The 288358-nt window shown below is 40.7% G+C and overlaps 2 protein-coding genes and 3 long non-coding RNA genes across 7 annotated transcripts; 2 read left to right on the top strand and 3 right to left on the bottom strand.

Annotated features, from left to right (window-relative positions):
• The first annotated feature begins 44171 nt into the window (after positions 1–44171).
• On the top strand, positions 44172–46633 carry LOC123601613. The gene is made up of 2 exons (XR_006714195.1): positions 44172–44271; positions 45701–46633. It is a non-coding gene; the product is annotated as an uncharacterized LOC123601613 (long non-coding RNA).
• A 6988-nt stretch (positions 46634–53621) lies between these two features.
• Positions 53622–54734, bottom strand: LOC123601612. The gene is made up of 2 exons (XR_006714194.1): positions 54496–54734; positions 53622–54291 (listed from the first exon to the last, which is right to left on the bottom strand). It is a non-coding gene; the product is annotated as an uncharacterized LOC123601612 (long non-coding RNA).
• A 29186-nt stretch (positions 54735–83920) lies between these two features.
• LOC123602604 lies at positions 83921–90446 on the top strand. The gene is made up of 3 exons (XR_006714524.1): positions 83921–84106; positions 87303–87372; positions 90283–90446. It is a non-coding gene; the product is annotated as an uncharacterized LOC123602604 (long non-coding RNA).
• Positions 90447–103843: 13397 nt separating this feature from the next.
• Positions 103844–231189, bottom strand: TTC17 (tetratricopeptide repeat domain 17). Of its 2 annotated transcripts, XM_045485025.1 has the most exons (25): positions 230999–231189; positions 207848–207937; positions 201448–201617; positions 200686–200797; positions 200306–200437; positions 198126–198235; positions 197350–197494; positions 196753–196892; positions 195179–195339; positions 193388–193500; positions 191444–191590; positions 189255–189370; positions 188933–189098; positions 187654–187731; positions 187293–187517; positions 176556–176742; positions 156535–156705; positions 144781–145040; positions 144186–144339; positions 137353–137473; positions 135027–135186; positions 133798–133881; positions 108932–109051; positions 107090–107233; positions 103844–105004 (listed from the first exon to the last, which is right to left on the bottom strand). In XM_045485025.1, exons 1-25 carry the CDS (start codon positions 231155–231157, stop codon positions 104873–104875), a joined length of 3597 nt encoding a protein of 1198 aa, XP_045340981.1. In that variant the 5' UTR covers positions 231158–231189; the 3' UTR covers positions 103844–104872. The 2 variants fall into 2 exon arrangements, with proteins under 2 accessions (XP_045340981.1, XP_045340982.1); XM_045485026.1 differs by lacking the exon at positions 156535–156705.
• An 8892-nt stretch (positions 231190–240081) lies between these two features.
• On the bottom strand, positions 240082–267348 carry API5 (apoptosis inhibitor 5). 2 transcript variants are annotated; one of them, XM_045485022.1, is made up of 14 exons: positions 267118–267348; positions 259743–259904; positions 258278–258371; positions 257735–257800; positions 256645–256796; positions 254786–254992; positions 253978–254082; positions 252974–253063; positions 251480–251661; positions 250204–250297; positions 249181–249237; positions 247170–247246; positions 246527–246663; positions 240082–242213 (listed from the first exon to the last, which is right to left on the bottom strand). In XM_045485022.1, the coding sequence occupies exons 1-14, from the start codon at positions 267184–267186 to the stop codon at positions 242131–242133; spliced, it is 1575 nt and encodes a 524-aa protein (XP_045340978.1). In that variant the 5' UTR covers positions 267187–267348; the 3' UTR covers positions 240082–242130. The 2 variants fall into 2 exon arrangements, with proteins under 2 accessions (XP_045340978.1, XP_045340979.1); XM_045485023.1 differs by having other exon boundaries at positions 240082–242208; positions 267118–267344.
• Between the last annotated feature and the right edge of the window lie 21010 nt (positions 267349–288358).

Genomic DNA, 288358 nt, shown 5'->3' with positions numbered 1-288358 from the left:
CCTAGTAAATGCAATATTATATTTCCAAATACAAACTCCACCTACTTTGTTTTAAAAACTGTCATGTCGAATGCAGTTCCCTTAGATATTACAAATAAAATAGGATCTCTGTAGTACATGGCTCAATCCATATAAAAAGATACTTAGGGAGATGATTCACTAATCAGGAACCTTGCAGACAGCAGAGAGAATAGACAATGGTACCTCCTATCTATGAGGACATGAGATTTTATGACCTGGAAAGATGTCAGTGGAATGGGCACTTGAAGGTCCACACTAGCTGCTTGGCATGGATCCTGGCACTATTTCCAGCCCTATTCATTGCTGTCTTCCTGCTGGGCTCTGGGTGACTCAGGGGCTTGGTTTTGGCACACACAGACTTTCTCCTCTGAATTCAAAGGCAGTTTAGTTCAACAGCCACTGAACAGAGTGGTTCATGACTCAGGAAACAACTGTTTGGTGGCCAAAGAGAGATGATCTTGCCATAATAATAGCCTGCAATCTGCTATCTCCTTCCTTCCTAAAAATCTCAAAGAGCCCAGGAAGAACTCAGCCCAGGGAAATATCAACTCTCAGGTAGAGAAGGGGATACAAAATTCTAGAGAGACCTGGTGCCTCTAGCCTGGATAAGGGTCCCTACCCACCCTCCCAATATCACTATCCCCTCGCCAGAAGCAGAACTACTCTGAAAGGGTCCTGACTTAATTACTAATGATCTAGGGAAGTGATTTTTTTTCCAACGACTTTCTATAGCTAAGGAAAGATGGGTCATCGCAGTTGTCACCTGGTTTCTCAGCAATCCAGATTAAGAAGATAGGCACTAAAGGGGCGCCTGGGTGGCTCAGTCGGTTAAGTGTCCGACTTCGGCCCAAGTCATGATCTCGTCATTCCCAAGTTCGAGCTCCGCATCAGGCCCTGTGCTGACAGCTCGGAGCCTGGAGCCTGTTTCGGATTCTGTGTGTCCCTCTCTCTCTGCCTCTCCCCTGTTCATGCTCTGTCTCTCTCTCTGTCAAAAATAAATAAACATTAAAAAAAAAAAGATAGGTACTAAAAATCTACATGAATCACTCAACTTTTGCCATCCTTGAAGGTCAAGTGAATATCAAAAGAGATACTGGTAACTGAAATTAATGAAATGGACGGTGCTAAGAACCTAGTGTGGAAAAATGCTTATCTCTTCAATGGTCAAGCATCTCTCACCAGCTTCATATGCCTTTTCAGAGATTTCTCATTTCTCAAAGGTAAAGCTATAGCCATCAACGATGGAGGGGAATGAACAATTGGATATGAATCACTCAGTTGTGCTACAGACTTCCACTTTCACCATGATGGAGTAATTAGTACTAGTCTAGTCTTCCTGCTGTGAACAAATAAAAAACTGAAACAGAAGTTTTCACACTTTGGACAACAATCAGAGAAGGAATGTGATTCCTGAAAAAAGGAAAACACTTGATGTCAGCTACCTAATCACCTGCAGCTTTCTATCTAGAAATACCTTCTGGACTGTGGTGTGAGAAGGGGTAGCTCGGGCAAGGCACAATGATCTCACTGAGCTGATGGGTAAATACTGGAGTTCAGGGTTGCTCAGGTGGCTGAAATGTGCATATCAGGTACCAGAGAGAAAGAGGCTGTAGAGAAAGAAAAACCTCCAGAAATATACATAAATATACATATGCATAGAAAAAAACCTCTGTGAGCTATGGCAGAGAATTACCATGAAAGTTTAAGCTGAACAAAGATTCCAGAGATTGCATAGGGCTTGGAGACACATGAGATCTGACAAGGCAGAACAGAGAGAACCTCACTGCATATCCTGGGCATTCAGTTGAGATCTCAGAGGGCAAAATCTTAGGAACAGGGCTATTCTACCTCTAGAAAAAGATTTAGTCTATACTCACCCTAAAAACCTTAAAAACAAATCTCAAAGGATAAAACAAATCTGTGAGTAAATTAACCACTGAACAGAATGAAAGTCAACACTTTTCAAAGGAAGAAAAATAATCCACTTACAACAATGTAAAATCCACAATGTCCAGTATACACACACACACACACACACACACAAAATCATTAGCTATTCAAAGAAACAGAAAAATACAACCAAGGGCAAAAAAGCAGTCAAAATGAACAGACCCGCAGATAACACTGATATTAAATTGGTAGACAAGAACTTCAAAATATATTAAGAACTTTAAGCAGAAACCAGACATCATAGGTAAACAGATGAAGAATCACAGTACAGAAACAGAAACTATAAAAAGTACCAAATGAAAATTCTAAAATTATGGTATCTGAAATAAAAAAATTACTGAATTGGCTAAATCATGGATTGGACACTGCAGAAGAAGCGATCAGAAAATGAAGCACTGAAAGTAAAAAAAAAAAAAAAAAAAAACCTGAAAAAATGACTAGATCCCGGGGACCTGAGGGATGGGTCTAATATAGGTGTAATTGCAGTCCTAGAAGGAGAGAAAAGAGATACAGATTGAGTCAGAAGAGTGACCAACTTTCTCCCTGGCATTTGATGAAAAATATCAACCCACAGATGCCAGAAACTCAACAAATCTCAAGATGCAAATATACTAGCAAAACCATACCTAGATACAGTGTAGTCGCATTTCTGAAGCCAAAGATAAATAGAAAAATCTTTTAAAGTCATTCATTTTAGTAATCTCTACACTCAATGCAGGGCTCAAACTCACAACCTTGAGATCGAGAGTTGTATGTTCTTCCAACTGAGCCAGCCAGGTACCCTGAAAAATCTTCAAAATAGCCAGGCAATCACGTACTGAGAAACTAAAATTTAAATATTGCTGACTTCTCATCAGAAACAATGAAAGCCAGAAGACAATGGAATGACCTCTTTAAAATGCTGAGAGGGGGAAAAAAAAAACCTGTCAAATGAGAATTCTATCTCCTTCAAAAAGTGATGGCAAAATAAAGGCTTTGTTTAAAAGATAAACAAAAGCTAAGGTAATTCATCACTAGCCTACTTGCACTATAAGAAATGTGAAAGGAAGTCCTTTGGGCTGAAGGAAAATTGCATACACAAAGGAGCAAAGAACATCATATGTATATAACTTATATATACATAACTTTTTATTCCCTAATTTTATAATCTCCTTAAAAGGAGTGGTATAAAAATGTGGTTTATAATATATGCAGAAGTAAAATATATGAAAATATCACATTATAAGATTCTTACAATATACATGAAATGGCATCATATTAATTCATAGAAAATCATGAATCATTCATAGAAAAACATTTTAAATTAAGAATGAAAATAATTCCTAGACCAAACAGAAAAAAATAAAAATCAAGGAGTTATAGTTAAAAGCTAATAGAAGAGTTAAGACAGTGCTACAAAATATTAAATTATTACAGAGGAAGAAGGAGAAATAGAACAAAGACTGATAGAACAAATCAAAACCAAATAACATGAATGGTAGACTTAAACCCAACTGTATTAGAAATTACATTAAGTGGAAACTGATCAAACCAATTAAAGGCTGTTATTATCAGACTGTATAAGAAAGCAAGATCTAACTATGTATGTCTTAAACATTAACATACAGATGAGTTAAAAGAAAAAAGAATGAATATATATATGTATTTACACACATACACTAATGATAAGAAGGCTGGAGTGTGATATAATATCAGATGATATTATATTAACAAAGATAAAAAAGAATATTTCATAATGATAAGAGTCACTTTATTAACAAGAAATAACAGGGGCGCCTGGGTGGCTCAGTCGGCTAAGCGTCCGACTTCAGCTCAGGTCACGATCTCGCAGTTCGTGGGTTCGAGCCCCACCTCGGGCTCTGTGCTGACAGCTCGGAGCCTGGAGCCTGTTTCAGATTCTGCATCTCCCTCTCTCTCTGACCCACCCCGTTCATGCTCTCTCTCTGTCTCAAAAATAAATAAACGTTAAAATTAAAAAAAAAAAAAAAGAAAAGAAATAACAATCCCCAACGAGTATGTACCTATTAACAATGCTTCAAAATACATGAAGCCAAAACAAACAGAATTAAAGGAAAAAATAGACAAATCTATAATTACTGTCAGATGTTATTTCTCGTGTGTCAGAAATTGGTAGAACAAGTAAACGAAATATTAGTGAGAATATAATATTTGAACAATACTATCAACCAACTTAAGCACATTAATACTCATTGAACGCTATACTTAACAACTGCAGAATATACTTTTTTTCAAGTGCACAGGGAATGCTCACCAAATTAGAGCATATATGGATCCATAAAATAAGTTTAAATAACTTTCAAAGGATTATAATCATATATGGTATGTTATCTGACTATAAAAGAATTAAATTATAAATCATCAGCAAAGGCTCTAAAATAGCCCCCAATTGAACTTTAAATGAATAATAATTTTAAAATATCATATCTAGGGGCGCCTGGGTGGCGCAGTCGGTTAAGCGTCCGACTTCAGCCAGGTCACGATCTCGCGGTCCGTGAGTTCGAGCCCCGCGTCGGGCTCTGGGCTGATGGCTCAGAGCCTGGAGCCTGTTTCCGATTCTGTGTCTCCCTCTCTCTCTGCCCCTCCCCCGTTCATGCTCTGTCTCTCTCTGTCCCAAAAAAATAAATAAACGTTGAAAAAAAATTAAAAAAAAAATATCTGAAAAGTTGTGGGATGCAGCTAAAGCATGAAGCTAAGGGAAAGATTTAAAATAAACAATGTAAGAAGCTAGAAAAAGAAGAGGAAATAAAGCCAATAGGTAAGGATAAATGATAATTACAATAAAGATAAGAACAGAAATCAATAAAATAGAAAAAAATAAAATCAAGAAAATCAAATACGGGTTCTTTGAGAAGATCAATAAATTTAATATATTCCTCTTTGATCAAGATAAAAATAAATGGAGAAAATACAAATTAACAATACAAATAATAAAAGAGGGACATCACTACATATCTTTCCAACGTTAAAATGACAATACAAGATTATTATGAATAACTTTATTCACAATAAATTTGACAATTTACTTGAAATAGAATTAGTGTCCTAGTCACTGATACAAGAAAAAATAGAAAATCCAAATAATCCTATATCCTTTACCTATGGGAGAAGAATTAAAAACTTTCCCCAAAGAAAACTCCAAAGATGGTTTCACTGGTGAATTCTATGCAACATTTAAAAAAGAAATAATAACCACGTGCATAAATTCTTTCAGAAAATAGAGGAAGAGGGAATATTTCCTTTTTTACTTTATGAGGCTAGCATAACCCTGATAATAGCTAAGAACACTAAAGGAAAAGAAAATTATAACTAATATCTCTCATGAATATAGACAAAGATATTTAACAAAAGATTAGCAAATCAAATCCAACAACATATAAAAATGGCACTATATTGTGACCAAGGAGACCTTGTTCCAGGAGTGCAAAGTGGGTTTAATATTTAAAAATCAATGTAATTGGTGTGCCTGGGTGGCTCAGTCGGTTGAGCATCCAACTTTGGCTCAGGTCATGATCTTGCGGTTCATGAGTTCGAGGCCCACATTGGGCTCACTGCTGTCAGCCTGTCAGCGCAGAGCCCACTTTGGATCCTCAGTCCTCCTCTGTCTGCACCTTCTCTGCTTGTGCTCCCCCCAAAATAAATACGTATTTAAAATAAATAAATATCAATATAATTCACCACATTTGCAAAATAAAGGAGAACAGCGACATGATCATTTCAATATATGTCAAAAAGAACTTAAAATTCTACAACCATTCATGGAAAAGATAAAAACAACCAACAGCTGTAATGAGGTGGTAATTATGAAAACTTTCTTAACTGATAAAGGGGGTGTACAAACAGCCTACAACTAAGCTTCCTCACCCCACTAAGTTCAGGAACGAGGCAAAAATGTCTTTTTCACCATTTCATAACATTGTACTGAATATTTTAGTCAGGTCAACAAAGGGAAAAAAACAACAAGGAAACAAAAGCCATAAAGTTTGCAGGTCATGGAGGGAAGAAGCAAAACTTTTTAAATTCATGGATGACATCTGTACTAGAAACAAGGATCAGGCCCCGTCGTGTTACCGACCATGCCACCAATCACCAAACCACACTACCACGGAGACAACTGTCAGGAAATCCCCCTATTATTCTGGGCCCGACCTTTCAGACTTCAGACCAAAACAAGAGAAAAAGAACATTGGTAGGGAGGAATTGTTTTCTGTAATGGAAAGAACCCTGGGCTACGAGTGCTCTATTGCTGGATTTGCCAGTAAGAAATTGTGTGACTTTGATCAGTTACTTTACCTCATCTTTGCCTCTATAGCTTCATCTGTAAAATGGGAAAGGTGATCGTTTCCAACCCTAAGATTCCAAGTTTGGTCCTGAATAGGCAAATATTTGTTCATTAAACATCCAGCCCTAGACAAAAGTAGGAAGCGAGAGCGATGCTCCGTCATTTCAGGTTCCTGAGAGCACGGACGATCTAGACTCCAGGAGCTGTGTCACAAAAACAGACCAAAGATATGTCTGCTTCTCACCGTCTTTCCCCATCATCTCTCACCTGCCATAGGTTTTTAATTGGTCTCCCTGTTGACATCTTGCCTGTCTTCAATCCACCCTCCACCAGTAGCCAAAGAGGTATGTTTAAGAAGAAGTCGGCATATCATTCTTCTGCTTAAAAACCCTCCAATGGCTTTCTCGTTGATCTTGGACTTAAACCCAAATTCCTGATGGGCTAATAAGGCCTCAGTGGTGTGGCTCCTGACTACTTCTCTGACCTCACCTCTCAGCCTTATCTCATCTTGCTCATTGCACTCCAGCTGCACCGATCTCCTGGCCCTCCTGCGTGCCAATCCTGTTTCGGCTCCATGGCCTTGATGTTTACAGGGAGGCTCTCCTTCCAAATCCGGACATGGCCGACTTCTCTTTTCTCCCAGACCGAAGAGGCCTCTCGCCCACCCTGTACGAAGTGGCTGCATCTCTGCCCTACTTCTTACATCTCTCTTACTTCAGCCCTATTTTCTTTACTCCTCAGTGCAGTCGGTAATTTTCCTACTTAGGCATTATCTGCTTCCTCCACTCTTGCTCCCAGCTGTTTCCCCTTATCTGGAGCAGTGTCTCGCATATATTAGATGCTCAATATACCTTTCTGACTGAGTAAATGAACTCCACCCTATAAGACTATGTGTCTTTCTTGAGCCGCCACTGAACCAGCCTGCCTCTGGGTCAGCCCAGACCAAATCCAGACCCTTCTCAGTCTATCTTTTAAAGCAAGTCAATGCAGGGGCACCTGGGCGGCTCAATCATTTAAGTGCCCGACTTCAGCTCAGGTCATGATCTCACGGCTCATGGGTCTGAGCCCCGCGTTGGGCTCTGTGCTGACAGTTCAGAGCCTGGAGCCTGCTTCAGGTTCTTTGTCTCCCTCTCTCTCTGCCCCTCCCCCGCTCACACTCTGTCTGTCTCTCTCTCTCAAAAATAAATAAACATTAAAAAATTTTGTTAAAAAAATAAAGCAAGTCAATGCAATCTGTGTTGTGCACAATAGGTTTATTAAGCATCATCTAAGTACTTGCTCTGTGGATGCCAAGAATATGACAGGATTCCTATCCAACAAGGCTCACAAACTAATGATGAAGAGAGGCCAATAATAACAATAATCAGATTTGGATGTTATAATATTCTAATTATTTGAATAATAATTATAATGACTAAAATTTTGTGAATATTTTCCAGTGTTCAAAGTACTTTCCTATGAATTATATTATTTGACACCAAGAGACTGGCCCCCTTTTTCTGTCATTGTTTTCCAGAAAGGAGTCAAACAAAAGAAAGATGATAGAAGTACCCTGACACAGCAGAAAGAGTATGGGGCTTGGAATCCCCTAGAAGACCTATGTTCATCACTCTAAAATATAATAATGACAATAATAAAAAACAGTATTTACTAAGAACCTACTATGAGCCCAAGCAGCACTAAGTTATGTCATACAATTAATTCAGAGTCAGTATATAACAGGTGACCTCGGGAAAGTAACCTATCCACTTTAAATTTCAGTTTCTTGTCCCTAAAATGGTGAAAAGTCACATGGTTATTGCCAGAGTTTGAAATAATATACAATGAGTAGTTGGTATATTGGAGAAACTGAAAATATTAGTGTTATTTTTAACAATCACTCCAAATCATATTTATTCTTGAGTTGCAAGGGTGGTTCAATACTTGTGAATCAATCAGTGTGATACATCACATCAATAAAAGAAAGGATAAGAACCAAATGATCATTTCAATAGATGCAGAAAAAGCATCTGACAAACTACAACATTCATTCATGACAAAAGGTCTCAACAAAGTAGGTTTAGAGGGAACATATCTCAACATAATAAAGGCCATATGAAAAACCCCCAGCTAATATCATCCTCAATGGGGAAAAACTGAGAGCTTTTCCCCTAAGGTCAGGAATAAAACAAGGATGTCCACTCTCACCACTTTTATTCAACATGGTACTGGAAGTGCTAGCCACAGCAAACAGATGACAAAAAGAAATAAAGTCATCCAAATCAGCACGGAAGAAGTTAGACTGCTATTTGCAGATCACATGATACCATATAGAGAAAAGCTTAAAGACACCACCATAAAACTGCTAGATAGTTCTGAATAAACTGAATAGATACTGAATAAATTCAGTAAAGTTGCAGGATACAGAGTCAGTCTATAGAAATCTCTTGAATTTCTATACACCACTAATGAAGCAGCAGAAAGAGAAACGGGAAAACAATTCCATTTATAATTGCACCAAAAATAATAAGATACCTAGGAATAAGCCTAACCAAAGAGGTGAAAGACCCGTACTCTGAAAACTATAAAACACTGATGAAATAAACTGAAGATGACACAAATAAATGGAATGACATTCCATGCTCGTGGATTAGATGAATAAATATTATTAAAATGTCTATACTACCCAAAGCAATCTACACATTTAATGCAATCCTTACCAAATACCAACAGAATATTTCACAGAACTAAACAAACAGTCCTAAAATTTGTAGGAAACCACAAAAGACCTCAAAGTGACAAAGCAAGCTTGAAAAAGAAAAGCAAAGCTGGAGGCATCACAATTCTGGACTTCAAGTTATATTACAAAGCTGTAGAAACCAAAACAGAATGGTACTGGCCCAAAAATAGACACATAGATCAATGGAACTGGATAGAAAATCCAGAAATAAACCCACAATTATATAGTCAATTCATATTTAACAAAGGAAGAGAGAATACACAATGGGGGAAAAAGTCTATTCAACAAATGGTGTTGGGAAAACGGGACAGCAACATGCAGAACAATGAAACTGGACCACTTTCACACACCATACACAAAAATAAATTCAAAATGGATTAGTGACCTAAATATATGACCTGAAACCATAAAAATCCTAGAAGAGAGCACAGGCAGTAATTTCTCTGACACTGGCCATATCATGTTTTTCTAGATATTTCCCTCAGGTCAAGGCAAACAAAAGCAGACATAAACTATTGGGACTACATCAAAATAAAAAGCTTCTGCACAGCGAAGGAAACAATTAATAAAACTAAAAGGCAGCCTTATGAATGGGAGAAGATATTTGCAAGTGACATATCCAATAAAGGGTTAGTATCCAAGATATATAAAGAACTGATACAATTCAACACCCCCCAAAAAAAAAACAAATAATCCAGTTAAAAAGTGGGCAGAAGACAGGAACACACATTTCTCCAAAGGAGACATCCAGCTGGCCAACAGACACATGAAAAGATGCTCAATGTCACTTATCATCAGGGAAATGCAAATCAAGACTGCAATGAGACATCACCTCACATCTGTCAGAATGGCTAAAATCGACAACACAAGGAGCAACAGCCGTTGTTGGGGGGGTGCTGAGGAAAAAGACCACTTGTACATGATTGGTGGGAATGCAAACCAGTGCAGCCCCTGTGGAAAACAGTATGGAGGTTCCTCAAAAAGTTAAAAATAGAACTACCCTAGGATCCAGCAATTGCACTACTGGGTATTTACCCAAAGAATACAAAAACATTAATGCAAAGGGATACATGAACCCCTATGTTTATAGCAGCATTATTTATAATAGCCAAGATATGTAAGCAGCCCAAGTGTCCATAAATAGGTGAATGGATAAAGAAGTGGTTTATTATATATATACTTATACATGTATACATATATATATGTATACACACACACACACAATGGAATATTATTCAGCCATACAAAAGAATGAAATCTTGCCACTTGAAATGACATGGATGGAGCTAGAGAGTATAATGCTAAGCAAAATAAGTCAGTCAGAGAAAGACAAATACCATATGATTTCACTCATATTTGGAATTTATGAAACAAAAAAAAAAAATGAGCAGAGGGGAAAAAAAGAGAGAGAGAGACAAACCAGGAAACACACTCTTAACTACAGAGAACACACTGATGGTAACCGGAGGGAAGGTGGGTGGGTGGGGGGATGGGTGAAACAGGTGATGGGATTAAGGAGTGCACTTGTCTTGATGATCACTGGGTGATGAAAATAAAAACTTAAAAAAAAGATAACTACCCCAAATCAGATATTTTAGAGAAGTCTGTTGGCAACCAATGCAGCTAGCGGCCACAGCCCAACCGTTACTTGCTCCTGACCAGAGCTGTTTGATCACTGGAAAATCTGTATCCTTGCTAGATCAGAATCAGTGAGGCTCCATACCCAATCTGGGGGTCTGCAGTTCTGAAGGATTAAAAAATAATAGCCATAAAGCCACTAACAACTCTTAAACATAAATTTTATACAGTACATTCTTAATTGTGATATTTTATCCACTTATTAAACAAATTAATGTCAGTGAGCTGCCACAAAACTGGCCCTAAGCAAGAATTCATCGACCAATCTGGAATTGGGGAAGGGAGGGCTTCATTTAAAAAGTGTCATTTGAGCTGGACCTAAAAGGGTGGGTAAAATTTGCCTATGGGGTAATGAGATTACTCCTATGGGCTGAGTAATTTGAAAGCAGAGGATAACACAAAATATTTGGGATCCCATTTTTAAAGTCGGTTTCTTTCTGGCACTGTTTTCTTTGCTGCTGTTCTTTTTTTTTTTTTTTTTTAATGATATTAAAGTAACTTGCGAACCTGAGCAATTCAATTAGAAATATCAAAGGTTTTTTTGGAGTTATTTTAGGTGTCAGGAAGAAGACAGACTGAATTCATGGTCAGACATGCCACAGATCAAATAGCCAGTCGGCATGCAGATAACAGAAAATCAAATACACTGGGTTTTAGGAAGGACCAAATTTTAAACCCTTGGAACACTGGACTTTCCTAATGAATTTCCAAGAAAATGTGCTCATTGTCTGCCAAGTGGCAATCCCGGAAGTGTTAAAAGTGTGCCCACAGGAGGAAAAACACCATGTTCCTATAGAAGACCTTGTATATTCCCAGGTATCATTTTATCCATGGGCAATTGAGGTGTGGGGGCACATATCAGCATATTCATGCAGGTCCATGTACACGTTCCATTGCGTGGCAAAGAGGAAAAAATACAACCTTTTGGTGGCATTAGTTTAAAGATGTCCAAGAACAAAATTTTCCAGATCTCCCCTGCTGCTCACAGCCCCCTCAAAGCCTCTTGTAATGTCTTCTTTCTTACAGAGGAACTCCACCGTAATGAGCACCTACCCTATACTAGTACCATATGTAACCATGACAATGAGGTATGTGTTATCATTTCCATTTTCCACATGAGGAAGCTGAGGTTCCAAGCCACTCAGCAAGTGAGCTTCAGAGCCAGAATTTCAACCAACATTTTCTGCCTCCACTAGGCTTCCTCCTAAGTTCCGTATACCTTCTAAGGACTTCTTAAGACTCTGACTTGAGCCAATGGTCTGAAACCAAGAATTGACTAGAAGTCAGATACCTTATACTCTGCACCCCAGTTTGCTCACCACTCTGCCTTTAAAATCAGTAGTCACTAACAGTCAATTATGTGCTAAATTTTATGTCAGATTGTGGGGATATGAAAATGCATAAGATAGATATCTCTGGTCTCAAAGATTCCATCATGTAGTAAGGAATTAGGTTTTATGCTGGGTACCTATAACATCATGTGTGTGTGTGTGTGTGTGTGTGTGTGTGTGTGTGTGTGTGTGTGTATTTTACTGTTTATTTATTTTTGAGAGAGAGAGAAAGAGACAGAGCACGAGCAAGGGAGGGGCAGAAAGACAGCAAGACACAGAATCTGAAGCAGGCTCCAGGCTCTGAACTGTCAGCACAGAGCCTGACACGTCACTCGAACTCACGAGTCATGAGATCATGACCTGAGCCAAAGTCGGACACTCAACCAACTGAGCCACCCAGGTGCCTCTATATATATGTTTTAAAAATCCCCTTATATCTGAATCAACCTAGCCAATAATAATTGAGCAATCCAAGTGGCTAAAAGAGAAAAATATGTTGAAAAAGTAATCTTTGATGGGAAAGAAGTAGGAAACCATATTTCAAATGGTTCCTTCTAGTAACAATTAGGAATCATTAACCCTCATTTTATCCCTTGCTATCAGCATTGCAGAAAGGAGGAGATGAAAACATTACGCAACCATAGATAATGGATTTAACTTTTCTGGATCTTGTTTTCTTTACAGGACTAATAAGTCCAGTTCTGAGCCTATCTCAGCGTTGCTAATAAGGATCATATCAAAATCTTGCTGATGGAAGCCATATGGTACAACCCCTCATTTTACAAATGGGGAAATAGTTCCAGAGAGAACTGCACTAGAACCCTCGGCACTAGGTACTTGAAGTTCTGGGATTTGAACCCTGCCTCCTTGCCAGGTTGGGGGTCTTCTTCCTTGACCAGGGGTGCAGGTCTGCAGGAGATTAAATACCGAATGATATTCATCATAGCTTAAGTGGGAAAAGGTGTTCATTGTTCTATAAACGGAACGCACGTATGTTAGCTCTATTTTGAGATGCTAATGCTCTGAGGGCCCCTACGAGGCAGACACTATTATTCCCATTTTACTGATGAGGAAAGCGTGACTCAGAAGAGTCAAATATTTTCTCAATATCACACAGCATGCAGCAGAGAGACAGAATATCAAACTGGGTTTTTAACGCCAATCTACTACTCTTATAATTCCTACACATTGAGTTTGCGGCAAGCACAGAAAGGGAACTATACACTCTTTGAGGCCTATATAAGGCTCTTTGAGGCTTTAGAAAACAGCAGGACCTTCCATATCTGGCTTCATTGGGAAATGGGATTTTCCTCCATGGAAGGAATTTCCCAGTTAACTGAAGCAGACCCCATTTCTGCAGCAACCCTGACTCCCCCTTGCCTTAGCTCTCATTTCAACTGCTGTAATGTAAATCCTTCCAAAGTGCTTCATTATTGGGAACAACTCTTCTGAAAAGCAATTCGGTGATAAGTTAGCCAAAGAAATAATTAAGGATGTTCACGAAGATTTAGCTACAACTATTTTCATTGCTGCATTACCTATAATGGTCCCCCAATTTTGTTAAGTTGAAAATTTTCCAACAATAAGGGATTGGTTATTGAGCCTGTTTTTATAAAACAAACAAAACTGAGATGCTATCTTTGAGCGGCAGATTACGGGTATTTTGTCTTCTTTTTGATTATGTGTTACTTTCCAAGTTTTTTCCCAAGGAAAGTGCTTTGTTCTTTAAATGAAGGAAATTTTAGGGGTGCCTGGGTGGCTCAGTTGGTTAACCGTCAGACTTCAGCTCAGGTCATGATCTCATGGTTCATGAGTTCGAGCCCCGCTTTAGGTTCTACATGATGGAGCCTGCTTCAGATCCCCTGTCTCCCTCTCTCACTGCCCCTACCCCCCCTCAAAAATAAATAAACATTTAAATTAAGAAAATTTTATTTTCATTTTTTCAAAATGCATATGACATACAGTTCAATAGCAAAATAACAAACAACCCAATTAAAAAATGGGCAGAAGATCTCAATAGACATTTTCCAAAGACATATAGATGGGCAACGGGTATGTAAAAAAGTGCTCAACATCACTAACCATCAGAGAAATGCAAATCAAAACTACAATCAGGTATCACTTCACACCTGTCAGAATGAAGATGATCAAAAAGACAAGAAATAACAAGTGTTGGAGAGGATGTGGAGTAAAGGGAACCCTTGTGCACTCTTGGTGGGCATGTACATGGCGGCAGTCACTGTGGAAAACAGTATGGAGGGTCCTCAGAAAATTAAAAATGGAACTACCAGGGGCGCCTGGGTGGCGCAGTCGGTTAAGCGTCCGACTTCAGCCAGGTCACGATCTCGCGGTCCGTGAGTTCGAGCCCCGCGTCGGGCTCTGGGCTGATGGCTCAGAGCCTGGAGCTTGTTTCTGATTCTGTGTCTCCCTCTCTCTCTGCCCCTCCCCCGTTCATGCTCTGTCTCTCTCTGTCCCAAAAATAAATAAACGTTGAAAAAAAAAAATGGAACTACCATATGGTCCAGCAATTCCAGTTCTGGGTATTTATCTGAAGGAAACAAAGACACTAAGCCGAAAAGATATCTGTACCCCCATGTTCATTGCAACATTATTTACAATAGCCCAGACGTGGAAACAACCACCTAAGTGTCCACTGATGGATGAATGCATAAAAAATGTGATATATACATATATACACATTTATGTATACACACAATGGGATATTTATTATCCAGCCATAAAAAAGGAAGTCTTGCCATTTGCAACAATATGGATAGACCTAGATGGCACTACGCTAAGTGAAGTAAGTCAGACAAAGACAAATATAGTATGGCCTCACGTGCGGAATCTAAAAAAAACAAAAACAATGAAAACCAACTCATAGACACAGAAATAAGGGATGCGGGGGGCGCCTGGGTGGCTCAGTCGGTTAAGCGGCCGACTTCGGCTCAGGTCACGATCTCGCGGTCCGTGAGTTCGAGCCCCGCGTCGGGCTCTGGGCTGACAGCTCAGAGCCTGGAGCCTGTTTCGGATTCTGTGTCTCCCTCTCTCTGATCCTCCCCCATTCATGCTCTGTCTCTGTCTCAAAAATAAATAAATGTAAAAAAAAAAAAAAAGAAAAGAAATAAGGGATGCGGGGGTAGGGAAAATGGGTGAAGGTGGTTAAAAGGTACAAACTTCTAATAATAAGTTAAGTCTTGGGGATGTCATGTACAACATGGTGATTATAGCTATTTGTGTATTTGGAAGTTGCTAAGAGGGTAGATCTTAAAACTTCTCATCATAAGAAGAAAAGTTTGCAACTATGTGTGGTGATGAATGTTCACTAGATTTCTCATGTGATCATTTCACAATATATACGTATATTGAATCGTCTTGTACATCTGAAACAAATATGATGGCATATGTCAATTACATCCAAATTTTTAACAAACACGTATTGACAAGGTGAAAAAAAAGAAGCATGCGTTCCTGTCATCTTCGAAGGAAGATCATTTCACTTTCCTGATGGTCCAGTCATCGGCATGAACCTTAACTGCCCAAACCAGAGCTATGCACTTAGGATGAACTGAGACACGTGGAACTTGTTTCCACTACACTGGACGGTCTCGGACCAGTGTGTTCTTTGAGTTCTTATGACTGCATTTTATGGTCACTCTATCTATTATCTCAAAACGAGCTCTTCCAGCTTGTCGCCATCAAGGGCACACCCCCCACTCCCCAACTTCTGGCCCGTAGCTTCTAATCTGAAGCAGGTTGGGAAATTAGATTGTCAAAATTTAGAATCATTTATTTTAAAAATGTATGTAAAAATCACTGAGAAAGCATATAGCACTAGGCAAGTGTATGGGCTCTAATTACTTTACACTTTTTATGTTATTTTACACATGAATTTATATTTATACTATTGCACCCCAGTTTCCTTATCTGTGAAGTGGGTGTGTTCCTGTACCTATCTCATAAAGTTGTTGTGACAATCAAATGAGTTACTATTTGTAGGGCACTCAGACCTGTGTCTGGTACTTATTAAGTAATGAGTAAACGTTTGTTAAAGAAAAAAATAAGTGGGGGTGCCTGGGAGGGCCAGTCAGTTGAGCACCCCACTCTTAGCTTCAGCTCAGGTCATAATCTCACCGCTTGTGGGTTCAAGCCCCGGCATTGGGCTCTGTGCTAACCAGCACAGAGCCCGCTTGGGATTCTCTTTCTCCTTCTCTCTCTCTCTGCCCCTCTCCTGCTCTCTCTCTCTCTTTCAAAGTAAATAAACATTAAAAAAAGAAAGAAAAAATAAGTAATTAGAGTAAAAGTACATGGGCTCTGAATCAGAGCTTGAAGGGCTCTGACATGAGTAAAGTGAGCTTTATGGAATAACTTCTGACATCTACTCTTGTCTACTTGGAAATTTTTCTGGTTTACTTCATAGTTCTCAGGCCTGTTATACAGGTGGGGCCCCCCACACACACTTGCACATGAACACACACATGTGCACACACATGAACTACACACGCACGTGCTCATGAACACGTATGCAAGCACACACGTGCGTTCACACGAACACACACACGCACACACATATGGGCATATGTGCCAGCACACTGATCACCCTTTCTCCTGTCTTCTAGGATTCCTTGCGCTCTCATAGTCAAAAATTCACAGAAGGAAGCAATCTGACTTAGGATATCACTTTTCCATAATGAAGCAAAATTTCTCGACACAGTACTAAGATAATAAATACTATGCATTGAACATATTCTCTCCTTTCTGAGGTAAGCACTTGACATAAAACAATTCATTTAATTTCCAGAACGATCATCTGATGTCGGGACTGTCGCCATCTCCTTCCTACAGGTACTGAAAACAAGGCCCGGAGAAGCTAAATAATTTGCCCAAGGTCACACAGACTAGTCACATTGACTCCCAATACAGTGCTTGGAAGGCACGTATTCTCAAGTCATTCTATTGTTACATGGGTGCGTGTAATTCCCAGAAAAGGGAGTAGTCTATAGAAGAATGAGGATTAATTGCTTGGCCTCAAATTAGAAGTTTCTGGGAGTCCCAGTTCTACTTCCTCTCCCTTTTGCATAAAGCACTGGCTATCCCAATTTGGCTGAAGGATCACTGGGGACACGAGAAACTTCTCCAGGGAACCCTACTTAGTGCTCTGCACTTGGAGGCAAGCGTCCCGTGTTTCAGTCCTGCCTTCTGATCCTTAGTTGCTGGGTGAACACAGTGATTTGATTTAAACTCTTCAAACATCAGTTTCCTTACACTCAAAGTGGAGACAGTAATAGCTGAGTTTGTCGTGAGAGCCAAAAGCACTAATGTTTGAGTAACTGTCTTATACACCCTAATGAACCATAGACACTAGGTTGGATTATTGTTTACTGAAAAAAAAAAAAGTCTTGATCCTCAGCTCGAATTGCACAGTGATGGCGGACTCCACTCGCGCAAGCAGCCTTAGCCATCCACCAGAGAACATCTGAATTGGGCCACTGAGTGACGTGCCCACAGAGAGATTCCATCAGGACAGATAAACTGTCCTTCGTATCTTTAAAGCACCCAGGCTGCATAAATGTGCTTGAATTGTAGCAATAATGGGTGCAGACATCATCAGGAAGAACTTTACTAAGGAAATAAAGACTCTTGAGAACTCCCTTCATGGGATATTTAAAAACAGAATCAGTCCTTCTACCTTGAATGTTTCAGGAATTGGTCTGAGACCAGGCAGAGACTTCGATGAAATGACCTCCTCCTCTTTCCCAATTCTGTCCTGCCACGAAGTTCTTGCGTTCGGTTCCTTGCTCAGTGTTGCCAATCATCCCATTTAGACTTACTGGTCTCCATGTGAACTAGATCAGCCACATTCACAATACCAAAGACAACTCAGTGAGGCTGTCTAATTTCTTTGGTGCATTTTCAGGCACACACAGTCTCCAAACAACACACATGCACTTTTATATACCTCAAAATGCAAGGGACTGTGGCACTCTATTTCTCCAGAAAAGTCTGTAATTATTACTGGTGATAACGAATACCTCATATTTACATAATGTTTTAAATGCTCTGATATACTCTATTTTGTCCAAATTCAAAGCCACTATTATAATACAGACAGGCAATTACTATGGCCCATATTTTACAAAAGACAAAATGGAGACAAAGAGGCTTAACAAGCTGCCTGAGACCACATAGCCAGTTAGTAACTGAACTGACCCTTGGATCCAGAGGGTTTTCCACCACTCACAGAAAAAAAAAATCCATTTTCATGCCATGGATCACCTAAGACAGAAACCAGGTAAGAAGGGGCAAGGGATTCCAGGCCAGTATTCACATGGCTAATTATCGTTCCTGTCCCCAGAAATCCCAGGTGACTCTAAGTTCTTTCCTATAACAAGACATTCTGCCCATTCAGACCACAGAAAACCTGGCCAAGTATTCCAGTTGCCCTATCTGGGAATCTTCCATACATGGCAGCTCCCAACAGCAAACCCTGAAACTTCCTGCAAAGATCACCCCTGGACAGAGCACCTGACTAGAGGAAGACCAAGCTTCCACCCTGACTCACACTCAGAATTAGCCTGCTAAGCCTGCAGAAGGGTAGTTGTGACTTGACTCGTAACAGAAAATATGAAATCGCATCATTGTAGGATGCACTGTAACTTCTAAGGTGGTGCTGAAAAGTGTCCAGATTCAAGAGATTTTCAAATCACATTTAAGAGGTAGAAGGCGGATCACAGAACTAAATTCAACATGATAAGTTAAAATTCTTCTTGCAGTGTGAATGGGTGCACATCCCAGATCCAGAGGGCCTTGTGGAATCATGACAAGAAGGGTCTTGTATTTAGTGAGGGTAATGGATGGTGATGGAAACCTTAGCTTTAACTATTTTTCCCATTTTGTGTTTCAATTTTTTGACTCCGTCATTTTATTAACAACGGTAGCCACCTTCAAATGACTTTTGTGGCCCTTAAAAAAATAAAAGTGTGCTAAAAACCACAAAAACAAGCTAAAGTACACAATTTTCAGGTAGGTCTACATTGACAAAATAGCAAAATTCCAACAAAAGTAACACTAAATAAAACAGACCTTTACCCATATAAATCCATTAATGCTATTTTAACATTACTCTCCTTTGCAGAATAAAGGCTATCTAGTTTAACTGTGGATTACTTGTCCAGAAAATTTTGAGCACAAAATTCAACCATTCTAGGCCAAAATAAATATCTATCTATATATAATAAATTCTCAATAGTTTGAAAGAAGAGAAATAAGAATTTATTCAACATTCAGAATTATGGTTTATTTAACAGTAACATTAATTTTTTCATGTACAGTGCCTACTATAAGGTAAGATGTCTGAGAATTAATAGGCAGAATGAGACACGTGGTTGCAAGATTGCCATTCAAAATATGCCTATGTTACATAACAATGAGTTTTAAACACAAAAGCTTCATGTTATTTCATTTATTTCAAATATTTCTCAAACAGCATTACCATTTTTTCATTGTTGGCCATGAAATTATCAGGTTAGGACATCAGTTATATGTCTTACCCTGTATTAACAGATTATGTCTACATTTTCAGAGGCAAATTTGGATTAAATTCTTATATAACTTTAACACTGAGCTAAAAATAAATATGGAAAACTATTGATCTGATTCTTTGAAGGATTTTTTAAATTAGAAATAACATATTAAAATAAAGTTTTATGTAAACTTAAATATGGCATAATTGGGGCATAGATTTTATGAGATCCAAAACCCAAAAACTCAATCACCAAAACCCCAAAACAAAATAAAACAAAATAATAACAAAACAAGCTTTTAGTTTTAAAGAGTAAGCCATGAAATTTCGAAATATCAATAACAATGATCCCAAATTAGTTTCCATAACCCATCACTTACACTATCTTTCTTCAAGCTGGCCAACAAATGTTTACTTTAGGAATACCAGCAAATTATCATGCATCTCCTTTTGTATGCATTCTTCTACTTGGAATGAATTTTACCCCAAATTAACATAATTGTTTTATGTTTTTTAAAAAGAATGAAAGACGGAGCCCCTGGGTGGCTAAGTGGGTTAGGCGTCCGACTTCGGCTCAGGTCATGATCTCACAGTGCGTGAGTTCGAGCCCCGCATCCGGCTCTGTGCTGACAGCTCAGAGCCTGGAGCCTGCTTCAAATTCTATGTCTCCCTTTATCTCTGCTCCTCCCCCGCTCATGCTGTCTCTCTCTCCTTCAAAAATAAATAAAAACATTAAACAAAATTTAAAAAGAGAACAAAAGACATAGTGCCCTAACAGGACAAGACAGTGCCCTAACAGGACAAGATGCCTGGACGTTGCATACAAAACAATAAAATTACAATCTAACTTTTTTTTTTTTTAGTAGCAAGGGTAATAAAAATAAAATCACATGTTATAGCATTTTTCACTCAAGATTTCAAAGTTCACCAAACTAAGATTTGCTTCATTCATGACTGATGTGTATTTATCCCTTACAGAGGAAATATGGAATCTGATCAATAGTAAAAGTGTACTTCTATATTACTATCCTTTTGGACCAAGAAATTAAACGAAAAAAAAATCCTCAGAAGAAAGTATTAAGTGGAGCCAACTGTAACTGCATCTCCTTAAATTGACCAAACTAGGATTCTGCTAGTGTTGATGCACGGAACTTTTCTGCATCAGTTTTCCAGAAGTGGAGCTGAGTGGGCACAGAGCCTTCCACAATCTCACATCCAGCTTCACTGTGTCTGCAAAACAGCTTCCTAAAGGCTTTGATGATGCAATCTTATCTTTGAAATGAAACAATCTATCTAGGGTCGCACCTGTAATCTTGACCTTTCACAAGAATATTGGAACACAATGAACCTAAAGGTTAGGCCAGAGGGGAAAAACCCAGACCCAGACTCAAATCTCTGTCTAGATCCATGTTTCTGTGGTTCTTCCCATCCACCTCTTGGTGCACAAGCCTACAATGACAATAATCAAGATGATACAGCTGGATGACCTACATTAACTCAAATAGCCTAGAGCTATTCACATATCCCAGTCCTTACCTACGTATCGCCCTCAAATGGTTGTGGGCTGAATATTTGTGTTCTCCTAAAATTCATACGTTGGAGCTCTCCGCCCCAATGTGATGGTATGCGGAGGTGGGGCTTTTGGGAGGTGATTAGGTTTAGATAAGGTAATGAAGGCGTGACCCCATCATGGGATTAATGTCCTTATAATAAGAAGAGACCAGAGCTTGCTCCCTCAGTGCGCATGCATTGAGGAAAGGCCATGTGACCACACAGTGAGAAGGTGGCTGTCAACAAACGAGGAACAGAATTAGCCCAGACCTGGATCTTGAACTTCCAGCGTCCAGAACTGTGAGAAATAAATGTCTGCTACTGAAGTCACCCAGTCTATGGTATTTTCTTATAGTAGCCCAAGCTGTAGTAGCCCTAGCTAAGACAAATGGTATAAATGCCTTTCAAAACAAAAACACCTGAGTCCTGTTATTCATTAACTTGCTTATTTTTTTTTTTTTAACAAAATGTACCGAGTGCTGCTGTGTCCTAGGAGCCCCCGTAGGCACTGATGATGCAGCAGTGTGTGCTGGGGGTTAAGGGGAAAAGGAATCCAAATTCTTGTTCTCATGGGGCTTACAATCTTCCTCAAGTTATTGTCCCCTAAGACCACCCTGGGAACACTGCACCAAATTAATTAGTTATACCAAAAAAACCCCAAATGTGTGTGTGTACATTATTGGTATAATAGATTCACACTGTACCTTGATTCTAAAGGGTGCTTGTGTTTTTAAAGACATAACCTCCCACACTCAAGCTGTTATCTCACAGAAATGGAAATGGGTTGCTTGCTGGGAGGAAAATACGAACTTTGTAATCACGCATCCCTGTTATTCTTTAACTGGTTGAAATGAGCATGTATTCATTTTGTAACTAAATATAAGTCCATATATTTTTTTAAATTTTACTATCAGCCCCTCAATATTCCCACAAGACTGAAACAAGACAGATGGAAGTGAATGAGGTCCAGAGAACAATCTCCAATGACCTCCTTCTCCAATACCTAGTGAAATAACAGCAAAGTTCTCTAGTAGCAACTAACCAGGAAAGGGGCACGCACGGCCAATACCTTAAGGCTCAAAAAGTGGCAGCTAAGGAAAAAAATCAATTCTGGGGGTGGAGTTGGGCAGCAAAATGGCAAGGCTCCTAACTGCATCCTAACTTCTCAAAAGCTCTGGTGATTAGTCAAGGCAATCACAAGAATTCTCACTTCAAATTCCAAACCTAGCGAGGAGCAAACTGAGGATTTGCTAGTATTTTTCTTCTTCACAGGGAAGTAGTGGAAACAGACGCAAACATCTGCTTGAGAGAAACAGAGGACAAGGAGGCTGCTTCTGCAAGGCTCTGTCCTGAGTGGGGTATCGATCTGAAGCCAGAGATTATCTATCCGTCAGAAGGAGATCCACACCACCACACAAATCAGACACTGTGAACTCTGGTACAGGACAACTTATAAAATCTCCAAAGGGAGAACAGAACCCATGCTGCCTAGCAAAGCCTGCCTTAGCCAAGGCCTCTCTGCTCCCTTGCTCTCAGGCTGTAGAAAAAACTAGATAGCTCTTAAAATGTAGACCCTAAGGAAACAACAAATGATACTGTGCCATGACAGTCAAGATATCACTAACACTATAAGACCAAAGAGAGAGAAAATAGAATATGCATAGAACCCCCAAAGCATGATCAAGATAAAAATAAATGGAATGGCAGCAATGCAAGAATATGCAAGGTACACACACACACACACACACACACGCAGCATGCAAAAGACACACAAATAACCAGTCTAAAAAATATAACTCAAGAAAGAAGAAAGATTCTTCACATGTGGTTTTAACTGAATGACCTAATAAGAATGTGAGTTCATAACATAATAAAGTAGAATGAGATGAAAGAAAGAGTCAGATCTAAGGAAACAAATGGATGCCAAAACATACAATTAAAAAATGAATAAATAAAAATACCAAAGGACAGTATAGACACAGCTGGAAATAAACGACAATTATAGAACAAAGAATTGAGATAATGATAGTGCATGCATATGGGAAAGATACATTAAAGCAAGCCAGGGAAAAGCCAATAGGCATGGAGAATAAAGATGATCAATAATAATAATAATTCGTATCTAATTTAAAGCAGCAAACTAACAAATACAGTGGGGAAAAGTATTAAAAGACCTAACACAAGAAAATTTAAAAAAATAGTAACCTTGAAAATAGTGCTTATTATGTGCCAGGCACTGTTCTATGCACTTGGTACACATTAACTCAAATCATCCTGATGCTTCTATGAGGTAGGTATTATAATTATTTCTATTTTGCAGATGAAGAAATGGAGGCATAAAGAGATTAGGCAACTCGCTAAAATTTTACAACTAATAATATAAAGCCAGGCAGAATTGAATCTGTCTATTAAAAAGTATTCTCTGGGTTCTAGAAATACTGAATGCAAAACTCACAACACCAAAATATAACACCAAGGATAAAGAAAACTTCTTAGACATTCAGTCAGAAAATGTAAATTACCTACAAGGAGAAATGATCACGCTGACAGCCGTCTCCACGATAATATTCAATGCCAGAAAGATAATGGAGAAATAACTACGTAGTTCTTTAGAAATAAGGTGTAGCCCAAGAATAGTATGCTTATTCAAATATAAAGGTGATATATATAAAAGAACTCAGTGAAATGGTACCAATTAGTTATTTGGAGAGAAAAAAAATGTTTACAATGAAATCTAGCCAATTAAACAATAATAAATCCAAATAAAGAATTCAAGGATGGAGAAGCTATGGTAACAGATTATAACAAAAGGAACAAACCCTAGACAATAGCTATGAATTATGGCTATAGAAATGATACAAAACTTGAGGATGTACAAGCAATAATAAAATGACTAAATAACAATCACACGATAATGTAAATGACATACCAATAAAAATCAAAATGAGGTAAAAGGCGGAAGGAAGAAATTGTGATTGCCCGGCAGGGAATAAATCAATACTGCCTAAAATGGAATCATTTAGGGTGAAAAATAATGGGGCAATATGTTAAGGTACTTCATAATCTCTTCCTAGCATTAGAAGGGAGATTTTAAGAAATGATATTTCCCATGATAAAGAAATGTGTATTTGAAGTTTAGTAATTCCTTCAATTTCTTTTCTTCTGTTTATCTAAGCAAAATTAAATGTAATAATTCTATTTGAAATAGTCATATGATCTCATTTTGTATGAGAGTAATAGTATCTTGAGTGTCTATCTCCCATGCATCCGTCCATCCATCCATCCATCCATCCAACCATCTATCTATTGTCCTATTTATATGTGCTCAGGAAATCTTTAAAGCCACAAACTATTTTAATGAAGCATAATCTATCTTTAAAAGCAAAAACAATAAAATGATTTTTATATAAAAGAAGAAAGTTATGATAATAGATTTGGGGAGCTGTCTGGGGTTTTTTAAATCTCCTCCTCTTTTACATATGAAAAAGCAAACAGAAAGAGATTACGTAGTAAGGGACACATAGGGGCTGTTGTGATCTTAGCCAACATCCATTCCATTCTGGTATTCTGATTTCCTATTAAGAATTTAAGCAGTGCTGAAAAGCATCAAAAAGGAAGTTTAAAAAATCACACCAAGTCCTACCATCTAGAAATAACCATCATTACCATTAGGTGAGTATTATTCCAGAGAATTTTATCCAGGTATCCAGATGGAAGAATTAGTGCGTAGATAGTTGAGCAGATAGGAATAATATTATTAAAATGAAACAAGATTGTGTGTACTATTTACTAACAAAAAGGTTCTGTTTAATTCCTAAACCAGTGATATTATCCAAAGTGATGCAAAAAATCAGACCCTGATCTTTCAACATCCAGTTTAGGGTCTATGTCCTCAAGTATACTTGCTTCACTAGACACATACACCGTCAGGCAGATAGATGTGTAGATGTGACATCACAGTCCCACCTCCACACACATACATAGGGCCTCCTCCCCTGATGACGACATCATCCTGAGGTCTGACTGAGTCTTGTCTACACCTGCAGAAGGGACTTCCCTTGCCTGACTTGTCACACCCCACGAAGGCACAATACAGAGACATCAGAGCTGAGAGCTGAGATGCAAACATGAGAAGTTTCGAGGGGAAGGGCAGTTGAAGCCAAGAGGACTAAGAAGCAGAGGGCTTGAGGACAATGATGTGGGTACAAAGGAGCAGAGGCAGGCAGGCACAGAGTGCAAAAAGACAGAGCAGGAAGGAAGAGAGCTTAGGGAGCGGGAGGAGACGTGAAGGAAAAGAAGGGCCTGGTTCCCACTTTGAGACCCACAGAAGGACACTGTCCCACCGGCACAGACCAGTATGAACAGAAGTGAGGGTGCAAGACAAGCAAGCCACCTTCACCGAGATTAAGTTCGGAGGGAAAAAAGACCCCGGATTAGGAAACCGATCCACAAGGAAACAGATGGTCAAAACCAAGATTAAAAAGAGCTTTTATCAGAAAGGTTTATATCTAAGACACCTGGAGCAAGATGGTGCATGGACACCAGACAGGTTAAGCGTCCTCATCCCGGGGGAGGAGGCACTACATTATCAAACGATGCAGTTTAAAAGGAGTGTAAGTAACCCAGAAGACCAGACACCTGAGACACATAACGTAACTCTGGCTGAAGACATTGGATATTTGGAAGCCATTCTTTCACCCAAACCACAATAAGCCTCTTCACCCCAGGAGGGACACTTTATAACACCACAACAGCAGCATGCCCAATAATTTGTGTCTTGGCAGGCGCTGACTGGTACTGGGTACCCTGAGTTCTACAGGGAAGCCTAAGGCCCGCACGGCTTCTCAGACCACCAGGCTCTGTGATCGCATGAATGGTGTCACCCTACTTGAGTTTATATCAAGCACTCACAATGTCTTGACTTCCTTCGAAGTAATACAAGAAAGGCAGGTCTTTTCCTAATGACCCAAACTAATCTGAGCCACCTGCTTTCATTATCTTGCTCTTCCAGACCACCCTCTAATGTCATCACCAGACGTCAGGTCAACTCCCAAGCCTTCATGGCTTCTGTGATGCCCTTGGATATTTAGTACAAAGTCTTTTGCTTCAACATTCAATTCCCTCTATAATCTGGGCCTTAACCATCTCTGTAATGTCCTTTTCCTCCTTATTATTCCAGTCACCCAGTGCTCTCATCACAGCGTATTACCCAACATTTCTAGAATACACCACGCACCCACCACTGGAGGCCTTTCCTGTGGAGTTCCCACAGCCCGACATGCCTTTATTCATTATCTGTCAAAATCCTACTCAACTTACAAGGCACAGCTCACATGTGCTGAACCCCTGAACTCCCATCAGAATTATGCATTCCTTTCTTTCAGTGCCACGGCCATTTGTTTTGAGCTCTAGTTAATATATTTTGCCTTGTATTAGTTGCTGTTTAAATCGGTCTTGATTTAAACCTGCCCTTACAGGTCGTGAGTGAATTTATTGAACATCTACTATGGATGCCAGGTGTCTTCATAGACATCATCTAATTTATCCTTCTGTTGCTAATACGTAGCAACATGCTCGCATGCTCACACGTTGGGTGTTCATAAATGTTTGTAGTATTATTCTATGAAGAGGTGGGGAATAGTTTGATTTCTGAGCTCGAGAAGGGAGGTCACTAAATTATCCTCCTTTGGGAGACTTAATGAAAAGAAATGAGAGAAATAGCTATGTTGATCAATTCTACTGGATGGCACAAAGACGGGATGAAAAATGCTTAGTCTTTGATAATCCTGTCTTTACTTTTTTTTTTTTTTATTAAATTTTTTTTTCAACGTTTATTTATTTTTGGGACAGAGAGACAGAGCATGAACGGGGGAGGGGCAGAGAGAGAGGGAGACACAGAATCGGAAACAGGCTCCAGGCTCTGAGCCATCAGCCCAGAGCCTGATGCGGGGCTCGAACTCACGGACCGCGAGATCGTGACCTGGCTGAAGTCGGACGTTTAACCGACTGCGCCACCCAGGCGCCCCGATAATCCTGTCTTTAAAAAAAAAAATGCCCTAACCAGAAACACAACACCATCTATTTTTCTGCTTGTTTTTCTTTTCCCCACCCAGGAGCTCAGCATCATGTCCATATTCCACCCAGAGCCAGACCTCATTAGGCTTGCTGGTTGTAGCCCTAGACTAGTCACTAATTCTTTGTGGACTTTAGGCAAGACAATGTCTCTCTCTGCCTCAGTTTCTCCTTGTGTAGCATGGACAGTTTGGGCTGGATGAGCTGAAGGGTACTTATCAGTTCCATAAAATCCTGAAGTTCTGTGTTGAATGAGCATATACAAAATGACTTGGGAATGGACTCATTCTTCAGACCCACCCACAAACACCAAAATATGGAAGATTATGTAAACAGGGCAATAGGTTTCTGTGTATGCGTATTTTGTGAATGTTTTCTGTGCGCATTGTGGATGCGAGGTGAAAAGCTGTCAGTCCATGAAAGTAGGGTTTCAAGGAATTTTAAAATTTATTCAATGAATGTATGAATAGTAAAAACATTGCTTGGTTACCTCCCACTAGGGTTTAACCATTTTTGTTGTTGTTAGGAGATCACTAGGAAACTAATGAGGATTAATTGTATTTAAAATTTTATATACGTTAATCTGAGGGGTGCCTGGGTGACTCAGGTAGGCGTCTGACTTCGGATCAGGTCATGATCTCGCTGTTCCTGAGTTCGAATCCCGCATAAGGCTGGGCTGACAGCTCAGAGCCTGGAGCCCGCTTCAGAATCTGTGTCTCCCTTTCTGTCTCTCTGCCCCTCCCCTGCCCTGTCTCTCTTTCTCTCAAAAATAGATAAACATTAAGAATTAAAAAAAAAAAAGTTTACATACATTAATCTGACAGTTGTGGATCACTTTAAAAATTTACAGACCTATAGAACACGATGACCAACATTAACAAGTTAAGTTCTCCTCATTTACATGTAACATCTGACTAATCATCCAGAAGGATCTGTTGAATAAATGAATGAATAAATCAACGGTGTTGCATCAACTTCTGCATGGGGAGAGGGAAGATGTGACAATTGATTTTAGTCAAATAATCAATGAAAACATATCACTCACTGCTTAATAAAAGCCAGTTGATCTGGACTTGACTATTCTTTGTAAAATCATAAATTAGACTGGACTAAACCTCCTCTCAGACAGTGTGGGTAAAGAGATGCAGTTCATAAACAAGATGTGTGCATATATACATAGCAACATAAACCTGAGGACCTTCACCTTTTTAAAAAAAATTTTTTAATGTTTATTCATTTTTTGAGAGAGGGAGGGGCAGAGAGAGAGAGGGAGACACAGAATCTGAAGCAGGCTCCAGGCTCTGCGCTGTCAGCACAGAGCTTGATGTGGATCTCAAACCCGAGATCGTGACCTGAGCCGAAGTCAGACACTTAACCGACTGAGCCACCCAGGCGACCCGAGAACCTTCACCTTGATTCTGCAGGAGACCACCACAGATCTCTGCCTTCCCCTCTCCCCCGTCCTAAGGATACACAAAGTCCTTTGCCCCCTCTGTTGTCAGAGACAACCAAGAATAAACAGGGGCTTCAGCACTGCTGGGATCAAGGTCAGACACCTTTTTTTACATCAGTTGTTTACATGGTGCAGTTTGGATATTTCACCAATACTGTTTCACCCAAAGCTGCATAACGATAGGTCTCAAATGTACAAATACCACAGCGGTCCCAATAAAAATGCTCTGACTATAGAAGGTCTATTAATTTGCTGGAACTAAAAGGTCTTTGCCCTGTGAAGGAAAAAAAATCTTTAAAAATAAGAAAAAGAAAGAAAAGGGAGACAAAATATTTTTTTGATTGGACAATTTTTGGTGGGATTGGGCAGCATGATATGAAATTCTGAAGAGAAAGAAAATATCCAGAAAGAAAGGAGCAAAGAAAAGTGACAAATGTACTCTATAGGGTAAAACATATTCTTAATGAAAACATATGAGGAGCAGAAGGCTCTCCTAAAACAGAAAAATTCCACCTAAATGCAGTCAGTTCATTAAACCTTAACAAGGCCCAACCAAGCCAAAGCCAGCCTACAAAAAGGGGCACAGTTTTGAGGTCAGTGTAGTTGTATGAATACAAAATTTTTAAAAAGCAGTATAAAACTCCTTAAAAAAACAAAAACAAAAACAAAAGGAAAACCAAATTGGTTACTAAAATTTTGAGCAAAAAATTCAATACAATATATTTAAGATTCAACTTCCTCATATAATTTAATAGCCTTTCACTATATTGATTGCCTTCCTAAAATCAAGTATGTGTTTTATTTACTGAAAACTTCCCCCCAAAGAACATTTCCTCTAAATCTATGTTTTCAACATATTAATAAAATAGGTTCCACTTTTTAGTTTGTTTTTATAGAAATTTTAGTTTGTTTTTATAGAAAGTTTTATAGAATATAGAAGCTCTATAGAAACTTTTTTTCCTGAAAGATTCTTCCTCAAAATTGTATTTTTTTTTAATTTCAGATATTTTAAAATGATTACTACTTTTTAAGGATTGTGTCATTATGGAGTAGTTAAGATTTTTAAATTTACCCATCTTTATGATTTGGAAGGCCCTTAATCCAATTATCAGGGTGAAGGATGAATTGACCTTTTCCCCTTACAATCTCTGTTTCTAGTTTGGAAAAAAGAAATCTCTTCCTGAGAATACTGATTTCTAAATTTACCAAAATATGAGGGGCAAATTTAACAGCAGTGAAATTTTAAATAAGCTTGAATATCAATTAAAAAATTCTTGTTGTGTATAAATTTTGTTATTTATGTATGTGCTCTCCTGCAAGGAGACAGTGTGGCATGAAGAATTTCATTTGGTATTTATATTATGTGCTTAAACCTACCTCCAATAGTCCTAGTCCTCTAAATGTGATTTCCTATCATCAGAGTTTTCTTTCCTTTTTTTTATATTTTACTTTTTCTTTTTTAAATTATACTGCTATACATATTCTTTTCTTTTTTGCTCACTGGTAATATTTTTAATAACAAAATCAGTAACTAATGATGCTTACAGCACCATTGAAGGTTATAATTATATTACCTATTGCTTTCCTTCTAAGGATCTCAAGGTAGTTTACTGAGAGAAAATAAAATCTGTTCTTTCTCTTTTTACAGGATTTAGAAATTTGACAATTGTATGGTTTTTTTTTTATTTTTATTTTTTACTAATACTGATGCTAAACCATTTTAGGTAGTGCCTTTCCTATATCATTGTTGGGACTTCCCCCATGTTCAAGGTTGGAGATTAAAATTTTATTTACTCAAAGATGTTTTGATTCAGCATTGTCAGACAATGACAACTGCACAGCTCCATAATCAGTCTTTTTTAAGGAGGCAAAAAGGGTTCTAAGGTTTAATTCAGAGTTGAGAGTAACCTACTTTTTAAAAAAGACTATCTTATGTCAAAAATGATGTCAATATTTATCTTATTTATGTGGTAGAGTTCACTTTAATTTTAAATGAAACTTAGAGGAATTCATATCTTCTGGGATACTAGTCAGCCTGTCAGCATGAGACATTGTTTTAACATTAGGATACTTTTAGATACAAATGGCTAAGTTCAACCTTCTAAGTGAGAAAGATGTAATATCTCTGCTTATAATAGCATATTTGTGTGTGTCTGTATGTGTGTGTGTGCACATACACATTTACAAAAAAAAACCCATAATGAAATTAATATGTGGACAGATGTTGAGTATACAATTTGGGTGGGGTTGATGGCATCACTGGGCTAAGATGTTGGAATAAACTTCCTATATCTTTCCTTATCCTGTCCTCTCGATGTCACGAATTAGCTGGTGACACTTCTCCCTCATCCTTTGAGGATCTTTAAGATCATAGTGTCCCTTCCTTACTTTCAGTAAATGTATATTAGCCTCCAAGAGTGCATGGCATCGAAAATATAATTCTGACCCCCTTGAAGAGAAAGAATTAACAGGCATCAATTTCCCTTCCTGGCTGACATAAACCTCCATTAAAAAAAAAAAAAAAAGTGCTGCTAGCCATATTTTTTCCCACAAGGGTGCATATTAACAGGCAACAGGAAGAATAGGAAAAAAACCAAAAAAACAAAACTTGTGTATATGGAAAGATGGCCCCCAGGCTGTGCCTGTCCACCCAAGAAAATGGCAGTGAGAAGGGGGTGAGTAATTACTCAAGAAATTTATTTTAATTACTTCAGGTCTCCTGTCTTTTTTACAGCAGACATAGCATATTTAAGTGCAACAGGTTGGTGGTCACAATGCAATGTATGAGAAACAATGAAAAACTTGTGAAATCTATGAAAAAATTTAATTTGGAGCAATTCTGTGGCCTGGGTTTTTATACTTTCTTTTTGGTATGTATGATTTCTTGAGTTATAATCACTTATGGAAAATTCCATAAATGTCATTTAATTCTCTAACATGACTCCTCAAACAACTGTCAGAATCTGCTACTTTAACTTCTTATAAGGCTCTCCTACATGTAAAAATAAAAACCACAACAAAAAATATTTTTGCCAAAAAGCAAAGCAGTAAATAACAGTCTCTATTTAGTGTCATGTATAATCCTTTTATAAGTATTATAAATAAAACAACCTATTCTGATGTGTTATATTAAGGTCTATAAATTTTATAATCTAGGAGCATATACAGAAAGGAAAAATAGAGATGAAATCATACTAGTGCTAAAACATAAACTCTTACAATTTATGTTAGTAAAAAAAAAATCCTTTCAGTTTAAAATTGCATCTGGAAAAAATATTTTGATAACAATTATGTTTATAACTAAAAATTAACTCAAAAAAAGATCTTATTTTTAAATTAAGGAATGAATTTATGAATAGTAGAAGAATCATCACATATCCCTCTGGAAAGTTATATTTCCTTTGTGCCATATGAAAAATTAATGTTTTATGTTCATAAATAAAATATCTTCTTAGATGTTTGAGCTCTGGTTAAATGATGATCTTCACTGGGGTAAACTGTCTTAAGTGTTGTACAAGTTGACTATACAGAAAACAAACAAACAAAAAGAAACATAAAATTTCACGTTAAATCTTAGCTGAGAGGTAGCTCACTGAAAAGCAAGATTTTCCATTATAAGATGAAAAAAAAATGTACAGTTTATGTTTTTAAAGTCCCCCTTTTTAAAAAAAAGATTTTCCTTTCAGAATTCTAAAGCATCATTTAAAAAATGTTAAGAAGCTAATAGCCAATCCTCAAAAAAACAATAAACTTGTATTTGTATTTTTAAAATATCACTTGTTATTTGGAGAGATAGCAACTGTTTTCATGACCACTTCATATTTAAATGAAAATATTTCTTGTGTAAAGCTACGTGAAACAGCTTTTTTCTAGATAAACTCCCTAAAAGGTAATGTCAAGGGGGAAATGTCTATGAATTGGAGGATTTTCTAAGCCTGCAAATACATTAAAATATTAGATGAATGTTAACAGCTTAAATGTTTTCTTAGCATTCTAATTTTAATTCTTTAACATTTTAATGACCCAATTTTAATCCAGGGAGCTGCCTATCAATAAAATTTTTTTCTTTCCTTTAAAAAATTTTATTATAAATGACTGCTTCTATGTTCCATTACTTACATATGTTTTTGGTTGTTTTTTTTTTTTTTAAAAGAAAGTTAGGCATAAGGAAATTCACTAGAGGGAAACCATTTTCCTCTTTTATTTAAATATTATTTCATTGAATGTGGTGTTAAGGTTCAAAGGTGGTGGGAGTCTAAAGGATAAAGTTTGGAGGGCTATATCTAATTCATTCTTCCTTTAAAAATTAATTTATAGGCTGCCAATTTACTTCCTGCCTCATAATCAGCTGAGAATTATAGACTTTTTTTTTTTTTGAGAATTATAGAATTCTCCAGACAATTTCACTTTGGTTCATCAAACCCCTACCTCTAGCAAGTATGTTTTCTGCTCTCTTTTTCTTTTCCCTGACCCAGTGTTCTTGCCAGAAATTCAAAGAGTAAAGAAGACCCCTTAATTTAAGAAAAAAAAAATCACTCACTCCACCTTGAAACAAATAGTGAAACTATTTTTTTACTTGATTTTTTTAAGATCTGGGCCTGAAAGATGAGTTGACCTGGACATCATAACTCCTCTACATGGTTCATCTAAGTTATTTGCCTGTCACGGTGTTAAAGGATCACTGTGATGTAAATCATTGCAGTTTGAATGAGCAGCTCTCCTTAGAGGCTGGGAAGCCCTGACTGAGCAAGTTCCCCTCTTCCTATCACTAATTTTCAACTCCAGATGGGTTCACAACATCTGGAACATCCTGGTATGATCAGGACGCTCTTTGACTCGAGACTCATCTCCTACCTCACGACAGTTGGTGACTTTATGTTTCTACTTCCTTATTCGTATTTCAACTTTTCCAACTGGTGCTGGACTATATCTTGTCCTGGGTCTGCAGGGCTCTCTGTCTTAGCAATAACAGTTAATATTGAGTATTTCCTACGTGCCTGAAGTACTAGACTGTCTGTTTACTGACATCTCATTTCACTGCCCCAACAACCTCATTATGAAATAGGTACTTTAATAGCCCCATTTTCCAGATGAGGAAACTGACTTGGAGATACAAGTTGGTCAAGGGCATGCAGCTGAAAAGAGCCCAGCTAGGGAGTAAACCGAGGTCTCACTAGCACCAAGGCCCATGACTCTCAACCACTAGGTTTTGCCGCTTCTTCAAATCATGCCGCCTTTATCCTCCCCTTAAAAGGCTTCAAAGAAGAGATGCAGAGACTGCTTTTGGTTTATTCCCAAGATGTTTATTATGATTTTTTTTAAAGAAAGAGAAGATATGTCACTGAGTAGAAGCAATGGGTAGACTCTGAGTTGAAATGGGGAATCTATGCAGCAGGCTGCAGTTTTTATGAAAATTAAAATAGATTAAAAAAAAAAAAACCGAAACCATCTTTTCCTTTCTCCTTGGAATGGCCTCCAGTGTGCTCCACAGGTTTGGGGGGCCTTGGCCCTTTTTTCTCTAGTGTTACCCAGAAATGTAGAGACCACATCATATTCTTCCTATCATCATGCCTGCAGTTTGCAGCCAAGACTTAAAAGAAATGCCTGATGGGATGCTAAGGGGATCACAGGAAGGAGAGTAAAGATCTTTTCTTTCAGGGAATAAGTGGAGACAAAAAGAATTATAGGACAGTGAAAAGTGAAGTTCGAAGAAGGAAAGAATGAAGACAAAATATGTGTGAAACGGAAAGAGAAAACATCATGTATGACAGCAAACAGTGTTATCCAGCCCTGCCCTTCTGTTTCACTATTTCCTTGGTGGGAATCACCTAAGCTCTGAAAATTTAGGACTAGATAGAAGCTGAAAGTCAAAGGTGAATGGCAAGCATTTGAAGTGAACTACTTGTCCCCCCATCAGAAAGTTAAAAAAAGAAGTATGAAGAGAATGATTTGCAGAAACAATTGTGGTTAAATTCAATAGATTTTTTTTTTTTTTTTTAAGAACTCGAAAAGCCAGGAATTAAAGGGGAATGAATTTAAGGGGAATGAAACCACAAAGAGATAATCTTTGTGTAGGGATGCATGAAGTAGAGAAAAAGATTTTCCTATCAGCCCTTCTGATTTGTTCCCAGCTGGGTAATCCTGGGCACTGGCAGTCTGTGGGGCAAATGGACAGATGCTTCCAGAAAAGATTATCTTTCATCTGTCACTCAGGGAATAACTGTGTCTCTATGACTGCTGATTCTGTGATCTAAGCCTGATATGCCATTGCTATATGTGTCAAACAGAAAAAAAATTATTGTTATTAATTATAATAATAATAATACTAAAACAACAGCAATAACAGTTAACAGTTATCAAACACAGACTAGGTACGAAGCACTTTCCATGCATAAACTCCTCTAATCCTCACCTGACCCTTATGACTGGTATTATTATCCCCATTTCACAGATGAGGAAATTGAAAAATTGAAAACGACTGGTTTGTAAGGAGACGGATTTTTCTACACATTAGCCACAGCCATAGCGATCTGCTGCTTCCTTGCTCGAGTAGAAATTCACACAATTCTGCCTGTCCTCCCACAGTCTACCTCAAAGTCTTTCCAAGGTCAGATCCTAATCCGGGCAGTGGCTTGCACTGGCTATGCCCCTCGGCGTGTGGAGTAAGAGCCTCCACATCTCCCTGAAAGTGAAGTTCGCCTCAGTTTTGACCAGTACTACTGTCAGTAAACGGCCTTTGCCCTAAATGAAAAAAGCGAGGCCTTCGTCATCAGGAGGAAAAGTCTGGGGGCCCTGAGCACAGGGAAGGAAGAGGCTGCGAAGCACGGCACCAGGATAAAACCTTTGCACATCGACCGCTCCATTTTGAGCCTTAGGGACTCCCAATTTCTCCTTCACCGGAGGCCTCAGTGGAACTGCCTGCGATAAATCCCCTTGCTGTGCTATGGCGGAAGCCTGTCTACCATCCTACAATGGACTGTTCCTTTCCCTCAAAAGGCATCCCTGTCCTGTCCAGCTGGGATTTTCCCTGATGGCCAAAAGTATTCAGACCTTACACTGTCCAGCTCCAGCACAAACCTCGCTTCCCTCCACCAACTCACCAGACTCTACCAAGAACACGTAACCAAGAGGAAGGATTGTCTCTTCGAAATTCTACAGGTCCAGGCTAGGTTGGGTCATGAAACTTCTCATCTGCTTCTGTCCCTGGGCTCCATGCCTGCCTTGACTTTTGGTTACTCATTTTCTGTTCAACATTTATCTAGCCCTCTGTAGTATTGAGTAAGTTCCAAATATTTGTTCTTCAATAAAGGGGGGCCAAAAATCATGACAAAAATGCCACTGAGTGCTACTAGGGGGAAAAAAAAAGAAGCACCTAAAAATCTACCTTTCACAACGTACCCTAAGCTTCAAACCTTCATATTGTAAAATGTAGGCCTCAGAGACTAATTAGATAAACCAATTTTAATTTCATGGAGCCTAGGTAGGTCATGAACCCTCTGGAACTGTATGTAAGATATCTGTGTTGTTTTTGTTTTCCTTTTCTATTCGTTTTTTAATGTTTATTTTATTTATTTTGAGACAGAGAGGGAGCATGAAGGGGAAAGGGCGAGGCAGAGGGAGGCACAGAGAGGGAGAGAGAGAGGGGAGAAAAAGAATCCCAAGCAGGCTCTGTGCTGACGTAGCTGGAACCAACTTGGGGCTCAATCTCAAGAACTGTGAAATTGCGACCTGAGCCAAAATCAAGTGTCAGATGCTTAACCGACTGAGCCATCCAGGTGCCCCATTTCCTTTTCTATTCTTGTTTTGTTTTGTTTTGTTTTTTCTAGGAAGAAGTTTCTAGCTTCATTAGGTTATCCCAGGGAGAATGACTTATTTATAGCTCTGATGCCTAGAATAAGGCCTGATAGGTAGTAGGAACTCAGCAAACATTTGTTGAATAAATGAATGGATAAGGGATCTGAGCTCTGAAGCACCTAATTTTAAACATGGAGAAATTAAGACTTAGAAAGGATATAATTGTTTTTCTGTAAGGTCATGAATGTCAGTAGTCAGGACCAGACAGAATTAGCTGTTTCAACTCTTTCCACAGCTGGTCAGTCCTATTGTTTTGCTTTTTAACCTAATTGTATCTTTCACCCCATTTCATTTTTCTTCCTCCCAAACCATTGCTTTTTAAGCAAAGAAATGCATCTCATTTCCTAGTTAGAACCTGCCAACCAGTAAGAACCAAGAGGGGAGAATGTGGCGGAAGGGACCAAACAGTGGGGAGAGTCTATGAAAAAGGCCACCAGAATGATTTATTTGTGGTGGCGCAAATAACATGGCTATTATTCCCATGTGATAAGGACATGATTACTACTATGGCATCGAAGTCGCTGTCATTGATGGAAATACGTAAAGCCGAAATAGTGGAGTCAGATCTGGAGGATGGCAGTAAATCTTAAGCTTAAAACTGACCAGGCCAAGCAGCTGTCCTACAAGCAGGTGATCTGCAGCGTTCTAAAAGATGTCTGAAGGACGGGGATCAAATGATCCCCTGCTTGGTTTGAAAGCTCCTTTGGGGGTGGGGGGGGGCAGTCTTCCTCACTTGTTAAGTGATTAGGAGATCCTGGGAAAATTCAAGTCAGGCCTTACTATCCTCCTAACAACTCAAAATCAAGCCCAGCAGGCAAGAAGGAAGAGATTCAAACTGCCACCCAGAGAGGAGAAATAAGGGAGAGGGGCCTAAGCCACACGGAGCTGCTTCATGCTGGGAGAATTTGTGAAAGAGACCAATACTTGAATTCTATGACACAGCAAATTTCTAGTGTTGACGACTTCCTCAGCAGACTGAGGCCAACATGGAGGCTCTGAAGTCCAGGCCATAACAGAAGAGAGAGAGGAGAGCCGTGCCTAACCGAGGGATACGTCCAGAATACTAATCACCAGAAGAAGGAACTTTCAGTAAACTTTTCTTTGAACCCTGGCATCCTAAATGCAAGTCATTTTGGAGGGGAATCTGTTACAATGCCTTAGATTGTGTTTATTGATTATCTTATTATTTGGTAATGGTAGGAAATATTTAGTAAAAAGAAAGAACCCAGCTTAGACAATAAATAATCCGAGTTTGAGTTCCAGATGTGTGACCTTGGTAAAATCACTTAACCTCTCTGAACCTCAGTTTCTTGATTTATAAAATGAAGGTATCAGTCTATATATCCTCGGCAGCTCTTTCTAACTTTTACATGCTATTTATTATATCTAAATTTGTGGTTTAACCTGTTGGCAGATTTCTTTCAAACATGATTAGAAGAGGTTAACCTTTCAGGCAAGACAATCCCTCCCCCTGTTATTTTCTTAGATTTCTCTACAATGCAACTGAAATATGAATTAAATGCCAACTAAAGGGGGGAAGAGGGAGATATTAACCTCTTGGAATGAACAACAATCCTATTGCTATAAACTTCAGATTCTTATACTAAAAATGGGAATTTAAGGAAGTTGGGTTCAGTGAATGATTTGAAGACCTTGCCCTCACTGTACAGGGTGGGATTATAGAGGAGTCCAGTCAATCTATTTATTATTTGAGTTCCACTTTCAAAATATAAACATTTCAAAAACTCATGTAGCAGTCACTTAATTAATACAGAAAATAGGTCTGTCCTATATTGATCTGAAGGTCTTCTGTGTCATGTGCTTCTGTTCTGCCATGAGCCCCAAGTGTCCCTCTAAGATTTCTGCCAGTTTCCTACATTTTGCTCACATAACATCCAAGGATTAGCCAGGTAGCTCACTTTCTCCCTTCCTTACAAATCTAACAGCTCTGGGGTTTCAAAATTCTCTGCCGAGCTCCGAATTGAATTTCCCAATAAGAAGGCACAGTAGGACTGTGAAGGTCAGAAAGGCAGCTAAACAAAAGCTCTGTAGCAAAGGATTTTGCTGGTTAATAGAATACGTAAATGTATTTAGAGTTGAATGCCTCACCCCTCAAAAAAATCAATAACCTAAAACTTTTCCTACCTATCCTACGCTGAACTTTAGTTAAGGAGAAATAACTCAACATTTCGGTTGCCTCAGAGAAACTGAGCTCAGCAAATAACCTTTCCACTCGACACCTCCCCTGGGCCCCTGAGAGACCTTAAACAGCCCAGGGAGTGAGGGGTGGAGAGGGAACCACGTGCCCCACTGAGGAAGTCCTGCACTCCTCAGTACTGGGCGCCTCCAAATACCCAGGCCCAAGTCCAGCTAGTGGATAAAACAGGAAGGGGGCCTGTCTCAGAGGACAATGTGTCCTTCCTGACGACCTCCATGATGGGTGCCTCTCTTCGCCAAAGGCTAAGCCATTGAGGACAGTGCCCCAAGCACTGGATCCCTGATTTCCCTGTGTTGCATCACCAAGGGAAGAGCGTGTGGAGTCTCCTTGGTTTTACCCAGGCCAAGCGGCCATGGGCTGAGGTATCTTTGCACTCACCTGGGACTCCAGAGCTCATTGGTTCAGACTCTTCAGTTCCCGTGGCCTCTGAGATACCCTCCTTCAGTGGCCACCCCTTGTGCAGATCTCCAGTAGTCCAGACAGGTTCAACTACCTGAAAGGGCGAAAAAGATGGGTAGGGTTACTATGCTGGCTCAGGAGGAGAATGAGAGAGATTGGGGGTGGGGATATTTCATAGGAAATCAAGGAGTGGATTGGCTGAAGGACAGAAAAAGGGCAGAGGGGCACATCTGGGCTAAGAGCTACAAGGCAGGGATGCTGATGTCACAGGAGAGCTCTTCAGAGATACCCACAAAGCTTCCCTCCTGCTGCGTCCCAGTATGGGAAGTCTCTGGGACAGAGAAGAGGGTCTTGGTCTGAGATTGAAGCAAGTGTGCCCAGTACCTTTGACTCAATCTCAATCCCTTCCTTTGCCTCCAAACTAAGGCAAATAAGGCAGAAGGACTCAAGACCTGAGGTCTTGAAAAGAGATAGCTGGGGCAAAGGATCCAAAGGGAGGAAGCCTGGTTCTCACCATGGGTAAGGGAGTAGGGCAGGTGCACAGTAACCAAAAAGGGGCCTGAGGGTGACAGCTGGCAGAACCCCTTAGCCTGGCCCAGCCACTAGGGGGCAGATGGCTTGGGGGGCGGGGAGGGGACTCTCCGGTGCCTTCACCCCTTCCTTAGCTCCAGAGACAACCTCTGGTCTTGATTTTCTAACACGGAGACTAAGCTACTTGTCTGGGCAGAGGAGCCAAGTTTCCCCAGGGACCTCTTGGGCACTTCCCACTCCCCAGGGAGAAACAGATTGGGGTGAGGAAGGGTCTCCAGCTGCTACCCCTTACCCCCTTCTCTATAGGTACTCCAGAGGTTGGCATCACATGCAAGCGCCTGGAAGTGTCCATCAGGCCCCTGGCTTACTAGGTGACGTGGCATTTTTCAAGAGGGGTGTGCATTGGCAGTTTGAGGGTTGTAAGAGATTACCCCCCGCCCTTTGCCCTCCTTCCTCAGCAAAGGCAAAGTGGGGACAAAGGGGGAGATCAGCTCCAACCCGCCCCAGGCTGACGCAACTGCTTTGAGGAGGAAGGAAAGATGCACAAAGAGCCACAGATTTTCACTTATTGTGAAGGGAAAGGGGAAGGGGTCCTTTCCTTTGCTCCCGCCCGGACTGATAGCCCTCTCCGCAAGGACCGCCTCTCCCCGGCCCCATCCGAAGTGAGAGGCCCCCGGCCCCGGCCCGGGCGTGCAGCCGCCCCAGTAGCTGGGCTGCAGCAGCTTCCTCAAGGCAGCAACAGTTGTCTGGCTGAGGCGAGGCGAGGCGAGGACTCGCTCTGGCGCGCACGACGCCGGCTTCGGCTGGTGCTCCTGGGCTCTGGAGCCCCTGCCCCAAACCCAGCCTCCGGGGGAGAGGTGTGGGGACCAGGGACGCGGTAACCCTGAGCAGCCTGCGCTCTGGTCGCTCAACGTCTTCGGTGCAAGTTCACTTCTCTTAGGTCACTTTTCTCCCAATCTGGTGGAGGAGCAGGCTTTTGGGGGAGAGGAGGGCTTTCGGGCTGGGGAGATGGGGGGGATGTAGGAAGCAAAAGACAAAAGAGAAGCCCAAGGGACACAGGGGGAAGCTATTTTGAGTCTAACGTGGCTCTTACGCCTCTCCTTCCGCCGGAGCTATCGCTCCACAGACGGCCCCAGGTGAGAGGCAGGGAGGAAACCCCCCCAGGGGTTTTGCTTTTGCTCCATCTCCTTTGCAGATCTTAGAAACCCTTTTACTCTCTCAGGAAACGCCACCAGGGAGGGAAAATCTCCTTTATCTGGGGAGAGGGGCTCTCATTTAGCCCCAGAGGTTTGAGTCCTCGCCTTCCGTGCCTTCTCGGTGCCTTCTTGAAGGCTGAGCTATAAAAGACTGACTCTGTCCAGCTCTCTGGGGCTCCGTAGCCCTTTTCTTACTCGGCAGAGGGTAGAGTCTGGGTGCTCGGCTAACGGGGAGGGGAATGATGGTGGGCATTTAGTTTGCTGGAAGAACGGTGGTTGGGGTGCGGGGAGAATTCAGGCCCTCCCCGAAAACAGGAAGCTTCCTGGAGCTCGGGTCCTGGGCTTTCATATTCCCAGACTCATCCTCTATCTGTGTCCATCGCTGTGGACGCCTGTGTGTGTCTGTGTGTCCTTCTAGTCCTGTCCCTGAGGGCGTCTAGCACTGTTTCTAGCTGGCGAAGGGCACGGGGCGCCAAGCATGGTGAAGGCCTGATTTGTGCCACTTGTAACCGAAGCGGTAACGACTGCAAGGGGAGGAGGGGGACCCACAGACGATCCTCAGTCCTGCAGCTTTGCCTCCCTCCCCAGGACGGGGCGCCTGGAGAGGCCAGGACTGGGCTTCTGCTGCTACTGCTGAGCTCCTGAGTCGGGCACAACCACATCTCTCAAAAGCTCCTTCTCCGCGGGGGTTTCCCCAGCTTTCGCCTGTTTTACCCCCTTCCTTGCTACTTAGTTTTGAAAAAGATAAGATGGGGGAGACCTGAGGCTGCAAAACGCCTCAAATTAGGTTGGAAGTAGGTGCGGGGGGGAAGGTACTCCGGGGAGCGGGCGGTGCCTACGTGTTTCCCTCTTTTTCGGAGCTCCCCAATTCACCACGTCTCGCCTCACCTCCAGGTCCCCCACGCTAGGACAGAGAATGCTGAGGGCCTCTCGCCCCTCCCTCCAGGGCTTCCCCACCCCTAGACTGCAGAGTTGGATCATTAGGGTCAAAAATGACCAGAACATGTCCTAAACTGATTCATATTCCAAGTACTGGCTTGGCCTTAAGATCGGATCCCTTTTTTTGCAGTGGGTGAATGGGGTTACTCGGGGTGTGGGGCGGGGGGGGGGGAGACACAACTTCTGTAAACTTTTATTGTATTTTAGCTTCTTTCCACTTCGAAAACACACGCAAACGGCCTGCTTCAATTCCCCCTGTGATACAAAGTCGATTTAAAAGTTGGGGGCGGGGAGCCGCTCGGAGGACAGGCGGGTGACCAAAGCCTCAGGGAGCGCGGGAAGGACGAGAGGGAAAGGATTGCTTCTTCCATGGAAAACGGGGAAAGGGTTGGGAAAGGCTCGGACCGAGCCGCTTCGGGAAGGTGCGGGCTTCGGCTATCGCTGCTGGCTGCGGTCTTCTCGACGAGCGCGCCCTCCGCGAATGCTTTTTGGGGTAAGGGCTTCCGGCTATTGAGTTATGTACAGCAAGCCCAGACCGCAAAAAGATTCGCGAAGGGCAGAGTCTGCCGGCTTCTTCAGTCCGCCGCCGCCGCCGCCGCCGCCTTCAGCCCAGGATGTCTCCGAACCCCGGAGCCGAGCCCGCTGGGTCTCCCCAGCGCGCTCCATCGCGGCTCAGCCTTCCCACCCCGCGCACCGCCCGCCCCTCTGCCGCCCCTCCCCGCACCCCCCGACTCATCCTTGCATTTCTCCACACCGTCCGCGATCCCCCAACTCAGCCCGCACAGACGCGAGCGAGGTGTGTGGAGGACGAGAAGAGGAGCGTGGAGGGGAACCAGAGATCCCGGCGCCCTGCCTCCACCCCTCTTCCGTAGCCCCAGCACCCTGAGCCTCCCCTCCTATCTGGCCTATCACCCCCATTCCCCTCTCAAGGTTCCGCCAGCCCTGGCTGCAAGGTCGCGGATCTCTGAACAGGTACAGTTCGGATTTCCCCTGAACCCGCTCTTGTCCCTTCTAGTCCCCCAGCCGAGGTTCCAGCCGTGACTACAGGCGCTGCGTAAAGAGAAAAACTCCCCCAGAGCACTAAATAAATACAGACGAGGCCGCCAGCTCATTGGTGCGGACTAAAATCGTCACCCACCAATCAGGAAAGAGCTCACATTTTCCCCTTTTTTTTTTTTTTTTTTTCAGAAGGGGGAGGGAGGAAAAAAAATATTTCCATTTCTAATTATTCAACAAAATCCAGACTGGAACACGTTAAAATCTTGTTGTTGCAAAAAAAAGCTGCCAGGACCCCTACCTCCATTCCAGTCCAAGTGAGGGGAAGCGTGCAAGATATTGAGCAAGGGAGGGTTCAAGACAGAGACCTCTCCCAATGGGACCCAAGCCAGAAGATTCAGACAGAAAACGACAGGCAGAGATGAACATAAAATAAACCCAAACTCCACGCTAGTCAGCCTATTTCTAGAAAAATGACAATGTCTCAATCCCCCCCCCCCAAAGTTCTGAATGCTCAAGAGAAATGGTGAAGCTCCTCCCTCTGCACCCTCGCCCAAACCCGTCTAGATATTGGGTGTCTGATGGCCCACTCGTCTCAGGTGCCCTCTCATTGCTGCAGCCCCCCTTCCCATTCTGCAGATTGTTGAGGGTAACAACAAGGGGCGAGCCCCTCATTGATCGCCGGCTCCCACAACGACGGGAGATTCCAGCATCTTCAGGAGAAAAGAGAGGGGTGGGGAGAGGAAGGGAGGGGAGACTAGGGTGAAAGGAGGAGGGTGATCTTTCGTTCTCCCTCCTTCCCTCTCCCCTCTCTTCCTCTAGGCCCCCTAGGCCATCCCATCCATCCAAACTTTGAGGGTTGCCCTAATTCTTCCCAGTGCAGCGCCACCCTTCCCATATCCGCTCTTGCCCCCCCTCCCCAACCACCCCATCAGTATCCAAGAAGGGTGTGGGCAAAAGAATGTTCTGACCACCTCCCTCTCCAACAGTAGTCCCCCAGTGGGGAAAAATTCAGCCAAGGTGGGATGCTGCAAACATTGCAAGAAAGTTGCCATATTTGTTCTCTGCCACCCTGAAATCGACGTGCGGGCGGGCGCGAGCGCACACACACTCCAGCTCAGCAAGCCAGAAGAAAACGTATCTAGACCAAGTAGTCACTGTCTCCGAGTGCCTGTCGGCCCACCCCCTCCGCCCATCCATCACCCTCCGCAGAGCTGCGACCCTCCCACCCTCCCACGGCATCCCCTCGGCTAGGCTACCGACAGACGCACGCACACTCCCCCCGAGCGTCGGCGCGCCTGCCGCGCCAGAGGGGGCTCCACAGTCTGCGCCTGTCGCCGCTGCAGCGCGGGGCAACTGGGAAAAAAAGTTCTGCTCAGCAGACCAGTGAGCCTACAGACCACCGGCCGACCAGTGTACCAACCCCCTCCTCCTTACCTCGGTCCGCAGGCCCCGAGAGCGCGCTGGTCCCGTCCGCACTGCAGCCAGCTTGAAGGAGTCCCTTTCCAACCAGCCCGCTCCCCTCCCGCCCCTCCCTGCCCCCAACGGGTGTTTGCCCAGCGGCAAAGCAGGCTGTTCCAGGTAAGTATATAAGTTACTGTAACTGTGTGGGAGGGTCACGATCTTGGTAATTGCTGCTTTCCGAGCTTAACCCCTGCGTTCCTGCCTTCCTCCAACTTGTTGAGGACTCGTCGGGTAGCGGGAGAGCGAGCGAGCGCGCCGGAGAGCGCGCCGGCCGGGAGGGGGGGAGAGAGGTGCACCGGGCAGAGAGGGGAGAGCGAAACAGCGAGCGGCGGAGTTCAAATGCCCCCCTGGCAGCGGTTTTCATTGGATAGGTCTTCCCCCCACCCCACCCCCGTCTCCCCTGGCTTGGTCCCCCCCGCCTGCACCCCCCCCACCCCCCCGTCTCCCATGTAGGGGACGTCTCCAGGCAAAGTCACGATTCCTTCTCAGTTCGGAATGAACTGTGACTAGAGCCATGACGCAGCCAGCGCGCATTACTCACTTTTTGCAGTCACGACTTGGGAATCCGTGCTGGTTCCAACCAAAATTACACCGCTACCATTGAATTATTTAATAGGATCCAGTTCGGGGGTAAACTTATGCATTGTGCCAAGGGATGGAGGACGAGGGGGGGGGAATGAGGACAGGGGCATCTTCCTTCCCCCTTCTCGACTCTTGGACCACCCTTCCCCACCACCACTCCACGTGCTGCAAGTGTTTTATTGCGCTACTACCCCTCCCAGCCCGTCCGCTCCCCCCCCCCCCACCCCGTCCCAACCATTTCCTTTGCAAATGTGGCAGAATTTGTAAACACAACCACGCAACTTTCGGGGCTGAGAGGGGCGAGGCTTGGGAAGGGAAACGAGTAGGTCCGGGTGAATGACGAGGAGGCCTAGGGGTGGGCCGAGAGGCTGCGAGCAGCTTTGGTTTGAGCTGAATTGTCAAGACAAAGTGTGGGTTGCAGCGTTATTTGTGTTATTCTCCACAACATCAGTAACAGCCCTTGTTACTATTATGAGTTGACGAATACTCAGTCTCAGCCAGGGAATCTTTCCAGAGAGGGACTGCTTCTGAACTAAAAATAACTCGACCCACCCTCTTCCCCCCTCCCCAACCAGGGCTGCGCGTTGGGTGCCCTGCGTGGGGGTCAGGTCACTAAAGCCAGAAGCTCCTGCTGGATTAGAACGGGGTAGAGGGAGCAGAGAATACCTGGGCTCTCTTTATCTCTCTCCTGAAGACTGTCCCCCTCAGATACTTACCTCACCATCCTGAGTTTATTTTTTTAATTATATAGAAAATATCTCTGTATGCACACAAGCTTATTGCAGATCTGCAAGATTCATTTCTCCTGCCGTCCACAGCCCACCTTTGTGGGCCAGTTTGAGGATCCATTTTTATTATTCCTCGCGGAGGAGTTAATCAGTATGAATGTCTTTGTGTGCGCGTGATATTCATCCCCCTTCTGGCCTCTAATAACCTTCCTCCCTCCTCACCTGTCTGGCTACAGGTTTGGCCAAAGTGTCTGGGGCTGATTGCAATGAATCTCACTCCGGTTCGAGTCCATAACCCCAGGAAGTTGACGGTCTCTCCAGTAACATTTGGCAACTTGGAGAAGAATCGCCCCCTCCCAGTTTCCCTCGGAGCCGGTTTTCAGAAACCCTTTGGCTTTTGACTTTAAAGCGCCTCGCGTTGTTCCCAAGCCTGGATTCTCTGCGTATCGCACCAGCAACTCCTGTGCTTTGGTTTCTAATTCATTCATTCCACAACTCATTTGGGGCTCCTATGACTAGGACGCGAAGGAAGGGGGAATAGTAAGAAAAATGCCATAATGCACAGACACATCCTTACACACCTCACGGGAATTGCAGAATGTGGGAGCGTGGGGGCATGAAGTGGGAGGCGATGAGGGTCTGAATAAAGCAACCTATAGCCTCTTATTTTGAGAGTCACCATCACCGGAGAGAAATCTTTCAAATCCACTGGCGGGAAGGTGCCGGAGCCTGGGAATGGAGACCCAGATAGAGACTGGCCTCTGCGGAGAAAGCCGGTGAGGCACCGGCTTTCGGTTCCTGGAGCGCTGGGCCTTGGCTCATCCTGGAATCTAACACTTTGCTCCCCCCTCCTTTAAATTTTTTTTCCCTTTCCTTCCCACTCACCCCTCCTTTTCCCCAAAGCTCTCACCGAAGTCACGACTCTCCCCTTTGAACATCCTTAACCCCCTCCTCTCCGCCTCCCTCTCTGCATCCAGGGCGGGTCTATCTGCAGCTGGCGCCAACCCCGCCCCCTGGCGCTCGGAGCTGAACTCGCGGAGGACCAAGGAATTTTCAGCACCTGCCTTCTATGGACAGCTACCGCGCCCTGAGCCAGCCGGGGCCAGGGTCGCAGTCCTCGGGCTCCAGGAAGGCTCCAGGAACCGAACGAGTAAAGTTTGTCAAAGGAAGACAGATTTTCCCCTTTCTTTACCTCCCGGCCCCATCCATGCAATTTTAATCTATATCGCATTGCCTCCATTAATCTCGCAGAGAGATGGTCCATTAAGTGGTATCTGGGCACCCTTTAAGACAGAGAAAACGGGGAGGGGAGGGGGGCAGTGGAGAGAACGGGGCTCAACAGCGCCGACCCATAAAGAGAAAGAGAGTTGCAGCAGCTATTGATTCAGAGATTCGTCAGGGTGATTCCCGGCTCTGCAAGAATTCCCCCTTTCAGTTCCTTTGCATGCAGCCCCAAATTCATTATGCACACTCACAGCTGTACCCCTCACCCTCCACTCAGTCCCACCCTCTTCTTCAGAAAGGGGTAGAAAGGCAGCCAGAAAAAGAACCCCAGAGCATGCACAAAGTAAGCCTCGGCTCATACTCACAGTCTGCGGCATGCACATGACATAATATTACTTACCCAAACGGGAACTCCTTAAGAGAAAAAGAGAAACATAGGGGGAGGGAAGAGAAAGTGGAGAGAGGGAGACAGGAGAGGAGAGGAAAAATCCAACAATTAATTTCCAGACATAGTTGGGGGGGGCAATGCGGTGATGTCCAGGTTTTCTTCCACCCGCGCTGGCTTTTTATCCAGTACAGCCCTCGGTCTATTTCTGGAACACGATCAAACCCTGATGCTATTTTTAGCAAGTACTGAAAAAACCTCCACACACAAAGGCATTTTGCTGGAACCTTAAGTCCGAAACATTAAATGTGCATTAAGCGCCCCCTCCCCACTTTTTTCTGCACCACCAGACTCATTTGCGTTAGTGCAGGTGACGTTTTTTAAAGCAGAAAAATACCCAAATATTATATTTTCCCTCCTCCCCATTAACTCCCGTCTGCCTCTGCCTGTTGCAAGCTCCTCGCAGTCTCCCCAGCAGAAGGCTTTGGAGTGGTTGTATTTTTTAGAGCTGCATGTCTCCATTGACCAGTTTCCCTGCATGCTGGGGGTTGGGGTGGGGGAGAGGGGGCACTTAGGCCCCCTCCCCAGAAGACCTTCTCAAGAAAGCTCTAGAGTCTAACGCTATTCACGATGGAGATTCCCAAATGAGGGGGGAAAAAATCTTCCGTACCCTTCCCACGTTTCCCACCCATGCTTTGCAAAATCGCGCTGTGTTTGCAATACAACGCCTTTGGAAATGTATGTGTGTGTGTGTGTGTGTGTGTGTGTGTGTGTGTGTGTGTGTGTGTGTTTTGCGTTCTAGTAAATTCACTACGAGAGGGTTGGAGAAAATAGACTCATGAAGGCAGCGCGGAGCAGCCGCCTTGAGTCTCCTTTGCCAGCCTGCGTCAGTCATGAGCTACTGACGTCACGTGCAGATTCTCCTCTTTGGTGGGTCTGGTTCAGCCGAGAAGAGGCTTCTGCTCGGAGACAGCGCTTTGTGTTCGGTACAGCCACTGAGCAGACGAGGCAGCTGAGGCAGGCGCCACCCCAGGCTTGGGCTGGGCAGCTGCAGAGGAGGCTGCGGCCGCCGCGTCTGCTCTAGGCGTGCGGGGCCCCGCGGGCGTGCCGTTCAGGACAGCCCCCTCCCCAAATGCCCTCCGCCGCCCAGTGCAAAGTCGGATCAGCACTGACTCGGGCGAGCGTCCTTTCCCCGCCCTTTCGCAACTGGCCACTGTAGCAAAGACAGCTATGGCTATGACTCGGATTAATTCTGTGTGTTTGTCGGGCAGATAGCCCCGGCTCCTCGAGTGACGCAAGTAACAGATTCAACGGCTCCCGCTGTCTCCCCTGCTCCCCTCTTCTCCCTCCCTCCTTTCCCCTCTTCGGTTTCCTCTGCCCACGCATCCTGCTTGGTCTCCCACGGAATCAGTCAGCTACAGCTTCCCAGAGAGCAATAATCCGAGTTACAGACAGACAGACTCCCAGAGCAGGAACAAATAAGCCTGCAGTTTAACGCGCGCGCGCACACACACACACACACACACACACACACTCCTTTGTAATTGGCCAGCAGCGTTTAGGGGCTCCCCTGAATGGGGGGAGGGAGAAGCTGATTCACAAATCCACAGGCCGAGGAGGAGTCACTGCTGGGGGGAGAGGGGATCCCGAGAGGCAAGGGACAGGGCTCACTGCTTCGGCTTTTCCCTCTCCTCACCACGCAGAAAGGAAACCCACCTCTATAAATATAATGATGGCAGGGTGTTAGCGAATAAACTACTTTTGTTGAATGGTAGAGGAAGGAGAAAATTCAACAGACTGCAAATGCTTAGTATCTAGCGACATTACCAGAACTTTTTAAGACTAGGTGAGGGTTTACCCTTTCTCCCTCTCAAAAACCTAGAGATCTATTTTTTCTTCTTGAAGTAATATCCCTGAAAAATAGGCCCAGTGAATTAGTGCTATTTTTAAACCAATTTGAATGGATCTTGCTTCATGAGGGTGACAGTGTGTGTGTGTGGGGGGGGCACGTACATGCCTCAGTGTGTTGTATCTGAATCTGAGTGTTTCAGCAGAAGACATTCCACACCTCAGGATGACAAAGGGTTTATTGATTTGCTGGACTGATGGATGTGGGAAGAATTGCCACAAATTGGAAGATCTGAACAAGATCGCACACACAGAGACCATCTTTCCCAAATCCACACAGCATCACAGATGCACCTCACATAACCTCTAACCAGAAAGGGTGGGGGACTGGAAACTGAGGCCTGGCTTGACGCATGGTTTATCTCTTTTATTAACCCTCATCCTCAACATTCCCTGACAATGGTTTTCCTTGATGCCAGTAAACAGTTTTCCAGAGGTTACCACTAAGATCTGGGGTGCAAGGCCTGGGAGTGATCTTTAATCAGTGTGATCTTTAATACCCTCTCATCTCCCTCTTCAGGCCCTCCTAGGCTTCATAGCTTGCCTCAGAGATTTTGATTTAAGCTTATGTCCTTCTTGTACCTTCAATTCCTGCCTGTGGCTTAAGTTTTGCCTACTAAACAGAGACAGAGGACGACAGCTCAGCATGGAGGACACCCTCTGGTAGCCCATCGGTAGCTGCTTATTTTTAGCCCCGTGAATGCATGTATGGATGTGTGTGAGAATGGGGCTGCGGTGGGGAGGTGTGCAGTCAGAAGAAATATCAATGGGAGATAGTCGGCCCTGGGTTTTGCACCAAAGATGGCTTATCGCAGGGCATCACCAGATGTGGCCTAATGGACAGGAAGCTTCCCCATCATGTGGCAGCAGCATTTCAATGCAGTATTCTTGGATTAATGAAAATGCCAGGCTAAGGATGTTTCTAAAGGCACAGAGTAAGTATGTTTCTAATGATATGTGACTAGGTGTGTGTAAGCATAAATTCAGGTATAGGGGCACATTCACAGAAACCATATAGTTCCTATATATACTACATAAACTATATAGAGAAGAGACCATTTAGAGTAATGTGGCCTGCCTTCTGTGCTGGTTAGATGCTATTGTGTCTATGCTGAGATCAAGGCAGGTTCATTTGAGGTCACTGTGGGGGTCCCTTAACATATTCCAGCAAACCCTGTATCTAGCTCTAACAAATGAGGTAGAGCTGGAAATAGAATAAATGTGCTCTGCACCTCAAAACTCTGAGGGTCGCAGCCAAAATTACACTCATCTAACTCTAGTGGACTGATAGACTCAATGTCTCTGCTTCTCCCCCTGCCAGAAGAGGACATACTTCTGCCATGTCCCTGTTTTGCTACTGTAATCAAGCTGACTGGTCAGATTGCTGTTGCGGGGCTGGGGCGGGGGGTGGGGGGGCTGCCTAGGAAGCTCAGGAGAAACATTTGCAGAAAGTTAGTCCTTGGTAGCCAGCATCTCCATTTCCCCTACATGTCAGGTCTTTTGGTACATGCTTGGCCTGGAGGTGGTGTCCTTGGCTTTCTGAGCTGTCTCACCATTCTTTGTTAAGTGCCATGGTGGCCAATTCCTGTCTGAGCATTCAAGCTAAGCACCTAGGGAATTAATAGACTGACATGGAACCTGTCCAAGATGAAAACCGCCTTCTGCACTGCCAACCCATCCCTGGGCCATCCCAAGCATGAAGAGGACTCGTTTCCCCTAATGCTCCCCCAGAGGGCCTGTGGGGGTAAGCTACTGTCACCAAGCCCTTGAGAAGAACTGAATCTCCTTTCTTTCAGGGTCAGTGAAACCCAGGATGTCCGCCTGTGTCTCCTGTCTCCTCTCCAAGCACCAAGAAAAATGCCAGTAGGTAAAGTACTAGGTTTGGAGAAGGGAATAAAAAATGCAGCTCCCAGGAAGTCAACCAAAAGGGAGTGTATCAGGGAGTCCAGGAGAAAGATTCCTCTTTGCCTAAAGCCATCTCCTTTAGGGAGCAGAACTATTTTGGCTTAAATAAAGGATGGGAAAGAAACCAATAGTTTTTCAACACCTACCATGTGACAGACACTGTGCTGGGCACTTTTACATAAACAATCTCACATAATACTTAACGCAATTTTATGGGTGTCATAATAACAATGCTCCCTACCCCATTGGATTATTTGTGCAGAAATCACTCCAGGAATATTAGTTATTATGTTTCCTATTTTAAGGCTAAGGAAATGGATACCAGATAGCTTAAGTGACTTGTCCAAAAGTCTTAAAGTTTGAAGTTGGTAAAATTTGGGATCCAATCAAATTCATATCTGTGTAGCTTCAAGCCTCATGCCTATACCACTCCATCATGTTGCCTCTATTCAAATATCTGGTCTTTTATATTCCAGTTTTAGGGACCATCATGTAGAATTGCAGACATCTGGAACTTTCTCAGCAGTGGCCTGAATAATGAAACGGATTTATTCCTTCTAAGGAGCCCCCTTGCCAGTAGAACCACCCTCCTAACAGGCCATCTGCTTGCGAGAAGAACCCCCCTCCATCTTCTACCAAGGAAAGCACCAGGGGCGCCTGGGTGGCTCAGTTGGTTAAGTGTCCGACTTCGGCTCAGGTCATGATCTCACAGTTTGTGAGTTCGAGCCCCACGTCAGGCTCTGTGCTGACAGCTCAGAGCCTGGAGCCTGCTTCAGATTCTGTGTCTCCCTCTCTCTCTGCCCCTCCCCTGCTCATGCTTTCTCTGTGTCTCAAAAATAAATAAAACATTAAAAAAAAAAAAAAAAAAACGAAAAGAAAGCACCAGCTGGCTCAGCCTCATCCCGAACTCAGGAGAACTATCCAAAGCCAGCCAGTGTGGAGTGGAGATACAGCGAACTTTATGTCCATTCAGGCTGCTATGCCTAGCCCTAGCCACGTTTACATTGGGTGGCACTAGGGAGGGGTTGAAAACCTCTTGTAAAAGTCTTCTAAAAATCTGTCTTAAGGTGGGAACAGCAGCAAATCTCCATTTGGGTTGGCTAGTCATCCAAGTCTTCTTTCACCCACTTAGAAACTGGCATCCCTGATCATATTCCAGATTCTGAAAACTTTAGAAACTAAGGCATTAGCACTATGGAGGGGATGAGCCACAACATACACAATACAAGCTATTCCATGATCCCATTCCCCTGTTAAATACATGTTTTCAACACTTACCCTGATCAAGAGGTACATTCGGTCTTGGGAAACACTTCTTAGAAGCCAACATATTTGGAGGTTTGAGGGTATATTTTTAAGGAACACTTGCATGCTGGAAGAAAGTGACTAGAATTCCACCCCCTCTTTTTTTCTTGTTGTTGCCACCAGCATTCAAGTCTCAACTACCTCCAAGTATTTGCAGTGTTCAACTTCAGAACAATTAAGACAGTATCTGCTATTCGCATACCTTCACTATCAAGGAGCAAGCTCTTTTAAATGCCCTTCTCCCTCCCTATGCCACTCTGCTTGACATCTTGGAGAACCAGATGATAGGTTTCCCCATGCCTTGTCAGATGAAAGGCACATTTGGGAGAACAGGGACTTAGAGGGTCACTCAGGAATATCTAGAGTGGGTTTCATGGTGAGGATCTAAGCAAAGACAAGGAAGCCAGAGCAAGCACATGATAGGGGGCTGAAGCTAAAGGGGTAGGGTGGGTTGGGGCCTGGGATGCCAGCATGCTTTAGTTTAGCAGAGGCTATACAGAAAAGGATCAGAGCTTGAAAAACAAGGACCACAGGGAGAAAAGAACTATCTCAGGGGTGCTTCAAGATGCCTGCCCAAGTGTGGTCTTAATCTCATGCTTGGTAGACAGTTGTCTACCCTACCTGAACTCAGTGGGCAAGGAGAGCTCAATCACGAGTTCATGTGGGGGGTCTGAATTGGCTAAACTTTTTATCTTTTCACCATTAAAAATGCCTTGAAACTAGCTGCTTGGATCACTATATCTGATAGGCCAACGGCAAAAAATGGGCCTCACATTCTTTAATTGGTAGCCCAATAAATATAGGCTGTGGAACAGAGGAAGAATGGACTAACATATCTGCTGGATTGGCCAGTTTTTTGTACTTATTGACAAGGCTAGGAGTTAAATAACAAATTGGGTCTGGATCTTGCCATGAGAAGAGAGATTTTCAGCTCACATGTGACAAATTTCCATTAGTTCTAGCTTACCACTCAAAAGTGGAAATAAAATGGCAGGGTAAGGGTGGGTGGGTAGAAAATACAATTTCTAGGGATAGTGGGTTTTCCAAGAACCACACTTTTTGTAGTGATTGTTTTTGAGAAGGAGAGCATTCACTATGACCTCAACAAATTCTGATATGGTCAAACCTGGGATCTGTTTTATTTTGTAGAGGCGGAGATTAACATTGTGAGGCTGGACCAACATCTATGGCTGGACTGGGGTCCCTGAAGGGCATTTGGGTCAATAGGAACTGATAGAAGATGAACCTTAGAGCCTAACAGGGTGACTCTGGCTCACGAATACTGGGCTTCTGAGATCACTACAAATCACCCTAGACAGTGCTGGTAAATGTCACTTACCTCACCATCCAGGAACCTGTGGTTCAGAACCCATGAAGAAAAGCCTTGGGTTTCAAATGAAAATGTCTAGAGTGAAGCCATCACAATGTGGTAGAATGAAATGCAAATTTAATTGGAGGAAAAAAAGTCTGGATGATTCCATCCTGTATTCAGGGGCAGTCCAATTCTGAGGATCCTTCTCTTTCTCTTCTTCCTACCTCCACATTCTTAATCAGTCCAAACAGTCATGAGTAAGCGCTTTCACTATATCTGACTGGGACTAAGGGATTTCTGGTCTTTCCATCTAGTTTTAATCACATCACACTCAGATACCTCGAGTATCTTCATTAGTGTGACTGCTCTGGCAGAGTCTTGCAACTTCATTTTGGAAGAGGTAGGATGTGCTGTGGTTTTCCTCACCTAGGGACTGAATGCTGGGCTGTTGGGCATGAGGCAGGGGCTGTTGGGCATGAGGCAGGGGCTGTTGGGCATGAGGAAAGAGGGAAACCAATGTTAGCCATCTGTACATAACTCAGAGGGGAACTTGCCAAACAGAGAACAAAGCCACTGCCCATAAGACGGGCACCTTGGAGAAAGAGCTGAGTGGGTAGTGAATGGAGGAAGAATGGTGATCAGGAAGGGGTAGTTATGGCAAGCGTTAATAGGAAGATGAATGTGAGCAGCAACATTGCAGAAAGCATGAGGCAAAGGATGAGGTGTGTCCTGGGTGTTTGAGGACTGCTCTGAAAACTCATCTGGTCTCCTCTTGATCGTTGGCGCTCCTACAACAAGCAAGAATGAAAGGGATATGGTGTCAGCAACCTATATTCCATCACTCACAGTTCTCTGTGAGCATGCAGTTCCAGACTCTCCCGTCCCTCCCTCAGTGATATCATTTTGGCTTCCTTGAGGGTGGTAGGGACACAATGTTGGTGGTAGGGCAGATGTTCAAGGCTACAGTTAGATAAAGGGATCCTCAGCCTTACCAGCAGACTGCCAAATATGAGTTCACTTCAAATTGGCAGGTCTGGACCAACTTATTCATCAAGAAGTCACATTTCTGGCAAAGTAGAGTTTGTGGTATTAACAGGTCGAACCAGAGAGACCTGCTTCCACTGGTAGCTGAGGGCCAGGAAGTTATGTCATGGACAAATACTTTTAACCCAACTACTCCGTTTAGGACAGTGACAGCCCAATTGCTCAGAAGGTGCTGCAGAAAGCCTTGTATCTGTTGCGTTATTATCAGCAGATACCATTCTGATCCCATTATGACATCACTCTGCCTATAGGAGAAGGGGCAGCTCACAGGAAATCTTGAGGAGGGGTGGAGGAACTAGGTGACACCTGGTGTGGCTGATGTCCCATTATGGAGATTTAGAGACACAACAGAGAAATTGGAGATTAGCACCCAACCCAAAGAGGAATGGGAATCCTGTGATGTACCCATGTCTCAAATCCCCACAAAGAACCCATATGGAAATGCTTTGAAATTCTTCTGCATTAAGTGAAAAAGTTTACATCTTTGCATGGTATAGGAGAGCTGAAATAATATTTCAGATTCTCTCAGGGACCTAGATAACCTTTGAAATGTGGGTTGGTTAGAGATCAACCTTGAAAAGATAAGTGGCTGTGTAATTCCTAATTCCCAAATGACTCAATATCAAGAGTACTCGATTATGAACCAACCTGAAAAAGGGAAAGGAATGACTCAGGCCAGAGTCTGTATCTAAGGATCAAGGAGGTGGTTTCACAGTCTTTATTTGCTACAGTTAAAAAGCCCAATCGAGACCTCAGTTTCAACCGATGCCAACCAGAAAGTCAGAATTTAAGCTGTGAGTGAAGATTCTGGTCTTTGCTATTTGCTCCTAACCAAAATCTGGAACACATCACTCAATATCTTACATTCCCAACTTATAAAATGAGTGTACTGCTATGTGCCCTATCCACCTCACAAGATTTTATTTTTAAAAACGTAGGTGTGAACATGTTCCACAAATTAAAAAAGGCCTCACCTCTGTAATGGAAATTCTTCTTAGTCACTGTGGTAGTTACTCTGCGTTCTTCAGTCTGAGCATCACAGTGAGAGCACAGATTGGGCAAGCATTGTCATGTAATCAGTTGTCTCATGGGCTGAATTTTTGACAAAGCAAGGTTGAAATGCTCTAGAACCCAGGAGGTTTATGGAGCAATCCCAGAGCCAGGTATAACCTACATATGTTGGGTGGTGAGAACAAGTTCCACATCCAATTTCACATCATCCCTTGGTTGTTTCTTCTCTTGAGTTCTCACTCACGAGAATCCTAAAACAATGAGGGTCACTGAGGAAGTCTGCTAGGCTTTGGTGATGCCAGGAACTTAGTTAATGTTCCAGGTCATGGCTGTCTTGTTTGTAAAATCCTGCCACATGCAGTTGTGTATTAAATGCAATCATACAAGTAGGATGCCTAGCACTGTGTTGGCATCCAATAAATGTTAGATGAAATTATTAAGGAGGCAGAAGAGGCCAACCTCTGGAGTTTCATCTTCCTTGGTGCCTCAGGATACCTTATTTTCTCCCTGGTTCAAGGCACCAAGAAGCTCAGATGCCTCAAATTGATACCCACAGGGCAGGGCAAAATGACTGCTAAGGAATTTCTACCAAAGAGCCAGTAGAGGGAGCTCCCAGGTAAAACTGCTCTTCTCTAGTCCACTTTTGCTTCATTTCTCTGTAAAACAAATCTATGCTCAGAGGCCACAAACTTTTATTCTACCAGAGACCTTTTTACTTAGAGAAAACCAGATCACTCAGAAAAAGACCTAGATCCAATCCTGCTTTCAGAGAACCCAGGTGTTCTTGAACTTTAGAGACAGGTTGAGTCCCATGGCAAGGTTCAACTCTTGGGCTCCATTTGCAACTTGTAATAGAAAGGACAGTTCCTCTATGGGGGATGATCTGAGGAGATATGGGACTAAGGCTTTGAAGCTAACCCTTCTTTGACCCTTGAAATTTTGAATGTGCTCTAGCTTTCCAGTCACCCTCTCCCGACAAATATCTGGATTCATAGTCACTGAAGGACCTTTTTTACAAACTTGTTATAAGGCAGTCATGGAGCCTGGCCACTGTTAAGCAGAACAGTGAAGGAGAGAGTCCTTGCCTGCTGTTAGGAGAAACAAAATGATGGACACGGCATGTGTCTAGGATAAAAGACCTAAAATGGCTGCCAAAGGGTAGCAAGATGGATTTTAGTGAGGATCTGAGTGGAGCTTTTTCCACAGTTCCTTTTCTGTTCAGATTGCTCAGGTCAACCAGGTGGCCTGCCATCAGGGCACAGACCTTTTCCTCACGCTTATTTTCTGGCTCACAGTTAATCAATGCAATAGTAGGAGCCCCAAGAGATAGTGGGAGATATTTCCAGTCTTTCTTACAATTAACATTTGCTCACAGCCTGATTTTGATTAGCAGTGGCCTCATTTCTTTTAGGGTACCCAAGGGGCTCTGTGCTTCACCTACTTACAGGATGATACATAGCTCAGGAGGAACCCAGAATAAGGTGAACACTTGCCATCCACGAAGGTTAAAAATATATGAGAGCTCCTCTCCCTCCTGTTGGCATCACTATCATTAATTTTGATAGTGTATCAAATTTGTTAAAATTCGATAGTGTAATTTATTGAGTATTTAGTAATCTCAAGTACTGTGCTAATAGGTATGTACCATCCCATTCAATCCTTACAGCAACTAAGTGAAAAGGTTCCTATTACAATTTCCATTTTTAAGTTGAAAATCTGGGACTCTGAGAGGCTAAATAACCTGCCCTAAGTCAAACAGCTGTTAAGTGTAGTAGCTGGTATACTGAGATACAGAGCAGCCCCTCTTTGAGCCCTAGCTGGGTTTTCCAGAACAGATTTTAGTAGAGTTCCCTTCAGCATTATAAGTTTCCACAGGAAGGGAAGCCTAGGCACACCTTAAGTCACAGGACTGATGGAAATACCTGGTGTTCCTTCTTATTCCATTATTTCATTACTATAGGGCAAGTGTGACCTATCTCAAGAGGAAAAACTACCACCAGGGTGATGCAGTTCACCTCCTTCTCCCTCTCTAAGATAAACCCTTAGACACTGGATCTAACCATAGAGGGAAAAAAAGGAGCTAATTACTCATATTTAGCAAATGCATTGGACTTTTATAATTTGGGATGAACTAAATGACTGAAAGCTGGGGACCTAGTCCAAGGATAGAATCCTTTAGGGCTCATGTCTATAAAGAAAAGACTCTTTGGGAACTGCCATTAAGAATAATCTACGGGAGAGGGATAGGATATGGATTTTATCAGCAGCTCTCAAACCATGACTCCATCTAGATCTGTAACTTTGCTGGGCTCTGTTTACCCAATTCTGGTTAAGGCTCATTGTTGGTTCCTTTGACATGGGGGCTTGAACTAGGTAGCGAAAGTACATGCTGTAGAGCTAATATCACAGGAAGTACTTTTCCTTAATCATAGATGACAAAGACTCTGCCTTCAGTTACCCCATAAGCTTAGCTGCTACTTCTCATCCTCCTCTTGAAGTCATCAGAGGGATGCTGTCCAGTGAGAAGGTAGGCTTCTGATGACAAGGAGGAGAAAAAATGAAAGAGCTACTGTCTTGAAGAGCCTGAGAACCACTGGCCACAGGAAGAAGAGAGGGCTCAGGCCCAGTCCTGTCTTGTCCTTTCCTTTAATCCCCTCATCTTCAGGGCTGACACCAAATGTTTTGACTCATGGAATAACTTGCTGCTGTGGGCTGCCAGTATTAGTGAATATAGGTTCTAATTAGTTTAAAAGGATATGTTCAGTTGCAAATCAAAACACAACTTTGGTCTGTATGGTAACTCAGGAGAATTATTAATGTTTTGATTGGATCTCAGACGCATGCATATGAAGGTCTCATTATGATTAGGGATTTATGGTCTGGTTAAGTTCCAGGCCCCTAAAGGGATGCAACAAGCCCTCAGCAAGGACCATCTGCAACCTGCTTCATGTGCATCCTGCTTAGAGCCCTCCAGAGCCAAAGCAGTTATAGAGCATTTATGTTTTACTTGAAATCCCCTTCAAATGCATAGCAGTCTTCCAAGAGGGACCTGAAAGGGTGGCATATTAAGGACAGAGATGCCTTAAGAATGGGGGAAACGCTAATAACAACAGCAAGCATATAACTGAGCACTTTTTATATACCATGCAATGTCCTAAGCACTTCTTATGTATTGATTTACTCATCATAACTCTGGGAGGGGGGTACTATTATTATTCCCATCTTATAGATGAGGAAACATAGAGATTACTGAACTTTTCTGAGGCCTTTGAGGTATTTAAGTTGGAAAGATTTTTATCCTGATTTCTGCTCTGAGCCCCATGTTAGATTCTCACCTCTTAATGGAAAGATCTCCAAAGTGTTGGCAGGAGCTGGACATGAATGGGTCCCATGTGAAAAGGAATCCAAAGTCAGTCTTGTGTTGTATTTGTTGTGAATAGTCTATGGAATGCCAGACACCATGGGGACTAATGGGCCCAGAGAAACCTGTTGCCTAAGGCCTGAGCAACCATTGAACCCTCCATACCAGGACCATAGAAGACTGGTAACAGTGACAACTACATTCAACTCATACATGCTCACTCTTCCAAACACCTTAGGGGCTCCTTGAGGACAAGAATTCAATTTGCTCTGAGCAACAGTCAGGATATTGCATAAAGTATGGAGCTGGTTGACTCTGACCTTTGCTTTAGAGATGAGGTCAAGAGGGGCCAAGTGAATCACCTAAGTTCACTATGTTAGGTCAGCAGAGCCTGGGCTAGAACCCAGTTGACACCTGGTTCAACCCATCTATCTAATCACAGGGTCTCTGAATACGGGGGGACAGGTAAGAGAATATAGCGGTTGCTGATGAGGGAGGCTACTAGTACTAGGAAAGAAAAGGAAGGTATTCCTTTAATCTGTGTGAGGGAAATAAAGCCTGGAGGGAGAGTCAGCTTGCCTCAGGTCACAGGCCAAGTTTGGAAATGAGCTCATCAATTTCTGTACCCAAATATTCAGCTCACCAGATTCCTTGAACATAATATAGATGGTAAAGCTTTTCAAATCTGAGAGTTTATAAATAGTAGCTTAATGTAGAGTAGGAGAAATCCTTTTGCCTTGATGGAAGTGACTAACAAAGGAGTGAAAGGGAGGGATAAAGGCTATTTTGCTATTCCTTTTTTTAAACATCACCTCCCCAAATGATTTGTTTTCCAAGTCTGTGTGAATATAGAAAAGTAAGTAGAAGCAAATGACCCTTGTAGTGAATTGGGATCCTAACTCCTGCCACAGACTGAGGCTAGGTTGAGGCCACTCCTTGGAAATCAGATCTTCCCAAGATCAGTGGTTTTTAACACCCAAGATATGGGTATTAAGGGTAAATCCTATAGGTCTGATACCCTTGAACCCTAATGTAATCATCCCACAAGCTTCCAGTAGGATGAACTGCCACAAAAGCCTGGCCTCCTCACTAAATATTACCAAGTCTTTAGAACTAAAAATCTGGACTTTAATTGATGGAACTTCTTTTCCAACTGATATATCCACACCAATTAACATGCTCACATAAACTCATGGGTGAAAGGATTCTTGATAGAATGGGACACAGGACAGATAATTTTGGAACAGGGAAAGGAAACTTGTGGTGGATTATTGGTCAAGCAAGGGCTTTATAAGTTCCTAAGAACTTAGGGTTGGCAAGGGTCTTACCAAAGGAAGAATGTGAATTGCTAAAGGCCTCTTTCACCTTCTGAACTATGAGTGCCATGATGGCTCTCAGGATCCATCTCTTCATTATCTCTGGATCTTCAGAGCCTACTATATGGCCTGCTAATCTAGTGGACTCTCCATAAATTTTTGTTGCGTTCCCAATTTGTCATGAGGCCAGGACTGGGTAAGGGATTACTTTCTTCTGTTCTCCACTAGGGAATGAAGTCATTGAAACTCTAGATCTAGATGAGGAGTAGACAGTCGTACTTGCCTCCAAGGAATCCCTGAGAGACTCTTACAATGTCCAAGGAGGACTTGGAACATTTGCCCCAGTGGAAAGGAGGAGACTCAAGCCTAGCCTCCGGGCTCCAGTGAGTCAAACACAGATGATCTTCTCACATTTATACTCATGAGATCCAGACTTGCGCAAAGTACAGACTGAGTCCATTTCTCCCTACTTGGATGCCTCAGGACTGGGAGCTACTGGGAAAAAAAGAGCTTATGGGCCCTGAGCTGGAGTGAAAGGTCCAGGAAAGTTTCCCAGGCCTGTTCCTGGCTTGGCAGGGTCAATGGAGAACATCCTTTGGCTATCAGAGAGTAAGGTAGGGGGGAGATAGAAGAGGAGTCCCAGTGTATATGGAAAGGTCTAAGAACAGCCCTGCTATCTTCAGAAAATAAAGAATCTACCCAGGAAAGGCAGGCATATGGTAGAAATGCCACCCCACAACATACCATAAGAAGATTCTCCCACCACTTCTCTGATGTTTCCTTGGCTCCATCAGTGGTCAGAAGTATGTTAATAAAAATAATAGTATCAAATACTTGGTATATTCCAAGCACTGTGCCAAGTCCTTTACAAATAACTCAATACATCATCATCATTAGTCTTTGAGGTAGGTACTATTATTACTCTAATTTTAAGTGTCAAGAAACCAAGGCTTAGAGAGTTTAAATAACTTGTCATAACTCACATAACCAACCAAATACAGGAGCCAAGATTTGAACCCAGGTCTGTTTGGCTGCAAACCCTGAATTATCCACCATTATACTGTATTCAGGAAACTGTTTTGAGTCCAGCCAATCAGAGACCTATGTCAACCTCTATTGCTAATGGAGATGGGAAAGAGGAAAGCATGATTTAAAAATTTTTAAACATCTGCCTATGTGCACACACACACAGGTGCAACACATGTGTCACATATGTAGAATATTCTAAAGTGCTTTTGGATAAGCCATCTAATTTCTCATTTCATTCTTAATGGGGTAGGTATTATAATGTGAATACTCCTACTGTTCAGGTGAGGAAAGCAGGTCACAAAGAACCTAAGTAATTTGTCTAAGATCATATATCTCCTTGGCTCCTTGAATCTATGTGGTTTGAGGCCAAATCCATGGCTCTTTTTTTTTTTTTAATTTTAATGTTTATTTTAGAGAGGGAGAGAATACAAAAGGGAGGGGCAGAGAGAGAGGGGGATAGAGGATCTGAAGCAGGCTCTGTGCTGACAGCAGAGAGCCCCATGTGGGGCTTGAACTCATGAACTGTGAGATCATGACCTGAGCAGAAGTCAGATGCTTAACTGACTGAACCACCCAGGCGCCCCCCAAATCCATGGCTCTTTCAACTATAGCATATTGCCACAATAATAAGCCCTACCAGAGTCAGCTAGCATTTATTAAACATCCACCACGGGTCAAGCACTGTGCTAACCTCATTCACAAGCAGTAAGTAATTATTTATCAATTGGTCTTCCAGTCTACTAACTGGGCTGTTGCAGCAGCAGCCTCCAAGTCCAGTAAAGGTTATATAAAAGAATAAGAGTAATTCCTTTCCCTCTTTTCTCTTGGTACTCTTAGTAGCTTAGTCTAAGTTAAATGTTTCACAAAAGGGTGTTCTGTCACCTAAAGAACCAGGCAAGGAAGAAAAACTAGATTAAAACTGAAAACACAATTCTCAAAGTCCCTGAACCAACGATGGAGGATCAATAGTGTCTTAATTCTGTAGGTTGGATGTATTTTTAATGCCATCTGATTTCGACCCTAGTCCACCTCACATTTCTGAGGTCCCCTCTAGCTTTGCTCCTTAGAGGGTAAGGAGTAAGGAGGCAACGGATGAAGGAAAGGAAAATTCCCTTCCCGTTGGGGTCTATCAGAATATAGGACTGTCTTTCTCTTGACTTTTTGAGCCTTAAGTCCTACTTCTTCTATATCAACATCAATTGAACTTACTGCCAAAGTCATTTTTGAGAACCTGTCATTAAATGATTAGCACAATTATTCATGAAGCAAGCTAAGTTTTATTTTATTCATTTGTAGGTGGCGAAACCTAAGTATATATGAGGCAGAAGTTCTGCTTGATGGAGCCAAGCTTGGAAGTGGTGGGTAGGGACTGGATGGATACTTCCTTTCCAGGCCTGGGCTCTAACCCAAGGCTTCAGCAGACCCAGAAGCGACCAGCAGATGACTTTTAACACCGTCATCAGGAAGTGGTGGACTTTTCACAGAGTGGGACTTGGTTAGAAGAAAACCCCAATGGATAAAAAATGGAGGCCGCTGAATTTTTGTGCTGCAGATAGAATTATTGGCTTGATGAGAGAAGATGAGCAACAGTGTTCTCAGTCTGGGATCTGGGTTACTTCTAGCCTCCTCCTGCTGTGCAACTTCATGGGTGTGCAACTTGTGTAGTCACACATAGCCCTGTGCTCAGAAGGGCCTCATGCTTGGTTTAATACTCTGATGTTACTGTCTTGAAATTCATAATAATTTTGCCTTTGGACTTGTGTAAGTAAAGTCTGTTGGACAGTGGAGAATGTGTCAGAAGAGAAGATCTGTGCCACGGATGTGCTCACCATTCCTTGCTGCCCCATGGGGTTGGTACTCCCCCAAGAGTACAAAATTCCAGTGGGAGCTCAATGAGACTCAAAGCAAGTGAAAGGTAAGTCTGTGAGTAAATGGGGGATTGACAGTACCAAGAGGTAGTGCTATTTGAACCAGAACTTGCTTCAAATGCAGAAAGAAGGCAGTAGGGTTCTTTGAAATACTAATGAACAAGGAACCCTATTGTATAGTTTCTTATTCTCATTCCTTCCCTGTATTTGCCAACCATCTATGCTGAAAATGATGATATAGGAGGAAAGGGAAGCATAGGACAGCTAATAGTTCTTTTTCCTTTCAGTCCTTCCTTATCATTAAGCTGAAGTCAGAGAGAGCTGGGAGAATGTTTGCATATAAAAAGTGAAACAAAACTAGTTGAGTACATTTTGTTCCATGTTTCCCTTGCTCAGGTAAGAACAAAATACCTATGCACGTATGACCCATGAAATGTGAATTGTGTAATTTTGGTGACTCTGCAAATGAATGAAATGCTCTTCTATAGCATTGAACAATATAAAGATGGGTGGTAAAATTCATGCTAATAATTTGAAATTTTTATTTTTATTTAGCACATGAAACATCAAATAAAAAACATCATGACAAGATGAGAGAAACACTCAAGGAAAAAAGTTTTACATTTTAGTATCTCTAACAGCACTTTTTTCCTACTTTTTGAACAAGGAGCCCCTCCATTTTTGTTTCATGCTGGGCCCTACAAATTATGTAGTTGGTCCTGTTCCTACCTTTATTTTTCTTTTGAGAAACAAAGGTGAAGCACCCAGGCTCAGATGAAGGGGAAAGGTGGACTTCCTTCTTCTCCTAAGTGGGTAGACATCTGCTTGTGGTAATGCTCTCCAGCGTCGCGTGAAGAGGGAACTGACACTCCTGAATGAGTATGAGGAAACCCAAGACAAATTCAGGTTCACCACATACACTCAGGGATGTCAGATCCACCCCTAAACCAGGTGGGACAGAAGATGAAGAAGGTCCGCTCTTTTGTGGGTTGCCTGTGAGCTCAAATGTGGAGAGAGCTCTGCATAAGTGCACATACTTGTGCATCGTTGTGGTCTTGGCGCGCATATGTGCATGTACTTTGCACATATATACTTGCATGTGATGTGTGCTTGAGCACCTGGGAGAACTTGAGAGAAGTGGTCTTTACATGGATCTTGGGGGAGTGGCTGACAGACATGAAACACCGTTAAGGCTAGGGTGAAAACGGTGTCCTTCTGGAACTTGGTCCTCAGGAGATCACAGCAGAGTAGAGAGTGATACTGATGAGTCTGGCGGGGGGGGGGGGGGGCTATGGAGGACATGTGGCTATATTCCTAGGACCAGACTTTTCTTTTTAAAAAAAATTTTTAATGTTTATTTATTTTTGAGAGAGAGAGAGAGAGAGAGAGAGAGAGAGCAGGGGAGAGGCAGAAAGAGAGGGAGACACAGAATCCAAAGCAGGCTCCAGGCTCTGAGCTGTCAGCACAGAGCCCAACACAGGGCTCGAACCCATGAACTGTGAGATCATGACTTGAGCTGAAGTCAGACGCTTAACTGACTGAGCCACCCAGGCGCCCAGACCAGATTTTTCTTATAACCACTCTCCTCTCCCTCTATATTGAGGGGACAAACACCTGTTGACTTAGGTATAGAACAGAAACAATTTCCTTCTGAGAGGAGTGACAGTTTCCCCTCCAAGGCTAGGAAAGCCTACCCCTCCTCCACCCCTGGACAAAAACTGAGGGGGCAGTTCCCTGACCTGGGACTTCAAGTGATGCGGACGCTGGATGTCGGGCATGCTGGCCTGGTTTTACTCCACACCAGCAAATCCGTAACGATGGACAACGCTCACACTAAGAGCAGGCTTAGTCCGGACTGTGCCCACATCTCACTTCCAGTTCTGTTTCTATGTCTGTACTCATTACCTTCGGGTTATTCTAGCTTGGAGAGCTAGAATATTCTCTGCCTTGCTGTGACAACAGATGTTGCTGGTTCTAACTTCCAAGCACCCCCCTCAAATCTCCCAACCCCCAAACCTGCTGAAAGAGATTCACTTCTCATGTGAATTTGGTAACCCAGCACCCGCCCCCCCCCCGCCACCCCCTCCCAAGTCAAAAAGATACTAACTCACTGCTTCAGAATCACATCCTCATCCTGGTGGTCTTCACTACTACTAGCCCAGCCCCGTCCAGAGAACCATGGCCTGTTACCTTCCCCATATTTCCAAGTGCATTTTAACTTCACGTTCAAATGGTGCCCCCACGTCTATATTTAAAGGCCGTGTGTGGGGGGTATTCCCTCCTCTAGAGACTTGTATTCCACCTCCTGGAGTGGCTGCTCTTCAGAGTGGAGGTGATTCAGCTTTCCTAGAAGATCATTTGCAGGGAAAAAAAAAAAATACAGTACTACTGCTGAGAGTGCTGCCTGCTTCCCTAGATTAAAAAAAAAACAAACCCTGCTCTCAGACACATGGACTTCCCACTGACGAGGTCCGGCCAGCACCAAGCACTGAATTTTCACATTAAACATAAAGCTCAGTATCAACGGTATGGGGGCAGCAAAAGGGGTAACCTTCTTTTCAGCCTTTTCAACTCTCTGGAGGATTTGAACTCTGGCCCCCAAGGTCAAATGGCTGATGTTCAAAAGTCCCCCCTCTCTGGCGCTCCACCTCTCTTCCCCAAGCTCCTTCCTAACAAAGAATGACTCTCTTTGCTACACACAATAAAGCCCTGGTGGATTTACCCAGATTAGAGAACCCCTTGAAGTCTCTGTCAAAACTAATCTTCTCAGGAGAAACACTTGTTGATAACCACCTTGCTTTGCGTGGCAGCAGGGAATCCAGGGCGCCGCTGGAAAAGCTGGCCTCTGCCCTTGCCATCTCCACCAGGCACCAGGCACCACACAGCCCCTGACCTCACGGAACACTGCCTTCCCCCGCCGTCACATATGCCCTGCAAGCCCCTGTCCCCTTGCAGTTTTTCCACTCCAAACTGGACCCCTCTTCGGATCAGGTTCCCAAAGCAAGGAGGCCAACTCTGCAGCTTCCCAGGCTGTGAGAGACCCTGGCCGGGCGCCAGCCTTTCCCTCCTCTGCCGCCCCCGCGATATAACCCTCCACCCTGCTGAGTTCAGCCTCCCTTGTCTTCTCGCTGCAAAGTTTGCCAGGCGCCTTTTCAGGCGGTTTTCCTCTACACAACCAGCCCTAAGAAATCATGCATAAAGATTTCCCTCTACAGGTGGTTGTGAGCTGTAGCAGTTTTTGCTTTTGCAATGGAAGTGTGTGTGTGTGTGTGTGCGCGCGCGTGTGTGTGTGTGTGTGCGTGTGTGTGTGTGTGTGTCTGTGTGTTTAATTTCATTTTACCCACTAATAGGGTTTTTAAAAAATTATTTTGATTGTACCCACAAAGGGTTAGCATTTCCTCCAAATCCCAAGAAGAGAGAAGATTAAATTCTCTGTGCAAGAAATGTTACCACTACCATCACCACCACCATGCTCTGACTCTTTATCTCCCCACACTCCCCACTTTGCTCTGACTTCATGAAGCCTTTTTGCAACTAAATTTTCATGTGCAAAATAATTACAAGAATGAAGACACTTAGTGAATGAGAACCAATCCAAAATATGACAGAGTGGAGGAAGCACTTGCCCACTACAGAATCCCCCCTCCAAAAAAACATCAGGGTGGGGGGAGGCGAGGCAGCATCCTCCCCCCAGCTTAACACCACAGGATCATCTTCCAACTGGCATGACTCCTGCACAAATCACACACACACCACCACGGAAAGCCTGCTTAAGAAGTCTAGGCAATTTGTACAAATATAATTGTTCAGTGAAAAAGACAGTAATCGTGGCCAGTCACACAGATCTACTCCTCCAAACATCCACCAACTGACATCATAAACTTTGCAAAAGCCAAACACAAGACAGTGCACGGTATAACCTACCTTGGCGAGCTCCTTCACTTTTTGTGCAAATGTTTCCCCTCCACACGCTTTACACAGATTTCTAGGGAAATTTGGAAGGACTGGTGAGGGGGTGGGAGAGGTGAGGGAATGAGGGTAATATAAATAAGGAAGCATTTTAAATGCACCACGCAAAAAGCTCGGGATTTCACGTTATGTGTCTGCACTCTTCCCGGAGCAAAGCAAAACAGTTCGCGTTCAGTGCCAGACTTGGAGGGAGAGGGAGAAGAGAGAGGGAGGGGGAGACAGGGAGGGGGAGAGAAGGAGAGAAGAGAGGGAGGTGGAGAGAAAGAAGGAGAGGGGGAAGGCTGAAGGAGAGAGAAGAAGAGAAAGAGGAAATGAGAGAGGGATAGAGGGAAATGCGAGGGGAGGTGAGCGAGGAGGGAGGGGGAGAGAGAAAAAGAGAAGAAAGGAGGGGGAGAGCCAGAGGAAAGGAGAGAGAGGAGGCAGCCCCCCTCCCACGTTCCCACCCCCACACATTCAGGCACCTCCTGAGTAACTGATCAGAGCAAAGAACTCATCACCCACGTTCAAAAAGCCCGTTTGAGGACTAAGTCCCCATGCATACACTCTCGGGATCTATTTATAGACAGACCCTAATAATATGCATTGCATTCTGAACGTAAATGTGTGTGCACGGATTACATACAGTTCCTTTGACAGGTATGATTTTTTTTTTTTTTTTTTTTTTGGCACTGCAGTGCGGTCTGATTGTATCTGTTTGGATTTTCTTCTTTCCTTTTTTGCATCAGGAAAACATCCATCAATTTTGAAGGTGTTGGGGGGGAGTGGTGGGGGTCTCAATGCTAATAAAACCCTGTCTTTTTTCCCCCTGCAAAGCTGGGATATTTGCAGAGTTGGGGCTGTTTGAAAAGGCTCCAGCTCTGGCTCGGTGTAGCACGCCCAGTTCCAGCAGTGTGTGCTATTGACCTGCATTGACGTCAGTGCGTCATTAGGTCTCCCTTAGAAACACTGACTTTCAAAAATAGTATCAAATTAATTCAGTTGGAGCCTGGTGAAGAAAGGCTACTAGCTGGAATCAGCCATAAAACTCCAGAATTTTCAGCCCTAGATCTCTCTCTTCTTCTTTTTCTAGGAGCCAAACAGAAATCAGATTGTATGGAAAATGCCATTGATGGGATTTTTTTTCCCTTAAGAAAAGGGACCAAATTAGATTGCAAAACCCAGAACTGCTTTTTTTTTTTTCCTTTCCCTTCTTTTTTCTGATCTAAAAATAACCCTTTGCTTGAGCTGACTGCGGTATCTTTTGTGTTGCAGCTCTCTGTTTTTAGCAGTGTGGTCCCAGTGAAGGGTAGAACTCAAGTACAGATATTGATCTATTGTTATTTGCAAAGCCAGGAATTAATTTTAATAAAACAGGTGTGCCTTTTGGTGGCAGTGGGTAATAGAGAAGAAGGGGCACCATGGGAGAGATTTATGCCATTCACACTTTCCCGTTTCATTTTTTCAATTCATCTTTTTAAGATATAATTCCCACCCCACGTGTCTCACGTGGCCTCTGACCAGCACATGCAACCCCCATTCATACAAACACAAAGCCCCAGCGCATTCACACTTAGCAGAGACAGTACATTCATAAGCAAAGGCTGTGCGATGTTCCTTCCTCTCATGGCTGCTTGGCAGAAAAAGCATAGTAACCCACCAACATAGGATTAGGTTTAATCTGGGGGATTTACGTATGCAATCTGATAATTATCTTGTATTGTTAAAATCTGCATTTATTAAAAATAGACTTTTTATGGGGAGCCCCTTCACATAGCTAACAGTAGTTTTCATCCATCTACTTTACAAGCATACATTTTTATACATACCTATGAATTATATACATGAATATAAAGGGTGCCCTCCAATGGAAGCAAGATAGATGCTATATAGTGACTCTCAAAGCTTTGGCGGGGCGGGCGGGGGGGGGGGGGTGGATATTAGATTATTCTATTTCCAGAGGAGGCAGTTCTGTAGACTTTTCATTCCCCATACTGCTTGCTCCCTGACCTTCTCTCTCTGACCCAGTCTCCCCAAATGTGCTGCACTTGTGTCTCTCTGTGATAAAAGAATTTGGTTTCTCTGACCCATTCAGTCTTTGGCCTCTGCAGAGACTGTTAATGAGGGGACTAATTAGGACCATTGTGTACAAGGGCCCTCTCAGGACAAGGGATGTGGGGGGCCTTGGGTGGAGGAGGAGTGCCCAAGATATATTTAAATCATCTGACTTAAAATTAAGTGGGCCTTAAAATCTTTTTTGATACATTTACGATGTCGTTTCCATTTCACAATTACCCGATCATCTATGTTTATCACGATTTCCTAATAGAATGAGGACCTTCCTTTCAATCCCTGAAGTCTAGCTGAGAGAGCGAGAAGGGGGTAACATGTTTTCGACCTCAAGGTTTTCAGACAAGGACAGAATATGCATAATTCTACCATGCTGGGCTAGTAGGTCAGGGAAGTGGAGGTCAGAGAAGAATCATACCCCAGCTATTACTCATCTGCCCCTTGCTCAGCCCCAAGGAGGAGCACTGTGGGCAAGTCAGGAGGCTGTGGGGCTAGAGTTGATCTAAGGACAATTTCTGGTGTTTGGAGGAAACTTCAACTGGTAACAGACTGACCACATGGTTTCCCTTGTCTTTCCCTGCCTTTCTTTCCTGAGGATTAAGGGAAGACAAGGCAATTGTCAATGGTTTATGCTGCCACAGCAGCAGCAGCAAAAGGGAGGTACTCTGAGCAAATTGAGTGTTCCCCCTCTCCCCTAACCCAGCACTTACAGACTGAGGTATAGACACTGATTGGTGGATGCTTCCAGACTGCCAAGCACCTGCAAACCACTATCCCAGCTTGCAAGGGCTCCCATACACACTTCATCTCAAATGCATTCATTCACAGAAACATACAGTCATTCATGCACCTGCACACAACCATATTCATTCATATTTTAGCCACAACTGCAACCACGCATTTGCCTGCAAAGGCTGGGCAAGTGTACACAGAAAGAACATCCCTTTATAAGACTGCATTCTACTCCTCCCCTCTTACACACACACACACACCAGTTTACTTGCTGCTTCCTTCTCCCAGAGATGGGATTCAACTCTGAAGTGTGCAAAATCCTGGCAGGAACAAATTTCCACCATTCAGATAGTGGCATCTCTAGCCTGTATAAAGACCTACTGACCTCGTCCATGATTAAGTCATGGATGAGATGCCCAAGGGCTGGCAGAGCTGCAAATGCCTAGGTGGATGAGGGGGGCCAGTCCTTTTCCTGGCCTGGTTTTTCTCCCTTGGCAGCCCAATGAATACAATGAGGGCCAAGGGAGGGGCTTGCAGCATGTCCCAAGACTGCACAGTGCCCCAGTTGGCTGGTTCAGTTCTTGTCCTTTGGGAAGAGGTAAGCATTATGGAGAGCTGTCAAGCACTGCTGGAGCCAAGACTCGGCGTTTCGAGGCACTGGAGATTCTTGTTGGTCTACAACAAGATTCTTGTTGGTCCAAGAACAGGGAGCTGGAGATGCTCATTTGCCTTCCCCCCAGAACCACTCTGCACTCTCTCCACTCTGTTCTGTGCCCTGCTACGAGGTTGACCTCTATGGACTACATTAACAGACTCTTGATCTCTGGCTCAGCCAATGGGGGTCCCTGGCATGGAAACTGAGGACAGGAAGGGAACACAGTAGGGTATTTAGTCCCTTATCTCCCTCTTATGGGTTCTCTGTGGCTATGTCCTACTACTAAAAGCCACAGCTCCTGTCAGCTACAGTTATACAGTTACAGCTCTAAGTTGTGTGTGTGTGTGTGTGTGTGTGTGTGTGTGTGTGTGTGTGTGTATGGATGCATCTAGACCAGAGATTCTTAGACTAAGGGTGTAGAACTCTTCAGCAGCACCAAAGTTCCAAATACATATACCTCATTGGCTCCTACTTGGTCATCTACCAGAATTCTCAGTAAGTAGTATTTGTTTTATACGCATAAAACAAGGTGAGCTTTTTCAGTGAAATATACAAAATTAAAAGACTAGATGCTGCTGGAGATACTGCAGGGGAGTGCTTAAGGAGAGCCCTGAAAGTGGACCACCTGGTTAACTGTGTACCAGCTCTGTGATCATGGCCAAGTTACTTAATTTCTCTAAGCCTCAGTTTACCTTCTGTAAAATGGGAATCATAATAATAGCACCCCACTCTTGGAGTTGTTACAAAGAGTGTATGAAATAATCTATGTGAAAATGTGTAATATAGTGCCTGGTTTAATGCACAGTAAATACAGCTATTTAACTACTAAGAGTATAATCATGCATTCTACAAGTGGCCATCTATGGGGTATCTAGAACTTACAAAGTTTTCGAATCAGGGCCAGCAATAAGATATTCATTTTATACCATGACACAAAGACATACAGACAGACACATACACACACATACACCCACACATGCACATGCACAAACTGAAAGATATTTGGCCTTACAGCTTGCAGTGCACTTTGATATTTCATTTGCTCTATTTCATAAAAAAAAAAGTGCAGGTCACAACCAATTAAGGGGAAACAGTAATCTAGTGGACCTTCCAGGGATCTATGTAATGAGGACATCCTTGAAGGTGACAGAATAAATAAAGACCATTTCCTGCTATCTTCTAAACGGGTGTAGCCACATAAATGGGAAAACATCAGTTGGAGAAACTGTACAGAATGTGAAATTCACTCAAAGAGTATTTGAGTGATCTTATGTGTAAGAAACCAGGAGACAGGGAAGGGGATCCAAATGTACAAAACATGATGCTTGTACTCAAGGAGCTTCTGGTTGAGTAACAATGATTAATTCATTTAACAAACTGAGCACCTACTGTGTGTGAGAAAGCTTTGTTCTGCATCAGTGAACAAGACAGAAATTCCTGACCCCCTGAAGCTTATCTTCTTATGATAGTGACAATAAACAAATAAATAACCAAATAAACATAATAAGGCTCAGATAGTGGTAATGAATCTTAAGTAAAAAGCAAGGATATGCAAGAGTGACTGGTAGGAAAGCCTACTCTAGATAAAATGGTCAGGGAACACTTCCCTAAGGAGAAAGTATTTGACCAGAGACATGAAGCGAGGGACTGAGCCATGTAAATTCTAAGAGAAATACACTCCATCAAAAGGGCCAACAAAAATAAAGGCTCTGAGGCAGAAATTCCAGAAACAGGAAGAAAGCCAGGGTGGCTAGACCTTAGTGAGCATGTGAGATAGATGGCCCCAGATGACACAGGGTCCTAAAATGTCAAGCTAAATCTTGACTTACATCTGAATGTGCTGGTAAACCACTGCAGGGGTTTGAGCAGGAAAGTCACACGATCTGATTTATGTTGTAAAAGGATCGCTCTTGCTGCTGTGTGGAGAACTGACTGGCAAGGCCAAAAGGGAAGCAATGGGACTAGTCAGGAGGCTAACTCAGCTGTCCAGACAAGAGCTGACAGCAGCCAGGACAAGACCAACAGGGATGGAGGTGGTGAGAAGTGGCTGGATTAGCGGTACCCCCTTTGAAAGTTGATGCCTCTACATAACTGTAATACAACGTAGAACGTGAGGTGCCAAGATAGAGTACACGATGTTGTGGGAACTCAGATGAAAATTACATCTGGCTGTGGGATGAGCTGGCACTTGAGCTGTGTCTTCAAGGATGAGTGGGCAGAAATGGTGAGGGAGGAGAGGACATTCCAAAGAAAGGGAAAGCTTACGAGTGAAAGCACCACAGAGGGAAAGCAGAAGGCAGAATCACCGGGAGTAATTCTCTGGATTATGGTGGGCATGAAAGGGTGGATAGGAGGCAGGGCTGAACAGACAGGTTTGGGAGAAATCATAAAGGGCCCAGGTTGCCATGATAGAGTTTGGCAATGGAAAGCCAATGCACATTCCTAAGGAGGGTTTTATATGATCAGGGCTGAGATTTAGAGAATACTGCACAACCAGAGGGCTTCAGGGGAACCTGGAAGCTTCTGCTTTGGGTCTTGGTTGATTCATTTATTCAGGAGATCTCTGACCTTCTCTGATCCTTTTATTCCAGCCAAATGAGCCTTCTCCATAACCAGTGGGCTGGCCACAACCAACCCTTCCCCCTTGTCCTTGTTCGTGTTGTTCTCAGCACCTAGGGTGTCTTCCCTGGCTCCTGTTCATTTATTCAAATCCTCCCCATTCTTCTCTGGCTCCTTGGCCTCTACTGCTCTCTCCCTTCTACCCAAGCACTTGTCTACACCACTCATGTGGGCTCTTAACCTCATATACACACTTGCATTTCCTTAAGTATGTATTTCAAGAATGTAGGACTTCCCTATGAGATAGGAATTCCTTTTGGTCACAGAACTTACCTGGCACTCCCTTCGTTTTCTCCAGTGTCTGGCACTCAATAGCTATTTAAATATACTGACCACCCTCATAGCTAATATAGTGAGTGTTGAGAGCCAAGTAGCCTCCCAAAGAGCCAAGGGTAGAAAGGCAGTTGTCTATATACATGGCTATCGAGACATACAAACCAAGGGGACCCATCCCCCAGCTCACCACACTGGAAATGACCACACTAAGAACTGGACACTTAGGTTTCGCCTTCCACAGAACAACTGTCCCGGGGGAAGTACCCTTGCTCTAGGGAATATGAGACACGTTCTAGAGAATACCCATGCCCATGATTTCCCACAGGAAGACAGGGAAGTGGGCCTGAGTCAGGTTCAGTGTCCTCCCCTCGCCACACCCCTGCCCCTTCCACCAGTACTTAGTATTTGGTGGGCAGGTGGCTTTTCTGGCTCCTGACTCCCAGGCTCCGTGCCACACCATGCATGGCTTTTCATGGAGCCGGTTTACTTACCTTAGGGGCTTCTACTCCGGAGTGTTTTCCCCCTTGGTAGTGGCCTTCCCCACTTCACCAGCCATTGGAAATAGCAACCAGTGAGACACAAGTTTCAAGACAGCAACAGGGCCGTGTGAACTCTCTCAGCACCTGACACCTTGCAGGAACACGGGTCACTTAAGGACACACTGCAAAGGCACAGATGATGGGTTTCCTTCTCTGTTGCTGTGGACACTCAAATTGGTGTTTGGCCTGTCCTTGGCCTCCATTGCTCACTGGCTCTTCCCAGATGCTCCATCTGTCATTTCCCGGAGAGGGGTTGGGGGCCCTGGGGAATCAGCGAGGTCATCAACCAAGTAAGAATGGAGAGGTCAGATTCTTTTTCATGGCTTGAACTTGGTGTTGGCCCAGGCTCCAATAAGTCCGGGAACCTGACCCAACTGGGCACAGTCTGGTGGTCTTGACCCACCCAGGCGGATTTGCCACGGCGTTGGCGCACTACTGGACATTAAAGAGGTTTGTGGGAATCCCCCTCATTTCAAAACCTTTTCTCTCTGCCTCCCCCCGCAAGCCAAACTTAGGCTTAAGTTGAGAACCGGCTTTTCACTTGGGGAAGAGTCCCACCTGAAACTCAGGGGCAGATGACAAGGGTGGGTAGGGAAGGGGGTTTCAGAGAGTTCAAGCTTCCTCCCCACACCCAGGCCACTACTGGGCTTAGCACTCCCAGGCAGTGGGGGGGGGGTGCCAAGGTCGTGGCGGGGGTGGCTATCGGGCGCAGACTTTCCTTGCGGCCTCCCCTGGGCCGCCCGCCTCCGCCGCCGCCACCTCGGCCTCCCTCCCACGCGTGGAAGCCGAGCGGCGGCGGAGGTGGCTGCCGGGCTGGGCCTGCCGGTCACGCGGGCGGCACGCGGCCCTGCGCCGCGGGCACGTGAGGGGGCGGGGCCAGCGCCCAGGATCCCCTCTCGCGGCTGCTTGCGTAGGAGCCGGGCGCCCGCCCGCGCGCGCGCGCGCGCGCGCGCGCCCCCTCCCCGCGCCGCCCCGCCCGGCGTCGCCGTCGCCACCGCCCCCGCGCCGCTGCGCGCGCCGCCTCCGCCCGGAGATCTCCCGCGCGGGGGCGGGCTGCGGAGTCCGGGGAGTGGGAGCCGGCAAGGAGAAGGAAGGGGGGAGGCGCGCGGGCTGGAGGGGCGGGTGCCCGCGGCTGTGCGACGCCCTCCGCCCCAGGAAGCCCCCTCCCCCAACCCTCTGAAGACTTTCACGGACAATCCAGGGATTTTGTAGATTTGGGGCGAGGAGAAGCCGGGCTTCTGGATAGAGTTGTGGGCTGGAGGAGGCGAGGGGTGCAGTGAGATGCGAGAACCCCTCCTTTTCCCCCCTTCCACCCACGCGCCCTCCCGGCGCTGATGATGTCCTGGCCGCTCTGCTGCTCTGGCTTGGCTCGTGACTCTGCTTCGTGCTGGCAGAAGTCCACGGCGTGCACTTGGGGGTGGGGGGTGGGGGCGGGGGCGGGAGGGGGTGTCTCCTAGCGTTCCCTTTTAAGGGCCCACCCTGCGGCCTGCCAAACATCCCACTTATCTGCCCCCGCCCCCAAAGACCGTGGCCTCACACACCAGGTCATTCCCAAGCCCAGCCCCTGTGTCCCCATCCACTCCACAGGACCGTCTTTTGTCTCTGTATTGCACCTCGTTGCCCCTCCTCAAGGGCAGAGAAGGCAGCCATCTCTTCTGGGCCCTCAACCCCCCACTTCCGGTATCCACATGGGTGCAGGCCGCGGAGGGGAGTGGGGCAACACACAAGACTCTCCATGCAGCCCCTTCGAGGTACACCCTTTTGGAACAGAGCAGTGGAAAAACAAACAGGAACTCTGCAGGGGGAGAGGGAACCCAAACCTCCACCTTTCCCACCCTCCACGTCTTGATTCCTGAGCACGTGTGTCCACCCCCAGGGTAAATATTGTGGTTTGGTTCCACTCAGCACCCAGAAGACGCACTCGCTGCCCCTGGTAACTGGGCAGCAAGGCCTTGCTCAGGGCGCTCTTCTGGGATGCGGTGCTTCTGACGCAGGGTCCAAGATAAGGCGGTGTGTGTTGGACACACAGAGAGGGAGAGGGGGAGGAAATAAATACTATGAAAAGCAAGAGGTACTCAGAAATCAGAGTTGGTGCCCTCTGGTTGGCAACGTCCTGCACTGGAGAGTGTGGGCCCCTCTTCCGAGGAAGGGACTGTGTGAAAACTGTGTTGCCCTCTCCTAGCCCGAGGTTGACTCTGGATGCAGCCCTGAGAGACAGGACTTCCAAGTGGCAGTTGCCCGGGCTGAAGTTTCACCGAGAGGCAACAGGGCTGGGCTGATCTGGGCCTTGAGAATTCCAGGTTCCAGGGATAGCCACTATCTTAACAGCTTGACCTGGATAAGCTCTTTAAAAATGCCTTGCAGACAAGCTTTATCAGCCCCTAAAGAAGTCTGAGCAGATGGCTCAGTTTTCCCTGGGCCTCCTGTGCCATAGTCTACTAGATGTTTGAATATGGTTGCCTGTAACACTGGAAACTTGAGGACATCCTTCAGAAAGCCTGCCACACTCCAGGCTGCATTCCTCAGATTTCCTGTTAATTCTGGTTAGTATAGCAACTTATTCTTTGATTTGAATTCATTTTCTCACCTGATATCTATCTGCTGGAAGGTGGGGATTTATGTGCAAAGCGCCTCAGGAGAGGGCCACACTGTTTGGGGAGGAAAGTACAACATAGGTCTTTAGGATCCTTTGGCCATTTATTTATTCATTCATATTTTTTGAGGGCTCACTGTGTTCTATGTGTAGGGGAGGAAAATTTTTTCCTTACTCTTTAAGGTTCTTCTCCCTAGTCTAAGAATCAAATTGACCTGAGACAGATGAACAGGAGAAAATCAAATTTTTTTTTGTACAGACAGGGAATCCACACAGACACGAGATTCAAAGACAGATGAAATGGGGTATATGTGTCATCTTGAGCTAAGAAGGGGGTTGGGGTCTGGAACTTCAAAGGGAAGGAATGCAATTCGCAAGGAGGTAAAAAAGAATAAATGTTTGGTAAGCAAATGATTGCTGGGCCCTTCAGAAACAATGGTACATAGACAGTACTTTGATCAAACAGACATTGCTGGATTCTTCCCTGTCTGATACACCTAGTTCATATTATAATATAGTTATCTACGGCAATACCTGTATTCTTAGAGCAGGGTCTTTGCCTAAATTCTTTTAGGCAGTTTGGGGAAGGTCAAAGTTTCTTCCTGAGTCTTTTGGGCCTTAATTATTTGCAGCTTGAAATAATCTGCATGCCAAAGCGGCACATTTTGGAGCAGCCTACCTTTCACCCCTACACATGCCTTGTGCGCAGCACTGGGGAAACCTAGTTTAAATGACGTGAGCTCTGATGGTGGGGAGTTTTAGGTCCACTGGAAAGACAGTGAATGATTATGCCACAGTGAGGTCATTAATACAACTGGATTGCTCATGAGGTGCAATAAGGGAAGAAATTGCTGAAATCTGCTCTGGGGAATGTATCAGTCAGCTTGAGCTACATTATCCTGTAGTAACCAGTTACTGCAACATTTTAAGTAGCTAAAACAGTCAAGGTCCACCAGAGATCTGTTAGATCTGCTTCATGCTCTCTCCATGTGGAACCAAAGGTAAAGGTGTGGTCCCTATGTGGGACTGGCTGATCTCAATGGCAGAGGGAAAATAAATATGGCAGAGCCAAGTAATGGCTTCTGCTCCAAAGTGTCATATCTTCACTCACGCTTCATTGGCCAGAGCAAGTCATGTGACTAAGTTGGCAATAAATGGAGCAAGAAATACAATCTTTCCACACAGGCCATTGGGGAGGGGCAGTGAATATATTGACCAATTATACAATGTACCATAGCCTCTCAGAGTTGGTGATACTTTGGCTGATTGCAAAAGCAAATTAGAACTGGAGCAGGTGGGCAGACAAGGCAGGGGACAATATTCTGCAACTTCATGGGCCACAGTCATAGAGTTATAAAACTTCCTGGTACATTCAGGACAAGCCAGTCACCTCCTATTCAGCAACTTTTCCTCCCACATCTGCAGAATGTAGGGCAGTATTCTTCATCTATCCTCCCTTCCCATGTGTGAATCTCTTTTTAGGGGCTTGCCCCCAGCTCTGTTTCAAGGATTGTCATCGGAGAAGGATGCTGATTGCTGTACACCTTGCCAGGAGAAAATAAACCCAAATTACCCCAAAAGACTCTTGTTTTCCATAAATACTGGAAAACAGACAAAATGTTCAGCACATTGCCGTGTGGTTCCTGAGACCTTAGAGACTAGACAGTGGTGGGTCTGGACATTTATGTATGGGGGCTGGGGGCTACCAGAATGGCCACTGTAGATGTCAAGTCTTCTAAGATTTCAGTCTTTGTTTATGGAATACAGTTTCAGGAGATGTCTCTAGATGGTTCTGATGGCCACCTGGATCTCAGCAACCTAGCCTTTCTTTCCTGGTGAGCTTGGTCAATAAAGGCCTCATTCCCACCCTCTTCTATTACTTCCTATTCTGTTTTAGGTGTTAAAAGAGGACACCTTTTGGCTAAGATGCCTAGGTGTCAAACATCCCCTCAAATGCTGTTATGCAAGAGTAAATATGTGTTATTGATTCTTGAACTATTAATGAAGCCTTGTGTAGTGGTTAGACCTTGGCTTAGAACTGGCATGCTATTAGCTCCACCTATATTCCTTTGGCCACAATAGGTTTTGAGGCCAAGTCCAACATCAGTGGGGCAAAGAAATACACTGAAAAAAAATCCAGCGTTTCACAGTGTTGCAAAAAGTGAGATCAGCAATAGGATTAGGGCTACTCCAAATTTCCAAAATTCCACCTGTATGGCCCATGTTCATGTGAACACGCATGAAAAGGTTCTGCTGAGAAAATCACATACCAAGTGTTTTCCTCCTTTCTAACTTCCCTTTCCCTTGGCCCCAGCCTTCAGGCTTCCTCCAGATCTTTCTACAACTATCTGTGATTCATTTCATCTCTTTTTGAGACTGTGAGGGCTGACCCAAGAGCTATGGCTGGTGGGTATCCACAACAGGTGAGTGCCCACATGTCTGTAATGTTGCAGAAGGCATTTTTGCTGTGTGCAGAAGATTGGATAAGAGGAGATTACTTCTTGAACCCTTTCCCATTCTAAAATACTCTGATTTTGGGTATCCTATGTTAATTTCTGACCTATGTAGTTGATTTTGGGACACAGGATTTGATCTGTGAATCTTAGGTTTCTTTGTTTCCAGTGTCCAGTAGGCTGATACACTGAGAGAACCACTGTTCTGTCTGCCTTGTGGGAAACCATGAGGAATAGAAATTGGAAGAATGTAAGTTTCTCAGCATCCACAATTTGTTTATAATGTCTCCCTTTGCCTCTGGACAGCTTCAGGTGGAAGAATGATTCCAGAAACATTAGTCTCCCCATCCTTTCTTTAAAAATATAGGGGTGCCTGGGTGTCAGTTGAGTGTCTGACTTCAGCTTAGGTCATGATCTTGAGGCTCATGGATTTGAGCCCTGCGTTGGGCTCCGTTCTGACAGCTCAGAGCCTGGAGCCTGCTTCGGATTCTGTGTCTCCTCTCTCTCTGCCCCTCCCCTGCTCACTCTCTCTCTCTCTCTCTCTCTCTCTCTTTCAAAAAAAAAAAAGAAATAAACATTAAAAAATTTTTGTTTAAATAAATTTAAAATATATATTTATCTAAGAAAGAAAGCACAACTTTATATTCTCTATTCCAGGAGCTCGAAGCCCTCAACACCCAGGAAGTTCTATTTAGTATATAACTTTTTTTCTCCATGGTTAAAGGCCATCCTTTCTCCTTTCTCATCTTTTGCACCTTTGCATATGGTGGAATCCATCTCTAATGTTGGTTTTATGGAGACTTGTTCATTTTATGGTTCTGGTAGAAAGAACTGGCATTGTTTTCTCTTATTTCGTATCAACAAAGTATCACTGAGTGAGTGTGATCATCCCCATAAGCACTTGTAGTATCCTGAACATTTCCTTTGGAACCAGACTGTCTGTTCCAGTTCTGGTTCTGCTACTTACTAGGTATGTGACCTAGGACAACTTATTCAGCTCCTGTTGTCCATAGTCTCCTTGTATGTAAAATGTGATTATAATACTACCTCTCTCACAGAGTACTCCAAAGGGATAAATGAGTTCATACGTGCAAGGAGCTTAAAATAGTATCTGGCACATACATGCTCAATAAGTGTTGTCTATTATTATCCTTACTTAGAGATGTAAGACTTAGCCATTGTCCTCAAAGAACCCAGACTCCATTGAGGAAAATGGCACTGACCACACTGGGGTGTAGCTGTTCTCTAGGCTAAGATGGTGAGGGGATACAAACGGCTTAGGAATACAGGGAGAAAAAGTTACAAGGAGGTAGATTTTTATTTAAGACAAGATATTCCTAACAATTAGAATTTATCAAAAAATTAGTTAAATAATGAGCTCCTCTGTCATAAGAAGCATTCAGGCAAATCCTGAATACCCATCCAGATGGATGGATAGTATATGAGATTCTCGTAGAATTTGAAGAACAGACTTTGCAAATGGTTAGTCCATGGGCTGGATCTCACCTGCAAAGGTGTTCTGTTTGGGCTGCAATGAATTATTTTAAAAGCTAAATGAGTTGCCAACAGATTAGGGGATTTCTGTTAATCTAGATTTTTGACCTTTTTGGGTTTTTGCAGAGTTGGAAGATCTGGCAACACTGAGTCTACAATCCTGCGTGTCAGTAATGGAGCTAAGCTGTGGCTGCTCCCTTAAGATAGAACCCATTTTACAAATAGGTATGTCTTACACATTTTTCTAGGACATCTTCTCTCATTTATGGGACTCACTTGGCTCCTGTGTATTTTTTTTTTTTTTTTTTGAGAGAGAGTACAAGTGGGAGAGGGACAGAGGGAGAGAGAAAAATCTTAAGAGCCCAACTCAGGGCTTGATCTCATGACCATGAGATCATGAGCTGCTCTGAAATCAAGAGTTGGATGAATGCTTAACCACTGAGCCACCCGGGAGCCCCAGCTCCTGTGTATGTTTGAATTTACAACATCTATGGCAGAAGGTTTACATAGTGGGTGGGAGGCTAGATCAAGTGATACCACCTTTAGGATGGCCTGATCCCACATGAACTCCTTCCTAATTCTAAGAGCCTGTACTTGTATTCTAGGACACAGATCTGACCCTTAGCACAGCACCATTCATTAAGCAGGCTCTGCACACCTACTCCTTGCTAAGCCCTGTGATTCATACTAGGAGCTCTAAAATACTAAACTATACTTCAAGGGGTCCTATATTAAATACTGAAAGGAAAACATTTGTTTCCTTTATTCACTATTCACTGAATACTTCCTCCACCAAATGTGTGTGTGTGTGTGTGTGTGTGTGTGTGTGTGTGTGTGTGTGTGTGGCGGGGGTTCCCCAGCAAGCAATTCTTCAACTTTCCAGACACCAGCTGGGTATCCCACAATACAGCTCGGTTCTGACACTGACTCTTGTAGTTAGCACTGATCCCACAGGTGAAGGGCTGAGTCCCATAAGACCACCCCACCCCCCATTTTCAAAGGGCAATTGCACGTCCAGGTTGTCACGTGTGTTATGATCTTCCAGCTATAAACCAGAAGTTCCCACATCCCTTTCCTTATGTTTGATAACTTGCTAGAATGGCTCACAAAGCTCAGGAAAACAGTATACTTACTAGATAATTGGTTTGTTATAGAAGGATAGATGATGTAGGAAGAGCCGGGTGAAGGAGCTGCACAAGGCAAGGTGTGTAGCCGTGCTGCCCTTCAGCACCTCCATGTGGTCAGCAACCCGGAAGCTCCTGGACCCCATACTTTGGGGATTTTTATGGCGGCTTCATTACAGGGGCATGGTGGGTTAAATCGTTGGCCACAGGTGATTAACTCCAACTCCAATCTCTCCAAACTCTCTTGAAGTCAGGTCAGGGGCTGGAAGTCCCAACCTTTGGAATATAAGGTTGGTCCCCCTGGCAACCAGTCCTCCACCAGAGGGACTTTCCCAAAGTCATCTCATTAACAAGCTCAGGTGTGGTTAAAGGGGCCTATTGTGAATAAAGACATTCCTTTTACATTTGTTCTTTTATCACTTAGGAAATTCCAGGGGTTTTCGGAGCTCTGTGCCAAAACTTCAAATCTATATCTCTTAACATAAATCACACTATCACACATATATTTGAATGTTTGTAAAATACACATAGCAAAATTTATCATTTTAACCATTTTTAAGTGTACAATTCAGTGGCATTAAGAACATTTACAATGTTGTGCAACCATCACCACTATCCATTTCCAAAACTTTTTCATCCCAAACTCTTCACCCATTAAATTTTTTTAACGTTTATTTATTTGTGTGTGTGTGTGTGTGTGTGAGAGAGAGAGAGAGAGAGAGAGAGAGATTGCAAGCTGGGGAGGGGCACAGGGAGAGGGAGACACAGAATCTGAAGCAGGCTCCAGGCTCTGAGCTGTCAGCACAGAGCCCGATGTGGGGCTCAAACCCACGAACTGCGAGATCATGACTTGAGCCGAAGTCAGAGTGAGCCACCCAGGCAGCCCAACTCTTTACTCATTAAACAATAACTCTGCATTCCTCCCTCCCCCTCAGCCCCTGATACCCTCCGTGCTACTTTGTTTCTATGAATTTTTTATTCCAGGAACTTCACATAAGACAAACCGTATACGCTATCCTTTTGTGTTGGACTTGCTTCATTTAGCATAATGTCTTCAGGGTTCATCCACGTTGTGGCATTTAGCAGAATTGTATCCCTTTCTATAGCTAAATAATATGTAATTGTAGCGGTATACATTTTGTTTATGCATTCATGTGTTGATGGACACTTGGGTTACTCCCAGCTTTTGGCTACCATGGATGACGCCACTGTGAACATTGGTACAGCAGTGTCTGTTGGAATCCCTGCTTTCAATTCTTTGGGGGTGTCTACGATCCTGTTATATTTTAATTCCAATTAAACAGTAAACGTCCAGCTCTTTCTTCTCATTGTTCCATAAGGCAATGAAGAAATAGGTACTTCCGTTTTACAGATGCAGAAACTGAGCAGGAGCTCAGGACTGGGATCTAGAACAGAAGCTCCCTCCCTGGTGTGTAGCCTTTCACACTAGACTAACATCCCCCAGGACAAGGGCCGTGTCTGTTAACCACTGATGTGTCCCCAGGACAAGTGACTAGGATGCAGCCAATGTGTTTTGAAAGAATAAATGAATCTTTTTTGTGCTTTTCCCACTAACAAAGTCTCTAGAAGTTCCCCGTGTCTAGGACGTGTACTCTTCTCCTTTCCCTGATCTCCCTATGAAGACACTCCCCCATCCCAGGGACTTGGACAAAAAAGCCTGTCCCCATCCATGTCTCAAATGATGACAACTTCAGCTTCAGTGCAGGCGGAGAAAGGTGGCTTTCCAGAGTGCTCTGTCCACAGTTCCAGGAGTGCAACTTTGCCTCCAGCCCGCCTGTGGCTTCATTTGAGCCCCACCCCTGAGTCTGCTGCAATGCTGGGCTCAACTGGGTCCTGGCTGGTGTAGGAAACCCACTGGGGGTGCCTCTGGCATGGGCGGGGTGGGGGTGGGGGTTGGACGCCTCAGAGCCCGGTTTTGTCAGAGATTTTCCAGGCTGCTGCATGATTGCGGGTCCTCCTATTCCACAGTGCGCTCTTGGGATTCGGGACCGTCAGCCTAAATTCCCTTTTGCTTAAAAATGGAGACAAATGCAATCTTAATGGGGTGATAAGCAAGCTGCTCTCGGTAAACGGCTTGGGCGGCTTGGCATTTGCTTAATAAAATGGGGGCTCCAAAAGGATTCCCCGCTCCCTCCACCTTGGAGGAGCCTGGCCTCTGGCTCCCAGGGGGGAGGTAAGGGGTGTGGCTTACATCATCTGGGGTCCTTTGTCCACTGCTTCGTGCCTACAGCACAACAAAAGCTGTCCTTAACCGCACAAAGACGGGAGGCACGGGGCGCCCCTGACTGTCTCTCGTTAAAGGAGGAGGCTGTGTAAGAAAGGAGGCAGGTGTTGGTGAGAAGCACGCGCAAGGCATCCATTTCAGGCCCCCAGAGCAGTCTGGCCTGGGGTTCAGTGTCACCAGGGATATTTCTTTGACTCTTTAGTGTAGGAGGGAGGCGCCGAGACAAAAGGTTTGGAGGGGACCGGGGTGCGGGTGGGGGATGGGGTGGAGATGAGCTTGTGCAGGTTTGGCAAAATGTAGAGAACTGAATGCATCTATGTATAGCCAGACTGGAGCGCCTCCCCCCTCCTCCCCTCCGCCCCTCCGCCCCTCCCCTTCGGCTGGAAGGGGGCGGACCGGCCCCCTACCCACCCCCACCCCCGCCCTGTCCCAGCGCAGCAGAGGGTTAACCCCTCCCGGCTCCCGAGGACCTCGGACCGGCTCGGGTCCGCGGTTGGGATAGAGAGCTGTTATACCCTTGTTATTTTTCCTCACGTTTTTGCTTTTCATTGTGTTTGGATTTCGGGATTTGGCTTTTTCTTTTGAACGTTTAAAATATTTAGAGGGAGAAAAAAATTCATCGCAGTGAAAGGATGGGAAGCGCCGCAGGACGGGGTTGAGGGGGGTTAGGGATTGGGGAGGAGCCATCGGGAGTCCTGGGTCAGAGGAAGGGCACTCCACTGAGCCCCAAAGACCGACACTTGGGCAGAGGAGCTTCCAGCTTTGAAGACCCATCTTCCACTAGTCTGCTATGACAGCTGTGATTAATAGGGTCCATCATCCCGTCCCATGGGCGCTCCTCCCACCTCCCAGACACATCCTCGGTACAGCAGTCCGAGCCTCTGCTGGGCTGGGAGGCAAGGTGATCCCTCGGTTGAGTCCGGCATCCTTATCTTTCCTCGTCTGCTGACCCAGTGGGGAAGGGCATGAGGGAGAAGGACACAATCTCCCTGAAAGGGAAGGAAAAGAAAATGGAGATCAGGTTCCAGAAGTGAGGGAAGAAGTGGCATGGGTTACTCAATGACACTTTAGAGCTTCTTAGATGACATTTATAAGATATTTATAAAAGGAAATGTTAAAACTTGGGTAGGGAGGGCATATTCAGCCTACGGCTCTTTGGACCAGAGCTTTCTGAAGTCAGCAGGCTTCATGTCAGAGCTATTAGTCTGAGGCAAAAGGTGCTGAGCACTAAGGTCAGGTGAAAGGAAGATAAGGTGGCCTGGGTGTGGCACCATGGAGCCGGAAATTGAGACAGAAATGAGGAGGCAGAGCTATTAAGCTCCAGGATCCCAGGGATGAAAAGAATGCATGAAGGTATTATCTGGAGGGACCTTGCTCCCCAGAGCAAGACTTGTGTTGGCCCACATGCTTGAGATGGAGGCATCCGGTCAGTTTGTACACTTCAGGTCCTAGAGAGATGACTAGGGAATGGAAAATAGCTACTTCCCAATGGAACCTTGTACCTTGGAAGCCCTGGAAAGCTGCAGAAATTGAAAGGGGTGAGAAGGGGGCTCAAAAGGCAGGACCAAATAACATTTGCATCTCTCATGCTTTGGCACGTAGTAGCTCTGATAGAGAAAAGAAGCCATGGGAAATGGTGAGCTAGTGTTAAAAATCAGAACTGGATTTCCTGAACTAAGATTTACATGATAAAAATGGACTTTCTACCCAGGACAGAGTACATCTGAATGTGATCATGACAATGGTGCTTGGTGGGAAAATCTGCCACCTGATGAACATAACTTCAAACTGAAATTTGAGGGGCACTTGATGGCTCAGTCGGTTAAGTGTCAGACTCTTGGTTTTGGCTCAGGTCATGATCTCATGGTTTGTGAGTTCAAGCCTCACCTCAGGCTCCGCGCTGACAGTATGCAGTGACAGCCTGCTTGAGGTTCTCTCTCTCCCTCTCTCTCTACTACCCCCCGCCAATAAATAAATAAACTTTAAAAAAAAAACTGAAATTTTAGGGAAAGAGGGAGGTAAAATATCCATCTGTAATGAAAACTGGATATTGTGGAGAATAAGCTTGGCATCAGTGAAAAACAGAAAAGCAAAGAAGTCCTCAGTTAAGTAATGATGTTTACATGGTCTCAGAGGTAGGCTTCTATTAGGTTCAGCCAAACAAGAGTCAACCAAGGGGAGTGTGTCAACTATACTTCAGTGCTTCCATTAAAAAAAAAAAAAAAAAAAAAAAGGGTCAACCAGCAGGAGACTGGAAAGTGGAGGAGAGTGGAGTTGGGATATTTATTTTGTGACTCCATGCACTGGTTACATCCCTCTCTAATGATCACAGCTCTTGTTAGGTGGCAATTTTCAGATTCTGGTATCTACCCCTCCCTTTGCTCTTCTGGAGCTTGGAATGTTAACAGGTACCCACTGTTGCTAACTCCATTCTTTGCTGGTTTCCCTTAACCCTGCCCATACCATTTAACCAGCCTCTTTATCAAACTTTCAATTGCCCCATCTGAGAGCACCAGCCACTTCCTATGGGGACCCTGGCCAGTGTAATAGTCTAATAAGTGACATAAAGTTGAAATTGTGATGCTATTATAAGCTCAAAGCCATCACCAAGACTTGGATGAGGCTTAGGATATGAATTCTATGGTGGTAGGAATGTCCTTCATCTGAATAAATTGGTCTCATTGAAATGGGCCAAGGAGTAGGACTCAGTTCATTCATTTAAAGAAATTTTTGTTGAGTATCTACTCTATGCCATTGACCACATTACGGATTGGGGAGTCAGTGGTGGGCAAAACAGACAAATGTCCAGTTCTTGTGGTGTTTTCAGTGTAGTGGAGAAGGACATTAATCACACAGCCATAAATATAAACATATAGGTAGAAACTATGACAAATCCTTGGCAAGATAATTCAAGTTTCTTTGAGAGCATCTAATAGGAGGCTAATACAGGGTAACCTCCTTTGGGGAATTGACACTAAGCTTAGCCAGGCAAAGGGCAAGAAAGGGGGAGAAAAGCACTGTAAGTAGAGGAAGGAACATGTTTAAAATTCTGAGGCCAGAAAGGTTTTACAGATGTTCAGTAAATCTAGGAGAGACCTCTATAGCAAGTTGAAATTGGCTTTAAATGCAATGGGGAAGCATTAGAGAGTTTTGAGCAAGAGAGTAGCATGATTTGATGTCATAAAAGCTTGGTGGTAGTACCAAGGGGAGCACAGGTGAGATGAAAGGATGATCAGGTGATGTTGCTGTGGGATGTCCTGACTACTGGTTTGGCTGACAGTCTTGTGATACTTTCCTTGCCTAGAGAATTCTGAATCTATCATGGGGGCAAGATGCAAACTGGGCTCATGGGCACAACCATGGATGCCCTGTTCTGTCATAAACATTGCAGTGGATTACATTCTTGACCTGATTTTCTCTTTCAGAAAGATGAGAAAGCAATGAGGGGAGCTTTTACTTGGGACCTAATTCTGACCCACAAGGCAGAACTTGTTGGTAAGGTGGAAGTATCTGGAGGAAAGGGGGAAGTTCTTGAAAGAGACATGTGATTTTAGTGTGTGTGTGTGTGTGTGTGTGTGTGTGTGTGTGTGAAAGAGAGAGAGAGAGAGATAGTAAGAGAGACAGATATGCTAGAAAAGCAAACCTTCAGAAAGAAGACTTCAGAAAGTAAACAACTTGTGGCTAGAGATTCAAAGAAATAAAGGCTTAAAAGGCACAGGAGGGGCGCCTGGGTGGCGCAGTCGGTTAAGCGTCCGACTTCAGCCAGGTCACAATCTCGCGGTCCGTGAGTTCGAGCCCCGCGTCGGGCTCTGGGCTGATGGCTCAGAGCCTGGAGCCTGTTTCCTATTCTGTGTCTCCCTCTCTCTCTGCCCCTCCCCCGTTCATGCTCTGTCTCTCTCTGTCCCAAAAATAAATAAACGTTGAAAAAAAAAAAAGGCACAGGAAATTCTACTGCATGGGTTTTCTGGGGTTTCCATAAGGAAGTACCACACACTGGTGGCTTAAGTGAAAGAAATTAATTATCTCACAGTTCTGAGGCCAGAAGCTCAAAATCAAGGGGTGGGCTGTGAGGGAGAATCTGACCCAGGCCTCCCTGCTTGGCTTGTGGATGGCCATCTTCTGCCTGTGTCTCTTCATGCTGTCTTCCTTCTATTCACATCAGTCTCTGTGTCCAAATTTTCCTTTTTTTTTGTTTTTTTGTTTTAAATAAGGACACTAGTCCTATTAGATTCGGGCCCACCCTGGTGACCTTATTTCAACCTGAATATTTCTGTAAAGACCCTCTCTCCAAATAAGGTCACATTCAGAAGTAGTGAGTGTTAGGATTCCAACATATCTATTTTTAGGGGACACAATCCAATCCACAACAATTACCCGATAAAATTCAAGCAGAAATTAAACTAATTCATCTATCAAACATGACTTGGGAGCTTATTCTGTCCCAGGCACACTGCTAAGTATGGTTTTGCTCCCAAGAGAACACTTGGGCTTGTGGTAGGATACTGGCATGTGAAAACATATCAGACAGGTTAGCAAGTCTTATGGCAAATGTATTTATATCCCTGATGTATGATATATGATATATATGATACAGTTTAATGTAAAATTAGAGGTAAGCACAGCGTATACAAAGCACAGTGGTAGTAAAAAGGATGGTTGGGAAAAGTTTCTTGGAAGAGGTAACATGAGCTGAGTCACCAAGGATGACAAATAAGTGGCCCAGGTGAAGTGCAGGGTGGTTCCACACAGAGAGAAATGCATGGAGTGAGTGAATGTAGCATGTTCATGGGGGTGGGAGCATAGCTTCAGGGTCAGTGGAGGGAGATGAGGTTAGAGAAGTCAGATAATGAAGGGTCTTAGGTCTAGGATAAAGAATGTGAACTTTATCCTGAAAACTGTGCAAGTGTGTGGGGACACCATCTAGGGGATTTAAGGAAGGGAGTGATATGATTAGATTTGGCTTTTGTGTGGAGAATGGATTGAAGCAGCTGTGAAGGAGTTGGAAGACTAGTGAGTGAGCAGAAGCAGAAATGAGACAGCGAGAGCAAGTGAGAGAGAGGGAGGGAGGAAGGGGGGGAGAGAGAGAGAGAGAGAGAGAGAGAGAGAGAGAGAGATTACACAGGGCTGGACCAGGGCAGTAGTGATGGAGAGGAGAGAAACCTCACACAGAGCTCTAGGGGTAGAATTCAAATCTGCTAGTGACAACTTAATTGTGAAGGACAAGGGACAAGGGAATTTAGGATGATTCTTGGATGTCTGATTTGAGGGTCTGAGTGGACTGTGGTGCCCCTCACAGGACAGGGAATTTAGGAGGAAGAATGGATGTTGGGGAAGATTAGTTCTGTTTTGGACATGTTGAGATTGAGATATCTGTGAGACAAGTAGAAATATGGAGTAGAAAGTTACTGTATATACAATGGAAGTCAGGAGAGAGGTCTGGGTTCAAGGTATATTCCTGGGAATTGTCAGTAGTTGAAGTCATGCACTAGGATGACGTTACCTAGCATGAACCTTTAGAATGGAAAGAAATGTAGGGCTCAGGGACAAAAACTTTTGGAAAAGAGCATTCCACATGTCCATAAAATGAGGAGCCCCCAAAGGAGATGGTGAAAGACCAACCAGATGATCCTGGAGAAAAGTGCAATGAACGTGTCCTCACAATATCATAGAGGAGAAAGTTAAGATTGGCAGATGCCCCTGAGAGATCAGGGAGGAAAACAAATGAAAAGGATCCACTGGATTAGGCTATTTGGTGACCATTGGTTACTTCACTGAGGTTAATTTCAGTGGAATGAGGACAATAAAGGCTAAGTGGCTTGGAGAGGAGTGAACAAAAGGGGAGAAAGTGGAGATGAATAGTGTAGATAATTCTCTTAGAAAGCTTGGCAGTGAAGGGAGGGAGACCTTAGCTAGAGGGTCATGGGAGACTGGGAGTTGTTGGGGGTTCTTCTCCATGAGAAAGGCTTGGCAGTGTCTACCATGAATGAACAGAGTAACAAGAGGGACAGGTCAAAGGTACAGGAGGGAAGAAGATTTCTGGAGATGTAAAGGATGGAATTCACAGAAAAAGCAAATGGGTTATCCTTGTAGGAAAGACATCATGAAGGTATGGTGGGTCCAGGAACCATAGAAGGATAGGCAGGAAGTTGAGAAATTCCTCAATAATGTTGTTTATGTTTTTCTCCCCTCAAATGTAAGAGGTGATTCACCTCTGGGGAATGAAATGGGAAGTGGTTGGATAGTAGAGATGAAAACTGATGAGGGGAAGAAAAACTTGAAAAGGGGGCATATAAAAAAAGGTGGAGGGATCATATCAGAGTGCAGCTGCAGCTAACAAAATCCATTGCAGCTCACTTAAGGAGAAAGGGATTTCATAACGTGAATTTGGTGCTTACAAAATGACAGGAAGGACTGGAAGGCCAAACCCTAATTTGAGACTCCAGGAATGAACCCCAGGCTTCTCATCACTGACCTTCCAGAGAACTTGCCACCTCTACAGCAGTCAAGAACTTGAGGAGTCTGGAAGCCACTGCTACAATGTTGAATCAAGAAACACGCTCTTCAGCTGGGATAAAGGAATCAGGAAGTTGAGACTGAAACTTTGGTTACAAACTCCACATTCACTGAATGTTTCTCATTGACAGGACCCGTGTCATGCTCTAAACTAGTGAAAGCGATTCTGGGAAGTTTTTGGGTTTTCATTCTCAGCAGTCTAGGAGTGCACACCTTTATTTCCACTCTTAAATTCTAAAAAAAAAAAAACAAAAAAACAAAAACAAAAACAGCAACAGCATCATGCTCCTACCCAATATAACCATCCCTTCATACAAACAATCCACTCATCCATCCATCTTTTTTTGTTGTTGTTAAAATCAGACTTATGCCGAATATACAATTACAGATTTTGACAAAGCTGATTAGTAGCCACAGACTTTCATCCTTGAATAATAGATAATTGCTAAGAATCTCCCATTCAATCTTGAATATAGAAACAGCCTAGTAGCTATTTACTTCGCCATGTTTTAAGGCAGGGCACTAAAATTTACAATGCTGTTTTACACATACAACTTCATTTGATTATCACATCATTTGGTGAACTGGACATACATAGGGGCTACTGTTTTCATTTTATAGTTGAGATAAAAGTCTCGATTCGTACTGCATTCTATAAATTTTAGCTATATTTATATTAATTGCAAAATCCTTTAGTATCCAAAAGTATTTATAGCCCATCAAAGAGAAAGAGGTTGTGTATTACGCTCAGTAATGCTACTTGCATGATAAACAATACAGGTTATGTGTCAATTTCGTCCCTTTGGACGGTGCGCTCATCTGTTTAGAAGAGACGGTAAGCAATTACCTTAGCCTAGTTAATAATTTTCTTTTTTTCAGCTTTCCTGAGGTATAGGTGAGAAATGAGAATTGTATATGGTTAACGTGTTCGACTTGATGTTTTGACATATGCATGCATTATAAAATGATCACCACAATCAAGTTAATTAACATATCCATCACCTCACATAGCTATAATTTTCTTCTTTCTTTTTTTGTGAGAACACTTCAGATATGCTCTCTTAGCTGATTTCAGATACCCAATACAATATTGTTAAGTACAGTTACCATGCTATACTTTACATCTCCAGAACTTATTTATCCTGTATGATTGAAACTTTGTACCCTTTGACCGACATCTTCCTATTCCCCCCACCCCCGGCTCCTGGCAACCACCACTCTACTCTCTGCTTCTATTATTTTGACTGTGTTTTTTTTTTTAATGTTTATTTATTTATTTTGAGAGAGAGAAGGGGGGAGGGACACACAGAGAGAGAATCCCAAGCAGGCTCCATGCTGTCAGTAAGTACAGAGCTTGACTCAGGGCTTGATCCCACGAACCAGGAGATCGTGACCTGAGCCAAAATCAAGGGTCAGATGCTTAACTGACTGAGCCACCCAGGCACCCCCGATTTGGACTATGTTAGATTCCGCATATAATTGAAATCATACGGTATTTACCTTTCTTGTGTTTGCCTTATTTCACTTAGCACAATGCCCTCCAGGTCTATCCATATTGTCATAGATAGCAGGATTTTCTTCTTTTTATGGCTGATTAATATTCCATTGTGTGTACTGCATTTTCCTTAACCATTCATTTCTTGTCATTTAGGTTGTTTCCATAAATTAGCCATTGTGAAAAATATGCGTTCACCTTGCATCCATCCATCCATCCATCCATCCATCTATCCATCCACCTTTCTGACCATAGTAGACATCAGAAGTTGGGCTGATATGATACAGTAAGTAGACCAGATCCAGAATGGCAGCTGAAATTGAAATGACAGTCTGATTTCTGTAACATAATCTGCCATCATTCTCCAACTTCAAGATACATCTGCTCAAGCCAAACAGGTAAGTTAAATGAAGATATGATAGGGGTCACAGGTAGTTTGCTGATAAACTGGTTTTCAGAAAAGAAAAAAAAAAAAAAAAAAAAGAAAGCCTGATTTGTAATGTTTCCCAATTTCTCTGGTTTAAATAGTCCCAACGTGGCCAATTTTAAGCTACCAAAGTAACGTCACTGAAGATGCAGTTGGGAGGTAATGTTAACAATCAGAACAATTGTTATGAATAAATGAGAATAATGTCAACAGTTCTTGTGGGCTTGCACGAAGTGATTCTAGCACACCACTGGGTCACCAACCTTACATTTTTTTTAAGTGTTCTGTGGTGGCACTATTCTCTGTGATTCTCCTAGAAATGTGGCATTGGTTTTGATTTACTCTGTTGTTAGGGAGAAGGCTGGCAGGAGTTTTCACTTAGTCCTTCCTGTCATGTCAGTCTGTATCTGCCATAGGTCAGGCAGGAGATTTTGTGTATATCTGATTTTATATATATATATATATATATATATATATATATATATATATATATTAATACGTATAAATACATATATATACGTATATATGTATAAATAATATATATACTTATGTATATATACGTATAAACAAATAAATATATGTGTGTGTGTGTATATATATATGTGTGTACATATGTATATGTATATGTATACATATATTCCAACTATACATTCAGGACCTGAAGAAACAACCACAGGGTAGATATGAATCTACTGGGCCCACTATGAACTAGTTTGGGCCCAAACTCCATTTATTTCCTGACTTCCATTAATGCTCACTCAACCCATGACCCGGGATTAAGATTAGCTCAGAGCCAGTAATAAATCCTGAAGAGTCCGGTATTTCTCTTTTCCCAGTGCACACCCACTGGACTTAATGACCACAGAAAAATTGGGAGGGAGATGGACAATATAAATTTGCAACGTCATATGGTACAGAGTACGTTTTTCTATTCTCTTGACTTAGGTTGGGAATTTAGTGAAAATCTAAGACTTGCTGATGTCCTGAGATTTTTGCTTGTCAGAACTCTAGTTTGTTTGTCTTTTAACTCTACAGATCAAGTAGGATGTGAATGCAATGCCTCATGTATTTTACCCCTTGGCACCCATGATTAATTGGCCACCACCAAAGATCCCTATGTGTCAGTCTGTTCTGACTGTCACCCTGGCCCTGCTGCCTTCTGTGTCCACTTTGCTTCTGGTCACTAAGTGTCAGTGAATTGCCAATGCTGGGATCTCACTCTTCCCATTAAAGCTCAGGGACACGTTTCAGTGGCAGTATCTTCCATCAACATCCCCAGCATGTGGTGCCCTGCAACAGTAACACTATCTCCTTAGCAACATGTTTCTCACCGTCTTGGGGAAGGGAGGGTCCTTTGGTCCCCCTCAGGGGATATAAAGCACGGATAAGGCAGTCGCGGATGGCAAACCTGCTTCCACGTGTCTATCTCCCTAAGTCCTTGGATTTCTTCTCCACTGTACCTAGAACAACGTTGGCATGTCGGTTTCATCGCGTACAGGTCTTCAGTTTACCAAGTGAAGTAACACTGGAACTTTTATCACGTTCTTGAGCTGGCACACCAGCCTCAGAATCTCTGGTAACTCAGCTGGATTTACAACTACATTCTTTTCTCCCTACTCTAGCATGGGTGGAACCCATTCTTATGAATATTCCTCAGGTTTTCATTGATATGTAAATTTGCACATTTGGGCATTTAAACGTCTATTAGACTCACCTTTATAATTGGCTCCTTGGGCACACGGAGATTGTCTTTCCCATGGCTCTGGGGGCTGGTGAGGCTATGGGGTAAGGGATAGTCATAGAGTCTTCAAGCAAGGCAGGCCCAGTCTCCTTAGGCAAGGTAGCAGGGGCTGTTTCTACTGGTGAGAGAAGCCTGGTGGAGTCATGGGATTCAGGGTCTTCAGACTGAACTAGGTTCTCCTAAATATCACTATTCTAAATTTTTAGACTCTGGTCTTTCCTAATCATTGTCCTAAGCTCCAGGTGTGGTTTTGCCTCTGTCTGGCTGACGTGCAGTGTGGATAGAGCATCAGTTTGAGCTCAGAGGGTCTGTGATTCAGTGACTTAGAACATGAGAAATGCCATTGAGGTCAGCTGGTCTTTCCCAGTGCCTGGACTCTCCTGATGGAGCTCTCATCCCACAAATTGTGATGGGCTGTTTTACCTGTCTGCCTCTCTCACCAGAGAGAGGTGTTTTTCTTATGTCCCCAGTGCCCAGCAAGGTGCCTGGCATACGGAAGTCCTCAGGACTTATTTACTGAAGGAATGTACAAATGAAACAATAAAGGAGGGAATGAAGAGTTGTCTTCCAGGTTATTGCCCTTAATACTCTGAGTAGTTACCCTGAATATGTCCCTTCATCCGTCCATCCATTCATCGCATACTTATTAAGCAGCTACTTTGTGCAAGACACCTGGCCCTTAACATCCTTGTAATGGCTTGTTTTTAGTCAATAATAAATCAGCTTACTATGCACAGGGTAGTCAAGATACTGTCAGTGGTAGGGAGAATATAATCTGTTTTTGACTTTAAAGCAGTGATATTGGAGCCAGGCAGAACTGAGATTGAATCCTGCCTCTGACAATATTTTAGGAACCTTGGGTAATTTACCTTTTTGAGTAAGAGTTTCTCCTTCTGGAAAGTGGTTTTAATAATATTTAACTTGCAGGATGGTTCTGAGTCAGCTTCAGTGAATGTTGTTGAATGAATGAGATGGAGTGAAGGAAGGAAGGAGGGAGGGAGGGAGGGATGGAAGAAAGGAAGGAAGGAAGGAAGGAAGAAAGGAAAGAAGGAAGGAAGGAAGGAAGGAAGGAAGGAAGGAAGGAGGGATTGTCGTCCCACTTAGGCTGGGTGGGTCACAGCCTGGCTCCTCTCTCAGTCCATGTGCTGCCTGAAAATTCAGATGGGTAAGAGAAAGCCTAAGCCTCAAGTTTTGCTTAACCAAACAAAAATGGAACAAACTGGGTGAAAAAGCAGAGAGCTAGTGAAATCCTCTCCCAAAATGGACCCTGAGCCAGCAGCAGGGGCCCTTGGGCAGGTGCCCCAAGAGTCAGACTAACTGCTCCCTCCACTGCTGAATATCCGACCACCCAACCCATCCCCTCCCTGCAGGGATGTGGGCCATGCGATGTTGGCATGGTGACCAGTCAGCCTGTCTCCCCCTCCTCTGCATCCTGACGACAAAGAGGCCCTGAGGAGTAGAATGGGGGCACTGCAGGCTCCACTGGCTCAAGAATGGTAGGGAGAGCAGGGTCCAGAAACTGAGGGGGCCTGCCTGCTAAACTCCAGCAGCAGGAACAATGGAGCCGTTGCCCTGGCAACCAGGGGAGGCCTCTCCCTGGGGCTCAAAGCTGAGCCTGGGAAGAGGTGTCCTAAGAAAGGGACGTTGGGAACAGAGGAGGGGAGTGCCTGTTCTCAGAGCTGTCTGTACCCCCAGGAAGGGGCAGGGGCCCCTTTCCAGAGAAGATGATCAGAGTCTCTGTGGACCATTCTCCAGAGCCTCAGAGGGAGACCGGGTGAGAGCAGTCTCCAGCGGGCAGAGTGGAGATGATGCTGAGTGGGTGGGGGATGCTTCACTGCAGCATCTGATGAGGACTCTCCCCTGATGCCCACCTCTCCACTTCTCAGGCCTCCTGATGGCTGCTTTCGGGGCAGGGGCCATGGAACCAGGGCCCAGGGCCAGTGGCACCAACTTGGGGCTGTCCTGCAAACTCTGGGGTGTGTGTGCACGCTGTCGGTGCAGGTGAAGAGTGTGCCCTTGCGGTGGGAGGGAAAGGACCACGTTCTCCAAGCCTGAAGGCAGACCCCTGCCCTGAGAGGTCCCAAGGGTGTGTAAAGGCATTAGCTTCCAGAGCAAGACAGTTCTGGCTTCAGATCCAGCTCCATCGCTCACCAGTGGCACACCCCCACCCGAGGAAATGGTTTTGTGGGAGGCCGGGTTTCCCCAACTGTAAAGCAGGAATGATACTGGCCTTGGTATGTTGGTATTGGATGGAGGAGACGGCTCCTGGGATGCATAGTGAGGGCACAGAGTGGCTCAGTGTGGGTGAGCTTCCCGTCCCTTTCTGCCCTCAGCCACTCGTTTCTCCCTCCACGCACCTGTGGCTTGGAACCCTGGAAGGATCGATCACCTCAGCTCTACACAAAGTACTGAGGTACCCCAGCAACACAAACAAATCCCCATTCTCCCTGACTGGCTCCCCTGTTCTTATTAGCCTCCTGAGGAGCACAGTCTGTGAGGGTTCTGGGCAGGACATAACCCTGTCGTGGTGAACGGAGTTGTCTTTGAGAATGGCTAGTTACAAGTGCACCTGGCCTTTCTGAAGTGTCTCCTTTTCCCCTTTGAACGTGGGCTGCTTTTGCCATAAAGAAAACGTTAAAAGGAGATGAAACATACCTTATAAAAGGCCTGAGCACTTAGAGGCACGGGAAGTGGCCTTGCCAGGCCCTGAATGTGTCCTGGGCCTAATGCCCATAGCACTTGCCTGAAGAGAAGCAGGTGGCTGGCTGAGGGGGAACCTGCCTCAGCTGGTGGCCACCTGAACAAGAGACCCCAGAGCGGACGCCTTGTAGCGCCATGCCCTATCCCCCTCCGCAGTCAGCACCCAACACGACCCGGGAGCCTGCGTGGGTGTTGGAGGATGAAGTCAGGAGTCACGATGCCAGCCGGATGCCTTGTCCTTTCAGAACAAATGGCGCCCTCTTGTGGCCACTAGGCCTCATGGCAGCCGCTTCCCACCCCTGTGCCCTCGCTGCGCTCAGACAGGTGCCTGAAGGGAGGGGCACCAAGGATTCTGGACCTGGTCTGGCCTGGCTCTCGGGTCCCAAAGTCAAGTTCATCCTGGCCTGGCTCCCCGAGTCAAACTGGAGCAGCAAGGCTTTTCCTTACTTCTTCCCAAGCGAGAAGCTTGTGGAGGCTGAAACTCACTCCTGAGAGGAGCCAGAGATGGGGGTGGGGGCTGCTGAGCGGACAAGCTGGCTGCAGCTGTCTGTCTCAGATCAAAGCAGATTGGACAAGTAGTTCACATACTGATTCTGGAGAATCTGTTATGTCATAGTCCTGGGCTGCACTTGTGGGGTGTGTGGGCAGAAATGAAGGAACTAAGAAAAACACACTTGTAGCTCTGTAGTGCCCTAACCCTAGTTAGTGTGTTCATTCCAGACAGAAGTTACCTGGGAGACTGGGAGCAGCCTCAGGAAGGTCCACGGGCCCCTCAAATTATATGTAAAATATGGGCTCATGAGCCTTTTCCTGGAGAGGGTCCAGAGCTTTCATCAGCTTCTCAAAGGATGTCCAGGAACAAGAACCGCAGCTAAAGTAAATGAGACCAGAACTTTCTCATCCAAGGCTGTACGGGCCCCTTCAAAATAGTCACCCTGTTGGGAGGTAGACGTGCTCAAATGATACTGTCTGCTTCCTTCTGGGGTTCCTTTAGGCTGTCCTCGGGGACAGCTTTACAACTATGAAAGAGGCTCATTCCTCCCCGACCACATCTGGCTTTTGTCCCCAGAATGACCCAGCTTGATCACCCACTTCAGTCACTGGCTCTGGATCCAAATGACTGTCAGCTCTTTCCAAAAATGCTACCTACCTTAACAAGGCAAAGATCTGTCACCCTCAAGAGTATTCAAGTGAACATGCCAGAAGCACTACTGCATGAGTTCCTGAAACTTCCTTCCAAACGCAGAATGGGAAAAGAGTATGTGAAGCTATATAGTCTATTGAGGTGACTACTTTGGAGGGTCTGCTAGGTCAGTAAAAACTTGGCGATGTGACTCTGTAATGATGGATCGTAAGCATAACAGATTAATTAGCAATACCCAGAAGGTGAGACAAAGGGCCAAAGAATGTGTAGAGGCAGTCAGAGAATGGAAAAGTTGTGGTGGCCATCATTCATACAGCATTCAAGAGAAATTTACTGGGGTGCCTGGGCGGCTCAGTTGGTTAAGCGTCCGACTCTTTGTTTCAGCTCAGGTCATGATCTCACAAAGTCTGTGGGGTCGAGTCCCGAGTCAGACTCTGTGCTGACAGTCAGGAGCCTGATTAGGATTCTCTTTCTCCTTCTCTCTCTGGCCCTCCCCCCCACTAGTGTGCTCTCTCTGTCTCTCTCAAAATAAATAAATAAACATTAAAAAAAGAGATATTTATCAATGTCCACTCTGGACCCTAGGTGAATAAGATAAGCGCTCCCTGTAGATAAAGGAGATAGACCCTGCTCGTGTCACATGTGCTAATATCCACTGTCCAGGGATACAAAAGCTCTTTATTAGAGATTTCAGTACCTTTTCCCTTGTATAGATATCTGGAAGGACCGGCACTGCTCATAAAGGAAATTCACTCACCGTGCAATAAATATTACTGAGCACCTACCATCTATCATGTTCAAAGTGCTACGGCAAGTAAAATCTCTTAAAAAGCTTGATGTCTAGTAGAGGAGATGATAGAAATATAAATACAGAGAAGGGAGAATGTGATTAAAGTGTCACAGCAGAGATCAGACAAGGGGCTAGGAAGGGCGAGACTTAGGAGGCTGTGGTTGATTACGTGAATGGCCTCCATCCCTCTTTCCTCCCTGTGCCCATGCCCATTGCCATGTGACTTTGCAGCACTCTCTCACTGAATGCCGGGTTGTAATTCCTATCCCTGGACAATGGATATTAGCACACGTGACACAGCAGGTACCTGAAAGTGCTCACATGACTGGGCTTGTTCTCTAGTGCTTCTGCCATTGCCACGAGAAGAATATTCTGGGCTAGCTCACTGGTCCCAGGAAGAGCCTCTGCAAGTGGGAAAGGCAAGCAGAACCCATGTTCCAAGGACAGGGGAGTGGGTGAGGAGCCTTAGAGTGCCTGGATCCAGTTCCTGGGTCAATTGGTGGTCACCTCTTTTGGATGACATTCCCTAACACGAGGGAGTGAATTTGTAATTGCATCCCATTCTACCTCATAAACGTGAATGTTGGCAGGCAGATTGGTTGGACACTACTCCCTTCACCTCCCTTCTGCCTTTTCATCCTTTATAGCCAGCCGCTGGGATCTCCCTGGATTGTGAACATCTCTGCACTTGGAATGCCATGTAGTCTGCCCCTTGGTTACCAAGTTTGGTCCTCAGAAGCTCAGCCTGGTGTCCAGATGCCACCTGCAGGATTTGGAGAGTAATGGGCAGAAGTTGGCCTGGTCCTTTTTCCCTGGGGCTCCTAGTCCTCACTAGCCTTACCTGACTATAGAGAAAATGGCTGCTGAGAATGACTCTGGACACATTCTCAAAACTCTTGGAGATGCCTTAATGGAGAAGCCCCAGGCTCCCATCCGCCATTTAAATGAAGCTAACGTGGTAAGGGTCTGGCCAGGCCTTATTTCCAAAATGGCCTGAGCTTGTTTTCACATGGTAAGAAGTACTTCCCCAAAGGAGCTGGACATTTTCAGAGTAGCTGGGCTTTCTGTAATAGGCCCCTGCAGAGATTTTGGGGTTGAAGGCCATGGCGTAACTCTGGAGAAGGTAAATTCTAGACAAAATCAGAGTGTGCTCTGAAGCTAGTGGGTCTGAATGTCTTTTTCCACTTGAGCCCTTATGAAGAATATAATTCATGTTTATCAGTATTCCCAGGGGAAGGTTCCAGATTTCTTGGGGGAAAGGTCATACGTGGTATAGAACTGGCCTTTCCAAACTTCCAGTCATGAAAGCACATGGGGCACACACTCTGGAATCCCCTACCCTCAACTTCAACACACAATTTTAAATACTGAGCTAATGTAAAGTCAAGAAAGAGAAATCACCACGTGCCAGCAATGGTGTGGGAAATCACTGCAACAATCCACAAGGCCTGAGAATCACTATGGGCTGAGGAACTGTGGTCATAGGCTCCACACAGGGACAGGAATCAGGACTCATGGACAACTGAGAGATGTAAATGGGTCTGCATAAGGCCAGGAGCCAGGGATGAGACTTTTTTGTCCAGTAGGTAAAATATTGGGACCCTCAGTCTCCTGCCTTTGGGAAGGTGGGCCCTAATTCACTCTCCATACAGTGCAGAAACCCCACAGAAAGTAACATACAAACATGTTTGACCTTGTAGAGATCCCAGGAGAGACCACCTCAAAAACTTCCTTCACAGGGAGGCATCCAGCTCCACTAATGAATTAATTCACTCAACAGTTTTCTCTGGATACCTACTGTGTACCAGGGGCTAGAGGCACATCAGGGTACAAAACAGATAAAAACTTCGCAGTTAGAGCTTCCTTTTAGGTTGGGAGTGACAATAAATATGCTGGTAGACTCAATGATGATTCGTTATGGAGAGAAGTAAACAGGCAAGGGGGTTAGGACACTGTGATGGCGGGTGCCATAATGTAAAATCTCATGATCAGGGAAGCCCCACAGAGGTGGTGAGGAGGTGAGCCAAGTGGGTTTTGGGGAGGAGCATTTCAGATAAAGCAAACAGCAAATGCAGACATCCTGAGGCAGGAGCAGGCGGGAAGTTTCAAAACACAGTCAGTAGGCTAGTTTGGCTGAAAAGGAGGAAGATACTAGCCCTTTGTCCGATATGTCATTTGCAAATATCTTTTCCCATTCCGTTGGTTGCCTTTTAGTGTTGTTGATTGTTCCCTTTGCAGTGCAGAAGCTTTTTATCTTCATAAGGTCCCAATAGTTCATTTTTGCTTTTAATTCCCTTGCCTTTGGGGATGTGTCAAGTAAGAAATTGCAGTGGCTGAGGTCAGAGAGGTTTTTTCCTGCTTTCTCCTCTAGGGTTTTGATGGTTTCCTGTCTCACACTCAGGTCCTTTATTCATTTTGAGGTTGTTTTTTTTTTTTTTTTTTTTTTTTTTTTTTTTTTTTGTGAATGGTGTGAGAAAGTGGTCTAGTTTCATCCTTCTGCATGTTGCTGTCCAGTTCTCCCAGCACCATTTGTTAAAGAGACTTGTTTCCATTGGATATGCTTTCCTGCTTTGTCAAAGATTAGTTGGCCATACTTTTGTGGGTCTAATTCTGGGATTTCTATTCTATTCCATTGGTCTATGTGTCTGTTTTGAAGGGCTAGTATCCAAAATCTATAAAGAACTCACCAAACTCCACACCCCCCCAAAAAAATAATCCGGTGAAGTAATGGGCAGAAAACACGAATAGACACTTCTCCAAAGAAGACATTCAGATGGCCAACAGGCACATGAAAAGATGCTCAACGTCGCTCCTCATCAGGGAAATACAAATCAAAACCACACTCATATACCACCTCACGCCAGTCAGAGTGGCTAAAATGAACAAATCAGGAGACTATAGATGCTGGTGAGGATGTGGAGAAATGGGAACCCTCTTGCACTGTTGGTGGGAATGCAAACTGGTGCAGCCACTCTGGAAAACAGTGTGGAGGTTCCTCAAAAAATTAAAAATAGATCTACCCTATGACCCAGCAGTAGCACTGCTAGGAATTTACCCAAGGGATACAGGAGTGCTGATGCATAGGGGCACGTGTACCCCAATGTTTATAGGAGCACTTTCAACAATAGCCAAATTATGGAAAGAGCCCAAATGTCCATCAACTGATGAATGGATAAAGAAATGTGGCTTATGTACACAATGGTATACTACATGGCAATGAGAAAGAATGAAATACGGCCTTTTGTAGCAACGTGGATGGAACTGGAGAGTGAAATAAGTGAAATAAGTCATACAGAGAAAGATACCATATGTTTTCACTTTTATGTGGATCCTGAGAAACTTAACAGAAGACCATGGGGAGGGGAAGGAAAAAAAAAAGGTTAGAGAGGGAGGGAGCCAAAACATGAGAGACTCTTAAAAACTGAGAACAAACTGAGGGTTGATGGGGGGTGGGAGGGAGTGGAGTATGGGTGGTGGGTATTGAGGAGGGCACGTGTTGGGATGTTGTATGGAAACCAATTTGATGATAAATTTCATATTAAAAAAAAGGAAGAGGGAGAATAATAGAAAAAGCCCAAGAGGTGAGCCAGTGTATGTGTGTGTGTGTGTGTGTGTGTTTGGTAAGGCTTTATATGTCCTTTCAAGTCACTAGTTTTAAGGAGAGAAATGACACAATCTGACTTCTGTTTTAACAGGTGTCAAGATTACTCTAGGATTTTTGTTTGTTTGTTTGTTTTGACTTGATTAATTGGAAGCAGGAAACTCAGATGGGAAGACCAAAGTTAGACAAGACTCCTTGGGAAGGATAAGGAATTCAGTTTTGGACCACGTGAAGATATGGAGTAGACAGTTGGACAAATGAGTTTAGGGCTAATAGGCATCTATCCATGCCTGAGGTATGAATGTGGAAGTCATAAGCACGGAGACAGAATCCGAAACCATGTAACTGGATGAGATCACTAAGGATGGGAAAGAACACAGAGGGGAGCAGAGATGTAAACACTGAGGACCAGGGAATTCAAGCATTATGGGGTCAACAGTCCACATGCCCAACAAACAGAATTCATTCCTGATGAACAAGAAATCATGGTGTGATTTGAAAAGAATACTGAAAATGTTCAAGTCGTTAAAACAAAGACTAGCATCCACCAAACAAGGAGAGATCATGAAACATGAGCAAGCAGATATGATAAAAAGAGCCACCCAGAAATCCTAAGAGTGAAAAATATCATTATTGCAATAAAAATCTCAATGGGTAAACAGTAGACTAGACACAGCTGACGAGTTAGTGGATTGGAAGACAGAATCGAAGAAACCCATCGGAGTGAAAAACAGAGAGATCAAAATTTCTTCAGGTGGCATTTCTATTAAATACTCTCAAGCTCCTCACCTTCCAGCTAGGAATCACTGCTGGAAGCAGTTTTTTTTTTTTTTTTTTTTTTTTTTTTAAGTTTGTTTATTTCAGAGAGTGAGTGAGTGGGGGAGGGGCAGGCAGAGGAGAGAATCCTAAGCAGGCTCCATGCTGTCAGCACAGAGCCTGACATGGGGCTCGAACTCATGAACCGTGAGATCATGACCTGAGCCAAAACCAAGAGTTGTACACTTAACCGACTGAGGCCCCAGGCTCCCCAAGCAGCCACCAAGCTTTTGGATCAGGGTCCAGAAATGGAACAAAACTCTTAACGTGAAGGAAAAATCATTTATTTCTAGAACTGGGAAGAGATTTGGTGGCAGGCCTGAAGACCTCTGCCAACAAGAAGAGCTAACGTTCACTGGCTGCGTAGTGTGTGCCCGCCCATGACATGACCCTCACTAAGGTTCTCCATGACGCTTACATGGATGAACTTCAGGATCAGTGCTCACCCTGAGGGGATGTGACTTTGTGACTTAGATTATTCTTCCTTTCCCGGGAAGGTCAATTATATACCCAACTCTGAACACTTGCTGATTGTTCATCTTTGCCGGTCAAATGTATCACGCTGGTAAGTTCATCAGCCATACAATCTAGTGATGGATTATTTCTCTCCTCACCTTGCTGTTGTGGAAAGAAAGATAAAGATGACCCAGGACTTGAGAGGATCAGATCCAGAGTTATCATTGGCTTCAGAGCTGTCCACGTTAGTCTGGTTTTGAAGAAAAAACACGCTACAGACCTATTTTGCTCATAAACAACTTTTATTTTTGTTCTCAGTATGTGCCCTTGAAGATTCCAAAATGTCTGGAGTTTCTGACTCTCCTGGGACCAGAGGGAAGAGCACTGTACGGAAATACTCAACCTTGGTGCGTCGCTCTCTCCTGAGGAGCTAAGTCTGAAGGCCTCAGAGAGAGGGAGCACACACTCACACCTTATTCCAAGGCGGGTAACACAGTGAACAAAGAATTAGTGAAACATAGACTCAGTCTGTAGAGGGCTTCAAATATACATATTCTATATATATAAACCTGTTATATAGGATTTCAACTTATTGGTTTCCTTGTGATTTGTAAGTAAAGTACAAATGATATAGATGGTGTACACGGCTGATTTCCCCTTCTCAGCCCCCCTCCCTCCCCAACATAAATAACATCACAAAGGTCAGGTGATCCTAAGAGTTTCTGTTGTAAATATTTTGTTTTAAAAATCATTTCCCCTTCCTCCCCTGCAAACTACCTCTGAGAGTTTGTAACATAGCAGCATGGAACGGACGCGACCGAGGACAGCATGGATCTAATGGGGAGAGCGCACGACGTTGCTTCTCACTGGCACCAGACGGGCTTTTGCATTTCCACTGACAACAGAGGCTACGACAGGAAGCAGAGAATGTGCAACGCGGTTTCATCCTCCGCCCGAGAGGAGGAGGCTGGCTGGACCACTGAAGAAAGCCCTAAAGGCATCGAGGTTTTGGAGACAGAGCGCAGCTCCAGAAACGTCTTGGCTCGGTATTTACACGGTATCTTTCGGCTGCATTTTCCTTTTGAGAAATCTGTGTTGCGGAGGTTGGCTGGGGGAAAGAAGGAACTTAAAAACAAAACAAAACCAATTCCCACATATGTAGAAGTCCTGTTTTAAGTCTTACTCAGTTATTCTCACACACGTCATTAAAGGTAGATACTGACAATGATTGGTTTCTTTTCTTATTATTTTTTTTTTTTTAAGAGCATGAAGGGAGAGAGAGAAAGAGAGAAAGAGAGAGAGGAGGGATGCACTAGGGAGAGCGCCGTCCCTTCTTCAGCATTAAGTGACACTGGATAGTCTGGATTCGGTTCTTGGCCGGAACAAACTCAGGCTGCAGCTTCAGTGTCGATTCATACCACACCAGTGCTTTTTCAAACTCTTCCTGTGAGAGGCAAAGGGACAGACGTGAGAGGGATACCCAGCTAAATATGTGTCATCACTGGTTTCTTCTCGAGAAGCGCCTCTGTGCCAGTCGCAATCCTGCTGTATTTTCTCAATAGGTGTACATCTCTGAGGAAAACTCCGAGGTCTGGAAGGAAACAACTACCTCCACCCCCAAGGCACAATATCACAAAGAAAATGAAGGCAGAGCCCAAGAGCCAAAATGGAAGGGGAGATCACCTTTACAAAAGTCTGGCCCAACACACTGGGAGGCATCCTGGAGGTAACAGTGAGAGCCATCATTCCTGAGTACCTGCTCTGTGCCGGGCCCTGTGCTGGGTGCTTTACAAAATCCCTCCATTGAATCCTCACAGAAACTTCTAGAACTATGCCTGGCAAATGCTCCTTATGCATCTGCCTGAAGTTTTGTTACTACTAGAGAGATGGAAGTAAAGTCAGGTATCTCAAAGTCAGGTATTGTAGATTTTCAAACAGCTTTTTTGTTCTCTCTAGTGTTTAAAAATACAAACATTGTTTGGAAATGATCACGGCCATTTTGAAGGCATTAATCTTTTACGTAGACCAACACTCTCAAAGAAGAGCCCAAACCAACTGGTTGAATGACGCCTCCTAGGCAAGTGAGAGGCAGAATTTCTCATTCACAGTAGCAAATTTCACATTTACTGGGGACAAAAATAGATACTTTGATTTTTAAGAAGCAGAGAGGGAAATCTGCACATTCAGCAATACCTACCTGGCCAAATTATACTTGCCGCCTTTCAAGTCAAGGATGACACATAAAACTTAGAGCTTTAAGCTGCTTATTCTATTAGCCTTTACTGAGAATACCTTGGGTATTGCCGCATGTGAGACACCCAGCTTTAGATGCAAGTGCAAGGCATGATCCTAATGTTAAATTCAGCTATGACAGCTTCTAGAGGACCCCTGGGATTTTAAGTTCTGAAATTGGTCCTTGTTTCTGACCAGAACAAGGGTTCCGGATGATGGCTTTGGTATTTTCTCTGTAAATGGGATCCCATGTAACCAGTGGCACTTCAGCATTCATTAAACATTTGAAGAGACCTGGTATGTGCCAAACACTGTGAAATGCTAGGAACGGAAAGATGAAGAGGAGTCTCTTCTCCAAGGAGCTCCTCATCTAGGGGGAGAGACGGACACTTAAAAAAGATTATAAAACAAGGTGAAAATGTGGCAAGAAAAACATGCACAGGGCATCATGAGTGCAATGACAGGTACCTAGCCCAACCTGAAGGCTAGAGAATACGAGGGTTTATGTCCATGTGAGCATTAGGTAAGTTTTTCTGGCTCCAGAAAACTGTAGGTAACTCTGACACTATTGTTAGTGTTAAATTCATGCGGAGGAGCTACACAGCGCAAATACTTAGGTGAGTTTCATGTACTATATTTTTATCTTATTTTTAAAAATGCTTATCTATTTATTTTTAGAGAGACAGAGAGAGAGAGAGGGAGAGAGAACAGGGTAGGGGCAGACGGAGAGGGAGACCTAGAATCCCAAGCAAGTTCCATGCTGTCAGTTTAGAGCCTGATGAGGGGCTTGAACTCATGAACCATGAGATCCATGACCTGAGCCGAAATCAAAGAGTCAAAGGCTTAGCTGACTGAGCCACCTGGGAGCCCCTTATGTACTGTATTTTTTTTTTTTTAATTTTTCAAATGTTTTTATTTATTTTTGAGACAGAGAGAGACAGAGCATGAGCAGGGGAGGGGGAGAGAGAGAGGAAGACACAGAATCCGAAGCAGGCTCCAGGCTCTGAGCTGTCAGCACAGAGCCCGACGCGGGGCTCGAACCCACGGACCGTGAGATCATGACCTGAGCTGAAGTCGTATGCTCAACCGACTGAGCCACCCAGGTGCCCCTATGTACTGTCTTTTTAATGCACAAACCCTTTAGCCATAAAATATACCTTTGGTGGACCTAGCAATTTCAGACACAAAATGTACAGGAAACTGGAGGACACTGATAGCCAAGGAAGTTTTGCAATCAAAGGTGTGCCCGGGAGAGAGGGGCAGAGTCGGTGTGCTCTACCCCCACTACCAATCTCACCATTGCCACGTAGACGTTGCCCAGCGTGAAGTGGTTCACAGCAAAGTGCGGCGCAATCTCTACTGCCATGGTGGCTACTATGACAGCGTCGTTCCAGAGCTTGGCATTGTGCAAGATATTAGCCAGGCTAATCAGGGGCACATCCTGGGAACAGAAGGAGAATGGCGAGAAGGGAAAGATACTGGTTTTTGAGCTTTCATTCTTAGTTGTTCATAAATAATGCAGTAGGTTTTTCCTGGTCAATGACTGAGTAATGCAACTGAACCTGCTGGTCTTCTATTTGCTACTGGCCTGTGATCTTCTATTTGCTAGATAGATAAGGCGATATCTATGGCCTGTGATAGATAAGGCGACTGCGCGAGAATATAAACCAATGCATTACTTCTTTCATTAGGAAAGTCTAGCCTCAAAACACAAAGCAGAAATGTCAACTGAGTAAATAATCTGCTTAGTGAAGTTGGTGGTTTACGTTCTGGTATAGGCTCCCATCTTGTTGCAGATTGGTAATAAACGGCTCATGGACTGACACCTGTCCATAGACCACACACTCTGAGTCATGCTGTCACAGAGTCAAAGTGCCTTCTACAAGGTCCACAGCATCATCTGCTTGAAGCAGGGGCTGGTGAACTTTGGCCTACAGGCCAAATCTAGCTGGCTGCCTGTTTTTGTAAGGTTCTCCTGGAATGTAACCATTCCCATTCTTTTACGTATTTCTGTGGCTGCTTTATGCTACCATGGCAGAACCGAGTGGCAAGAACAGAGGCTGTCTGACCTACATAGCCTAAATTTCTTAGCGTGTGGCCCTTTACAGAAAACATTCTCTGACCCCTGACCTAGAGTGTTGGCCCTTGCTGCTGTCTAGCAGTACAGAGCACAGGATGATAGGCTGAGCAAGTAGCGACATTTTTATCATCACAAATATTTATGTCCTTTAAATGTGTTACCCAAGCAATTACCACCTGAATCACACAGTCTGGAGTTCTATAGGAGATACAGAAGACACAGGAAAGGAGGACCCCTCTGTCCTTACTGGACACTCGCAGAGTGCAGGGCATTACGTGAGGCCACAGAGGTCTCATAACCTGCCCAAGGTCACAAAGTAGGGCAAGGGCAGGCCCCTCTAGCAAGGGGCCCAGCTGCATTTGGAACTCAACAGTGCCTAAAAGGAAAGGTGAGCTCCTTCCACCACTCATGAAGACATGAGCCATGTCATCAGGAAGTAGGAGATGTGGAGATTAATGCAGAACTCAGCACATGTGGACACAAACGTGCTGTTAAAAAGCTGAACATTCTCAGTCATCATAACTACAACTGGCATTTTTGAAAAGACTGATGTTACACTGAGTTAGCAGGGCTTTTTGAAGTTTTCGTTTTTGTGGAAAAGGTGAAGTCAGATGAAGACCAGGAACTGGCCGATATACAAGAAGAGATGGAAACTGCTTCAGTTTCTGTGTCTGGAAGCAAGCTTAAGTCAGCAGTCTAAGCAAAATAAGTGTAACAGGCTTCCAGGCCTCTGGGGATGAGCTAAACCCAGAACGACTTGCAGGGTGACAGGCTGCCTAGGCCAGTATGTTTTATGCCAGGTGGTTCTGAATAGAAAGAAACACCTTCCAGTGATCCTGAAGACCTTCCCCCAAGTCCCCATTTGCTGAGGCAGGAAGGCATGGTGGTGGGTATGACGTCCAGGCTTGTGGTAGCATAAGTGGGGTCACAGGTTCTTCTAGCCTATGCTATTTTGCCACTTTCTTACTGGCTAAGAATGAGGACGGCTAGTTGAAACCTCAGAATAAACAATGGAAAGGACCAAGAGACAGAAATTCACACCTTCTGAGTCCCACTCACCTTCATCTGGTGTGGAGCATAGTGGAGGGCCTGGCGGAGGCAGTCAATTGCCTTCTTTCCTTGGCCTTTTACTCTCCAGTAGAGGGCTGCCATGCTGGAAAGGACCCAGGATGTCTGGTTCTACAAAGGAATGGTCAGTTGAAGCTGGTGTCTCTTAAACATACGAATTTACCACCAAGACTCAGAACAGTAACATGCATTCATGACCACTGAGTACTTACTAGGTGCTGGAGGCAGCCACACATGTGCATCCTCAGTAACCCTAACAGCAACCCTACGAGCTTGTACTGATCTTACAGCCTTTTATAGATAAGAAAACTATGACTCAAAGAGATTATCTTGTCCCAATCCGCTCAACTATTAAATAGCAGAACTATGTTTCATGCCCATGATCTTTTGGAATTAAATTTACTTAAGTTTTTGAACAGGTAACTCATTTACATGTTTCAAAGACCAGAAGGTATGCAAAGTTATACAGTGAAAAGTCTCCTTCCCATTCTTGTCTCTATTGTATACAAGTAAACAGTATTTTTAGTTTCCTATGTAACTTTCCAGTAAAACTTTATGCTTTATATAAACAAATATGAATACAGGCTGAAACTCCCATCTTTTCGTATGAGGTCACATGTTACTTATATAAAAGGTAACATTCACTTGCACTTTGTTTTCTTCACTAAACAATACACCTTGGAGTTCTCACCACATCAGTGTATGGAAAGCCTCCTCGTTCTTTTATTATCAGCTGCATTATTATTCATTGTATGGATGTTCCATTATTTATTTAACTAGATCCTTATGAATGAATACTCCTCTCTCCCCCAATTTTTTACTATTACAAACATCACTGAACAAATAACCTTAGGTATGGTTTTGCATTTGTGCCCGTGAATTTGTAGGATACATCTCCAGATGTGGACAAGGGAATACACATGTCATTTTGATAGATACCATCACACTGCCCTCCATAGGACTGTAACAATTCCTCACCAGAAATACATGTGTCCCTGTTTTGTTATAGCCTCACCACAGTCTGTTATTAAACTCTTGTACTCTTTGAGAGGTAAAGAATGTGGTTTAAATCTGCATTTCCCTTCTCATGAATGGAACTGACCATCCTTTCATGTTTGACAGCCCTTTGTATTTCCTTTCTGTGAAGTAGCTGCTCTTATATTTTGTTAAGAGGTCTTTATCTTCTCTATTTGAAAAAGCTCTTTATTTATTAGAGAGATTAGTTCCCTGCCTATGATATGAATTACAGATACATTCTCTCAGTTTTCTGAAGTCCACTTTTGGACCTATGGTGCTTTTTGTGATATAGATTTTGATTTCTGCGTAGCTCAGCTTATTAATTTGGATGGTCTCTGGATTTTCAGTTGTTGCTAAGAAGGCCTCAGATTATCAATAAATTTTACCATGTTTTTTTCCCCAGAACTTTTATAGTTTTATGTTTTACATTAAAATTTTTTTTAATGTTTATTTATTTTTGAGACAGAGACAGAGAGAGAGCGAGCGAGCAGGGGAGGGGCAGAGAGAGGGTGACAGAATCTGAAGCAGGCTCCAGGCTCTGAGCCGTCAGCAAAGAGCCTGACCCAGGGCTTATACTCACAAACCCTGAGATCATGGCCTGAGCCAAAGTCGGATGCTTAACCAACTGAGCTACCCAGGTGCCCCTTATTTTTCACATTTAAATCTTTGATCCATTTGAAATTTAACTTGGTGTTAAAGAAAAGATATGGCTCCAATTTTATTTTTTTCCAGATGGCTACTAAGTTGTCCCAATAATATTTAATGAATAATTCATCCCTCCTCCCACACCAAGATGCTACCTCTACCATACACAAAATTTCAGTACTTAATTTAGGTCTCATTTTGGATTTTCCTTTTGATGGATGGACTCTCAGCCAATACAGATGAAGCAATCAGAAAACTTACCCTGCTTTCTACTTTATTTCTTTCTTCCAGTCTAATTTTTTGGTAATTTTATCATTCTTCATTGTCAGGGCATATAGTATTTATATTCTGTTCTATCACTCCATTTCCCACTTTTGTTTTCCAATTGGTTCTGCAGTTAAATATATTCATTGATCATTGACATTACTTTTGTGTGGCTTCCCTAATCATCTTGTGGTTGGCTGAGGTTCAGCCCAATACTGTTGATGGGAACAATATTCTTTGCAATTTTTGTTATGGGCTGAATCGTGCTCCACCAAAATTCATGTTGAAATCTCAACCTTTCGTACCTCAAAATATAACTGTATTTGGACAGAAGGTCTTTAAGGAGGTAATTAAGTTAAAATGAGGCCGTCAGTGTGAGGCCTTAATCCAACACCACTGGGTTTCTATGAAGGATTTATAGAAGAGGAAGAGATACATCAGGGTCGTGTGCACAGGGGGATGACCCTGTGGAGGGGCAGTGAGAGGCTAGCCATCTGAAGTCAAGGGGGGAGGCCTCAGAGGAAACCGACCCTGTCAGCACCTGGACCCTGGACCTGTGGCCTCCAGGAATGTGAGAAAACACATTTCAACTGTTTAAGGCACCCAGTCTGTGGTGCTTTGTTACGGTAGCCCTAGCAAGTTAATATAATCATATGTGTTCAAAACTTTCTGTCTGCAGCCTTCATACCTGAAGGACAGCTGGTTGGATACAAAACCATGGCTCCTTCTTTCCTTGAATAATGTGTTGGCATTCCTCCATTGCTACTTGGCTTGGATGACTGCTGCAGAGAAATGTGAAGCTGCCTGATTTATTCTCCCCTCAGTGATTTGATCCTGTTGACTGGCTCCTCGAAAGGATTCTTTTTTTTAAAACTAAAATGATCTTTCTTTAATGCCAATATTTCACACATACAAAAGAACATATTTATATAATTACATGTATACATAGTAATCATATAAAAATATATACTTATGCTATAAAGCATAAAATAATGAATATCCCAGAAGCTACCACCCTAGTGAAGAATGAACTTGCATCTACCTGTGTGTGCCTTTCCTGTTCCATCCTCTTGCCTTTTCTTCAGAGGCACACACTATCCTAAATGCTGGGTCTGTTATTCCATTGCTGTTTTAAACACTGTCCCATCACTCACACTCACACACACACACACACACACACACACACACACACACACACTTCAACAATATTTAATACTTAGTGTGCTTCTTCCTGTGCATTATAACAGTGGTATATTACTGTAAGGAGTCTTCTGGGACTTGAAGTTTCTACTCAACACTATTTCTAAAATTCATCTATGTTGTGTATAGCTTGTAGCTCATTCAACAGCTTTGCTGCATGGTTAAATGTCCACTAGGTGAATATACTAGAATGTATTTATCCATTTTCTGTAGATGAGGGCTCTGAGTTACTTCCTGTTTTTATGTTTCCTGTTGCAAATAAAAGTGCAGAATTTCTCCAGTGTAGAGTAGATATCCAGGAGTAGGATTGTTGGTTCACGATATGCAAATGTCCAACATAACATGAGAATGTGAAAGTGTTCCCTAAAGGTGTTATGACGATCTATAATCCCATCAGCAATGTTTAAGAGTGCTTCTTGCTTTATATCCTTTCTAATTCTTGGTATCATCAGTGGGGGTAAAATAGCATCTTACTGTGGTCTTAGTTTGCATTTACTGATCATTAGTGAGACTGAAAATTGTTTCTTGGTGTTTATTGGACGTACACATCTTTTTTTCAGTGAAATGTCTGTTAATATCTTTTATATATCTTTCCATTTTATTATTTATCTTTCTCATCAATTTATTTATATGTTCTGCATATCAGTCCTTGTAGGTTGAATATGTTATACATTTTTTCTCTCACTCTGTCTTCTAATTTAAAAAATGTCTTCAATTTACAAAAATGTAAACTTTAAAAATAGTTGAACTTATTCATATTTTCTCTTCTAGTTTGTGCTTTTATATCTTAAGAAATCATCTTATATTCCAAGGCCAGAAAGATCACCTCCTACATTTTACTCTAATAAAAAAATTTTTTTTTAATGTTTATTTATTTATTTATTTATTTATTTAAATTTATTTATTTTTGGGACAGAGAGAGACAGAGCATGAACGGGGGAGGGCCAGAGAGAGAGGGAGACACAGAATCGGAAACAGGCTCCAGGCTCTGAGCCATCAGCCCAGAGCCCGACGCGGGGCTCGAACTCACGGACCGCGAGATCGTGACCTGGCTGAAGTCGGACGCTTAACCGACTGCGCCACCCAGGCGCCCCTAATGTTTATTTATTTTTGACAGAGCACAAGTGGGGGAGGGGCAGAGAGCGAGGGAGACAGAATCTAAAGCAGGCTCCAGGCTCCAAGCTGTCAGCACAGAGCCCAACATGGGGATCGAACCCACAAACCGTGAGATCATGACCTGAGCCAAAGTCGGATGCCCAACTGACTGAGCCACTCAGGCGCCCCTCAGGTGCCCCATTTTACTCTAAATTTTAAAGTTCTGTCCTTGTTACTCATGGGATTCCTTTGCTAAGTGATGAGGTGAGGATGGAATTAGCCCAGCACTGCCCAGCACAGCTTCCTGCAAAACCCCCTCTCTCCCTATTGATCCTCCACGGTCCCATGTATGTCAGAGTCGGCTTCTGGGCTTTCTATTTAGTTCCTCCTGGTCATTATTTCTGTTTATCCTTGAGCATATGGCATTAGGTCTTGCTTTATAATTTTTCATAAAGGTGAGGCAATTCTCACACCCTAATTTTTTTGAGTGTCATGTCTATTCCTTTACCCTTCCATATAAATATAAAGGTCTGCTTTTCAAGTGTCATAAAAAAAAAAAAAAAAACTTGTTGTTATTTTGATTATAACAGCATTGACTCTATAAATCAAACTGGGGAAAAGTGACATGTTTATGATGTGTGTTGTCTTATCCATGAACATTATATATCTCTCTGCTTATTTAGGTCTTTTAAAATGCCTTTCAATAAAGTTTTATCACTTTGTGCAGACAAGGCATACAAATTTTTGTTAGATTTACTACTGGGAGGTTTATATTTTTGTAACAATGGAAATACATTCTGAAAATTTGTTTTCTAATACTTTGTGCTGCTATATAGAAATGCAGTTTTTTTTATCGACTTTATAGGCAGCCATCTTGACAAAAATGCTGCTATTTCTTTAAAAAAATTTTTTTAATGCTTATTTATTATTGAGAGACAGAGAGAGACAGAGCATGAGCATGGGAGGGGCAGGGAGGGGGAAGACACAGGCACAACTGTCAGCACAGAGCCTGATGCGGGGCTTGAACTCACAAACCGTGAGATCATGACCTGAGCCGAAGTTGGAGGCTTAACCAACTGAGCCACCCAGGCACCCCAAAAATGCTGTTAGTTCTAAAAATTTGTCTGTAGCTTCTTCTGGGTTTGCTATGTAGATAGTCACATCATTTCTCAATAAGATTTTGGGTTTTTTCTTCCTAATATTTAGGCCATTAATTTCTTTTTCTTGATTTAATGTACTTGCTAGGACTTTTTAAAATTTTTTAATGTTTATTTATTTTTGAGAGAGAGAGAGAGAGAGAGACAGAGAAAGAGAGAGAGAGAGAGAGAGATAGAATTTGAAGCAGGCTTCAGGATCTGAGCTGTCAGCACAGAGCTGGATGTAGGGCTTGAACTCACGAACCACGGGATCAGGACCTGAGCTGAAGTCAGATGTTTAACTGACTAAGCCATCCAGGTGCCCCACTAGGACTTTTGATACAAGTTTGAAAAAACAGTGGTGATGGTGGGCATTCTCTTTTCTGATTTCAAAGAATTATTTTAAATATTTCCCCCATTAAGATTCATCTTTGCTGTATATATTTTGTTGATTCTTCTCATCAGATTAAGGAAGTCCTGGTCTATTCTTAATTTGCATTAGCTTTACATCATGGATTGTATTGCAGAAATGCAATCTATTGAAATAATTTCATAATTCTTTAATTTGGTTGATGAAATACAAGGTTTGTTGATGAAATACAAGGTTTGCCTAAAGTTAGACCAGTTTTGTATTTCTGGGGTAAACCCAACTTGATCAAGGTGCACCTTGTTAAAGAAAAACATACACAATTGGATTTAGTCTGTTAATATTTGGCTTATGGTTTTGATACCTATGTTTATAAGTGACCTTAGTGTATTACCTTTCTTTTGCATAATGTCTTTGCCTAGTTTTGCTTTCAAGGTTACAGTAGTCTCATCTCAAGGAATTGGGAAATTGTTCCCTTTTCTGCTGTCCAGAAGAGTCTGTTTATATTGAGATAGTGTAATTCTCAAAAGTTTGGTAGAATTCACATATAAAATCAATAGACCTTGCTGTGTTCTTTGTGAGAAGATTTTTTTTTTTTAATTTTTTTTTTCAACGTTTATTTATTTTTGGGACAGAGAGAGACAGAGCATGAACGGGGGAGGGCCAGAGAGAGAGGGAGACACAGAATCGGAAACAGGCTCCAGGCTCTGAGCCATCAGCCCAGAGCCCGACGCGGGGCTCGAACTCACAGACCGCGAGATCGTGACCTGGCTGAAGTCGGACGCTTAACCGACTGCGCCACCCAGGCGCCCCATGAGAAGATTTTTTAAAGACACTGCTTTCATTTGAGTTATAATACCCAAATCAATTTGGGTAATTACATTTTTCTAGAAATTTGTCTTCTTTACAATTGTTTTCAAATTTGTTGGCATAAAATTGGTAATTTTATCACTGTCTTATCTTTTTAGCTGTAGCTATGCTTCCCTTTTACCTCAATCTTGGTTATTTATGCTTTATTTTTTCTTGATTAATTTTGCCCGAACAGTGCTTCAAAGAAACAACTTTTGGACTGTTGATTTCTATTTCATTGATTTCTGCACCTAATAATAGAACTTAAAAATGCTTACATAATCACTAAATTCTACTCCTGAAATCATTATTACCCTACATGTTAACTTGCATTTAAATAAAAATTTAAAAATACATATATATAAATTAAAAAAAAAAAAAGCATACCATGGATACCAAATAGCCATTGATACACACACACACACACACAAAGCTTAAATCAAAAGAAGTCTAAGTTGGATGTTTTAGTAAAAATATAGGACACTTATAGCTTAGTACTGAGGGTAAAACAGTATATTTCTTATATAGTAAGATATGGGTAAGACCTTACTATGGGTAAGATAGCATATTTTGAGAACTTGGTACTTTTTAAAATTTTTAAAATTTATTTTTATTTATTATTATTTTTTAATTTACGTCCTAGTTAGCATATAGCGCAATAATGATTTCAGGAGTAGAATCCAGTGATTCGTCTCCTACATAGAATACCCCATGCTCATCCCAACAAGTGTTCTTCTTAATGCCCCTTGCCTGTTTAGCCCTTCCCCCGACCTGCAACCCTTCCAGCTACCCTCAGTTTGTTCTCTATATTTTAAGTCTCTTATGTTTTGTCCCCCTCCCTGTTTTTATATTATTTTTGCTTCCCTTCCCTTATGTTCATCTGTTTTGCATCTTAAATTCCACATATGAGTGAAGTCATGATATTTGTCTTTCTCTCACTAATTCTGCTTAGCATAATACACTCTAGTTCCATCCACATTGTTGCAAATGACAGGATTTCATGCTTCTTGATTGCCAAGTAATACTCTATTGTATATATATACCACATCTTCTTTATCCATTCATCCATCAATGGACATTTGGGCTCTTTCCATACTTTGGCTACTATTGATAGTGCTGCTGTAAACACTGGGGTGCATGTGCCCCTTCGAAACAGCACACCTGTGTCCCTTGGATAAATACCTAGTAGTGCAATTGCTGGGTCGTAGGGTAGTTCTATTTTTACTTTTTTGAGGAACCTCCATACTGTTTTCCAGAGTGGCTGTACCAGTTTGCATTCCCACCAGCAGCGCAAAAGAGATCCTCTTTCTTCACATCCTCACCAACATCTGTCATTGCTGCCTGAGTTGTTAGTCATTCTGATAGATATGAGGTGGTATCTCAGTGAAGTTTTGATTTGTATTTCCCTGATGATGAGTGAAGTTGAGCACTTTTTCATGTGTCTGTTAGCCATCTGGATGTCTTCTTTGGAAAAGTATCTATTCATGTCTTTTGCCCATTTATTCACTGGATTATTTTTTTGGGTGTTGAGTTTGAGAAGTTCTTTATAGATTTTGGATACTAACCCTTTATCTGATACGTCATTTGCAAATATATTCTCCCATTCCGTAAGTTGCCTTTTAGTTCTGCTGATTGTTTCCTTTGCTGTGCAGAAGCTTTTTTTATTTATCTTGATGAGGTCCCATTAGTTCATTTTTGCTTTTGTTGCCCTTGCCTACAGAGACATGTTGAGTAAGAAGTTGCTGCAGTTGAAGTCAAAGAGGTTTTTGCCTGCTTTCCCCTCTAGGATTTTGATGGCTTCCTGTATTGTGTTTAGGTCTTTCATCCATTTTGAGTTTATTTTTGTGTGTGGTGCAAGACAGTGATCCAGGTTCATTTTTCTGCATGTCACTGTCCAGTTTTCCCAACATCATTTGCTGAAGAGACGGTCTTTTTTCCATTGTATATTCTTTCTTGCTCTGTCAAAAATTAGTTGGCCATATGTTTGTGGGTCCATTACTGGGTTCTGTATTCTGTTCCACTGATCTATGTGCCTGTTTTTGTGCCAGTACCATACTGTATTGATGATTACAGCTTAGTAATACAGCTTAAAGTCTGAAACTGTGATGCCTCCAGCTTTAGTTTGCTTTTTCAGGATTGCTTTGGCCATTCAGGGTCTTATGCTGGTTCCATACAAAGTTTAGGATTGTTTGTTCTAGCTCTGTGAAGAATGCTGGTGTTATTTTAATAGAGATTGCATTGAATGTGTAGATTGCTTTGGGTAGTATCACCATTTTAAAAACATTTGTTCTTCCAATCCATGAGCATGGAATATTTTTCCACTTTTTGTGTCTTATTCAATTTCTAATAAGCTTCCCATACTTTTTCAGTGTATAGATTTTTCACCTCTTTGGTTAGGTTTATTCATAGGTATTTTATGGTTTTTGGTGCACTTGTAAATAGGATCAATTCCTTGATTTCTCTTTCTGATGTTTCATTATTGGTTGATAGAAATGCAACTGACTTCTGTACATTGATTTTTATATCCTGCAACTTTGCTGAATTCACGGATCAGTTCTAGCAGGTTTTTTGGTGGATCTTTTGGGTTTTCCATCGAGAGTATCATGTCATCTGCAAAGAGTGAAAGTTTGACTTCCTCCTTGCTGATTTGGATGCCTTTTATTTCTTTGTGTTGTCTGATTACTGAGGTTAGGACTTCTACTACTATGTTGAATAACAATGAGACCTTGGTTCTACAAGGTCGATAAATCAACAGCTGATTCTGATAGCATATAGTGAGTCATGTAAACACTCTGTGCAGTTCTGCTTTCACAATAAATAAATGTTAGAGTGCAACAAAAAGGATGGAGCTAGAGTATACTGTGCTAAGAAAAATAGGAAAGAGAAAGACAAATACCATATGATTTCAATCGTATGTGGAATTTCAGAAACAAAAGAGTAAAGGGAAAAGAAAAGAGGGAGAGAGGCAAATCAAGAAATAGACTCTGAACTATAGAGACAAAGTGATGGTTACCAGAGGGGAGGTGGGTGGGAAGATGGGGAAAATAGGTGTTGAGTATTAAGGAGGGCACTTGTTGCAATGAGCTCTAGGTGACGCATGCAACTGTTGAATCACTATGTTGTACACCTGAAACTAATACTATATTGTAAGTTAACTAGCTGGAATTTAAATAAAAACTTAAAAAAAAAGAACTTGAAAATGCAAGAATCAAAAACTGAGAGAAGACAAATTCAGAATTATAGTTGTAGATTTCAACATGCTTCTCAATAACTGATAGAAGAATTACACAAAAAGATCAGTAAAGATAAAGAAGACACAAACAATATTATCAAACAACTTGACCTAAATGACATTTCTAGCATACTCTAACAGTAGTATTCTTTTCTGATGCACATGGAACATTTACCAAGAGATCATATTCTGGGTCATACAACAAGTGTGAATAAGTTAAAAAGAATTTAAGTCATACAAACTATGTTCATTTACTGCAATGGGATTAAATTAGAAATCAATTAAAGAAAGAGATCTGGAAAATGCCCAATAGTTGGAAACCCAAAGAACATACTAACTTACAGATCAGAGAAGAAATTAGGAGGAAAATTATAAACTATGTAAAACTGAATGAAAATGAAATATGACAAAATTTGTGATGTGCAGCTAAAGCAGACACCTACATTAGAAAAGCAAGGGCTCAAACCAATAACCTAAGCTTCCACATCAAGAAACTAAAAAAACCCCAGCAAATTAAGCTAAGCAAGCAGAAGACAGGAAATAATACAGAACAGACATCAATGAAAGAGAAAATAAAAAACAACAGAGAAAAATCAATGGCTCCAAAACCTTGAGTTCTTGGTTCTTTGAGAAGATCAATAAAATTGATACATTTCTAGTCAGTCTGATCAGGAAAAAAAAAAAGGGAAAAGACACTAAGTACCAATATCAGAATTAAGAGAAGTATGTTACTACAGATCCCACAGATACTAAGAAAATGAGAAAAAAATATTACGAACATCTTTATGCCCATAAATTCAACTTAGATGAAGTGGAAAAATTTCTTTAAGGACACAACTAATAAAACTCACTCAAGAGATAATTGAATACTTTTACTAAAGAGACTGAATTTGTTAGAAATCTCTCACAAATAATCCTGGCCGAGATGGTTTCACTGCTGAATTCTGTCAAATATTTAAGGAAGAAATAATAGCACTTCTCTATAAACTGTTCTGGAAAAATGAGGTGAAGGGAGCACTTCCCAATTCATTATACAAAGTCATTATTAACCTAAGAACAAAATTAAACAAAGTATTACAAGCAAAGAAAACCACAGATCAACACACTTCATGAATATAGATTCTGACACTGATTGGCTCATCAATAGTGGAGAAAGGTATTTATGCTGGTAGTTGTCAATTTCTTTCAGTAGAGCAATCTTTTTTTGCTTTATGTATTTTGGGGTTATTGGGTATGCTAAGTTTAGAATTGCTATTATCTTTCTGGTGAACTAAATCTTTTATCATTACATAGTCATTTCCTCTGCCCCTAATAATTTTTTGTTTTGAAATATGTTTTTTTCAGGTAATTAATATATCTACTCACTTTCGATTAGTAATGTATCTGGTATATCTTTTCCCATTTTTTCCAACATTTATGTTTTAGGTATGGCTCTTATTAAAACATGTAGCTCCTTTAAAAATTTCCAATTTGACATTATTGTGACTTCCATTACAGATTTTAAGATTGTTTACTTCTTGGATTCTATTGGTTCTTATCAATTTTTTGTTGCTCTTGCTCTGATTCTTTATTGCACCTTTTCTCCTCCATTTTGTCATTTCTTGCATAAGTTTTTTTTTTTTTTTTTTTTTTTTTTGGTCCTCCCCTTTCTACCTTCATAATTTTATCCTCACAGGTTTGGGATTTGTGCATTCTTTTTAATAGTTAACCATAAATCTTCACTCTATTTAACTTAAAAGTCCAAGCAATATATTAACTCACTCCTCAACATTAAGAGAGCCTTTGAACACCTTGACTCTGGTTACTCCACCTTCAAATGTATGTTCTGTTTTGTCCAGTATTTTAGTTTAGTCATTTCTCTTAAAATCCCACAAATTATCCTTTTCTACAGACAGTGTCTGTCTGGGTTTGCATGCCTACATCATTTTATTTGCTTAGCAAATCTTTTGCCTGAGACAATCCTTCTTTGGCTTTCATACAGAGAAGTTCCCTGAGGTAGGACTCTTGGTAGTAAACTATTACCAGTTTTTTATTTTGAAATACCTTTCTTATTCTACCACTGTAAGGCACACAATTCTAGGGGGGCACAGTATCCTTTCAAAACTATCATCTGGGGGCGACTGGGTGGCTCAGTCGGTTCAGTATATGACTCTTGATTTTGGCTCAGGTCATGATCTCACGGCTCGTGAGTTCAAGCCCTGTGTCAGGCTCTATGCTGGTGGTGTAGAGTCTACTTGGGATTCCCTCTTCCTCTCTGTCTGCCCCTCTCCCTCACACTCTTTCTCTCTCAAAATAAATACACAAACTTAAAAAAAAAAACTATCATCTGGCTTAGAATGTTGCTATGACAGGCTGTCATTTGAAACATCATTCCTCTGTATGGCAGATATCTCTGTCTAAATTGTTCTTCACTGATGTATCCCAAGCATTTAAAAAGTATTTGGCACACAGTGGGACTTTACTACATATTTTTTGAATGAATAAATTCATGCACGCATGCTGTGATACATATGAAGTGATCAGATGTAAATGCCAAATTTTATAGCCTGCTTTGTGGTACTGTGACTGGAACTCTGCAAACCATATTTCTCCTTTGCTAGAGGCTTGTTAGGTTCTGCAGATGTGCACACTGGGAAATTGGCAGGCAAGAGGGAGAAAGGACTTTTTTCTTCCTGTTTGCGTGTTGCTCCCGTCAGTGTCATTTTAGCAGCAGCAGCACTTTGCACTTGAAGACCCAGCCTCACTATACCCCTTCACAGTCGGGCTGTGCTCCCTCTTCAGAAGCAGAAGCTCCACCTGCCAGAATTCCTGTGAACTCCTAGATTTTGGAAAACCTCACTGCCTGCCTGGGAGCCAGGCCCAGCAGTTGGTATCTCTGGCTTACCCCAGGAGGTTTTTCCTTTTTTCTTTTTCACCCTTCCACAAAAATGTAATCAATTCTCTAAATTGGCTCTTCTGAAATACCTAATGTCGTTTCCAGTTTCCTGACAGTACCCTGACTGAAATACATTTAAAAAAAAAAATTTTTTTTAATGTTTTTATTTATTTTTGAGACAGAGAGAGACAGAGCATGAAGGGGGGAGGGGCAGAGAGAGAAGGAGACACCGAATCGGAAGCAGGCTCCAGGCTCCGAGCCATCAGCCCAGAGCCCGACGCGGGGCTCGAACCCACGGACCGCGAGATCGTGACCTGAGCTGAAGTTGGACGCTCAACCGACTGCGCCACCCAGGCGCCCCTGAAATACATTTTTGGAAGATGATCTTTGCCTTTGCTATTTTACTATATATAATGTAGCTGTGCATGGATGTCTTTTATTTATCCAGCTTGGAATACAGCATATTTCCTGAATCTGCTGATTCACTCATCTTCCGGTCTCTGTAATATTTTAGGTAATTTTTTACACAAAGCTTGCAATTCACTGGTTATTTAATGGTATCTAATTCACTCACTTGAGTATTTGACCTAAATAAGTATATTTTTAGTTTAGGGTTTTTTTTTTTCAACTTATACAAACTCATTTCTGATACGCTGTTTGCTCCCATTATGAGATAACATTCTTAAAAGTTTTTTTTTTTTTTTAAGGTTTATTCATTTATTTTGAGAGAGAAAGAAGCGCAAGCAGGGGAGGGACAGAGAGAGGAGAGAAGGAATACCAAGGGGACTCTGCACCATAAGTGTGGAGCCTGACATGGGGTTCAAACTCATGAACCCCGAGATCGTGACCTGAGCTGAAGGTGGACGCTTACTGACTAAGCCACCCAGGTGCCCCTAAATGTTTTATAATGAAAAATTTCAAATAAAATACAATGTAGAACTTCCATGCACTCGCCTATCAGCCAGCTTCAATGCTTATCAACTCACGGCCACTCTTTATTTCATCTAAACCCTCATCCATATTAATTCGAAGGAAATCCCTGACTTCATATAACTTCATCAGTAAATTTTCCAGTGTGTACCTCTTAAAAACCACGTTTAAAATATAAGGTTAATAAAGTTCACCTAAAATACTGAAAATTATTTTTTAAGATCATCAGCATGCAGCCTGTACTCCTATTTCCCCTGGTTGTCTTACAAAAGTGTGTTTTGCTTTTATAGTTTGAATCATAATCTAAATAAAGTCCATATGTTGCAACTGGTTAATGTGTTCGTTAAATCTCTTTTGATCTCTAGGGTTCATCTTCATCTAATTTTTAAAATTTTTGAAGAAGAAGTAGGGTTATTTATCCTGTAGTTTCCCACTGACTGGACTCTGCTGATTGTATCCTCAAGGACCCATTTAACATGCTCCTTTGTCTCCTGTATTTCCCAGTAGTTGGCAGTTAGAGGCTTGACTGGATTCAGATTTGAGTTACTGGGGAGGGAATGGGGGCAAAACATTTCAGAACTTCCAATGCTACCCACATACCATCTATTTGTGAATTGAGTAGCCAGTGATGTTCACTGCCATAAATTAATTAGGAGCAGCAAAACTGTAATATTCTAATTTTATCAACTCTAGTTTACTAGTTAGAATATTCCTATAAAAAGACTTTTTCTCATCAATTAATCATTTACCCCAAAGTATAGTTCACTTAGAAGGGAAGGAAATATGCTTATTACTTTCTTTTTACTTTAAAAAAACAAGCTGTTCCCATGCATCGTCTAAGACAAAATCCTCCTGGTGAATTCAGGAGTTTAGATATAGCTTAATAAACGTGATGTGTCTCATCTACTGCAGTTGCTTTGTTGATTTTTGCTGCTCAAAGTGCTGCATTCCATCTTTGGCCAACAGGAGATACACATTCCAGCTGGTTCTGAGTTCTTCGGACACAACCTTTGTTGACTATGGGAGCTTCTTTGCTTTCCCTGACTTGGTAGAAGCCATTTCTCCAAGGAATTCTGGTTCCTTTTAGTAGAAAATGGTATCTAAAGATCAATATGTAGGTACAAAGTGTGCTTACTACTACTGGGTTACTCAATTATATTAGTCTTCTCAGCAAATAAAGTTAGGAAATGTGCAAATATACAAAAAAGTCTTGATAGTATTTCTAATTCACGACTACAGATGTTTACTTAACATGACTACAGATGTTCACACTTTTATGTCCTTCCCCCAAACCCAAGCTCCAGTTCTCAACATCACCAACAAAACTACTCATTTATCTTGCATTGCATACACCTACAATCTCAGGACAATATCAATATTATTAACAAATGTATTACTGAAAACGGAATAAGGTTTTCTTTTGTGTTTAGGGTAAATCCCATTAGGGAGGTAGTCAAATAATGGGTCTTTTAAAGTCACTTGGGATAGTTTCTCTTGATGTGGTTATACTACCAATTGAATACATAGTTGGGCTCACTTAATTTTACTTTTAATTAGGAATTGCCTTATTAAAATCTGTTTTGTAATTATACAAAATATTTGTTTCCAAAGTCATATTGAAAAGACAATGTAGATTCAAGGAAATCTAGCTTCATGCTCAGTCTTTCCTATCCTATTTCCACCTTCCTTCTATGGAAAACCATTGAAAAGTATTTTTAAAAGTTACTCTTCCATTTTGAAATATCTGCATACACCCCCCACCTCACCATTATTTAAAAAGCAAAATAGTGATTGAAGATATGATTTTTTCCACTTTTTTTTTTTTCTTTTTCACTGCCTATATCCTGGAGATTATTTCACAGAGATTTAACAGAAATTGTCTTTGGGGCACCTGGGTGCCTCAGTCGGTTAAGCATCTGACTCTTGATTTTGGCTCAGGTCATAATCTCACAGTTGTGAGATCGAGCCCCATGTTGGACTCCATGCTGATTGTGGAGCCTACTTAAGATTCTCTCTCCCTCTGCCCCTTCCTGCTTTGCATGCATACATGTGCTCTCTCTTCCTCGAAAGAAAGAAAGAAAGAAAGGAAGGAAGAAAGAAATTGTCTTCATTATTTTTGACAGCTGTAGAAGACTCCATTGTGTGGATGTTCACACCCAATAAACATCCACAGAGGACTTTTTATTCATTCAGTCTCCTTCTGCTGGGCATTTGGGTTGTTGCCAGTCTGCTATTACAAATCAGGCTATAATCAAGAGCCTTATCACAGGCATTTTTGTATACATTTTTTTTGCCAGTGTACTTTTGGAAAAGATTCCCAAAAGCTGGCTACATAGGTAAATGAATGTATAATTTTGCTAGATACAATTTGTCTCTCCATAAAGGTTATTCCATTTTGTATTTCCACCAGCAATGTATGCATAGCCATACCAATTTCCCCACAGTCTCATTGAGTCTATCAAACTTCTGGATTCCTGCCAATGTCATGGCAAGAAATATCTCACTGTAGTTTTAACTTGTTCTTTTCTTTTTTCTGTTTTTGAGATAGAAACATAGATCATTGATTTTCAGTCTTTTTTATTTTTTTAACTAATATATCCATTTAAGGACTATAAACTTCCCTCAAGCACTGCTTTAGCTGCATCCCACAAGTTTTGATATGCTTTGTTATCATTCATTTCAAAACATTTTCTAATTTTGCTTGGGCTTTCTTCACTGACCCATGGGTTATGTAAAGGTGTACTGCTTAATGTCACCAAAATAGCTGAGGATTTTCCATCTATTCTTTTGTTTGTTTGTTTGCTTTTTTAGTTTATACTGAGAGAGAGAGAAAGAGAGAGAGAGAGAGGGCAAAGAGAGATAGAATCCCAGGTGGGCTCTACACCATCAGTGCAGTGCCTGATGTGGGGCTTGACCCACAAACTATGAGATTATGACCTGAGCTGAAACCAAAGAGTTAAATGGACACTTGACCAACTGAGCCACCCAGGTGCCCCTGATCTTTATTTTTTTTTTAACTTAATTCAATTATGTTTAGAAAATATGCTCTAAATTATTTCAATATTTTAAATTTTAATTGAGGCTTAATTTATAACTCAGCTTATGACCAACATGGTAAATGATCCATATGCATTTTTTAAAAATTTATTTTAAGTAGGCTCCATCCCAATGTGGGGCTGAAACTCATGAACCTGAGATCAAGAGTCTCATTCTATACCAACTAAGCCAACCAGGTGCCTGGTCCACATGCATTTTTTAAAATGAGAATTCTGGGGCACCTGGGTGGCTCAGTTGGTTAAGTGTCTGCCTCTTGATTTTGGCTTAGGTCATGATCTCACAGTTTGTGAGCTTAAGCCCTGCATTGGGCTCTGCGCTGACAGTGTAGAGCCTGCTTGGGATTCTCTCTCTCTCTCTCTCTCTCTCTCTCTTTATGCCTCTCCCCCGGTCTCCCTCTCTCTCTCAAAATAAGTATTTAAACAAATGAGAATTCTGTCACAATTTAATGTAAATTAAATATAAATATATAAATATATTATATATATTATACTGGCTCAGATTTGTTTATTAAATAAATTATATAAATATATTGGGTCAAATTTGTTTATTAGCAAGATGGTCTATATTTTTAATTTTTTTGTCTGCTCAGTTCTACCACCTACTGAGAGGGAGGTTGAAGTCTGTTATGCTTGTAGACTCATCTGTTTCTCCATTTAGATCTGCCAGTGTTTAATGCTTGTCTTATATAACTTGAAACTATGCTACTGGTTACACATACAGTTTTCTATATTCGTGGTGGACTGACCACTTTATCATTATGAATTGTTTTTATCTGTAGCAATGATTTTTGCCTTAAATTCCACATTGTCTGATGATAGTGTAGTTATACCAGCATTTTTTGTGTAGTGTTTGTATATCTTTTTTCCATCTTTCAATTTCAACCATTTCATATATTAAAGCATATTACTTGTTAAAAAATAAAATAAAAAATATTTAAGAAGTGTGCTACTTGTGAATAGCACATAATTGTGTTCAATATTTTAACCCAGTTTGATGTCAGTACTCTAGTTGGAATACGTAGTCCTTTTGTACTTACCATGATTACTGACACACTGGGCTTATCTTTATCACTTTACTATTTATATTTTATTTTATGCATTTTTACATTTTACATATTATAGATTTCTATTTTATATTCCTTTTGTCTTCCTTTCTTGCTTTTTCATTGATCAAATGTTTTTTATTGTTCCATTTTTCCTTAACTATATATTCTTTAACTGTTCAACAATTAGCCTAAAAATTGCAATATGCATCTTGAATTACTCCAGACTAAAAATATAAATTCTTACTTTAATTTTACTACTTTCCTGATAATGCTAAAACCTAACACCCTGCCCATGTGTATTCATGGGAAACTAATCTCATGTTAACCTTTTAGCTGTGTTCCCCTGGACACCTAATAAAGGTACAATGCCAGCCATGTTACCAGGCAACATGGTTATGGCAAAGATGGCCTGACTAAACTGCAGCAGACTGGGAGGACTATGACCTTTCCTGAATGTGTCGTTTCTTGTCCCTTGTGGGAACTCTTGGACTCTAGGCGCACAAGACTATTGCAAAAGATACTGATTCCTATGTGCAACTTGAGAGTTCTAAGCCAGAGTTGTTCCCATATTCACTCATGTGGTCTTAATCCTTTATCCCTGAGCTATCACCTAGGGGAAGGGGCAGATAACTGTCCCCAAGACTGCTGCCAGAAAGCTATGGGGACTCGGAAAAACACACAAAGAGCTGCACTGCTGGCTTACTGGGTTTACTATTCTGTCCTCCTGAGTGAAGGCAGGACCCTAAGTGCCCTATTGAGTCGTGCGGGCATAAAATATTTATCTAACTGGCTCTAAATCCCCTGGCAGTGGGTACTGCAGAATGGACTTTCATATCCTTGGTTCAATATGGCCAAGGCACTGTGACATAAAAGAATGTCCAGGGAGATGCAGATGAAACTGAGATGAAACTGAAGCCTCAGTGGGGGCCAACTTTCCCAGAGTCTGATGGCAAAAGTCTGATATTGTGAGGGGTGCCTGGGTGGCTCAGTCGGTTAAGCGTCTGACTCCTGATCTCAGCTCAGGTCTTGATCTCAGTAAGTTCAAGCCCTGTGTGGAGCCCACTTAAGAAAAGAAAAAGAAAATTGACATTGTGTGATAGGGGATAAATCTTTCCCTTGTGGGACTAGATAAAAGCTGGAGACAAACTTATGCTGACAGAAACTGCCCACCCCTCCCCTTCCCACTGTCCATGAAATGGAACTGAACAGAAGCACAGCTGCAAGTGGGCTGGCTGGCAAGAATGACATTGTCTTGGGGTAGTTGACGCAGCTAGGTGAAACTAGGCATTGATACCTGGCAGGGGGTGGGAAGGAGATACGAGCTTGACTCCGTGTTTGTGACTGGGGCTGGACTAGACATGACGGTGGAGCAATGGGGTTGGCTCTTCTCCATAGATCTAATCAGCATGACATGGCGCCCACAGGCCCCTAGCTGGGGAAGCAGGGGACATAAGTGGGAGAACTACTCTGCACCAGGGCACAGGTCAGAAAGGGCTATGTGGAAACCTGGCACACGAACTGGCTGCACTGGCAATGGCAGCTGTGTGGTGTACATCTGGGATGGCAGAGGCTTCTGAGTATCACAGTGGGAGCGACCTCGGCTACAACCTGGGGCAGTGTTCCGAGAGTTGTGACAGTGCATACAGATTTAATCCTAAAATGGGGACTGACCTATGTCATCTGCTAACACTCGGTAATAACTAATGGCAATGTAAACTAACTCCCTAAGGGGACAAGTATAGATGGGCTTTTGAAGAAATAACAAAGGATAATGACTATTCTAAAAGTTAAAGCAAAGAGGATATGGAGATGCTTGTTCTTCTGTGAATGATAAATAGAAAACGGGCATTCTGCTTTGTCATCACTGCCATTTTCTAAGGCAGTGGTTTCAAAATGTGATATTCATACCAGGAGTATCACCCAGGAGCTTTCTAGAAATGTACATCCTCAGGCGATCCTAGTCCCACTAAATCAGGAAGCTCAGCAATGAGGTGATTCTAATGTACCCTAAAGTCTGAGAGTTATTTTATTTAAGTTAGTAACTCAAGGTCATGGACGTTGGTCTGTGAGCCCACAATGGAAGTGGTTACTAGATCAACCTTCTAGCTCTATTTCCCTGAAAACCTAATAAAGGGGGAATGTTAGCCATTACCAGGCAAGATAGCTTTTAGTAAAAATGACCTCAGTTGGTAAATTGTATGTGGACTAGGAGGACTGGAAATAAACTATAAACACCTCATGGAAAGCCAGTTTGGAGCTTCCGAGTGCCGTGGTTCTTATAAATAGCTATGCCCTTTCCAGGACCCTGTGTTCAAGGGGCTATCACAAAAGATACTGGTTTTCATATGGAATTTGGGATATCTAAGCCAGGATAATTCCCACAATACATCAATTGACTTGTTCCCTTGCATTTGAACTGTCACCTGGCAGGAAAGGGTGGTGGGCAGAGAATGGTCCCTGGCCTAAGGGAGAGCTCACTCTGGAGGTACACAACTAACACTGTTATAGTTTCCTATTAGAAGATACTACTGTTATTATTTTGTACAGTCATACCCATTTGTATTTAATATTTACACTTTCTCTTGCTCTTTGTTCTTTCCTGTTTGCATCTGGGATAGTTTTCTTTCTGCCTGAAGAAATTCCTTTAGTGAGTTTTAGTGCAAGTCTGTTGGTAACGTACATCTCTCAGTTTCTGGTGGTCTAAAATCTTGATTTAACCTTCATTTTTAAAAATAGATCTTATTTACATAGAGAGAAAAGCTCAGATCTTAAGTAAAACGTTCATTTTTGACTACTAAACACAGAGAAAATTTCCAACACTATAGAAAGTCCTTTCAAGCTGCTTCTCAGTCATCCCCTTCCCCCACAAAGCCACCACTGATCTTATTTTTATCACCATAGGTGACTTTTGCCTGTTCTAGAATTTCATATAGTTGGGATCATACACTATGCACTTTTTTGTGTCCAATTTCTTTTATTAGCATAAAATGAATTTGAGATTCATCTATATGGATGTTGGATCTTTCTTGATGAATCCATTAGTATAATTAATATCCACTGTGTAAATACACCATTGTTCATCCATTCTATTGGTTGGCACATCATTGTTTTTTGGCTGTTATGAATAAATCTGCTGTGAATATTTTTTAACAAGCATTTTGTGGACATATACATTCGTGTTTCTTTAATAAACATCTAGTGGTAAAGTTCCTGGATCATATATGCTTAACTTTTTAATAGACTACCAAATGATCTTGAAAATGACTGTACTATGTTATATTCCAATGAGCAACATAAGAGAGTTCTGGTTGCTCTATACCATCTTCAACATTTGTCATTACTGATCTTTTTCATTTTAGGCCTTTCTTTTCTAAATGTTTATTTACTTTTGAGAGAGAGAGAGAGAGAGAGAGAGAGAGAGAGAAACAGAGTGCAAGTGGGGGAGGGGCAGAGAGAGAAGGAGACACAGAATCCGAAGCAGGCTCCAGGCTGTCAGCACAGAGCCCGATGCAGGGCTCAAACTCACAAACCATGAGATCATGACCTGAGTGGAAGTCAGGTGCCTAACCAACTGAGCCACCCAGGCGTCCCTCATTTTAGGCCTTCTAATGCTAGTAGTGCTTCCTGCTTCAAACTTGATTTTTTTCTTTTCATTTAAAACCCCCCAATTTTTTTTAAAGTTTTAGTTTTTGAGAGAGAGAGAGAGACAGAGAGAGGCAGTGTGCGAGCAGGGCAGGTACAGAGAGAGAGGGAGACACAGAATCCAAAGCTCTAGGCTGTGAGCTGTGAGCACAGAGCCCAATGTGGGGCTCAAACTCACAAATGCAAGATAAATGACCTGAGCTGAAGTTGGATGTTCAACCAACTGAGCCGCCAAGGCTCCCCATACTATTTTTTTCTGATAAGAGGGCAGCTATATCACCTGTCTTTTAGCTTTTTTTTTTGTTTGCATGGTATATTATTTTCCATCTTTACACTTCAACACTTTTGTACCTAATATTTAAAGTGCTTCTCTTATAAGCTGTATATAGCTGGATTAAAAAAAAAACATTCCAGGGGCGCCTGGGTGGCGCAGTCGGTTAAGCGTCCGACTTCAGCCAGGTCACGATCTCGCAGTCCGGGAGTTCGAGCCCCGCATCAGGCTCTGGGCTGATGGCTCAGAGCCTGGAGCCTGTTTCCGATTCTGTGTCTCCCTCTCTCTCTGCCCCTCCCCCGTTCATGCTCTGTCTCTCTCTGTCCCAAAAATAAATAAACGTTGAAAAAAAAAAAAATTAAAAAAAAAAACAAAAAAAACATTCCATACTAAATGCTCAAATTATATAATCTTTTTTGCTTAACTACGGATATACTTGGGTCTATACTTACTATTTTACCATTTGTGTCTACTTTTATGTGCCTCTCCTTTTCTGACTTTCTATAGATTAATCAAATGTTTTCTATTGTTCTATTTCCCATCTATTAAATTACATTTCCAAACCACTGTTAGTAGTTAGCCTAGAGCCTAAAACTGCATTGTTACTTATCACAGACCAATGCAAATTATTACTTTTAGTACTTGGCTGATACCAATTAAACCTTAGAACATTTAAACTCCATTTCCATCGCTCCCATAATTTGTTATTGTTACCATGGATTTTAGTTATATAGAAAAGTAAAGCGCCTCAGGGTTTTGGGGTTATTATTTTGTACAGCTACCGGTTATTATTTTGTGCAGCTACCATCCTGGTGTTCTTCCTTCCTTCTTGCATGTCGATATTTCTAACTGGGATATTTTCCTGAGCACTTTCTTTAATTATTATTTCAGTGCAGGCCCACTGGTGCCAAATTCTCTGAGTTTTTGTCTCTTCCGTTTCTTCCTTAATATCGGAAGGATGTTTTTGCTGGTATAAAATTCAAGGCTTGCAGTTTTTTCCTTCTAGTTTTAAACATGTTGTTACACTGGCTTCTGGATTCTACCATCCCTGGGGAGATGCTGTCAGTCTCGTTGCTCCTCTGGAGGGACCCATGGTGCTTTAAAGGCAGGCTGTGCGCTCTCTGTCACTGCTAGCAGAGGGAGGACGTTCCCTTGCCTTTGATTTTGAGCAGGCCCTACACCTGCTTGGAAAGAAGTGGTGCCACAGCAGTTCTGTTTCCCTGCACAGGCTCTAAGAGGCCTGTGTGTGTCTGCTCTCAGCCTTGTGGAGTGCTGAGCCCCCTTGCAAAAAGGCCCATCTACCCAGCTGGAGAGACTGTGCCCCAGCTATTCCAACCACTCCAGCTGATGGATCAGACACATGAGTAGAACCTTCTGGTGGCCAGCCCCAGATGAGTCTCCACATGTCTTGCAGTTGCGTGAATGACTCCAAGTGAGACCAGAAGAAATGCCCAGCTGAGTCCAGCTCAGACTACACAATCATGAGCAAATAAGTTTTGTTTAAAGCCAGTAGATTTTGGGGTGGTCTCTGAGGTAGAAATGGGTAACTGAAATAGTGTCTGGTATCCAGAATGGAGTGTTGCCATAACAGAAACTTGGAGCCTATGGCGTTAGCTCTGGGAATGGGTTGAGTACGTCTGCTTAGCGCAGCAGTGTGACTGGACAAGCATGGAGGCCATCGCTGTTGGAGGCTGGAGAAGGGGCAGGCTCATCTACTGGCAAAACAAATGGTGAGGCTGTTTCTTGGAATATAAATAAAATACCTCACAGAGTTGTGGATCTGGCTAGGAAGACTTCCAAGAATAATACTGAAAAGGACAAAGAGTTTTTGAAAAATCCTCTATAGTAAGATATTAAAAGAGAGAACTTAAACAAGAAACAGTACAGTTTTCAAGCAGAATTTAGACAAAAATGTTTTCATGCTGGGACTTGCAGGGTTAGAAAATGAAACTTTCTCAATTGCCAGCTTCTCCAATCAGCATGAGGTTTTAAAGAACCTAAAAAAAATAAATAATTAAAAATCCAGAATGTTACCAGTGAAACAAACTATGGCCTCAGGGTCAAGCTCAAATCAAAAGCATGGCAGTAGGACCCTTTGTTACTCCTGCCTCAGAAGGATGTTAAGTCTAGATGTAAGCCTCAGAAGACCCTCTCGGACAAAAGGCGTCTAGAAGTCTAGGCGTCTAGAGTATTTATGTCCTGGGCTCATATTCAAGGTAGACAGGAACTTCTTGAAGAGATTTGAAGTGTGGGTTCTGTGTGATGGAGTGACTTACAATGTGAAGGTCTACAAAGTTGTTTTAAAGGCGTTGCGCCAGTCTGGACTAAAAGGGAGAAAGATGGGGGGAAGCAAGCCGACATTGCTCTTCGGCTGCAAACAGAGGCCTTCCTTATGGAAAAGGACACACTGCTCAGAGAGAAGGGTCAAGGGCTGAGAAAGAGATTAGGGAACCAAACCCAGAAAACCAAAATGGGTCATAATCAAGGAATATTCCTTGTAATGCATGTAATCAGGGGAACTGGTGACATATGGCCAGGTAGGTTTCAGAATCGAGAGGGAACAGCGACTGCAATGCCTTTCCCATTTCCTCTCTTTAAAACTGACACGATTGCCCTATTCCTACCATACTTCAGTGTCATGCTGGAAGCGGGGTTGATTCTCTCAATCACTATACTACCACGTTAACATTATATGGAGAGACACCTAACCACAAAGTAATTAATTTTAATTTAAAAAAACCTCCTCTTCACATAAATACCACACAGAAACAGATGAATGGTCTTAGAAACTCTGTTATATATTCTGCAGGCTCTACGAAAATGTAGTTTTGCAGATATTTTGTTTCATGATTTCAAGAGAAGAAGATATTTAAAGTTGTGTTTCCCATCCACAATCTGGAATGCCAAATATTCTTCACCACCAGAAGAACACCTGACTTGTATCATCTACCGAGATTCCATGGCTCCCAGTACCACCACCTCTATGTGCTGGAGTAAAGGAGACAAAACGGATAAGGTAGGCTTCACCACAGAAGGTAAGCAAAGCAGCAAAAAAGAGTACCAAGTGATGGAAAAAGTAATGGAAACATTCAGTGTGGGATTATTTCACGTTGTTCCTTTAGCTGGTAAGTGCTGGGTAACTAACAGAAGAGGTTAGAGCCACTTGGTGACAAATAATCTAGGAAAGTTAGAAGGTGGGCAGCAGTTTCCAGCTCCCTACAGGGTGACTTACCTTTTCCAAAACTTTGGCAATTCGGGTGCCGATTTGTTCAAGTGATTGCTGTGGATATTGGTCTTTGCCAAGATTTTGCAATACCTGGTGTAGGGGAAAATGGCAGGTTACAGCAACGAAAAGGAGCAGGATCTAGGTGATACTGTTGATGGCTGAGTTGGGCACTACAGCACGAAACCAAACTGTTGCTCTGGGGTACACGCTGCGGCCCTGCTGGTAAGGCATTTTATGGAAGACATATGTAAACCACTGTACTGTTCCTTATTCCCCTCCCACTTAACAGAAACTACAGACATGTATAGCACATTCATTACAGCAACGCTGGAAAACAGTAAATAAAGAAAAAAACTGTCTATAATTCTGTCACCCAGGGGCAACCACTGTTAGTATCTTTTTTTAAAAATTTTTTAAAAATATTTTTTTTTATGTTTGAGACAGCAAGAGATAGAGCATGAGCAGGGGAGGGGCAGAGAGAGAGGGAGACACAGAATCTAAAGCAGGCTCCAGGCTCGGAGCTGTCAGCATGGAGCCTGACGCGGGGCTTGAACTCACAAGCCATGAGATCATGACCTGAGCTGAAGTCGGACGCCCAACCGACTGAGCCACCCAGGTGCCCCTTAATATCTTTATATGTATCTTTCAGATATTTTTCTGAAATAACATGTGTATGCACATATTACATCTCTCGCAGAATATAGGGTCATACTGCACATTGCCATCCACATTGTCGCATAGTCTGGAGATTCCTTCATGCCAGTAAACGTATTTCTACATTCTTCTTGGCAGCTCCACTGTATACTATCTTATAACTATATAACATTTCTTTAACAAATCCTCTATTCTTGGACATTTGTGCTATGTTTCTCCAATTTCTCTTCTTGGTGTACTGTTTGCTAGGTATATGATGGCTGTACTCGCCTTCCTTTCCTTCTTGAGAATGCCAGCAGGAGAATAAGCTGACCTTAACATTTCTTACAAAAGCCTCTCTCTGGTGGCAAGCAGAATGTTTCCTACCTCGAAGAATAAATCAGAATTAACGTCTCCTGGTCATTAAAAAAAAGGTATTAGCTCAATTCCAGGGCCTGAAAGAAATCAGGCGTGGCCTAAAGCCACCCAGATGACAGCCGGCTAAAAAAAGGCAAAAAAATATGGCCTGGCCACTGAGTATTCTGCTATCATAATTGTGGGGCCAAAAACTACAGATGGGCTGAAGAGAGCTGAGCACTCACCTCTGTTAACTGGCTCTCACCCGTGTAGTGCAGGCTGGCCCGGTTGGAGACCCCCTGCAAGTGGTCCAGGGTGTGCATGCTCGTAGGAAGATTGCCATTGCAAAGAGGCTCCATCGCTGGCTGCTGTATTGGAGTGGCAAAGTCTATGTGTTCTGTGATGCTGAAAAAGGGAGATTACCACATTAGCCAGGGAAAATCTGAGTGGGTGGGGAGTAAGAGTATTAATCAGCTGATTGTAACTTCAATGTGTTACCCGGACTTTCTGGAACCACAGAAACTCAGACTGAAGAGACCTCAGAAGTCTGATCTCTCATTTTACAGGTGCAAGGACTCCAGTGCCCGGCAATAGGAGCAGTGTTGGAATCTGAGTCCTAAACTCCGTTGATTTCCCGATCTACTCAAGCTGTGTCCTTTCTATGGACCATAGCGTCTGGTTTGGTCACCGTCATTGGCCACTTTTTCTCCTGGGGAAGTTTTAAACCAGACAGGTTTTATTCTGGGATTTCTTTTTTCAGGATATAGACAGCGACAATTGCCCGCAAGTGGTTCCTTTTATTTTCTCTTTATGCATAGAAGCATATCCCACAGAAAAAGTTACCTAAAGTTCAGATAGTAAATTTTACACAGATATAACTGTTCAATGTATAAATGCACAAGATGTACCTCCCTTTGTAGTCCCAAAGTGGTCATTTTCCTAACAGGCTAAATGTTATACGTTATCATGTATATGCTGATATGGCAAGTTGGCATTCCCAAATTTTATTTCTAGCTATTTAAAAGGTTTAATACATATTAGGCAAACACTCATTCATTATTTATTCAGGGTCTACTACATGTCACACATCAGAGCTATAATAATTGACAAGACATACCCAATCCCTGTTGTTATGGTGTTCGTGGTCTCACGAGTGACTGAATTATTACAGATGTTACAGAAGATGAAAACATGGTACAATGTCAGTATGCAACAGGGGGTTATATATTTCTTCTCTGCTGATGGAGGAAGGAGCTGGTTAGTGCAAGATTCCCTGAGGAAGATTTAAGTCAAGACCAGGAGGATGAGTGTGAACGAATCATGCAGGAAGAAGGTGGTGAGAACATCACGACATGCAAAGGGACACCATGTGTGAAGGGCCTGACAAGAGGGAGGGTGGAGTTGAGGATGGAAAGACATGTAGCAGCAGATCACCAAGGGCTTTGCAAAGAATGGTAAAGAGCAATAAGAAGTTACTAGAGCATTTTAAGAATTATTTGACTTGTCTTTGAGGAAGGATTCTGTACGGATTACCGTAGAGAGAAGGGGCTGAACAGAGTCAAGAGTGAATAAAGCCCAAAGACCAGCTAGTAGGCTACTGAGTGAATCCAAGTGGAGATGACAGTGATCTCGTTTAAAGGGGCAGCAATGGAGATAGACAAAAGCTGATGGCTTTGAAAAATACTCAGAAGGTGAAAGTGGTAAGAATGGGTAATAGACTGGACCCGAGGGTGAAGGGAGAGGAATGGTTAAGGATGACTCCCAGGTTTCTGGCTTAAGCACTGCTGGAGCTATTTACTAAGAATAAGAAACAGAAAACACGCAGAACAATGGTTTTTTGCAAGGAGAGTGGACAAGAAAATTATGAGTTTGGTTTTCTTAAGCTTGTGGTGTCTCAGAGGTATCTAGGCAGAGGGGACAGGTAGACAACTGGGTAAATTCCTATGGATTGAGGAATGTGAAGAAAAATCGGGTCTGGATATTCCAATTCAAGAGCGGTCAATATATTGGTGGTGACAGAAGTTCTGTGAGTACGTCAGTCTGACCAGGAGAGATTCTAAGAAAAGAAGGCTTAGAGGCAAATGTTGGGGAACTCCAACACTTAAATGGTAGGAAAAGGGCCAGCAAAAGAGAATGAGCATTCAAGGAGGCAAAAGCAGTTATCAGAGAGGCAACCTTGTTCAGCTTGTGTCTTGGTAGGTGTTTGTAAATCTGGATGTGCTCTGGCTCCCTCTTTAAGTGCATTATGTCAGTGAGAGAACACAGGGTTTTCTATAAAAGAGGGATCCAGTCTTCAACTCAACCTAAGTAAGTCATAAAAACTTCTGGGGGGCTTACAAAGTACGGATGAAGGCACTAAGAAGAGAGGGCATGTTCACTGTCTCAGCAAAATGGGCTGAGTCCATCTGTGGCCTGTGGTCAGCAACAGTGCTCCTCAGAACCACCAACCCTAAAAAGGACTACTCTTCAAATAGTTGCTGACAAAGAAGGGCACCCCTGTAGTCAACTGAGGCTCAGTGGGTTCACTGGTACACAAACGCCTTGAAGGATGAAGCAGTTTAAGATACTCACTCAATGTTTTTTGAAGAAACCGCGAGCCAGGTGCTCACGATGGCAGTCAGCTCTACCCAGCGGAGTTTGAGGCACTCGTCCGGGCTGGGCCATCCCAGACTCTGGTAGTCACGCTTTTTCCCTAGAAGGAAAGCATGGCATCACTTGACACAACTAGAACCAAACAGAACCCACAGTGTCTTCTGCCCGGTGATTACTTCACCCCGGCTGGTGTCATTGGAGGTGCCAGTCATTCTTTTAGAGAATGAAAATCTTGTCACGCACGGCAAAGGGACTTTAAAGATCAAGTGAGTTAAGTCTTGTTCTCAAAGACAGGTGACGAAGCAAAAATAAAAGAGTCCTTCACTGGATTTAAGACTGATCAACATGAGATAAGAGCTAAGAATACATTTCACCAAATTTCAGTTTTACTCCTCTACATTTTTATTTTATAAAGACAACTACAACTTAGGAGAAGTATTTATCGCTAAAGCCGGGTTTCTCCATCTCGCACTACTGACACTGTAGGCTGGACGGAGCTCTGCTGGGGGCTGTCCTGTGCACTGGAGGATGTTTAGCACCACCCCTGGCTTCTACTCTATAAAGCCCAGTAGCACCCTCCCCAACATGTGACGATGCAAATGTCTCCGGGGACTGGCAAATGACCCTTGGGAAGACAAAATCACTCTTGGTAGAGAACCACAGTTGTAAAGAACAGCAGCAGATGGAGAATAATGCGATGATGAGAAGTTACCATTTATTTCCAGAGCACTTACTATGTGTTCAGGCCCTGTGCTAAGTGCTCTACATCCACAATCTGCTAAGGCAGGTTTCAGTCCTCATTTCCCAGATGAGAAAATGGAGGCACAGAGAGATCAAGTGACTTGCCCAAGGTGACCAGGCTAGTAGATGGCAGAGCTAGGATCCAGATCCAGGTCTGCTTGAGTCTAACATGTATGCTCCCAATCACCATTTATTTATTTATTTATTTATTTATTTATTTATATTATTTATTTCTTTATGAAATATAATTTATTGTCAAATTGGTTTCTATACAACACCCAGTGCTCATCCCAACAGGTGCCCTCCTCAATGTCCATCACCCACTTTCCTCTCTCCCCCACCCCCCATCAACCCGCAGTTTGTTCTCAGTATTTAAGAGTCTCTTATGGTTTGCCTCCCTTCCTCTCTATAATTTGTTTTTCTCCTCATGGTCTTCTGTTAACTTTCTCCAGATGTGAGAAAGTGACTTATTTCACTTAGCATAATACCCTCCAGTCCCATCCACATTTCGCAAATGGCATGATTTCACTCTTTCTCACTGCCAAGTAGTATTCCATTGTATATATAAACCACATCTTCTTTATCCATTCATCAAGTGATGGACATTTAGGCTCTTTCCATAATTTGGCTATTGTTGAAAGTGCTCCTATAAACATTGGGGTTCACGTGCCCCTATGCATCAGCACTCCTGTATCCCTTGGGTAAATTCCTAGCAGTGCTATTGCTGGGTCATAGGGTAGTTCTATTTTTAATTTTTTGAGGAACCTCCACACTGTTTTCCAGAGCGGCTGCACCAGTTTGCGTTTCCACCAACAGTGCAAGAGAGTTCCCGTTTCTCCACATCCTCACCAGCATCTACAGTTTCCTGATTTGTTCGTTTTAGCCACTCTGACCGGTGTGATACCGGCATTCTTCTCAAAGCTAGAACAAACAATCCTAAAATTTGTATGGAACCAAAAAGACCCTGAATAGCCAAAGTAATATTGAAGAAGAAGACCAAAGCAGGAGGCATCACAATCCCAAACTTTAGCCTCTACTACAAAGCTGTAATCATCAAGACAGTATGGTCTTGGCACAAAAACAGACACATAGACCAATGGAATGGAATAGAGACCCCAGAACTGGACCCACAAATGTATGGGTAACTAATCTTTGACAAAGCAGGAAACAGTATCCAATGGAAAAAAGACAGTCTCTTTAACAAATGGTGCTGGGAGAACTGGACAGCAACATGCAGAAGAATGAAACTAGACCACTTTGTTACACCATTCACAAAAATAATCTCAAGATGGATGAAGGGCCTGAATGTGAGACAGGAAACCATCAAAACCCTAGAGGAGAAAGCAGGAAAAAACCACTCTGACCTCAGCCGCAGCAATTTCTTACTTGACACATCTCTAAAGGCAAGGGAATTAAAAGCAAAATGAACTATTGGAACCTCATCAAGATAAAAACCTTCTGCACTACAAAGGAAACAATCAACAAAACTAAAAGGCAACCAATGGAATGGGAAGAGATATTTGCAAATGACATATCGGACAAAGGGCTAGTATCCAAAATCTACAAAGAACTCACCAAACTCCACATCCAAAAAACAAATAATCCAGTGAAGAAATGGGCAGAAGACATGAATAGACACTTTTCTAAAGACATCCAGATGGCCAACAGACACATGAAAAGATGCTCAACATCACTCCTCATCATGGAAATACAAATCAAAACCACACTGAGATATCACCATGCCATTTAAAGCTATACTGAGCTTTTAAGATTTTATTTTTGTTTACTTATTTTTGAGAGAGAGAGAAACAGAGACAGGGAGCTTACGAGCGGGGGAGGAGAGAGGGAGACACAGAATCTGAAGCAGGCTCCAGGCTCTGAGCTGGAGCACAGAGCCTGATGTGGGGCTTGAACCCACAAACCATGAAATCAAGACCTGAGCTAAAGTCGGACGCTTAACTGACTGAGCCACCCAGGCGCCCCTATACTGAGCTTTCAAAGCTCTGTTAATCGATACCCTTCCCAGGTACTTTGTGTGTGCAGAATCTGTACTTAGACTGACCGGCCAAGAAAAGAAGAGAACTAAGTCTTGTTGGGGAAGGGGTCTTCTGGAGGAATTACAATCGAATGAATGGACAGGAAGGAGAACTTTGGTTCTATATAACTTTTTTTATAATGTAGGAATTTACCAACAACGGAATACTGTTTGAGGTGTAGGCAGGGCTTTAGATTTAAATAAAACAGAAAAGAATAGTTTGGAAGAATTTCAAATGAACCCTGTTTAAATGAATAACTGAAATAATTAAACCATAAATTTCACAATAAAGCTTATTTTTCTTTTATGGTTAAGAAATTCACTTGAAAAATATTATTGAGCATCCATCACAAGGGACTGGGAACCATGTTGAGACACCAGGGGTACAGAGGGGAATAGTACAGAAGGTGCCTGTCCTTGAGTTCACAGTCTAGCAAGGAAGGTAAACAGAAACAAATCCTTAGGGTACAACAGGTGAGAGCAACTAATTGTGCACAATTACCAAGGAACGGATGGCATGTGAGTCTGAAGTTTATGGATGAGTGATATTTTAGTACTGCTGAGGTGGCAGAAGGGCATTCCAGGCAGAGGGAACAGCACGTGCAAAGGCAAGTGGTAAAATAAGAGCATGGTTAGTTTAGAAAAGTAACAGCATGAAGGGTAGAGAGAGGCTGGCTTATACAGGGTCCTGTACACCACACTAAGAAGTTTGGACTTTATTCTGTAGGCAATGAGGAGCCTCTGAGCCCACATCTCTCCATCTGGTTCACAGAAATATCCTAAGAGGCTCTGTTAAATGTGCTGCTGAAATCTAGTTACACTGTGTTTATAGCACCTCCCTGGTCTTCCAGTCTAGTGGCCCTCGCCAAAAAAAGGAAATGAAATTAGTTACGCATTATTAGTTTTACTAGTTCTTAGTAAATCTACAGTGGTCCTTATTGATCTCCACTTTTCCCCATGGGCTCACAAACTGTTTTATAATTTGCTTTAGAACTCTGTCAGGATTTATCATGAAGCTTATCTCTTGGTAGTGAGGAGAATCCGTATTTATTTGGAAACTGGGATAATGAACCTCTCTAGATGTCTGGCATCTCTGCCAAGCTTTAGAACTTTTCACGTTAGTGACACTAAGTAGTTCCATGATGTCATTTGCAAGTACATTCAATGTACTACCTGGGCCTACACACTTGAATCCATTTAAAACTGCTTAAGTGTTTTCCCAGCATCTCAACCATATTGAACTTTAAAGTTTCATTTTTACAGGAAATTTTTAGTTTTTTGTTTGTACAAGTAACATAGGCTTATTATAAAATATTTAGAAAATGGAAAAGCATGTAGAAGAAAATAAAAAATCACCCATATCCCTATCAGCACCCAGAGATGATCACTCACAACATTTTGGTGTATTTATTCTCTCTTATACTTATTTCTATGTACTTGTTTATTTTAGCTTCTTTCATCAAACCCATGAGGTCATAAACTGTAATGTGTACATTATTTTATATGGTTTAAGAAACAGAAACACGGGGCGCCTGGGTGGATCAGTCAGTTAAACGTCCGACGTCGGCTCAGGTCATGATCTCGTAGTTTATGAGCCCACCCAAGCCCCACATCGGGTTCTGTGCTGACAGCTTGCAGCCTGGAGCCTGCTTTGGATTCTGTGCCTCCCTCTCTCTCTCTGCTCCTCCCCCACTCGCACACGGTCTCTCTCTCTCTCAAAAATAAACATTAAAAAAAAAAAAAGGGAGAAACACTGCCAATTATTTAAAATATCAATTGTAAGATACATCTCAATTGCAGAGATACAGAAATGTGAACAAGTGTAGTCAAAGTATAGTATATTTACTATTTTACAAAAATTAAAGTATTCTCTATGCTATTTAATAAACTGCTTTTGTTCACTTACTAAATTACAAACATCCTGGCTGCACCGTACATAGCATCGACATGCTGTAATTTATTTAGGCAATTAACATTTAGGTTGTTTACAATTTTTTATTATGATAAGCAACTCAGGTCAATCTTTGTACTTCTGTCTTTGGCACCTGTAAGATGATTTACCTGGGATACATTGCTGGAAGTAAAATTGTTGGTATATTTTTAAATTTTCTGATACCTATGGTCAAATGATCCCCAAATTCATTTCATTAAGTCTGTGTATTACACATTTAAAGACAGTTTGATAAGCAAAGATGGAATGTTACTGTTTGTTTGCACATCTTTGATTGCTAGTGAGGATGAACATTTTCCAACATGTTCACTCGCCAACTTATGTGTGTATATTTGGTGAACAATCTATATATTTGTACATCTTATAGAAATGCTGTATTTTTCATACTGATTTGTAATTGCCCTTTAAATGATATTGATATCCTTTGCTTATCACATATTATGTAAAAGATACACAAATATTCTGCAAAAATAATTTGTTTCAGTCCTTTGCCCTTGTATTTTATGGCGTTTTCTGGTGCCAGAATTATTTTTTCTTTTTCTCTCTGCCTTAGAAAGTCCTATTACACCTGAAAGTACATATTCACCTAAATTTTCTACTATTTTTTGTAAAAAATTTTTTTAAATGTATTTTTGTGAGAGAGAGAGAGAGAGAGCGAGGAAGGGACAGAGAGAGAGTTAGACACATAATCCGACGCAGGCTCCAGGCTCTGAGCTGTCAGCACAGAGTCCAACGTGGGACTTGAACTCATGAAACTATGAGATCATGATCTGAGCTGAAGTCGGATGCTTAACCAAGTGAGCCACCCAGGTGTCCCCTCCTTTTTTATTCCCTAAATTTTCTACTTTTATGATTTCATTACATTTACTATATAACTGATTGGAATTTTCACTTCCATAACGATGTTTTACATTTTGAACACCCTTTTCTTGTTACAGAAGACAGACCTAGTAGAGGAAGTGTTGCTTTCTTTCTGTAACCTGTTCACGCATACTGTCATCCTTAAACAGTAAAGCTACTGCATGTTTTCAACTCCAGTCATGACAAGATGTCCTTTTTGGGCCCTTAGTATTTTTCACAAGTAACAGTTCACTCTGGAATATAGCCAACATGATCTCATTCTTTATATTTTATTATGTGCCCTCTGCTTTCAGTTGGTAAGTACACCAAATTAAATAAGACATGTTTTCATGAAGTTACCTTGGATTTTGATGTTAAGACAGTGACAATGTCCTTAAAAAAATTTTTTTTAAAAGGACATTTGATCACCACTATTTCATTGCTGGAAAAGAAAGTCAAGTGGACCCATGGCAATGGCCCTGAACCTGGGGTTCAGAGATGCACTTCAGGACAATTATGAACCCTAAAAGTATATGACAAATTTTGATGTATATGCATTTTTCCTGGGAGTGGCTCCAAAGCATTTATCCAATACTTAAAAGAGATATCAGACACACAAAAAGATTAAATGTTTAAATAAATATTCATCGAGCCTTATGTGGCCAGTTCATTTATAGCACTTTACACATATAACTCCTATAGTCCTCACAACCACCCTGTAAGATAGATGTGATCATTATCCCCATATTAAACTAGACTATCAAGAATCAATAGGATACTTAAGCTCAAGATGATAAGAATATAAGCCCAACAGGGACGCCTGGGTGGCTCAGTCAGTTAAGCGTCTGACTTTGGGTCAGGTCATGCATGATCTTGCAGTCTGTAAGTTCAAGCCCCGCATGGGGCTCTGTGCTGACAGCTCAGAGCCTGGAGCCTGCTTCAGATTCTGTATCTCCCTCTCTCTCTGCCCTTGCCCCACTTATGCTCTGTCTCTGTCTCTCTCTCAAAAATAATAAACAAACATTAAAAAAATAAAAAACAAAAAGAATATAAGCCCAATAGCCAATGGGTAAAAAAATCAAGTAAATGTCAAAACAAACTTTTTATACCAACGTCTGGTTTCTTGTTCACTTAGCCCCATTACCTTCTCATCTGATCTCCTTCAAGTCACAAACGCATTCTCAGTGAGAACTGACACAGTGAAATCTGAAAAAAGAAACTGGCATACTGTACATTCAAATTTACCTTGTGGCCCAGGAGATGCTACCTTTGGGCCAGTGATCTCCAGGTTTGATTGGTAACAATGCACGTTTTCTGCTTGATTTGGTTCTACCTTTTTGCCAGGGGTTTTCTTCTGCTCTCCTTTGGGTTTCTTTACACGTTTGACCTGGAATGTGATCTGGAAAATGGAAACATGTTGGGGACAAATTAGACCAATTGTCAAATACTGGTGGCTTTAAGAGTAACCAGTCCTGTGCTAGAGAGGATTCTCTCCTTCTGTGTAATTCTTAAAGGTATAAATGAAAAATGTTTAGTAAAATAAACAAAATAACTTAGCCCCGAAGGGCATATAAAGGAAACTGAAAGTTAAGATGCCTGAACTGGACAGTTCCAAGTCTGCAGGCTTTGAGTGCAGCTCAACGCCCTTGCACTCCCTCTGCCTCCTGAAAGAGTTGGCAATACAGAAGTACTGTGACATGCTTCTTGCAGCATGCCAGTGTGAAGGCTGACTGGAGAGTGGAATAAGGCAGTGCCACACCCCAAGAGCTTCATCACACTTTGCAAACCCCTACCAAGACCTGGGGTACAGTTTGGTCTGAAGGGAGTTGGCAAACCTCACCCATTCTGTTGCTTCATCATCTTCACTTCTACAGTCTCCATAGCAAGAGCTTCTGGCCACTCCATCCTGGGGACCCTTCTTCAGTACGCGTATCCCCTGCAAGTCTAGACGCCGCCCTTTCATCTCCAGTGCTCCCCCAAAGCCTTCCAGAGGCCATGCCTGTTGAAATTCGTCCACCAGAGCCAGTATCTCTTCAGACATTTTTGTTTCATCTGAATTCTCCATCTCATCAGAACCATTGCTCTCCTCAACCACTGTACCTGAAATTCAAGTGCCCACATGTTATTAAAAATTAGATAGTACTCACTAAAGTACGTGAATGACTCCAACCTCGCTTTTTGAGAAGTTTTGGTCCTGCCTAGAGGACCTTCTATAGCCCACCCTCATAATAAAAATACCATTCATCATCTTCAAAATTCATAATAAAACACCATCTTTGTTGTGTAGCTTTGTCAAAAGGCTGGATGAAAACAACAGCAGCAGCAAGATGGCAGAGAGGCATAGAATATGTCACTAGTGAGCATGAGGATGGCTATTTTATATACGTATTTAAAAAAAAAAAGACCAACTTGTTTTAGATATAAGACACAGATGGCAAAGATGAAGTTTGTTATGATGTTATTTATTGAATAGGTGGGATTATTGAAGTTTTATTCAAATAGCATATGAAATATCATAGATGTATATCCAGGCCCTACAGTCTAATTGCCTTAACTGAATGATGATTTAATGGGAAATTATCCTAATTCCACATTTCAGAGTCCCATTTTCACTAATGGCTATGTATAAGAAATAATAATAAACTAGTGTAATTTTTTTTTTTTTGTAAAATGGTTATCAAGACATTATTTGTTATGTTGCTCAAGTTTCTTACGTAAAGACTTCCATGGATGCTCCCCAGTGCAATGGCCTAGAAAACTTCTCTCTCCTGAGAAGTCAGTGTGTCCACTGTTCTACATTAAAGGTTACACAACCCTATAGGTTCCCCTCTGTACCTAGATAACTAAAGCTCAGGGCAAAAATTCATCTGAGTTTCTTAACATAATGCTTTCCTTTTGTAATAAAATAAATAAACCTTAGTATTTAACTTCTGTTATTTTGAATTAATGGCTGACTCTTATATTGTGTGCTCCATGAAAGCCATTTCCATTCCTTTCTGGAAATAGATAGGGTACAAAAACAAATAAAACGGAATGCCTCCTTTTGTAAGGTCACCGGACGACCTGAGAGCTTGGGGTTGATTGCTTACAAAATGCCAGTCTATGTTATTCTGGTTAAGTTATCCCAATAACCTTAGGTGGTAATTCTGGCTTGTTCAGTGATTTAGAACATGGTATTAATAAGGCCAAGGTCAGGAATCTCATATCCATATTGACCAGACCTATACCCATAGTGAGTAACCCACATGAGAAATGTATAGTATTAGTCTCTGAGGAGGCGTGGGGTGAGAAAGATGTCTGACCACAAGGCTAAAAGCAATGTAAAGCTTTGAGCCCTACTCACATGAGGTCTGCAGTGTCAACCTTGACTCTGGTGGCATCTCTATCTTCCATCCCACTTTCTATTCTGGAAAGTAGGAAGGTCTGTTGTCAGGCTGGGAATCCCACTAGAAATCTGTTATTCTTTCTTGAAAAAGTTTACCGCTTCTCCATTTAACAAGTGACTTGGAAATATACTGCTCTCCTTTCAGGTAAGTGTCTTTTAGGTTTTTTTAACCAATCTGCTGGTTTTTATTGCTTATTATTATCATTATTATTAATGAAGTTCTGAAAAAAGCATGAAGTAAAATAGGGGTTTGTAAAAGCATTTTCTTTGGGATATTCAGATAAAAATGGTTGGTAACTTGTCTAAATTATGTAGCAAGTAGTATAAATGTAGGGTTGACAAAGAGTTCTACTTTTCAGTTTCTATCTTGTTTGCTACTATATCCTGAATGTCCAACATTGTACCTGACACTTAATAGGTGCGGTTGTAGGATGAACAAATGGAATTCAGGAATAATTTGGTTTGTGAGGTTCTTGAGGATCTGCTGCTCCTACTTTTGTCTTGTCCTGCTGGCAATTAAAGACTTTTTAAAGTCTAAGGTTTACGTTGTCATGGGTTAAAAGCAGGCGCCATGTCTCTAACAGAGTCTGGCATACTATATGATTTACAAATTTCTCAGTAGCTAACTCAGAAAAGCAGTTGGACAGGGTTATTGTAGGGACCCTAAAAAGCAACTTATTTAGAAGAATGGCCTGCCGTCTGACTTGTAGCAACAGAATTCTAAGTATTCCTCATGTTATTTTAGCTTCCTCTCCTTCCTTCTCCTATGGCTATCATGGGATTCCTTGTACCTGGTCCTGAGACAGGAAAGGGTTTTTGATAGATTTGGCTGCAGCCAAGAGTATGGGCTTAAAGAAAAGTGGCTTCTGGCCAAAGGTAGACTGCAGGTAACTAATTCCCCAGTGTATAGTTAGAGCTGCATAGGGATGCTGTGTTTGGAAGCCTTATTTCCATTTCCATTATTTCCACTACTGCTATTTAGAAAGCATTCTAAATAAATGAAGTTGTTCAGTTGCAAAGAGCTCTGCAAGCCCAGGTCCAAAGGCTAATGCTCCCCTACGCCCATACCATATGGTAATATCTATCATTATTAAAAAGTTCTTAGAGAAAGGGCCTTTCATTGATGGAGATCAGTATTCCAGTCAAGAGAGACTATGGAACTTGCTGCAGGCTTTCCCTGCTGGCAGCCATTAATCCTTTTCAAAGGCTGCAGGGGTTGGGGTAGTAGCAATTCCTAAAGAACAGTGCTAAATAAAGGTGAGGAATGGGGAGATCAAAATGTGCTATGAGTTTTAAACAATAAATCAATCTTTATTTATTTAGAGCCTATTATGTGCCTATTTCCATGCTATGAGATAGAGAATCTGACTCTGAGGTATTAAATACAGTTGAACAACATGGGGATTAGGAGTGCTGACCCCTGCACAGTCGAAAATCCACATATAACTTTCGACTCTCCAAAAACTTTACAAATAGTCTACTGCTGACCGGAAGGAAGCCTTACTGATAACATAAACAGTTGATTAACATGTATTTTGTATGTTATGGGTGTCATATACTATATTCTTATAATAAAGTAAGCTAAAAATGTTATTAAGAACATAGTAAGGGAAAAAATACATTTACAGTACTATATTGTATTTATTGAAAAGAAAATCTGTGTGTAAGTGGATGTATGCAGTTCAAAGCTGTGCTGTTCAAGGATCAACTGTATAATCAATTTGGAGACACAAAACTACATACATTAAACAATCAGAGAGCAATTACATTTAAATATTTTTTTTCCAGAGGAAAAGCATAATTGAGTGTGGTCACAACATGCTTCTTAGAGGAAGGCAGGCTAGTGAGGCGGGATTTAGACAGAGAGAGGCCTGGGGAGGGCACTCCCCAGAGGGAGGAGCATATGAATATATATACTCTCACACCCATATGTACAAATACTGCAGGTGTAAGGAAGAACGTATGTGAAGACATTACTACTTTCACAAGAATTAGAACAAAGAATGTATACAGATGATCTCAGCAAACAAGATACTTAGGGAAGGTAGGTGAATACTGAGGATATCTGGGAAAGTCGGGAGCAAGACTAAGCGTAAAGGGAGCCTCTTGTTTGTCTAGCAGAAGAATAACAAGACGAGAGCCAGAGTATTTGTGAAGGTTACAGTGGTAAATCACTTGGCATAACTGGGGGTGGAGAAGGAAGACAGAGGACAAAGAGACCAATTAGAAAGGTATTTCAACAATCTATATATAAAGTTATTTAAAGGGAAACTGGCTTAGGGTGAGGTTTGTAAAAGGGGAATTAAAACAATTTTTTTCAATGTTTATTTTTTGAGAGAGAGAGAGAGAGACAGACAGACAGACAGACAGAACCTGAAGCAGGCTCCAGGCTCTGACCTGTCAGCACAGAGCCCGATGCAGGACTTGAACTCATAAACCGTGAGATCATAACCTGAGCCTAAGTCACTTAACAGACTAAGCCACCGAGGTACCCCTGTAAAAGGGAAAAGTTAAAAAGGGAGGGGAAAGAGGTACTTGATATTTCAGTGGAGAAAAATGGAATTTGGTGGTTAAATGGATATCATAACAAAGAATAGCATAAGTTCAAAGATGATTTCAGGATTTCAAAGCCTAATGTGAAATAATGATATTTTTTTACTATGTGAAGTTTCTAAAAAAAATTATTACTTATTTATTTTGAGAGAGAGAGAGCATAAGCGGGGGGGGGGGGGGCGGTGTGAGAGAAAGGGAGAGAGAGAATCCCAAGCAGGTTCCATGTTGTTGTTGCAAAGCCCGACACAAGGCTCTATCTCACGAATCTGCAAGATCATGACCTGAGCCAAAAACCAATAGTCTGACTCTCAACCGACTGAGCCACCCAGGCGCCCCTACTATATGAAGTTTTAGAATCTGTGAAAATGTAAACAATGCTGTTTACAAAGACTATGGAATTAGGAAAGGGCAACAGGATACAACATGTTGGGATTTCAGACACTTACTAATAAATTCATTTAAGCATTTGTTGCTTGTGTCCAAAAATGTGCTGAGAGCTCGGAATATAACATCTCATGTAGCTTATGGTCTAGGTTAGAATGGATGGAGGAGCATAGCTCCAGGCATTGTCTAATAAGCAGCTGGAAATACAGAATGCAGGTCTGGAGAGAGGTCTGGACTATAGTGGGATCTCAGAACGTTTTAAATTACACTTGAAAGTAAGAATAAAAAGTAAATATTAGGATTTCTGCTTATGGGACAGATGGTATGTTATAAACTGAAAACAGAGAAACTGAGATCAATATCTCTATTATTTTCTTTACCTTCTTTAACATGTACCATTTTCATATTGGAAAAAGGAGAATAAATATTATAAAGTGAAGAGACTGCAAGCACCCACAGTGAGGCTCAGATGAGTTCATGTCTTCTCACTTGAGAAATTCTATCTCAGAATATTAGGAAAATTTAGAGTTGAGTTTGAGCCATGTCAGGTAATCTGTTAAGAATCACAGGGACTAGCAGAAGTGTTGAGAGATGGAGAGAAGCATATGTAGTCCTGAATTTAAAAGGAAAAAAAAATCTGATAAAAAGAAAAAGAACGAGGGGCGCCTGGGTGGCGCAGTCGGTTAAGCGTCCGACTTCAGCCAGGTCACGATCTCGCGGTCCGGGAGTTCGAGCCCCGCGTCGGGCTCTGGGCTGATGGCTCAGAGCCTGGAGCCTGTTTCTGATTCTGTGTCTCCCTCTCTCTCTGCCCCTCCCCCATTATGCTCTGTCTCTCTCTGTCCCCCCCAAAAAATAAATAAACGTTGAAAAAGAAAAAGAACGAGAAGTGGGGGGGGGGGAGGAGGGGAGAGGGAGGGAAAGAGGAGGGGGAGGAAGAAGAGGAAGACGAGAAAGAGGAAAAGGAGGTCGAAGGAGAAGAAAAAGAAGTCCAGCAATGTTGGGAGGGAAATGAGGGAGGGAAAGAGGAGGGGGAGGAAGAAGAGGAAGACGAGAAAGAGGAAAAGGAGGTCGAAGGAGAAGAAAAAGAAGTCTTGCAATGTTCCAGATACACCTGGAGATTCAGGGTTAAGTGTGAGCGCCTCAGTTTAAGAGATTTTCAAAGCAGAGCACATTCACAGAAAAGCGACTTGGTGAGAGTACCCAAAATCATATTAAATGAAAGACTAAAGAAACCAAAGGTGATGGCATCGAAGGAACAATAGCTGATATACTGCACACAAAAAAATCAAGCTTGAAAAATATTTTGCTAGAAAGATTTTTTTTTTTTAATTTTGGAGAGATTACTTTGAGAGTGGTAAGGTACTAAAAGCCCTAACAGGAGCTGTTCAAGGAAATGAGGACATTTAGCTGAAGGAAACAAAAACATGGAGGGGCAGGGTAGGTAGGAAAAGAATCATCTTTAAATGTGATATTGATGAGACACAAGACTGACTTTGTGAGCTTCAGGACCAGAGATGAGAAGCCACATTTTAGCTCAATATTAGGAAAGACTTTTGAACAACCAGAAAATGGAATGGGCTGCCAAGGGGAGACTGAGCTCCCTTTGACTGGAGCAGAAGCTGAAACCCCACAATGAATCATTGAGAGGGAGTGGGACATCAGAAGAGGAGTAAAAGAAAGTGACTGTATTGGGTGAGAAACAGTATTAATAATCTTGGAAGGGAGATTCATTTCAAGAAGAGTTTTAGGGAGCAGAGGATGAAAAGGTGAGTTCTACATTCAAAACAGAACAGATTGACAGTACATAGAGGTAAAGATCACACATTGAAAGAGATGACCAGCAACAAAAAAGTCCCTCCTTCAAAATCTGACTCAAAACATCTCTTCTAGAAAATCTTGCATGATTAATACCAACAGGCTGGAGTACTAGACTGTGGTTTCTGAAGCCACCCAGGGCACATTCTACCTTTGAAAATGATACCAGAGAGAAATACATCCCTCTGTTTCACAAAATAAGAAGAGTATACTGTGGAATTAGACACATTTATTTTTAAATAAGGACTCCACCACCATAAGACCTTGGGCAATTCTGTCTTGAGTTCTAGAATTTTCTTTAAAAGGCAGTGATCTGGGGGCGCCTGGGTGGCTCAGCTGGTTGAGCATCTGACTCTTGATTTCGGCTCAGGTCATGATCTCTGGGTTCGTGAGATTGAGCCCTGCGTCCAGCTCTACGCCGACAGCACAGAGCCGGCTTGGGATTCTCTGTCCCCCTCTCTCACTGCCCCTCCCCTGCTCATACTCTCTCTCTCTCTCAATCTCTCTCAAAATAAATGAGTAAACTTAAAAAAAAAAAAAGCAGTGATCTGCTTCTGAAGTCATAGTGTAAAGCTGCAGACTACCTTAAGATTTAATGCATAAACAATGGCGTAATACTTAAAGCCAGTAATCACAAAGCACAAAAGGTTTAAATGAAATCACTCAGACTCGGTAGGTAAGAAAATGATTCACTTCTGAGAAGACGACACCAAGTCATCAGTTTTGATTTGCACCAATGATGTTCTTCCTTCTTTGAGCGGGGTCAGTATAGCAAGAGAAAACTAGGAATTTCAAGAGGATACCTCAGAAAAGCATATAATCTTTCCTGGAACAACTCTTGTGCAAATGCCAGGGCTCCCTTTAACTGCACAGATGTTTTCTGAGCAGATACTGTGTATATGTACTTGTGAGGACTGTGGCTCACAAGCAGCCTCTAACAGATGCAATAGAGTCATACCTATGTGTACAGAAGTGAACGTTTACTGACTTCCAACTGTGTACCGGGCTCTAAAATAAATGTTTCCCTGTTATTTCATTTAAATACTAATCACTTGAGGGGCGCCTGGGTGGCTCAGTCGGTTAAGCGGCCGACTTCGGCTCAGGTCATGATCTCACGGTTCATGAGTTCGAGCCCCGCGTCAGGCTCTGTGCTGACAGCTCAGAGCCTGGAGCCTGTTTCAGATTCTGTGTCTCCCTCTCTCTCTGCCCCTCCTCTGTTCATGCTCTGTCTCTCTCTGTCTCAAAAATAAATGTTAAAAAAAAAATTTTTTTTTTAAATACTAATCACTTGAGGCATTTTTTTGTTTAGTTTTAAATTAAAGAGGTAAGGGAAGCTCAGAAAGATAAGTAACTTGCCCAACTTGCCCAACTAGTTGGTGGTGGAGCAAGGACATGGTAGCATTATTTCTAACTACAAAACCTATGTTCTTCCTTCTACAGCTAAGGTTTATGGGGAGGAATTTTGTACTAGATGATGAAGTATTAAAGCAGTGGTTTCCAAATGTTAATTAGTGACACAGTTTGTACCAATCCTTAGTAAAATGAGAAACAGAAAAAGGGTACGTACATAGAGTTATAACACACACACACACACACACACACACACACACACACACACACCCATCCAGACACAAGTTTTTGTTGTAAGGTTGCCAACTGTCCATTTTTGAAAAAGACTGACCTTTATTCTGAGATCGTCTTTGTTACTTTTTGACATTAAAATTTTATTCTATAAAATAATGGTAACAGCACATGCTAGTTTTCTTTAAAAATGACCTCACCAACTGAAAAATAAGTTCTAATGCACCAACCCCCGATTTCTGAGACCCACAGGCAAATGTATGGGATCAGAAGACCCGAGGATGATCTTGGGCAAGGGACTCACCTTCTCTGAGTTTCAATTTTCTCATCTATAAGATGGGCTTGATAATAATACCTATTTCACATGGTTAATACATAATTCGTAAGTCTGCCAATTATAGATCTGTGCTGCCAAAGCGAGCACATAAATTTTGTAAATTATAAAGTATCACAGAAAGGTAGTCATTTTCATACGCTTATGGTTACTTATGTTTATAATAAATTTATTTGTACTTCTTTAAATTTTCCTCCAAAACCAGAATTTTCAAAAATTCTTTAATGTCTATGCTTGGCTTTTATTACAACACACTACTTGCATTAAAAAATGGGAGTTTTGGGGCGCCTGGGTGGCGCAGTCGGTTAAGCATCCGACTTCAGCCAGGTCACGATCTCGCAGTCCGGGAGTTCGAGCCCCGCGTCGGGCTCTGGGCTGATGGCTCAGAGCCTGGAGCCTGTTTCCGATTCTGTGTCTCCCTCTCTCTCTGCCCCTCCCCCGTTCATGCTCTGTCTCTCTCTGTCCCAAAAAAAATAAACGTTGAAAAAAAAAATTAAAAAAAAAAAATGGGAGTTTTTCTCACTCTGCTAACCACATTATAAGAAGCCTGCTGGCATGAATATACTAACATACCACGAATGAAGTCCCGGGGGACTTGTTAGTATCTAGGGAAAAGAAGAAGGTACTCCCAGAATTTAGACATATAGCAAAGAAAAGTTAGTACCTGAGAGTGAAACTAGTAAGAGTCATCATCACACTATGGATTGAATTAGCAATCTGAAAAGGAATCCACCCTAAGAGACAGTCTGCCTGATGTTGAAGGGACGTGGAAAAGCTCCCATCTCAGCCAGGGCAACCATACTGCCTTTCCAGGACAGGGATGGGACAACTCCATGGGGAACATGAGACTAAAGAAACTTAGGCACTAGGTTATAATCTGTCTCAAGCAATGATGTACTACCCAGAAAATGGGGAGACAAACAGTAAGGTTCTGGTTGGGTTTTATTCTGAATTATCCTAGGAAAAAAGACTAATTTGGTAGTCATGAGTATTCTGGTCACTAGGGAGCTATATTATATTGGAATAGGAACAGTTTGTATAAATTGAATAAAATACCCCTTAACATCACTCAGTTTCATTTCTGGTGATTCTGAGTTTATCAAGCAACTTCATGATGTCCATTTGGTTATGTGGGTACCTGATGCCAGAAGGAGACATGAGGCCGTCAGGCACCAGAGAGGAGTAGCTCCCTTGTAAATTAACAAAACAACTACCCAGTTTAAGAATCCACCTCTTTTGAATTGGTAAATAGAAATTTGTTTCCTTAAAGCCCAATGATTTCTGACAGAACTGATGCAACTAATTTTCTAAACCTGTAAAGGGGAAGGTCACGACTTCTCTTTTAAGGTCGAGCTTGCTTCTTGTAGACATCCTTTATATACATATATACACATATGTATATATATATACATATATATATGTATATATGTGTGTGTGTGTGTGTGTGTGTGTGTATATATATATATATATATATATAAAATACCACTTTTAAGGAAACACAGATTTTGTAATTGCTAAATATGTTAATCCAACCTACACAGGAAGGCAAATGCCACATCTCATTACTTGAATATATTTATTGTACACAGAAATAACAGTAATATAGGACATGACATATAAGAATTTCATAGTCTGATGGGAGACAAGACACACAAGCATCGTATTGTATGAAATGTACCCTGAAAAAAAGTGGGAACAAGACAGCACATGGAGCAGCTAAGTGCTTGGAGACCCTTGTGAATGCTTCACCGAAGAGGTGACGTTTAAGCTGGATCTTGGAGATGCACAACAGTCATCCATATAAAGCAAAAAATACACAGGGGCCATTCCCAGCCTGTGCAGACATGGAGACTCAAAAGCATGGCATGTGAGGGAAATGGTAAAAGGACTGTACATCCTGCTATGTAGAATACTAGTAGATGGTAATCTTGAAGACAAAACTAAGGACCAAACTGCTTCCTATCCCTGACTATGGTACCTGGACTCTTCCTATAGGTAATAGAGAACCACTGAAAAATTTAAACAAAGGCAACTTACCTGATCAGATCTTTTTTTTTTTTTTTTTAATTTTTAAATGTTTTATTTATTTTTAAGACAGAGAGATAGAGCATGAGTGGGGAGGGGCAGAGAGAGAGGGGGACACAGAATCTAAAGCAGGCTCCAGGCTCCAAGCTGTCAGCACAGAGCCCGAAGCAGGGCTCAAACTCACGAAATGTGAGATCATGACCTGAGCCGAAGTTGGACACTTAACCAACTGAGCCACCCAGGTGTCCCGATCAGCTCTTATTTTAGAAACAACTCTTTGGACACACAATACATTGGTAACAGGGACTGCTTCTGCTTTTTAAATATTGTACCATTTACATGTATTATCTCTCTCCTACACACACACACACACACACACACACATACACACTCCATACACAGACTAAAGTAAAGGACTAGATACTGGGAACTCAATTATGAAGCTATTGCAATAGCCCAAGCAGAAATGAAAAAAGTCTGAATTCAGGCAGTGGCAGGAAGAATAGATGAAGAGACAAACAGATGCAACAGGTCTTGGATACAGTGGTGACTGGTGAGTTGTGATGCCATTAACAGACAGCAGGGATATAGGAATTAGATGCAGTTCAAGAAATAGGGTGAAAATGAGAACAAGCTCAATTTTGGATATACGAAATTTGAAGTGCCTATTGTACACCTAGATAGAGACCACTAAAAAAGTGGAACTAAGATCTAGAGTTGTAGAGAATGTCCTAGCTGAAAATACAGAGTTGGAGTCACTGATATATTCCGAAGTATCTGAGACACCAGATACAAGAGATACAAGAGATAACACAGAGGGATAAGAAGAGGGATAAGAAAAAAAAGGCCAAGGTTGAGATCCTGTGTAACCTAACAAATAAGGGGTAAAGAAATTAAGTGAAATAAGTGAAAGAAATTGCAGATGTCCTGAGGACAGGAAGAGAGCCAAGAGCAACTGATACCCCAGAAGCCAAGAGGAAAAGGAAGAGAGTTTCAAGGAGTGGGGAGCTGTGCATAGATCCAAATGCAGCAAAGTGGTTAAGCAGGATGAGTACTAAAAAGTCATTCAATTTGGCAATTATGCATTGACTGATAATGTTAAGAACTGTTCAGTATAGCATAGCTCAAAATGTGGCTACAGAATTTTAGGAGAGGCCCTGGTATGTCTATTATTCCAAATCTTTAAATGTTATTGGGTTAGTGTAAATACAAGTGATCTTGCTTTTTTTCAATGACTTACTCAGTAGACTACTGATATTAAGAAGAAAGACTGGTATATAAATGAAGCAAGTTTGTTCTAGCAAAAGACAACACTGAGGTGGAAGGAAAAAGAAGTATGAAGAGCTTTTTTACATGATAAAAACCTCTACCTCACCACCTGTGGGTCACCTCATAATTCTACAATATAATGAGTGGCTATTAAAAGAAGGAAACTACTGAGAGTAGAGAAAAGCCTAAACTCGAAGCTTGAGAGTTGATTTTATCCCAGAAGCACAGCTCAGGTCAAATCAACTTACTTTCAAGTCTAAGGGCATCTGAGTCCCTCCCTGAATTCTCAACAGAGAGTACAGGGTCCTCCTCTGTTCCTGTCTCAGAGGGCTCTTCTTCAGCAGCATCCAGTGACTGTGAGTTGTCAAAATATTTCTGTTTGTCATGGCTGTTGTCCAGGGTTTTCTCATGACAATTACCTCAATGACAAGAGACACAAAGACAGCACATTAGAAACATCTCTCTTAGGTAGTCCCATGGCTCAAGGTCTTCAAGTATCAGGAAGAACAAAAAGATGATAGTGTCAGTTCTTCTCCAGCAGAACACACAAAAATCCGTGAGCTGGCACCCTGAGCCAGATCATGATTGCGACTCAAGATCGTTTCACCTGCAAGGCTATTGTAAGAACCAAGTATCTGGGGGATAAAAAGTTATGACAACAAAGATCACATCCCAAAGATCTCATTCCATTTATAATGAATAACTTAGAAACATTTCTTTGAAAGTCAAAAACATCACAAAAAAGTAGTTTTCCTTCTATTTGCTTTTCAAAGGTGAGAAATGACAGATTAGTACCCGGATAAGTTGGAGGTAGATGAACTATAGCACAGAAATAATACCGTTCTTGCATTACAGCTTAAAATGAAAGATATATCAAAAGGCAACAGATTATAAATTAAAAACCAAGGACTTAAAGAGGGATGGTGGTGGCAGAGAATCCATGTTCAAGACTGTAATATCACAAAGATGCTGATTTTTCTTTTGGAAAACAAATTCTGGTCGTGTAAAGATTTACTTTAGTGTAAAATGTCACATCTTGAATGCAATCATAGCACTCTCTGATACTGTCTGAAATGTATAGTGAGTCTGACTTCTTACTACAATTTTGCCAGTAAGTTGAAGAGCTCTGACCCTATTAGGGACTGTGTGTTTACACGGATAAAGAGCAACCATCCTGCTCTGCCTGATGGTCATTCTCTAGGGAATCTATTACGAGGTTGTTGTGTCTGATGTGGCAGTGATCAGGCTATCTGAATAGGACTCCACTTCCTCTCTTATGTTTGATGGGCACTGTCCCTAAAGATATATGTTCAGTGGAAGCCTGCAACTTTCTTCTCACAGGACAAGTCTTTGGGTAAGAGTATCTAAGTAACTTCCCTCCTTTACCAGAACATTCAAACATACTCTAAAGGTTTGCTTTTCTTTTTCTAAAGGTTTATTTTTAATAGAACACTGTCTCAAAGAGATGTATGTATCCAATTAAGCTCTCTCTGCAGCAATGGAAGTACAGTCTCTTTCTGGATTTGAAGACTCCCTTTTAGATTCCATAATTTAGGAAAGCACCTCTCACGCCTTTTCTGTTGTGCCAAAAAAGCATAATGGACTCAAAACCTTTCCCAACCTACTGAGTTTGGAGTAAAGGGTCTGCATGCTTAAGGAGTCTCTTCCATTTTCCAACTCTACACTATCACACATTTGAGGCTACCATATTTAACAAGGTCATGTCAGAAACCAATTTTTTTGTTTCAGAGGAGCTTTAGCTTTCCAGAAACTTGCAAGCAACTTGGGAAGCCAGTAAATAGAAGACAACGAACAATAATGAGGCAGCATGGTGTGCAACATAAGTGCTTCAGAGAATAGACTTGGAGCAGGCAGAACCTGAATTTTGAAGAATAGATAGGACTTAAAGGGGGAAATACAAGGAGAGCCAATATCTGTTGAATGTTTTGTATGTTTTCTCCTACTTACCCTCAAAAATGCCTTGTGAAATATTAACTTTTATTTTAAAGATAAGGAAACTGAGTCTCAGTGAAATCAAACAACTTGCCTATGGTCAAATAGTAAGTGACTGGTAGATCTAAGATTTTAATCAGTTCTTAGTAGAAAGCTTCCTGGCTATGGGGCGCCTGGGTGGCGCAGTCGGTTAAGCGTCCGACTTCAGCCAGGTCACGATCTCGCGGTCCGTGAGTTCGAGCCCCGCGTCAGGCTCTGGGCTGATGGCTCAGAGCCTGGAGCCTGTTTCCGATTCTGTGTGTCTCCCTCTCTCTCTGCCCCTCCCCCGTTCATGCTCTGTCTCTCTCTGTCCCAAAAAAAATAAATAAAAAAAACGTTGAAAAAAAAAAAAAAAAGCTTCCTGGCTCTCTACCAGCCAATGCTACCTCTTTAGCAGAAAAGAGAAGGTGGCATTCTACGCAGTGAATAATGATGCGTTAAGCAAAGCAACAGGAACAGGAATTCTCATTTGTGTTTGGGAGACGATGAGAAGTACAATTTGAGAGGTGGAAGGTGTTGGGTATGTGTGTGTGTGTGCCCATGTAAGGCTGATAGGAAAGATGCTATGATCAATGATAGTCACTTTTTTCCTCCAAATTCTCCTGTGAGAGGACAGAGGTAGTGGATTTGTCTCCACTTCTGTCTTCACCATCTAGTATGTGCAGATTAGATACGGGGAGGTGAAGCATAAGAGCATTAAAATAAAGAAATGACAACAAACAACTGTACACACCCAACTGACTACAATTTACTATGAAGAACATCATGCTTCTTAGAGACAACTCTTAATTGGGATATAAATAAGCATGACTATTAAAAACAGACAGAAAACGATGACAGTGATGCTGATAATTTAAAAACATGTTATTCCTAGTGTACATTCTCTGCTTTCAGCTTCGGTGAATTTGCCTCTAAAGCATTTTTCACCTTGACACAGGTTAAGTAAAACACTGTTACAAAAACAAAGGACAAACCTTTAACACTGGAACCCAGCGAAATTCTGTGTTTTCTGCAGTTGACTTCCTCCTCTTACCTTTGCATCTCTTATTTTTCTCTCCCACTCTCTTCCCATTATAAAAATTTAATTGGTTTCATCTTTTTAAATGTCTGCAATATTTAAAAATGCCTCATAGGTAATTTATAAGATATGATGTGCATGAATCTAAAATTAGTCCTCCTGCATGACCTCAAACCCAGACACCCTCTTGAAGCAAGCCTTGTGCATTCTAAGAATGTCTTGTCCTCCAATTCAAGAAATTGGGGCCAACATCTGAGGGAGAGAGAGAGAGGGCCGAAGAGGGGATCGGGGAGAACTGGGAATAAAAAGGCAGAATAAGAAGTTTATGTTATAATATTTGTTGGAAGTAGGCAGAATCAAAATGATCAAGTGAAAACTAAATGCTTTAAGGTTAGAGCTGTTAATATTAATTTTCTTAGGCTGACAGTTAAAAGCAGGGTGGCTCAGTGTTCTGGTGTGATTTACATAATTATCTAGGCTAATAATACAAAGTCAAATTGCCTGTTTTTTAAATTGTTCCTTCCAGTTGTCTGAAGGAGAACTGAAGCATTTTGGAAAGAAGGAAAGCTTTGATTCGTTGGGCTGGTATAGGTCTGCCCTAGCTCAAAGGGGAACTGAAGAAAAAGTTGCCCACAGGGGAAAATGTCACCTGTCTTCCTAGCAGAGGTGGACATGATGTCCTCATTAAAGAAACACAAGAAAATATTGGAGAAGGAAAAATGGAAAGATACCTAAGAAGGAACACGTCATCTTCCGTGCATAGGACTATTATTTTTTGCTGAGGCAAAAATGAGGAGATTGTGTAGCTTAAACTAACCTTGAGAGGTAGGATTTCTTTTTCTTTCTTTCTTTTTCTTTTTTTTTAAGGAACTGCATGATTTAAAGAAAGTGTTTTAGATAACAAGGTCCCAGGTGAAAATGGAAACCCTTTTCTGCGCTTAATGCTCTATCCTTGCTTACAAAGTGTTTAGCATCTAATTCAAATCTTGGCAGTTTGGTTTTTCTTGGAAGTGGATGAGTACAAGGCAATACTAAGGAAGCACAAAACTCCAAGTAGGGTATTTCCGATTCTAGAACTGCTAGGCGATCTCAGACATGTCAACATCCTTTTCTGCGGTTAGAGTGTCACCTGTATAAACTGGATTATTAATATTAACCTACCCTACAAGGGTGTTCTGGACAACAACTAAATATTTAATAGGTCTTGTCTAAGTAGAAGTCTCCAAAGGCAAAGGCACAACTTATCCAGTGGCTAAAAAGGTTTTCAGAGTAAACTAAGTTCTCAGGAACTCTTATCATTAGTAAAGCTAAGGAAATCTCCTATTTTTGTCATAATTCTATTTACAAAGGTCTCAGAAGAATATTTTCTAGAGTTAGGTAGCCACTGACTTCTTAAAAAGACTCCTTACCTTCTGAATCTCTTAAGTTGTCAGGAGATTCCTGGTTGGGTACCTTAGGATCCTTCAGGATGAGTTATAATAAAGAAACGCCACAAATAATTGAAAGGCAGCAGAACTTTGGAAGAGCCACATAACTAGAGCTAGTCAAATAGAACTAATAAAGGCTCATGTAATTCTCTTAGCCTTAGACCATAGTGGGTAAGAGCACAGACTGCAGCCAGACTGAGTTCCGATCCTATTTCTTCTACTTTCTAGCTGTATAAAGCAGGGCACGTTACTTTTATTCTTTTTGTGTATTAGTTTCTTCATCTGCAAACTGAGTTTCATAATAGTGTCCACTTCACTAAGTTGTTGAGATTGAAATATAAGAAGTGAGACCATGGCCTAGCACATGGTAAGCTATTGTTGGCTCTCCAAAAAGCTGCAAAGGAATAAATTATCCCAATGTCATCTCTTTCACCACGGCCTTTTAGCTACAGCCTAACTCAGAATCTCTGGTATGAATAACTGGCTCGAGAAGTTATCAGGGTATCTGCCTAATTTCAACTGCCAACATACGTGCACGTGTGTGTGTGCGCACACATGTGTGTGTAGGAGATGCTGAAGGTAGGCAGAGTTGATTTCCACTGGGCTTTTAGAAGAAGACAGCAATTAATCCAGATTACACTGCTTGGCATATCTGAATCCCAAAATATTTAGTACATTTAGACATTTGCCTCAGTCTGCTCTGTGCTCTCTGAATTCATGGCCTTACAGCATGAGAACAGACTGTAGATCCTATGTTCTGTTCAATCAAAGCTTACCACCTCTCTGCTGCTCGACGGCTTGTGTTAGGTTGTGACACCTTAAAGGCTTGCTCTACTTGCCCCAAATTGTTCTTGTTCTAATGTACTTTCTTTTCCCCCGTACAAGTAAGCGTAATACTTCTATGCTTCCTATTATATACAATGAGTTTCTAAGACATAAGTAAACTGATTTCTAATGGGAACTAGAATTTGACTTTGAACTTGACGTTGCTGAACACAAAGTAACAGATGTTAGAAAAATGGCCTTTGTGAATAATGGAATATTCTAAAGATATTCCTACCATCCCTCTTCTAATAGGGTTATATTATACTCTAAAGGTACCTTTCTTGTGCCTATAGGAAAAGGTACCTTATAGGAGGCATTCTGGTGTATACCACTAAATGTAAGGTACCTGGGTGGAAAATACAGGTAACACTGTCCTCTTAACAGATACAAGTGACTTTTTATAGTATTTGTCTTTCTCCTTACCTTTCTACTCAACTGCACTCAAATTATGCAGCTTTGTAGCCATTTTTTTCTGTATGTATGTAATTTAGAGACACACTGTGAATGTTTTATTGTAATTTTAGCTGCCTCATAATTTCATGATATTTCCCTACTAATCTTTTAGAAAAGGTAGTAAGATAAATCATGAGGTGACCAGAAGTATATCTTTAAGTTGCTCACCACTGCTAGGCAAAATTACTTTAAAATATTAGCAGGAAACATTAACTGTGGGTGGTAGGTGGGGCTTGGCATCACACAGAGTTAATAGGTATATTTGATGAAGAAAGAAACCTTTCTGGGAACAGGTACCTTTATGATTTCCACCTCCAGAAGTTGTGACAGAGGTCCTGTAGACCTGGTTCCAAAAGGAACATTCCGCAGTATAAATTCAAATCCAGCCTTAGCTGCAGCCTTTCGTACGAACTTGAGGAAATTAACTTACTTCTCTGTGTCTAGATTCTTTATCTGAAATGAGAGGATTCCTGGGAAACTGCCTTAGTGAAACCACTGTGAACAGGAGCACTCAGAGCTCCTGGGTCTGGGTGAGACCTAGCTTGCTGATGACCACACCTAAGAGATGGGTGAGACTGCCTCACCTCCTTTGCCCTCCGCTGCCCTCTCCTTAGAAAAACACAAGAGAAATCATTTCAACAGAAGTATCGGATCCTTAGACTTGTTCTCATTCAGCAATTACTGCCAAATGAATTCTTCGCAGGAGGTTTAAAGTAATGGTTATGTACGGACTGACCTTAAAAGTGCAGTGCCAGATAGAAAACAGACCATATTAAAGACTTGAAATCAGCAATTTCAGAATTACATAGGCATTCCCTCCTGGTGAGGTGAAAGAGTCAGAAGTAAGTTTAAAAAAGAAAAACTAAGAGGGGGCGCCTGGGTGGCTCAGTGGGTTAAGTGTCTGACTTTGGCTCAGGTCATGATCTCACAATTCGCGAGTCTGAGCCCTGCTTTGGGCTCTGGGTTGACAGCTCAGGAGCCTGGATCCTGCCTGAGATTCTATGTCTCTCTCTCTCATTCTGCCTCTCCCCCTTGCCTTCTCTCTCTCTCTCTCTCTCTCTCTCTCAAAAATAAAACATAAAAGAAAAAAAGACTAAGAAAGAAACCTCTGTGATCTCAAATACAGGTGTGTGTGTGTTTTCCTTTTAATATATATTACAGAGTTGAACTCTCACCTGGGGACCACTTGGTCTACATATGGCAGGGCAATCTGCTTTGTCTAGGGATTGAAATGCACTGGTTTCTGTAGACTTATGCTCCCTGCCTCCATTTACAGGAGAAAAAGGGAGAGCTGGGTGTAAATCTGGCCTGTCTTCCCATGTGGCCTTCTCTTAAGTGACTGTGGCATGGAGGGCAAAGTCAGGGCCAGTTGACACACAGACACCATGACCTGCAGTCTGTGGAAGAAATGACGCCAGTGATGGAATCCAAACTCTCAGCAGCTACTGTTTCCTCTAGAAATGTGAAAGATCACATTTGACCTCCAAACAAGGGACTTAAAACATTCACCAGAAGTTTACTACAAAATATTTTCCAATGCAGAAAGTATACTGAAGAAGAAAGAAAATTAACTGCCAAAGCTCTAGCAGTAGTAATAGTAGTAGGAGTAGCAGCAGCAGCACTCCTCTCTGGTTTACCTCAGGAGAGGAAAATCTGTTTCAAGCAAGTATGCTGGGGAAATAAGCCCAACAGATTTTCTCAGACGTAGTGATTTACCCATAAATGATAGTTTTCCAATGAGGGTCAACAAGGACACCTGTTTGCAACTTTCATTAAAAACAGTGCATGCAGGGGCTGAGAGAATGCAGGCTGTAAGATGTATCAGCTTCTCCTGGACAAGACAGACAATATAATTCCTTCCATCTTCTCCCTCCTCTGGTGTGGGGGCTGCAGACCTGAAAAGCAGATCTATATTTATATATTTGTATTGAGTGAAGGTTTGGTGTAAAGCATTCTGGGTAAACAGTGGGTGGACACAAGTTAAATTACTCTTTATTACTAGGTATTTTCAGTAGTTCAAACTTGAAATATCACTAGCTAATTTGTCACTTAAGTACATTCTATGAGCTAAACAGTGGAAGGAGGGTGTAGAATGCATGATGGGCCAGAGTATGAAAATGAAAAAAGGATTGGTCCCTGCTCCCAATGAGCTGAAGAAGTCTTGTAGGTGAGCGCTGTCTTGTACACAACTATGATGGCAAGACACAGGAGCTGAAGGAGAGGAACAGGGAGAATGATCGGTTACAGGTTACTTATAATTAAGGAATCAGGTAAACCATATGGTAGGATTGGGCTCTGAAGGAAGGGTAAGATTAGGATTTTTGTGGAAGGAAAGCTGCAAAAAACATGAGCAAACACATGGATCCAGGAAAGCAGGATGTGTGTAGTAAAGAAAACAGGCTATCCATAGCATCATCACCATATATTACAGTTTGTTACAATTTTCACTGACTTTGCCAAAGGAAGAATATTAGTTTTTATGTGGTCAGAGAGTTTAAATTCAGCACATCTATTTGAGTTAACCACACACAGTTGAGTTGGTCTTACTCAAGTCTTAATACTTAGAATAAGCCTACAAACAGGAGATAGGGGGAAGGACTTAGATTTCCTAGCTACCCACAACTTGGGGGTTTATCATTTGCCTCTCTTTTCTCCTGCTGCAAGTGAATGGTCACCTGGTGATGTTGAGGAAAGGAATCTAGTGGGGAAAATCAATAGACCTTAACTCTACTCCTCTTCCTCGAGCTATTAATGGAGCCACAGACATATGCTTGGTGGGGAAGGGACCTACCATCAGAAGCACTTGTTGGGCATTATCAAGCTTGCCTTTTTCCTACTGCAAGTGTATTATGCTAGGTCAAAGCTAATAAGATCTCAAAGGCTACCTGGTCTTTTTTATTTCTCAGATTAAGTGAATTATCCAGATGTACTTAAATGAGAACCCAAGACCCTAGTATTTCCAGAATCAATAAGGGTTTGAACTAGTAATAGCTCATATGGCTCAGATATGAAAAGAGTGTTAACAATTGTCCTTTTCATTGGTATGGGTACTGAGTATGATATTTAAACCAAGGTTTTGTTTTATTTTTAAAGGATACTTAAGTCCCTCTACCACACAACATTTTGAGTAAGGCCTTATGGATTTCAGAAACAAAGTTCCCTAGATGACTGACTTCACTTCAAGTGATGTGATGACTGACTTCACTTCAAGGTTCACTTCCCTAGATGCAAACCTCACTTCATATGCATGGGATTAAAACAAACAGTCTGATTTGAGCATCTATGTAAGTACATATGGCCAGTGCACTAAATCAAGTAAAAAAGCTAAGAGAAATAAATGGTGGCATTATACTGTTTCCTTTTGTTTTATGTCACCAAATGCAAGTCAGTTACCTGGAGGCATTCACTTCGGTGGCCACTTTGCTCCTGAAAACATCACTTCTAAGACCTTACTCTCTCCCAACTTTTAGCATTTATGCTTTTTAGGCAGTCAGAGAAGTGGTGAATTGTTTGTTGTTGTTGTTGTTGTTGTTGTTGTTGTTGTTGTTCATGTTAGGTTTTTCCCTAGCTATATTTCACACTGTCAAGGGAAACATGGCTATGTTATTATAGGTGCAGCAGGAAGCAGAACGTTTGATCAACAGTGGGTACTCTATCAATTGCTACTGACTTCCAGCCCTTTTTGCTGAAATTTGATATGCTTGTTATTTTTTATAATAATCACTTTGGATATCTGTGATCTGACTGGATTATTAAGCAATGCCTGGTAGCCAAAGAGGTTTAAATTGCTTTGAGGTCAGCAAATTTAGGCTTAGTTGTTATAAAAAGCAACTAAGTGAGAAAAAACAAATCCAAAGCTGTGCTCTTTTCAGCAGCTATGAAATTTGATTTAAATTTCTCCTACATTTTCAAGGAAGGGTAAACCTTGGTGGTTAAGAAAAAGTAACAGATTACTGAAATGTTCTTGGTCAAAGAGCACAGTAATTTTGTAGGAAGAACATTTGACTACTAGTAATAACAACACTGAAAGAAAAAAGGGGGGAAAAAATCCAAGCTAGCATTCCACATTCACAGATATATGCCACGTATTCTCAGTTATGCATGTTAAAACTAATGTTCTTTTCTAGTGATTATCAGGCTCAACTGCTTTATTTCAATCAGGCCATGAAACGGAGTAGAACTCATTCAATGATCATATTTGTAAAAGGGTTTAAAGACTCAGTACTCACTGTGTTAAACAAAAATTTTAAAACTGGGAGTTCATTTCAACTAGTTGGCTCACAGTGCACTAAAGAACTTACCTAGGCACAAATCACTTAAAAAAAAAGAGCTCGTTCTACCAATGTAGAATGGACTTCGTGTGTGTGTGTGTGTGTGTGTGTGTGTGTATGCTTGTGTGTGTGCATGTGTGTATGCGTGTGTATGAGTTCTGCAATTAGAATAATCTTTTTGAACGGGGAAGAGTCATGCAAAGCCTTGTTAAAAGAAATGGCAAAACTTAACATAAGTCAAAATATCTCTGAAAGCATCGGCAACAATGAATAGAAGTTGAAGATTTAAAAAGGAAGAGGGGCGCATGGGTGGTTCAGTCAGTTAAGCATCCAACTCTTGATTTTGGCTCAGGTCATGATCTCCCATCAGTTCATGAGACTGAGCCCTACATTGGGCTTTGCACGGACAGCACAGGGTCTGCTTGGGATTCTCTCTCTCCCTCTCTCTGCTCCACCCCCGTTCATGCTCTCTCTCTCTCAAAATAAATAAACATAAAAATAAATAAATAAATAAATAAAAGGGCAACAGCCAATGAACTTGCCTAACTCACTACATACAAAGTCCATACAACTAGAGTTAGCCGCCTGCTGTTCCTTTCAGGAGGCTGATGTACAACTGCAGTGACAAACCATATTAAAAGTATCTTGTTGAATAGTTAGTAAGAGCTAGATAAAACAGACCCCATCTTTAAAAAAAATTTTTTTTAAATGTTTATTTGTTTTGGGGAGACAGAGAGAGATGGAGCATGAGCAGGGAAGAGACAGAGAGAGAGGGAGACACAGAATTCAAAGTAGGCTCCAGGCTCTGAGCTGCCAGCACAGAGTCCGACACAGGGCTCGACTCCGTGAACCGCGAGATCATGACCTGAGCCAAAGTCAGATGTTTAACTGACCAAGCCACCCAGGTGCCCCATAAACAGACCCCACCTTGTTCACCCTTCACAGTTTCTTGTTGGTGTACAATCACTTTGTCTACAGTGCTATGAGTGTAGGGAATCACAGTAGGCTCCTGATGCAGAATAAAGCCTACATACAAAGAAAGATGTCTAAACATAACTTTCCAACCCTATCTGTAGATAAGTGATCACGAAATATGATTGATGATGCCATCCAGTAGGTATCCTCATACTACCTTCAGAGCAGAAAGGAAGCAGAACTGTGATTTAAACTTAGTTTAGTGCCTAAAAACATAACTGACTTCCTTTTGGAGACTCAAGATAGTAACCCTAATACTGGCGAGGACCATTTGCACACCTTAAGTGTTAAGCTCTGTAATTCCGAGAGACTATAAATTTATTTTTAGATTAATGAAGAAAAGTATTCCATAACTGAGTAACAACAACATCCAGTGCCATCGCATCCTAGAGGACTTCAAGAAGTGCTACTGAAATGTCTATAGTGACAGTCACTTGCTACCCTTGGTCTCAGTCCATCTGGAGCATCACAGCCAAGACTACAGTGATACAGTTGCAACAGCCCATTGACAGAGAATAAAACTACTTGCTCTTGTGTACTAGATCCTGAGGCTTAGAATATCCTCCTGATAAATATCCTCTTTCTTCACTCACCAAATTTTCTATTTTATTTCAAACATAGTGGCATTTTCATATTTCTAAAAGGTGAGTTAAAAAAAATCTTCCTTATTTGTATCCTATCATTAATATGTTTCTTGGTGTCATTATCTATTTGCTTTAAAGATATTTTAGTCACTGAATGACAGCTGAAACATGAGCTTTAGTTTAGAAACTATGCCAATAGCTTCAAAAGTAGTTCAACTATACATACAGAGCTCATTTTAACACTTCTGTTATCCTAAGATTTATTCTTGTTGTTTTAGTGTAGGTACCTCCCCATTTTACAGAAAATACTTTTGATAAAATGAAGTTACCAATGACTTTCTACATTGTTAAAGCCAGAGCGTCCACACTGTTCATTTGCCAACTACAGTCATGATTTTCCTGTAGGTACCACTATGATTATTTATGTGACATTCTCCTTTAAATGGCTTCGCTGGTTAATCTTACATTATGTTAAAAGGGTAAGTTAGTACCGCTTTTCATAAATCACAGGTTTGATGTGCTAGTGATATATTAATGCCCATTAGAATTAACCATAAACATTAAAATTATTAAAAAATGTTAACCTAAGTACCACTTGAAAGCTTACGCACCTCTCGTGATATCTGTACCATACTTTGGGAACCAATACGGAACAGGGTACTATTGATTTCTTCTTCTCAAACCCTCTGTTCTTCTGACCTTCAGGACCTAGCTTCCCCTTGGTTTCCCAATACCATTCTATTCCTTCACTGGCTCTGCTCCTTAAATACTAGTATTTTCTAAGATTCCATTCTGGTCTTTTCTTCTCACCTTGCATATTCTCTCTGAGGGAGCCAGAGGCATCTCCAAATGAACAGGTCTATCACAACTTATTTTCCAGCCTTACATCAATGCATAAATTATGTCTTTCCCATATTTTCTCTCTTAATTAATGATACTGACATTTAGGCAGTTACCAAAGTTAGAAATCTCCCTGTCAACTTACATCCTGAGTCTGCTGTTTTCACCCTTTCCTGTCTCAACATTGTCTCCAACACCCTCTGCCTCTCTTTACTCTGATCTCACAACTAGCCTCTCGTTTCACTGAGAAGTAATCAAAAGTCCCACTTCGATACCTATATATTGTCCCTGCTCCTATCTAAAGACCATTCCTACCCTACATTTGTGCCTTGGATTCCACCCCCCTCCCCGCCATCTATTCAAGAACTTTGCTTCTACAGTCAGTTTCTCTTTTTTGCATCTTTAATTTCTCCTTTTTTACTAGATCAGTCGTATGCAAACATACTGCAAATTTTTCTATTTTTAGAACAAAATCCAAACCAAATTTATCTTTAATCCCACATTCCTCTCTAACTACCATCCCATTTTTCTGCTCCTCACTACAGCGAAACTCTTTGGAAGAGTTGCTAGCCATCTCCACTTCCTCACCTCCTTCACAACCCATTTCACACAAACTTTTAGAAACTGCCAGCGACTTCCAGGTTCCTAAATCCAACGATTTATTCGCTGTCCTCATCCAACTCAGCCTCTTAGGATGCAACCGTGTGGTGCAGCAATAATGATACAATCTATCACTTCTCAAAACACTTTCTTCGTTTCTGGGACAAAATACTTGCCCGATGTTCCTACTGTCTAGCTGGCTGTTTCCTTATTGTTCTTTCTCTTCTCAAACTCTTAATGTGTACTAGAATGCTCTAGTAATTAATTGCTGACCTACTTTCCTTTTTATACTAACCACTGAGGTGACTTTGTCCATGCTCAAGACTTAAAAAACCACTCATAAGCCCATGGCTCACAGATTAGCATCTCTAGCCTGGGCCTCTTCCCTGACCATCATGACACTCATATATCTAAGTGTCATTGCTTGCCTAATACTTGCATTTAAATATTTAATAAGCAATGCAAACTTAACATTCACAAAACCAAACTTATTTTTCTCCCTAAACCTGCTCCTTCTCAGATTTTACTATCTTATTAAACAGCACCAATGGTGATTACAAATCTCATTAAAAATAGCACCAGTTGCTTAGGTCCCAAATTTAGGAGTTATCCATGACCTCTCTGTCCTTCATTTCCTACCCTGCCTCTGGTGGTGTCTTGTTAGTTCTATCTTCAAAAATGTATCCCGAATACAATGATGGCTTCTCACCTTCTCCTCCCACCTCACCTGGCTGGTTCAAGCCAATATTCTCTTTCACCTATATTTTTGCAACAGTATCCTAATGGGTCTCCCGGTTTCTGCCCTTACCTTACTACAATCTATTTCCGATAGAGCAGCCAGAGGAAAACTGTTGATATGTAAATCAGATCGTTCTTCTTTTCTGCTCAAAATCTTCCAAATCATACATCTTTCTCTTAGAGTAAGAGCCCAAATTATTAGAATGGTCTGCAAGGCAGTAAAGATATGGCTCTTTCCTCCTCCCACTCATCTCAGCTTTCATCTCTTACAAGCAAGTGCAACCATGGAGGCCTTCTTGCTGTTCCTTGCAAAAGCTGTTAGAACAACTATTCTCTCTGCCTGACATGCTCTTATGCTGTATGCCTGCATGGCCTAAATCCTTACCTCCTTCAAGTCTTTGCTCAACTGGCACTTCCTCAGTGGGGCCTCTTTAAACACAGTTTGAATCTCACCCAACCTCTTAATCTATTTTCCCCTTAGCACTATCTTCTAACATACTAAATACTTTATTATATTTATCATCTGCTCTGTTTCTCTCCACTAAAACGAAGCTCCATAAAACAGAATTCTTCTTCTGTTTGGTTTCCAGTTCCTAGACTAATGCCTGGCACATGAGAGGTATTAGTTGAATGGATGAATAACTAAGCCACACTCTGTTTCCTTTAGTTAAAAGAAAACATTCTGATGCTTTAGAAGGTTATATCCACCATTAAATTTCATTTTTTCTTAAATATTATTTGGCCAGACTAACAATCTGTAATAACTGGAGGATAGTTGTGGAAGATCGTAAGCAGGGACCAATAGGCTCATTCCTCAAAAGAAAAGTAATGCTTTTTTGCATGTAGAAAAGTTCACATCAAAAAACCAAAAAGTATTAAAATACGTATACACATATTCAATGTCTTTTGGAGGCTGAAGTGTAAAACCACTGGTTATCAGAATTTGACCTACTGTCCTAAGTTCTTATGAAAACCCAAGGTATCCATTTTGTTCATGAAAGCTAAATGCTGGGAATCCCAAAACATAAATATTACCTACTGAGATAATAATGCACGTACAGCCACCACATCTGTGTGCAACCCAAGGCCACGTGGCAATCTAATCATGCAAAATTCGGAAAAGACAAAGGTGCTAAACTGAAAGGGACCGTTTCAGGTGTGCTTTTAGGGTTGGGACTGCCTCATAATCTAGTTCAGATTCAGATTTTATACAGGGATGTAGGTATCTCTTTTGAGTGATGACATAAAAAGTATGGTGAATATACCATTTTCATAAAAATGTCTCAGGAATTTATAAATATGAATTATTTCAATCACAGCAGTGGGATAAATTATACTTGTTGGAGTAAAAGAACTGTGCACAGGAACCACACTGGCCTTGGAAGGCAGAGGACTCAGATTTCAGTCTTAGCTCTACCACTGAGTGACACTTGAACTGAGTAACCCATGATCTTTGCTTCTAGATTCATAAAAAGAGGATTCTTCTTATTCCCCCTCTACCACATAGATATTTGTCAAAGGATTATTTGTTAACCACATAATTAAAGCCCTTTTTAATAAAGAAATACAAAATCTAGACAGATTACATTATCAAGAGTTACATTTGGCTCTGTGGCACAATATACTTGAAATTTTAGGATTTTGAGACCTGTAGTAAATTAACCAAAGTTTTAATTCTTCTTACAGGAATAAATGGAGGGAAGCTAACTAGTAGCATATTCAAAAATGTATAAAAAACTAGATCTTTATGAATGTATCTTTTTTTTTAAGCCAACATCTTCATTAACTTTTAGGAAGAATGTCATAAAACAAAAGTCCCTAACTGCAGGTAGCATATGCTGGATAGTCCACAGGAGGGCAGCAAAGTCCAAGATTGCTTTTTCTTCAAACTCTGAACTCCAGGTAAGATTGTTTTAAGCTACAAGTTATAAATCTACAGAAATTTAGGTTGAAGAACACAGATTAAAACCATAGGTAATGAAACTAATTATAAAAGGAGCTATGATTTAGGTAAATAGATAACTATAAATACAGAAACATTGTGATGATGACACAGGATAATCCTTCTGCACACTGCAATAGATACTAAGGCTCATGTACATGATTTGGAAATTCTTTTATTATTTTTGTCTGTAGGTGAAAGCTTTCAAATACATATTAAAGAAAGACATGCATAAAATTCTAAGCATACCTAGACGTTAAGTCTGAGTTCTACGTATAACGTTTACACATCATTTCTAAAGATCTGGGTCAATATTTTTTTTGGGGGGGGTGGTCAATATTTTTAAATGGACATGTGTCTCAGTGAATTAAGACAAGACCAGAGAAATCCTGGGTTAGGTGCTTAATTTTATTCAGCAAATATCAATGCCACTGTCAGTGGCATACCTGTAGGCATCTGATGTAAATGAAGTCTAATAAATATGACCTACAATTGGTCTTACGTTTTCTGATAAAAGTAAAATAATACTGGATGAAATATACTAAAAATAAAATAAAACCATGCATATCAGAGACATAATAATAAAACAATCTAGACTGCTTAAGTAGAAAATATCTTCACTACATGTAGCTTTTTGATTTGCAAATTAGTGAAGTTGAAAGAAATAGCATTTAGAAAATATTATGGAGTAATGAATGCTTGGAAAATCCACTACATGTATTTCTGGACTTCTCTTCAGATTTAATATTTAATTATTCTGTTTAGATGGTTATTGAAACTTATTTTCCATTTTTGGTCCTTACAGAAGATAATCATTATTACTTCATGAGGTTTCATTCTTTGTGAGACATTTATTTTTTCCAATTAAAAAGAAAAGTCCTTTTATTTAATGTTGAGCACTGAAAAGAACTTACTTATACTCCAAAGCACTCGAAGTTTATTTAACAGATTCCATTTTACTTTAAAAAGGGCCAAGTCTGTTGTTATTTAAGAATGGGCTTGCTGAAGCGGCACACTCAGTTCTACTTACTCAGTTCTACGTTTAAATCAGATTGTAAAATAACAAACCAATAAAATATGGTAAAAGAGTATGTATTTCAAAACTGCCAAGATAAATGCTTAATCAAAACTGAAAGCACTAGCTTCTCTTGTAACAGTCAACTCGAGTGCGGACAATGTATAAAGCAATCTATTAAGTTTTCCTTCCCAGCATTCTTGAAATTGGAGTGGTAATATAAAACTACCTATAAAAGACAAGAATTTATTAAATGCTATTCAAAGGAGGGAGTGAGAGAGAGAGAGAGAGAGAGAGAGAGAGAGATGATGTCAAGCACTTTCTATATAAGAACATACACACCTAACACACGGCAGTCAATAAAATGATTTCCAGATTAATAAAAGTTTGGAAAAATGTCAGATAAGTAATTAAGCACTGATGTATCCTTCACAAGTCGAAAACTTTTGTTAAGCATAGTGATTATGTATTTTTTAAACTGAACTAATTGGTACTGAGAGGTACCAGAATACAATACCTGTGCAGACATTCCAAGAAACATAAACTGAAAATCTGTGTGAAAAATTCCATGATTACATATTGAAAGCAATAAAATACTTACTCATGTTAACACACTGCCTACAATTTTACCATTAAGTTCATACTACCCAAGAGATTATACTATATTATAGCTGCTATAAAAATAGTTACCAATATGTATTTGTAAAGAAAATAATTTGTCAAAGATTAACAGTGGTCAGAAACAGTATTTAAGATAGGTTTTCTAAGAGTTTAACAATTTTTGGTCTTGAAAAGCTTATCTCAGAGTTTTTAAAAATGGTAGCTTTCAAACAGACCTTCCTAAGAGAATGACTTAGGCTGGGGAAGGGGTGGGGAAGGGCAGCTTAAGTTCTTCTCTAATAAAAACCAATATGAATTCCTTGATTATTATATGGAAAAAGAATCATAAGCTTTGTTGGTATCTTGAAAACTTCATATCGTCATAATAAAAATCTCAGACAGATAACATGGCAGACAAGTAAAGAGAACTTACGAAGCTTATTTCAATATTGCAAAAAAGAAAAAGCCAAAGGTAGACAATCATGTGAAGGTACAGAAATGCTAATCATTATTCAGAGGTTTTTCTCTATTTTTCATCAACCATTTAGTAAATCTCAGAGATAGTTACAGGAGGAGAAACTGTTTGGGTTTTCAAATATAAGAAATTCATGGTATCTGTAAGAGATATTTGTTTCTATGAAGTTTCAGCCTTTCAAAGCTGGAACTCAGCAAAGCATTACTTGTTACTGTGGAAACAAGTAATGCAAAAACACTGTAAAGAAAAAAAAATCAATACTGAATAAGTCAGTATTATCCATGAGGTTTTAAACTTAGAAAATGCTATAGCATACATTTAATCAGGGGTACCACTATTTATGGAGGTGTTACTAGATGGCAGATTCTCTTCTAAGATAACTAATCACAATGTAACAGGGGCTAAACTAAAAAAAAAAATTGTTTTTATTAGTGAGCTCTCTCTGAAAGAACTTTTATTGTATTGGATCTAGTAACATTTGCGGGATATCTGGACTACTAAATACTATGATACTACAACTTTGTAGATTTGTTTCAGGTTATTAGTTTCCTGGGCTAGTTGAAGTTATACTCTGGGGAAAAACCTCCAGACAACGGAATTTCCTTTCTTGACATGAGTGACATAAAATAATAATAAATTTCAACAAACTAAAATCCTAAGCAAAAGCATGTAAAACTAATACTAAGGAAAAGGCTTTTTAGAAAAGGGGGCACTATATACCTACAAAATTCTTCTTTCTGATAACAAAGAAGTCAAGAGAGGCAAGGGAGATGATAGCAGGGGAAAAAAGAGAGAGAGAGAGAGAGAGAGAGAGAGAGAGACTATTAGTAAAAGCAGCTCACTGAAAAAAGTGAAATTCTGTTTACAAGGCTGTTGTTAGTAATCTAAGGAATTTAAAAGTCCACGACATGTTTTCTATGATTAAGTAAGACCCGTAAGATCCATTAAGGTCTGAATATTCTGTATTTATTATGAATTTCTCATGGCTCACTTTTACCCAACACCTATTATGTGATAAGGGTCTTATTTACTCCTACCAACAAGTCTATGAGACAGATCTTGCCTTTCATTTTACACATGAGGACACAAGTTTCTTTGCTGGGACGAGAAACATGGTAATGGAAGAGTTAGGGCTCACACACGAATCTGTAGGACTCTGGCACGGGTCCCTCCGCTGCTGCACCGTCAACACTGTCTTAGGCCTTCAGCCTTCATGCAAGAACTCCAGTTTACACCGTGCTCAGTACTGAGCCACAGCTGAGGTATGGAGTTACGGAGCTGCGGGATTTTTGGTTTCTTCACTAAAAAACTGGCTTCTAAAAAGAGAGGTTAGAGTGGGAGAGAGCCAAAGCATGAGAGACTCTTAAAAAATGAGAACAAGCTGAGGGCTGATGGGGGGTGGGAGGGAGGGGAGGGTGGGTGATGGGTATTGAGGAGGGCACCTGTTGGGATGAGCACTGGGTGTTGTATGGAAACCAATCTGACAATAAATTTCATATATTTAAAAAATAAATAAATAAATAAAATAAAAAAGCAACCAGATTAAAAAAATAAATAAATAAAAATAAAAAACTGGCTTCTGATACTTAAAAATGTAAATACAACTTACTGCCTGTCATTTCATTAAAATCCTAAGGCAGTCTTGTACAGGTGAATCTGGAAAACCAGTTTGAAGTGCTAAATCTACTGGTAAATTGTTGATGTCTTTTAGATAAATCACTTAACCAAGTGAGCATTAGGGATTTTTTTTTCCTTAGGTGAAGGTGATGGACTGATAGCCCTCTGCTTGAATATTATGATCTAATTTGCACATTGACAAAGCACCTACTGTGTGTTCTACAACAGTGAGGTTCTGAGGATCCATATGTATATAAACCTCACCCCTCATAATTCAAGTCAAACTCTTTTTTCTTGAAGTCAAAGTTAAATAAGTAAGTAAACATAATCGAACTCCTAGGGAGTTCTAACTAATGAATTTACAGTAGTTCAGATATTAACTCAAACCATTACCCAGGTGGACACACTTATGCACATGCATATATTTTGGTGGCTGTGTGAGAAAGGGGAGGAATGCAAGAAGATACCACTTAATGTCACGTGACTGCTTTAGAGGTGCAGTCAAGATCTGGATCACTTTCACTGGAAGGCAAGGGGGTGTATTTCAGTGAAAGAAGACAGAAAAACCACTTAAATCGTATTGCAGATTGTCTTTATGGACAGAAAATGTACCCTTTACCATTAATATCGATCATTAAAAAATCATAGATTTTGTGAAGAGAAGTCTATCAATTTTAGTCAAATATACTTTAGCTGGCCTTTCTCATCTAGGGTTCTGGGAATTACTCCAAGGCTCTATATAGTAAGGAATGAATTAACTTCTTTCCTATGTATACAGAATATACTAGTTACATAAAATCCTTGGGAAAAACCGAGAATCATTTTGTGTTCTGCTGATCAGAATAGGAACCCTGGTCGTGTTCATCATTTTGTCGGCACTTAATATAAGCTGCTTACCACTGCAAACAGAAGAGGTGATGTTGTACAGAAAAGGATAAAACTGCATACAGCGAATCAGCTTCAGGCTGTTTTCACATTCTGGGCATTTGGTAGTTAATTTCAAAGCCTGTCTAAAGGCCTCAAGTGCCCCACTGATATTCTTCAGAGCAAGGTAAGCATTTCCCAGGCTCAAAAAGGTCAGGGGCTGAAAAGACAAAAAAAAAGTTTTTTAAATGTTAGTGAATTAATATTTTCTGAGAGTTATAAAACTTTCACAGTATATGTCTTTTAGCTTCTTTTAGGTTATCCCATAAAAGTTAATGGCTAACTACCTATTTTAATTACACCAGTCAAATCTACACTGTAACAAATGTAAATTTATTTTTTTACCTTTTTACTACGATAAAAAATACATAGTGTAATATATACTAGTCTTAAGTGTACAGTTCAATGAATTTTTATATGCATATATATCCCTGTAACCAGCACTCATCTCAAGATATAAAACATTTAGAATGTTTCTAATACCTCAAAAGATTCCCTTGGGAAGGGGCACCTGGGTGGCTCAGTCGGTTAAGCATCCATCTTGATTTCAGCTCAGGTCATGATCTCGCAGTTTGTGAGTTCAAGCCTCGTGTGATAGTGCTGACAGTGTGGAGCCTTGTTTGGGATTCTTTCTCCCTCCTTCTCTCTCTGCCCCCCCCCCCAAAATAAATAAATAAACTTAAGATAAAAAAGATTCCCTTCGGGGCGCCTGGGTGGCGCAGTCGGTTAAGCGTCCGACTTCAGCCAGGTCACGATCTCGCGGTCCGTGAGTTCGAGCCCCGCGTCGGGCTCTGGGCTGATGGCTCAGAGCCTGGAGCCTGCTTCCAATTCTGTGTCTCCCTCTCTCTCTGCCCCTCCCCCGTTCATGCTCTGTCTCTCTCTGTCTCAAAAATGAATAAAACATTAAAAAAAAAAAAAAAAGATTAAAAAAAAGATTCCCTTGGCAACCCAACCCTAATCCTAGAGGTAACTACTGTGGTGATGTTCTATCACCATAGATTAGCTCTGCCTGTTCTTAAACTTCATATAAATGGAATCAAACAGCATATTTCCCTTTTATGTGTATATAATCTTGTACCCTTTTGTAGATTCAGTCAGTACAATATCTAAGGCTTAAGAAACGGAGTGTTTTTTGGGTTATCAGTTTATTTTTTTAAAAAATTGATATGCAATATTTACCATGTGAATATACATAGTTTGCTTATCCCTTCTCCTTCTGATAAGATTTGGATTGTTTCCAATTTGGGACCATTATGAATAAAGCTACTATGAACATTCTTGCAACTATCTTTTGACAGATGTACGTACTAATTTTCCTTGGCTATATACTTTGCAGTGGGTCTTAAGGTAGGCATATATTTAGTTTTATGGGTTACAAACAAACAGTTTTCTAAAGCAGACGTACAAATTTACATTCCTACCGGCAAGTAGGAGAATTTACTGACTTGGTATTGTCCCAGTCTTTTAAATTTAGCTGGTTTAGTGAGATGATAAAGTATCATCTCAATGTGGTTTTTAACTTGTATCAGTAATGATGTTGAGTATTTTTTCATGTGCTTATTGGTCATTTGAATTTCCTCATTTCTGAAGTGCCTGTTGTTTTCCCCATTAAAAAAAAGTAGGCTGTGTTTTTCTTCCTAATTTGAAAGAGTTCTTTATATGTGCACTAGATATGAGTCCTTCATTGGAAATATTTATTGCAAGTATCTTCTCCCAATCTGGGGTTTGCCTTTTTATTCTCTTACTGGTATCTCTGATAAACAGGACTTCTTAATTTTAATGAAGTTCAATTTTTGCATATATGCATATATATAAAATATTTACATATTTATAAAAATATGTATTTTACAGTTTGTGCTTCTTTTTTCAGTTAGTGCTTTTAAAAATCTTTGCCTACTGTAACATCATGAAGACCTCCTTTTATGTTTTCATTAAGAAGCTTTATTGTTTCATCTTTCACATTTTGGTGCATGATCCACTTCAATTTAATTCTGTGTACAAAGTGAGAGAGGAGTCAAGGTTCATTCCTTTTTCCATAGGGATATCCAAGTAAGTATTCCAGCACTACTTACTGGAAAACCAAAAGATGCCCCCATCCCCCTAAACTATTAGTGTGCCTTTGTCATATGTCAGGTGACCTTATATGTAGGGGCCTATTTGAAATTTTTTAATGTGTTCCATTGATATATTTGAGTATCCTTGGGCCAATACCATACTGACTTAATTACGGCAAGTCTTGAAATCTAGTCATAGAAGTCTTCCAACTCTGTTTTTTCTCCCCCTCACTCACAAATATTTTGGCTATTCTGGATCCATTTCTGCATAGATTTTAGAATCAACTTACCCATTTACGCATACATATGCATTAAGTGCCAGGAGCTTGGGATTGAATTTATAAATCTGGAGAGATTTTACATCTTAACAATACTGAATCTTCCCATCCATGAACATAGTGTCTCTTTCCACTTATTTAGGGCTTCTTTTTCTTAGTAATGTTTTACAATCCGGTATAGAAACCTTATACATCTTCTCTTTGAATTTATTTCTAGATATATGATATTTTGATGCTATTATAAATAGTTTTTGTATTCTATTTTTCAAATGTTTGTTGTTACTGTTTTCATAAGCAACCCAAAGTATTTGGTTCAGGTCATTTCAGTTGAAATACACCTAATGCCAGGTAATTTGTATTTGCTTGTGTACAAACCATTTATTCTACACTTACTTTATCATTAAAAATATTTTAAAGGATCTAAGAATGTTTTGTTCTCAAGTTGTGCAATATACCCCTATGAAAAGCAATACCTATGATTTATACAACTACTTGCTTTTGATTCAGGCTGTTAAGGTCATCCAAAATGTCTCACTATAACCAAGCCAAGATGTATAAAATATTCCAGATTACAGAGGTATAATCAAAGTAGCTCTCAGATTACATTTAAAATCTTACTTAATGGTTCATACCCAGATACAAACTCAAATTTAGACTTAGATTTCTAATTTAGACTTAGATTTCAAAGTGTCTTTATATTTTTACATAGGGAAACAAATGTCTATTCCTATGACCAGAATGATGGTTGTGCAAATATCTTACACTGAGATAAACTAATTACCATTTTGTAAAAAAAAAAAAAAAAAAAAAAAAAAAAAGAATTTTCATCATTTCATCTAGAAAATAATTACTGTGTGTTTACTAATGTTTTAGACATTGTTTTGGACACTGGGGATACAGCAGAAAATAAGAAACATAAGTCACTGCCTTAGAAGACCTAATAGTCAAGTGTCATGAAACCATGAGGGTATCACGCAAGTATGAGAAAAATGTGATGGAGAAGAGCACAGCAGGGAAGAGACATTAAGTAGACCACAGTGGGGTGTGGAGTGCCATTTTTAATAGAGTAGTAAGGGAAAGACTTACTGAGAAGTTAGTATTTTAAAGGATTTTAAGGAGATGAAGCAAGCTCTCAAGAATCTTGGTGGAGTATTCCAGAGAGAATATAAAGTATAAAGGCACTGAGGTGGGAGCACGCCTAGTATGCTCAAGGAACTGCAGACAGGCCAAGTAGTTAAAACAGAATGAGCAAAGGAATGATTTCATGGGGATGAGGTCAGAAAAGTAATAAGGTCATGTAGGATCTTCTACACTATTATAAATTCTTGTCTTTTACTATGAGTTATATGGAGTGCCACTGCAGAGATCTGAACAGACAAAATGACAACATCTGACTTTTTATAAGGATTCACTGGTTGCTGTATTGTGAAGAGACTGTAAGGGGACAAAGGCCAAAAGCAAAGACACTGTTAGGAGGCTAATGAAATAATCCAGATAAAAGATAATAGTGGTTTGGATCAGACAGCCTGGCAATGGAGATGATGATAAATAGTGAAATATTTTGAAAATATTAGCAAGGTTAATTACCCTGAGAGAGAAAAAGGTATGAAGGACGGCTCCAAGCTTTTGTCCTGAGCTACAGGCTTTACTGTTTCCTGAAATGGGAAAGACTGAGCAGTAAAGATTGGAATGATGTTAAGGAGCTTAGTTTGGGCCTTTAGTTTTATTTTTTTATTTTTTTTTTTTTTAATTTTTTTCAACTTTTATTTATTTTTTTTGGGACAGAGAGAGACAGAGCATGAACGGGGGGAGGGGCAGAGAGAGAGGGAGACACAGAATCGGAAACAGGCTCCAGGCTCTGAGCCATCAGCACAGAGCCCGACGCGGGGCTCGAACTCACGAACCGCGAGATCGTGACCTGGCTGAAGTCGGACGCTTAACCGACTGCGCCACCCAGGCGCCCCAAGGGCCTTTAGTTTTAAAGTGTGTTTTAGACATCCACATGGAGATGTCAAGTAAGATGTCGGATAAAGAAGTCTGCAGTTCGGAGCAAAGGTGATAGGTGATTCAACGGGAAATGATAGAGTTATCAAGATATGGTGCTAGAACAACTGGATACCTATGTGATATGAACTCTGATGAATGAACTTTGATCTCTACCTCCCAGTACAAAAAAAAAATTTAACTTGAAATGGATTACAAACCTAAATGTAAAACCTAAAGCTACAAATTGTCTTGAAGACAACATAGGGAAATATTTTAGCATATTGTAGAGTTAACTGTTTATTTATTTATAATTTTTTTTTTTTTTAGCATGTATTCAGTTTTGAAAGATGAAGAGACAAAGCATGAGCAGGAGTGGGGCAGAGAGAGAGGGAGACATAGGATCCGAAGCAGGCTCCAGACTCTGAGCTGTCAGCACAGAGCCTGACATGGGGCTCGAACTCATAGACCGAGAGATCATGACCTGAGCTGAAGTCGGACACTTAACCAACTGAGCCACCCAGGTGCCCCGAGAGTCAACTATTTGAAGACAAGTAATAGCAAAACTAAAATAGAACTACTTGTTTTCACACATCTTGTGAAAACACCTTAAATCTAATAATAAAAATCAAAAGAAAATGAGCAAAATGCATACACAACTTTTACTTTAAAAATATAATTGGGGCACCTGCGTGGCATCTCTTTTTTATTTTTTTATTTTTATTATTTTTGAGAGAGAGGCAGAGCGTGAGCAGAAGAGGGGCAGAGAGAGAGGGAGACAGAATTCAAAGCAGGCTCCAGGCTCTGAGCTGTCAGCACAGAGCCCAATGACGTGGGGTTTGAACTCATGAACCATGTGAACGTGACCTGAACCAAAGTGGGATGCTTAACCAACTGAGCCACTCATGTGCCCCAAGTGTCTGACTTTTGATTTCTGCTAGGGTCATGATCTCACGGTTTGTGGGTCCAGGCCCTACATGGGGTTCTACACTGACAACACAGAGCCTGCTTGGGATTCTCTCTCTCTCCCTCTCTCTCTGTCGCTACCCTGCTCATGCTGTCTCTCTTTCTCTCTCAAAATCAATAAATAAACTTAAAAAAACTAAAAAAAAAAAAAAAAAAAGAAGAAGAAAAGTATCTAAAAAAAAATGCAATTAAAGGGGTGCCTGGCTGACTCAGTGGAGCATGCGACTCTTAATCTCAGGGTTGTAGGTTTGAGCCCCACACTGACTGTAGAGATTACTTAAAAAACATAAAATCTTTAGGAAACAACAAAAACAAAAATACAATTAAAGGATAAAGAAATTTATGTTACAAAATAGAAGTGAAATTTTTTAAAGTAAACTTGTTTTACAAATGTTTACTCAGAGGCAATACATGCTAAAGAGCATGAGTTCTGTGGCTAATCTCCCTGAGTTCAAATCCAAGCTCTGTGACTTCTGGTAAATCCTTTTGAGTTTATCTATCAAATGGGTAAATCGTACATACAGGGTTGTTGTTGAGGATTAAATGAGTTATCACATGTCAATTGATCGTTATGGTGCCTGGCTCTAATAAGCAATCAATTAAAAGTTACCAGTTAATTCATGTGCCCAATTCGGTGAAGATACACAGGAAATGAATATTTTCCGACCTTGATTATGGAAATATATATTGGCCCAAATCTTTTGGTAGATGTTTGGCATTTTGTATCAAAGCCATCATAACATTCATTCTCTCATTGACTTAGTAATTCCACTGCTAGCAATCTTTCCTAAGAAAATTATCTGGAATACAGAAAAGGCCTTATGCAGAAAATTATTATTGATAACAGCTATGCACTGTGGAACCTAAATATCCAACAAGTGAGGAGTAAGCTGTGATATATAAATTCATATAGAGTCATTATTGATGGCTAATAAAAACTGTCTGGTACTGAAACTTTTTTATATAATAATCTTTAACGATCACCAGTACAATAGTGTTGCAACACTATGAATTATTTGGTTAGAAGAAATACAGGAATTATTTCCAAATGTTGACATTTGGGGGTGGGGTGCTGATTATATTTCTGTGATATCTACTCTGATCCACTGATTTATCTTTTTATTATTACTGTAGTACCACAACTAATCTCTAAGGGAGCTCTTTTTTCTTTAGAAGAATACTGATTGCCTTAGCTGGTGGCAGTAGAAAGCGAAACAGGTATTGGGGGAATACAACTGTGTTAGCCTTCCTTTGGGCGCCCAATCATCACATCCCTTTTATATAGCATCTGTTCTCACTGTACCTGCACCTGGCACACAGCAAACATTTGATAAATATTTGCTATACTTTTTTGGCGCTTGGCCTGTTGTATAGTATAGCAATTGTAAACCTTCACTTAAAATCCACTTGTGAATTTGTATATTTAAAAGGAAATTCTTAACAGGCAATACTTTCTTCTCATACTCAAAAAAAAAAAAATTAGTTCTAATAATACCACAGATAAACTTAAACCACTCAGGCACATTTCTTCTAAAAGTTTCTTTGGATATAAAATTTACAAAGAGTTAAACACTGGGTATAAAAGCAGTTTAACTATGTATTTATTATAACTGTATTTTATCAAACGAAGATGTCATCAATTGTAACATGCATCCTTATTTCAGAGATGTTAAAATATGGAAAAAGAAGTGGTATCTTAGAAACTATGAACAAAAGTAACTAACTGCACAGGAGTGATTAACTCCATGGCCTGCATGTGGAAAGTTCAGGGCATGAATATTATCCATTTACCTATTCTTATCAATACAACCTTTAAACTGTGCTCTGGCTTAGTTGCTGAAAAGACATCTATAAATTAAAGTTGTAAAACAGTATAATATTAAGCAGCATGCATGCTGTGATGAGAAGGATAAAAAAAGAACCAGATGTTTCACATTGACAAAAAAGTAGCAGTATATCTTTAGTAGCTATATCATTCTTTAAAAAAAATTTTTTTTAATGTTTATTTATTTTTGAAGGCAAGAAAGACAGAGCATGAGTGGGGGAGGGACAGAGAGAGAGAGGGAGACACAGAATCCTAAGCAGGCTTTAGGCTCTGAGCTGTCAGCACAGAGCTCCACGTTGGGCTTGAACTCATGAACGGTGAGATCATGACCTAAGCAGAAGTTGGACGCTTAGCTGAGTCACCAGGCGCCCCAGTAGCTAGATCATTCTTATTTAAACATCAGTTCTTACAAGTAAATTAACCACGTAATTATAAATTTCAGTCATTTAAAATAAATCACAGACACACACACACACACACACACACACACACACACACACACACACAAGACAACTATAGGCCAAGATCTCTGACGAACATAGATACAAAAAATACCAGCAAACTCAATCCAACAATACATTAAAAAAGTCATTCACCACAATCAAGTGAGATTTATTCCTGGGATGCAAGGGTGGTTCAGTATTTGCAAGTCAATCAATATGATACATCACATCAATGAGAAAGAATAAAAACCATATGATCAATTCAATAAACATAGAAAAAGCATTTGACAAGGTATAATATCCATTGACAATCAGAGCCCTCAACAAAGTAGGTTTAGAGGGAACATACCTCAACATAATAAAGGCCATATATGAAAAACCCAAATACTCAATGGGAAAAATCAGAGCTTCCCCTCTAATTTTAGGAACAAGATGAAGATGTCCACTCTCACCACTTTTATTCAACATAGTACTAGATGTTCTAGCCATAGCAGCCAGACAACAAAAAGAAATAAAAGGCATCCAAACTAGTATGGAAGAAGTAAAACTTTCACTATCTGCAGATGACATGATACCATATATAGAAATGTCTAGCTAACTAATTTGGATGTAAATTAAAAAAATAAAATAAAATAAAAAGTCTAAAGTCTCCACCAAGAAACAACTAGAACTGATAAATGAATTCAGTAAAGTTGTAGTATACAAAATCAATGTGCAGAAATCTGTTGCACTTCTATACACTATAATGAACCAGCAGAAAGAGAAATTAACCAAACAACCCCATTTACAGTTGCATTGAAAATAGTAAGATACTTAGGAATAAACCTAACTGAAGAGGTGAAAGACCTGTACTCTGAAAACTACAAAACACTGAAGGAAGAAACTGAAGATGACAAAAAGAAATGGAAAGACATTCCATAGTCATGAATTGGTACAACAAATATTATTAAGATGTCTATGCTACTCAAAGCAATCTACCCATTTAGTGCAATCCTTATCAAAACACCAACAGCATTTTTCGCAGAATTAGAAAAATCCTAAGATTAATATATAACCACAAAAGACCCCAAATGGCCAGAGCAATTTTGAAAAAGCAAAGCAAAGCTAGAGGAATCACAATTCTGGACTTCAAATTATATTACGAAGCTGTACTAATCCAAACAGTATGGTATTGGCACAAAAAGAGATACACAATGGAACAGGATAGAAAACCCAGGAATAAACCCACAATTGTATGGCCAATTAATATTTGACAAAGCAGGGAAGAATATCCAATATTTCTTCAACAAATGGTATTGGGAAAACTGGTCAGGTATATGCAAAATAATAAAATTGGACCACCTTCTAAATCATACAGAAAAATAAACTCAAAATGGATTAAAGACCTAAATGTGAGACCTGAAACCATAAAACTCCTAGAAGAGAGCACAGGCAGCAATTTCTCTGACACCTGCCATAGCAACATTTTTCTAGATATGTCTCTGAGGCAAGGGAAATAAAAGCAAAGATAAACTATTGGGACTACTTCAAAATAAAAAGTTTCTGCACAGTGAAGGAAACAATTAACAAAACAATTAACAAACAATTAACATATTTGCAAATGACATATCTGGTAAAGGGTTAGTATTCAAAATATATAAAGAACTGATACAACTCAACACCCAAAAAACAAATAATCCAGTTAAAAAATGGGCAGAAGACATGAACAGACATTTCTCCAAAGAAGACATCCAGATGGGCAACAGACACATGAAAAGATATTCAACCTCACTCATCATCAGGGAAATGCAAATCAAAACCACAATGAGGTATCACCTCATACTTATCAGAATAGCTAAAATGAAAAACACAAGAAACATCAAGTGTTGGCAAAGATGTGGAGAAAAGGAACCCCTGTACACTGTTGGTGGGAATGCAAACTGGTGCAACCACTGCGGAAAACAGTAAGTTCCTTAAAACATTAAAAAAACAAAAACCAAAAAAACCCCCTTACCCTATGATCCAGTAATCACACTACTGGATATTTATCCAAAGAATTAAAAAAACACTAATTCAAAGGGATTCAAAAGGGTATATGAACCCCTATGTTGATGTTTACAATAGCCAAGATATGGAAGCAGCCCAAATATCCATTGATTGATGAATGGACAAAGAAAGTGAGGTGTATATACACAATGAAATATTAACCAGTCATAAGAAAGGGTGAAATCTTGCCATTTGCAATGAGATGGATGAAGACAGAGAATGTAATGCTAAGTGAAATAAGACAGAGAAAGACAAATACCATATGATTTAACTCAAATGTAAAATTTAAGGAACAAAACAAACAGGCAAAAGAAAAAAAAGAGAGAGAGAGAGAGACAAACTGAGAAACAGACTCTTAACTATAGAGAACAACCTGATGGTTACCAGAAGGGAGGTGGGCAGGGGGATGATGGGTGAAACAGATGATGGGAATTAAGGAGCATACTTGAGGGGCACCTGGGTGACTCGGTTGAGCACCTGACTCTGGATTTTGGCTCAGGTTCATGATCTCACAGTTAGGGAGATGGAACTCTGCATGGGGCTCTGCACTGACAGCATGGAGCCTGAGATTCTCTCCCTCTCTCTGCCCCTCCCCTGTGCTCTCACAAGTATGCATGTGCTCTCCCCCACTCCCCAATCTCTCTGCCCCATGCTCGCCTGTGCTCGCTCATGCTCTCACACTCTCTCTTTCTCAAAATAAGTAAATAAACATTAAAAAAAAAAAAAAGGAGTGCACTTGTGATGAACACTGGTGATGTATGGAATTGTTGAATCACTACATTGTACAGCTAATATAACACTGCATGTTAACTTCATTGGAATTAAAATTAAGAAAAAAGAAATTAAATACATCTAAAATATATCAGGGATATATTGCTGTAATGGCAAGATACAGAAAAATATAATTAGCATGATTCTACATTTGTACAAAATAAAACAAATCAATACAAAAAAATAAATGAATACATCAGAAATAAAATGAAACAAAATCTGTTTTATGCCATCTCAAAATATGCAAATTCTGCTCTGAAAAATATGCGAGATTTTTTTTTATGCCCTCCCCAGAAAAATACAAATTGTGCTCTGAATTTGAGTACCACGACACAGTACATGGAGCTACAAACATAAAACCTCACCTCAGAGCTATTGATGGCCAAAGCCTGAAGTAGCAGCTTAGTGGCATCAAGATGGAGGCCATAGTGAATCAAAAGGTTGGCCAAGTTCACAAGAGGAATGTCCTGGTACTGAAGTGGAGCCAAATTCAAAGCCCTCTGAAGACAAGCAATAGCAAAAGTGCTGTTTCCTACTGCTCTCCAGTAGAGTCCAGCTTCATTGAGTATCAGCCAGACAGGAGCATTTGGCTGAAAAAAACCCAAAATACCTCAGTTAATGCAAGAATATAGTACTTGTTATGACAGATTTTTAGTGCATGCAGTTTAACTTTTAATTACAATTACTAAGCATTTAAATTTCAGATGTCTAAAGTAGGTGACTTACCTTATTAATAGCATGAAATAAGAAAGACCCAATTTCTTCTTCTGGGATAGTATAGTTATTAATACGGGAAAGCAAAATCTGAAAACATCAAAAGGAAGACTGACTCAATTGAAAATAACAGGGAAGACATTTGAAAGAATTCTACAGATAGCAGTCTTGACTTGAGCTCCTCAGGAACAGCTAATTTGAATAGATATTTATAAACATATATATAGATACACACACACACACACACATATATATACACACACATACATATATAAAAACATGAGGTCATCAGCATACCAACAGGTGTTGACCTGCTTATATGAATACCCTAGTTTCCTTTAACTAAAACATGTTAAAAGATGTATACCACATACATTATTAAGGTGATATACCATACCCCATTAAAGTCAACATAAGTGTCCAAAATCAAAAGAGAAATTTTTCAAAAGACAATAGCATCTAATACTTGATACAATAAAAAATCTTCTATCTTTTCTAGTGGGAAAAGCACTGGATCTCAATTGCTCTATGGTCCTGTAACATCTGTGCAACTGTGAGCAACTCTACGGTAGGGATCATGGTCTATTTACCTTTCCTAGTATTCCAAACAGTGCCTGGCACATAATGTTTTCTGCTTCAGTAAATGTTTGTTGACTGTAAGTAGTAACTGTTCAGTTTTAAAATTGACGTTTTAAAAAGGTTATTGTGATGGTGTGTTTTCTCTGCCAAAAAAGTAATTTTTTCATTTGTATCTATGGAATGGTATGGTATCGAATGTAGAATTTATATTCAGTAATAAAACATTCCTAGTTATACATTAACTAGTAGGAATTAAAGAACAAAGCTTAACAGAACTTCTCTATAATGTCTGTAAGGTAGCTGTAATTCATACAAACTTCTAAGGACCTCATATAAGGCCAGAGCAGGTTGATAAGGCCAGAAAGAGAATCTTCAAGCTTTCAATTTATATAAATTCCTGGAGGCTTGACCACTAAATTGAAGTGGTCAGAATGGCCTCCAGTAGATGAGCTTCATTTAACTAAACAGAGTTCTGTGTTGCTCATCTTTGTAGCACTCTTAGAGAGAGTGCTTATGTGGTCTGTGTAAACAGCAGCCCTGAAGCACCTTCAACGGCATGATTGTCTTCTTAATGATTTCACCAATTCCGTAACTCTATCTCTAGTTTTAAAAACTTTTAAGTTCAACAACTACCAATTTTTTGTTCTGCCTAAGAGGCTTGTGAAGTCACCCAGTATGGACGGCAATAAACACCAGCCTAAGTGAGCCTTACTTTTCGTGCATGGTCATCTGGCATTTTGGCTTTCAGATCCATGCGGACCTCTAATTCTTTGACTAAGTAGGACAGAGTCTGGCTTTTTCTGAAGTCAGTTATGGAACAGTCAGGGGTTTGGGCCTCTTCTTCTGAAGAATAATCATCACTGTTGAGTTCGTGGATCCTGGCACAAGAAAAAGGAACAAGATTCATATTTTCAAAGTTTGGGTGATTTCAAGATAAAGACTTAACCTTTCAAGTCCAAGGATGGTGCTCTCAAAGAACTGCCAGATGACAATCATGCAGAATCAAGTGCTTTGCCAAATCCATCAGCACTTGCCTGAGTCCTTTGTTTTCCGGAGGCAGAAAATACGTTGGCAATTCCCCACCAATAGGGACTCTCGGATAACTTTCTACACAATCTGCTCTTTTAGGCCACAGAATATGCTGTTTGTCCTAATGAAGAGAGAAAGTTCTCATCAATTTCTTTGGATTCAGTATTTCAACAGGCTAAATAAACTTTCAAAAGAACATAAATATACTAGGATAGTTTGAACAATTTAGTATTTTAAGATAATCGTAGACACAGTGGTAGACTGTAAAATTCTTTATATTGAAGAGTGTTGGTCTTAAGACTGGTTCAGGGTTGGGCTAAGTCAGCTGAGCCCGATGAGATACAAGGAGAGGCTTGCTTGGGGCTTCTGAGAAAGAAAAGCCAGTCTAAGTCTCTTAGCCACATAGGAGCAAAGAACATGTTACTCCAGTTGCTGCTGGCTGTCACCTCATGACCATGAGGAAGACAAGCTTTAGGATGAAACCAATACTATGGATGGTGAATTGAAAGGGAAAGAAATGGGTAATTGATGATATCACTGGGCTGAACCAACCGAAGTTTGCTCTAATCTATGGACGTCCTATATTATGAGGCATATTTTCTTTTAAGCCAATTTGAAGTAGAGTTTATGATTTGTAACTGAAAGCATATATAAGCTTATAAAACTGGCACAGAAAACTACTTCCCCTGAACTAAGACCTTTTCTTTGCCAATGCCAAAGTTTAACAATTTTTTGATTTGTAAAATGTTCATTTTTCTAAATATAAATAACATACATCAGAGGCTTACTAAACTTATATCTGTTTTTTTTAATGTTTATTTATTTTTCAGAGAGAGTGAGCACACAAGTGGGGGAGGGGGCAGAGAGAGAGGGGGACAGAGGATCTGCAGGCTCTGTGCTCAAACTCATGAACCTTGAGATCATGACCTGAGCTGAAGTCCAATGCTTAACTGAGTCATCAGGCGTCCCACTAAACTTAAATCTTGAAGCTATGAAACTCTGGAGAATTTGTATTACATATAACTAAATCTAAGTGGTCATATTAATTGTTAGAACAAAAACCTGATTAAATTCGGAAAATTTAATAGTGAATAAAAAATATATGGTATCTGTCCTCAGATTATTTATTTCTTAGCTAGCTTAGAAAGACACTTATTGACTTATTACCTATATCATCTGGTAGAATGTAAGCTCCAGCAAAGAGCTTGTGTACTGTATTCATAGTCCCAACCTGACACACAGTTGGGAGCTTGATACAAGAATGCTGATTAAAAACTGAAATACAGGGGCACCAGGGTGGCTCAGTCAGTTGAGCATCCCACTCTTGATTTCGGCTCAGGTCATAATCCCAGGGTCGTGGGATTGAGTCCTGCATTGGCCTCTAAACTGAGCACGGAGCTTGCTTAAGATTTTCTTTCTCTCTCTCTCTCTCTCTCTCTCTCTCTCTCTCTCCCCCTCCCTCCCTCCCTCCCTCTGTCTCTCTCCCTTTCTACCCCTCTCCCATGCTCATGCTGTCTCTCTCTCCCTAAAAAATAAAAAAAAATTTTTTTTAAGTGAAATACAGTTGACTCTTGAATAACAGGTTTGAACTATGCAGGTCTATTTACACGTGGATTTTTTTGATAAATGTAGCGCAAGTATTAAAACTGTATTTTCTCTTCCTCATGACTTTCTTAATAATGTTTTTTCTCTCACTTTATTGTAAGAATATAGTATATAATACTTACAACAAAAAATACATGTTAATCTACTGTTTATGTTGTCAGTACGGCTTCAGTCAACAGTAGACTGTCAGTACTTAAGTTGTGGGGGAATCAAAAGTTATACACAGATTTTTGACTGCATGGGGGTTTGGCCCCTTTAGCCCCCATGTTGTTTGAGGGTCAACTGTATATGTGAGCATATACTTAGGTCAAATTTAGAAACTTTCTAGGGTTGGTAATTATACTCAGAGCCCAAAGTTTTAAACTAAAATCAGGGTGTCTATATGCCCCATTTGACTGGAAGAAGACCTCAAGACATACCCTGTGTCTTGCTAAACTGCTACCTAGCAGAATGGCTTCTGTTTAATAGAAGTTTAATAAGTGTTTGTGGAACTAAGCTGAACAGTGATAGGGACCATATTAATCAATGAAGGTGAGGGTGACAGCTTTAAAAAATCTTGTCTGAGAAAACTCCTTTATCATTCTCTTACCCTATATGCATCAGAATCCCTGCCCCAGATCCAGAGAATGGAATGGGCTACAGGAGACGACTTGACCAAATCAGTGATATCACTCTGATTTGCCTGAACATCAAAATTCACAGACATCATACTGGAGGTTGATGAATCCTCGCCAAACTAGAAAATGAAAAGAACAGTTCAATCAAATTGGAAGCAGGAAAGAAGTTGTGACTAAGATTTAACCTAACCCAAAATATTAGTGAATACTCAAACCCAGTAGGAAATCTGAAAGTAGGTTAGTATCAAAGCAATCAGATGTTTATATTTTCAGAACTAGGTCCCAACACCATTCTCTTAGAAAATGCATAGTTAGCGATTCTCAATCAACTATGCCCTTGGGATATGAGGAAAATGGCATGGATTCTTTACTTCCCTTCTTTATTGTCCCATTACTTCCTTTTCATGATTTAGTCTCTTTTAGGTTTAATGATGAGCTTATTATCTAGAGGTTTGGCTCATTATTCCCCTCCCCTACCTAGACTAAAATGATTCCTACTCTATAAAATTCGTGTGCTGTGGTAGAAACAACGGAACTTAAAAAAGGGCTCAAGAGTTTAATATAGCTATGATTTAGGCATTATAACTATTACACAATCAACTCCAAATATAAATACAGTCTTCCTCCAAACCAAGGTAAATCAATGTTTGATATTCTTACAGGATACCACAACTTCTGTTTATTTCTAAAACCTTGTTAGATAAGAAAATGGGACCAGTATGGGAGGGAGTAGAAAAGAATGGATTCTTTCACTATATAGTGGAGATGTAACCTATGGATATATAAGACTGAACGCTACACTGGTACAGGGAGTCTTCCAATGGTATGTCCCCAAAGTTACCTGGGTTTTAGTCTATTTCATTTATAAATATTCCCTTTTTTCCCCTTAAAATAATGCTTGGATTCAAGGCTGGGAGCTATAATCTCAGAGGTGTAAGTCTTATCATCCTTTGAAAATAAAACCTGGGATACTGCTAGCACCTACTTGACAAATCACAGGAAGCTTGTGGTCCCTATACTACTTCTCCCCTAAATGGCCTCTTAATTTTTGCTTCTTTTTTTCAATGAGGTCTGGAGTTTTTCAGATTAAAGTGTATTAATTCTTCACAGTTTGTCTTCCCCTAGAAGCTGTTTTAATCTTTTAATTATTTAACTGCTTCTCTCTGGAAATTCCTAGATCTATGATTAAAGAAATGATAAGATTTTGATAGGATAAGATAATGTGTTACTTTATTCCCAACATCCTTGTGGATGATACTTGGAACTCTGGTTGTGTTTGCTATCTATAACAGCACTAATTAGATGCTATTTGGAATCATTATAATTATGTATTATTTTTTCCCAATTAGATAGGCTAGGATTGTATGTGTGTGTATGACTACACATATATGTATGCATATAAGTACACGTATGTGTATGGATATACATAGAAACAGAAACAGAAAGAGAAAACACACATGCATGTAGAAATATGGCTTAATAAAAATTTTCTATTGATAATGGTCATTTTGTTAAAGTTTTTAGTTGAAGCAACATAACTGGACTGATGACTTCAGGAAAGACCACAGCTACTCTTTCCCAAATTTTAAATTACTGGTATTACTCCAATAAGTAAAACGGGGAGATGAAGGCTTTGAGTTAAATACTAATAACAATCCAATGAAGCTCTCATGGTAAAGGAGAAAAGAAATAAAGACACATGAATAGACATTACAGCTAGTACTTGGGGGATCTGGAAATGTCATGCATGAAGCAAATGAGTATTATCTATAAAATCTGACTTCATAAACATACTCAAACCTTAAATTATTCACAAATTTTCAGGATCGAATATACAAGGAATCAAGCGTGGGGGGAAGCAATATTACTCTTAGATATGCAAAGTTATAAGAACTAGAAGAGACCAAGAAAAAGACCTGAACATAGTCCACATTTTCAAAAATGTCTCCACGATGGTAGCGCACAGGTTGGTCCCACTGGCAGTGTAAACTATGCTGCTGGTTGACCAGCCGGCATATCTGATGATTTCCTGGAATAAGAAAGGAAATTACCATTGTGGAGAAAGATCAGCAATGCCAACATGGTTTCCTTAGTCTAAGCCATTTGGTGTCAGAGCCTGGTAGAGTACCTACACAGGGTGTGCTTACACAGGGAAACTAATGGTTAACTAAATTAAATCATTCTAAAGAAGGGTGTTTCTCCACCTGTAAAAACAAAGGGGCTAAATCACCAAAGTATCTTGTGGCAATTACATTCTATGGCTGTAAAATCATTAATTACACTGTTTGGAGGGACTTTTGCCATCTCTCTGGAGACAGTCTGCTTTATCTACTTCATATTTTTGTTTTAAATTTATATGTTTAAGAGCTGTGGTTGTATTGCAGTACAGAGCAAGCAGTAAATAACCCCAAGGACTGAACATACTCCTTACACACAAAAAAGCAAAGAAAACTTGTTAGATGGACTGTATAATGGACTTTAAATGGTCACAGCTAAGGTTTAAAGATTAAGAGGCCTCCCAGATCAATATATTTATCAAGGGAGAAGTATATAATATAAGGGATTCTATTAATTTATTCTTTGGTGTCTAGCTGTTAGATCTACTCCCAATGGGTATTATCAGAAATGAGACATTCTGGATATAACCAAGTCACTGATATCCTGTCAACCCAAGTGCCCTTAAGACAGTGGATCTATTGGGTCATGGGCTTTAAGAAGTTTTTGTTTTGTTTTGTGTTTTAATAATTCTTATTTTTTTAAGTTTATTTATTTATTTATTTAGAGAGAGAGAGAGAGAGACACCATGCATGCGGACACGCACAGGCATGAGCGTTCATGGGGGAGGGGCAGGGCAGAGAGAGATAGGGGGAGAGAGAATCCCAAGCAGGCTCCGCACTGTTAGTACAGAGCCCGATGAGGGGCTCAAAATCACAAACCCTGAGATCATGACCTGAGCCGAAATCAAGAGTTGGATGCTCAACCGAATGAACCACCTAGGTGCCCCTGGACTCTAAGAAGTTTTAATAAAATCTATATGTCCTCTTCCCAGGAAAAAAAAAAAATTGTGCACACACACATTACTGCATATAATTTTGGGGAGGATTTAGAACCTCCTGAAACTAACCAGGTTAAGAATTCCTGCTTGAGACAAATACCAGTCTAAAACCTTTTAAAATAAAATACTTGTTTTTAAGGGAGCAAGAAAATAAGAGTTAATTTGTGTTGGCTGGAGTGTGTGGATGCTTTGTTTCTAGGGTGTGTCTGGCTTGTGTTTACTTGATATATGGCCCGGGCCACATTACTCACAGTGTTTTCAGACCAGCAGCAACAGCCATCCAATAGGAGGAGCTTGTTAGAAATACAGAATCTTCAGTCCTACCTCAGACCTACTGATCAGAACCTGCATTTCAAAAAGATCTCCAAGAGACTTGGCATGCACTTGGCCAAACAACTGTTGTTAAGACTTCTAGGATCTAAAAAATTTTTTACAATAAAATGTGCATTTTAAAAAAGCTAGAGACCAGCTTTTTTAGAAACCAGCTCCCCAGGTCTGTTGGTATACCACTATGAGGACTCACTTTTAAGACTGAGGGGAGTCGTAAACCAAAACTTTATACCACTTTTAGGCTACACAAAAGTTATGAACGTAGAACATGCTAGAAGTGAACTTCCTAACCTGTCTTCAATTATTTGGAATCAATACTTACCTAATTGTGCCTCTTTTGCCATCTGTGTCTCATGGATGATATTTCTTAAGATTTGCTCCTCCTGAATCAGCTTATGTTTCTCTAGGATCTCCTGCTGTCTCAAGTAGTGGTCATGCTGTTTTTGGTATTCTTTCAACTCATTCAGTGTTCGCTGGAGGGATCTTAACATTTTTCAACACCAGGAAAAAGTTATAGAGCTTTAAAATTGAATTTTTAAACACACTTATTGCATAGATTTTGTGGTCATCAGCAATGATTACTATTTTCCTTAAAAAAAGTTTTTTTTTCCTTTTAACCTACAACCACTGTACCACAAGTTCAAAATAATGGGGTAAAATAAACCTGTCGTTTGTTAACTTGGGGGTAAAAAAGATGGATGCAAAATTCTTCCCCTTAAGTACAACTATCCTGACTTTAAATGGTGTGTTGGGATGGTTCAGGTACCCAAAAGATACTAAACAATATACTATAACATTTTACATCTCAACAACTATTTGCCTCCACAAAGTTTGTGTTAGTTCCACTGACATTCAAAGCCTCCTTACTATCTTTTCTTTTGATTCTGCATAAAGACAAGGTTAACAGAAAAGGCCAACAGTACCTAGCCCTTGAACTCTAGCTCCCTGGGTTTGTGATTTTGGGAAAAACCATAGAATCCTGGCTTAGAAAGAAATATTTTCTACCACCTGGTATCAATAGATCAGCTGCCTGATTATTTTTAGTCATAAAATCCTTTCTACCTATTACATTGTAACATATGGAGATTTAGGAGCTGTACAGACTGTGCTTACACAGAGAACCAATTCACTCAGCCAGGACAAGTTCTGATCAGGTGTAACAGAAGTCAGGTATAAACAAGTAAGCGGTCATTCCTTCCTTTTCACCACATTATGCTTTAAATTGACTGGAAAATAACCAAATACAGTAATTTAAGGACTTCCAAATGTCCATTTAGTTCTCTGATAATCAAAGTAGCCTCAATGTTCTCTTTCATAAGAGAAGAACAATTCACTTTGAGTTATGTGAAGTTTCCTAACTGGCCCTACTATTTATGGAATCAAATACATTTTTTAAATTAAGCATACTGCAAGGGCCAAATAAAACAGAATTTCATTACTGTACAATTTATAGAAATCTGATTAAAATATGCACCAAATAATGTTTCTCAACATCACTTAACTAACTTAACAATAACCCAACAAGGCAGCTAAAGGGGAGAAAGATCAAATATAGCACATGCAAGTGATTTTACTGACAATGCATTCTATGGAAATGAAAACATAATAGAGTTAGTGTTCAAGAGCACCCCAATCCATTTGACTTCACAAAAGCAATCGATGGTCAGAAGTGTAAAGATCTAAAATGACACAATTTACGGCAAAGATTCTCTAGTTCCTGGAATCCATGCTATTAAAGACTCCTCTGAATTGTGCTGAGCTTCCTACACCTAGAGAAAAGGGACAGGACTAGCAGTAATGAAGAGGTTTTTCTTAATTCTAATGAACAAATTAACACTGACATCACCCTACACAGGTCTAACTTAGGGCTTCAGGGAAATTGTCTTTTCCAATTACCTATGTTGAGCTTCCAATTTCTGCTCGAGTTTTTGCTGACACAGGACAGCGTGCTTCCTCTTTATAGCTTGCTCAAACCCAGGTTTGGCTTGCAAAGCATGGTCATAACAGAGCACTGAGTGGTTATACTCCCCCAGCATCTGAAGAGACAAAAACAAACACACACACACACACACACACACGGAAAAACGTCAGCCACGGCCTGGCTGGATCTGTCCAAATCTCCTAATGATTTATGAGCTCACACTTACATCTTACTCTACAGTGAATGTTATTTTTGATCAGTGACCAAATCTACAACATAAGATATGGTATAAGATAACTAGAAAGTATAACTAGCTTAAGAGGTGCACTCTGCAGGAATTTAATATTACTATCAATTTAATTATTTTTCTTTTTTGTCAAGAGGCTAAGACAATTATGATACATTATCGTGTTGAGGTTTTTCATCCTAATTTCTTCATTTCCATTCCCTTTTTCTTGTTCAGACCAAAAGAGGAAGGAAAAAAGGTAATTTTTAACTGGAAATAAATTATTTAAAAAAGGAAGGAAAATAGCAACTGGTTTGGCTCATGAAAACAAAAACGTTGTATTTACTGCGTATATGTTTCCCAAAGTATAATAGCTGGTGAAGAAGTCACTGTCATCCAGAGCTGCATGGACCACAACAGCAGCATCTGCAGAGAAGTGAGCTCTGTGCAGAACATTTGCCAAGTTGACCAGGGCAATGTCTTTATTGTGCCTAAAAGAGAAGGAGAGGCATAATTAGACGTTAGGAAAGAAGCATGTGCTCTATATGATTACATAACTACTTGAGAAGGGAAAATTACATCTGAAGTTATTGAACTTAACTTTGAGTATACTGATAGATGGAGAAAATAACTTAAGAAAATCATACTGTTTCATTTTTACATAACTGATGGTGCTTATTCAATCTGATAGCTACAAATTTTGCCACAAAAATAAGGTCTTGCAGACATTTTATGATTTTAAAATATATTTAGGGCTTATTATTTGTTTTGAGAAAAATTTAATTTATGCTAATTCCTCCAGGCAAGTTTCTTATATTCAAGTCTCAAGTGAATCAGAGCGTGTCTACATTATATATTTTTTCCTTAATGGAAATTAGAAGAACATTATTAAACTTTGAATTTTGAACTCTGAACAAATAATGTATTTGAACTTTGAGCTTTTTGACACTGGTCTTTTTTTTTTTTTTTTTTTTTTGTGATGGGACTAAATTCTTTGAACAGGGATAGAGGAGAGTGTAAGTACAAAAGAATGCTTCTTCATACTGTTTTCTCATGCATTATTTCTTTAACAGTCCTGAGTTCTGTGGAGACTCAGGCAGTCCAGAAAGGGAGAAATCTTACCTGGAAGAGAAGTGAAGTGCTCGCATGGCACATTCCACCACCTGATATGGCTCATTCTTTATTCTCCAGTAAAATGAAGCCATGTTATACAGTACCCATGAGGAAGAATTCTAGAGATGAAACAAATAAAATGACAATCAAACACAACTCGACACACTTTCTTCGACTTAGAATGTTCAAAGTGAGCACCTTTACTATTCTGTCTCTTCTGAAACTTCATATGAAGAAGAACATGACATTACAGCAGTGATAAAGCAGGGGACAAAGGACAAATAAACTACACCTGCCAAAAAAGCCTCCTGATCATCATCAGGAGCAAAGTGCATTAAGGTGTCATCTCCACAGAGAGACTATTCAACTCCAAATTATCACTCCAAGGGGTGAATTATGCTGAAAGCCCGCCAACTGGCCCCAACTTGTTGGTTCCTATTTCAGGATTTCAGAAGTTAGGACCTAACCTACTTAGAAATGCCAGTTGTTCTAATGTGAAATTCCTGAAGTTAACAAATTTAATATCTGAATGAAGGTACATATGTAAGCAAATGACAAGCTTATGCTTTTGTAAAAGATGAATTTTTTTTTAAAGATTTTTTATTTTCAAGTAATGTCTACACCCAATGCGGGGCTTGAACCCACAGTCACAAGATCAAGAGTCACATGCTTTACCAATTGAGCCAGCCAGGTGCCCCTTTTATTTCATTCTTTAGTCATGTGTGTTCACAATGTAATGCAAACCAATACTGCTAAAAAATTAGGTCTTCAGTACAGAGTAATAAGTGGATCAGTTACTGAAGTTAAACAGAAATTCAGATTCCTTCTGTGGCTTGGATTTTCGTCTCATAACATATCCTAAATTTTAACCACACAGAGGTCAAAATACTATACTGGACCACTACAAACAATTCAGTGTAAATAAGTTTAAGCCCATGTAGAGAAAATTCAAACTCAGCAGTGCAAAACAGTCAAATTAAGTTTTCTAAAACAGTCATAAAGTTTAAGATAAACAGAAACATACATATGACACCCATTGTTTAGTATCTTTAATATATAAAGAGGTCCTAAGAAATCTAAAAAGAAAGACAAAAATGCATGAGAAAATGGGCCAAAGACATGAACAGACAATTCAGAAATAGGAAACAATGGCTAATAATCAAAGAATAGAAATAAAAGGGACACAAATTTTCCTTTTACAAATTGGCACAGATTAAATAGAATGCCAACACTCACAGTTGGCTACACTGTATAATAACTTCAGATATTGACTGTAGAAAAGTTAGGTGAGTATAGCATTTCTGAGGGACAGTATGACAACATTTATATAAAGGGCCTTAAAAATATGATTACACTTTGATGCCCAAAATTCCACTATTAAAAATTTATTTTATGAAAATAAGTGTTTTAACTATAAAGGTGCATAAAAATAAAGATCCAGAAGATTTTATTATAAAACACTAATTAACTGAGGTTTTTTTCATTCTCTTTTATAGACTTTTATAAACTCTGAATTTTTTTATAATGACAAATTGTTTTCTTTTAAAAATAGTTATTTAAAAAGTAGTTGTTTTTGCGGTGCCTGCGTGGCTCAGTCGGTTAAGCACCTTAAGTCATGATATCCCATCTCATGAGTTCGAGCCCTGCATCTGGCTCTGTGCTGACAGCTCAGAGCCAAGAGCCTGCTTCAGACTCTGTGTCTCCATCTCTTTGCCCCTCCCCAGCTCACGCACTCTCTAAAATAAATACACGTTAAAAAAATTTTTTTTAAAGTAGTTATTTTGGGGGTGCTTAGTCTCTCTTCCCCTTGCCCGCTTGCATGCACTCTAAGTAAATAAAAAACATTAAAAAAAAAAATCTTTAAAATAAAAAATCACTCTCTAGACAAAAACAATCTAGGCAGGTTATTTTCTGAGAACAAAAGACCTTCTGTGAGCACAGTCTCTGGCTTTTTCTTTTTTTCTTTTTTAATTTTTTTTAACATTTTTATTTATTTTTGAGCAGGGGAAGGGCAGAGAGAGACGGAGACACAAAATCCGAAGCAGGCTCCAGGCTTCGAGCTGTCAGCACAGAGACTGACGCGGGGCTCGAACCCACAAACTATGAGATCATGACCTGAGCCGAAGTCGGACGCTGAACTGACTCAGCCACCCAGGCCCCCCTGACTCTTTCAATCACTGATGACTTACCTTCTGTAGGCCTTCATGAATGAGGTGGCCTATGTCGTCTATACTTCTTCCTAGTCGTTTGGATAAATATGTGAAGATTGGATCTTCTTTAGGTAATAGAGGTGCAGAAAGATTAACTCTCTCTTGTACACCCTGAAGAAAAGAAGAAAAAAAGTGAAAAAAACTAAAACAAAACAGAAAAAGGAGATCATAAGACAAAAGCTCACAAGTAACTCAGTATCTTAATGCATTTATTTTAAAGGCATATTAAGAAATCGGAGATATTTGTAAAATTATAAGGCTGTTTGAAAGAGGAGAAGAAATATAAAGACTATTTACAAGCAAGAGAGTAAATTACAGAAAAAAATGTAGAAAACAAGATCCTGAATCTCTCTACTTACTCGCAGGTGCTGAAAAGCATGTATACTATATGGAAGTTCTAGAATTTTGGTACAATCAGGTTGCTCAGGGTCTGGAGGGACAGGAGATTCTGTGTCGATATAATCTTCAGGGCTAAAATTAAGAAGCCGGGAGCAATGAATGAATGAAAGGTGAAAAAATGTCTAGTTTTCCCCTAATGGAACCATATTTTCATAGCATCTCTACTTTACAACCAATATTAGTCAACATTCAACCTTTTTCACATTGCTACTGCTGGAGTCAATATTTTGAGAGTTCAACTTAAAGGAGATAATTCGAGAGTTAGAAAATAGTAGGTGTATCAAAGAATGTTAAGATCATGGGACTGTTTTAAAAGCTTTTTACAATTCTTTCTAGAAATATTAAACCACTTTACATTTCTATTGACAGCCTCTCTACATTTTTACCAGTTACTGATTTTTAAATATTTTTTTCCAGTTTGATAGGTGAAAACAATTTAAATGGTTTAATTTGTACTTATTTGATCCCTACTGAGAGATATGTTTTCCACATGTTTATGGACCATTTGTATTTCTTTTACTATAAACTGTTCAATCTTCTACTGTAGTATTCAACATTTTAAGTCAATCTTTAAGAATTCTACATGTGAGTTATTTTGAAATTTCAAATTTCAATAAACTCATTCGTGATTGAAGCTTATTCTCATTAGATAATTTACTGATTTGAGAAAGTTCTGTTCGGGAACATGTTAATTTTATTTTTGGAGAGAGATTTTCTTTTACCTGATGTCTTTGCTTTCCAAAGTTATGTATGTGCCATCATAGAGATCCAGGTCTCCTAAGGGCACCTTGGCTTTGATGCAGTCTGGATCTTCTTTATTATGTCTCTGTTCCAGTCCTGTATCTCTGTCCTCATTCTCTTCTATGTGAATTTTTTGAGCAACTAATTGCTTCTGTTAAGACAATAAGAACATAATGAATTTTTCCGTTATTTCAGTCTAGATACCACATAAGAGAAGAGGAGAATTTAATGTGTTGAAGTTAGAATCCTCTATACAGACAAGGATTCTGAGCACACTAGTGCCCCCTTATCTGCAGAAGTATGTTCTAAGATTCCCAGTGGATACCCCAAACTGTGAACAGTACCAACCCTATATATGTTATGTTTTTTCCCATACATATATACCTATAATAAAGTTTAATGTATGGGGCGCCTGGGTGGCGCAGTCGGTTGAGCGTCCGACTTCAGCCAGGTCACGATCTCGCGGTCCGGGAGTTCGAGCCCCGCGTCGGGCTCTGGGCTGATGGCTCAGAGCCTGGAGCCTGTTTCCGATTCTGTGTCTCCCTCTCTCTCTGCCCCTCCCCCGTTCATGCTCTGTCTCTCTCTGTCCCAAAAATAAATAAACGTTGGAAAAAAAAAATTTAAAAAAAAAAAATAAAGTTTAATGTATAAATTAAGCACAGTAACAGATAACAATAATAATAAAATACAAGTTATAACAATATACTGTAATAAAAGTTATGTGAACGTAGTCTCTCAAAGTATCTTCTTGTACTGTATTCATCCTCATGATAATGTGAGATAATAAAATGCCTACATGGTAAGATGAAGTGAGGTGAACGACGTACGCACTGTGACACAGTGTTAGACTATTAGTGACCTTCTGACGATAGGTCAGGAGGAGGATCATCTGCTTCTGGACCACAGTTAATTCATGGGTAACTGAAACCACAGAAAGTAAAACTGTGGATAAAGGGGGGTTAATTAGTTGACAACTAAATAAGCATCTCTAAACAGGTATTCATGGACAGAAAGTAACAGAAAATGACATTCACACTAATGGCACCTGAATACCTCCATAATATGATATCTGACCACCTATGAAACTGCATCTATTGAAGTGCTGGCTGGCTCAGTTGGTAGAGTGTACAGCTCTTGATCTCAGGGATGGGAGTTCAAGCCCCACACTGGGTGTGGAGCCTACTTTAAAATAAAAACTCGGGGCACCTGGATGGCTCAGTCCGTTAAGCATCTGACTTCGGCTCAGGTCACGATCTTAGAGTTCATGAATTCAAGCCCCGCGTTGGGCGCTGTGCTGACAGCGTAGAGCCTGGAGCCTGCTTCGGATTCTGTGTCTCCTCTCTCTCTGCCCCTCTCCCACTCATACTCTGTCTCTCTCAAAAATAAATTAAAAAAATAATGGGCATGAAATGTTTTAATTATTGGAGTAGACTGTATTACTATTAATGAACTTGTGGCCTTACAAAGGACTCCTTACAAAGGACTCCTTACAAAGGACTCTACACCATTGTTCTGCTGGACTCATATGTGGCCAGTATGACTATTTTGACAAATGTAACATGAGAGGTGCGATTAAATCCTCTGGAGGGAAGCATTTTTACAGCCAGTGTATGTTCTTTTCCCTCAGGTACTGAGAACAGCAATATTCCAGACAGTAGCTGTTCTGTCATCTTGAGTTCTGGCTTTTGGACCAGAGTGACATTTAATATGATCTTATTGTTTTAAACCATTAAGATTACTGGGATGTTACTAAATGATGTTTCCACTTACTCCCTCCCCACTCTCCTCCTGTAGGTAAACTATACTATACTGCCCTATGACTTCAAGCTTGGCCATGTGACTTGATCTGGACAATGGAATGTGAGTAGAATTTTTTTTTTTTACTTTATTTATTTTAAGAGAGAGAGACAGCATGAGTGAGGGCAGAGAGAGAGGGAGAGAATCTTAACTAGGTTCTGCACTGTTAGAGCAGAGCCCAACGTGGGGCTCAGATCACGAATAAGCTGAAATCAAGAGTTAGATACTCAACCGACTAAGCCATCCAGGTGCCCTGAAATGATGTCACTTCTAAGTAGAAATTTTAAAAATTTTTTTTTTTTTCAACGTTTATTTATTTTTGGGACAGAGAGAGAGCATGAACGGGGGAGGGGCAGAGAGAGAGGGAGACACAGAATCGGAAACAGGCTCCAGGCTCTGAGCCAGCAGCCCAGAGCCCGACGCGGGGCTCGAACTCACGGACCGCGAGATCGTGACCTGGCTGAAGTCGGACGCCCAACCGACTGCGCCACCCAGGCGCCCCATAAGTAGAAATTTTAAACAGGCTTGTATATTTGGTTAGTCTTCCTTGAGCCTCCACCTTCCTCTGTGAAACAGCACTGAGATTTTTGGGACTGTTTGTTGCCAATGCAAAAGTTGACATACATTGCAAAATTTAGACTATCTTAACTAATGCAATCCTTAATGTGATTAAACATATTTTCAAATATTTATGAGATATTTTGTAGCTTGATTGAGTCTGCCTATTTTTCCCTAGTGATTCTTCACTGATTTGTAGATATTTGTGAAGAGTGATTCTGTAAACTCATTCTTCAGTTATAACAGTATTCTCCCAGCTTATAACTTATGTTTTAATTTTGTTCATGGTGTCACTTGCGAGACAGAGGTTTTTAATTTTAAGATGGTCAAAACTATCAATTAATTTTCTTAATTGTGATTTGTGTTATTTAAGGAGCCCTTCTTTATCCCAATGTCATAAACATATTAATATATTCTTATTTTTAAGTTTTAAAGCTTTACTTTTTCACATTTAGTGCTATTGTCTGAACATTTGTGTCCCTTCCACCCTTAAAAATTTACATGTTGAAATCATAACCCCTGAAAATGGTATTAGGATGTAAAGCTTTTCAGAGGTGCTTAGGTCATGAGGTTGGTGTCCATGGAAAATAGAATTTTGCACTAATATTCATGTGGTAGCAAAACCTGATGAAAAGCCATTTTATACTTTGTATCCTCTTGGTGTGAATATTCACACATTTCGCTAAAGAAATATTAATGTCTTTGAATATGGAGTTTGGGACCAGAACCTGCTGGCAGTACAATGTAATACTAGATATCTGCACCTATAACACTTCTAAAAGAAAAAAAAAAGTAAAAAGCTGTATTCTAACCATATATAGCCCTGGTGATTTCAGATGAGGGACTGTGAATTTGTATAAATACTGCCATCACAGCTTTTTTCTGCTTAGTATTTACATAGTGAAAACTTTTTCCATCCATTTATCACCACACTGGCTTTGTGTCAGGTGTATTTCTTACACGTCCCATACAGCTGGACTAAGTAAGAAATCCAATCTGATAGTCTGAGTTTTAATCAGCAAGTTTAATCTGATATATTTACTGTGATTGCTGATCTATCTGAATTTATTTTAAACATGTTATTTTGGATTTTCTGTTAAATTTTTTTTTTTTTTTAGATTATTGAAGTGTAGCTGACACAAAATGTTGTATTAGTTTCAGGTACGTTTATCATTCTTTTTCTTTGCTGCTGTTTTTTTCTTTTCCTGCCTGTCATGTGCTTGTCAACACTTTCTATGTTTCCTCCTCTCCTCCTGTATTTTCTCTTAACTTGTAGGTTTGGAAACTACAGATTGCAGTTCCATTATTTTAGTCCTTGCCTCTACTTTATTTTTGGTTAAGTTTTTCATCAGTAAATATTTTAATGTATTTCTGAAAGATACTCCTTAAATACAGTTTGTTTGGGTGCCCGGGTGGCTCAGTTGGTTGAGTGTCTGACTCCTGATTTTGGTTAAGGTCATGATCCCAATGCTGTGGGATTAAGCCCCACATCATGCTCCATGCTGGGCACGGAGCCTGCTTAAGATTTTCTCTCCCTCTCCTGCTGCTGTTCCTTTGCTCCTGCTCTCTCTCTCTGGAACACACACACACACACACACACACACACACACACACACACACACTCACGCACACACACAAAACACACAAAAAAATCTCTTTAAAAAAAAAAAAAAAAAAAGGAAGGATGCCTGGATGGCTCAGTGGGTTACATCCAAGTCTTGGTTTCGGCTCAGGTCATGATCCTGGGGTGGTGGGATTAAGCCCTCCTTTGAGCTCTGCGCTGGGTGTGGAGCCTGCTTAAGATCCTCTCTCCCCATCCCCTCCACTCTGCTCCTTCCCCTGCTCATGCTCTCTCTCTCAAATAAAAAAATAAATAAAACAAAGAACTTAAAATAAATAAATAAATAAATAAATAAATAAATAAATAAATAAATAAAAATACAGTTTGTTTGAATCAAAATCCAATGAGACCCACACACTGCAATGGCTGATTTGTCTATACATCTGTTAATCTGCTGGTAATTCCTCCAGTTCCCCTCCCCACCTTTTTTAATCTTTATAATTTGTTTAAAAAGTCGGGTCATTTGTCCTGCAAAGCTTGCCACTCTATACGATTTTGCTGACTGCATCTCCTAGGTTCATTTCACGTGTCCCTTTCTTTGTCTTGTACATTTCCTAAATATTGACAGCAGGATCCAGGGGTTCTTAACTTTTTTGTGTCATAGACTTCTTTGGCAGTCTGATGAAATCTGCAGACTCCCTTCTCAGAATGATCTTTTAAATACATAAAAAATATAGAATGGCAAAGGAAATGTCATTGGAAACAAATGACACTGGAAAATACAGTGGTTTGACTGAATTCCTATTTCTTTTGGCAAGACTACTTGAAAGGTAGCAAGACTCTTAAATTTTTAGTATGTATGCCCGTAAGTTTTCCAACAGGATTTTGTTACTTTCACCTTCTCATAAACAGGACAGAAGAGTCTAACAAGCCTTAACTAATCACTGAACATACCTCAACACAACTACATATTAATTTAATCTAGTTTTACCTTTCAAAGCACAAAAAAATAATTAAATAAGGTTAGCAACTTCTTCATTAGTATTTTTACTCATCATTGTATATCCTACGCGTGTCTACTGGGTGTACTTTTCTTTGTGCTGAAGTACATCTTTAATTTTCTTTAAAGTGAGAGTCTGGTAAATAAACTCTGTATGTCAGAAAACATCTTTGCTTTACCCTCACTCTTGAATGATGGTTTAAAAGAACATAAAATTCTAGTTTGACTGGTTTTCCCCTTAGCACTTTGAGGTTATTCCTCCACTGTCTTCTGGCACCTTAAGAAGTTCATTTAGCTGTCACTACTTTGTAGAAAAATGATATTGTTTAGTGTCATGGCTTTAAGTCTATATTTCAGTGAATAACAAATTTTTATCTCCAGCCTGTACCTTAATCAAAAACTGATGGAGTCAACATTTTTCATTTTCGTTTTCATTGACATGATGAATGGCATTTCCCCCTTCACATACTCTAAGTCTCCTTCTCTTTATATCATACTGCCTCTTAAAAAAAAGAATGGAAATAAACATATACAATGTGTATATGCATTTGAAAATAAAAACTATTTTCTGCACCGATGCATTTTTTGAACACTGTGTTTTAAAAAAAAACATATAAAGCTTCCAAGCACGAAGCTATATAAATATACCTACTGTCTTATTCCCAGTTTTTCAAATAATTAATATTGTGTGTAATTAAGCAAAATCAGTTTATGGAAATCAAATGATAGAAACAAAAAGGTCAGATTTTATTAGCACCAATAGGTTTCAAGTTTTCAAGGTGCAAAGTGATTAACGCTTTCATCTCATTGTAAGAACACATAATAACAAGACCTTAGTTTTCCCTACTTGGAAATTAATAAAAACTACATTTTTTATAGAGTATTGAAACCATTCTTCCTTTTTGTATTTTACCCAAACTCTCCTTCTAAGCATATGTATAGAGACTGTTCCTTTTCATACTTGATGGAAAAACTTATACATGGAAACCCTGAACAAGGATAGGAGTCAAGAATCAAGCAAAACCCAAGTTAGTCTGTTTCTCTTACTATTGCTCAAATGTCCTCTAATTAGATGTTATTTTTAAAATCGGGATTTAAAGGTAATATATTCAGGGTGCCAAGGTGGCTCAGGCAGTTAAGCATTGGACTGGACTTCGGCTCAGGTCATGATCTCATGGTTTGTGGGTTTGAGCCCCACATCAGGCTAGGTGCTGACAGCTCAGAGCCTGGAGACTGCTTCGAATTCTGTCTCTTTCTCTGCCCCTCCCCAGCTCATGGTCTGTCTCTGTCTCTCAAAAATAAATAAAATGTTTAAAAAAAAAGTTAAAAATGAAAGTAATATATTCCTATAAAACTGAGAAGAATTGAGCTTAAGAAATAATTCGCTCTCATTTTTCTTTGAATACAATAGCTCCCCATGAAATACAACAAGTTTCAGCTGCATATCACATGCCCATTGCCTCACCTCCAATTCTTTGAGGTAGTTAACAGTTGTTTCTTGTCTCATTAATATGACTAAGTCATGGGGATGCTTCAAGTTCATCGGCGAATCCACCTGCAAGCAAGTAAGTGATAAACAAAGCTCAGATTTCATTAACATTTGTTTGGATTCATATAAAGTTCCCTTTAATATGCTTTAAATTACTGTTCAACTACCACTATAATCAGTGTTAGGTGCTTACTAAAACCCAAGGACTATTTCAAAAGTGATCGCACATAAATTTCAGCAAAGAGAATATCATGTTCAGTAGCTGTCCCTTGAATTCCAACTTGAAAGACTAAGCTTTTGAAATGAGTATTCTAACTTGGTCAGTCATAGAAGAAATATGCGAGAAGAGAAGTATTTGGCAATGAGTGATAAAGTAAATTGCTTAAAAGATAATTCATGCTTGTAACAATAAAAAAGGAATTGTCTTGTCTTGACAGAATATTCCAGATCTGAACAGGTTTGGAGTGATAAAAGGAAAACACTAAAAGCACCTATTTTTGAAGGCTATTTGTAGAATCCATAAATCAAAGTTAATATAAAATAATCTTGAGATCTCTTATTTACAGCTCATGTTCTCTGGATCATAAACAAGTGACCATGTGGTTGAAGATGTAGGAAAAATGAGCCCTCCTATGCTAAAAGGAGGCTTATACATTTGTTCTGGTTGAATGGAGGGTCATTTGACAACATGTATCAAAATGTTAAAAGTGCCTATCTTTTGATCTGGCAATATTAACTCTAGGAAAACTATCCTACAGACGTTATTAAACAAATAGGCAAAAATATACACAAGGATAAAATATATATATATACACACACAACGAAGCTCACTACAACACTTTAAGCTGCCAAAAAAACTAGACACAACCTAAGCCCACCAATAAGAGAATGGGGAAATCCACAGTCTAAAATAGGATACAAAAAGACTAGACATACTGTCATGGGAGGATGTTCACAATGTATAATTAACTAAAAATAAAGAATATGTATACTATGATATTTTTAAGAAATTACGTGCATATATTTTTATAAATGTATACATGTTTCTACATGCACAAAACCAAGTAAGTTTACAGTGGTTTCTTTTGGGAAGTGGGATTAAGAAGAGAGGCACACTCTCTTTATTTATATTTGTACATTTTAAAACTGTTTATCATGTACACATATTACATTTATAATAAAGAAAAAAAACCACACACACACACACACACACACACACACACACACACACACACACGGTTTTTGAATTCCAGAAAAATCTGACAGCGTTCTTGGTGCCTAAGGGATAAGATAAAGTTCCTGCTATCACATGGTGCTAGACTGGAGTTATCAAATTATATACAAGCTCTTCAGGAAGTTCCACTTTGAGAAAAAACTATCTTTTTGTAATCTTTAAGAAACTGGTATCAGCTCAACTAATCGAATTTAGAGCTAGCTTTTTAAGTGCAGAAGGCAGACTTACATAGATCTTGGTGAATACAACGGCCTATTAAAAAAGATTTTAGGGGTGCCTGGGTGGCTCAGTTGGTTAAGTGTCCAACTCTTGATCTCAGCTCAGCTCATGATCTAACAGCTCATGAGATTGAGCCCCACATCGGGTTCTACACCAACACTGGATAACGTGGAGCCTGCTTGGGATTTTCTCTCTCTCCCTTTCTGCCTCTACCCAACTCTCTCTCTCTCTCTCAAAATAAATAAATAAATAAACAAACAATCTAAAAAATATTTTAAAAGAAGAAATAAGAACAACATGAAACAGGGGTGCCTGGGTGGCTCAGTTGGTTAAGGGTCTGACTCCTGATTTCGGCTCAGGTCATAATCTCACTGTTTTGTGGGTTCAAGCCCCACATCGGGCTCTGCGCTGATCCTGCAGAGCCTGCTTGGGATTCTCAACCTCTCTCTTTCTTTCTGCCCTTCCCCTGCTAGTGATCTCTCTACTTTCTCAAAATAAATAAGTAAATTTTAAAAAATTAAAAAAAAATACAACATGAAATAAAGTTGGATGCTTGCTTTAATAATATGCATTACATTGGACAATGTTAAGTGACTACAGATAAAACTCATCTGCCCTTGCTCATTCTATCATTTCAGAGATGCCAGAGGAAAAAGAGATGCTAGTCCAGAATAACTTCCCTTGTAATTATCTGGATGTATAATTATTATTGTATCATTATGGATAATCATTGTCCATGGTCTTGCTTTTAAGATGAGATTCATTCACTGCTTCCCCTGGCCTTTCCACTATATTGGAATTTATATCAAAACTGCACTCTGTACTTAAAAGGCACTAAAAATATAATAGCAAGGCCTATAGTACTTGACCACCTGAGACGTAAATCTCTTCTATCAATCAAAGCTAACAAAAGCCTGCAAGCAAAATGTTAGGTTTATCTCAATAAGACATAGAAAATTTTGCTTCTCTTTAAAAGTATTTGAACATATTCCCAACAGTCAAATGCATATAGGGCAGGGAAAGCTACTATATAATGGATTGAATATGGACTGATTTAACTCCCAAGGCCCATCAACCTTTTTTTATGACATTGTGATATATTATTTGTGATACATTATAGGACACCAAAATTTTTACAGAAGAAAATGTAAAAGCTATAGCCAGTGGTCAGAGTGCAAAAGAGCTTTACATAAGGAGGCCAGAGAAAATCTGCTTACTTTGCTACTTCATCCAGACTTCAAGAGGTAGCTATTTAGTACATGACTGTATCGGTATTTTTAAACAAGGTTTTTAGAAAAAGACAAAAAAAACAAAACCAAAAACAGGGCAAGGGGGAGGAATGCGGGAGTAAGATGTTCCCATTCCAAAATACCTAAACGTTCTGGTCACCTGGAGAACTGCACGAGGAACAAAAGAATGAAGACTTACACTGAAGAAAGACTGAAAGCACAATCTTAGTTTCAGATTAAAAAGATACTAGCTAATCAGGGCTTTATCATATTTGTATAGGAAGGGTTTGGCCAACGTTCCTTTGTAAGGAAGTACTTTTCATTTCCTGAAGTTTCATTAAGTTCAACACAGATACAACAGCTAGAGGAGACACAAAGATAAAATTATCACAGAAGGAAGGGAGTGCACTGACAGCTGTGCTTCCCCTCTTGACACGGCAGCAAATGGCATGGCTCTTTGCCAGGTAAGGGTTGGTTGCAGATTTATAGCCCGGCGTATATTTTTACTGAGGTAACTTCAAGTTCTTAAAATTTAAGGCTTTATAGTATCTTTGACAAATGCTAATCAGCTTGAATTTCTCTCCTTTCAAACGCCTCTCCTCCTCAGGTTACAAGAGTATGTTTGTAAAGGTACAACATCCACTCAGCCAATAAACGTTTCTTAAGCCTCCGTAAACCAGGCCCACCGTGTCAATATGGGAAAACTATGTACTCCAATGTTATTCACAATGTGAATGCCTTCAAAATCTTTAGCATTTAGAAGAGGCTGCTATCAGCCCAGGAGCAAAAGGTGACAGGAATTAGAGAGGTAGGTTAAAAAGGACATGACTCATATGTAAGATCTCAAAGCACCTTGTGGCTTTTTCACAAGGGACAAGCAACCCTACAAAATTCTATTACTTCACAGCATAATAAATGATGCTTGTAATGACTTGAATCATAAAGAAAAGGGAATTATTTTCAAATTTGTTCTACTTTAGATGGTTAAAAAAGTATGAAATATATTTTACAGCAAAGTTTATACTGCAAGGAAAAACTGACCAAATATTTGGAAATTAGCTAAACGGACTTCTATTATACAGAATGATTCATTCTCTAAGAGTTCTCAACTCAATTTTATTTTCCTTTGAATACATTATATTATATAAGTACATGTGTCCAATTATATAGAACAGCAGTAAATATCTGACTCATATCAAGTTCATTTTCATATATTTCATTTGCTGCTGGTCTCTCTAACCGAGATATTGTTAACAACTACCTCTCTAATCTGGAACCCTACCTCAGTAAATTCACAGGGTCACGGAGGGAAATGTCACTATATAAGGATAATTACTTCACTGACAAATCTATAAAAGGTGACTATTTTAAACTTAAAATAACCATTTGAAGGGTATAAACATTTTTGAGTTCTACAAAAGCAAGAGAGAGGCAATCACTTTCCACTGGTCCTTTATGACAGGAAATTGAATACTTCTATATTATAATATTAATTCCAGCCCTCATATGCAACTTATTCTTCACATATGCTAAACATTCTTACCTATTATTTTAATGGTATTCAAATGAGTACATGAGAGCAGCATTACTGAAATCTTTTTTTTAAATTTTTTTTAATCTTTATCTTTGACAGAGAGAGAGAGACACAGAGTGAGAGTGGGGGAGGGGCAGTGACAGAGGGAAACACAGAATCCGAAACAGGCTCCAGGCTCTGAGCTGTCAGCACAAAGCCCGACACAGGGCTGGAACTCACGAATTGAGAGATCATGGCCTTAGCCGAAGTCAGACACTTAACCGACTGAGCCACCCAGATGCCCATACTGAAATCTTTTATTATGCCATATCCACTTTTATCTTTTTAATATATTTTTTAATGTTTATTTTTGAGAGAGAAAGAGAGAAACAGAGGCGTGACTGGGGAAGGGGCAGAGACAGAGACACAGAATCCGAAGCAGGCTCCAGGCTCTGAGCTGTCAGCACAGAGCCCGACATGGGGCTCGAACCCACGAACTGTGAGATCATGACCTGAGCCAAAGTTGGACACTTAACCAACTGAGCCACCCAGATGCTCCATGCTATACCCATTTTAAAAAATTTCCCCTTGTGCTTGCTTCGGCAGCACATATACTAAAATTTAAAAAAATTCCCCTTAATTAGAAACTAGGGATGGAATATTTTAAATTTTTTATTCAAAATTTTAGATTATTTATTGAGACAATATGATGGAAAACATAAATAAAGATCTTCAAAGCAATGAAGATTTTACCGCTACCTGAAGTGATCCCATTTTGTGGGTATTTACAATGTTTGCTATCTAGTATCTGGAATCCCCTTCTTGTGGCAAAAGCACCTGCCCTGCTTAGGTGGAAGCATCCTTCCCTACATGGGAAGTCCTGATCAGTAGATCCCTTTCCCTTGGTCATGGTAATCTTTGAGAAGGGACATTAACCAAGTGGTCAGCTGGTACTAAAGAGACTCTAATCCAGAACTTTTTGTTTGAGCTATAGGGACCAGCCGTCTTGTATTCACAGGGAGCCTGAGAATGGGGTTAAGGAAGCAGAGAAATGAAGACAGAGAGCAACCTATTGTGGTTATACTGTTTTATCAGCCCTGGATCAAACTGTATCTGCAGCACTTAGAATCTGTCCAAATATTCCAATAAAAATTTTCTACAGAAGTCTTGATGCTATTTCCAAACATCTGCCAAAATTTCTTCTAAACCCTCTGCCTAGGGCCTCTTCTTACCCTAGTGGCTCTTTTCAGATCTTCTGTCCCTTTGCACATGCTAATTCTCCTACTTGGAACACACTTCTATCCTGATGCTTTTGCTGAAGGCCAAATGACTGGGCTCAAATGACATTTCTTTTGTGAAGCCATTCCTCTCTTGAGCTCCCATAGTACTTTTTACACACTCCTTTAATAGTGCTTATTACATTATTTAATTATTGTATGTCTGTCTCTCCAGAAAAAAATTTTTTGTATTCCTTGTTCTACCTCCAGTAGTTCATATGCTTTCAGGAACATGTCAAGCACTTAATATGCTGCTGGTTGTTTGAAGTTGTCTGACGTCACATTTGGTAGAATATCCATCTCCACCAAGACTATCATTCATTGATGACTACCTGTACAGGAGATAAAGTGGCTAGGCCTCAAGGGATCGTGAAAAGTTAAGTCCTTCACAGGTCTAGGCCTCAAGGGATCGTGAAAAGTAAGTCCTTCACAGGTCTAGGCTTCCAGGGATTGTGAAAAGTAAGTCCTTCACAGGTCTATGACTAGCTGTGCAACCTTAAGCAAATCACCTTCTCTGCATGGGCTTCCATTTCCTCATCTATAAGCTGAGGGGACCCAGCCTGATGACTTTTAAAGTTCCATATGTTCTTCATATCCTACGCCCATAAAACATTTAACACTATCGTGAAAGTGTCACATTTTTATCAGTCTCAGGTGCCACCAAAGGAATCTAATATTCAAATGAATGAAATGATCATTCTTTCAATTTGCCGGTATAAATTTGTACTTGCTCTAGGTAGGGACTCTTTCCAAAGCTGCAGCTGAGAGCATTTTTTTAACTGTCAATTTGTCAAATTAAACCAAGGTTCCAATTAGCAGTGGCTATTTATTTCTGAGCAGTTAAGTTGTTCACTGTGTCACAGGCAAAATTAGCTCTCCCTGTCCTTATGCCACTTAATTCTAACAAAGTTGAACTGGAAAAGAAATTTTTCTTTGAACATAAGCTAAATATATAGTTTACAATAAAAACAAACACATTATGGACAATATTAAAAAAATTAAAATTACTTGAAAAGTCTGCTGTCAGACCTAGTTAATTATGTCAGAATAAGTTCTCTGCATATGTATGCAACACACTGCTATGTAGATAAAACATTTTTACAAAAACGGGATCATATTTACTATACTGCATCCTTCCCTTCCCCACTGTTTCCTAAATTTTATCAGCTTGTTTTCTCAGGAATTACAGATCTATGTCATCATATTTAGTGGGTAATATTACATTAAAGTTATTAATCCAGGTTACTGCTAATTAAAATTTGGGCTTTTAGTTCTTCTCCCTTTTTAATGGTATTGAGATGAATATCCTTACACTTAATTTTTTTTTATTGCTGCTTACTTATTTTTTTCCTAAAAAAGAATTGCTAGGTTAAAGGGACTACACTTTTAAATTTATATTTTTTGCTTGCTTTTTTCCAGAATAGCTAAATCAACTTAAATTCCTACCAACAGTCACTGAGTTTTTCCACACTCTTAAGAACAAAGGGAAAAGAGTGAACACATTTTAATCTCTTTGTTGGCCACATGTATTTCTTCTTTTGTGTGCTTATAAAAAATCTTCCTCATTGCCTCTCTTTAAACCCACTGATACTTTACATCACAATTTTATGAATGGTGGTTTCCAGTTGGTGAGACTCAACATGATTATCTTCTTGGTTGTGTTTTCTGACTTTTTCTACAGCAAACATATATTACTTATGCTTATAAAATATATCTCTCTTTTTAAGTACTACCTACAGGTCTTGTTAAAATGAAACCTCAGAATGTTATGTGATGTGTATTTTTAAACAAAAAATGAGTTGTGATGACAACTTAGGTCTGAGGAACAACCCTGTCGCTTTTCCTTATATATTCATAGAGAAAAAAGTTCCTCTCCCAGATGTGGGGCCAGTCAAAACACTTCTAAAAGTAACATCTTTTGTATTTTTTTGTTTGTTACCTTAGTCTCCTCAGATTTTTATCCTTATCCCAAATCTAATTCACTACCATTTTCAAATGACTGACCAAAGAACCCTCACCTTTGTGACCCCTGGCAGGTGAATACAGGGGCAAGCAAGATGAGTGGATAGGGATGGAATGAGGGAGGCAGAAGTCTGTTGCCTGACTTTGCATGTAATTCTTTCTTTAGGATTCAAGTCTGACCATCATGGACCTGGACTTTCCTCCAGGTCAAGAAAAGTGCAAATTCACAAACAAAATACCAGTCCAGCCTCAGCTCTGGAAAGGGACTTTCATGGGCTTCTGACTATAATAATTTTCAAAACTTTAATAGAGAAGCAGATCTTTCACTGGAAACATTTAATTGTTTCAGATCAATAAAACACTATTATCATGAACTGTCAGGATCCGGAAATATTTTTGTTAAAGAAGACTTTTCTTTTTGCCATTAGTGTACTTGTACAATATGGTATTTTAATGTTTTAAAACATGGACTTCAATTTTGTAGGATATCAGGTTATTGAAACTAAATATAAACTACTGAAGCTAAATATAAACTTTAAATAAACAAAAATACTGAATCTTGACCATCACATGAATTTTTGTGGCTTCGTATCTCTATTTCCTAAAGTTTTACTCTCAGTTAGATTTACATTCCCATGTTCACAGTTCTTGGAAGACAAAGTTGTAAATGCTTAAACACACAGAAAACAATCTAGGTATCTGAAGTATATTATATAGCTATAGTCTAGATTTGACCATGTGCAGTGTTGCAGCCAATTTTATGAGAGCAATCATATCAAACAAGCACCATTTTCCAAAATGATAAATAAGCAAGTTAATAACCATTTTCAACATAAACAACAAATGAACAACTTCTTATACATGCGTGCTACCAGGCTACACGTTCTGATTTGTATCACCAGGAAATATACAAATAACATAATGAATAAAGTACACAATTTACAACTTTACAAGGAAAGAAAATGAAATGCTGGATCGGGACACGAGAGTCACGGATATTTCTCATTTGCATATTTATGATATTCTTGTAAACATATACAGAACAATGTCGCTGTGCAAGTAGAGCTATTTTATATGTAACTCAGAAGTGACTCTCATTCCAGCAGCTAATATTTATTGAGCATGGAATAATGGCCCCCAAAGATGTTCATGTCCTAATCCCCAGAACCTGTGACTAGTTAGGTTATGTGGCAAAGGGAAATTAAAGTAGCTGATGGGAGTTAAGGTTGCTATTCAGATTACTTTAATTAAGACAGAATATAACCTGGATTATCCAGGTGGGCCTGTAATCACAAGGGTCCTTAAAAGTGGAATAGGGAGGTCAAAGAGAGAGATGCTGCTAAGAAAGGTCAGAGAAATGCAATGTTGCTAGCTTTGTGATACAATGAAAGGGGGCCAAGAAGCAAGGAATGTGGGTGGCCTCTGGAAACTAGAAAGAGGTAAAGAAATGGACTCTCCTAATATCTCCAGGAAGATGTGCAGCATTACTGTCCCCTTGATTTTAGCCCCAGCACAACATGGGTTGAACTGCTAACCTACACAACTGTAAGATGATAAATCTCTGTTGTTTTAAGACATAAACTGTGGTAATTTTTTACAGCAGCAAACAGAAAACGAATATAAGCACCCGCTAAGTTCCAGACACAATGCCAGGCTTAAAGGTGATAAATACAATATATGTAAGCATAAAAATTCTTAGTTGAGTGCTATAGACTGAACTGTGTCTCCCCAAAAATTTTACGTTGAAGCTGTAACCTCCAATGTCATGCTAATTGGAGAGTAGGCCTTTGGAGGGTAATTTGGTTTAGATGAGGTCATGAGGTTGGGGCCTTATGACGGGATTGGTGCCCTTATAAGAGGAGACACTGAAAGCTTGCTTTCTCTTTCTCTCTGCCACCTGAGGACACAGCAAGAATGCAGCGGGTCTGCAAGCCAGAAACAGAGCTTTCACCAGAACCTGATCACTCTGGCACTCTGACCTTAGACTTCTGGCCTCCAAAACTGTGAGAAAAACTTCGGTGCTTAAGTCACTCAGTTTATAGGATTTTGTTATTGAGGTCATTGGAAAAGGGACACGGAAATGAGTGCCAGAAATTGAACCTTAATTTTTATCATTACTCAGGTGACGGCAACTCAACAGCCAGGAAATAGCTTCGCTATTTCACGCTAGAAATCACTGCTGTACTACACCATTGAATAAAGTTCAACTTTATTACTCATCAAACAGTAGTAGTATTAACTCTGGGTGGGGGGGTCAGTTTGACTAATTTCTTTTACTGCAATCCCAACAAGTGTGAAGTGTTAATGACAAAGGTTTAATTTTTCTATGAAGATAACCAAACCAAAGTTCCTTTTTGTTCATACTTCCACTGACAGCCGTAACACTGTTCCACTAAGGGCAATGGATGGGATAAGGGCTGTCTGACTAGAAGCGGATTATATAAACAAAGATTTGACATATATCCCAAACACTGTTGGGCATTTTAAACACTCCTGATGCAATCCTTTAAAAGGACAACTCGGCAACAAGAAAATTAAATATGCATTCTTCAAACAGGTAAATTCCACTTCAAAGAATTCTTACAGATCTACTCAATATGCTCACAGGAGCATGTGAAGACACATGAATGGGCACACACACTCACGGCAGTAAAAACCTGGAAACAATCTAAATGCCTGTCACTAGGGAACTGGTTAAATAAATTACAGAATAGCCATACAATCAAATACTATGCAATTTTAAGGGCAAAGAGAATAGCTTTTCATTTCTGACAGATGTCTAACTCTATTAATAAAAAGTAGTGGTGAGACAAAATGTTTCCAGTTGTGTTTTTTAAAAATCCACATGAGGGTTTGCAAATGCATGGGAACTTTTTGGAAGAATACACAAATAATTCTGTGATTACTTCCAGGAAGAACTATGAGTGGTTATGAAACTTTCACTTTTCATTTTATGTCCTACTAAGTAGCTTGAAAATATTTTTTTGAACAATGATCACGTATTTTATACTTTCAAATTCAATTATAGGATGCCTGGGTGGCTCAGTCAGTAGAGTATCTGACTCTTGATCTCAGGGTCCTGAGTTCAGCTCCCACATTGGGCATGGAACCCACTTAAAAAAAATCAAATTCAATTTAAAAATAGAGAAAATATTGATGTTTTATATACAAAACAACAGAAATATTTTTCTTTATATTGGTAGTAATGTTTAGCAGTACAGAGAACAGTTTAGAATGGGATCTAAGCTGGAATTTATACACAGCCACTTCCTACCTGCAGGGCCTTGGGCAAGGAGTTTAACCACACTCGGCCTAAATTTCTTTATTTAATTGAGATATCAATACCCACATCTTACTGGGTCTATATGACCATAAAATGAGAAATGAATATTGAAAACACTTGGTAAAGTGCTCAGTGGAATTGACATTAAATTTTTATTGCTATAAAAGCTACCTGCTGACATTATCCTAAATTAGAGTCCCTTCCATGTATGACTATAAAATGCAAACTCTGTGAAGGCAGGGACAATCTCAATCACAGCTGTATTCCACGTACCTAACACAGAAAGGATTCCAATATGTGTTTAACGAGCAAACTAAGCCTGTCAAATGTAATGGCACACAAAAAGCTCTCAGCAAATATTTGCTCAAATAAAATGTTCCCGACTCCATTTGACTATTTTGGGCATGTACTACTCTCTAGAGCTTTACTAAAGATTAACTATCCATCTCATCTCCCGACCAAGCAATTAGACTAAAAGAGGAAAGGGCAGATCATGAGGGCACAAGGTGAGGAGGGTTCTCCTGCTGGTCACCTGATTTTAATTTAAATAACTAAGTGCCTAAGAGGGTAAGTGAAGAATGAGGTGAGATGTTAGTAATAAAAATACATAAATGAATTCTTTTCAAAAGTTAGACTCATGAAGTAGTTACTGCTGACTAAATAAATATGGGAGACACAATCTGATCTTGCTAGTGTGAATTCCTGGTAGTAGGCCTTGAAAGCAAACGTATACTTTAGCTTATTTAAAAGTGTCATGGGGGCGCCTGGGTGGCGCAGTCGGTTAAGCGTCCGACTTCAGCCAGGTCACGATCTCTCAGTCCGGGAGTTCGAGCCCCGCGTCAGGCTCTGGGCTGATGGCTCAGAGCCTGGAGCCTGTTTCCGATTCTGTGTCTCCCTCTCTCTCTGCCCCTCCCCCGTTCATGCTCTGTCTCTCTCTGTCCCAAAAATAAATAAATGTTGAAAAAAAAAAAAAAAATTTAAAAGTGTCATGACCATATAGATTTTTAACAAATGTTTCTTTTGGGTATGTTAAATGTCTGAACGTTAAGGGACTTACCTAAGTTTGTACAGTAATCAATTAATTTCAATAATGTCACAATCGCAAAGTTCTTTGAGCGTATCATTTAAGGTATGTTGAAGAGATAGTATTTCCAAACAGCCAATCGGAATGTAGGTTATCTGAGACACCATTTTACAACTCTGGTTCAGAGATACTACATTCTTAGAGAAGTCTTGGTTTATCTAGAGCTTTTATTGTTAGCAGGGAGAACGCATGAATTGGCTTGCCCCCTTTAAAGTAAATGCACTGCGCTTTCTCCAGACGCATGGTGGCCCTTCGATGGCCGTTCGGTGGTCCAAACGATGGTGGCCCTTCACTGTACTAATATGCAAGAGCTTTTACAAGTGTAAGCAACTGCCTGCACACATACATGCAGGTACCCTCCCTTTCTCTCGTATGCAATACTTCCGAGTGTGTACGATGTGTCAGGGACCATTTTAGGCATGGGGGTTACCTCACTGAATATAACAAAGGTCAACGAAAAAGTTAATGTTCTTGTAGGAAGACCAGTAATACATTACAATAGAGTAATAGGTGCTATGAAGAAAACTAAAGCAAAGTAAGAAGACAGAGTGATGGAAGGAGATGCTGTTTTAGATAGTGTGGTCAGAAGATAGGTGACATGTGAACAGATTTGAAAGAGAGCCATGAGAATGTCTGCAGAAATTTTTCAAGCAACAGAAGGACCAAGAACAAACAAAGTTGGTTCTCTCAAGACCCACCCCAAAGGCCAGTATGGCCGAATCACAGAATACAAGAAGGAAAGTGGTATTTGGGGTAGAGAGGTGGCCAGGGGCCAGGTCCCAGATCTTACAAGGGCCTGCCTTATAGGCTATGGTACAAAGTCCAAAATTTTTTTCTTAAAAGTATGATGGGAAACCACTGAAGGTTTTCTGATGCTCTTTGGATCTCTTCCCCCTACAACCCTTAAAAGAGTGACACGACCAGACTTATGATCTTTAAAAGTGTAGAGAATACCCAAAAAACGAATAATCCAGTGAAGAAATGGGCTGAAGACATGAATAGACACTTTTCTAAAGAAGACATCCAGATGGCCAACAGGCACATAAAAAGATGCTCAACGTCACTCCTCATCAGGGAAATACAAATCAAAACCACACTGAGATACCACCTCACGCCAGTCAGAGCGGCTAAAATGAACAAATCAGGAGACTATAGATGCTGGAGAGGATGTGGAGAAACGGGAACCCTCTTGCACTGTTGATGGGAATGCAAACTGGTGCAGCTGCTCTGGAAAACAGTGTGGAGGTTCCTCAAAAAATTAAAAATAGAACTACCCCATGACCCAGCAATAGCACCGCTAGTAATTTACCCAAGGGATACAGGAGTGCTGATGCATAGGGGCACTTGTACCCTAATGTTTATAGCAGCACTTTCAGCAATAGCCAAATTATGGAAAGAACCTAAATGTCCATTAACTGATGAATGGATAAAGAAGATGTGGTTTATATATACAATGGAATACTACTTGGCAAAGAAAAAGAATGAAATATGGCCATTTGCAGCACTGTGGATGGAACTGGAGAGTGTTATGCTAAGTGAAATAAGTCAGGTAGAGAAAGACAGATACCATATGTTTTCACTCATAAGCGGATCCTGAGAAACTCAACAGAAGACCATGGGGGAGGAGAAGGGGGAAAAAAAAGTTACAGAGAGGGAGGAGGCAAATCGTAAGAGACTCTTAAATACTGAGAATAAACTGAGGGTTGATGGGGGGGAGGGGAAAGTGGGTGATGGGCACTGAGGAGGGCACCTGTTGGGATGAGCACTGGGTGTTGTATGGAAACCAATTTGACAATAAATGTCATGTAAAAAAAAAAAGTGTGGCGAATAGACTCTATGGGGCAAAAGTAGAAGCAAGGACACTGGTCAGGAGGCTACTGTGCATAGGTTTAAAAGGGAGATGAAGACCACTGGACCAGGGCTGTAGAAGTAGAGGTGGAAAGACATGGCTTGATGCAAGAGACATTTTGGAAGTAAAGTTGACAGGTTATTGATAGATTAGGTATGCGACACAAGAGTCGAGGAAGATTTTGGACCTGAGCAATCTGGTTAACCAGTGTGGTGGGGTGGGAAATAAAGAGTTCAGTTTAGGACATGATGTATTTGTGATGTCTGTAAGACAGCTAAGTGGAGATGTTGAGTGGGCAACTGGATACAAGAGTCTGGAGTTGAGGGAGAGACTGCAGATATGATTTAAGAGAATCCTCAGAATAGATGTCATATTTTATGCCATGACAGGGCATAAGACCATCTGATGAGCACATCAGTATTTAAGACTCATTAAGAAAAGAGGAATTCAGCAGAAGAGAATGAGAAGTCATGGTGAGGGATTTAGAGGGAAAGCCAGGAGTGAATGTCCTGGAAGCCATGGAGGAAAACAGTTCGATAAGGTCAGAGGACAAGTGCTGGCTGGGGAGCAAAGAGGGTGAGAGAGACAACTTCAAGCTGATCACCAAATATGGCAATAAGGCAGGCTCTGGCATATTTTGACAAGACTCGTGGGGATGAAGGACTGACTGGATGGTTTGAAGAGACCTATACAAAGAGAGGGAAGAGAGGGACACCTGCGTGGCTCAGTCAGTTAAGCGTCCAACTCTTGCTTTCCAACTCTTGGTTTCAGCTCAAGTCATCTCACAGTTCGTGAGTTTGAGCTCCACACTGGGCTCTGTGCTGGCAGCGTGGAGCCTGCTTGGGATTCTCTGTCTCTCTCTCTCTCTCTCTGCCTCTTCCCCTCTCACGCTGTGTCTGTCTCTCTCAAACAAATAAACAAACATAAAAAAAAGGGGGGGGGGAGCCCATGAGCACAATTTTCAAGAAGTGCCTGGCTGTACAACATGCAGAAGAATGAAACTAGACCACTTTATTACACCATACACAAAAATAAATTCAAAATGGATGAAGGACCTGAATGTGAGACAGGAAACCATCAAAACCCTAGAGGAGAAAGCAGGAAAAAAACCTCTCTGACCTCAGCTGCAGCAATTTCTTACTTGACACATCTCCAAAGGCAAGGGACTTATCAGCAAAAATGAACTATTGAGACCTCATCAAGATAAAAAGCTTCTGCACTGCAAAGGAAACAATCAACAAAACAATCAACTGGAATGGGAAAAGATATTTGCAAATGACATATCAAATAAAGGGCTAGCATCTAAAATCTATAAAGAACTCACCAAACTCCACACCTGAAAAACAAATAATGCAGTGAAGAAATGGGCAGAAGACATGAATAGACACTTTTCTAAAGAAGATATCCAGATGGCCAACAAGCACATGAAAAGATGCTCAACGTCACTCCTCATCATGGAAATACAAATCAAAACCACACTGAGATACAGAGAGGGAGGGAGGCAAACCCTAAGAGACACTTAAGGACTGAGAACAAACTAAGGGTAGATGGGGGGTGGGGTAGAGGGGAAAGTGGGTGATGGGCACGGAGGAGGGCGCTTCTTGGGATGAGCACTGGGTGTTGTATGGAAACCAAATTGACAATAAATTATATTATGTTAAAAAATAAAACAAAGAAAAAAAAAACAAAACAAATGAAGTGCCTGGCTGTAAAGAGCCACCCTACAGAATTCCCCTTGCTTTTGCCATCACAGAGTCTCACGGAGATGCAGGTAGGGCTCACACACGCCCCTACACACTAGAGCACAAAGCTGTTCTCATTTTTGACCTGACCTGCTGGCAAGCCCTCCTATTCCTCACTGTCAGAGTCCCTTCTGTCCATTTCCACCCAAGCCGCTTCTAAACTGCAACAACTGCCAAACCCCACAGCTGACCCTAATCCCCCCTCAACAATGCAGCTGCCATTTCTCATCCATCTTGCCTCTGCCCTTCCTGATGATTTTTCTTGTTTTTTTTCCTGGTCTCTTGTCACTTCTCCATACTTCTCAGTGCCTGAAAAATAAAGCTGACCTTTTAGATGTAACATCAGTGACAAAGAGGATGATTTCCTTTGCATACATAACCTGACCAGAGAAGACAGGCCAACAGTGATCTCTGAGTGAGGCTCTTCTCATGTGCATATAGCACCTTATCTGAAGGCCCAATGGCTGACTCACTGATGGGTTATTCGGAGCTTTAAAGATCTTCCAGGAGGGGCACCTGGGTGGCTCAGTCGGTTGAGCGTCCGACTTTGGCTCAGGTCATGATCTCACAGTTTGTGAGTTCAAGCCCTGCGTCGGGCTCGGGCTCTGTGCTGACAACTCAGAGTCTGGAGCCTGCTTCAGATTCTATGTCTCCCTCTCTCTGCCCCTTCCCCGCTCATGCTCTCTCTCTGTCTCTCAAATATGAATAAGTGTTAATAAATAAATAAAAATCTTCCAGGAGTCTGAGGCCTCCTGTAGGTTAGCTTCCAAAATGACTATCACATTAGTAAGCAGTGTGAGGCTTCATTCGGACAGTGGTAAATTCCTGAGAGGCAGGAACCAGTTTTCATACTTCCTTATGTCATCCATTCAATAGATACTATTGCAGCCTGTGGGATTTAGCATGAGAGATGCAGGAGGTGCAGAGAAAATGGGTATGGCTTCTCCCTTCTTGGGGCATGTAGGAGTCTAGTAGGGTACTTACATTAGTAAATGGACACAATATGGCATGGTAAATTCCTTCATAAGGGAATACCAGACACTATAAAAGCACATAGAAAGAACAGCTTGTTTAAATTTGGGCATTAGAAGCTTCCCTCTGTAAGTGATGTTTAAGTTGTGAAGAGTACTGAGTTAGCCAGATTAGGACAGTTCAGCATTTCAGGGGAAGAACATGTGCAAAGGCCCAGAAGCAAGTGAGAACAGAGCACATCTGAGGGCACTGACCAAAGTTAAATATGGCCAAGTGTGTATATGTGTGTATTCTGGGGGTGAAAGTGGGGCACTGAAGAATGAACAAAGATAAGCTAGAGAGAAGGAGGGGCCAGATCACAAGACACATTAAAGAAAGACCATGTCCTGGGATATGCACCAAACGATTTAAAGGCAATTTTCCTTGAGAAGTGAGAATGGGGGAGAGGTGGGAAGACTTCACTTTATTATTTTAAATACCCCCATAATGTTAGACATTTACTTTTTAGAATGCCATGCATTCCTTCTGTAATTCAAATTTTTAATTAAACAAAAGTTTTATTTATTTTACTTTAGAGCGATTGAGAGCATACACACAAAGGAGAGGGGGCAGAGAGGAAGAGAGAGGGAAGGACAGACAGAGAATCAAGCAGGCTCTACGCTCAGCACAAAGCTGGATGCAGGGCTCGATCCCACAACTCTAGGATCATGACCTGAGCTGAGATCAAGAGTTAGATGCTCAACCAGCTGAGCCCCAGGTGCCCCAAAACACCCAGGTGCCCCAAAACAAAGAAAGTTTTAAAAGCTGAGTCTAACTGCACAGGGGAGAATGGGTTGGAAGCAGGACAAGACTAGAGAAAGGAGAGCAGTTAGAAAGCTGTGGCAAGAATCAGGTGGCCTGAATTGGAGTCACAGCAGTGACTATGGGCAGAAGATATAATTAGAAAGTAAAATGGAAAGATTTTGGTAAAGAATATAGGAAACAACTAGATTTCTGACATGGGCAAATGGGTGGATGGTGAATGGTGGGGTCTTTCATTCAGTTTGGGAAAACAGGGCATGACACAGGTTTAGGTAGGGTAAAAATGAGTTTAGATTTGATCATATTAAGCTTGAAGTACCTAGAGGACATTCACATGGAATTCAAAGCTTATTAGAGGTCCTGAATCTATAACCCTGGAGGAAAAAATCTGACTTACAAAAAGAAATGCGGCTATTCTCAGCACATATATGGTAACTTAAGCCCTGAGAAAAGATAGGATTGCCCAGGTATATGTAAAGAGTAAAAAGAGAAGGCTGAAACAGAAGCTGGAGGTAAAGCAATATATAAAGTTGAACTTCTCAGAATGATCTGTGATCCATCTGTATCATGATCTCCTGAGGGGTTTGGTAAAAATGTGGAATTCTTGGCTTTACTGGTTCAGATACTTTAGTGGCCTAGGAACCTGTATTTTAAGCAAGTACCCCAGATTATTGTTTGTAAGGTAAAGTTTGAGAACCACTGATCTAGAAGATGAGTGGCGGAAGAAGAGCTGGAGAAAAGAAAAGAAAAAAAAAAAGGTTAAGAAGGAGCTGTACTCTGCTCACCCCCAATGAAAAATGAGAATTTCGTGTCACGGTAGCCATTGGAAAACAGCATATCCATCAAAGCACAGTGGGCTGGTGAAAAATAAGCTGTCAGTAAATACTTGTTTAATAAGTAATTGGGAAAAGTATTTAAAGTTATAATTTACCTCTGTATACTTATAAGCTATTACCTACTCTATAGTATAAACAAAGTTAACCCCTGGGAATTTATAAGATAATAGAATAGTAGGAAGTGGAAAAAAAAAGGATTGAGTGAGAATCACTTTGATGTCAATGTCTAGGACAAATTACAAAGGTTTAGCAGGTACCTAGCAAGTTAGTGAAGAAACAACCATGACCTCTCAGATCCAAGTAAATTCCTGAAGTATATAAACACAGAAGCAAAGCTCTATGATAAAAAGATGGGCTCAGTGTTGAAAAGCACTGAAATAAACCTGTCAGCTTCATAGTATCATCCAGATGCCCTCTCCCAGATTAACCAATTACTTAATACCCAAATCAAGCCACTCCTTCACTTATAAGCTATTAAAGACCAATAGATAAAGATTTAGTCTGTTTGTCCAACTAAACCTGACAGCTCTTGCTCAGGTCATAGTTGCTGAAATATTACTGCTTATCAAACACTTCTTATGCCAAAGTTGCTAGGTTTCAGATCGTCAGCTTTGTCAGAAACTTCATTTGTTCTAAGCAGTTAAAAGGATCTGTACTTTAAAGACATTTGCTTGATAGAAGGCAAAATGATGAAATAACCCCCAAATTAAATCACACCTATTTTTGACGCTTCTCCACCCACCCCCAATTTAAAGTCATCACAAAACATTCTGCAGAGGTAAAGCAAACTGGAAAAGAGGAGACTTTTACTTCATTATTCCCATTTTTTACTTTTCTATTTCTTCATTGGTAGGTATTATGAAAGGGGGGGAAAGCACTTCAAACTTACTGAGTACAAAGTGCTCACTTGCATGTTACTGCAGATTTTTACTTACTGCTATCACTAAATGCCACTCATCAGTTATGTGACCGTGGGTGACTTTCTCTCCTATGAGTTGTACCATATACCCTTTAAGAATTTTTTCCTAGTCTAAAGTACTATTGTTCTAAGATTTGAGAAGGAAACAGTCGGTAGCTAAGAAATATTATAATGTTATGAGAGTTGATGACAATTATACTCTTTATTTACTTAAAGTTTTAGACCTCCACTTATGAAGACAGAGAATATCCAGGGGCCATGAACCCCAGTGCTAGAAGTACAACTTCTTTTTTTTTTTTTTTTTTTTTAAGTAGGCTTCATACATGGAGACCAATGTGGGGCTTGAAGTCATGACCCTGAGATCAAGACCTAAACTGAAGTCAAGAGTCGACTGAGACACCTGGGTGCCCCTTTCCCCTCCCGCACCTATTTTTAGAAGTACAACTTCTTGATTTAATAAGTCTAAGACAAACTGATAACATTTCAGGAGTTCATTTGTTAGCTGGTAATTCAGAACATGGAACATTGGTTTTTCCACAGTAATGATGTGATACATTATGGTTAGGCTCTTAAGCTAATTCACAAAATTTAACTTAATCTTCAAGTGACTCTCCAGACAATTTTGACAAAAACAGAAAAATAAATATTGCCATACTAGGAAAAAAAAAAAAAGAGAGGCACCTGGGTGGCTCAGTCAGTTAAACACCCAACTTTGGCTCAGGTCATGATCTTGCAGTTTGTGAGTTTGAGCCCCATGTCAGGCTCTGTGGTGACAGCTCAGAGCCTGGAGCCTGCTTTGGATTCTGTGTCTCCCTCTCTCTCTGCCCCTTCCATGCTCTCGCGTGCATGCGCTCTCTCTCTCAAAAATAAATGTTAAAAATTTTTAAAAAAAAAAAGGAAATGAAAAAAACCACAAATTTATCTCAAAGCCTATTCTTCACAGTGAAGTCAACCAAAGGATCCATTGACCTGATTACTCTGTAGATGCTCCAAGTAATGAGATTATAACAGCCCACTCCTTAAGTCCATGGACTCCAAGTACTCTTGCTTAAATAAAGCAAAATTTTCAGGTACAGGGGACACAAGGGGATCAGAGGTATGCCAAAGCCCAAAGCTGGGAGAAAAGCATAAAGGTGAAGAGAAGAGGAGCACCTCTTCTTAACTATCCCAACTGCAGTGGGAAAGGAACTCAGACTCTAGAACATTCTCTTCACATCCCAGCTCCAGGATTCCCTGAGCAATGCTCCTGGAATTTAGTGGCAGCTCAGTAAACATGGAACCTAAAAACATATAAGGTATGCTTCCCAGCTGAGACAGGGATTGTGGAAAGGAATGATTCCCTAACATGCCATGCTGAGAGCTCACCACTTGCTCCTGCCAGAAGTGACCACAGTTCTCTGACTGCGAGGACCCTGCCTGGAAGAATGGCTGCCTCCTAGCTGTGACTGAAGCCCCATTTCAATCCCTTTTCAGGGCCAGGTCTTCCAATATATTTGTGTGTTCACAAGTTTGTAGTTGTAACTTGTGGGTGTCTATCTTTATCATTTGCTAAGGCTTGAAATAGAAAAACCAAACAACTGTTCTCTTCTCCTGGGAAGAACTGCTTACTGTACTTACAATTTTACAGTGATGGAAAATATCCCTATGTAAGTCTGTATTTGGGGCAATTCAGATTTTTAATTCATAAGTACCTCTCCACATTCACTATGGAAAACAATGACCTATCTAATTTGGACAAGTTTAAATATCAGGCAGAGTTTCAAAAGGTATTTGCCACGCTAATATTCTAAAGTTGCCATTTCAGTTTACCCTTAGCCCTCTCCCTGATATTAGACCACTTTAAAACTAAAATCACACTTCTGCTCTCATTTAGATATTATAACCAAAAACAAGTAGCAAGGAATATGGTATGTCAGTTAGGACACAATATATACATATTAAGCTTTTAATTAATTGTTGCTGAACATATGAATAGATCTGCAGTACACCCAAATCCATATACTAAAGGGATCTTTCAGTTCTTTAATAAGCATATGCAAATGTGATAATTCATCACAATCTAAATTGAGTTTTGGATTCTGCCCGCATTTGAAATCTTGCCAGCAAGGAAAGCATAGGTAATATACCCAGCTATCCGAGTGGCACTCAGAAGATGATCATGTATTCAACTCTCTTACTTTACTTATAAATGTTGCTTTTCCTTCAGATTAAATCCAACTTTCCTTCCCTAGCCTCTTCTTGTTACGCTGAAGACACCAGCTTTATGTCTTCTGGTATAAAATTTTGTGGTTGTATGAACTTAACATTGTAAATGTTATGTAGCAAAGTATTGGACAAATTCACTGAAAAAGACAACTGTTAAAAGCTTATAGTAAAGAAATCTTGCTTTCCTAACCTTAAGCCTAACTACTTACTGCAGGAGTGACTTGGCAAATTTCCAAAAGACTGTTCAAATTTCTCCCTTTCTGAGGCAAGTTACAGAAACCTCTACCTTTCCCCCACTGAAACATAAGTATCCAATGTGCAAAAAAGAAAGAATTTGGAGGTTTTTTGTTGTTAAAAAAACAAATCAGGTTCTACTTTCACATTGCAATGTTCAGCAAATAATGCATTTCTACCAGCTTTCACTTTTCAGATGGGCTACTTCCTAGGCTGAGAGGCAGGACACCAAAATGGGAAGGAGAAGTCAATGTCATAGTGTATAAATAGCTGTGGCCAAAAACAATATTGCAGAAGAGCCAATAGGAGATGGGCTCCCCAAATTGCGGCAGGAGTGACTTAATTCCATGTATCCCTTCATGAGGGCCTCAAGGAAAATTATCATCAGGAAATAAAAGGGGGTGGGGGTAGCAGCCAGGACTCCCATAAGATTTCTGATCTTTTGTGAAAGAAATAAACTTGCAGTGCTTTCTAGAGTTTCTGAAATGCACACCTATCTTTTAAATCTCAAATGGTATGGCCATGAAAAGGAAATCTTTTCCAATGTAAGTTGGTATAGAGAAAAAGAGTGCCCAATAAGAAGTTAGTCTTTTCTCAGACATACTTAAAAACCACTGAACAATACCAACGCCGATTTTACATTGTTTTGCTCACTCGTTACACGAGGTAAAATTTGCCATCACAAGGCAAATCTAAACGAGAACCCCACTTCATACAAAAGTAAACCTTGCACTGTGTTCCTATCATCATTCATTACACACAATCGAAAGGTCCATAATTTCACACGATGACGGTTAATACACTTGAGATCAAGGGGCGAGACTGCATGGGGCACACAATTCACTTCCTAAATGTTTGCTGGACTTTTCAGGATTGCTCTCAAGTATTGGAAGTTATTAAGTTTACCAAGATTCTGCAGCCGAGCACACGCACGTACTGTTTAGGGATCAGCGGCATTCACAAAATGTAGGCAATCATAAAGTTATGTAAGAAAAGCAGTCCCTCCTCTGAGGAATTAGTTCGGACGGACACACAAGAATCCAGGAAATCGCATATCCTCCTTGCGGGGCCGGGTTACAGGAACTAGGTAAAGAAACAATGCAAAGTACACTGGGAAACGAGGGCAGTTACAGCCGAAAAGATGCAGGCAACGCCACCAGAGGCATCTTCAAGCATTCCTTCGGAAGGAAGGTGTATGTTGTCCCTAAAGAGCCCCTGTTGACCTGGGTAACGGTACAAGCTGAAACCACCTCGTCCCGACACGAATTCCAGCACTGGAAGAGGAGACTGGGATAGGAAGCATTAGATGACCCACTGCCTAGGGGTGCCGAAGCTGTCACCGCCCTGGGACTCGCGCACAGCCGGGCGCTGCCACCTGCTTTCTACTTCTTCAGGGAGAGCTGGTGACGCGTGGTGGGCCCGAGAGGAACCAGAGGCAAGGATAATGAATCTGCGGTTTCTAAAGCCCAAGCACAACAAGATGTCCCCAGAGTCCGACCCCCACAGCCGGGCGACTCTTCCCACGCGGCACGCTGCCCCAGGGGTGGAAGGCTGAGAACTTGCAGGCGTCTGAGGCGAGGGCCAGAGAACAAATGGGGAGGGGGCGACGCCGGGTCTCAGCGTCGGGGTCGCTCGGGCCCTAGCGCCCGGACCGTGGGAAGGTAGGCTGGGGGCGGGGCCGCGTGGAGCCAAATAGCCAGGGGCCGGACCTGGGAATCCCCCGGGGCGAGGGCGGGCGCGGGCGGAGAGGGACGCCTATGGCCGCTACCTGCTGCTGGATCTTCCCGTCCTCCGTGACGACCCAGTGCGTGGTGGCGAAGGCCCCTCGAGCCGCCACACTCAGCAAGGCGGAAAGACTGAGGAGCCAGCCTGGGCCGGAGCAAGGCGGCAGCTCGCACCGGCCGCGGACCCCTACTGCCGCCGCCATCTTGCCCCCCCGGCCCGGCTGCTCACACCGGAAGCGGAAGCGGGCCCCCGCCGCCCGCCATCTTGGGGAGGTCGGCGCTGGAGGAGGTGGAGCCCAGGGGGCGCTGCCCGCTGACGACCGGCTTTTTCAGCCTCGGTTTGGGCTACCGGGGCAGCCGGGTTTGGCTTTAGGTCGGAGACCGCGTTTTTGTTATTGTTTTCCTGTACGCGATACGATCTCGTGGGGTGGGAACCAGAGGGAGATAAAAGTAGTGTTCTAGGTGGAGCCTAAATTGAAATAACAGGATTCAGAGAATACGTACAGAGTGTGTATGTCTGCGTGTATATATTGATATATATTCTTAATAAAATCTTGGTTTTCGCTTTATTTCATTTTAATTCCTGGTTGTGCAATATAGTTGGGAAATAAAAGGTATGCTTTGAAAACGCCTAAGGGAAGAGATGGATTCTCTTTTATTCTTCAAGTCTCTTAATAGTAGAAGCTTCAGAGTTGGACTGGTTGTCAGTCAAGGGCAGCAATGTTCAGTATAAGTATGTAAGCCTCGAGCCACATACAAATTTTTAAACAAAGACAGTGAAATAACACATTTTATTTAACCCATTATATGTAATATAGTATTAGTTCAATATGAAATCTGTACAAGTTACTGAGATATTTTTTGTACTTAGTCGTGGGAATAGGTGTGTATTTTAGATCTAGAGCTCAGGTAATTTCAGGCTAGAGAGATTTCGGGGCTTAAGAGCCATATGTGGGTAGTGGCTACCTCAGGTCTAGGCTGGAAGTCGAGATCTGGAGACCCAAACAGCATTGGCATCACCTGGCAGTTTATTAGAAATGCACATTCTTGGCTCTTCCACCCCTCCCCATCAGATTCTACCTTTCAGCAAGAGTCCCAGGGCACTGGTATGTACGTTAAGAAGCACTTCCCTCTAGTGAACCAACGTGGGGCCAAGCGACTAGCCTGCCTTCTCGCTTCTAGTTAGATATGTTGTTTTAGGTATTTCAGGGCTGCCTTCTAGCTTTGTAGGTTCATTAAGCTTTTGGTTTTCTCTTTGGGAAAAGGAGGGTGAGAATTTTGCCTGACCACTTCCCTACTTTGGCATATTGCTGGAAAACAAAAATAATTGCCAAGTGTTTAAATATAACTTCATACTATGGAAGCAATGACCACAGCATTGGTTTTTAGTTCCTTCTGAAAGTAGGTTTTCTTGGAGGATTGCAGTAATGAACATGCATCTCCCTAAAAATGTGTGGCTTATCTGCTTTTTTGTCTAGTACTCTGCTAGACAGTGGGTATGGAGATCTGACCACTGAGCAATGTGCAAGCTAGTGGAATATTGTCAGGTTAACAATTGAAATACAGGATGTATTATTCCTGAGTATTCCTGTGTGTGTGTGTGTGTGTGTGTGTGTGTGTGTGTACTACATATTCTTTATCTCTTTATCTGTTCATCTATCCATGGACATTCGGGTTGTTTTTGTATCTTGGCTATTGTAAATAATACAGCAATAGAACATAAGGGTACATATATCTTTTCAAATTTGTGTTTCTGTTTTCTTTGGATAATTTTCCAGTAGTGAAATTACTGGATTGTATGCTATTTCTATTTTTAATTTTTTGAGGAACTTCCATGTGTGGATGCACCAATTTACATTCCCAACAACAGTGCACAAGTGTTCCTTTTGCTCCACATCCTTGCCAACACTTGTTGTCTTTTTGATTCTAGTCATTCTGACAGGTGTAATGTAATATCTCATTGTAGTTTTGATTTACATTTCCCTGATAATTAGTAATGTTGAGCATCTTTTTATGTGTCTGTTGGTCATCTGTATGTCTTTTTGGAAGAAAAATGTCTATTCAAGTCCTCTGCTCATTTTAAAATCAGATTATTTATTTTGGGGTTTTCTGGTGTTGAGTTGTGTAAGTTATTTGTATATTTTGGCTATTAATGCCTTATCAGATATATCACTTGCAAATATCTTCTCTCATTCAGGCTGCCTTTTCATTTTGTTGATGGTTCCTTTACTGTGCACAATTTTTTTTTTTTTTTTTTTTGGTGCAATCCCAGTACTTTATTTTTGCTTTATTTCCCTTGCCTTAGGAGACGTATCTAGAAAAATATTGATAAGACCAATGTCCAAGAAATGACTGCCTATATTTTCTTCTAGGAGTTTTATAGTTTTAGGTCTTATATTTAGGTTTTTAATCCATTCTGAGTTTGTTTCTATGTAGGAAAGTGGTCCAGGGGCACCTGGGTGGCTCAGTTGGTTAAGCGTCTGCCTTCAGCTCAGGTTATGATCTCATGGTTTGTGAGTTCGAGCCCCATGCACTGACAGTGCAGATCCTGCTTGGAATTTTCTCTCTCTCTCTCTCCCCCACTAGCACTCGCTCTTGCTGTGTCTAACTAACTAACTAACTAACTAACTAACTAACTAACTAACTAGTGCTCCAGTTTCATTCTTTTGCATGTAGCTGTCCAGTTTTCCCAGCACCATTTATTGAAGGGACTGTACTTTCCCCATTGTATATTCTTGCTTCCTTTGTTGTAGATTACTTGACCAGATAAGCATGGATTTGTTTCTGGGCTCTCTGTTCTGTTCTGTTGATCTACATGTCTATTTTTGTGCTAGTGTCATATGGTTTTAATTACTGCAGCTTTGTAGTATATCTTGAAATTTGGGGTTGTGATACCTCCAGTTTTGTTCTTCTTTCTCAAGATTTCTTTGGCTACTTGAGGTCTTTTGTGATTCCACATAAATTTTAGTATTAATTGTTTTAGTTCTGTGAAAAAGATTGTTGGTGTTTTGATAGGGATTGCATTGAATCTGTAGATTGCTTTGGGTAGTATGGACATTTTAACAATATTTGTTCTTCCAGTCCCTAAGCATGGAATATCTTGCCATTTGTTTGTGTCATTTTCAATTTCTTTCATCAGTGTTTTATAGTTTTTAGAGTAAGGTCTTTCACTTCCTTGATTAAGTTTATTCCTTGGTATTTTATTCTTTTTGGAGCAATTGTAAAATGGAATTGTTTTCTTAATATCTCTTCCTGCTATTTAATTATTAGCAATTGAAACACAATTGATTTTTTATGTATCCTGCAACTTTACTGACTTCATTTTTTACTTCTAATAGTTTTTTGGTGGAGTCCTTAGGGTTTCCTATGTATAGTATCATGTCATCTGCAAATAGTGACAGTTTAACTTCTTCCTTAACAATTTGGATGCATTTATTTTTTTTTTTGTCTGAGTGCTGTGGCTAGGACTTCCAGTACTATGTTGAATAAAAGTGGTGAGAGCGGATATCCTTGTTCTTGTTCCTGATCATAGAGGAAAAGCTCTCAGTTTTTCACCATTGAATATGATGTTAGCTGTGGATTTTTCATATATGGCTGTTATTATGTTGAGTTATGTTCCCTCTAAATCCACCTTGTTGAGAGTTATCATGAATAGATGTTAAATTTTGTCAAATGCTTTTTCTGTATTTATTGAGATGTCATATGATTTTTATCCTTTCTTTTGTCATTGTGGTGTATCACATTGATTGATGTGCAAATATTGAACCATCCTTGCATCCCTGGAATAAATGCCACTTGACCAAGGTGAATGATTCTTTTAATGTATTTTTGAATGCAGCTTGCATTTTGTTGAGGATTTTTGCATCTATGTTCACCAGAGATACTTGCCTGTATGTTTGTTTTGGTGGTACTTTGTAAATTTTGAACAGCTAAACTTGTGAGTAATTCTTTGTTCAATTAATTATACATTCTTAGCATACGATAGCAGGAAGCATTTCCTGTACAAATATATTTTTATCTTCCAAAAACCTTGGTTACTTTGACTTTTATTTATTATCTCTATAGAATTTTTGAAGCCAGGAATTGGACAGTGATAAAATGAACTTTCTGGATCATTTCCTCCTTTGGGCCATTTTAACTGAAAGTTGCAGAGAATCTCCATACTGTTTATTCCTTAGAGAAAATATAAGATATAAATATAACTGAGAGAATTAACATTCTGGTTTAAATTCTGTTAATTGATTATCTTTCGCTTCATGGAAAACCAACTTAAATTGTAGTGGCTTAAATGTTTAACTTTAAAACATGATTTATTATATTTCATAGTTTGTTGGCTAGACTCATCTGGGTGTTTCTTCTCCGGCTTGTCTGGGGTCACTCATAAGGCTGCACTCAGCTGGGACCTCAGCTGGGGCTGTCCCAGAATGACTCCACATACATATCTAGTGCTTTAGCTGGAGTGGCTGAAATGGCTAGGAGTGGCTGGGTTGTCTCTCAGGATAGTTAGAGAGGCTTCTGACATGGTGGCCAGGCTCCTTGAGGGCCAGACCCAGAACTGGGAAGTGTCTCTTCTGCATTCTACTGGTCAGAGAAGGGAATAAGGGTAGCTCAGATTCGAAGGGAAAAGGAAATAGACTCATCTTGATAAGTGAAGCATTATGTTCAAGCAGATATGGAAGGAATTATTGGCAGCTTACTCTGCATATAGTTAATTCCTTTAGAGGGATTTTGAATTGATAGAAGTTGAAAAGGTGGATAGGGAGGGAAGCTAGTTATGGCAGGGAGGGCTGTGGAGGTATATCTTTCCAACAGCTATATGCAAAGTGAACACAGTTTACAAAGGGAAGGCAGAGAGTACCTAAATATAATAATTTCATTTAGAAATAGTTTGCCAAATAGATCAAGCAGTCTGAAGCATGAGGACTATTAAGGATGAGACCAAATGTCTAGTCAGCCAAGGATTCTAATTCACAGTGACACCAGGGCTGCTCTGAGGATAGCATGATGGTCAGCCCCAAAAGAATTTTCCAGATACAGACTTCCCAGACATTAATTTATCAAAAGCCTTACAGCTGTTAATATATTTGGGGAGGACAGTTTCTGTGGAGTAACTGTATTGTCTATTCACTGTAAGTAGCTAAAGGTCATACCTGTCCCCACCCCCAGTTTTTACTACCACATACACTCAAATTTCAATATCCTCATTTTTTAAAATTTATTTTTATTTTAATTTACATCCAAGTTAGTTACCATATAGTGCAAAAATGATTCCAGGAGTAGAATCCAGTGACTCATCCCCTATATATAATACCCAGTGCTCATCCCAACAAGTGTCCTCCTTAATGCCCCTTGCCCATTTAGTCCATCCCCCCACCCCAAACCCCTCCAGCACCCTCAGTTTATTTTCTGTATTTAACAGTCTCTTATGTTTTGTCCCCCTCCCTGTTTTTATATTATTTTTGCTACCTTTCCTTTATGTTCATCTGTCTTGTATCTTAAATTCCACATATGAGTGAAGTCATGATATTTGTCTTTCTCTAATTTCGCTTACCATATAATACACTCTGGTTCCATCCATGTTGTTGCAGATGGCAAGATTTCATTCTTTTTGATCACCCTTAGTTTATATATAAACTGATTGGTATATATATATATATGTATATATATATAAACTGATTAGTGTATATATATATATATATATATATATATATACACATACATCATCCCTGATGATGAGCGATGTTGAGCATTTTTTCATGTGTCTGTTAGTGTCTATTCATGCCTTTTGCCCATTTCTTCACTGGATTATTTGTTTTTTGGGGAGTTGAGTTTGATACGCTCTTTATATATTTTGGATACTAACCCTTTATCTGATATGTCATTTGCAAATATCTTCTCCCATTTCATAGGTTGCCTTTTAGTTTTACTGATTGTTTCCTTTGCTGTGCAGAAGCTTTTTATCTTGATGAAGTCACAATAGTTCACTTTTGCTTTTGTTTCCCTTGCCTCCAGAAACATATTAAGACACTTACTGCAGTCGAGGTCAAAGAGGTTTTTGCCTGCTTTCTCCTCGAGGATTTTGATGGCTTCCTGTCTTACGTCTAGGTCTTTCATCCATTTTGAGTTTATTTTTGTGGATGGTGTAAGAAAGTGGGCCAGGTTCATTCTTCTGCATGTCGCTGTCTAGTTTTCCCACCATTTGCTGAAGAGACTGTCTTTATTCCACTGGATATTCTTTCCTGCTTTGTCAAAGATTAGTTGGTCATACGTTTATGGGGCCATTTCTCGGTTTTCTATTCTGTTCCATTGATCTGAGTGTCTGTTTTTGTGCCAGTACCATACTGTCTTGATTACAGCTTTGTAATACAGCTTGAGGTCCAGAATTGTGATGCTTGCAGCTTTGGTTTTCTTTTTCAGGATTGCTTTTGGCTATTTGGGGTTCTTCTTGTTCCATACAATTAATACCCTCATTTTATGATGAAACTCAAGTTCATTCTATTAAAACCTTTTGTGAGTTTGGGCTTTTTGATCTTATCACTTTATAGAAAGTTAAATTTTAGTTTTTCCTCATTGGAATACCATTTCCTCATTTTTTATTTGTTCTCTGTTCCTTTTCTGATAAATTTCTTGAGGAATACTAACTGGAGCTGCATCTAGTATTCTGTGTATCTAGGCCTTATCTCAGATTTTTTAAAATGTTTATTTATTTTTAGAGAGAGAGACAGAGCACAAACAGGGGAGGGGCAGAGTGAGGGAGACACAGAATCTGAAGCAGGCTCCAGGCTCTGAGCTGTTGGCACAGAGCCCGACACGGGGCTCAAACCCATGAACTGTGAGATCGTGACCTTGGCCGAAGTTGGATGGCTCAGCCAACTGAGCCACTCAGGCGCTCCTGAAATCTTGTTTCTATTATCAACTATGACCAGAATTTTACTGGATTTTCTTACTTTTGATTGCATTAGTTTTACCTAATAAATGTACAACTTTTAGGAATCAATCTACAATTTCTTAGGTTTTTTGATAAATTAGATTTCATTGGTCTAAGTTTTAGTTTCCATCACACTTGCTAGAATTGAATCTCATTTTTTCCCACCTGACCAGAACTGCTTTGAGTTCCTCCTATAGTTTCTAACACGGGAGAAGACAGTGTGCTTAGGGAGCACACAGGTGCATGGTCCTGTATACACCTTGGGAGGAAAGGCTTCCGAAGCAGAATGGAATCTAGTGGGGTCTGAAGGATGAATCCATTAGCTGGATGAATAGGGGTGGAGTGGGGGTGGGTAACAATGATTTTCTTGACCGGGGAAACATGCCTCAGTATCAGAAAGAGCACGGTGCCCTCTGAGTCACTGAAAGCAGTTCATTATCATAGATGAGGAATTTAGGAGCCCAGGGATTGAAACTAGGAACCTAAAAGCTTTGGGATAGCACCCCAACCCACTTTTTTGTTTTTAGCACAGCCTGGTGTTCTTAAAGCCAAGTGTTCTGCAGTTTTTGTTGCCTCCATCTCAAATGCTTTTCCTTGAGATCTTCACTAGCCTGGCTCCAAATCATCATCCAGGTCTTGGCTCAAATTAATTCTTTACAGACTTTTCCTAACCATTCTTTCCATGTTAGCTCTTACACATTGTCACATTAGAATGCTTCAGCATTTTCATACTACTACTCTCTGAAATCAGCCTATTTATCAGGCTCTGTGTACTAGAATGTGAACTCCCAGCAGTTTGCCTCTCTTGTTCATTACTATGTTCCAGAGCTTGAAACACTGCCTTTGACTTTTTATCGAAAGCTTACCATGTGCCAAGCACTGTTTTAGGTAGTTGTGATTATCAGTGAGCAAAATGCAAAAATCTTTCCCTTTGTGGCATTTTAGCCACATTACATTCTATCAGGAGAAGACAGAGTAAACAACATGCAAGTAAACTATACAGTATGTTAGAAGTTGGCAAATGCTCTAAAGAACATGCAGCAGGGTTAAGTGGGATTTCGAGTCTTGGCAGGATAGAAAAGGGGCATTGCAATATATCATGTTCCTTGAGAAGGTGATCTTTTGAGGATTTGAAGGAGATGGAATTAGACAAGCAGATAGAAGGGAAAGAGTAGCTAGTGCAAAAATCCTAAGGCAGGTGTGTCCGCCTAGGCTGCAGGAAGCCAGGTGACTGGGGCAGAGTGATGGAGAGGAAGGACAGCAGCTGAGGTCAGGGATGAAAAGCCATGGCATTTTTAAAATTTGTATTCTGAAATGAGCCACTGAACAGCTTCAAGTAGGAGTGGATCTCTGCTGTCATGTTTAGAACAGGCTGTCAAGAATCCAGTGTAAGAGCAGGGAGATCAGTTAGAAGGCTACCATGAAACTCCAGGCAAGAAATGATGGACAAAGAAATTTGGCAGTCCTCAGCATGTAGGTGGTACTAAAGCTACAGGACTGGCTGTGATCATCAAGGGAATTTAGATATCTCGTTCTGATCCATTTAAATTTTGGCTTTAAAACACTCCTAACAGGGGCGTCTGGGTGGCTCAGTCGGTTAAGTGGCCGACTTCGGCTCAGGTCATGATCTCATGGTTTGAGTTAAAGCCCCGTGTCAGGCTCTGTGCTGACTGCTCGGAGCATGGAGCCTGCTTCTGTTTCTGTGTCTCCCTCTCTCTCTGCCCCTCCCCCATTTGCACTCTGTCTCTCTCTGCCTTTCAAAAATGAATAAATGTTAAAAAAAATAAATAAAAAAAAAATAAAACACTCCTAGCCATTCTACTTCAGGAAGACTTTTAGTAAAGGCTGGCCGTCAAATGAAGACATTCCGACTTACTTTACATATTAACTTGAAGATGGTAATTAGTTATTTCACAATGTTTTGGCAAGTATGTATCTGCTGTTTTGCTTCAATAAAAATGACCAAATCCTTTTTTTTTTCAGAAGTATATGAGTTCTTAAACATAAACCTCAAAGGATGAAAATTAAAGATAACTTGCAAGACTGAACTCCTTGAAGGCAGAGCCAACTTGTCCATCTTTGTATTTTCAGTCTAACACACTGCTTGGCAGTATTGATTGCTTGGCAAAATAAAAGCAATCAATAATAGATATCCAGGAATCTTAAGTTACATAATCATAACACATCAAGACACAAAACAAAATTACAAAAGGAAATTTATTTCAAAAGCATAAGGGAACATTTACATTTGAACAGGGTGATAACAGGTGTCTTGCAAAAGAAAAAAATTCATGGCATGAAGTTTTTCATTCAATTTCTGAAGCAAAAATAACCTAAGTTGTGCACTATTGCCTTAGGAAAGGTAAAGGAACAATGAGGTGGCAAAGGAAGGAACATAATCAACTCGGTGTCAAACTTGAGAAAGTAATTTCTGCTCAGCTTTGAGTTTACAAATATGCTTTAAAAAAGAAAAAGAGGAAAAGTTACACTTAATGTTCAAATTTATATAGCTGTAGTCCCAATAGTTTCTGTACTTGAAATGGCTTTAGGCCACTGGCTGATGCCTCTGAGGTCCAGACTATCTGGTCACAGTTTTCAAATGCAATTCCTTGTTCCTATGTCTGTTCAGATTCCAAGGGAGCTTAGGTTCAGCTCAGAGTCTTTTGGAATGTTTTAGAGATTATTGCCACCACTCCATAGTCAAGCTGACCAACTTCTTTTGCTCACTTGTATCATTCTAGTCTTTAAAAAAAATATTTTTCCCATAAACATGTGCAGTAATTCTAACAAAGGGGTTTTGCTTTTTCCCCAATGTAGAGGTAACAATAATAAAGACACCTGCATTGGAATCACAAACTATTCCTCAAAAAATATGTCAAACTACTAGAAAATGTCATTCAGGCATTGAATCTGAATAGCAAACTTGGGGGAGGGAAGATTAACTGTGGAACAAAAATATATGAAACATTCAAATGCAGAGCAAAGGGCCTATGCTACTAAAAATGCCCATGACATTAAACACTCCACAAACCCCCCGTCTGTTGTTTTAACCTAAAGATTCTATTAGCTAACTTATACAATAATTTTGATTAATAACCTGAGAAGTTAAAATCTTGAAAGTGGCAAAAGCAAACCGAGAGAGCATCCCTTACTTATTGGTACACCATGTTTTCAAGTCACTTTTCCTGGGTTGCCCTGGTTATTAAATCCCCCAATTCTAAATTATTCTATCTCATCCTGTAGAAACCTATATGTACATCTGATTCAATATTTTGGCTGTATTTCTCCAGCAGGGATCTCCAAATTTATCTTTGAAAATGCAGCCTTTGTTTATTTTTAGTTTTAAATAACAATAATCATGTAAGTGCAACTGACTCAAAATCCCTCACTACTGGGAGGAAAACCTAGGTAACAAGTTAATAATGGATTCATTCTTAAAAGGATCATCACCGTGTCAAAGACTACCCGTTCCAGGAATTTTAAAAAATGATTTATGTTGCGTAGTCAAGTTTCACAGCATGTGCGTATATATATATACACACACACACATATATGCTTATGTATGTATGTATATTATACATACACATTTCTATTCAAATAGTAAGATCCCATAGTCAAAAGTTAGTATCGCAACATATGGAGAAGAGTTAAGTAAGCAGTGCAAAGTAACTTACTTCCTCCTAAAAATGTAATGTCATTTTTACATTTTAAGAAAGCTGATAAGTATTTTGCTTTTATAACACTAGGTAGGAAATGCCTAGCAGCTTTATTTAAAAAACAATGAAAATAAAATGTTAAGATTGACCATTATTCTTCTCCATATATTGGGCAAAAGAAAAAAAAAAAAAGACAGAGGGTAGAGGAAATCCGTAAACTTTCAACTGATCATCTTTACCAGTTACCAGAAATGGACTGAATTTCATTACATTTTAGACTCGAATAGCTTTCAATAACAAATTACCAAGATGTTAAAAGTAAAAGATTCACAATATGAATTCTGAGTAATAATGATATTGCAAAAACAAGTCAAGATTGTGAACAAAGCATCCAAAAATATCACTGTGGTTTTTACCTTGGACACAACCATGGTCTGTTACAAAAGTAGATCATACATACAAAGGTATAAAGAACATTAAGTTTTTAGCTGAAGGCAGCAGTCCTTTTAAAGGGACATCCCCGGCAATCCAATGAGTAGTAGAATTTAAGTATATTAAGCTCATGACAATGCTGAAGAATGTGATGTCTTATTCAGTAGAGTCTTCCCCGACTACGATTTCCTCGTGCTCCCCAACCTCGGCCACCTCTACTTCCCCTGAAGGCTCCTCTCTGCTCTACGAAAAAGCGAACAAGGGTTTAGGTCTTGCTCAGGACTTCATGGTACAGCAAACGCAGAAGAATGTAGCTCGTAGCTCTGCGTGTAGCAGCAGACTCTATAAAAGCAGCGCTGGTATTCTGCTCGTCTACAAATTCAATGTGTACATAAACCAGAGCAACATACATACTAATGCACGATGGCAAGGTGCCAAATCTATCCAAAGTAGGTACTCAGTTAAATGTACCCAAAAACTAGATATTTCAAAGTGATAACGTTGTAACTACATTTCTTAGTTATTGGTGTGCCTATCACTACTGAAGATAATTAAACTATTAAAAATTCTATACTTAATATGGAATTAACAAAAATGCCACTGGCCTTCAAAAGCTAGTGCCATGAGTGCAAACAAAATAGCTTAAATTATCAATGATCAATTTTGACAAATTAACCTGGACTGAAAAATGTACCTTTGAAATGCAGTGAACAGGCAATTTCTTTTGGTTGCGGTATTTCAAGCACCTGGACTCACAAAAATGCCGATATAAATGCCAACAGCTTTTCTCACTACTTTATCAGCTAACATGAGCTGCCCAAAAGGTGATTTGTATACAGTATTTAGATTAATGTAAATTAAGCTTATCTTTTGCTAAAAAATCAAGTCACTTGTGTCATACAGTAGAATGAGTCTTTGATTCATTGGTTAGTCTCTTTCATAGTTCCAGAGAAATATTCCTTAAAGGAATCCTCTAGTGAAGAAAACTGATTGAAGTTATCAGCAAGGTTGGACTTTAGATTATACATAAATGAGTCACGAGTCTCAAACTTCTAATTCCAGAAATCAAATCTCTTCACTGAACCTTCAAACTTCCTCACTGCAGCAGTCTTGTTAGGAGCAATGAAAACCACCAGGTGTTGCCATTTTGGATCCATAATGTTGGATGGATGCTTGAAAAATTCCTATTAAGTCTATATTGCAATCCATTTTTTTTTTTTTTTTTTTGCTATTAAGGCTAGAAATATAGATACCTTATTTGGGTAATGTTTTGATGTCTTTTTTTTCCTCCAGCAACTCTCTGAGTTAGAAAACTAACTGGATCATTCCCCAGCTTAGCCAACATTTACATGTGTAATAGCATGGAATCGGTTTCAAAGTCATCTTTCCTGCCCCAACACATTTTTCTGAGCTGATCAGTTTGAAAGCCATTTAAATGAAACCACCATGTTGGTTATTCCCTGAACATACTGAGAAAATCAGAGGTGGTCTGGGGGTAAGTAAGACTCTCCCAGAAATGCAACGAGTGCATCAGGTTGTATAGCAACCCTTATGTATGCTGTAACTCCAGCATTTCTAAGACTTGGCCTCATCTATGCAGATGTAGGCACATTTTCCCCCTATCGTGCTCATTATAAAACCTTCATTTCTCAGTTAATTTAACAACACACTTAAGAAATTATCTTCATAGGTATCATTATTCCGTGTAAACTGACTACTAAAACTCACCCTTTCAACTGTTTTTCAATCAATTTTAGTGTGCAGAACTAGGTTACTTGCCCTCTATTATTCAGCCGTATCTAATGAGGATATTACGTACATTGTATGAAGATATTGTTTGACATGGTTATCTTGTCTATACTATCTCTTTTTGACCTGCAATGGATGTAGCCATTTCTACACAGTTCAGAGTCTCCAAAAAAAAAAAAAAAAAAAAGTTTTTTTTTTTTTGAAGAGCTTTATCCTGAGGCACCATTCTGCATTTGCATGATTTCTTAAGTGGTTTCAAGCTTACATTACTAACTTAAAAAAACCACTGCTCCCAGCTACAATTATGATTTAAAAGTTATTTTTACATTCTAAAAAGGTAAAATATGCAGGACACAAGTCACAAAAAATATCATGCTTAGTACTTCTGGGTTACGGAGCAAATATGTGCAGGAGGGAAAACCAAATGTGGGCAGGTGTTTATAAATAATTTGATTAAAAAATGCACCAAGAAGTTGAATTGAGTTAATGTTTATAAAGCAAATAAGAGACCTTGGTTAGTAAAGTGATAAACTTGGATAAGGAAAAAAATGGCTACATATTCCTGCCTGGACTCAAAGAACAATTGCAATTCTGGTTCCTCTTCTATGATGAACAAGTTCAGGCCTATCACAGCCTATTTCTTTCAATGTAATAAGGTAATAAGTATTAATACTACTTGGTTCTCTAATAACCAAAAGGAGTCAATTTCCTAACCCCTCAGCATACATGACTTAAAAAAAAAAAAGCCATCTAACCAGCCTTTCGAAAAATAAAACAAGAGTGTGGCTGACACAGGAAAGTGGAATTATGGTGGTTAACAAACTATGTATTAAAAGGCATTAAGAAAATAAAGCATGTTCTCCCCTCCAATTCTGAGGCAACAGTGACATCCCAGGGGGAAAAAAAAAAAATACAACATGCTTCTTTTTTCAGTTCCCTAAGGGAAGGACATAAAAAAGGTGGGAAAAAACTTGAGGTAGATAGGCCCACCAAATCTCATCTGTAGTATCAAGAACTGTTTTCAATGGAATGGGTGAAAGAAAGCCAGGAAAACTCTTGAAATTGCTACTATGAGAATACCTATAACCTGTTAACATTCAACTTTTGAAATCTAAAGTGCTAGCAGAAATTTGGCTACTACTTTCCAAAAAAAGATGAGAGTTTAGTTTCTTTGTAGTTCTGTTTATGACCAGCACCCCGACGACAAGGTTGACCCCTTTAGGAACATTCAGGGGCTGTAATACCAGACACAAAACACAATTAACAGGAATGCTTATTTTGCCCATATTACTCTGAGGACTATGGTACAACTGAGGTTGTAAGTGACTCAGAGATTTTTTTCACACTGATAGTGAAAAAAAAATCATAATCTAAGGCTTTGCATTTTTCACATCTCTTTTCCACATGCATTATGTCATCTGATTCTCCCCATCAAACAGGCAGTGAGTTTCACAGGGCAGAATCCTCAAAGCAACTCAAGAGTAACTCACTTGCCCAAGTGAAAAGTAATACAATTCTCTATGTATTGCCATAGCTCTTGATTACTTTCATTTAAGTCAAATGAAGATAGTATCTGAGGTAACAGTGGATTTTAAGAATAATTCTGAAAGACACCACAAATCAGACAAACAATAGAAGACGATCTTTGTTGCAATGAAGTAACAGAATCCTTTCCATTTACAAAATGTCTGCACAAATATTCTTGAGGGTATTTTCCCCCTCTTATTTGAAGTTTTTAAGAGCTCTGTTATCCCTATTTTTCAAGTAAGAGAAGAGGCTAAGAGATGCACATTTACGTAGTAAGAGTTCAGTGATCTTTCCTACGCTAAATTTGCCGGAGTCTGACAAATAGAAGGGTTCATTTCAGTATAAAAAAAAATCACCTTTCCGTAAGCTGTTTGCTCAGGTATTAAAGGAATTTAGCTACTGTGGGAAGACTTTAATGTCAGAATTATCTCACCTTGGAAACAATTATAGAGTTACATGTTTCAGAATGTACCTTTTAAAAGATAATTACTGCAGAATTAATTCTGACTGGTAAATAAGACCAATCCTAATTACATTTGGTTGCCAGTATTATTAAGATTTGTCTTCTTAAACAAGATTAAGGAGGTGACTCAGTGATGTTTTCATCCATTCTTCTTTGAAAGGATCTATGCGGATACAAGTCAATATGGAACAAACTGCTCTTCTTCCACAGCACTGGGAGAGAACGGACTAGAGGGAAGCTCTCCTGGCACCAGTGGCTAAAGTTAACAGGGAGACTGCACCCTGGGCAGTGGGGAGAGACCGCAATGGGACACATCTTCCTTGCCGGTGATACATTAACATCTGACTCCACTACTAGGACTTCTTCCATAGTAGTTAAGAAGATGGGAAGGACAAGCAGTAGGCAGATAAGGTCCAAGAAGGATCATTAATATCATCATATCTGCTAAAAGCTGTATCTACCCTTGAGGGAGAATGCACAGAATGTCTTGCCCTGAAGTTACAACAGGCAAAACGAGGAATGGATGGTTCATGTCAACTTCCTTTTTTTTTGGTTCCCTCCTCTGAATACAAGAGAAATATTTTTCTTTTCCAAGTTCTTAGTGTTGTATGCTTAATTCAGTAAGTCTACAAGAGAGAGTTATAAAGGAATGGGGTAGCTCGTTTCCCCAGTAGCTCTAGTTCCCCAAGCTAACTCAGAGAAGTCACTGGAAAGAGCCATTATATATATTATTACATACAATTAATAAGTAAAACCAAGTACAACACAATTTCTGCCTAACTTCTCATATTACTTGTACCCAAACGGAAACGCTCACCATAATTAAAGTTGCTCAAATTGCTGCTATATTTCCCACTAGGAGGATTATAAATCTGCCTGGCATCCCTTTTTGGTCCTGCTGGAGATTTCTTCGGTGGTGAACCAGAAGTTGTATCTTCATTGGCTCTCTTCTGCCTGTAACAGTAAGAAGGGCAATAAAAAAAATTCTATTACCAGAGGCCATTAATACACATGTAATTTAGCATATTGGTCAAAAGACATCCTGAAGATGATAGTCACATCAGAAAAAGGGATATAATGTTCTGATGTCATCAAATTAACTGTGCCTTAATTATGCAACAATGGCAAAAGGCATTTACAAGGCTTTAAAATAATCTGGAATATGTAGCTTCAAGAACTATACGGGCAAGGGACTCAGTTTATAAAACTTGTCAGAAGTCTCGTTATGCCACAGGAGTACAGAGAAGCTTGAACATTCCAGCAATGTATTCCACCAGTTTATACTGCAATCAGACTTTATATTTTAAGTCATGCTTCTAATTGTCATATTTTAACATCTTACTAAGATTGTTTAATAAGGTACCATTTCGTACAATAAATATAATATCCAAAGTCAGAGGTTTTCATATTTATAAATCATAAATATTAGAACACTCAAATCTCTTTTAAATATATCTTACCCAATTTCCACCTTCTGTACAGGTTTCCAGGATAATGTTACTGTGCTTTTATAAGAAGGAGGAATGTGGAAGAGATCCTGAAAAGACAAAGTGAGACAAGATTTGTAACATATTTGGTGGTGAGGGTAAGTAACGTGGAGACATCTTAAAGACACAACTGAGGAGAGGAAACTTTAATCTATCCTTCTTGCTCACCTAAAAAAAGCTGCAACAGAAAAAGTAAACAATTTTTTAAAATTCCATCTATTATACTTCATTAATGTTATTTTGTGTACATCACTTCAGAAACTGTAGCTAAGTCTTTTCTAAATGATGATTATTTTGAGTTCTAGAATAAAATGTATCAACTGTAATAAACAAAGTAAATAAATAAGCACTTCTTTTGCACAGAGGCAGTCACAAAGGTGCTTTCACGGAAAAAAATGGTACAGCCTGCATTTGCTTTTGCAGACTTTTAAACAGTTCAAAATTAAAGGCCTGGCTAATCATGTTTTTCTTCTTAAATATCTCCAAATTACCAATGAAGGAAAAACCCCCAAGATTTAAATGCGAAATTATCAATATGTAATAATGCAAAGTTTGCTGAATTTAAATGTTAAAGCAATCCCGAAATGAAATAATCTAACCTCATGATACCCTCATGTAACTTGGATACATTTCTAAATATATTTATTCTTAGTATTTTACCTAACATTTCTTATCAGCTTTACTCTGATTTTTACGTCTCAAAATCATTTTTTAATTTATTTTTTACCTACATATTTTATATGTAGGTAAAATATGATAAAAGTAAACTGACTTACTTCCATTGTTAAGTATACTACAAAAGACCACATCTTACTATATAAACCTTAAATCCACCATGCCAGGTAAATGTAAGGAATTAGTCAATGTAAAGTCCTTTGAATCAAAAATGCCTGAGACTTCTAGCTGGACCGATTTAGCATATGATTTAGCATAAGAAAGGGATTTTGCTGTAATCCATATGAGAAAATGGATGTTGGCTGAATCTATCCGTGGTCATCATTTCACCATACAGGTCTACCAACCATACTGTATACCTTAAACTTACACAGAGATGTATATAAATTATTTCTCAAAAGTCTCACATTTAATATATGAATTCACTATTTGAAATTATTATTTGTATTTAAGGTTCGAAATAAGTGGTGGCTGTTATGAAAATTTCCTTAGGAGATGAGAGTGTTGACACCATGATACTCATCCTTCAATGTCTCCCTGTTGCTTTCTCTGGAAAGTTTCCCTCTCCTCTGATAAAAAAGTATTTATTCCATGAGATCTTTACCAGATTGGTGTTAAGGTATACCACTAGTCTTAATTTGTTATTGTCAGGTTTGTGCTCTGTTAAAGAATATTTCTTTTTCCCAGCTGGCTAACAAGAAAGTTAACTTGTAGGAACAAATGATGGTTACTTTGTTGTGATTCTTTTTTTTTTTCTCAGGTTGTCTTTTGTTTAGGTTTATGGATGCTTGGGGAGGGTAAATAGGACTGAAGGGTATTTATGGCTTAATGGTAAGGTACACCTTAGTCTACAGTACAGACAGCTCTCAATTTATTACATAGATAAGTTAACAGAAAAGAACCATAGGGAAACATCTCAGGTGCCACACAGACTGGTCCATGCTTAGAATAAGCAAAGCAGAATTTTACTGGCCATGTGAAAGGACACAATATTAAGACCACCAGAACTTAAGTCAGTGAAGTTTCTAAACCTAAATGTATTTGCTCCAATGCTTTGGGCCAGAGAAAATCTGCACGTCTCCCTCTGCAGTATTTTCTGCAGTAGCTTTTAAATAAAACGATGTATGACTTCTTAATAGTTATAGAAATGTCACTTGGTATTGTAAAAAGCGTAAAGTTTTAAAAGGCCAAATATCTAGAATACAATGGCATTTCCCTTTAACAGTACCATAACAGACCTAAAGACACATGGATAAAACCTCTTGCACTAGCTTTCTAGTGGAGGACTGGGTAAGAAAGGAAGACTTACCTTGATTAAAACATTGATATTATTGGTTATTTTCAATGCAACAACTTTAATCTTGTTCTGCAAAAGGAAAACAAAATTAAAGTGCCAATAACTTTCATGATGCATATTCCACTCCCATACAGAACTAGAGCAATTCTCTTTCAGAATCATTTCTTCTCATTCCTGTTTTTTTTTTAATCTAAACCAGTGCAGAGATGGCAAAGAAAGCAAATAATCTTTATATTCCCTTTATAGGTTAGAACGTTGAAGTGTTTTCTACCATTTATCCGAAAAAATGAGTGAGGGACAGGTCATATGTGCATAGGAGTTGTTTTAAAAATCATCAGTTTAAGTTAGATGAAGACATAATGAAAACTTAAAATATTTCATTAGGATTGGGGTGAAGATTTATCAAAATAGTGAAATCAGAGAAATCCAAAAATCCCTGCCACATACACATACAGTCTGGGGTAGAACTGGCAATTTAATCTTTTTTTCAATGTAAATTGATATTTGGTTATCAAAAAGGTAAAATTTTAAATATCACAAATGTCAATCAAATATTTGAACAAAATGTGCTAATGAGACCCTAGCAAAAGACTGGTATGTATCTAAGTTTGGTAGTACTGTTCACAAACTTGGAAACGTTCAACAAAACATTTCAACAAGGATAAAAATATGAAAATATAACTTAGTAAATAACTGAATCTGCAGACAATCTTCTAACATGGGATCTTCAACATAGACTCGTATTACCTGTTACATTTCAACATATGAATTGAGTCTGAAATTTTTTTTTTTAGACAGCGTGTGTGCGTGTGTGTGTGCACGCGCGCGCATGCAGGGCAGAGGGGAGAGAGACAGGATCTTAAGCAGAGCCTAACGCGAGGCTCGATCCCACGACCCTGGGATCATGACCGGAGCCAAAATAGAGTCAGATGCTCAACCGACTAGGCCACCCAGGTGCCCCTGAGCCTGAATTTGTAATACACTCTGGCTATTATAAAAAAAATTTCCTTATAAGATGTGATCCACTCTTCTTACCTCTTCTGTTTTTAAGGCTTCGCCTGTTTTACCCTGCAGAGCCAAGCGAAGTTGTCTGATATAAACCTGCAGACCCCGGGCAAAGTACTGCAGCCTAAATAAAGAAGTACTGGTTAATTAGCAAATCACAACTTCAACTTTGTTTTTAAACTCATAGAATCTTATACTATAGCTAATTTTTAAGTTATCAATACATGATCCCAAGAGATACATAAATAAGTGAAATAAAAGCAGTCCTCCTTTATCAAAAATGGTAATAAATCCACACTCAACCTGGCAAGAGTAAGATTTGTAGCACTGTGCTCTTTATGTTACCTGCAAGGCATGGTCAGTGAACCATTCAGGAGCATGGATTAGGATCAGGTGGCCTGGGTTCTACTCTTTCACTGGCCAACTGAAGGTCAAGTGACCTTAGACAAATCACTTAATCTCTATGTTTTTATCTGCGAACAAGGGACAGTATTTGACCTGTTTACACCTCAAGGTCCAGTTAAAAGTACAACAAAACTGCAGATCTGAGAATTTATTACAAACTCATGTAAATCTCAAAGGGTCCTAAGTAACTCCCTTTTCAAGTTTGTTCCCAAATACGTGGAGAGAGGCAGTATGTAGCCCCACCTGCTGACTTCTAGGAACTCCACTTAACAACTTGGCATTATTTAATTTTCGGAGTAATTTCTTAACATGCTGCTGTTTCTCAAATGCTTCACCAAGTACTAAACCTCTGCCTTACCCAAGAGTAGAGGACAGTAACAGATGATACACTAGACAAGCATTTCAAATTATAAGATGTGAAGCTGTTAATAAAATGATTTAATACAAAGTGTCTTCATGATAATCACTTATGATTTCTCCGGTGGTGCTCCTTCAGAACACTCTAAGACATCAACAATAGCAGCTCCAGGTTATGGGGTACCCATGTGTGCCAAGGTTTCCATTCACTGTCTAATATTCCCACAACTCCACAAGGCAGGTGCTTTATCATTTAATGTAACTGCTGAGGAAAATGTGGGCAGTTAGAGAGACTGGGAATCTGCTGGGGATCATAAAGCAAGTAAGGAGACCTAGAGTCCGTTTTAGAAAAAGTTCTTTCCTCCTACGTGGATATGTTATGCCACTGGTTTGTATACATTCCTGTTTTGTGGATCTTCCATTTTGTTCTACTGGGGTAAAGCAGGGTGGAGAGTGAACTCTTGTAAAACAAAAACAAAACCAAGGGAGTGTCAAGATAGCTATCATTTTTGCCAGGGATTGGACCACTTCAATCATACATCACCTAATTTTGAAATCTTTGAGCTTTTCTGCATTCAATTTGGCTGTTAAGAAATCTGGAAGTTTTCGGCCCAACTGGTGGAAGCTGTACAACAAACACTCCACATAACTGAACTGTAGCTTGGGTTCTTCATTACCAGCATTCTCCCCGTTTTCTGCTTCTTCCGGAGGGAGAGGCATGTATTCCTAAGAGATGGAAATACAAAGATGTTTGCAATCTACTGGAAATGCTCTAGTTATTAACATATAATGAGGTAAATGAAGGGCATGCTTTTAAGGCATGAAGCATTAAAAACTGCCAAGATCAAAAATTTAGGTTAAGATGTCCCTTTTACCTTTTAGATCAATGATCCAGCTTGTCAACTCTCCATGTTAACCTGTCATAGCTGCACCCTTTTAAGGCATGAAGTGTTAAAAGCTGCCAACATCAGAAATTTAGGTAATATATCCCTTTTACCTATTAGATCAATGATCCAGCCTGTCAACTCTCCATGTTAACCTGTCATAGCTGCTGCTGTTACTGCTGACAATGAAGTAGCTAACATTTATTAGGCACTTATGCTAATGAAGGAATTGAAATTCTGAGAGCTTAGATAATTTTTCTATGATGAAATAGTCAGGTGAAGAGTCAGGATTCAATCTAAGTTTGCCACTGAAAATTGATATATTTTTTAAAAGTTATTTATTTATTTTGAGAGACAGAGAGAGCACAGGCAGGGGAGGGGCAAAGAGAGAGGAAGAACCCCAAGCAGGCTCCACAATGTCAGCACAGAGCCTGATGCAGGGCTCGAACTTAGGAATCGTGAGATCATGACCTGAGCTGAAATTGAGTTGGACACTCAACCGAGCCACCTAGGCGCCTCACAAAATTGATGTTTTTAATCACTTTACTATGCTAATTCCAAAGATCTTTTCTGAACATTATCCCACACTGTTTGACTCTCACATTCCAAGTACTGCCAAAGGCATTCAATATGAGTGCTATAACACCCCAGCAGGTGTTACAGGTCTGGAAGAGAGAGCACAGGATGTGGGATGAGTCCATTTATACTACAGGTCTGATGTTTATCACTCACTGTGTCAGTTACACAATTGCTCACATCTAACAAGAAAATCACTTGGTGATGCTGATAATGATTTTATCAGGTGGCCTATTTTCTCCACAATTATGACTTAAATGACCTTACTTCCTGGCTGCTAAAGCTACTTGGCCTTGGGCAGCAACCTGGATGGTGACCTGGAGCAAATGTGAAAAAATTTTGATGAAGGAATAACAGAAAGACCTACTATATAAATCCTGTATTATCTTTTATGCAAAATATCAGGAACAGAAGAGATGTCAAAGATTTTCTTTTAAGAGTAGATAACATGTGGCCTGAGCAACCAAAAAACACTTGCTAGAATTATTCTACCTAATCTGAATTTCAAAAGCTGATTCTCTAGAAATTACACCACACTATATACGGACTACGCCATAAAGAAAGAAAAAAGTTCTTACCAATAACTTGTCAAACAGTTTCCTTAAATTTGTTTCTAGTTTTTCCATGTCACCACAAAATGAACTCATCTCTGCCAATAGTTTCAATACCTAAAACACACAATTCACTGCTATTAGTATTATTTTTTTTTGAATGGGCAAGGGCTGTAAAGTAAGAATGATTCTAGATAACTTTTAAGGCTGCTTTCTGTTACAGCTTAATATTGTACTATGAAGAAACACCTAGGAAGAACTCCTAACAGCAAAGAATTACTTACGAATATTTAGAGTGGGCCCTGTTTGCTATGAAATTTAGTCTCTGGACACTAACTCAAAGCACTGGTAGTTGCCACTATTCTTGGGGTCCACCTCTCTTGTACTCCATCTCAGTCTAATAAGCCAAACCCAGGACATCTGAAGCAAATGATAGTGTCAGTACACAGTAGGACTGTTCTCTAGCCTAAAAACCTAAGAGAAGAATGGCATATACATTTCCATTATTTCAGCTTAATTCAACAACTATTAAGTGCCTTTCAGAATCAGACTCCACAACAGATTCTGGGGATATAGAGACGCATCAGTTAAATGTGGAGAGATAAATAAATGTAAATGTTATATGTGTTGTGGGGAAAAAAATATGAATGTACATTACAGTTGAGATACAAAGGAGAGAGCTGTCAATTATATTGGAGAAGGGATAAAAGATATTTTGTGTTAGTCTGTTTAAATCTGGCTCTATCGATTATAGATACAGAGAGGAGCAATCATGAATTAAATACCTTATTTAAAAGTATTAAAGCTACAAAGATAGAGAGTATCATGAACATTATAGGCAGTGCTTTCCCAATGCAGCAAACTTTCATTAAATCCATAAAGCATTCCTAAGTGATTAATCCTGGTATAGATTACTAGCTAGCCATCACAACTTTACTCTCTTAGAAATCAGATCTCGAAGTTAGTGGTTTATATTTATGTTAGAATATGAGAATGTCTTTTCAGTACTAACAGCAGACATTTTCTCCTACCTCCAACTGTATATCGAGGCCCTCCACTGGGGTAGTCAAGGAACTGAGGTTAGGGAGAACCTGCTCACAGAAATAAGTCACAAACCTTGTGGAATGCACATTTTTCTGCAAAAATACAAAGAACATGGAGTTGTCAAAGAAAGGGGGGAATATTCCTTCAAATGTAATAACAGAATGTCATTCAACAAATGCTGAGCACCACAGCATCAAGCAGTGTAGTTACAACACAGTGCACACCCCAGAGCACTCCAGGAATAACCTTGTGACAATACACACTTCGTTACCAAGTCATCTGGAGCACTGCGACATCTGCAGACCTTCAAACTCTTCCTTAATGCTCAGGTCAAATTTTAGGGGATATTTTAGTGTTGAATTTCAGACTGTACATTTTGCAAAAAAGGAAGAGTCCTTTAAATTGTGTTTTTCAAACTACTCTATGCACATCCTAGAAGACTCATGAGCAGAGAAGCACAAAGCCAGAGATAAAGAGCGTATTTACCTATAACAACAATCTGTTACAAAATTTAAGGAAAAAAAAAAAAGCTAAATTACTAAACCAAATGGTTTAGAAACTCAGCCAAATCATAAACTATGATGCAAAATGCTCTCGACCTTTAAAGAGTCTCTAAGCAAGACTTTAAAGAAATTTCTGGCTGTTCGGGGCTCTCATCAACCCCACCCAGTAAATATTCACTCCACTGTTACTACTTATATGCAAAGGTTTGAGGAGAACCCTCAAGTGAGAATCCATAGAAATATACGCTAATAGAGTAATCAAAATACCAACTATGTAAAACAAAGAGCTCACAGAGAAGAGGGGTACTGCCTGCCGAGTGCACTGTAAGAGCCTGTCCACACAGTCAGGATCCGAGGGATTGAAGGTTTGTTCCAGGTCAGCCTGTTCAGCCACCAACTCTACGAGTTGCTGTCTTCCACTCACTGTCTGTAAGCTTTTTAAGCCAGATAGTATCTTCATAAACAGGACAAATTCTTCACCAGTAACATCTTCTAGGACCTGCAAAGAGACAATTCAGAATAACAGTGTTGTTATCACTTGAATGGGAAAGAAAGATCAATATTGAAACTGTAGCAAATTTATTTCAGTTACTAAAGTTGGATTGCTAATATTTCTGAAATACTGATGAGAGGACAGCTTCTAGCTTCAGTCAAATTTAGCTTCAGAATACATCATGCATTCTCAACAGGGCACAACACTGTCTCCAGAGGGGCAAAATGTGGTTCTCGGAAAATTTTTCTTCTTTATGTACGAAGCACAGATATACAAACAGTGCATAAATAGATACAGTATATCTGTGGCATTAAAATTTCATAGGAGAATAGCTAAGAAAAGAATATCTAAAAAGGCTCTTCACCGGGGCAGGGGGTGGGGTGGTAAGAGGGAAAAAAAAACCTGAAAATTCTATAGTCAGGTGTCAAATCAGATTCAGTTTCCTGAATTTATTTTTTTTATTTATTTATTTATTTTTTTTTTTAATTTTTTTTTTTTTTTCCAACGTTTATTTATTTTTGGGACAGAGAGAGACAGAGCATGAACGGGGGAGGGGCAGCGAGAGAGGGAGACACAGAATCGGAAACAGGCTCCAGGCTCTGAGCCATCAGCCCAGAGCCCGACGCGGGGCTCGAACTCCCGGACCGCGAGATCGTGACCTGGCTGAAGTCGGACGCCCAACCGACTGCGCCACCCAGGCGCCCCTCAGTTTCCTGAATTTAGAAGCAGCTTGGCGCACCTGGCTGGCTCAGCCAGTAGAGCATGCGACTCTTGATCTTGGGGTTGTAAGTTTGAGCCCCATTCTGGGTGTAGAGATTACTTAAAAAAATAAAATCTTTAAAAATAAATAAATAAAAGCAGCTCGCTCACATTAATATGGCAACTGTATACAAAATCTGAGACCATGCAAGTCTCGAGTGCTCCATATGAGTGGGTCTAAGTCTTTATGTTCACTGACTGAAGAAACAAGCCATCCTTACATACTCCACCAGATTACTAGCTGGAGCAGATACTGATATTCCCAGCTGGAGAGCTGCTCCTTTCGCTCTCACTGAAGAAATCTCATCAGTAAGCAAGGGAGTGGTGCTGTTAGAGAAAAATTTGAATTTTCCTCAACATATATATAAAAATAATGATCTCCAAACTTTGGCACTCTATGAGTGCAAAGTTAGCTGTGACACATCTTGTGAGTCTTAGCGTCTCTAACTATGCTAGACGCTGGGAGCACAAATAAACATGGTCTCCTGAGCTTACAGTGTCATGGGTTAAGATGAGAAAACAGGCACTTCAATGTGTTTCACTTTCATTTTGAAATGATCAGAACACTAGAGGAGAATATCCTAAAATTGGGGAGGGGGTAAAAATTAGGTAAAATTTCCTGAAAGAAATTACTTGTACAGAGTCCTGAAGAATGCATAAATTTTGAGGATACCCCATGAAAGATTTAAATGTGATCACATCCCTTTAAATCAATATGCCAATTCATCATTACTGGTGACCAAAGTGCAAAATACAATATAAGGAAAGCTTGACATTCTTTAGTGGTTCTAATGGGATGTATCATTTTATATAAAAGCTACAGACACTAATGAATACTACAATTTGAAATATGTTCTTTTGCTTTACAGGAGTCCTGTTAAATGATGACTGAAGCTTACCTTTTTGGATTCAGTTAGTATAAGTTCCTCTACTTCCTTTGTTAAAACCTCATCTGGTAAAGTCTTAAGTTTTGTAGAAAGGAATTTGATTGCTCGTTCTCTAACAATGTCCTCTCCCTGAAGTATTTGGCTAAACAAGCCACCTAAAGTCCCTGCAAAACAAAATAGTTGTGTGTAGCAAATCAATTCTATATTGTAATGAAGTTTCTCTGTTTAACTCATTTAACAGTATTTATTTTCCAGTGAGTTAATAAGAATCCTAAATATGACTGTTTCTGGCTAAATTAGTTTGAAATTTCTATAGCCCCAACCGTAACAGTAATCAGATGTTTTGTTCATGGACTCAGAATCTGTTTAAGAATGACTTTCTTTTCTGGGGGCTCCTGAGTGGCTCAGTTGGTTGAGCATCTGACTTTGGCTCAGGTCATATTCTCACGGTTCGTGGGTTCGAGCCCGGTGTCAGGCTCTGTGCTGACAGTTCAGAGCCTGAAGCCTCTTCAGATTCTGTGTCTCCCTCTTTCTCTGGCCCTACCCGACTTGTGTGTACACACTCTCTCTCTCTCAAAAATAAACATTAAAAAAAAAAAAAAAAAGAATGACTTTTTAATCATTAATAATAAACCCAGGCATTTTGGAGAATTTCTTTAATGTGGCAAAGGGAGTTTTCAACAACTTTTTAAATTTTATGTATTAATTTATTTTTGAGAGAGAAAGAGAGGGAGAAAGAGAGAGAGAATCCCAAGCAGGCTCTGCACTGTCAACGAAGAGCCCGACATGAGGCTTGAACCCACAAACCATGAGATCAAGACCTGAGTCGAAGTCGGACAACTTAACTGCCTAAGCCACCAAGCGCCCCTCCAACAGATTTCTAATGGAAAAGTCTGATGTGTTTTTGCAATTACTTCTGCTAGGTTTTTCACGTCACAAATATCTTCTGCTAAGCAGCTTTTTTATAGAACACTCAGAACTTTTATGAAATAGATCTCTGGATGAATCTGATTTTATCCTTAATAAGGAATGCCACGCTCCCCAACTTTTTTTTTTTTTTTTTAACACATCAAGCACAATTCAGAACAAGTGGTGGGCTTACCTTTTGCATCCATCTTAAATATACTTAACAGGGCATTGTTCACTAAGTTAAATTCCGCAGAATCATCTGGATGGAGAAAAAATAGTACAATGTATAAAAGGAATGAAAAATATTTGCTGCATTTTCAAATCTAAGATTCAACATAGTTTCTCACAGATTACATTGAGAGGAGACATATAACTAAGCATCCTTCTCAACTACCAAGAAAATACATCTTCCCTATAAAGGTAGAAAAACCTGATCTCACACCAGGAAAGCTTTTACATTAAGACAGTACAATTAAAAAGCTACAGGAAACTGGGGCAAAAAATCACAATGCATCAAAATTCCCAAAATAATCCAGTCACTATGTCTTTATGAACAGAATTAAAAACAAAACAACACCAGGAATTAGATAATCACAATAAGCTTCAAACTACTGAGTGAAAAGAAGAATTTTAATTTCTATCAAAAGTAGTACCTTCAGCCAAAAAGGAAAACAAAAAAGCTAAATTTCAAAGGGAAGTTACATTTAGATAAGAGGGTAATAATAAAATTTCTTACCTGTCTGCAGAAGTTGGGTTAGTATATCTGCCACTCTGGGAAGATTTTCTCCGGTGGCAAACTGAGGCAGCTCTTTAATTGCTTGCCGTCGAATCTGAATATGATTTCAAACAAAAAAATTAACCAAATATTATCATCAATAAAAACAACAACCCCAATCTTTAAAGAAAACTGAAACTGGAGAGAAACCATAATTAGGGGCATGAGTCACCAAAATATAAAACATGAGGCTTCTAGCAGTTTTAGAAATACTTTGCTCCAATTTAATATTCGAGCTTCACAGAATTACTAAAACAAAATGTGGTGAAAAGGGATGCTAAGTACAATTAACTGACTGGAGCAGACAGATCTGAGATCATAAACAACAGTTTATATACTGATTACATGTTAACTGTTGCGTTTTTACTACCTTTGGGCATATACTGCAGTACCCTGGAGAGGCAAAGTCATATCCAGTACCTCTATTTACTTTAAAATTTCCCTATTGACTACTTAACACAACATTTGTGAATATATACTACGTACTTAATTCCAAATATGTGGTCTTGGCTTATTTACTACTTTAAGTTTTATTTGTATTTTTTTGGGGGGGGGGCATAGTTTAAAAAAAATGGAGGAGGGGCACCTGGGTGGCTCAGTCGGTTAAGCGTCCGACTTTGGCTCAGGTCACAATCTTGCGGTCAGTGAGTTCGAGCCCCGCGTCGGGCTCTGTGCTGACAGCTCAGAGCCTGGAGCCTGTTTCAGATTCTGTGTCTCCCTCTCTCTCTGCCCCTCCCCTGTTCATGCTCTGTCTCTCTCTGTCTCAAAAATAAATAAATGTTAAAAAAAAAAAAAATTAAAAAAAAAAAATGGAGGAGTTATATGTAGCAAATTGTGCATGGAATGTTGGCGATTCACTAACTGCATCTGAAAAGCCAGGAGGTAATAGTTGAAAGTTCTTAGGAATCTGTATCAGCAGCCAGATATGCTAATATAATTCCGTTCCAAGGAAAAACTATTTTTTCTTATTCTAGTAATCATATGTAATTATTACACAGACCAATTATTTTTCTGCTATGCACCAGATTTAGGGGTGTTGAAACTATACAATCTAATACTTAATATTTTAAATATCTAAGCAAGTATAAATTGATTAAAAACTAACATTAGTCTAATTTCATGTGCACAATGTATAACAATCTATGAAAAAATGTGAGCCACAACCCATTTTTACAGTGGATAACGATAAGCAAAACAAAATTATTTCGTGATTCTACGCATTTTTCACAGTTGAAAGTTGGTGAAAGAGAGAAAACATTTTCTCACATGTAGGTTTAAGCCTCAGCATGGCATCACACCAAAACACACTGCAGGACTTCCTGGGCACTGATACTACGTCAGTTCCATTAGCTACGTATAGAAAGTGTCTGAGAACGGCAAGTGAGACATCTGAAAGCTCGCTGAAAAGCATCAATCATACACTTACTGATACGTCTTCATCCTCACAGAGGTCCAACTGTGCATTGATAGCAGAATCAGCCAATTCTGGAAAATGCTTAAAGAATTTCGGAATAAACTGAGCTGCTAATCTTTTTTCCTTCGTACCACCTTTCACACCATCTAGTATCACTTGATAGGCATCTTTATGCTGAAAGAAAGAATAAAACAGAAGAAACAATTTTTTAAAGATGGGAAGCTAAACAAACTTGTTCAAGTCTGCTTTATGTTACTAAAATTTTACTCAGGCTAAAAAATTGGACTTATTTTTGCAGTTTTACTGCTTAAATTGGACACCTACTTTTCTAACATCTTCTTCCCTGCCCCCCCCCCCCCCCACGCATTATTCATCAGTTGGGGAAGAGAGACGGACAACTTGAATTTTAAATAGAAAAAGCAAGTAAGTCTGTAGATGCATCAACTTCACTCTAGTGCTTACTGACCCCAATCTTGTGACTGTCATGGCTAAAAACTATAACGAATATTGTAGAATTCTCAAAGAATTGTGTTACATTTACATAATCATACTTATGTTTTCAATTAGCACCTTGGTGAATAGGGAGAGAATACAATCTTGAAAATTAAGCAGTAACAGAAAGGTTAGCAAGCTTTTTTTCCCTAGCCTCATATTTTTACGATATGAAAACAGTAATTCATTCTAGATAGTCAATTTTGGATTAAGACAGATTCTAATGTCACATATTTAACTTTTTACTACAACAATACATTCAAAGCTCATTTGTTTCCTTATTAAAAACAAAAAACCAAAAAACTTCAGAAGCGCTCTCCCTCAGATACTCATCACTGAAGAGTCAACAAGTTCCCACTCCCTCTAACACACTTGCCTTCAAACCAGTTCTTTTATTAAATGACAGTGAACAAACTGGCAAATGAGAGTAATAAACACTGAGACTCTAGATACATCTTCTGTTTGGACATATGGGTAAAACTTCTAATTACTGCACAACAGTAAACATTATAGTAATGACACCTAATGTGTTTACTCTGTTCACAGCAATGCTCAAAGTGCTTTAGATACCTCATGCCTTCAAAAGTAGAATAGCCAATAAACATCCAATAAACTTTAGTTTTATAGTAACTCTTTTTTATGGACAATACTACGTTAAAATAAATAAAGCAAAATACAAAGTTATTAAGGTACAGTAGAATCCCAAGGACTTTTAGAAAGTGTTCTCATGTCAAAAGGCTATGGTCACGATTAGATCTTTTAAAGGTACGGGTTTTAATATATTCTACAAAAAATACGAGGTAACTTTAAAAGTTCATAAATTGCCACCTATCTAAAAAACATAAATTCTAAAAATTAGTTCTAAAAAACATAAAATTCCATCAAGTGATTGACAAATTTTAGTATCTTAAACATAACACCAACTCCTAAATAAAAAAAATTTCTCTGAATTAGGTTCGTTTCCTCATAAAATGCAGGAACAAATCAGTCTTCAGGAGTTACTACTTCAAAAGTATATTACATACTTCTTATTGCAAAGGTTTGAAAAATTATGGCTAACTTCTCTACCATTCACATTCCTGTGGTTTGCCTCATGTCTTCTAGACAGACTTCATAAAATCAAAGTTTTAAACAGTTCTGACATCCTTACTTTTTACAGGGTATCACAGTCCAATTTCCTTTAACTCAAACAAAGCTTTACTTCTAAAGCCTTTTGAGGAAACTCCTTACATTGTCTGAAATTAAATGAAGAAACCTTACTTCAAACCATCCTTTTGTCAAGGAAAAAAACCATCTGGAATAGAATAAAAAGGAATCATTAGCGACATTTACTGAAAGCCTACCAGGTACTGAGAAATGCCTTGTGTGCATGCTTCACAGTAAACCCGTGAGTGGGTTACTGTGGGTTACCACTATGCCTATTTTTCAGACGAGGAAACCAAGGCTCAGAAAGTGAAATAATTTGCCCAGAGCTTCATAGCTAGACAAGTAGCAGATCCAGACTTGAACACAGTTCTGACAGGCTCTAAGGTCAAGATCTGTGCCTAATATGAAGCTTCTTTAAGTTCTGAGATCTTAGTCAAGAAAGCAAGAGAGAAAGAAAGTTTGCCAGATTTAGGACCATCAAAGGCAAAATTTGAGTCCTAAATATAGGCTCCATACAGGCATGTTAATGGAGATGCAGCATCCCAAACAGAGAAAGTTCTTTGGAAAGTTAAAATATTTTTACAAATTCAAATTAGAAATCAAATCTACCGGGCGCCTGGGTGGCTCAGTTGGTTAAGCGGCTGACTTCGGCTCAGGGGCAGAGAGAGAGGGAAACACAGAATCCAAAGCAGGCTCCAGGCTCTGAGCGGTCAGCACAGAGCCCGATGCGGGGCTCAAACTCACGGACTGTGAGATCACGACCTGAACTGAAGGCGGTCGCTTAACCGACTGAGCCACCCAGGCGCCCCATATCAAATAATTTCTATAAACATTACTAATAGACTTCAAACTCATTACCCTTTATGTAATACAAAATAAAATGTTCTACTGCAAGCTCTTTGTCTTTTAACTGTAGCATAGGGACAAGACTTTTTACAGAATCTCCCTAAAGTAGTTATTACTTCTGGTTTTCAAAGTAGGAAACACAATAGAAGCGATGTTCTCAGTGATCGCAGTGATTTAGTGACAGGTGGACTGTAACCATAATAAAGTATTCCAAGTACTACACACCATGGCTTATTTTTTCTCTTCCACTACAACTGCATAGTTCTGCTACATAACTGTGATACTAACAAGTTTTAATTGTAAATATTTGAATACATTCCTAAAACCATTTGTGTATGCCTTTAATATATAATTAAAAAAAAACAAACTACAATATTTTCAAGTAAAAATAAAAGGCTACAGTTAGACCCACATTCAGCATATACCTTCTAAAATAAAAAGTCTGTGATAGTGATTGTCAAAACACAACCAATATATATAAGTGATCAGTTACATGCCAGGTAAAGCCATGTTTGTTTGGGACCAGGATGCAGCTTCTAAGCAAGAAAGAATTATTTTAGAGAAGTTTATAGTTTCAACAAACATATTTCTCAAGTATGACATAAAAATAAAATGGATATGCAAAGCTATATTATTACTTCTTCCTCAATGAATAAATCTAGTTTGTGACACAAAATTAACACTTTCTTAATGAAGTATAGTTGACATATAGATGTACAACACAGTGATTCGACAATTCTACGTATCACTCAATGCTCATGACAATAGGTGTAGTCACCATCTGTCATCACCCAACTTTTTACAGATTTTTGAAGGAGTATGAACTTGGTCTGTGTTTTTTAGCTTAACCATAGGAAAAAAAGGCACCAAAAGAGTGGTATTTCATGAAACAGAAGTCAATCAAGCTTATGCTTTTCCACTCTGAAGAGCCAGTGTACTCCCGTTTAAGAGAACAAAGGAGAAATCAGGGTTCAGGCATTATATTGATCTTATTAGCTCAGCCTAACCGCCCCAGTCCCTTCACAGATATTTGGTATTTTTTTTAACTTAAAAAAGTTTTTGACTACATAATACAAAACTAAATATCTACATTTAAAAATTAAGTAAATTCGGAAAAATTAGAAACAAATGTAAAATACTAACGGACAACACGTTACTTTATTATGGCCAGAGCACAGTGGAAAGGGGATTAGGGAGGTAGAGGAACACTCAGCAGAGCAAGGAGACCTGAAGGAGTAGCAGAGGCAGAGTGGGGGGAAGGGAAGCTGAATAGCAGGTACAAAAAAGGAGGGAAATGTTTTCAAGTGTTAAATAATACATCACTTAGAATTTCTCACTTGAAGTTTGCTTATTAGAAAACACATGCTCATGGTTCACATATATGATGTGTGAGTGTATAAAGTTCTCACCTTCATTCCCAAGAAATAATCCTTGTAAACAGGTTTTTGTTTCATGTATATATACACACATAACAATAATTACATTTATATGTGATTGTAGGACATATATTAGTTGTATAATTATTAACTTTATTAATATAATTATATAGTTATATACAATTAATTAGATCTGTTCTCTCTCTTTTTTTTTTTTTTTTTTTCAACGTTTATTTTATTTTTGGGACAGAGAGAGACAGAGCATGAACGGGGGAGGGGCAGAGAGAGAGGGAGACACAGAATCGGAAACAGGCTCCAGGCTCTGAGCCATCAGCCCAGAGCCCGATGCGGGGCTCGAACTCACGGACCGCGAGATCGTGACCTGGCTGAAGTTGGACGCTTAACCGACTGCGCCACCCAGGCGCCCCATAGATCTGTTCTCTCTTTTAATGTATTTCTTCAACTTTAAAGAAAAAATGTCTACTGAAGAAGAAGGTACAGTGCAAGGAGAAAAAAAAAATAAAGACAATTGAACCCTTAACCTCAAGACTTTATAATTTAATAAGGGAATAAGAAAAGCCCTCACATGAAATAAAATACAAATATGAAGTACTATAAATGAATACACAGTGCCAAGGAGGTTCATCAAGAGAATAATCTGTTTGGAGAAAATTAGCTGAAAACCTCGGAGGACTTGTGTTTTTCCTGATGTATTCAGAGAGCATTACTCTCTGACAGTAGAGAAGAGGGTACTCCCCTCAGCGGCAGCAGCAAAAGCAACTATGGTTCTCAGCTCTTTGGCAAAGGATGAAAACAAACATAAATGTTAGAAGGAAGTTCTAGACTAAAAACTCATATATGGTCTCAGAAATGTCCACATAGGTACCTGCCAGGATACCTTAACCCTTGACTGTAAACTTCCTAAGTTAACATGAAAGTCAGGCTTTGCTACACTAAGAATGTAAAGACTTTTTCTCCTTAAAGAACTGTCAGTGGTGTTCCTTCCATTAAGTCGCCTCTTGCTTTTAGTTAAAATTCACATGCAGGGTCGTGAAACCCACTATCTTTTTTGGTGAGAAGTTTTAGGAATTTTCTCTAAAGGTTGAAGTTATTATACAGTAGAGCAGACTTAGTAGCCATTATGGTTCAGTTGAGCTTCAGTCCTTCCAGAATTCACTATTTGAGGCTGAGAAAATCCCTACACCTAATTATGCACAGGGCTTTTCGTCTCAAATAGCTGCGTGACAGCTGTCACTACAGTGTCATGAAGGTACTGAGCTCCCACTGTGCTAAGGAATCCTGCTAAAATTTTAGCACCTGGCACAGTGTTTTTGGTACATGGTAGGCCCTGAAAAAATGTACTGAATAAATGAGACTGTGGGCCTTCATTAAAGTCTGCATGAAAAAAAAAAACAAACCCTCTTCTGTTTTTCACAAACTTCTGTCTCCTAAGCACTCTTCCTAAATTAAAAGCAGATTTTTACTTTGAGAAAGACATTTTTGACCTCTTGAGGGAGAACTCTCAATCTTACCTGGTATTTAAGACTACAGATGACATTAGGGGCGCCTGGGTGGCTCAGTTGGTTAAGGGTCTGACTCTTGATTTCAGTTGAGGTCATGACCTCACCATTCCTGGGATCAAGCCACATGTCAGGTGATCAAGCCTGTGCTGTGAGCACAGAGCCTGCCTGGGATCCTATCTCTCTGCCCCTGGCCCCCACCTCCCCATGTGCTGTCTCTCAAAATAAATAAATATGTATATATATTTAAGAGATTAAAGATGGCATTAAGAGAAAAATGTGAGCAACTCTCAATCATTCATAGCGAATATATAAATTCCAGTTTGGCTTCTGTTTGCCCTAACATAGTAGATGGCGGTCAACTGTTTGCTATCCAGCAAAGAATGAGGCTGGGGGAATGGGACTGGACTGTGTATATAGTTTCTAAGTTTCCCTAAAAAATTCCTGATATACCTCTTTGGGAGAGCAGCATCTACAAACTGACTGAGAATCACTGTTGTAGGTTTTACCCCATCTCCTCTGCTGATCTGCAACAAAATCAGTTTTGGGGACAACAATTTGCTACAATCTCCCTCAACTTCGTCACAATGAATGAGAGTATCTTCACTACCATATCTTTCTAGGAACAACAAAATCAAAATATGACTGATCATAGTTTTCCCAATCTTGTCTTAACCAGTAGAAAATTTCTCCCTCAGTATTGACCTAACACCCACTCTATATTCGTCTACAACACACTGTTAGTATATTTCTCACTGACTGATGATGTCAAAATTTGCTACTGAAATGGAAATATGTACCGAAGGAAAATGATCTAGTACTTCAAACTGGTAAATTTACAATTCTAGATAAAGATCAACTAAGGTCCTGACAGCACAACTTTATTGTTGTTTAGCTCTAAAAAGATTTACCTGAATTACACATGTCCAGAAAAAGGGGCTGGGAGGGGCTGCCACAGCTTTGATAACGTTAGTAGACTATATATAGGATCTTCCACTTCTTACTCCATGGGATGGGTAAGCAGATGAATAACATTAAGTTCTAAGTACTGAAAAGATACGCATAGAATTTCTAACGACAATGACCAAGATTACTTCTGGGAGAGCCTGGTTCTTTTCCTAAGAAAACACACACACAACCCCCAACTCCTTAAGTTCAATGTACTCCAGTACTTGAAAACTCACAAAGAAGCCTGCATAAAAATTCAACACTGCGGAAACTGTGTGTCTTGAGGCAAACACTGCGGAGAGCTCTTGCCAGACAACTCTATTTAAAGCTGCACTCTTCCCCGCCCCTCCCCACTGCCACTGCACGATTCTGTTATATTTTCTGTACTACACTTTTCAATGGGGGGGGGGATGGGGGTGGTGGCAGACCTTTCTTTCTTATTTATCGGTAGTCCCCCTCACTAAAGATACATTCCGGAGAGCACCAGTAACTTTCTGTCTTGTACCTCCAGCGCCCGGCACAGCACCTGGCGCTCAAAAATGTACTGAATAAACGAAATCGTAAGTCCTTGTTAAAATCTGGGTAAAAGGGCCCCTCTTCTGTTTTCACAAACTTCTGTCCACTAAACACTCTTCCTAAATTAATAGCAAGTTTTTTGTTTGTTTGTTTGTTTTTGCTTCGAGAAAGACATTTCTGACCTCTCGAGAACTCTCAATCTTAATCTTCCGACGGGCTGAAGTCCACCGCAAAGAAGAAAGACTTAAAGCAATATGCGGGGCAAGGCTCGGGACGACAATTAACTGGGGGCTGGCGAGGCTGAGTTAGGAAACGCCACGGTGAGAAAAGGCTGGTCAAGGGAGGCAGAGAAATAACCTGGGACCGGGACCCGCGCTCTCCCCGGCGAAGCGGGCGTCTACACTCCCAGTGGGGCCCACGAGACGAAACAGCGGGCGCCGCTGGGAGTCCGCGGGAGGGCGAAGCAGGAGCCCCCGCCCGGCCCGGGGAGCGCCTTCGAGAGGCCGCGGAGCACCGGGCCCTGCAGGCCTCTCGGGGACTTACCTGGCCAACTTGCTCCGTAGCGTCGGCTAGGATGCCATAGTTGCGATAAAGCTCTTCTACGGTCGGCATGGTGAGCGACAAGCCCAGGGCCCGCTCCTACTGTCGTCGTCGTCCCCGGCGCCACCGCCGCCTCTTAACTTCTCCAAGCCCGCGACCCGCACTATTACGCCTCCAGCTGCCGCCAGTGCCGCCGCCAGTCACCGCGCTCAGGGCGGCTCCGCCCCCAACGTTTACGTAAAGATCTGCGCGCCGGGAGCGGCCTTCATTGAGCGCCAATCACAGTCTGAGATTCTAGCGCCCTCTAACGCTTGGCGGTGCAAAAAGCGGCAATGATGATTAAATTAGCTCAGGCTCCTTTGAAGGATTGTGCCTGGCGAGGAGCTCTTGGTGGGGAACAGAGGATAAAGCACAAAGGTGCGTTTCTGTTCTTAAAAGATCTCCCATCATCCAGAAAATTGATCTTAAAGGGAGAAAAGTAGAATGAGGGATGGGAGAGCTTCAGGGTTGAAACATTAAACTATAATAGACAGTAAATTTCAAAGCCAGATCAATTTGTGCAGAATATACACAGCCAACGGTTACAAAACATTCCCTGGCTCTTTTACTCCGACTCAGATAAAGCATATCTAAAAGGAGGGGCGCCTGCGCCTGAGTGGCTCAGTCAGTTGAGCATCTGACTTCAGCTCAGGTGGTGATCTCATGGTTCATGAGTGCGAGCCCCACATCTGGCTCCGTCAGTGCAGAGCCTGCTTTTGATCCTCAGTCCCCCTCTTTCTCTCTGCCCCTCCCCCGCTCACGCTCTCTTTCTGAAAAATGAATAGACATTAAGAAAAAAAAAAAAAAAAAAAAAAGGATTATGGAGTAAAGGAGAGGAATTGGTGAGGTTTTCTTTTGTTTCTGGTAGAGGCGTACTTAGCAATGTGAGTAGCTTAGGGAAGTTGTTACCTCCTTCCCTGAAGCCTGGGTCTATTCTCAGGAGCCTGAGATGTGGTGCCTGTAGTTGGGAGACGCAAAAGAGCGGTGCCTGAGCATGCCTGAAAAAGTTTGAGTTTCCTGTGGCAGCAGAGTGGAGGTGTCCATGTTGGGACCTACACATATTCCCAGATTTTGCTGGATGGAGGAAGGGGGTTGGAGTGATTTCCTTGTACCAACTGTGGGACATAACAGAGAGAGATAATAGATCCATTCAAAGTCCTGCTCCAGGGGTCTTCTGCCTGAGGGTGAGAAAGCCCCATGACAAGAGTCAGGGGCGGCAGAAAGTAGGTGGTGATTGAGAACAGCTTAGCACCTCATGGGCGTCCCACAAAGTGGCCCATGTGGAAGACCTGGTCTCTACCAGGCCAGAGAATGTCTGGAGTACTGCACAATTCAAGATGTTTCTCACGTACTAATTTCTCCCCTCTTCTCACTCCCCCTTTGCCCAGGAGGGCTCAGAAACCACCTTCCCTTTAGTCAGGGATGAGAAGCAGAGGGCAAGATAGGAAGGAGGCCCCATGTGGGACAGAGAAGATGTGATTGCAAATTAGACTTGGAGTTTGGGTTCACGTGTTGGAATGGACATTTTAATTTCTGAACTGAGGAGTATCTCTTAACTAAGAGTGAGCAGAAAAGTCATGGGTCTGCCAGAATTTCTTTCTAGGGCCAGAGATTACTCCACCTCAAAAATAAATTTTGAAGAGATAATGGAAGACAATAATAAAAGTGTATTTTGATGACGTCCTTCAAGTTAAGTATTCGCTGTAGTGTTGGGTATATGCGTAAAAGTAGAGAAAGGGGTCAAGGGCAGGAAGTGAGGCTATGCATGTTCATGTTTTGCTTTGGCTTCGTGCTTTAATTCATTACAATTAGAATATGCTAATATATACATGATGTGTATTTCTGTCTCTAGTTTTTTGCATATCTAAGATTTTAAACATAAAGCAAAAAAAAAAAAAAAAAAAGAAAAGAAAAGAAAAAGAGATTCAATCATGGTCCTCTGCTTTAAAATATAGCTAATCATATAAGTTTCTTCAAACCTAATCTTATCTAACTTTCCTGGCAGTTTTATTCAGCACGATGTCTTTCCCTTCCCAGTGCAGCCTACTCGCAAGACACAGTAATCAGGCTTGTGAGCTCTTCTTGGTTTCCTTATTCCTCTCTGACTCTCACTCTTGGAGAATGCTTTAAATCATTTTGTATTTTCCCCTATTTCCAGCTAGTCCCCTGAGCTAAGGCCTGGGATTGGCCCTAATGAAGAAAATGTTGATGATAATGGTGGTGATGATGCTAACAGGAGTCATTCTAATAATAGCCAACATATACCGAGCAATGACAAGGTTCTAAGCACTTTACATGAACTTATTGACAAAAGCCCTATGAGATAGGAAATAGTATCATCATCTCTGTTTACAAAGGGGCAAACTGAGACACTGAGATGTGAACTAAGTCGCCCAATGTCCCTGAAGTTGGTAAAGGGCTGAGTTGAGCTTTGGGCCTTGGTCGCCGAATTCCAAAGCCCATGCTCTTTACATGAAAGTATATTGCATGGGGTGCCTGGGTGGCTCAATCGGTTAAGTATCCATCTGACTTCGGCTCAGGTCATGATCTCGCGGTCCGTGAATTCAAGCCCCGCTTCGGGCCCTGTGCTGACAGCTCAGAGCCTGGAGCCTGTTTCAGATTCTGTGTCTCCCTCTCTCTCTGCCCCTCCCCCATTCATGCTCTGTCTCTCTCTGTCTCAAAAATAAACGTTAAAAAAAAAAAAAGTATATTGCCACTCATTGCCACTCATCCCCAAACATTCTCCCTCCCCCACCCCACTATATTCAACCAATCAGAAGTCTCAACTCTACACCTGAAATCTGTCACAGATTTATCTCTTTCTCACCATTTCTTTTTTTTTTAATGTTTATTTATTTTGAGAGAGAGAGAGCTCGTGAGAGAGGGGCAGAGAGAGAGGGAGACAGAGAATCCCAAGGAGCCTCCACGCTGTCAGTGCAGAGCCGGACATGGGGCTTGAACTCACGCACTGTGAGATCATGACCTGAGCCAGAACTGAGAGTCAGACACTGAACCCGCTGAGCCACCCAGGCACCCTTCTCACCATTCCTTCTGCCCAAGTTCAGGCCCCATCACCTCCCATTCAAGTTTAGAAGCACAGCTTCCTAAAAGATTTCCTTGTCTCCAGTCTCAGTTGACTCTGCTTACTGAGTATCTTTTCATAATTTTAAGTTTTGTCCTTTAAACAAGGTAATATAAGAATAGGGTACTGTCATACTACATTCAAATACTACAAAAACATTTCACATCAAAACCGGAAGTTCCTCTTCACATCTCTCTTCTCCAGAGAAAATTATGGCTACCAGTATGGTTTATATTCTTATATACCTTTATGTATAATACATAGTTCTAAATATATATATATATATACGTAAATAGTAATACATGGCAAATTTTGTTCTGTGCCTTGTTTTAGTTATTTAACATATGTTCTGTAGATCTTTCCATGAGAGTAGCACCTAGTATTGATGTACCATAGTTTATTTATCTATTTCTTTGGGGGAATCTAGGCTGTTTCCCAGTTTTCATTACTATAAACTCTCATAAATGGGTGATTTTTATTTCTTTCTTTATGCTTTTCTATCATGTCCAGCTTTTCTAAAATGAGTTTTGTAATTTTACATATACTCTCTCTCTTTGCCATGGGATCTGTAAGTGGATTCAGAGGTCATTTTGTTGAACTCCCTCTCTTCTTACAAAGGCAAAATAAGTCCCAGAAAAGAAAATTGAATTGGCTCAGCTTAGGTGACATATCTGCTTTGGTCCAATCAGTTAAGACCAAGAATGCAACATCATACAAAGGAAACACAGTTTCCAGGGGCCCATATGTACAGATGGAGGAGGTTGGGATTTTTCCCAGAGAAGGGAGAGGTGAGGAGGGTGCTGATCTCCTTTTGGGGGACTTGCAATGGCATCCTCTATCAATGGGAATGTTTAAAGTCCATCTGGATTCCATTCTATCAAGCTGAGCGCTTGAATAGAGGTTGTGTTTTTTCGGCTTACTGTTCTGCAAGTATTTATCGAACGCCTCTTATGAGCCAGTACTGTTTTAGAATGCAACCAAGTCAAGCAGGCAGGAAGCTTACATTCTGGTAGAGGGAGAGAAATGATAAACAAAACACATAAATAAAATGTATTTGGTTTACAACAAAGCAATGACATCAACGTACAGCACAACCAGCCAAGGGAAGGTTTTCACAGGCTGACACTGTGGCATGTGACACAGTCTGAAATTAGCCTTAGAGGGACGCGAAGAGATGTGGACAGTTGTCTGATTTAACACTTCGCCTGCAAATTTGTGGTGAACATCTCTTTCCTTTTATTGTTCCTCTACAACACTCAATTCTTTCCAGCCTGTATTGCAGTTGTTTGCATACACTACCATGAGACAATAAACTTGGAACTATTTATTATTGGGCAGTAAATGTTAACTAACTGAAGGAATGGGCTAAGGAATAAACAAATGAATTCAAACTTTTCTGACCAGTTTATTATAGTATGGCAAGTGCGCCTACATATTTCTTGGCAGTAGGAGTTTTTTACTTTGTTTTTATTTTCATTATTTTATTTTATTTTTAGGAAAACCGTTCGCTCTTTCTGCTTACCTACCCCTTCCCTCACCTACCTACCTAACAATCAGCACATTTGCTCTAGTGAGATGTGACATTGCCAGTGCTGTGACTATGTTTGAATCTCTTTATTCTGTAATTTTGCAGTTGGGTGTAATTCTCTATTAAATATATGTTGAAAGGCTTAAAGAACCGCCCCCCTCCCCTGCTATTACTTTATATGCCTTGTACTTTGGATCTGTCTGAGAGCCTACATTCTGAGAGCTTTAATTTTAATCCAATTTCCATCTCCAAGGAGGTCTTTTTAATTCTCGCAGAAAAAAAGATCATGGTTCCCTCGAAATATCAGAGAAAGATTAGGGTCTAGCGAGGTCTTAATTGAACTCATGATGATAATAATAGCAAATATCCATTGAGTGTTTACTGCGTGCTTAATAGCGTGTGTGCTACAGTAATAGTGAAACCTTATGGAGTGGCTGTTATCTGCCAGACTTCATTCTAAATGCTTTACATGCTTTAACTTACAGCAACATTATTTAAGGCAGCTTCAGGCATTATCCTCATTTAAGAGGCGCAGAAACCAATGCACAGAGAGGTTAAATACCTGAGCAGGGTCACATAGATGGTGAGTAGGAGTTTTGAGGTTTATATCCAGACATTCTGGCTCTGATAGCTATACCCCTAACTACGACACCTAACTGCCTCTTGGTTAAATGCGTTTATTTCTTGGATGTGTTAAGGTATGTCTGGAGTCTTACAGTTCTTTATCAAAGCACATCCTCCTAATCCAGTTTGGGCCCTGTCAGGGAAGATTTGCATACTTATTAGTAAAATCTACTTTATAAGGTTGTTGTCAAGATTAAATGCAACGATAGAGGTCAGTGCCTAGCACGGTGCCAGGCCAACAGGATGTACCCAGTCAATGTTAGCCCCCTTCCCTTGTACCATTTTAAGATCTCTTCATTTATGTTTCAAGAGTGGATGATCCTTGGTCACTGCAAGTTGCTCTCTGGAGGTCAATTTGCTCCCTGTGATTATATTCCCAATATTAGAAACAAGTGTGTATTAGTTTCCTGTGACTGTAATAATAAATGACCATAAACTTGGTGGCTTAAAATAATAGACAAGGCTTTCTGTTGCTTATCAAATCTCTCCTGTGTGTCCCTTATAAGGCACTTGTTATGGGATTTAGGGCCCAGCCAGATAATCCAGGGTTATCTCATCTTGAGATCCTTAACTTCATTACATCTACAAAGACCCTCTTTTCCAAATAAAGTCACATGCACAGGTTCTGGGGATTAGGAAGTGGACATACCATTTTGGGAACCACCATTCGACCCACTATAAGGGGTTAAGAACAGATGCCTGGGAGTCAGACAGCCCTGGTTCTGGCTGGGCTGCTTGCCCGATGAGTAAGAGATGCTTGTATTTATTTATTTTTATTTGAGAGAGAGAGAGAAAGAGAGAGAGAACACACATGGGGGAGGGGGCAGAGGGAGAGAGAGAATCTCAAGCAGGCTTCATAGTCAGCATGGAGCACGACATGGAGCTTGATCCCATGACCATGAGATTATGACCTGAGCTGAAATTAAGCGTCAGATGTTCAGGGCACCTGGGTGGCTCAGTAAGTTAAGCATTCCACTCTTGGTTTTGACTCATGTCATGATCTCATGGCTTTTGAGTTCAAGCCCTGTGCTGACAGTGTGGAGCCTGTTTGGGATCCTCTCTCTTCCTCTTTCTCTGCCCCTTCCCCATTAGCTATCAAAATAAGTAAATAAACTTAAAAAAAAAAAAAAGAGTTGGATGCTCAACTGACTGAGTCACCCAGGTGCCCCAGTGCATAAGTGATTGTTTAAAAATTTTTTTGTTAATGTTTATTTATTTTTGGGAGAGAGAGAGACAGAAAGAGACAGAGAGAGACAGAGCATGAGCATGGGAGGGACAGAGAGAGGGAGATACAATCCAAAGCAGGCTCCAGGCTCTGAGTTGTCAGCACAGAGCCGGACGAAGGACTTGAACCCATGAACCGGGGGATCATGACCTGAGCTGAAGTCAGATGCTTAACCAACTGAGCCACCCAGGCACCCCCAATATGTAGGGGATTCTTAAAGTGATAGTCAATAAAGGTGTTTTTTCTTCCTGTAAGTCATGGGTCAGTGGTTCTTTTTCTCTCTGTCCTCATGTTGAGAGGATGACAACCAAAGGTGACTTCCTTTTCCTAGAACTGTGGTGAGCTTGTATTAGTCAGAATTCTCCAGAGAAACAGGAACAATAGAATATGTACACATAGAAAGAGATGTGTTATAAGGAATTGGCTCATGTGGTTACAGAGGCTGGCAAGCCCAACTCTGCAGTGTTGCCTGGCAGACGGAGGCTCGGGGGAGCTAACAGTGCAGCTCCAGTCCTGAAGCAGTCTGCTGGAGAAATTTTTTCTTACTTGAGGTAGGATTTTTTTTTTTTTTTTTTTTTTACTTCTGTTCAGGCCTTTAACTGATTAGATGAGGCCCATCCATATTGTGGAGGGCAATCTACCTTATTCTGTTGATTACAATGTTAATCTCATTCAAAAACACCTTTGCAGATACACCCAGAACAAAGTTTGACCAAATAAATATCTGGGCACCTCTTGACTCAGTCAAGTTGACATGTGAAATTAACCATCACAGGACTTACCCAGTTGATTATGCAAACGTTAGTTGAGGACCCATTGTGTCACAAAGCCCAGGAACTCAGACTGGGTTCCTAAGCACTAACCAAGAGGGAGATAACAGCCAGAGGAAAACGTTGGGTTGTTTACCTGGAAAAAAGTTCTGGATGGGCAATCTGCTGAGAGTCAACTCCCTTCCACTGTCTGCCATCCATTGTAGGCCCAGATGTTGCCCAATATGATCCCTGCTATAGAAGGGCAATTGAGAAGGAGACACCAAAAGGGGTTAACTGCCCTGGATAGGAAACTGGACAGAGGGGACCAATAACATTTCTACCCCTGTGAGTTTCAGCAAGTTACTAAACTGTTCCAAAACTCAGTGTTCTCATCTTGAAATGGGAATAATAATTATTCCACATCAGAGGGTTGCTGTGAGGTTAAAATGAAAGCATATTGCCCAGAACCTGTCACATAAAGACAGCCTAATAATAATAATGCTAATAATAACTGGTACCATATTTTGAGTGTTTCTCTGTAACATGCCCCCAGGCATTCCACTCCTAAATGAAGGTGTTGAGGCTTAAGTTAAGTAAGACCAAGAGAGGTTAATGGAAGAAGTTTTTATTATTAAATCTTCTTGGCCAAATCTTCTTTTTTTTTTTTTTTTTTTTTAAATTTTTTTTTTTCAACGTTTATTTTTGGGACAGAGAGAGACAGAGCATGAACGGGGGAGGGGCAGAGAGAGAGGGAGACACAGAATCGGAAACAGGCTCCAGGCTCTGAGCCATCAGCCCAGAGCCTGACGCGGGGCTCGAACTCACGGACCGCGAGATCATGACCTGGCTGAAGTCGGACACTTAACCGACTGCGCCACCCAGGCGCCCCTATTATTAAATCTTCTTGGCCAATCACTCAGTTAATTGTACTGCCTCAGCCTTCTTTTTCTATCTTCAGGTAAGAGGAATTCCTACATTAATGTGTTGTGAAGACCGAAAAGACGAAAAAGTACTGTGAGGATGAACAACTTGTTTTATTTTAAGGCATTTCAGCCTATGCTTAAGTTATTAACAGCTGGTTCTACCTATTTTATACTTTTGAAAAAGCCTTCCATTTGAACCCTTTGTGTTGCAAAGTGCTAAAAGCTCTGGAAATTTGCTCTAGATTTCTTAAAAGTGGAGTTTGTGAAAACAATTGAGAATTTTTCCCTATGCTAAAGAAAGTTCATTTTGTCTGAAGTATGGCACCTTCTTCAAAAGACTTTGTATGCACTTTATACAGTATGAAATGTTTCATAAATAGAGTCCACTCTTTTTTTTAAGTTAAAAATTTTTTTTCATTTGAATATGGTTGATATTAGTTACATAAGCTTCCATTAGTTTCAGGAGTATGACATAGTGATTCGACATCTTTATACCATTGTATTCTCATCACAAGTGTAGCTGTCATCTGTCTGTCATCACATGGTGTTATTACAGTATCATTGACTATATTCCCTATGCTGTGTCCTTTATTCCCGTGACTAATTTGTTCCATAACTGGAAGCCTACATCTCCTGCTCCCTTTTGCCCATTTTACTTATCCCCTTCCCCCTTCCCATTGGGAATCAACAGGTTGTTCTCTGAAGTTATAGATATGATTCTGCTTTTTGTTTGTTTTGTTTTTTAGATTGCACACATTAGTGAAATCATGTAGTATTTGCCTTGCTCAGTCTGACTTATTTCAGTAAGCATAATACCCTCTAGGTCCATCCATGTTGTCACAAATGGCAAGATCTCATCCTTTATTATGTCTGAGTAATATTCAATTTTATATATGTGTGTGTATATATATATATATATACACACACATATACTTAGGTTGCTTCCATATCTCGGCTACTGTAAACAATGCTGCAATAAACAAAATGGTGCATATATATTTTCTTTTTTTAAAAAAAAAAACGTTTATTTGTGTGTGTGTGAGAGAGAGAGAGAGAGAGAGAGGGATGGAATCCAAAGCAGGCTCCAGGCTCTGAGCTGTCAGTGCTGAATAAAATGTGGGGCTCGAACCCATGAACCTGAGCTGAAGTCAGAAGCTCAACTGACTGAGCCACCCAGGTGTCCCTATTTTTCTTTTTTTTTTTTAAGTTTATTTATTTATTTTGAGATAGAGTGCCAGTCGGGGAGGGGCAGAGAGAAAGGGAGAGAGAATCCCAAGCAGGCTCCATGCTGTCAGCCCAGAGCATGATGTGGGTGGGGCTTAATCTCATGAACCACGAGATTATGACCTGAGCTGAAATCAAGAGTCAGACACTTAACTAACTAAGCCACCCAGGTACCCTGCATATATCTTTTCGAATTAGTGTTTCATTTTCTCTGGGTAAATACCCAGTAGTGGAATTATTGGATCATATGGCATTTTATTCTTGATCATTAGGACATTTAACAGTTTGTGAATTAACAGTGATAAAGGTGTAGTGGAGCCTGGGGCTGATCCCACCTTCCTAGTTTGGATTGATTGTTAGCCCTGTGGGGTCTAAGAGGATGGAGAGCATGTGAGAGAGGGAAGGAGAGTAGCTGAGATGACGCAGCAAGTGCGTTTCATAATAATGGTAGTGACAATGACAAAAGTGACACCTCACATATTAAGTATTTTCTCTATGCTTTATGCTGAGTGCTTTCCACGTGGGATCTCCCTTTTTCCCTCCTGGTTTGTGAAGTATAGGCTTAATTCTGTGCCATATCAGAGAAATCAGGAGGTTACATGAATTTCCAAGTTTACTCACCTTGATTGGTGACAGAAGTGAGATTCAAGCTCAGATCCATCTGACTTCAGAACCTAAGTTCTTAGATTCTGCAGTCTTGTGTCTTCCCCACCTTTTGCCATTGCAGCAACCGACTGAAGCTGATGAGAAAAACTCTTCCCTCCATTTGCTTTCCCTTCATGGAGAATGAGCAGATTCTGTGCTTCTCTATTTCCTCCATGTTCTCCATTCATTAATCAAAACAGGCCTACTATGTGCAAAGAGATGAAGGGAGGAAAACAATACATAAATTAAAAACACAAATAAAAATTGCCACAGATTGTGACAGGTGCTGTGATATAGAATGACATAAGCAGATATCGTGCTTGGGGATAGTCCTGGTGAAGACAAAACATTTGTCTTAAGATCTACAGGAGAAGGGGCCAGTCGTTTGGAGAGTGGTCCAGAAAGGGGAGCTATTTGCATGCCGACTTTAACTTTTCAGTGTCTCAGTTTCTTTGTAAAATGAGGATAACAATAGTTCTGAACTTAAAGGTAATATTATGAGGATTTAAACAGCTCCGTGTAAAATGCTTACATTCTTGCCTGACATGTGGTGAGCACTTCGTGTTAGCTATTGTTGCTGAAGTGCTGGGAGTTCTTTGGATTCCCAGAGACTTGTATTTTTACTGTATGGCCCTCTCTGCCTCTAGTCTGTGTGTAGTGATGGACCGGGCTGTCTATCCTTCCCTGTGTCAGCCTGTGTCTTGAAACTCAGCCCTTCACTGGCTTTCACAAAAACAGACAAACAAAAACCCACAAGCAAACAAATGAACAATAAACAAAAGCATACTAATAAGTGATAAGAACCATTCCATTATTATGAAGCATTCATAGAGATTTAAAGTCCACCTTATTGAAGACTTGGAGATCACAAGGAGGGGTGACATTAGCACTCAGAGTTCCATCATCTTATAAGTTACTGCTTTCCTTCCTTTCCTGTATCTCACTCTCCAGAGCAAAAGAGTTTCTTTCCCCATCTCATGCATAGATGTTTAGCTTATCTTTTGTTGCTTGAGCGTCTAATAAATTCTCCTCCTGTGCACCAACAGCACATTAGGAATATGTTTCCCAAACACAGAGGCAGTGCTATTATTAAGAAGCCTGGTTTTATTAGGGGAGGTCTTATTATGTTGTAACAACAGACATCTCTGGGATCTCCCTGGCTTAAAACAGGAAAGATGGATTGGTTGCCCGTACAATGTCTTTTGTGGGTTTGGGTAACTTTTTATTTGAGTGTAGATGACACCCAGTGTTATGTTAGTTTCAGGTGTACAACATCGTGATTCAAGATCTCTGTGTGTTATGCTCACCACACGTGTAGCTACCATCTGTCACCATGCAACACTATTCCAGTATCATTGCCTATATTGCCTATGATGTAGGTTTGGATGACTTTTTAGGGTGTTCAGCCTGCATATGATGGTTCAGTGTTTCACTCTTTCTATCTATATGTGCTGTCAAAAGTCGCCGCAGCAGGATAAGAGTGTGGTGGAATTGAGCCCTGGCAATTTAATACTTCCACCCAGAAGGGACAGTCACTTTGTCTCATATTTCATTGGCTAGAGCAAGTTACATGGCTATATCTAACCACAAGGAGCAGAGAAGTACAAACTTTGCTTGTGCCCCAAAGCAGATATTGGCAAACCGCGTTCGTGTTTGGTGAAAAATTGATCTTGACTTCATTACCTTAAGACCAAGTGAGGGGCCAGTAGAACAGGATGAGAATCTAGAACTCTGGCCATCCAGTCTGGGACCCTTCCCTCTGGAGGTGGCACTACCATAAGGGAAACTAAACCCCTATCAAGAGCTTGTGTTCTGAGATCAATACGACCCACGCTATACCTCATGGAAGCAAGCAGAGAAACTCACACTTCACTCGCCTTACCTGTGGTTTCATTTCACAAACTGGACACAGTAAAGGTATAATTATTTTGAGTTCCTTTTTGGGGGGGGGCATTTTATCTACACTGAACTGAATATTCATAGGGTACATTAAAATGCTTCCATGCTGTATAAAACACAAAAGCTCAATATATCTTCACTCCATGAGAATCAACACAAGTTTGGCTTTTGTGAAAAATATATCAGCAACTGACTCCTAGACAAATCGTCAGGCACATGCAATCACTCAGATCAGGCTTGGCAAATGGTAGGGACCTATTAAATCTTTGTTGAATGAGTGGGTGAATAAACTCTATCCTCCAGCCAGCCCTACTGCACTTATTTCTTTGACAAAAAATATTGAATGCCAATGTGATACATGATTACCTTGGTGGCTCCCAAGGAACATGCCTTCCAGTATTTACACCCTGGATAATGACCTTCCACATTAACCCTGGGCTTGCTCACGTGACTTGCTGTGTCTGAAGGAACACCAACGGGCACGAGGCGAGCAGAGCAGAGGTTTGATAAGCACTTATGCACCAGGGCTAGTTCCACCAGCACATGGGGGGACGTAGTCCAGGCTTCTTCAGGCTGAAGGACCACAGTCAGAGAAAAGCTCAGTTATCATGGCTGTGTCAGCTGAGCCCAACCCCCAGCTCACCCTGGAGCTGAATGATGTTGCCTGAGTGAGCCCAGGACAGCAGCAGCAGAATGACACGAAGCATAGAATTGTGAGATGTAGAAATTATTATGGTAGGTCAGTAGTCAGCAAACCTTTCCTGGAAAGGGCCAGATAGTAAGTAGTTTAGGATTTCATACAATTTCTGGCACAATGGCTCAACTCTGCCTTTACAGTGCGAAAGCAGCCACAGAAAATATATAATCAAAGAGATGTGGCTGTCTTCCACGAAGACTTTATTTTCAAAAACATGTGGCAAGCTGAATTTGGCCCGTGGACTATGGTTTACTGGCCCTGTTTTTGGCCACTCGGTTTGGGACAGTTTGTTTTGCTGCAGTAAATAACGGAAACAACCCCCCCCCCCCTTCTCCTTCTTCCAGGTGTCCTTGTTCCTGGGAACATTCCACTGCTATGACTTCATTCCTGATGGCTCCGTGGGGTGGAATGCCCTCATTTCTCAGGCCTGGACCTTGGAAAATTCGAAAGTCGGCAAGCTGTGTTTTTAGCTTCCCTGTTGAAAGGTTTCTAAGAGGGCTAAAAAGAAATGGTTGTGGAAGGTGCCGGCTCCTAAGTTCCAAATGAGTGGAGCAGACACTCTCCCTGCCCCGGGCCCCCAAGGCCCCATCAAGTCTGAGCAAAATGACTTCAAGCTGAATCAGAGGCAGCTGAAGGTAATATAATAGAAGTGTCCTAGCCTCATAGTCTCCTCTTGTCATTAGAAAGACTCAGCTGTCCCCTTAAAATGGTGGCTTCTGACCCATAATTCACACATTGCTCAGAAGCCCTCAGATTTCCTGGAATTTCTGCTAGAATTCCTAGAACTCTAAGTAATGGTTTTCAAAAATCAGAATTATTGCATAACGAAGGGTTAACCATCAAGGAAATACAAAAGCTGTCCTGTTATTATTTCAGTTCTAGTTGGCAGTGTATCTGGCATTTAAGAGTGCTGATTCTGGAGTCAAGCTGCCCAGAAGCAAATCCTGCCTCCCATCCATTTAATAACTACATGACCTTGGGCAAATCATTTAATACTCTAAGCCCAAGTTAACTCGGTTATAAAATGGTGATAATAATAGCATTTACCTTTATGATTTTTGTGATGATTAAATGACATAATCCATGTAAAATATTTATCACAGTGCCTGGTACGTACTAAATATTCAGTAAATTGTAGCTATTATAATTATTAACTCACTGTCAGTCAATTCAACAGCGTTTCTGCATTCTGTAAATTTTTGTGGAATATTTATATTATTTTCTGAAGAGTTCTCACCTCTCTAACTCAGTTATTTGCCTAAAAATTTGGGGACTACGTAATTCAGTAATAATTAATTTCAATTTAAGGGGGAAGTGAGTTTGAGGTATTAGGTATTCTTTTAATGTCCCATTTTTCTTCATTCTTGCCCAATGAAGTGAGAGACAAGTACCCTTGTCTCCATCCTTGTTCCATATCCTCAGTTTACATGTCTGGAAGGAAGAGGCAGGGGCATGAGGAGTATAAGAAATAACTAACATTTAAGTGTTGCAGGTAAATCCCCAAGAAGCGTACTGAGAAGATTTACATGACACAAGTTCACTGGAAAGTGTTCCCTGGCTCCACAGCTGTGGGGACAGGAGGAAACAAGAGCACGCAGAGGGAGAAGTTGGGGTGTGGTTCAGCTGCAACAAAGGTCTGGGGCATCCGACCAATTGACTGTCACTGGGTGGGGGCCACCCCCAGTAAGAGGTGTGACTTTGGGCAAGGCTGCCATCTTTGGTTGAGAACATATTTCAGGGGCTATTCGGCTGTCGCCACTCTGTGCTGAAGGTTTTGGGGGTGATCTGGGTCTACAACACATCAATGTCTACAACATACAGCTTCTATTGTGTGCCAGGCATACTGCTACGGACTGTCATGTACATCACTTCATTCAAACCTTACAACAAACCTATAGAATAACAAATGAAGACTGCTGTGATACGTGTAGTGCCTTCTATATGTCAAGCTTTTAGTTCATGTAATGTTCTTAGCAGCTCATCAGGGCTGGAATTATTTGTTGCATCTGGTGGAAGAGAAAGTTCAGAAGAGAAAATTGGAAGTTCAGAAAAGCCATGTTGGTGCTCAGTACACGAACCCAGCTCTGTTTCCTATCAGAGCCGATGCCCATCCCACTGGGAAGTACCGATCCATTTTCCAGAGTAGGAACTTGATGTGTAGTGAGATTAAGTGACTTTCCTTAAGTTCAGAGCTAGTTGAGGGCAGAGTTGGGGCTTGAACTCAGGTCTGTGGGGTGCTCTTTCCCAGGCAGGATGCTGCTTTGCAGGAATGAGGAAGTTGTACATTGGGAAAAAGGAGCAAGACCACGACATTGTGGGACAAAGAAGGCAGCTGAGATGCAGCTTAACTTCTGAACTCTGTTAACTTCATCCCTGATGCTGCAAGTGCTTTCAGAAGCTTCCTGACAGCCACAGTTTATGGGCTTTGAGCATTTCACTATGGTGGCCCAGAAGGCTTTAGCAAACTCTCTGTTTTGCTTTGCTTTTCCCCCACCCCCTCCACTCCTGTATCAGTCCCTAGGACATGGCCACGACTTTCAGAAGGTGGTGGGGAGAGGCTAGAAGATCTTACCTGGGAATAGGAAGTTAGAAATGAAGTCTGGTGCCTTTGGCTTGACTGTTTGCTGTGCTGGCTTTTAGTTGGAGACCACTAGATGGCGCTCACCCTCTATTCTTGAGGCTCCTGCTGCTAGGGGGGCTGATGGCCTCTTTCCCTTCTTTCCTCTGTCCTGTATTAACAGTATTAATACCTACCAGTTATTGAGAAGTTACTGTGTGCCCAGTAAGTTACTATGCCAAGTTCTTTACATAAATTATCTCATTATCCTTACCACAACCCTTTAAAAAAGGTATTGTTATCCCTAATTTACAAATGAGGATAAGCAATTTCCCCAGTTACAAGCTAGTGCTGGCTGGGCAAACCAGCGATTTAGATCAGGTTGTCTGGCTTAGAGCTTTGACCTCCACATTCTACTGGCTCCCGGATCATTATGTAATAATGACAACTGAGTGCTTACAGTGTGCCAGATAGTGTGCTAAGTGATTTGTAAAGTTTGCTTCCTTTAAAACCCATAATGTTCTCTCTCTTTCTCTCTCTCTCTCACACACACACACACATACACACACACATACACACACAAGTAAATATGTGAGGTGATGGATGTGTTAATTACCTTTATAGGGACAATCCTTTCACAATACATATGTACACAAATGATCACATTGTACACTTTCAATGTCTTGTCAATTCTAACTCAGTTTAAAAGAACTCATAAGACCCGGTAACACAAGCAGTACTATTCTCCTTCATTTGAAAAATGAGATGGTGAAAGACAAATATCATATGATCTGACTTATATGTGAAATCTAAAAAATAAAGTTCATACTTACAGATAACAGATTGGTGACTGTCAGAGGCAGGGGTTAGAGGGTGAGGCAAAATAGGTGAAGCGTTGTTTTCAAAAGGTACAAACTTCCAGTTATAAAATAAATAAGTCCTGGGGACATATAACATGTACAACGTGGTGACTGTAGTTAATAATACTGTATTGCATATTTGAAAGTTGCTAAGAGAGTGGATCTTAAATGTTCTCATCACGAGAAAAAAATGTAACCATGTATGGTGACAGATGTTAAGTAGAATTATTGTGGTGATCATTTCTCAATGTATACAGATATATATTTTTTTATTGAAGTAGAGTTGACACCCAATGTTACATTAGTTTCAGGTGTACAACATTGTGATTTGACAAGTCCACACATCATGCTCTGTAGCTACCATCTGTCACTATACAATGCTATTGCAATACCATTGACTATTAAGTATTGATTTATTATGTTGTACAGCTGAAACAAATGTAATGTTGTATATCAATTATACCTCGCTAAAAACAATAAAATAAAACCGAGAAGACTAAGGGATAGGGATAGAAAGGCTAAAGAGTTGCCAAGTTACAGTTACTAGAATTCAGATTTCCTAGGCTGTGAATCCCGAGAACGTTTGCCCTCTGATGGATCACAAAAAATGAGAATATTGGACGACTGGATTCCAGAGTCACCCCAGGATTCTCTGTGTATGTACCTTCTGCCTCTTCTTGGTGGCCTTACCCTCCTGGAGGCAGCCCAAGGTCTGAGTCGAATTCATGTTCAAATCTTGGCTCCAATGTTTACTAGCTCTGTTTGACTTCTCTCCAGTATGACTTCTCTCAGTTTTTGCTGCCTTGGTTGTAAGCATGCAGACATTATTGTCATAGTACTGTCACATTTCTGTAGGTTCACAGTCCAGGCAGGGAAGAGGCATGCAAGAAATGGTGCCCCCTTCTACTCCCTCTCAAAATCCCCATGGCTTAAGAAGGCCCAGGAGGAGCATTGGGCACAACTTAAGTATTAAGTCAGAGGCCATTTAAGATTTATGTCCTCTTTTCTGGAGATGCTGAGAGAAGCAATTATTTAATTCATTTATTTGTACATTAGTTCAGTGTCTCTCTCCTCTTCTAGACCAGCGTCTGCCAATAGAACTTTTTGCAATGATGGAAATGTACTATATCCATACTGTCCAATATGGTAGCCAAGAGTCACTTGTAGTTTTTGAGTACTTGAAATGTGACTAGTGACACTGAGGAATTAAATTTTAAATTTTATTTGATTTTAATTACTTTAAATTGAAACAGCCACATTTAGTTATTGACTGTCTTACTAGGCAGCAGAGCTCTAGATGGTTCAGTGTTCACTGCTGCATCCTCAGAGCCTGGCATAGCATGTGCCCTTGGAAAGAGCTGGATAAATATGTTTCAAATGAATGAAGGCACCAGTGGGCCTATGCATATAGGAAGTCTTGGGGTCTGGGCTAGCCAGAGGTTTGGTGAGTGCCATCTTCAGGAAAGAGAGGAAAAGAGACAATCAGATTTGCAGGCATCGTCTAAGAGAGGGAGTCAGAATCTGAAACAAAAGACATTGGACTGTGTCTGGGGTAATGTAGAAAGATAAGGAACACTTGTCACTATCCTAACTTGTTGCATTTTACTTTTTTTCCCCAGTGGTTAGGAATCAGCTCTCAAATTGGGAAGGAAACTGGGCTTTATGGCAAGGAGCCCAAAGAATGGAGGAGCTGGAGAGATTGTATCACTCATTACACAAAGGAGAGAGAACCCAGGAGGTAGACCAGGAGGCAGGAACATGGCAGGGCTCTTGGGCTTATATTGGAGGGAAGGGGACAGAGATGTCACCCTAGGAAGTTAACAGTCTGGAGACTCAATTAGGCCACCAGGTATAAACTCAGTTACATTCATAATCCTTACCTTTGAGTTAAAATCAGAGAACTGAGATCTTTCCATTTTCCCATGGAGTCTCTCTGCCCTAAGGCTCCAGCTCTCTCTCTCTCTCTTTCCTGTGGACCTAGTGTAAATAATTCTTCTCCTCCTCCTTCTTACCATCATCATCATCATCATCATCATCATGATTCATTGAGCATATACTGAAACCCAGGGTCTAAATGAATTACATAATTTAATCCTTCAACAGAACTCTGAGGGAGATGATCCTAGCTAGGTAACATTTACTGAGCATTTATTATATGCCCAGTATTCTAACTCTTTAAGTATTCATAACCTCTCCACTCTACATGGGTAGGTACAATTATCATCACCATCAGCATCACTCAATTTATTTTTAAAAATTTTTTAACGTTTATTTATTTTTGAGACAGAGACAGAGCATGAACAGGGGAGGGGCAGAGAGAGAGGGAGACACAGAATCTGAAATGGGCACCAGGCTCTGAGCTATCAGCATAGAGCCCGACGTGGGGCTCGAACTCACAGACTGTGAGATCATGACCTGAGCCGAAGTCAGACGCTTAACCGACTGAGCCACCCAGGCGTCCCAGCATCACTCAATTTATAAATGAGGATGCTGTGAATAGAGGGGCTGAATAACTTGCCCAAGACTTATACAGCTAGTAAGCAGCAAAGCCAAAGTTTAAATCCCGGGCAACTGGGCTCTAGAAATTATATCACACTGTCAGGTTCTGAGAGTTACCATATATGTATTAACTCTTTTATTTTTTATTTTTTATTTTTTTTAACGTTTATTTATTTTTGAGACAGAGAGAGACAGAGCATGAACAGGGGAGGGGCAGAGAGAGAGGGAGACACAGAATCTGAAACGGGCTCCAGGCTCTGAGCTGTCAGCACATAGCTCGACATGGGGCTTGAACTCACGGACCGCGAGATCATGACCTGAGCCGAAGTCGGACGCTTAACCAACTGAGCCACCCAGGCGCCCCATTAACTCTTAATCTTCATAATAACCCTATGAGATGGAGATAATTATCATGCCCATTTTATAGGTGAGGAACCTGAGGTTTAACAAGGTTAGGTAGCTTGTCCCCAATCACACAGGTAGTTAGGGCTGGAGCCAGGATTTGAATTCAGGAGGTTGGACTTCAGTGGTCATACTCAAAAACTACTAGGGTTGAAATACTGGGTTGAAAAGTGTCCCCCCCATCTCCCATTCATGTCCTTCTCAGAACCTCAGAATGTGATCTTATTTGGAAATAAGTTGTGGCAGATGTAATTGGTTAAGATGAAGTTATACTAGAGTAGTATGGGCCCTCAATCTGGTGTGACTGCTGTCCTTATAAGTAAGAAAAGGAGAAGAGACACACAGATGCACAGGGAAGACGGTCATGTGGAGGTGGAGGCACACATTGGAGTGACAGATCTGTGAGCAAAGGTATGCCAACAGTTGCCTGCACAACCAGGAGCTAGCAAAGAGTGGAGAAGGATTCTCCCCTACAGTTTCAGAGGGAGTGTGGTCCTGCTGGTGCCTTGATTTCAGACCTCTAGGCTCCAGAACTGGGAGAAAACAAATTTCTGTTGTTTAAGCCATCCAGGTCATGGTACTTTGTTATGACTACCTTAGGAAACTAATACAGTGGAGTATGCATTCTAGGATAGAGAAAGAATGGATGATTCGGTGGCTAGCTGATCAGCACAAAGGAGCCTAAACTTTGAAGTCTAAGAACAAAGGTTGAGGACGTGTTTTGTGGATGATGGGGGAACAGGCAGGAGAACAGAAGAGGCAGTCTGTCTCTTTAATGACTGCGTGTTTCTCACACAATCAGGAAGGCTGAGTGCCAGTTGGCCCTGTGCCTGACTTTAGCTTAACTGTTAAGGTTTTCAGCCTCTGTAGGCAAATAGACCTGGTTTACGTCCAGTCTCCTATTAATACTGGTGATTTTAAATAAATTCAACTTCCCCAAGCCTCAGTTTCTGCCTCTGTATAAGTGGTGATAACAATACTCTTTAACTTGAAGGCTGTTGTGAGGATTGAGATAATATAAATAATGCCCCTGGATGCACATATTAAGCCCTCCCTAAATTATGGCTGTTATTCTTCTGGGACCTGGCAAAGAGACTGAGGAAACAGTCCTCAGTCCTACATGGTTTATGCTGCAGGGTTGAACTCAGGGATCAGAGGGTTGAACCTACAGTCTCCAAGGTCTTTTGCAGTTCTACAATACACCCCTCTTTTTGGCCCTTTTCAGATCAGATGTGAGAACTGGAATCAATGAAATATTTTGCTATACTCTTTTCTTTCTTAATCCAGTAGGTGGCAATAAACCTCCATCATTGTTCTTTATCCAGCATTTACTCCTCAACCCTAGTACAGGCTGCGTTGTGGAAGGGGCCATTGGGAGTGGTTGAAACAATCCAGACTTCGGGGCCTCCCTTGGGAAGCATTAAGCACCCCTCAGGGCACAAATAGGCCTTCATCTTCACCCCAGAGGGACTTCTCTAGAGCTTTTCTGGTGATTTTTATCCCCAATACAGCAAGTACACATACAAAATTTATATTTGTAACAAAAGACCTTCTATCTTGTTACCAGAAAGAGGGTAAATTATCTTCCAGCAGACTGGAAGTCCTAATGGTTAAGCGGTGAACCCCACCTGACTGGCAAATCTCATGGTATTTTGCAAGGCATCTTCCTATCTCCATAAATTTTGGATGCACACCATGGGCACGCCCTGGAAGCTTCTTAGAAATGCAGAATGTCAGGCCTCATCCCAGACCTGGTGAATCAGAATCTGCATTAAAAAAAAAATTTTTTTTTAAAGTTTATTTATTTTTGAGAGAGAGAGACAGAGTGAACAGGGGAGGGGTGGAGAGAGAAGGAGGCAAAGAATCCGAAGCAGACTCCAGGCTCTGAGCTGTCAGCACAGAGCCCGATGCTGGGCTCAAACTGAGGAACAGTAAGATCATGACCTGAGCCACTCAGGCACCCCCAGAATCTGCATTTTAACAAGCAATGCAGGTGACTCTACACTCATTCAAGTTTGAGAAGAAAAGGATTCCTCCTGCCAGCCCATAATTAGTTCTGTTTAATTCAGGGGAGAATAATTAGCTAGCATTGTCATCATGTGTCATATTTACAAAGAGGGTTATTACTCCCAAAGGACAATTATATGTATTGTCCTATTTGATTGCTTTACTTTTCCAACAGTACTTCAGCTGAACCCCACGTACAGCTGAGGGAAGGAGCCCGAGCGGTGCCCGTGTATCCACGAGTAGAACCGAGATGAGATGGGAGCTCAGGTGTCCCGAGCCCA

This window comes from Leopardus geoffroyi, chromosome D1 (assembly GCF_018350155.1).
Source record: "Leopardus geoffroyi isolate Oge1 chromosome D1, O.geoffroyi_Oge1_pat1.0, whole genome shotgun sequence".
Lineage (NCBI taxonomy): Eukaryota > Metazoa > Chordata > Mammalia > Carnivora > Felidae > Leopardus > Leopardus geoffroyi.
This window is presented reverse-complemented; position numbering and strand designations above follow the sequence as displayed.

What these genes read in the sequence shown, in the direction of transcription:
- API5 (XM_045485022.1), bottom strand. Translation starts at nt 267,186, where the DNA reads ATGCCGACCGTAGAAGAGCTTTATCGCAACTATGGCATCCTAGCCGAC. An exon ending in GTGAGGATGAAGACGTATCA is followed by an intron (nt 258,372 to 259,742) that starts GTAAGTGTATGA and finishes AATCATATTCAG; the next exon opens with ATTCGACGGCAAGCAATTAA. An exon ending in GCCTCGATATACAGTTGGAG is followed by an intron (nt 253,064 to 253,977) that starts GTAGGAGAAAAT and finishes TGTGTGTTTTAG; the next exon opens with GTATTGAAACTATTGGCAGA.
- TTC17 (XM_045485025.1), bottom strand. Translation starts at nt 231,157, where the DNA reads ATGGCGGCGGCAGTAGGGGTCCGCGGCCGGTGCGAGCTGCCGCCTTGC. An exon ending in AGCATCTCCTGGGCCACAAG is followed by an intron (nt 137,474 to 144,185) that starts GTAAATTTGAAT and finishes CTTTCCTTCTAG; the next exon opens with GGAAAAAGCGTGACTACCAG. An exon ending in GTGAGAGCCAGTTAACAGAG is followed by an intron (nt 133,882 to 135,026) that starts GTGAGTGCTCAG and finishes CCCCTACACCAG; the next exon opens with GTATTGCAAAATCTTGGCAA.